Source organism: Microcaecilia unicolor, chromosome 9 (assembly GCF_901765095.1).
Source record: "Microcaecilia unicolor chromosome 9, aMicUni1.1, whole genome shotgun sequence".
Classification (NCBI taxonomy): Eukaryota; Metazoa; Chordata; class Amphibia; order Gymnophiona; family Siphonopidae; genus Microcaecilia; species Microcaecilia unicolor.
In genome coordinates, this window is record NC_044039.1 from 7,908,664 (window position 1) to 8,127,356 (window position 218,693).

The 218,693-nt window shown below is 43.6% G+C and overlaps 5 protein-coding genes across 11 annotated transcripts; 2 read left to right on the forward strand and 3 right to left on the reverse strand.

Annotated features, from left to right (window-relative positions):
• The first annotated feature begins 326 nt into the window (after nt 1-326).
• Nucleotides 327-39,785, forward strand: RAP1B (RAP1B, member of RAS oncogene family). The gene is made up of 8 exons (XM_030215454.1): nt 327-460; nt 8,546-8,630; nt 22,539-22,607; nt 25,413-25,469; nt 28,853-28,993; nt 30,704-30,847; nt 32,348-32,463; nt 38,547-39,785. The coding sequence occupies exons 2-7, from the start codon at nt 8,574-8,576 to the stop codon at nt 32,432-32,434; spliced, it is 555 nt and encodes a 184-aa protein (XP_030071314.1). The 5' UTR covers nt 327-460; nt 8,546-8,573; the 3' UTR covers nt 32,435-32,463; nt 38,547-39,785.
• Nucleotides 39,786-56,136: 16,351 nt separating this feature from the next.
• On the reverse strand, nt 56,137-64,606 carry SLC35E3 (solute carrier family 35 member E3). The gene is made up of 6 exons (XM_030215452.1): nt 64,092-64,606; nt 62,804-62,914; nt 60,986-61,144; nt 60,503-60,585; nt 57,462-57,666; nt 56,137-57,065 (listed from the first exon to the last, which is right to left on the reverse strand). Exons 1-5 carry the CDS (start codon nt 64,470-64,472, stop codon nt 57,480-57,482), a joined length of 921 nt encoding a protein of 306 aa, XP_030071312.1. The 5' UTR covers nt 64,473-64,606; the 3' UTR covers nt 56,137-57,065; nt 57,462-57,479.
• A 4,017-nt stretch (nt 64,607-68,623) lies between these two features.
• Nucleotides 68,624-118,741, reverse strand: NUP107 (nucleoporin 107). The gene is made up of 28 exons (XM_030215426.1): nt 118,600-118,741; nt 118,425-118,507; nt 117,280-117,369; nt 116,771-116,886; nt 116,236-116,380; nt 115,604-115,707; nt 112,698-112,825; nt 110,744-110,792; nt 109,870-109,941; nt 107,594-107,682; nt 107,181-107,259; nt 106,144-106,257; nt 104,957-105,047; nt 103,132-103,208; nt 100,164-100,223; nt 99,497-99,642; nt 96,513-96,561; nt 93,919-93,988; nt 90,933-91,051; nt 90,460-90,498; nt 89,068-89,218; nt 87,069-87,181; nt 85,222-85,324; nt 83,037-83,197; nt 75,869-75,994; nt 74,877-74,990; nt 71,281-71,448; nt 68,624-68,808 (listed from the first exon to the last, which is right to left on the reverse strand). The coding sequence occupies exons 1-28, from the start codon at nt 118,605-118,607 to the stop codon at nt 68,701-68,703; spliced, it is 2,772 nt and encodes a 923-aa protein (XP_030071286.1). The 5' UTR covers nt 118,608-118,741; the 3' UTR covers nt 68,624-68,700.
• An 8,063-nt stretch (nt 118,742-126,804) lies between these two features.
• Nucleotides 126,805-155,396, forward strand: MDM2 (MDM2 proto-oncogene). 2 transcript variants are annotated; one of them, XM_030215443.1, is made up of 11 exons: nt 126,805-126,829; nt 127,574-127,658; nt 127,751-127,825; nt 133,378-133,511; nt 134,729-134,778; nt 137,763-137,824; nt 141,173-141,272; nt 142,613-142,773; nt 144,150-144,312; nt 148,233-148,312; nt 152,148-155,396. In XM_030215443.1, exons 2-11 carry the CDS (start codon nt 127,593-127,595, stop codon nt 152,706-152,708), a joined length of 1,452 nt encoding a protein of 483 aa, XP_030071303.1. In that variant the 5' UTR covers nt 126,805-126,829; nt 127,574-127,592; the 3' UTR covers nt 152,709-155,396. The 2 variants fall into 2 exon arrangements, with proteins under 2 accessions (XP_030071303.1, XP_030071302.1); XM_030215442.1 differs by lacking the exon at nt 126,805-126,829 and adding an exon at nt 127,306-127,374 and having other exon boundaries at nt 144,150-144,311; nt 148,235-148,312.
• Nucleotides 155,397-168,775: 13,379 nt separating this feature from the next.
• Nucleotides 168,776-196,361, reverse strand: CPM (carboxypeptidase M). 6 transcript variants are annotated; one of them, XM_030215445.1, is made up of 9 exons: nt 196,225-196,361; nt 195,801-196,005; nt 179,653-179,750; nt 178,131-178,303; nt 177,530-177,714; nt 176,891-177,049; nt 174,643-174,795; nt 171,863-172,011; nt 168,776-169,157 (listed from the first exon to the last, which is right to left on the reverse strand). In XM_030215445.1, exons 2-9 carry the CDS (start codon nt 195,958-195,960, stop codon nt 168,870-168,872), a joined length of 1,365 nt encoding a protein of 454 aa, XP_030071305.1. In that variant the 5' UTR covers nt 195,961-196,005; nt 196,225-196,361; the 3' UTR covers nt 168,776-168,869. The 6 variants fall into 6 exon arrangements, with proteins under 6 accessions (XP_030071305.1, XP_030071304.1, XP_030071306.1 ...); XM_030215444.1 differs by lacking the exon at nt 196,225-196,361 and having other exon boundaries at nt 195,801-196,051; XM_030215446.1 differs by lacking the exons at nt 195,801-196,005; nt 196,225-196,361 and adding an exon at nt 192,970-193,098.
• Nucleotides 196,362-218,693: the final 22,332 nt, after the last annotated feature.

Consider the following 218,693-nt stretch of genomic DNA (forward strand, 5'->3'; position numbering starts at 1 on the left):
TGGTAGCACGGCCGCACGCGGGCAACGTTCCTTCCCTTCTTAGTTACCTTTCTATGGCATTATCAAATTCATCATCACACTAGTGCCGACCTGGCAGGGGGGGGGGGGGGGGGGCGGGGCGAAACCCTCCAATCCGAATACAGCAGGGCGGAGCCCGCGCGCGCGCTCGCACACACACACACACACGGGGGGTGGCGCTGACGCTGGCGGCGGAGCGGGCTTGCGGCGCGCGCCCAGCGCACGCGCTCGTCCTCGCGCTGCTAGGGAGGGACAGGTCACAGCTACAGGACCGAGGCTGGCGGCGTGACGTCACGGCGGAAAAAAAAAAAAAGTCTCTCCACACAGGAACCTCACCCACCAGCAGGGCGGGCGGCGGTTGTCGGTGCGACGTTCGTTCGCGGGTGCCGGTGCTTAGGAGGAGGAGGCGGCGGCTGAGGCGCCGGAGAGCGGGGCTCGTAGGGTGAGTTTGCCGGGCGTCGGAGGGATGTTGGTACTTTTGCCGGGGTCGGAGACCCAGTCGGGGAGGGGGAGGGGGAGGAGGGAGGGTTGGGCCTTCCTTTGGCTTTAAGTGGGTGAGGGGAGACCGGACCCGGTGAGGGAGGAGGACGCGCTTCTGCCTGAGGGGGGGGAGGGGAGGGGGTCAAATGCCTGAAATATGGCGGAAGTGGAGCCTGGTCGGGGGGGGGGGGGGTCATCCGTTCGCTGGTTGCCGGGGCCCCTCCGAGGAGGATGAGGAGAAAGGCCTGGCTCTGCCCTTAACCCCCAGCCGGTTCCACGGAGCTCGGCAGAACAAGTTCAGAATCCCGCCTGTCAGGAGGCACCGGAGAAGTTAGAGCGGAAATAAGAAAAGTTGTCCCGTGTCGCTGCTGGGCTGGAGCCCTCCTCCTCCTCCTGCTTCGGGAGCCCAATTAAAGAGGCGTCCCAGGAACAGGGAAACCTTTCTACCAACTGAAAACAGAATAATCATTTTTGTATTCCTTTGTTTTTACATTCGCAAAAACACATTTAAATCGATCGATTTGTGTTTTTCTTTTGACTTCAAGTATATATTTTTATTATTATTATTATTGGTTTTCTCCCTTTTAAGTGTATTTCCCTTTCAGTGCCACTGACACTTTGTAACCAAGATGGTAGGTAGTTGTGATGGTTGTCAGTTACAAGTGAACTGGAATTATGTTAAGGCTCTGCATGTTTTCACTCCAGCAAGTGAAATGCAAGCCTTTGCTGAATGTGTTTTGCAGATGTGTGCATAACGATGGTCAGGGCCTGTGCAAGGGATATGAAGCACCTTAGTGTCTAGCCTTGACAAACCTTCAGCCTTAGGGTCTCCTCTTTTCCCTTCCATGCAATTAACCATCAGGTTCCTAACCACCCCCTCCCCCCTGAGATTTTGGATAATTATACATTACACTTTTTAAAGTCTTAAACTTGTTTTGTATACGTACACTTAAGTGAGATTTCCAAAAGGTGTTTACATGGAAATGATGATGATGGCGGGTAAAGACAATATAGTATGGATGAGCAGACTGAACAGGCCAACTAATGTCTACTATCCCTTTCTCTCCCTTAGAGATCCTCACTTTGTCCCATGTTTTCTCAGATTCAGATACCACAATCATTGTCTTCACGACCTCTTCTGGCGAGGCCATTCCATTCATTTAACACATTTTTCGTAACGAAACTTTTCCTTTGATTACTCCCAAGTCTTTCCCATTTCTCCTTCTTATGCCCCCTTGTTCCAGAGCTGCTTTTCAATAGAGACTGACTCACTTCTTGTACATTTATGCCAGAGATATTTAAATGTCTGTTTAAATCTTTTCTCTCTCACCTTTCTTCCAGAATAGAGATTTCTGTCTTCATATGATTTATGGTGAAAACCATTGACCGTTTTTGTAGCTGCTTTCTAAATTTACTTCATCCTGTATTTCTTTTTGAAGGTGTCGTCTCCACAATTGAATATTTCTGGCAAGATCTCTCATCTAGAGTACTGTGTGAAAGTTCAGGTTCTATCTTTGTTTGATTATATCGCTATAGGGTCATGCCAACAAGGTGGTTTACAATTCATAAAATACAAACATAATAGAAAATAAATTACAGTCATATAGAGAAAGTATAGGAGAGGCAACATGAAACAAAAAAGTTAGAATATAGTTGGCATCGCTGGGCTATATCTCAATTGCCGTCATCAATGTTATCTCATTGAGAGGCACTGTCACTTCCTTTTTTTCAGCTCACCATTCCTCTCTCGATGCATCTGAGCCTCCTGGCCTTTTCTGCTTGTTTGGAAGGGGGTAAGATGAAAAGCTGTATGCCAGCTCATACTTCTGCTTCTCATAATGGTAGAGTACTTAATGATCTGGCAGGTTATAAGCGCGATGATAAAATAAACAGCATAATCCTGGTAGAATTCTGTGCAAAAGTATTACAAATTTTGTGCATAAATTCTAAAAATGTGGATACAATTTGTCTATTTAACACAATTTAACCACTGTCACTAATTGAATGCAGTATACAAAAGTTATTACTCAAAGATGCCGACTATTCTACATCCTTTTTTTTTTTTTTAAATAATTTGCTGTCATAAGCCCCTGTTTGTTTTCTGCCGCTGTTCTTAGTATGCACACCAAGCTTGAAGACTCTACCTCTGGTTCTCTCACTATCCCCCAGAAAGAACTCCAGGTTATCTTTCAAATTCCACCCTGACATTGCCACTTTTGCTTTCTCCTTTTCAGTGGTGTAGGCTGGTGCTGCCACTGCTTTGAATGGAAATAAAAATACTGTACCCTCCGTGTTTTACTACTTTTTAATGTGGCTGATGCTGTCTGTTTGCTTCCTCCGTCCTTCCACTCGGGGCCTGATGTCAAGTTCTGCTTTTTCATTGTTGCTGGCTCCTGGTCCCTGCACTAATTCTGCAATGCATAGTAGCACAGTATTCCCATTAGTGGTAAGAACATCCAAAATAGTTGCCAGATACTTGGATGGCATTCTGCTGCATCACATAATTCCTTTTCTTGATGCCTCACTTCCGCCCCAGACTAAACTTTGAATTATTTTTGTTAGGCTCCGTTCTGGTTTCTGTTTTACTATTCTGTTTCTCACTTCATTCTAGCCCTGACTAATCAAATTTGGAAAAAAATATTTTTTTTCAGAATGTGTCAATTGAAGCTAATAAAGTCATTTTTTCGTAAATCTTATTTTGCACTTTTGGTTCAAATATTGATTTTTGTCTAATCTTGATCACTGTAAATCACTGTATCTTGGATTGAGTAGTAAGGGGGTCTTTTACTAAGGCACGCCTACATTTTTAACACGCACCTATTTTTAGCGCGCGCTAATAATGTAAGAGTGCCAGTAGTAAAAGACTCCTTAAGTTATTAAATTAGTTATTACAGAATACGGTGATATGGTTAATTTTTTGATTGCGGAAATATAATAATTCTGGATATATGAAAGGATTACATTTGCTTTGTGTTCCCTGAATTATTTTTAAAGCTGAATGTTTCTCAGGTGTGTTATGGACAGACATCCGTATTGCTTATCCAATTTTTTTTATATGCTGTTTTTATAATTTGCAATAGTTTACAACTGAAATTTTTTTTTTTTTAAGTATATACGGTTTGAGGTAGCTTCGTTCAATCTTTTCATGTCGGGCCATTACTATTTGGGATGATCTACCTACTCCGATTCTTCAAGTAATTATATATAATTTCTTAAGAAATTGAAAACCTTTTTGTTTTAAAACAATCATTTCTCACCTTGGTGATTTTTTTTTTTTTGAATTGTAAACCACCTAGAACCTTTTGTTGGGATCAGTACTGCTGTGTTTGTATGCCTTTGGTATAACCTGTTGCTTAACTTAATGTGTTTTTAGAAGGATTTCTCCTGTTTAACTTAATGTATTTTTAGAAGGATTGCTTTGGATTTCAAGTTCTATCAGAGTATATTATTTTGACCCCTGAGGCACAGCCTGTGTTGGGTCTTTGGCATTTAAGATTGCTACACTGTGCCAGTCTTCAGGGCACCTTTGGGCTTTTGTTTCTGTCCTGATTTGTGTACTTTTGAGCCCTGTCTTCTGCTACTTATGCAGTACAGGTAGCGCATTTTATTGCTGACTTTCTTTCATGGTCTGGCTGTATTCTTTGCCCCTCATCTATGGTGGCGCTAGTTGGGTGTCACTCTGACAGCTTCCTTTTTAGACTCCATTTCTCGGTGAAGTGGGTGGTGGAGTCACAGGCAGTATCTGGCCAGGACCCTTCCTACAGTTTTTGGAAGTGGGCATTGCCATCGGACTGGGTGCATTCTTTCTTCCGGAGGGGGTTTCCACCTTTTGTCTCAATCAGCCGGACTGTCCAGTTGAGTCTTGCTTGCTACATTGTTTACATAGGATTCTGGTGACATGCTTTACGGACACCACTGGGGTCAGGCGTTCTGTACATCTCCCTGTCTTTGCTGCTGGTCCGAAGGTTGGCATAGGCCTCCAGGCTTCAATTGCTAGGTGGGTCTGATACCCTTTCTGTGGTGTACATATTGGCTTCCTTTAGATTTCTGGGCACTGCCCTTAAGAGCTTGAGCTACTTCCTGGGCATGGTCTCTATTTCTTTACGTGGCCAACAGGTGCTGCTCTACAGCTTGGTTTTCTGCCTTTTCTGTAGCATCTCAGTTGGGTTGTGTTGGCCGGAGGGGCTGTTTTTACTATGTCCCACCCCACTTGTGGATTGCTTTGGTACATCCCTTTAATCTCTGGATTGATCTATGGGACATAATGGAAGTAAAAGTTAGTTCTTACCTGATAATTTTCTTTCCTTTAGTCTCAACAGATCAATCTAGAGGCCACCCTTGGGTTCTGTTGCAGTTTTTACATTGGTCGGATTGCAGAAGCCATTTACAACAGAAAGAAGGAGTGGAGGAATGACAGCAGTTGATTTGCCACAGTTTCTGCTGGTTCTTCCTTTTTTGGTGTCAGAGGCAGGAGTTTTCTATGTGGGATTAGTCTCCTTACTGCTTTATCATCGAAAATACTGAAAGTGAGGCTGTTGCAGAGTACCCAGAGCTCTGGTGTTCTCTCTTTCTCCACCATTTGTCTCTGGATTGATCTGTTGGGACTAAAGGGAAGAAAATGATCAGATAAGAAAACTAATTTTTCCATAATGGTTAGCATACAAAAATGTTCTATATGGCATGAAATTATTTGAGTAGGTCAGGATGTCTTTTTAGAAATACTTCATGGAAAGGGTATTGAATTTGTGGAACAGCCTCCTGGTGGAGGTAGTGGAGTAGAATTCATGAAAGCTTTGGACAAGTACACAGGATCTCTAAGTGAGAGGAAGGGATAGATGACATGGATGGGCAGACTGGATAAGCTATATAGTCTTTCTCGCTGGCTCCCAAACCTGCATGCATATCTGCCTCATGACTCTGCATTGTGGATATCCTAAAAACCCGACTGCTGGGGTGCCTCCAGGACCAGGTTAGGGAACCACTGCTTTATCTGCATTCCTTTATGCTATGCTTTCAATGTTAATTTTATACATTCACATTTCAACTTGACTACTGACTGGGTAAGGACTTTAATGTAGGTTTTCTGGTATCATAGGTATGATATGAACTAACACTTTAGGATACTATTTTCAAATCAAGCTGTTGTTTATATTCATACGGAATAAAGCCTTACCTTACAACTTAAATCTGCCATAATGGGGAATGCATGTGCATGTTGGCAGTGTGTCAATTTATTAGAAAAATTGCTGAGGATAAAGATAATTCAGCTTGAGCTTGGATTATTAAAAGAGCAGAATATAAAATCTGATCAAAATGTGTATTTTGTTGACCCGATTTCACTGAATTTTAAATTCAGTCTTTCAAAAAGGATCCAGTAGATAGTAAAATTAATTGGACTGGTACAGTTGCTAAAGTGGGGTTTTTTCCCAGCATGCCACTTTTTCCTGTTTTATAATCTTCCATAAGCTCTGAGAACTTGCATGTTCAACAGTAAATGCTGTCACTGACTTGTCAATAGACTGCTAGAAGAACAGTGAACACGAGTAACTAATGTTTCCTGACAGTTCATGATGGAACAATTAGCGAACTTTGTAGATGAGATTCAGTTGTCAGACACTAACCGCCCCATTTTTTTTTGGTAGCTGTTCTTCGATGTCACCTTCGGCACATAACCATTACACCTCCATTGAGGAAATCTAGACTACCCCAACTTGACATTTCGTCCTTTAGATTGTAAGCTCCTTTGAGCAGGGACTGTCCTTCTTTGTTAAACTGTACAGCGCTGCGTAACCCTAGTAGTGCTTTAGAAGTGTTAAGTAGTAGTAGTACTTGAGGTAAAACTTGTAAGGCTTTTGATAAGATGCTCTTTTGACACAATGTGAATTAATATACACGGTGCTACTGTGTTGATCTTTCATCAGAATTCTAGCATGAGTAGTTTGAATATAACAAGAGAAACATGATGCGCATTCTGAAAAGTAGAATATAAGAAATTATTTGGACAAAGGAGGAAGATCTGATGATAGTCAAAATAAGCAATGTTATAATGTTTCCTTTGGGGTTTGAATAAAATGTTTCTGTGTTGCTCTGATGACCTTGCTCTGCTATATACAGCATTTTTACAATCCTCATGTGTTTTGACAACTTTGAATAGTTTTGTGTCATCTGCAAATTTAATCACCTCACTCATTCCATTTTCCAGATCATTTATAAATGTATTAAATAGTAGTGGTCCCAGTACAGATCCCTGCGGCACTCCGCTATTCACCCTCCTCCATTGAGAAAAATGACTATTTAACCCTACCCTCTTTTTTTTCTGTCCACAACAGGACATTGCCTCCTATCCCATGACTTTTTAATTTTCTGAGGAACTTTGTCAAAAGCTTTCTGAAAATCTAGATACACTACGTCAACAGGCTTATCTTTATTCACATGTTTTCTTAAGCCTTCAAAGAAATGAAGCAAATTGAGGCAAGACTTCCCTTGGCAGAACCCATGCTTACTCTGTCCGATTAGACCATGTTTGTCTGTGTTCTGTAATTGTATTCTTTATAATAGTTTCCACTATTTTCCCCTGCACTGAGGTCAGGCTTACCGTTCTGTAATTTCCCGGATCACTCCTGGAACCCGTTTTAAAAATCGTTAAATTGGCCACCCTCCAATCTTCAGGTACTGCAGATGATTTTTAATGACCAGTTACAGATAAGTAACAGACAAATTTACCTTTGAGTTTTCAGTACCTTGGGTAGGCCATCAAATCCAAGTGATTTTATTGCTCTTTAACTTGTCAATTTGGCTCAGTAGTTCTTCCAGATTCACCGAGATTTCTTTCAGTTCCTCTACATCGTCACCGGTGTAGGTAGATTCTTACATCATCTTCTGTAAAGACCGAAGCAAAGAATTAATTCAATCTCTCCGCTATGGCCTTGTCCTCCCTGAGTGCCCCTTTTGCTCCTTCATGATCTAACAGTTCCACAGAGTAGGCATTGTTCCTGCTTCTTCAAGATACATTTCGGGGGGCTAGACTTCAAGGGATGTTTGTTTGTTTGGTTTTTTTTTTAATGCCCCTCTTGACCACTGCTCAGAAAGGGGAACATTTTTAGCAGTGAGTTGCAGATTACTCTTACACTTTTTTTAATGAAGCTGTGATTTGTATGCTTAGCTATTGGAGCATAGTTTTCTGCATTGGTCCCTTAATTGCTTTCTCCAAGCCACAGATAAATGTAGTCATGATTAAACGTAGTCGTGATTAAACGAAGTTGTATAGGCCACAGCCTGTTGCCCTCAACCTTAAGTCCCTTGGTTGGTATTAATTCCTAGGCATTGATCCATGGACCTTTGTTTATTTGAGCTTGGAGAAGTTGTATAGGCCACAGCCCTGAGCCTTAGCCCATGGGCTCTCACTTTGGTGGGACTGCCTGGTAGAGGTCACTGTGGGACTTCTGCCAGCATAGGAGAGATTTTGTTTTCTCCTACTACCACCCCCCCCCCCCCCCAGGAAGAAATAGGGAAAAATGCTAAACAGGATAACTGAAAGGGGCTACAGGAAATAACTTGGCAGTAACTGAAATAGGTCTGTATAAATGTTTGCATGTAAATACCAAATTATTACATCCTAGACTATTCTTTAAATACGTTTCCTGACATGCATAAAATTTTTATAGCCTTTGCTTGCATGTGAATCTGAAGTAGATTTGTGTGGACATTAATTCTCCTCTGTTTAGGATTTGATCTTAAGTTACGTGTATGTACATAACTGAAATGAACACAAGTGAACCATATTGACTGCCTCTGTAGAGGTAGTCTGCAAGTTACTCCTGTATCCACATCCTATTGTAAAATGTTAGGCTTTTGTTTATGGTTATATTTGATAGGAAACAGATGAATACCAAACAGTAAGAACTGGGGGGGGGGGGGGGGGGGGGTTGTTTTTTTACCATTTTAGATGTTTGTACCGCTAAATATCTTTATGCATTTCTTATAGAGTGGAGGCCAGAGTCTTGTGGGTTGTACTGGTATATTTAATGTTTGTTTTCTTATGTCTTAGGTGCTGAGAAACTGACTGAGTTTTCACCATGCGTGAATACAAGCTGGTGGTTCTTGGCTCAGGAGGTGTTGGGAAGTCTGCCCTGGTAAGTCATTCTTTTTCTTAGTGTTAGATTCATCAGTTTTGTGTAAACATTTAGGCACCCCAGGTCAAATTATATATTTCAGTGGGTCAGCTTCTGTTCCTGGAGCATAGCCAGACCTGTTATTTTGGGTGGGCCCACAGTTAAGTTGGGTGGGCCTTCCCAAACTAGCCCCTCCCCTTATCCTACATCTTGCTCCCTCTCCTCCACCCCAGTTTTGACATTTGCCATGACAGCCACCCGCTCATCCCTTATCCCCTACTTCATGGGCAGTGGCAACGACACACATCCACTACTTGCACCGGCTCCGCAGGCTTCCCTCTGCTGTTTGCTTCCTGTTTCTCTTTGGCGAGACGTGGCAGAGGGAAGCCTGCAGGGCACGCGCATCGCTTCCCCTTGCCTGTGAAGTTGGTGAGGTATACCAGGAAGGGGGGTGGGAGTTTCCCGGCTGTGGGTGAGCGAGCAAGCAGGTTCAAATGCTGGATCCGGATGAGAGAGGGGGAGCAAGGTGGCCACTGCTGAATTGTCTTCGGTGGGCCTGAGCCAAGAATGGGTAGGCCTGTGCCCACCCATAGCTACACCACTGTTCTGTTCCCTTAAGGATTCAGTCTGTATGGGGTATAAAGTTACACGTGCTGTCTTTCTGCAGAGTTTTAATGCATAATTACTTTGCTGATATTTAACAAATTGAAAATAAATCTACAAATATGGCAATAATAAAAATTTGGAAAAACTTCTGTTAATTCCTTTAAGGGAGGAAGTTATCAAGCTGTGTTAGGGCTCTCGTCAGGTTATTTGCTACTCAATGCATGTTGAAGGCTTAAATTCCATAACACAGTGATACCTAAGTCACTGCGGGCTACATAGTAATAAGAAGCAAAGAATGCTACTATGTAAAAAGCAGCTCGTTACTATGTAAATTGTACATTGTTTGTAGTTTGAAAAATAACCCCAGCAAAAGCATCTTAAAGGGCTGTGGTGCTACCCTTGAACCCTAAGACTACTGCTAGAGATTCCATTTTGAGAGAAGGCAAGTGTAAGAATGATTGGGAATCGCTCCGGTCCAGGGAATCCACTGGTCCACCAGGTACAGGCTGGTAGGCCCCCAAGGATGTGATTGGGGTTGGGGATTCTGATCTGTGGGAGGATGCAAGAGCTGCTTAGGGGGTGGGGGGGGGGGGGGAGAACAGTGATGCCCCTTTAGTATATTGCCTGGGAGCATCTGGCTGAAACTTGGCAGGCAGTGGACTAATGATGTATGCAAGGTGGCTCGCAGGCAGCTTTAGTCCTTTTACCACAGGAGACTACTGTAGGTTGGTGATTCCCATGGTAAATCAAGGTATGGAAAAAGCTCGCTTTTTAGTGTACCTTGATAACTGTGCCCCTAAGTTATTAATGCCCTAAATGGCTCCTTAGGCCTTCTTTTAGTCAGGTGAAGACATTTTTATACTAGCCTTTTCAGTATGCGACTTGTTCTGCCTACTTAGTGTCCACGGGCTCCTCTATACAGCTCTTTCTGCATTTGAAAATTTAAAATAATTCACTTCTATAAATTATGGGAAGTCTCTGTTTATTTGAACAAACAAAAAACCACCCCTAGGAATGCTTCTAGCTAGACACTTCAGAAGCATTAAGAAGTAGAAAGTTATGTGGAACTGTTGAATCAAGGCAACATTTGGAACACCAAGAAAAATTTGAAAACTCTTCAAAAACTGGTTAATCTGTGGATTCAGCTTTGCAGATCTATCAGAATAGTCATCCATAGGCCCACAGTATAAAGTTTTTGTCCCTCTGGGGTGTGGTCTGCCATGAGGGAGGTGGCTGACCACCTACAGTCCTCAGTGTTTGTAATCAACTTGAGAAATTCAAGGTAATTCCTGTTTAGGTGGTTTTGTTCATAGGAAATCTCATAGCATTTAAGGGCCAGCTTCCCTAACCAGAGAGCATTGGTTATTTGGAAAATGGCAAAGGATTTGATGGCTAAAGAAAGCTCATCGGCATAATCGATACTGTTGCTGGGACACATGGCATCACTGGTTTAGGTTACTTTTTCTGTCTTCATATGTATGGAGCCCATGTGGATGTTAAAGTCACAATAAGACACTGACCCAACCTCTGTCAATTACCCATCTCCAACAGAGTTAAGGTACTACCCTAGTGAAGATTGTTTGGCACTGACCAAACCCTTTTCAGCGTCCCAGCTAATTCTAGCTACACATGCCTCCGGTGAGGTTTGGGGGGCACACATCTTATCCTTATCCAAGCACACTGGTTAGAAGGAGAAGCTCATACCAGGTTAGATGCTGACTGAAACTGCTTTTTTTTCAGTTTGGGCAAAAACTGCCACCGAAACTGTCTGAAAGCTTTCAGCCAAAGCTGAAACTGAAAACTCAACTTTGGTTGTGTAAATGTGAGCCAGTGAGGGCCTCTGAGGATTGTCAGAGCTTGCAGCCTGTATCCCTCTGCTAATCCCACAGTATCCATGCCAGAATGTAATAATTTAAATAATGAAAGACCTTATTTTTACCTTCAAGCCAAATAGCCTCCAATACAGCTAATGAAAACTGAAATAAAAACCAAAGTGCTTTTACAGTGGCTGACTTTGTGCTGCACTCGGAGACATCTGATATTATAACTCTGCAGAGAGGCTAATTCCTAAGAAGCTTATCCCAAAGTTACAGACTTTAAAATTTCTGCTAAAATTTTATATCAAAAGCACTTATTTAGAGCACTCTATTTACCATATAAACTATTGTGCAAGATAACTGCATTACTTGCAATCACAATACAAAGAAAAGCCCCCCCCCCCCCCCCCCCTCAAGACTTAGAATCCCCTGGTGGTCTAATGATGTAGTCAGGGCAGGAGCAATGCCCTAGTCACAGCAGCCATTTTGAGAGCAGAGTTGAAATGGGCAGGAGTAACTGTGGATTGCTCCTGACCCAGCTACACCCCTAGACCACAGGGATTGTAAGATAGGCCCAGCGGGGGCCTTTGGGGGGGGGGGGGAAGAGGAGGAGGAAGGGAGACAAATGGGACGAAGCACACATTTTTGTCTTCCACTGAAAACAGTCTTTTTTGGCCGAAAATTAAAATACCTTTCAGCCCGGTTTCAGCAACAGTCAACATCTATACCAGATTAAACTCTTAGAATTAAGGGTAGTTTTCACTGACTGCCTTCTCCCTATCCTTAGGGAAACAGATTCTGGTGCACCCAGCTTGCAAAATAGCAATGTTCTTTCTCAATGAGCAAGCAGTGATTTGGTGAACATCCAGGCGTGGTCCAGCCCAAGATCATGTGATTGGTACCTTCTGATCCAGTCTCTGATTGTGACCACAACAATAGATCTTTGCTATGGAGATTGTCAAACTAGTACTGCTCAATAATTCCTCTAGAATTGCACCAGATGTGCAATGTTAAATGGACAGGAGATCCTGCAAAGACCATTAAAAAAAAAAAAAAAAAAAAGGCAGGGAAGAGATACTGGGACCAAAATGATTTAAAAAAAAAAAATACACTTCTCAAAGGTAAAGTATTTTAATTTGTTTAAAAAATTTATTTAGAATTGGTAGTTTTTGGAAATACACATCTGATTATCTTGCACTTCAGTTTCTGTTTTTATAGTGGTTATGTGCTGTATATGCAGAGTCTGACTTCTTGAGGTTTCCAGTTCAGCCTTTGTACTGCTGTTACTGATCTGTGATCCCTTGTTTTATTTTTGTTGAGGTTCTGTGTTTTGCACATGTGACCAAGGTGAGGCATTCTGGGTAGAGATCTGCAGAGGTGTTCTTTTCTCACTAGATGGTGTATCGGTGTTTTAGGGCCTTGTTTAATATTTACAGAGCTGCTTTTTCACAGATAAGGTGGTTGCTCTTTGAGTCCTGGGAGTTAGTGCTGTTATGGTAAGGTCCACACAATCAGTATTGAGCCATGGCTGCTGCTTTCTAAATATTAGAATAATAGCTTTCAATGCACAGCCATTGGTGCCTTCAGAGCAGCCTGCTTAAATTGAGCGTATTAGCTTGTTACAGAGAATGTGGAAGTTCTGCATATCTTCCGGATCCGCTGGTTTGAGAGATTCTCTGGATCCTGTTCTTTATACTTCATTAACTGGTGCAAGATGTGTTTCACTTAACACTGTACTTCCCCTGTCAAGGTACAGCAGTGTGTGTCTGCTGTGGTATGTGTTTTATAAATTAATAAAAAGTTTGAAAAAGAAACCAAGCACTATATGGCAAATATCTCTCAATTACATATTAGAAAAAATGTGTTATGTAGAATTGGAAATAATCCTAGAACATGTGGCAGTTTTTTCTTTTGAGAAGGCAACCCTAGTGCAGACAGTTAGTTGTAGAGGGAAAGAGTGAGAGGGTACAACAGTATGGCATGGGACATGTGTTGGGTTTATTGGCAACCCTACTACTCATTCTGCAGCAGTCCCTCTCATTTCACGTCACACAACAGCTCGCTTCGTTTGGCAGTGCAGTGTGAAGAGGAGGAAAATTGCTGCTTGTCAGCCATGTCCTCTGTCATCTAGAGTCACTGTTAATTTGAACCACACAGCTGTAGCAGGGCTGGTGCAAGGTTATGGGGCATTGGTTCCCAAACCTGTGCTGGGAGAACCACAGCCAGTCAACCACTTTTATAGAGTGCCTTAGGGCCCCCCCCCCCCCTTAATTAACTTTTAAGGCCCCTAATCAGCCCTTCCCACCAAGAAATCATATTTTTAAATCTTAAATGTGGGCATGTGTATTGGGATTTATTTAACCTCTCTTTTGAAAGAATTTACTCAAGGCAGTTTATAGCAAGAATAAGTCAAACGTAAGCAATAGACAATTACAACAGTAAAAATATTCAAATAATACAAAGTATGGCATGGTGTGCTACATTACAATCTCAACAAATGGGACAAACAAACTATCACTGTTGACAGTGCTATAAATAATTACAGTTTGTTCTATGCAGCCATTCAGTCTCTGTGTTGTGCATATAGTGAGCTTAACAAAAGGAACCTCAAACCTCCTAGTAGGGGAATTCTTACTAAATATATAACCCTCTACTCCATCGGGAGTCCATTTCAATCAACTGTTCCACTATCGCAGGGGTAAAAGAAAAAGCAATGTAAGAAACTTCAATTGAGAGGAACAACATTGATTTAAAAAACAAAACAAAAAAAACTTGATTTTAAGCTAGCTCAAGCTACTGGAGTGAAGTTGCTTTATCAAAAATATCCCCCAGTTCAGATTCAAATTTGGAAAAATCAGTGAGCGTGTTCAAAAAGGAGAAATTATACTTAGCTGGATTTTGAGAAAAATGTTTCTGTGGAAAGGTATCTTCTTGAAGCAGCAGCAGATTGCGAAACAGGGCAATTTTCCTCTTGGGACCTTGCTTGAGCAGAGTACGCTTCATCAATACTGTATCATTTCATTTTATCCTTAACATGGCTAATTGTTGACCCTTTGTTTCATTCATTCCCTGGATGTATACCCTCAGAGGGTTATACATTTTTTGTTTTTCATAGGGAGGGTTGGGGTTGAAGGGAGGGGTCTTTGGGTAGCTAACACCGCTAACTCATAGGTTGCTATAGTTGGGTTAGTCAGTGGTCAGCCTAAGTTCTTTTTTTTTTTCAGTGCCAATGAGTTAATAGTTCTGGCTTGATTACAGTTGACGGACAGGGAATGGGGGTGGATGTAGAAACTGGAGGGAATATAAAGAGGAGGGGGTCTGCTTTTGTAGCCCTCATTGTTAAAATTACTGACTTTACTTGAAAACTTTGTTGTCTGTTATGCTCTTATGTTCAGTAAAACAGTTAAACATAACATGATCAAGTTTGAGCTACTATCTGGGATGAACCCACAAAGGAAATCTACTGTAGCTGCATTTAATTTTCAAAAGGGTGACTATAATAAAATGAGGAAAATGGTTAAAAAGAAACTAAAAGGATCGGCTGCAAAGGTTGGGACATTAAATCAGGAATGAATGTTATTCAAAAATACCATCTTGGAAGCCCAGACCAGATGCATTCCACGTATTAGCAAAGGTGGAAAGGAGAGAAAACAACAGCAAGCATGGTTAAAAAGGTGATGTGAAAGAGGCTATTACAGCCAAAAGAATGGAAAAAGGACTCAAATGAAGAAAATAATCAAAGTGAGCACTGGCAAGTCAGATGCAAGCATTAATAAAGAAGGCTAAAAAAAAATATGAAGAAAAAATTGCTTCACAGGCTAAAACTCACAGTAACAACTTTTTCAGGTACATCAGAAGCAGAAAGCCTGCAAGGGAATCCATGGGGACCTTTATATCACAAAGGAGCAAAAGGGGCACTCAGGGAGGACAAGGCCATAGCAGAGAAACTGAATGAATTATTTGCTTTGGTCGTTACAGAAGATGTAAGAGATCTGCATGTTCCAGAAATGGTTTTCAAGGCTGCTGGTGCGGAGAACTGAAAGAAATCTCGGTGAACCTGGAAGATGTACTGAGCCAAATCGATAAGAGTAGTAAATCACCTGGACTGGATGGCATACTTTCAAGGCTACTCAAAGAACTCAAGCATGAAATTGCTGATCTGCTGTTAGTAATATATAAAATTGTCCATAGTACCTGAAGATTGGAGGGTGGCCAATGTGACGCCGATTTTTTTTAAAAGGGTTCTAGCGGTGATTGGGAAATTACAGACCAGTAAGTCTGTCATCCGTGCAGGGCAAAATAGTGGAAACTATTATATTGAATAAAATTACAGAACACATAGACATGGTTCAGCCAAGGAGAAGTCTTGTCTCACCAATTTGCTTCATTTCTTTGAAGGCGTGAATAAACATGTGGATAAAGGTGAGTCAGTTGATATGGTGTATCTAGATTTTTGGAAAGCTTTTGTGACAGTTCCTCGTGAGAGACTCCTGAGAAAATTAGAGTCATGGGATACGAGGCAATGTTCTGGTGTAGATTAGGAACTGATTATTGGACAGAAAACAGAGGGTAGGGTTAAATGGTCATTTCTCTCAATGGAGGAGGGTGAACAGTGGTGTGCCGTAGGGATCAATACCGAGACCGGTGCTATTTAACATATTTATTAGGGCTGTCCATTTAACACAGCGTCTCTCTATAACAGGAAGTTCTGCCTCATAACTTTCTGTTACAGAGAGATTATTTGGGCTGGGTGAGAAACAGCACTGTTTTCACTGCAGCTTGCAGTGGTGTGGGGCAGAGGAGAAGGGCTGGAGTGCTGTGCTGGGAGAGTTTAGAAGAGGTGCCGAAGACAGAAAGAAAGATATGGCAGGGGGTACGGAATAAGGAAGCAAAACAAAGACAGAGAAATATGCGGGACCGCAAGGCAGGCACGGGATAAAGAAGAAGCAGAAAAAAGAAAAGACAGAAAGATGTGAACTGGGGTGGGGGGCCATGGGAAAAAGAGGAAGCAGAAAAAAAAGACAGAGAAAGATGTGAACCCACGGGGGGGGGGGGGGGGATGCTGGAAATAGAGAATGGAAGGATCAAAGATGGGAGGGGAGGAATGGGAAAGGAAACAATGGTGATCATGAATGGAGGGCAGGGAGGGGATGAGATGATGCCCATGTAAGGGAGGGTAAGGATGAGATGGTGCCCATGGAGGGGAGGGAGATGGTGCCCGTTCATATCATGCGATTAATCGCATGATTAAAAATTTTTGGCGTGGTTAATCATGCAATTAAAATTTTGATTGATGTACAGCCCTAATATTTATAAATGATATGACAATCGGAACAACAAATGAGGTGATTAAATTTGCAGATGACACAAAACTGTTCAAGGTTGTTAAAACACATGCGGACTGTGAAATATTTCAGGAAGACCTTAGGAAATTAGAAGACTGGGCAACCAGATGACAGATGAAATTTAATGTGGACAAATCCAAGGTGATGCACGTTGGAAAGAATAATCCGAATCATAGTTACCTGATGCTAGGTTCCACCTTGGGGGTGACAACCAAGAAAGATCTAGGTGTCATTGTAAATAGTACGTTGAAGTCTTCTGCTTAATGTGTGGTGGCGGCCAAAAAAGCAAACAGGATGCTAGGAATTATTAGGAAAAGGATGGTAAATAAGACCAAAAATAGTATAATGCCTCTGTATCTTTCCATGGTGCGACCTCACCTTGAGTACTGCGGAATTAAAAATAAAAAAAATGTAAAAAAAAAGGTTCAAAGAAGAACAACCAAAATGATAAAGGGGATGGAATTCCTCTCGTATCAGGAAGTTTAGGCTCTTCAACTTGGAAAAAAGATGGATGAGGGGAGGTATGATCAAGGTCTACAAAATCCTGAGTGGTGTAGAACAACTAGAAGTAAATTGATTTTTTTTTTAACTCATTCCAAAAGTACAAAGATTAGGGGACACTCAAGGAAGAATGGGAATACTTTTAAAACAAATAGGAGGAAATATTCTTTTCACTCAACGAATAGTTAACCTCTGGAACTCTTTGCCAGAGGATGTAGTAACAGCGGTTAGCATATGAGTTTTTTTTTTTTTTTTTTTTTTAAAGGTTTGGACAAGTTCCTGGAGGAAAAGTCCACAGTCTATTGAGACAGACATGGGGAATCAACTGCTTGCCCTGGGATTGGAAGCATGGGGTGTTGCCATGATTTGGGTTTCCGCCAGATACTTGTGACTTGGCTTGGCACTGTTGGAAAAAGGATACTGGCTAGATGGACCATTGGTCTGACCTAGTATGTCTACTCTTATATTCTTAGATGTAGAATTGTGTCCATTGATGGAATCAGTTCAGCTAGTGGCTTGAGGTAGATGTTGAACAGAATAGATGACAGTATCAATCCTTGTGGTACCTCTCAGGTCAGCACCCATGTTGGCGATGAGGTGCTGCCAAACAGTATGGACTGTTGCCTTTCTGTTAAGATCTGAACCAAGCAACTACTGTTCCATTTATACCTGTTTCTGCTAGTCATATTAGCACAATATCATGATTCAGAGTGTCAAAGGCTCCATTGCCCCAGGTTCAAAATAAGTACTGTTTATAACATGCAAACCGCTTTGATTATAACCATAGAAAAGTGGTATATCAAGTCATAAGTACATAAGTAATGCCACACTGGGAAAAGACCAAGGGTCCATTGAGCCCAGCATCCTGTCCACGACAGCGGCCAATCCAGGCCAAGGGCACCTGGCGAGCTTCCCAAACGTACAAACATTCTATACATGTTATTCCTGGAATTGTGGATTTATACAGTTTTTTTTTTTTTTTTTTGTAATAAACTGAAAGAGAAAAGAAAAAAGTCATCTGGAGCAAACCCCCGTGACTGATCACAATTGATCATGCTCTGGTTGAAAATAGTTTATCCCCTTTTAGAATTAAAGTCCTATCCCCACCCACTGTTCTATAAGATATCAGTTGGTAACTTTCAAGTTTGTCCTGGTCAAGGTGATGGTTCTTTAGCAAAGGATGCACCACTGCACTTTTTAATGCAGTTGGTAGTTGCCCATTAGAAAAAGGCGTTCACAATTTCTGTGGTGCCTTCTTTGAGGTAGTTGGTCGAAGGTCTCTAAGGATTTTGTCGAGGCCCTCCCACACATAATTGAGAGCAACTTCCAAAAGACATTTACCCAGTCAAGTGGGCTGTCGGAAAATTGCCCACCCTTCGGCTGTCGGGATCCGTTCTTTTGATTTGACTGCAGCTGATGTTTGCTGCACCCCAGAAGCCGCTGCCCTGAATGTCCACCTAGTCTTGCCTTATAGTTGGAGCAGGCCCTTGGCTGTGGTCAAATCAGCAGTCGGACACAGGGCATCTGAGGATTGAGCCCAAGGAGCAGCTGCTGTGCTTTGCCAAACACAGGTAGCTATTGTATTGAGCAGAATGGGTACAATTTTTCTGATTTGGGAGGGTGGGGGGAGGGAGACAACACTGAGGTGTGTGTGTGTGTTTTTTGTCGTTTTTTTTTTACATTGAGGGATCAGGAGGAGAGCAGCTGAGGAGTGTTATCTGGCATGAGGTAGCAGGAAGGAGACATACTATGCTAAGGCCATTGACATGGCTGCTGCCCTTGCTTTCTGTGCAGAATTCTGCGCAAATCCTGCGTTGTACAATTTATGCAAAATTTCCCCAGGACTTAAACTTCTGTGCTCTTCTCCTGCAGCACAAAGTAATTCCAGATTCATCTACCTTTGAAGTTTATTGTAGCCTAATAGAGAAAAGCAGGCTCTGAACTTTGGGTATCTAGTTCAAATCCCACTGCAGCTCCTTGCGATCTTGTGCAGGTCACTTTACCCTCCATTGCCTCAGCTACAAACTCAAATTGTGAGCCCTCCAGGGACAAGAAAGTACCTGCTATACCTTCACTTCCATAGCTTTTGGGCTTGCAGGCAAGATATAAATAATTAAAATAAAAATGTACTGCACACTTAACTGCTTCTAACTGTACTTGTACTGTTATGCCATTAATTCCATAATGTAACCTACTGCTGCCTGGTTTGTTGATGACTATGAGCAGTATCCTTAAATCAATAAAATAACTAGTGCTATTTATTAGCAAAGGATTGATGGGTATCAGTACCACAATAGGATGTGTAAAGAGAGCATGCAAAATTAAAAGGGTGGGACAAGTAATATGATTCCCCTGGGTTGTATTACCATGGCTACATAACAAGATTGTACAAGTATGTCCATCAGAAGTGTGCATATATATTTATTAGGATTTATTTACCGCTTTTTTTGAAGGAATTCACTCAAGGCGGTGTACAGTAAGAATAAATCAAACATAAGCAACAGACAATTACAGCAGTAAAAATATTCAAATAGCAATACAAAGTATGGCATAGTGTACTACTTTCAATGTCAACACAATACATAATAAACATTTTAATAACAGCGTAGGGTAAAAGCAAAGATTTTAGGGGTCTTTTTACAAAGTTCTGAAAGAAGTGATGCGTGATTTCCCTGAGGACACATGCCGTTTCCCGCTTTTCCCTGACAATATAAACCCAATCTAGAATGACCGTGCGAAGGTTCATTCTGGGCTTTCACTTCACATCTGGCAGCTCACCGTTGCTCAACTTTGGGCAGCATCTGGCTCTGATGTCCCTCTCTCGGGTACCAGAAACCTTCGTTGGCAGAGGTTCCTCTTCTACTGTGACCCCCTAACCCTGCTCCTCCTGATCTCATCCCACCTCTTACCACAACAGTCCTGGGCTTACAGGCACAGACCACAACCTGGAATGAGTCTGATTTATACCAGCCAGTAGATGTCACTGTAACAATGCTTAGGAAATGTCACATGGGCTAAAGCAAAACAAATCTAGAGCTGATAGCTGTAGTCCTATCTAAAGGCATTGCAGAGATGCTACAGTCAGCATAAACATCCATGTTTATGCAAATGAGACCCCACATCCTTGACAGGCTGCCCCAGGTTGTGTTTTTTAAGAGGATAAGCTATATAACAAATGATATAAAAACAACTTAGAATCTCTGAAAACAAATAGTCAAAAGCCAAGAAACTTGTATCCAAAAGACTTTTTCAAACCTAAGGCATTACCTATAAATGCCAAAAATTGTGTGGCATACTATCTTCCACAAAGTAGGCAGAGCAAAATGAGAAAAGATTCACCAAAATATCTGTAGCTGAAGAGACTCAGAGGTGTTGTGTGCATTGTATTATAGACCGGTGAGCCTGATGTTGGTGCTGGGCAAAATGGTAGAGACTATTATAAAGAACAAAATTACTGAGCATATTTAAAAGCATGGATTAATGAGACAAAGCCAACATGGACTTAGTGAAGGGAAATCTTGCCTCACTAATCTACTGCATTTTTTTGAAGGGATGAACAAACATGTGGATAAAGGTGAGCCTGTAGATATTGTGTATCTGGATTTTCAAAAGGCATTTGACAAAGTACCTCATGAAAGACTCCTGAGGAAACTGGAGAGTCATGGGATAGGAGGTAGTGTTCTATTGTGGATTAAAAACTGGTTAAAAGATAAAAGGAAATGGGACTTGATATACCGCCTTTCGGTGGTATTTTGCAACTACATTCAAAGCGGTTTACATATATACAGGTACTTATTTTTTACCTGAGGCAATGGAGGGTTAAGTGACTTGCCCACAGTCACAAGGAGCTGCAGTGGGAATCGAACCCAGTTCCCCAGGATCAAAGTCCGCTGCACTAACCACTAGGCTTCTCAGTATTCTCAATGGAGAAGGGTAGATAGTGGGGGACTGCTGCTTTTTAACATATTTATAAATGATCTAAAGATGGGAGTAACTAGTGAGGTAATTAAATTTGCTAATGATTCAGAGTTGTTAAATCACAAGAGGACCTTACGAGACTCCAAGACTGGGCATCCAAATGGCAGATGACATTTAATGTAAGCAAGTGGAAAGTGATGCATGTGGGAAAGAGGTTCCACAATAGGAGTCACCAACCAAGAAAGGGATCTAGGTGTCATCACTGATTTGCTGAAATTCTCTGCTCAGTGTGCGGTGGTGGCTAAGAAAGCAAATAGAATGATAGGTATTATTAGGAAAGGAATGGAAAACACAAATGAGGACGTTATAATGCCTTTGTATCTCAGCATGGTGCAACTGCACCTGGAGTACTATGTGTAGTTCTGGTCACTGCATCTCAAAAATGATATAGTGGAATTAGAAAAGGGGATGGGACAACTTCCCTGTGAGGAAAGTCTAAAGTAGCTTGGAGAAAAAAGATTGAAGGGAGATATGATAGAGATCTATAAAATGAGTGGAACGGGTAGACATGAATCGCTTGTTTACTCCTTTCCAAAAATACTAGGACTAGGGGGCACGCAATTAAACTACAAATTAGTAAATTTTAGAACAAATCTGAGAGAATTTCTTCAGTCAACATGAAATTAAACTCTGTAATTCGTTGCCAGAGAATGTGGTAAAAAGCAGTTAGGGTTTAAAAAAGGTTTGGACAGCTTCCTAAAAGAAAAGTTCATAAGCCATTATTAAGATGGACTTGGGGGACTTACACTGCTTGTTTCTAGGATAAGCAGCATAAAATGTATTATACTGTTTTGGGATCTTGCCAGGTACTTGTAACCTAGATTGGCCACTGTTGGAAACAGGATGCTGGGCTTGGTGGGCTTTCGGTCTGTCCCAGTATGTCAGCACTTATGTACGTTCTGCACATATAGCAGGGTCCCACTGAATGCTGAATCTAGGAAGAAGAGGTGCTAAGAAGTTCCTGATGTTTAAGAACCATCACTGTGGTGCTGTGGGATGCTGAGAGCAGAGTCTGGTCTGATCCCTTAATGGAGCCTCAGGCATTGGTGTCTGGGTTGGTTTTTTTTGTTTTGTTTTTTTCCTACAATGCAACTGCTGAGGTCTGAAAGCACATCCGTGTGTTACAGCACAGATCCAAAGAGTGTTAGGCCATGTCACCTATGCAAAAAAGAAGATACAGGATGTCCATCTGTCAAAATTCTAAGGGTAGAAAAATAACTGGTTAATTTGTATTTATTTTTAGGTAGTGTATTATCTCTCTAACAGATGTTGCAGCCTCCCTTTATTTCCATAAACTGCCATCTTCAATGTGAAGGTTGGAAACTCTGGTGCACCAGTGTTCTCTGCTCAGCTTACCTTTTTCACCCAGGTTTCAAATTGCGTTCCTCTCTTGCCCTGTATTATACCCACCAGTAAGAGTTTTCACCACTCCAAGTATATGACCAGCAAATCTTATTGGCCAACCTTCTCTCCACTTCTTTAGTTTAAAGGTACTGTATTCAGACTTTCCCAATTGGTGCCTATGTAGAAAGTAGCACACAGTTACTCTGATAGCAAATAATGCAGTTTATTGGCATTAGTTCTTGAATTAAATTACATTTATTAGTTGTATTTCTCATGTTCTGTAGTGACACTTTTTGTTTAACCAGTCTTGCAATGTTTAACAAGTTTTTCTTTTACAGACAGTACAGTTTGTTCAAGGAATATTTGTTGAAAAATATGACCCAACAATAGAGGATTCTTACAGAAAGGTATGTAACAGCCCACAGTAACTGTGTGTTTTCATTTTTTATTTATTTATAATGGGCTACCATTCTGCCCATGGTAGTCAATGAATATTAAAGGCGCTGACTGCTGCAGGGAGATTATGGTCTGGATATTCAATGCTGGGCCTAATCTGGATACTGGCACTGAATATTGGGTAGCCACCAGAAGTCATCTGGGTGCCAGATGATATTCAGACAAAGTGCCTGTTATAGAGTACAAATTGGGTTACACTTGGTTTCAGCAGACATAAATTGCCCAAATTGAGTGCCATTTACTGAGTCTGGCCCTTGGTGTCTGGTTGCTCCCTTAGGATTGCTACCTCCAATTTAAGACATTTTGGTGATAGCAAGGCACTGTGTCTTTGGAAAAGGCTTTCCATCTTATTTTCTGTACAAGCCCAGGTCTCCTTTTGGGTCTTCAGACATCCTTAACCTCCAATCACATCTTGATAGACAAAGCTATAATTTGTGTCCAGTTATTTCCATATTCAGGAGGGGGTCTTCATATCAAACAACCAATCCAGAAACTGCCTTTTGAGCTAATTGAATCCTAATCCTTAAAAGTATATGTCATGAAAGATACTTTCCTTGTACCAGTCGTCTCAGCCAAGAGGATCAATGAACTTTTAAATCTCACTCACATGTTAAACCATATAGAGAATTTCATCATAAGGTGGAATGAAGGATGAACCCCAAGTTTCAACCAAAGGTATTCACACCCTTCCACCTCAGCAAGGAGATGGAAAGCAGGCAAAACAATCCTAATCTTCATTAGCATCAATCTGAGAACTCCCCATGCTCTAAGACTGTAAATGAGCTCTTGCATGCTATCTTGAAATGACAGTCCATCAATTTGCACAGCTTTTTGTCTCCTTTGACAAAACTGACTTCTCTTGTGGCCAGGCGCTGGCACAGTGGTTTCCAGACCTGTCCTGAGACTTGCATGCTGTTGATGTTTCAAAATATCCATAATAAATATTTAAAGCAAATTTTGAATGAAATCGAGGCAGTGCCTGCATGTGCATAATGAATATTGCAAATACCCTGAAACCCAGACTGGCTGGGAGTCCCCAAGACAGGTTTGGCAATTACTGCAATAGCTGTCTTGTATTCAATTCTGTAATGATCAAATTGCATACTTGTCCTTTAGATTGTAAGCTCCTTTGAGCAGGGACTGTCCTTCTTTGTTTAAAATTGTACAGCGCTGCGTGACCCTGGTAGCGCTTTAGAAATGTTAAGTAGTAGTAGTGGGATCTTTCTAAGTTAAAGTTAATCAAATCAGAGCTATTGTCACCTTAAAAGGTCTCTTGCTTTCTTGTGATGCAGATTACATCTGCTAGGCAGCTACTTGTTCCTGGTTCCATACTTTGCTTTGGTCCATTAAGTTGACGGTGCCATCGGTCAAAGAATACTGAACAATCTGTGGGATAATTCTATGCTACCGGAGCAATTCTGAAGTTTGGCAGTGACCCACTTGAGTGATTTGACAGAGAAAGCAAATGTGCTTTCTTGTACAAGTGTTTTCCATAAACAGGAGGATTAATCAGACTTACAATTCTACTCACCTCACCTAGAGCTGATTCTGAGTTTTAAGACGACTGAGCGAACTGCTGCAGATGGGGGAGGCCACGCATGCTCAGTTCACCTTCGTTCTGAGCACTCGGATATCTGTTTTGGCTTGGGAGCTATCAGATGTTATGTTTATTTCTATTGGTGACTAACTCTGCTTTCTACAGAGAGCATACACCTCAGGTAAACAAGTTTACCTTGTACGTAGGAAAAGAAACAAAGGTTATAGAAAGAGTGGGTGAAATAATAGAAGAAAGGGAATGAGACTTGATATACCGCCTTTCTGTGGTTTTTGCATCTACATTCAAAGTGGGTTACATAGTATATACAGGTACTTATTTGTACCTGGGGCAATGGAGGGTTAAGTGACTTGCCCAGAGTCACAAGGAGCTGCAGTGGGAATTGAACCCAGTTCCCCAGGATGAAAGTCCACTGCACTGGTCTGCTGAAATGGGATATCATGAAATTAATGTTGGAAAGGTGTTTTTCCTCTTATTTAAGCATTTTTACATTTGTGCATAATAAAACATATAACATGTACTTTAAAGGAGGTTTCTTCACAAGCCTTCATAAGGCTAGTACTAGAGATTGCCTATCTCCACTGCCTAGAACAAGGAAGTGAAAGGAAGATGGTCATCCACCTACATAGGGAGGAATAGGAAGGAGGAACAGTTACCATTGCCCGCAGGGATAAAGAACAAAGTCAGATTCATACTTTGATACATTGTGTTTGTAGTTTTGTTGTAGTTTGACTGATTACTGGAATTGCTTGTGGGTTTTTTTTTTTTAATGAATATACTCGTGTTTTCTGTTTTACATTGTACACTGCCTTGCTCTGCTTATGGCAGTTTAAAAGCAGTATAGCAAATAAAAAATGTTATCAACTATTCCCATCCTCCTACTTCATGTTGGCTGTTTTATGAAGCATGAATTTTGTCATTTTTAGTAGCTTGAGATTTATTTTGTTTCAGTAGTGTATAAGTGAGCCGTTAATTGCTTAAAATTCCACTTTGTTCCATGCTCGTTAGTAGTCGAGAATATCCGTTACACCTAGCAAATGTTTACATTGATCTTCACACAAAGTGGGCAAGATTTAAATTATTTGGTAACTGTGTTTTGTACTTTTGCTTATTGAACTAAGGTGCATGTTGCAGTAAGAGTATTGTAAAATTATTGTCCATTTTGGGATTTCTCTTAATGCTGTTACATTTTTCTTGCCAGCAAGTTGAAGTAGATTGTCAACAGTGCATGCTTGAAATCTTGGACACTGCAGGAACGGTAAGTGAGAAGCCTTTGTAAAAATAAAATTTGATGTAAGAAACATTCCTCTGTTACATCGTTTATTCATCTTCAGTATATTACACATTAATAAAGCTTCTCACAAACCCAATCTTGACAGAACACAGAAAAGTAGCTCGTAGAAAGTGAGCTGTGTAGCACTTCTCATGTTCCTCTACCTCTCCTCCCTCCACTACCTTTTTGGATAAACTAGAGCAGCTAGTTAGTCATCTCTTGGGTGCTTTTTCTACTGTGTTGCTGCTTTATTAATTTCCTACAAAGTACTTGATAGCAAAATGCTATCACTCTGGCGAGAGGCTTGGTCAAAATGACAGAGCAGATGGTCAGCTGTGAACTTATGTAAATATTAATCAAATCTATATAGAGAGAAGGGGAAAAACACCCTACATTTAGTAGACCTAATATAATTGCTTAGATATATACTTCCGAATCACAGCTGATTTAAAGTATTTAATTATGATCTTGAGTATGGTTTCATTTGGAATGTTGGTCTGGGTATATTATGAATGTCTTCCTCTGCTATCGAGGGGACAAAAGAAAATGGGATGAGGTATTGTGAATATCTTTACGTATATATAGTGCAAATATAGACGCATGTTACCTGAAGTTAATTAGTGTGGAAATTTTCACAACAAATACATGTATCTTTATGCAAGTTACTTGGTATTGAAAATGTTATACCTTAGATCTGTGTTCTGCTGGTGACTGACTTGTCTCTGGTGCCTCATACCTGATATGCAGATTGAAATCCTCTCATTCGTGAGGGCAATATTTATATAAAAGGGATAATTAGTTACAAAGGAGGATACCTCCTAATATCAGCACAATATTCACACACTGCTTTCACTGTTGTAACTGTGCATGTGCAAGAAGATTCTAGATATGAAAAGGAGCACTTATGAGCTGGAAGTCCAGCCAATTCCAATTTCTATAATGAGTCAACAGTATTCATAGAAACACATCTAATATAGGATTTTTTTTTATCTTGCTGGATCAGCCCAGACAGCGTTTTGTCCTGCTTACTAGCAGATGGAGGCAGAGATCACTAATAATCAGTGGCATCACTAGTGTAAAAAGTGATGTAGCCCTGAAAGTTGGTAATGTTTTCTCTCCTCCAGCAGGTGAATCAGGTTGGGCTGGTGCAGTAGGTCTAGAATATAGGCTTGATTCCCAGAGGCTCAGTGGTATAGTCTTGGCTGGCGAAGGCTCTTGGGGGTTGGTCCACAGTCCTTCCCTCTGGTCAACACCATGGAGTGGACCACTTTCCTCTGTAGCCCAGAGTCTCAGCCTTCAGGCCCTTTCTTTGGTGTGGCCCCATGGGGCCTTCACCAGCAGGGTAAGATTATTTTTGTAGAATATGCAGCCACTTAACCTCCTCTGCAGGCTGTCTGTTCAGATGTGCTCTCCCTAGCTTAATAGAGGATCAGCCAGTGGCAAGTGTAATCACCTTCTCACCCTGCAACGTAAGCAGCTCTCTGTGCAGTTCTTTTCTGTGCTGGTGGGGCAGACCTGTGCTCCTCCACAGAAATATCATCTTAAATGTCTTCCCCCCCCCCCCCCCCCCCCCACACACACCCAAAAGGACCCAACAGTATTTGCTGTATTTGATATGTCTTATTTTAAATGTAAAGCCTTTGTTTTTCTGACTAGTCCTGCCATGTTCAGAATGTGCCATGTGTCCCCCCACCCCTTCTTCCACCAGCCAGAGGGTTCAGCGTGTCAATCCCCACCACCCTCGCTGTATACCTTCAAAAGTAGCTTCTGTACAGCCATGGCAGTGCAGCGATCCTCCCAGGCTGCTTGCAACCTGCCCCAGAGCGCACTCTGATATGTTCCGCCAAACAGGAAGTTGAGTCATAGGGGATGGGATGGAGAGTGCTCTGGAGCAGGCTGCAAGCAGCCTAGAAGGATCACTGCACTGGCATGGCTCTATAAAAGTTACTTCTAAAGGTACACAGTGAGAGTGGTAGGGATTTACACTCTGAACCTGTGGGCTGGCTGAGGCAGGGGAGAGAGAGAGGGAGCAATTTTTGGACCCTGGAGATGGAATGGGGGGGGGGGGGGGGGATAGGTGCTAGCCTAGGATCATGCTGCTAATGGGATTAGGGGGTGCTAAATTTTATCAGCCTCTTAGTTAACACAACTCTGGTGGGGGTTTTTTTTTTTGGGGGGGGGGGGGGGGGGATTTTGAGTGTGTATGGAACGTCTTCAGTTTTTCTCTGCTTTAACCAGTTCAGTTTTTCATCAGTATCCCCAGTGTATTGTCCTATGAATGCTTGGTTTTATTGCGTAGTACTAGTTTTAGTTCTTGGGGTGTAAAATGGACATTTTGTATTGGTTTTATTTCCATCCTTCCCTCTCTTCAGCCTCCCCTGCTGAGTCCGATTAGTTGCATTGGAGTAAAATGGTGTTCTGATGGGCTTGGTAGGTTTAAAGTATAAGCCCAAAAACTGTAGAAGAGAGAAATAATCTTTTTCAGCTTGTTTGTACTAATGTGTGCTTGCTAGGTGGGGGGGGGGGGGCTTTTTAAATTGGCTGAATTTTGAGCTCCCAGGCTTAAGTGCCTTTAATTATCTATCTTGTAATAGTACTATAATACCATTATTCTCTTTAAGTGGCAATTTATCTTCTGCAGAAGTTTTTACCTTTTAAATTAAGAACACAGCCACATTTTCACAGCCCCAAAACACAAAACTTTACTGCTTGCTACCCAATACTTTTTCACCTAACTTAAGATATCCTAAAAATATTTCAGTAATGGAATTTTTAGTGGTAGGCTCCTGTAATATGATGATTCTGTTATATGAGCTATCGTGAGAATACCATACTTATTTTACCTCGCTTTTTTTTTTCTCATCCATGGCATATTGTTATGCTAATAAAGGTTCCTTTACGCAAGATGGAGTCCTACAGATAGTTCACGTTAATTTTACTTTCTCAACACTTTACAATCATACAGATGCAGCATAAGCCTCTGTGTTGAGCTTTATCTTTAAAGTGGTGATCTCATGGAGGAGGGAAAAAAGTTGGCACATAACGAGTTCAGGTTCCTTGTCTTCTGTTCTTTCTGTAAAATAAGTATCATAATCCAACTGCATATGGATTAAGGTTAACACTACAACTGGAATGAGTTCTAGAAGACATGATTGGATAAATCTGTTTCTTCCACTCTTCTGAAAGACATTCTGGGTTTGTCTTGCATTGTAAAGTGTGTCTCTGAGCTTCATATTGTAAAGTTGGTTTGTAACTAATGCATATGGATTGGTATAGAGTATTCTGATCAGGTAAAGAAGATAATTGAGATGAGACCAATTTGAAATTTTGGTATAATCATAGGGCATATTTGTTTACTTTAATTACAGGAACAATTCACAGCAATGAGAGATCTTTACATGAAAAATGGACAAGGCTTTGCATTAGTATATTCAATTACCGCACAGTCAACATTTAATGATCTCCAGGACCTACGAGAACAGATCCTTCGAGTCAAAGACACTGATGATGTAAGCTGTCTTCCAAAGTAGTGCTGCAATAGAAAACTTGAAAACTGAGAAATGCGTAACGATGTGCTTTAAAGTTTTGTTTTAAACTCTGATCAAATAAGGAATTTAACTTATTCCCAGCATTAATATGAAGGTCAAATCTAGCTTTATACTCAGATTAAATACTCATGCATAAAGATAGCAAAAATTATTCAAGATTGACGTTGTCTATTTTTATCATGTAATTGACTTCACGCTATTGCTTTTAAGAATTCTTGTTTTAAATATTACATAAAGGATTCATGTTTTAGAGTGGATGCCATGTTAAATGTAATATAGGGTTCATACTTATTACTGTGACTGTCAGGATGGTGATCTAGCTTAGTGGTTGGTGTATAAACCTTGAGACACGTGATTCTCACCTCGCTCGCTATAAAATAAGTACATAAGTAATGCCATACTGGGAAAAGACCAAGGGTCCATTGAGCCCAGCATCCTGTCCACGACAGCGGCCAATCCAGGCCAAGGGCACCTGGCAAGCTTCCCAAACGTACAAACATTCTATACATGTTATTCCTGGAATTTTGGAGTTTTCCAAGTCCGTTTAGTAGCGGTTTATGGACTTGTCCTTTAGGAAACCGTCCAACCCCTATAAAATCACAAGTGGAATGGTTACGATTGAATCATTTTATTCTTTCAGAAAGTATAAAGACAAGGGGGCACACCATAAAGTTACTAATAGCATCGGGCACATTTTCCAGCTTGAGACACTCCTGCATGCCTTTATCAATAATTCCAAGCATCCCTCAGCTACATAATCTCCCAATCATGTGGGCACCTGTTCCTTTGCTTGTCCATATAGAAAGTAGAATTGCTTGGCATTGATGAGGGTTCTCAGCGGACAGCAGGGGAATGCAGCTACACCATCCTGGCCGTTGTCCCCTCTGTTAGTATATTCAACTCTGTTACCAATTGAGATTTTTGGTGGGAAAGCAGCATGGGAACATCCGCAGGCTCAGAAGGTTATCCTAAGCTTTTAGGAGAGCACATCCAGCACAAAGGCACCTCTAAATGTCACCCATTCATGTAGCTACTTTCTTCTGCTTTAATAAAGTGCATGAGTATGTTTGCTTTAAAAATCCAAGTGAGGAGGGGGTAGGCTTGGGGTTAACTCTGAGATGAGTACCGCTGACAATTGAAATTGTGGAAACTGTTTTATTCTTTAAGGGTGTTGATATCATTAATAAAGCTGTAAGAGGCGGTAATGCCAGGCGAAGGGTTATAAGAAACAAGGCCCTTTGCAGTAGGTCGTGTCATTAAGATACTGCCTCATAAGGAAGGATAGTGGTGGTTCTGATGAGACTTTCTTATTATCAACTAACCTGAACAGTATATTGTACATGTTGTTGCATCCTACAAAGATGGTTCTCGTTAATAAACTCAAGGGGGGAGGGGGATACAACGTTAAAAATTATATGGTGACTTGAGTTATATAACATTGATATTTGTATTGGTCTCCTTTCATTGCATAATTTGTACAAGTTTGGTTGTTCTTAATAAAAAAGATTTAAACATAAAATCCAAGTGAAGTCCACACAGGTTTCTGTGTACTTTTTGCCTACGTGTGCAGGAAATCTTAGGGGAGGTGGGGTGTAATTTATGAAGTTCAGTATATTTTGTCCCTCTGATATATTGTTGGCTGATGTTTGAATTGATGTGCCTTACATTTAGGTGCCAATGATCCTGGTTGGCAACAAATGTGACTTGGAAGATGAGAGGGTGGTGGGGAAGGAACAAGGACACAACCTAGCAAGACAGTGGAACAATTGTGCGTTCTTAGAGTCTTCTGCTAAATCAAAGATTAATGTTAATGAGGTAAGTGTGTCCTTTAAAAAGACATGTATTTACAGCAGCGTATGCCCATTTTATTCTATACCTCAGTAGTGCTATTGGAGTGATTGAACTCGGGTTCTGTAAGTAAGGACCAAAGTTTGGAATAGGTAAACTATGCACAAAATAGCTCGCCTTAATAGAAGTGCCAAGCTGGGTCCGACTCATGGTCCATCAAGCCCATTATCCTGGCTCCAACAATAGTTGTATGCTTGGCAAGAAGATAGTTTATTAAAGAGTGAGATACAAGCATGCCAGTTAAAAACTGCATAAAAGCACACATACCTCCCAGCAGTAGGAGAAGTATTGCTCTCATCCACACCATTCAGTTGAGTGTTTGAGCTCTGTTCAGTTTGTTCAGCAGCTGTGAACTGTATGTTTGGACACTAGAACTACTAATTAAAGGGAAATCTCCTTCCAAGTAATTCTTCTCAATTGTATTGGTGAGTTGTCCCAGTGTTGTTCAGAGGTAGAGCAGCTGCATAAAGATAAATGGATGAATTAGCTGTTAATCTCTGTGGCCCTATCTGTTTTAAGTAGGACCACTGAATGTACAGCCCTAAGCTCAAATGGGTAACTCATTTAAGGTAGGCCTGCTATTTGTGTGGTCTTCCTAAACGTATAGATTCTGTTCTGGATTATTTATATCCCGCCTTTTCCTCTTGTGTACAAAGCAACATAAAAAGATCAACTCGGTTACAAAAAAAAAAAGTAGTATACAGTTCCAGTTTAACTCAGTTGTTCAAATATTTGATAAATTGTCCACAAGAACCATATTTGCCTTTCCAGGCATTGGAGTGATTAAAAAGAACAGTGGAGGAAAAGGGCATTCCAGGTGAGAGCAGTGGTGGAATGGAAACAGCTGCCTGTCACTGTACAGGGTGCACTTTCTGTGGTTTATTTTTAGGAAGGCTTTAAAAGTCTCTATTTTCTTGATGCCTTTTTACATGTAATATAAGGCTTTTCTATTTAGTTTGCTTTGCTGTGTGAACCATCTTGATTGACTTTTGTCGAGGAGAGGGTACACAACTTAGTTTTGGCCCTGCATCTGGCCTCTTTCTCCTAGAAAGATACATTTTGACAGGATGTCAGGTTGTCTGGCCAAAAGCTTTGCTTCAGAGGTCCAAAATGTTTAAATTAAACATTTATGTAACTGTAAGTGCTCTCAAATATTGATCCCTAGATGATTTAATTATATCAACTACGTGTGTACCTTTGTGCTTGGGGGGGGGGGGGGGGTAAATTACTCCGAGGGCTTTCGTGCTTGAATAGATCAGCTCCAGTGTCACTCTGCTGTTGAGCCTGGTCTGCTGCCGGGTAACACTTGAGTAATCTCTCTGCTTAAGTTATTTTATTTTCACATTATATCAGAGGATTTCTGATTAGGGAGAAGGAATTGCAGAACTGAGCAGTTTGTGTGAATGGGCAAACTGGATAGGCTATATTCTTTATCTGCCCTGATTTTCTCTGTTTGTGTGTTCCTAGATTTTTTATGACCTTGTGCGACAAATTAACAGAAAAACTCCAGTACCTGGCAAGGCACGCAAAAAGTCAACATGTCATCTGCTTTAATACACAGATGTACTATCTCTCTGAGCCAGGTAAGCTGAGTTATCTGTATTGTGCTGTTTGTATATGTAACTTTTTCCCCCTTTTCCTAGTTCTGGCTTCCTGTATGGGCAGTAAAGGCCATTCTTCAGCAAATCAACGTATGGGGTATTTTTATATGAAGGTTGGAATTAGAACTTTGAATACTCTCAAAAGGGAGGGTGAACTGATGCCTTTAGTATTATACAGAGGCATCTATTGTATTTTTCTGCTAAAGGACAAATGGTGTGCATATTTTCAGACATGCACAATACGAGAAAAATTTTAATATGCTTGGTTTGTAAGAGCAGCAATAAATATGGAAAGCTGTTTTCTGTGTACAGAGAATCCAGTCTTGTGTATCTGAGCTTGACGCAATTTTAGAAAGTGTCATGCCTTAAAATAGGTTATGGCACTCTAGAAAGGTTACAGTGCCATTATCAGTATTTTAGAGTGTGAAATCAATTATGAAATTCACCTATTTTTCCTAAACTACAAACTGTTAGACTATTTTTAGCTCACTGAAGACCAGAAAAATCACCATCTCCTGTGGCCTGCCTTGTAACTTGTATAATCTCAAACTACTGTTTTGTCTAATCAGTTAGTTTTATTTATTTAAAAATTTCTAATCCGCACCATCTACAATTCACCAAAAAACATCCATAAACAAGTACCATAAAATAACAAAAATTAAATTTACATCACTCTCAAAAATAAAACAAAAACATAATCCATATTGATACAAATAATATATGATCTAAGAACAGTTAATTATCAGACTCTTTCACTGAGGAAGTATTAAACACTCACAGAGACAATAAACAACCTATGAGCAACAGTTAATATTGGAGAGACTTATCTTGAGGAAATATTGAATGCTCGCTGAAACACTGCTTGCCCTGGGATTGGTAGCATGGAGTATTGCTATTAATTGGGTTTCTGCCAGGTACTTGTGACCTGGGTTGGCCACTGTTGGAAACAGAATACAGGGCTAGATGGACCATTAATCTGACCCAGTATGGCTATTCTTATGTTCTGATAGTCTTTAAAACCTTTTTAAAATCATTCAAATTTCTCATAGCTTTCATTTCTTGATGTAAGGAATTCCATAGGTAGGACCTACTATATAGAAGATTGTATTTTGATGGATATAGAAATTCTGTTTGTTTTTTTAATCTGTTTTAAAAATGTATACATTGTCTAATCCATACACTGTAAAATATACATAGAAGTTAAAAACAAACGTTAACAATCCAGATTATCATCAAATACTGCTGTGCACTTATATAAAAACAGGTTGCTCCTACCTAAATGCATCAACAACTAGGTATGTTTTCAACAATTTTTTAGTGTGTGGCCATATTCCAGCACACAATGTAATAGTGTAGTACTGTGCCCAAAATACATCTTAATATCTTCACTCTGCTGCTTTGGCCCTGGTGGTTTCCATACTACTGGTATCACCAGCTTCTCCATGCATGTGATTCCCATCCCTTTAAACTGGAGCTCTGACAACTGGAGAAAGCAAGGCTTTCTGAAAGACAGGATTTCTTTGGCATTGCTATCTACATTAGAGGATTTAAAAAAAAACAAAAAAAACAGTGGAACAGAGTAAAAGTTTGGAAGCAAACAAGGATAAGACAAATGAAATAGGGTCAGCTTTATAATCATTGTTAAGATTATAATTTAAGTCCACAGAAGAATTGAAAAGAGAAATTTATGAAAGGTTATCAATTTCGTTTGTCCTTTTGTACACAAAAAAACAAAATGCACCTCTGTTCCAAGTACAAGAAAGGAATGTATTAGTGTATTCGTCTAGTAGTCTATGGATTTTTTTGCAGTTTGATTTTAATTTGACCAGCATAAGATACCCAGGAGCTTTACAAGAATGTCTTGGCCTGTACAAAACACCTTAAACGTTCACCAACTCAATCATTCAGGCCACAGTGCTTATATATCATGGGCAGTCAGACTTAATTGTGCTGTGCAACAAAGTACAGCATCTTGCAGCCAATAAACAGTGCTGAAAAGGTGTCTCAGAAGAAATGTTTCCCTGGCCCTTGGGTCAACTTGGATATCCTGTGCTTCCCAGGCATGCAAGGAGGGTGGAGATCAGCCTGCACAAAAAAGAACTGTCATAACAAATTGTCAGTGATAAAAGATTTTGTTCAGCTGATCTGTAAGTTCATCAGCCACATTTTAGCATGAAGGGGGCTTTGTGCAAGAGTATTTTGCTTATTTATTTATGATTTTGGTGCTTCCTGTAATTGAATTAAAGCCCACAGTGTACCATTCAGAGATTGAGAGTGTAGTGAAACACATTAATTTTCTTTATTCTTGACTGCTAAGTCTGAAACATACTGCACATATCCAAAAGAAAAATTGAAAGAATGTTTGTCTCAGTCCTTATAAATTGTCAATCATGTGTTTACCCTTCACTCCTTTGGTAGCTTTCATATCATTCATTTTCACAAAACATGTGCCGGTAATGTATGCTTTTCTGTAACCCCACTGAGATCTAGTTTGGATGAAAGGTTCTCAAAATACTACTTAGTCTAGATTTCCTGTTAAGAGATTTAGCTGCACTTAGGTACTCTGTCTTGAGCTGTCTTATCAACTTTAATAAATGCAGGCAAATGACTCAAGTGCCATTATGATCCTCTTTTATTTTAAAGTTTTATTCTAGCTATGCAGCTATTTTAGAGTTGATACTAAATCAGAATGAAATCCCAAAGGTTCCCCAAAATAAAGCCAACCTGTCTGTCATGAAAATGAGGGGACTTGGCTCAGATTTAAAAAAATTTGGTGTGGTGGCTGAACATGTGTTCACAGATGTTTTTCTGGCTCAAAACAACTGAATGGCTGCTAATGTGTGCAGGTATTTATAATGTGCCTTTAAAATGTAGTACTAGCAAATTTGGATATCCACCCTGTTGCCATGTCAAAGGACGATTCAAAACTCTGCAAAGCATTGAATACCAGGAAAACCAACAAACAATTCTAATAACCACTTATAAAAGTGCAACAGTGTCTAAACATCAGCAAACATGCATATTTAGGCACCAACAGAGTCTAGCCCGAGATTTGAATATAAAAGGAAGTGAATGGTGTCCAAACGAACTCATGGGCAAAGGACCAATCAGCATCTGATGTGATTGGCTATCTTCTTCTATGATAAGAACATAAGAATAGCCCTACTGGGTCAGACCAATGGTCTATCTAGCCCAGTATCCTGCTTCCAACACTGGCCAAGCCACAAGTACCTGACAGAATCCCAATTAGTAGCAACATTCCATACTACCAATCCCGGGGTAAGCAGTGGCTTCCCGCATGTCCATCTCAATAACAGACTATGGACTTTTCCTCCAGGAACTTGTCCAGACCTTTTTTTTAAACACAGATACACTAACCGCTATTACCACATCCTCTGGAAGCGAGTTCCATAGCTCAACTATTCTTTGAGTGAAAAAATATTTCCTTCTATGTATTTTAAAAGTATTTTCATGTAATTTCATTGAGGTCCCCTGGTCTTTGTACATTTTAAAAGAGTGAAAAATCGATTCACTTCTACCCATTCTACACCACCCAGGATTTTATAGACCTCAATCGTATCCCCCCCCCCCCTCCGCTGTCTCTTTTCCAGGCTGAAGAGCCCTAAACCTCTTTAACCTTTTCTCATATGGGAGGCGTTCCATCACCTTTACCATTTTTGGTAGTGTATCTTTTTTTGAAATACAGCGACCAGAATTGAATGCAGTAGTCAAGGCGAGGTCGCACCATGGAGCGATACAGAAGCATTATAATATTCTTGTTCTTATTTTGCATCCCTTTCCTAATAATTCCTAGCATCTTGTTTGCTTTTTTTGGCCACTGCCACACACTGGGCAGAAGATTTCAGCGTATTCTCTATAATGACACCTAGATCTTTTTCTTGGGTCCTGATGCCTAAGGTGGTCCCTAGCATCCGGTAACTGATTTGGATTATTTTTCCCAATGTTCATCACTGCATTTGTCTACATTCAAATTTCATCTGCCATTTGTACGCCCAGTCTTCCAGTTTCCTAAGGTCTTCCTGCAATTTTGAATAGTTTTGTGTCATCTGCAAGTTTGATAACCTCACTTGTTCAATTTTCCAGATTATTTATAAATATGTTAAATAGCACCGGTCCCAGTACAGATACCTGCAGCACTCCTCCATTGAGAAAAATGGCCATTTAACCCCACCTTCTATCTTCTGTTCAATATCCAATTCTTAATCCACAGAAGTGTATTGCCTCTTATCCCATGACTTTTTAATTTTCTCAGGAGTCTCATGAAGAACTTTGTCAAAAGCTTTCTGAAAATGTACATACACTACATCAACTGGCTCACCTTTATCCACATGTTTATTTACGCCTTCAAAGAAATGAAGCAAATTGATGAGACAAGATTTCCCTTGGTGGAACCCATGCGGACTCTGTCCCATTAAACCATGTTTGTCTACGTGCTCTGTAATTTTATTCTTTATAATAGTTTCCACTGTTTTGCCTAGCACTGAAGCCAGGCTTACCAGTCTGTAATTTCCTGGATCACCCCTGGAACTCGTTTTAACAGTCGGCGGTATATTGGCCACCCTCCGATCTTCAGGTACTAAAGATGATTTTAACGACAGGTTACAGATTACTAACAGATCAGCAATTTCATGTTTGAGTTCTTTCAGGTGATTTATATCACTCTTTAACTTGTCAGTTTGGTGGCTTAGTACATCTTCCAGGTTCACCTAGATTTTTCAGTTTCTCTGCTCATATAGTTCAAAAAAAAAAAAAAAAAAAATCCTTCTGATATCCAGGGAATGCAAAAGTGTCCAAATTGAAGATTTTGTTTTGGGGTTTTTTTCTTTGTGACCTGCAGTAAGTTTGGCTTCTTGGGTTGGAGGTATATACATTTTTGCTAAATCAAGCTGTTGAGGCAAAAGCCTTCAACCAGAGGGACACAAATGATAGCGCCACCCCCCTCCCCCCCCCCCCCCAAAAAAAAAAGCTTGGTTAATGTGAATCTGAGTCTTGGCCACCAGCTGTTGCCACTGAGCTGTGGCTGAGACTCCTTAACCCAGGGGCTGTAAATTCTGCCTCTGCAAACATCCTCAGCCTAAGTTAGATTGTGGAGCAAAAAGCCTGACTTGTAAATTACCGTATTTTTCGGACTATAAGACGCACTTTTTTCCCCCAAAATTTGGGAGGAAAATGGGGGGGGGTGCGTCTTATAGTCCGAAGGTAGCGAGTTTTGGATCGCCGTCCCCTACTTACGCGATGCCATGTTCCCTGGTGGTCTAGTGACATCGGGGCAGGAAAGAGCCCCCTCTTTCCTGCCCATCGCGTTGCTCTCCGTGCTCCTGACTGCTTCCTGACGGTCTCGGCGAGATTCAAAATTTCCTGCCACGACGTCACTAGACCACCAGGGAACATGGCATCGCGTAAGTAGGGGACGGCGATCCAAAACTCGCTACCTTCGGACTATAAGACGCACCCCCCATTTTCCTCCCAAATTTTGGGGGAAAAAAGTGCGATCCAAAACTCGGACAAGACGCACCGGAGCACCTAGGTTTTAGAGGAGGGAAATTTTTTTTTTTTCCTATTTCCCTCCTCTAAAACCTAGGTGCGTCTTAAGGTCCGGTGCGTCTTATAGTCCGAAAAATACGGTAAATTCTGCGCTGCTACTAAGACACAGTTTGATGAAGTAGGCTGTGACCACTTGGACAACACAAATGATGATAGACCAGATTGGCCCAGCCAGTCTGCCTAGTAATGTGTTTAAGGTTGTAATCGCTGCATCATGGAGGTTACCCCGTGCCTTCTGTTTAGGGCTTCATGCTAACCCTAATTGTGAAGTAGGCTACTGTGCCTTTAACAGGCTAGGTATTGGTTTGGAGTTTGCTTACTTGCCTTATTTATAAAGTCTTCCATCAGTAGTTTAGCTTCATGTAGGAATGGAGGTGTAACGTGGTGCAAAGGGCTCGAGAGCAGAAGAATGTATTTTGAGGGCAAATCTAGTCCTGTCATGTGGTGATATAATTTCTTATTTCATTTTGTATTTTATCACTCTTGTTAAATTATTTTAGGTCTGAAGAACTGTTGCCCAATTCAACAGTGCCAGCATTCTAACTTTATGAACCAACCAACAATCTAAATGGACTTTTCTGTGGTGGTACCTTTCTGAGATGGATGAAAGCTACATCATTTTGCACATTCTAATCACTTTTCCTGTGTCACAAGAGATTTCTACTTATAAATATTCTTATCGTATGCAGCTGGTGAAACCAGAGCCTACATCCAGTATTACTGCTAACAGACTTTCTCCATCCACTGATGTTGTACATGTATGAAAACTGTATACTGTATACTTTTAAGTCCCATACTTTCTACTGGAGAGTTGACTCTCCTAAAAGCACCACTATTTTAGCATAATAAGAGAAAGTCCAAAGAGCTCTGATATTAAGACTACTCCAGATAACTTGCTTCTTTGGTATTTCTACCTTATTGTAACTTCCTTGGGCGATTTGTTTCTTAGAGATACAAGATGGTTATCCATTGTACAAAAGAGCGCTTTTGATTAACACTGCAGGTATAGGACTTTTTTCTTCATTTTAGGGAAATCTGGGAGGCAATGAACCTAGTTTTGACAATACAGTAGTCCTTTCAATATGTCTCAGATCCTTCCTTCAAGATCTACTGGGGAAGGACATGTCAAGGCTTTTCAGCTTGTTTCCTTTTTTCTTTGTTTACATAGGGAACAATGTTTATAGTTGTGTACAGTGGGGGTCTACAACAAGAAGTGTATATTTTAAGAGTTTTTTTAATGATTTAACAATCTTTTTGTAAATCATTTGCAGGCTTCTGCAGCTGTAGATTCTCTTTGTGAATCCCTTGCTTGCTCATGAATAATGTGTATTTGCAATACCAAATATACAGGTTTAGTACTTTTGCCTGTTAGTGGTTGTTTCACATGTGTGATGTTTCGGTTGCAATATTAAATGGTGGAAGAGTACTGTGGATGTGGCAGTGGGAAGTAATTTTTAATCATGTGTAACGTCACAGGGCCTTAGTTGCAGTAATTAACATTTGCTGATTTATTTAACTATGCCTTGTTGCTTTGTATGCATTAACTGATTGGGTGTAAGAGACTGTACGCGTGTCCAACAGGGAGCCACAGTATTTAAATTGACCAACTTAGTGCTACGACTGCTTTGAGGTGGCCAAATGTAAACGAAAAGCCTTAATTAAAGTGGTGCAATTTTGTATGACAGCATCAGTAGTTCAATAAATTTGGATTGCCATGCAAGGGCTTGCATTATCTGCCACTTCAATGTTTTGTGTAATGTTTTACCACTGCTAGTAAATAAATATGGGTTGCTTTTTTTTCAGATCTAATAGTACATTCCGCACAGCATGGTCTCCTACTTCAAGGTGGGGGAGTAAAAGGAAAATAAGAATTACAAATATTGATCTTTATTTCAGTGTCGGCTGTCTTGAGAAAAATATAGGAAATAGCAATAGGCAGCAGCAGAAAGACACTTCCCAATAACTACCTTTAAGTTTGCCAGTGAGAAACTAGTACATATTTTCAGTTTGCTGGGTGCATGTAGTCTTGTCACTGAAATAAAAGGACTAATGTTTATAAGCATAGTAAAATAAGCATGTGTTGGGTTACAAATGACATTAAAATCTGAGCTGAACGTGATTCCTCTTTTGGGGAATGCATATTTATTTTGTTACATTTGTACCCCGTGCTTTCCCACTGATGGCAGGCGCAATGGAGGGTTAAGTGACTTGCCCAGAGTCACAAGGAGCTGCCTGTGCCGGGAATCGAACTCAGTTCCTCAGGACCAAAGTCCAGCACCCTAACCACTAGGCCACTCCTCCACTGTTGCTACTATTGGAGATTCTACATGGAATCTTGCTATTCCACTAGCAACATTCCATGTAGAAGTCGGCCCTTGCAGATCACCGATGTGGCCGCGCAGGCTTCTGCTTCTGTGAGTCTGTCAGACTCACAGAAACAGAAGCCTGCGCAGCCTTCTACATGGAATGTTGCTAGTGGAATAGCAATATTCCATGTAGAATCTCCAATAGTAGCAATATTCCATCTAGAATCTCCAATAGTAGCAACATTCCATGTAGAATCTCCAATAGTAGCAACATTCCATGTAGAATCTCCAATAGTATCTATTTTATTTTTGTTACATTTGTTCCCCACGCTTTCCCACTCATGGCAGGCTCAATGCGGCTTACATGGGGCAATGGAGGGTTAAGTGACTTGCCCAGAGTCACAAGGAGCTGCCTGTGCCGGGAATCGAACTCAGTTCCCCAGGACCAAAGTCCACCACCCTAACCACTAGGCCACTCCTCCACTCCACAGCCCTACTATACTGCCAGCTCAGAGGAGGAGACAATGGAGATGGTACCTTTAAACACTTGTACTGATTTATAAGAAGAACCTAGTCGTCATGCGGCAGATGCTGTGGTGATACTGTTTAAGCCGTTAGTGGTGTATAATCAGAAATACTTCTAGTGAGGGGAAAGTGCATCACTATTGGACAGCTGCTGCAGGTACAGAGGTAACGGCACACACAGCCAACTTTTCAAAATGATTGGGGTGCAAAACCCAATGGAAATTCCATATCATCAAGCTGATCAATCCATAGACTGGTGGGTTGTGTCCATCTACCAGCAGGTGGAGATAGAGAGCAAACTTTTGCCTCCCTATATGTGGTCATGTGCTGCCGGAAACTCCTCAGTATGTTCTCTATCTCAGCAGGTGGTGGTCACACACAGCAGCAGCTCTGGCTAGGCCTCCAAGCCTAATCCTTAGGTTTTGTTGAGGCCTGGGTTGAGGGCTCTTTTGAGCAAGTGCAAACCTGGTGGTGCCAGGTCCCTCCTTTTCTCCCCCTCCCGCTGGCTTCGTTTAAAAAAAAAAAAAAAAAAAAAATTTTAACGTCTTTAAAGGCGTTTAATTCGACGTTTCTTTAAACGTTCATTGCAGCTACTCACTGGGACACCAGTTCGTTACAGCTCGGAGCGGCAAGCAGGTAATTTACCTTTTTATAGCGGGCAGGGGGTTCCCCGATTTCTTCTCCTCGTGGCAATGGCGTCGGACGGGCTGAGGGCGCAAAGCGTCGCCTCCCCGGATCGCTGGAGCGCTTCTAGAGGGGATGCGGGGGTTTTACAACCTGATTCGCCCTTGATGGGTGACAGTTAGTGACCGATGAAGTTCCCGGTCGTTCCTCCGGCGTGGCGTTTTTTTCCGCCATAAAACGCCCATCCCCCGCTCCTCGCCTCCGCCCTCTTGGCCGGGCCACGCGGCTCGGACAGGCTTCTTCGTGGGCTGCCCTTGAGGTTGGAGACATTAAGGCCATGAACGCCCTTAATTTGGGCGACGGCACAAAAGCGGCTAAAGTTAAGCGCCGTTCTTCCAGCGCGGCTCCTTCGCGGAGTTTCGGCCCCGGACGCCATTGTGGATGCGCAGCATGTCTCTCTCCCGCTATTGCGAGCGCCGGTTGAGAGTGCGTCTAGGGCTGTTGCCCAGGCTGCGGAAGTGCACAGTCGGGGGGTTTCTCCCCCGAGTTTGTTTTGCTGCGGCATCAGCTTCCTCATGCAAAACGCTGCCCCTGCTCCCTCTTCTGAGAAGAGGTTTGAGGTTCCCAGAGGTAAACGCCTCGGGTTGATTTCCAGGCCTTGGAGGACTTTGTCTCCTCCGATGTAGATGAGGGCAGCGTGTCTGAGTCTCCCAACGATCCTTGCGGATTCCTTGGAGGAGATAGATCCCCGCTCGGATGGAGCGGATGACCCCTCTGCAGCGCGGCTTTTTAGCCCAGAGGATTTGCCCAACCTGTTGTTACAGGCCATGGACACTTTGAAGATTTCCTCTCCGGAGGACGTCTCTCCCTCAGCCCCTGTTGGCTCTGCCATTATGCTGGGGACGAAGCGCCCGCCTAGAACCTCCACGTGCATGATGCCATGCACACCTTAATTGCGGCTCAATGGGATGTCCCGGAAACGAGCCTTAAAGTGGCTAGGGGCTATGTCCCGCCTCTATCCTTTGCTGTGAGTGAACGTGAGGCCTTTCTGTGGCCTACCGTGGATTCTTTAATCACTGCGGTGACTAAGAAAACGGCGTTGCCGGTGGAAGGTGGCACGGCCCTAAAGGACGCCCAAGACAGAAGATTGGAGGCGGCCTTAAGGTCGTCCTTTGAGGCAGCTGCTTTAAGTTTGCAGGCCTCAGTTTGCGGCTCCTATGTGGCCAGGGCGTGCCGGTCTATGGTGCAGCGGGCTTCCCCCTCAGATCATGCCTTGAGGGCTGATTGGCCGGCCCTGGAATCGGGCTTAGCCTATTTGGCAGACTTGCTGTATGATGTCTGGAGAGCCTCAGCTAAAGGCATGGCTCAGACAGTCTCTGCGCGGCGGTGGCTTTGGCTGAAACATTGGTCTGCTGACCACGCCTCTAAATCCCGCCTGGCTAGATTGCCTTTTAAAGGCAAGCTGCTCTTTGGGGTCGAGCTGGACAAAATCGTGACCGATCTCGGCACGTCTAAGGGCAAGAAATACCAGAGGTCAGGGCTCGGGTTAGTACTCGTCCCGGTACCTCCAGAGGACGGTTTGCAGGAAGCCCGTCGGGTACCGCCCGGGCAAGTCGGGTTCCTCTGCCCCCTCTTCCTTCAAGAGGAATTTCTCCCCCAAGCAGCATTCCTTTCGCAGAGACCGCCGTCCCGGAGGTGCTCCCTCCGGTCCTCCCCCAGGGTCTCGTACCCAATGACGGGGCCTTGGTCCACGCCCCAGTGCAGATTGGAGGACGGCTGTCCTCGTTTCTGGGCGAGTGGACCACTATAACTTCAGACGCGTGGGTGCTGGAAGTCATCAGAGACGGCTACAAGCTAGAGTTCTGCAACCCGTAAGAGACGGGTTTGTACTCTCTCCCTGCAAGTCTCCGGTCAAGCTGTGGTAGTGCAGCAGACCTTGGACAACCTGATCCGCCTGGGTGCGGTCGTTCCGGTGCCAAAAAAAAAAAAAATCAGATTGGCAAGGGACGTTACTCCATTTACTTTGTGGTTCCAAAGAAAGGAGGTTCTGTCCGGCCTATCCTCGACCTCAAAGGGGTCAATCGGGCCTGGAAAGTGAGGCACTTTCGCATGGAGACTCTCCGCTCTGTTATAGCGGCAGTGAAGGCAGGAGAGTTCTTGGCTTCCTTGGACATCAAGGAAGCGTACCTGCATATTCCCATCTGGCCTCCTCTCCAACGCTTTCTGCGTTTTACAGTCCTGAGACGACACTTCCAGTTCAGAGCCCTCCCTTTCGGGTTGGCTACTGCTCCGCGGACCTTTTCCAAAGTAATGGGGGTCATAGCGGCCTTCCTGCTAAAGGAAGGAGTACAAGTCCATCCTTATCTGGACGACTGGTTGATCCGAGCCCCCTCTTATGCAGAGTGCGGCAAAGCTATGGACCGGGGTAGTTGCTCTTTTGAGCTCCCTGGGATGGATCATCAACTGGAAGAAGAGCCAGCTGCGCCCGACTCAGTCCCTGGAGTATCTGGGAGTTCGATTCGACACCCAAGTGGGCAGAGTGTTCCTGCCAGACAATCGGATTGTCAAGCTTCAGGCTCAGGTGGACTAGTTCCTAGTAGCCTCTCCTATTCGGGCTTGGGACTACGTGCAGCTGTTGGGCTCTATGACGGCCACGATGGAAGTAGTGCCCTGGGCCAGGGCTCATATGAGACCACTACAGCTATCTCTGCTGCTGCGCTGGACTCCGATGTCGGAGGATTATGCTGTGCGCCTTCCCGTGGACCCAGCAGTGCGCAAGGCGCTGAGCTGGTGGACGCAGACAGACAAGTTGTCTGCAGGATTGACTCTGGTGACCCCGGAGTGGATTGTCGTCACGACAGACGCCTCTTTGATGGGCTGGGGAGCCCACTGCTTGGGAAGGACAGCGCAGGGGCTCTAGTCTCCTGCAGAGGCAAGTGGTCTATCAACCTCCTGGAACTCAGAGCCATTCGGTTGGTGTTATTGGAGTTCATCCCGGTACTGGTGTTGAAGCCTGTACGGGTCCTGTCGGACAAGGCCACGGCTGTGGCCTATATCAACCGCCAGGGAGGTACCAAGAGCGCCCCTCTAGCCAAGGAGGCTATGAGTCTTTGCCAGTGGGCGGAAGCGAACCTGGAGCAGCTTTCAACGGCCCACATTGCCGGAGTCATGAATGTCAAGGCGGACTTTCTCAGTCGCCATACCTTGGAGCCCGGAGAGTGGCAACTATCTGCTCAGGCGTTCTTGGACATCACGAAGCGCTGGGGCCAGCCGAGCCTAGATCTGATGGCGTCATCGCCCAATTGCCAAGTGCCGCGCTTTTTCAGCAGAGGACGGGACCCTCGATCCCTGGGAGTAGATGCTCTTCTCCAACAGTGGCCGACACAAGAGCTCCTCTATGTGTTCCCGCCCTGGCCCATGTTGGGCAGGGTGCTAGACCGGGTGGCAAAGCATCCCGGCAGGGTAATCCTGGTGGGTCCGGATTGGCCCAGATGTCCCTGGTATGCGGACTTGATCAGGCTCTCAGTCGACGATCCTCTGCGGCTGTCAGTGGAGCAGGGCCTGTTACATCAGGGTCCCCGTGGTGATGGAGGATCCCTCTCCCTTTGGTCTTACGGCCTGGCTATTGAGCGGCAGCGTCTGAGGAAGAAGGGCTTCTCGGACAAGGTCATCGCCACTATGCTGAGAGCGAGGAAGCGCTCTACTTCTACTGCTTACGCCAGGGTTTGGCGTATCTTTGCAGCATGGTGTGAAGCAGGCTCACTTTCTCCCTTCACTGCTCCAATTTCTTCAGTGTTGGCGTTCCTGCAAGAAGGTCTGGAGAAAGGCCTGTCGCTCAGTTCCCTTAAAGTCCAGGTAGCGGCTCTGGCTTGCTTCAGGGGCCGCCTGAAGGGTGCTTCCCTGGCTTCGCAGCCAGATGTGGTGCGCTTTCTCAAGGGAGTTAATCACCTGCGCCCTCCTCTGCACTCAGTGGTGCCTGCGTGGAATCTCAACCTGGTGCTAAGAGCATTGCAGAAGCCGCCTTTGGAACCCTTGTTGAGGGCATCTCTGAAAGACCTGACGTTGAAAGCAGTCTTTTTGGTGGCTATCACTTCAGCCAGAAGAGTTTCCGAGCTCCAGGCGCTCTCATGTCGAGAGCCTTTTCTGCAGTTCACTGAGGCAGGAGTGACTATTCGCACAGTGCCTTCCTTCCTGCCCAAGATTGGTTCTCGCTTCCATGTGAATCAGCAGCTCTGTCTCCCTTCCTTTCGTAGGGAGGACTACCCAGAGGAGTACTCCGCTCTTGAATATCTGGATGTGAGACGAGTCATCATCAGATACTTGGAAGTGACCAATGATTTCCGGAAATCGGATCATCTGTTTGTCCTGTTTGCAGGTCCTCGTAAGGGTCTGCAGGCTGCTAAGCCTACAGTGGCAAGATGGGTCAAGGAAGCCATTGCAGCGGCTTATGTGGCCGCGGGGAAGGTGCCGCCTATCCAGCTGAAGGCTCACTCCACGAGAGCTCAGGCGGCCTCGATGGCAGAGGCCGGATCCGTCTCCTTGGAAGAGATATGCAAGGCGGCAACGTGGGCTTCGGCTCATACATTCTCCAAGCATTACCGTTTGACTGTGGCTGCACGGGCGGAGGCCCGGTTGGGAGCTTCAGTGTTGAGGTCAGGGATTTCTATGTCCCGCCCTGGGTGAGTACTGCTTCGGTACATCCCACCAGTCTATGGATTGATCAGCTTGATGATATGGAAGGTAAAATTATGTATAATCATACCTGATAATTTTCTTTCCATTAATCTTAGCTGATCAATCCATAGCCCCTCCCAGATATCTGTACTGTTTATATTCTGGTTGAATTTTAGGTTCAAGTTTAGCCTTCAGTTACTTCAGGAGGACTTCGTGTTCAAGTTCTTCTTTCACTTGGATTCTTCAAGAGTTGAGACGAGTTTGTGTTACAGTGAGCTGCTGCATTCCTCTCCCCTCCGTTTTACGGGGCTGGATTGAGACATAAATTCTGCCGGCACTCCCTCCCGCTTCGTGCGGCTGTAGGGCAGCTTTGTACCCCTCCCGCTTCGGCGGTGTTAGGGTCAGTCAGCTCCTCCCGCGGTTGCGGTTGCAGGATAAGCCAGATCCCCCCGCATCGGCGGGTGTGGTGTCCCTCCCCCGCTCCGCGGGGATGAGCTGGACGGATTCCCCTCCCCCACTTGTGTGGGGATGAGCTGGGTTAATTCCCCTCCCCCGTTTCGGCGGTGGTGAGCTGGGCAGAGTGTCCCTTCGTGGGTGTAATTCTCTAAGTGCTGAGTCCTGCGGATGGAGCTTTGATATCGACATACTGAGGAGTTTCCGGCAGCACATGACCACATATAGGGAGGCAAAAGTTTGCTCTCTATCTCCACCTGCTGGTAGATGGACACAACCCACCAGTCTATGGATTGATCAGCTATGATTAATGGAAAGAAAATTATCAGGTATGATTATACATAATTTTACCTTAGCCTTCCCTGAACACACTCAATATTGGGGGTACTCAAGCACCTACAGAGCTGGCTTCTATGACTGCATATCCAGAGGGAAAGGATGTAAAACGCTAATGAACAGGAGGAGAAGGCATGGGAGAGAGAGGACAGTTGTTGGGCCCACAAAAAAAAACCCTGTGCAGTTTAGATGACATGAGAAAAAGTTAATTGATACTATAGTATTCCAACTGTTAATTTTCCCCCATCAATTTTTAAGATCAGCTAGTTCAAGTTGAAGGGCAATAAAAAAAATGGATCAAGTTCTATTTTAAATCTGTGTTGCTTCTGAATTCTGCCAACTTGAATATCTTGATTTGAAGGAATGACCAGTATTGTATTTACAAGAAAATAAAGTACATTGCGAAACATCTTCACACCTTTCCATGTTTACATTGTGCTTCTAAAAAATATTCAAAATGCAATAGTAGTAGGTCTCATCAAATTATAGAAATATTCAAAGTAAGAATAAGAAACAGTCTTGCACAAGCATTCACATCCTTTGTCATAGCAAACTCAAATCACCCCTATTTTCAGAAACTGCACTTTCAAGGCACCATAATGAATTAACTAGAGCCTGTGCTAATTTGAACATTGCTGGATAAAGAATCAGATTTGTTTCTGTTATACGAGTAAAATGGTGTGGTAGCCATGTTAGTCCACTTTTAAAGGTACTAAATAGATATAAATCAAAACACAGAAAATAAGATACCTTTTTTTATTGGACTAACTTAATACTACTACTACTTGACATTTCTAAAGTGCTACTAGGGTTACGCAGCGCTGTACAATTTAACATAGGACAGTCCCTGCTCAAAGAGCTTACAATCTAAAGGACAAGTGAACAGTCAAGTAGGGGCAGTCTAGATTTCCTGAAGGGTATATAAAGGTTATGTGCCGAAAGCAACATTGAAGAGGTGGGCTTTGAGCAAGGATTTGAAGATGATTAGCTTTCGAAGGTAACCCTTCTTCAGAATGGATATAAGCAAATGTTGACAATCAGAATATAAAGTGAAACATAGAGGCATTCCAGTGACAGTCTTGCAGGAAAAGGTAGGGGTAGGTTAGGTGAGAAACAGGGGAGAGCTGGGTAGATGAGAGACAGAGAGATGGATGGCAGATAAGAGTGACGAAGCAGTAGAATTTTATGGTTTATAGTGGAATAGAAAGCCCAGATCTTTAAGTCCTATCTGGTGAGTGTCAAAATATTTAATCATTGACTTCAAAGGTCTTAACGTTCCTGAATTGTCTTAAAATTTCATTTTAATGTTCTTACCACAAGATCATTGATGCAGTGTTCTGGTTTTGTAAAGTGCTGTCCCACAGAGGTGGCATCCTGGTTAGCACTGGAGTGTTTAATATTGCGTCTGTGTAAATTTAGCTGTGTCTTTAGAATCTGGCTTGTTTCGTCAATGTGGTTTACATCATTCAATGTAAAAAGTGTAAAGAAGGGTGCAATACTGGAGGACAAGCCAGTATAAATATCTTCTCTTCAAATCTTAAGTGTTTTAAATAAGGTGAAAGCATAACCTTTAGCAATAAATACTCATTGTAGCATCTACAAAGACTTTTCAGTTGGTTGGGGATGATATCGAACATATTTAGCCACAGGGGCTGTATCAAGGACATTCCTCTAAAAAAAAAAAAAAATGGTCATTAGAATGCAAACAATCTCTTAATACCCCAAACCAAAAGAGAGATATATTTAAAGCAATCCAATATCCTTACCAGACCGGTAAACTAATACATTTTCCAAGATGGCTGTGACACAGAAATCTACAAGAACATGTGACTCTAAAGAACCAATGAACATAGCTCTTGGGCTAAACCAGTGTCATCCACTCTATTTCAGTGTTCAGGGCATCTGGGTGAACAGTCTTAAATTGGTAAATCCGTTCCTTATAATTTAGTATTCTCTCAATATGACTGCCCTCCCACCCTACTATAACTTCATCCAATATTCTGGATCATCTTGGAAAATGTTTTAGTTACCGGTCAGGATGGCTTAGTCGTTATGTGGTAAGGATAGCATACTGTTTTTTATATATATAATTACTCAATCTTTTGGTTATAGGTATTAAGAGATTGTAAATTGTTAGCATTCTAATGTTTGGGTTGTTTTTTTAGGGGAAGGTCCTTTCCAACATGTTTCACAATAGGGGCTATAATCCCTGACTGAAAAGCTTCTGCAAATGCTAAGGTATTTACTGCTAAACGTATTAACCTTTCACCTTATTTAAAACGCTATAAAATTTGAAGAGAAGATATTTATACTGTATTTTTTTTTTAATGTTTTAGAATTATTGGACCAGTGACAAGGTTGGTGTATAATTTTTGGAGAATTGAAGTTGTGGCTCTTAAGTTTACACTGCTGAGGTCCATTTAAATTCTTTTTTTTTTTTTAATTTTTTATTTACACATTTTAATTATTACATCAAGCATAAATCTTGAATACAGAAAAGATGATTATATTAGTTTCTACAATTACAAGAAAAAGAAAAAAAAATAGGCAAATTCTTTAAAATTTTCATCTTCAGACCACAATACATGGGGAGCCCATACTAAACTTAAGGAATACTTAATAAATCAGAAATCCAATTCCTAATTAGAAATTATACGGTTGAGGATAGCAGTCGGGTATTTTAAATCTTCATGGAGTTGAAGTTGTTACAATTATTGGAGCTGGAGGCAAGGAATCTCTCAGCCCCATTTAAATTCTTTGAAGGGAGAGCTCTTAATGGTGATTGTTGTTAATCTGTTTAATAAAGGCAACATACACACCTCTGTACTTCTAGAATCATCTCTTAAAATGTTTCAGTTTAGAACAAAAGTGCAAAGTTCTGAGCATATGCAGACCTTCCTGTGTTCATAGTCTCCGTTTCCCTCATTTTTTTTTCTGCGCTACCAAACAGATGCAAAAACAAAGCTCTCGCTGTTTATCTTTAAATGTCTTCCTTTTCCTTTTATTTTGTTAATCTGAGCTTTCTTGTATAAAGTCGAGGTCAAAGGCTAGCTCAATGCGATTTCTGGCATGTGCAAAAAAGAGCCAGAATTTCATAACCTACAACAAATGTTTCATATGGGTTCGAAGCATAGCCAGCCTGAATGTAAGCAATGAGGTAGAATGTGTCTCTGCCAATGTTCTCAAATACTTAATGTAAAAATAAATGTTTTAATACTTAAAGTACAGGAACACACTTCAAAAAAAAAAACTGCAACAAATACAACTACTGTGAAAACATTTTTATCCTACCAACTTTTACAGTTTAATCCATTTTTCTTTTAGTATACCATATTTTTCAGGTTATAAATTGCAGGGTTTTTGTGGGGGGTTTTTTAAATCGTGCACTGGAAGGGATGCAACTATCAACTAATCTAAAAACTTGTCTGTCCTTTACCTCACATGCATACTTCTGGGTGTGGTCTACTTTCCCTCCTACTCATTCATACACTGGCTTCTACTCTTGTACCAAGCCCACTACTTCTCTAGGCGGCTACCTTGGCAATAGCAAGAAGGCAAGTATGAGAACATTCCCACGTGAACAGGGCTGTGTGCTTGGCCAGTCCCAGAAACAGGAAGTTACATTAGAGCTTGTAACTTCCTGTTTCTGGGACTAAATGAGCCAGCAACAATGCATAAGGGAATGTTGCGGCCAACATGCAGAGACCCTCTCCCTCAAGTCACTTCACTGGCTTTCTATCCGTTTCCGCATACAGTTCAAACTCCTCTTATTGACCTATAAGTGCATTCACTCTGCAGCTCCTCAGTACCTCTCCACTCTCATCTCTCCCTACATTCCTCCCCGGGAACTCTGTTCACTGGGTAAATCTCTCTTATTTGCACCCTTCTCCTCCACTGCTAACTCCAGACTCCGTTCCTTTTATCTTGCTGCACTATATGCCTGGAATATTTATTTATTTATTTATTTGCATTTGTATCCCACATTTTCCCACCTATTTGCAGGCTCAATGTGGCTTACATAGTTTTGTTATGACACTGTTATTCCAGGGTGTCAGATACAATTAATAATGTGCAAAGATTAAGTAAGGGAAGAAAGAAGGAAAGTACTAAGCGGGTAAGTGTAGAGGTGGACTTTCATAGTTGGGTGGGTTAGTGAGCCGGTACGTCAAGCTCCATCTCTGGCCGTCTTGAAATCTAAGCTAAAAGCCCACTTTTTTGATGCTGCTTTTAACTCCTAACCCTTATTCACTTGTACAGAACCCTTATTTTATCATCCTCACTTTAATATTCCCTTATCTCTTGTTTGTCTTAATTAGACTGTAAGCTCTGTCGAGCAGGGACTGTCTCTTCATGTTCAAGTGTACAGCGCTGTGTACTTCTAGTAGCGCTATAGAAATGATAAGAAGTAGTAGTAGAAAGGCAGACAAATGAGGCCATACAGGATATGATGAGTTGGGGAGAGAGGGACCAATACTGAATAACAGTGGTGAGGTGGAGCAGAGAGAAATGGATTGATGGTGGGGGAAGAGACAGCGGGCTGGTGTATTCAATTTTGGTTTTAGACACACATGACTTGTATACTAAATTTTTTTCCCATCCTGTGACTAATACTCAGCAGCAACTTATAACCCAAAAAGTACAGTAACTAAATTTTGAAAATGGCTGTCACTCATACAGATGTGCTTGTGAGTCATTATTAAACCAGCAGAGCTAAAACAGGTGTTCAACATCTGCGCTGGCAGGAAGTGGTGGTCAGTATGATTAAAAAGTTCCTTCAAAGCAGATCAGGCTGCAACACTACTGCTCTCTAACTGTTCTGCAGGTCTAAATCAAGGGAATCTGTCACACTCTTCAGCTCTCATAGCAAAGAATTCTTTCTTACGATCTGCATTACAAGTAGTGCTAATTCAGCACCAGCCTCTTTGTCATCATGCTTTCCAATTACAGAGAAGGCTTTCACAAAGTTGGACTCATTGTTCTCACACTTTGCTGGCAAACTCTGTATGAATGTCTTCAAACTGGTGCAAGAATAAAGAATGTCAAATCTGTGTAAACCTTCAATTTTCTTAAAGCCAGATAAGGGAGACTTCCTGTTTAAACATAGTACATGTTGGCAGATAAAGACCTACACAGTCCATCCAGTCTGCCCAACAAGGTGACCAGAGTTGAATAATTAAACACTGGTATATTTTCTCTGTAGCTCATAGAAATCTGCCTGGTGCTGGTCCTACTTCCCAACTACTGGCAAACAAAAATGAGGATGTTATAATTAGGGTTACCATTTTTTGTCCTCATAAAAAGAGGACACTTGCCCTGCCCCTGACGCATATTCCCCCAACCTGAACTTGCACCCATAAGCAAGGGTCCAACCACAATACAAATCCGTCCATGGACACAATGAAGGAGCCTAATACTGGGGGGGGGGGGGGTGCTCGGCAACCCAAATCTGGCTCCTATGCTTCCACCGCTCACTTGGAGCTTGCATTTCTTAAGAACTACAAATTGCTGCACGCACCGGGGTGAAAGCTGGGGCTTGGTCGACTTTGACAGGTGAATTTGGAGCCAAAGGGGAAGCAAGAGTTACCAGCCCGAACCCACAGATACCGGCTGTTCCCGGCCTCCTCCATGCTCCAGCAGTACCTAGCCCGGAGCGCTGCTGCCAGCTGCCCTGCATCCTGTGGTGAGTCCAGCTCTTGGCGTTTCAAAATGGCCACCGAGAGTTGAAGTCTCGCGAGGCTGCTTCAACTCTCGGTGGCCATTTTGAAACGCCTAGAGCCGGACTCACCACAGTGTGCAGGGCAGCTAGCAGCAGCGCTCCGGGCAGGAAAGAGGTGGCTCTTTCCTGCCCCGGAGACGAAGAGGTACCGCTAGACCACCAGGGATAGTAGAGTAAGGGGAGGGGAGTCCTGCCCCCGCCAGCCCGTTTGTCCAGAAATCTGGATAAACGGGCAGGCTGGCCAAATCTGTCCGGACGTCCTCAAAAAGAGGACATGTCCGGGTAAATCCAGACGTATGGTAACCCTAGTTATAATGCAACTGCACCTCGAATATTGTGTGCAGTTCTGGTCAACGCATCTCAAAAAAGATATAGTGGAATTTGAAAAAGTAGAGCGAAGGGTGACGAAAATGATAAAAGGGGATGGGATGACTTCCCTAAGTGGAAAGGCTAAAGCGGTTAGGGCTCTTCAGCTTGGAGAAAAGACAGCTGAGCGGAGATGCGGTCTGTAAAATACTGATTAGAGTTGAACGGGTAGATGTGAATCACTTGTTTACTTTTTCCAAAAATACTAGGACTTGGGGGACACACAATGAAGCTACAACATAGTAAATTTAAAACAAATAGGAGAAAATATTTTTTCACTCGTGTAATTAAAGTGTGGAATTTGTTGCCGGAGAATGTAGTAAAAGCACTTAGCAGGGTTTTAAAAAGGTTTGGATAGCTTCCTAAATGAAAAGTCCATAAGCCATTATTAAAATGGACTTAGGGAAAATCCACAGCTTATTTCTAGGATAAGCAGCACAAACTTGTTGTACTGTTTTGAGATCGTGCCAGGTACTTGTAACCTGGATTGGCCACTGTTGGAAACAGGATGCTGGGCTTGATGGACCTTTGGTCTGTCGCAGTATGGCTGTACTAATTTGCACTAAGAATTGCAACCAGGTTCATCTGCTCTTCAAAGTGAGCCAACTCACCACTATTCTGTTTGACTGGAGACCAGTAACCAATTCAACACTGTTCTCATAGGCTGTAGACCCTGAACAGAAAAAATTGAAATGATCCACTGTTTGCGGGACAAGGTTTGTATTAGCAAAAAATCCTGTTTATTTGATTTTACTGAGTTGTCATTTATGTCTTCAGCTTTTTAAATTGCAAGCATCACATGTAACTAAAAGTGGTAAAAATTAGGAAACATTACTTCTACCAAAGTAACAGATGGGGGGGGGGGGGGGGGGGGGGAGAGGAGTGCAGGAAACAAGTGATAACATTTTTTTTACTTGCTGTTCAACTGTTCTTTGCAACCTCAGAAGGATCATCTTTGTGAATGCCATGAAGCAGCGGATAGCATCGCTGAATATTCAAATATATTTGCATATCCTCAGATCTATGACTCAGCTTCATTTTGCATTTTAGTTATCCTGAAACCAGACCTGCAGATGGCAAGTGGGAGAAATTCAGAGGATAGTAAAGAGAGGCCAGAAGCTCTTGTCTGTTCCTCACCTCCCTTATATTTCCTTGATTTTACATTATGGGCAATAGTAATTACTGTATTTTTCAGACTATAAGACGCACTTTTTCCCCAAAAAATTTGGGAGGGAAATGGGGGGTGCGTCTTATAGTCCGAAGGTAGAGAAATTTAGCAGGCCGCCCTCCCTCCTGCCGAGTTCCGGGATCGCCCTCCCTTCCTCCCTCTGAGGTCTAAAAGTAATTTTACCTAGTCGGGGCTGCAGCGAAAAGCATGCAGGCTCAGCACGTCACTCTTCCCTTCTGTCTCTCTCAGTTCTCTGGTCCCGCCTTCATTTCCTGTTTGAGGGCGGGACCAGAGAGCTGAGAGAGACAGAAGGGAAGAGTGACTTCCAGTGTTGCCAGGTGGGCGGTTTTACCGCCCAATTGGGCGGTTTTCCGCGACCCGCCGCAGGAAATTTTTGCCCACGGCGAGTTGCGTTTTTTTGGGCTTGTTTTGGGTCTTTTGGGCGGTTTTTAAAGCGGTTTTTTCGGCCGCGGTGGGCGGGGTTAGTGACGTTCTGGGTGGGGCCGATGACGGGGGAGGCGGGGTTGATGACAGCGGGGGTGGGGGTGTCAGGGGCGGGGTTTGACTTTGGGCAGGTTTTGGGCTGGATTTGGGCTCGTTTGGGTGGGAAAAAATTTTTCCACCTAGCAACCCTGGTGACTTCCTGAGCGCTGCAGCCCCGACTAGGTAAAATTACTTTTAGACCTGGGAGGGAGGGAGATCCCGAACTCGGAGGGAGGGATTCGGACAAGATGCACCGGAGCACCTAGGTTTTAGAGGAGGAAAAAGGTGCATCTTATAGTCCGAATTTTTTTTCCTATTTCCCTCCTCTAAAACCTAGGTGCGTCTTATGGTCCAGTGCGTCTTATAGTCCGAAAAATACGGTACTCGTTATTGCAGTGTTGCTAATTTCTGTTAACATTTCATCCTTTGTCTGTTCATTCTTGCCAGGAAGATAGTAGTGTACTTCTACCACTGTTTTCCTTTCAGACATGAAAAGGCTTCCACGTTGAGACCTTGTGAACTCAATTACTTTACCTTACCCCTGTAACTTTGCGCCATCCATATATCACTTTATTGTACTTTACTGTTTGTTTCTTAAATGGTGTAAGCCACATTGAGCCTGCCAGTGGTGGGAAAATGTGGGGTATAAATGATATAAAATAAATGTTCCTTCAGAAATTTGTTTGATGGTGACAGAAAAAAAAAAGGCAGTGGAGGATTCACAAAGCCATTGTGTGGATTGCGGTCATATGAGTTACAACACCAATGTGAAGAGGTATCCAGTTCTCAACATAATTTTGCCCCTGAGCCAGCCCATGTGTGGGCGAAACACAGCCTGGGTCGGGCATTGTTGGTTGAGTAAATTCATCTTCATATAGATTTCTTCGTCTGTTCTGCTTTTTGTGTCACCGTCTTGGATATTGCAGAGAGACTGCCCTGTTGTTTTCTTGAAATTTGTTAGACTCCAGTTCCCTTCTGACTATATAGTACCACCCCATTCTGATCCACCCTATCCTGTGATTAAATTTGTACCTACTGTAACAGCAGCCCATTGGTTATCCCTCAATTCAAATGCTCCAAAATTATTAGAAAGAAGAGGGAAAAAATAGTCTCACGTAAAGACTATGTTCCCTGCAGTGACCAAGTTACATAAGGAAAGGAGCGGATGTTAGGCGGGAGTCGCAACCTAATTATGTAGCTGGAACACAAAAAAAAAAAAAAAGCCACTGGAACTAGCCAACTAAGGAAATTTAGAACAGTTTGAATGTCAGAACATTTCTCTTTCTATTTGAGCTGGATTGTCAGTTAATCCTTGCTGGCGAACAAACCTCAGGTATGTTAAAATACTCCTTAACAGCATCAAGGCCGGGACCACTACTGAGCATTTAAACAGCTCTAAAACCTTCACCGTCAAGGCAATAAAAACCAGGAACACAGAGTGCTAAAGATACATTTTATTCATTGAACATGACAAACAACCAAAACAGGAACTGCATGACAGAGAAAACCCCACAGCTCATCTATATTTTACTCTCTGAACAAACCTTATCTCCAGTTTGTTTCTTTTCTATAAAGTATTTTGGTTGTTCCATGTAAGTCCTCATGGATAACACATATAGAGGCTCATTTTCAAAGCATATAAAATATGCTTTTTAAACTCCTGTTTACCTCTTTGATACCATCATACACAAGCATCCAAGTCACTCAGCTTTTGTACCGCCAGCACGCCACCAGGATAACCTGTGCATAGCACAAATTCATAGACCTGTACACTCATCAAACTTTAAAAATAAAAAAAAGCTCATAAGTGTACATATGCAAACGTTGTCATACACAGCTGGAAGAAAAAAAAAAAAATACTGTGCAAAAAGATAAAGGCAACAAGCATCAACATTTAACAGTGCACTACCACCCAGCGGCAGCGGATTTAATGAGTCCTGGCAAACTACCATCCAGCGGTAGCAGTGCTTCAGGTGCACTAATGTATGAGATTAGCACAGTAACACCCAGCTGCAGAGCATTCAGTATGGTACTGGACAATAACCTCTGCAGACAAACAGATTTAGCAAGTCACGGCACAGCAGCACCATCTGCAGGTGTTAGATTCACTGCATCAGACACAGCAACACCTGGTGATTCACAGTGCAGCAATACCAAAAGGTAGCAGCGGCAGATCAGTAACACTTGGTGGTGACAGTGTGCACTCACAACCAAAGGCAGAGTGTCCCTTCATCAGCTATATCAAAGTGAACTAGCACCTGGCCTCCAGCTGCAGCAGTCAGAACCCAAAGTCATTCTTCCTCCAAAGGAGACGACAGGTAGTGTGCCATCATTCTGCAAAACCCATCAGCTTTGGACATGTTCACAGCTGCACAATGGGTAAAGCACACAAGGGCCCACAGTTTTTGTTGGATAAAGCATGATTGTTATGAAAGAGAGAGAAAAAAAGGGGGAGACAGATAAATGACCTTTAGCTAAAACCAAAAACAAACCAGCTTTAACCCCTCCTTCAGTATTTATTTATTGCCTTTTTGAAGGAATTCACTCAAGGCGGTGTACAGTAAGAATAGATCAAACAATTATGTTCCACACACACACACAAAAAAGAAAACACACCTCCCAGAACAGGACAGACCAGAACAAAGTTCATGAGAATTATCTGCACTGATAGGGTCGGGGGTCAATAACATCCTTCATCGGTCTGTTTATGTTCCAAAGTCCCAATCACCACTTTACTAAAAAAAAAAAAAAAAAAAAATCTCACTTCTGTGCTGTGTTCTGCTCACGGCCGCTGTGCCAGTTTACTCTTGTTGGCTTCCTGCTCACTCAGCTTGAAGTGGGTATAGGCCAAAATGCCCAACAGCGTGCAGAGAATGCCAAGTCCCTGGTTCATGGAAAGCGGGTCCTTGAATAAAATGTAGCCTCCAAGCAACGTGATACAGAACTTGAAATGCCCGAACATGTTGTAGCTGGAGCATTTTTGTCAAGGATAACAAAACACAAAATCTGTCTGTTAAAACTGACAAACACTACAACAACCCACATTCCTTACCAAAGCAAATCAGACTAGAAGGGTCCCACACCCAATTTCATAAAACATTATTTATTTATTAGGATTTATTTACCGCCTTTTTGAAGGAATTCACTCAAGGCGGTGTACAATAAGAATAGATCAAATGAGCAATAGACAATTACAGCAGTAAAAATATTCAAAAACAATACAAAGTATGGCATGGTATACTATTTACAATGTCAACACAATACGTAATAGAACATTATAGGTGATAGCGAAGGGTAAAGCAAAGATGGAACATACAGAAGGGTAAGAAAATAGGAAGAGTTAGAAAGTAAGGTGATTGATTTAAAGAAAGTTGCACATGAGGTCAGAGAAATGGTTAAATGTTATCTCAGCAAGGGTAGGAGTGGATAAACATGTCCTGCTGTAGTATATGCAGCCTGAGTCACTCCTTTGTGTGTGTGTGAGTGAGCCTTGAGTTAGTTGCTTCTTCGAGTAAAGGCCTGGTTGAAGAGCCAAGCTTTCACCTGCTTCCAAACACATTTCTACCAACTGGCTTTTTCCATCGAATGACGTGGGATCTCAATAGATTGATCACACAGGAATCTGAAGCGTAATGCATATCTCTGCGTCTGACGTATGAATGTCATTTTGTTCCTGTCTGACCTACTATCTTGAATGAGAGATTTGTCGTCTTTTCTATCTTTTAATTGGAGTTCCTAAATGTATTATTATTTTAAAGTTTTTGTAATATTTGTTTTGTAAACTGGTCTGTTTTGCTATAACCAATAAATAATGGTATAGTAAATAAAGGATACACACCCACCCACCAGATTTCTCATCAACGACAATTCTGGTCCTATTAACAATGCAACACTAAAATACAACACAGCACCATCATAAAGGCCAAAGACAGAAAACAAACAAACCCCAAGCTGGCCTATCCAGTCTGCCCAGTGATTCTTATCAACCCAGCATGGCTGTATCCCCAGATACTAGTCTGCTACTTCCCAGGGCACTTTAACTGATAAGAGCTGCAATCATGGGAACATGATTCCTGCTGCCTGGCTGTATCGCTCTACTGCAGAATTAAGAGAGCCACGTTGTGGGACACGCACACAGCATCTCCTTGGACCACTACCTGTACTGGAATTTGGTGTGATTAGAAGTGCTAGGGAGTCAGAAGCCATTTTGGATGGAGTTGGAATCAGTGAATAATGCATCAACACCCACTTAGACTCCAGTTTCAAAATAAAAGCTTACATTATAATATACAGTAAACTTATTTTGTATTTTTGGTTTAGGTTCTTTGTTTTTATTAATTCTAATTTTCTACATAAAGAAATATCCTATGTTTCTGTAATTAATCAAATTTCTCTTAGATTTACTATACACAGTAGGAATCTCAGTTGGACAGTAGAAAAATTCTGAAGGCAGAAATTTGGTGTACCGACTCCAGAGCCCTATTTAATAGGACTCTAAACACAAAAGTTATTGGGGAGGAGCAAGAGCTGCACAGATATCTCAAAACTTTCTTCCCTTCACAAAAGATGCTCAAAAATGTTTTGAAAAGGAGGCCTACAAAATCCTGAATGGTGTAGAATGGGTACAAGTGAATCGATTTTTTTTTTATTTACTTACTCTAAATAGTACAAAGACTAGGGCACACTCAAGGAAGTTACATGGAAATAATTTTAAAACAAATAGGAGGAATTCTTTGACGGAGGTTATGGTTACGGCGGTTGGCGTATCTGGGTTTAAAAAAAGGTTTGGACAAGTTCCTGGAGGAAAAGTCCATGGTCTGCTATTGAAATAGACATGGGAAATCAACTGCTTGCCTTGGCATTTGTAGCATGGAATGTTGTCATGATTTGGGTTACTTGGGACCTGGCTTGGCCACTGTTGGAAACGGGATACTGGGCTAGATGGACCATTGGTCTGACCCCGTATGGCTACTCTTAAGAAGATTATGATTTGACTAAATGATCACCACTGCAGTAACACTCAAATAATAAATCTCTGATAATCCTCTTACATATAAGAGAATCTGCTATGCTTACCCTTCCCAGAGCTACAAGAAGATGCATCAAGAGCTGACGGAGGCAGTTAAGTTTATTAACACTTAATATACTGCCAGGCTTTTTATAGATCATAGCAGAGGAACATTCAAAGACAACAGACCTCTCTCTTTAGAAGAGGTTTCAAAATGCACTCATCCACTTGCCTGGGACAAATATATTTTCAGCATGCAAGCTGGAGAGAAACAGCAAAAGTATTGTCAAACGTGACGAGGAGAGGAGAAAGCACACGATGCCTGCAGAAGCAAGAAAAAAAGAAGAGGGCTCCTGGGTGGGGGGTGAAAGAGGAGGAGAGGAGAAAGCACGCGATGGCTGCACAGGCAAGAAAAAAAAGAAGGTTGCTCCTGGGTGGGGGTGTGGAGTGGAAGAGGAACACAAGATGGCTGCACCCACTAGTCTCTCACTGCTGAGATAACAGTCCAAAACTACATTATTAGGATAAATTGGGAGAAGCAGGAGTTAAATGTGTTGCGCACTATGGTTAGTAAGTTCCCAAGAAATTAAATTAAATTCATAATTTTGAAATCAACTAACTGCATTACTGATGAATCTAATACGTCTGATGGAAGTATTCAACCCTGAACCAAGATCCCCTCGGCAGCCCTGCTTTTATTTCTCCATTTGACATTCTCTACCTGCTGTGGAAACGATCCAGCATAGACCAGCGTTCAGCATCACACAAGACAGGAATGAATAGCACAGAAAGGATACGTGACCGGGGAGGTGTTGCCGATTACCCAGTAAATGGATAAATTTACGAGAAAGGCTATTACACCAGACGCAAGCAACATGATCTGAAGGGAAGCAAAAACATCATGAGAGCAAAGGTCAACCTTCCCCAGCAGTGAAAAAAGAACATCAGCTTTTTGCTCCTTATATAATACAAACTCCAGCAGATCAACATCACCACGCAAGGTCTAGAGAACTTTCCGCCTTCGCGCAGTAAGACCTTGATTCGCTCGAACAATATTACAGATTTATCTTACTGGGTGTCACACCTGAAGCCCCCCTAAGAGCCAGACAAACTGTTTCTAGGAAGTCAGCACACATCAGCAGTAATATTCAAGTCATAAAGATTGTGGACATTATATCCTGAAGATTCAGAATTAAAGAGGAATGTTAAAGCAAAACTCCTCATTGGTATGTTAGAAAGAAGAAACTATTTCACTGTAAGTGATAAAACACATAACTTACAATTGCAGAACTGGACCAAGGCCCAAACAGTCCACCTTCTCCAAACACTGGCTCAAAGAGGGGCACAACACAGAGCAGAATAAGTGAAGACATGGGAGCCTGATAGTACAGTAGCTGCATGGAGTTGACCTGCAGTTCCTGCTGTTTGGCTCCAACCCACTGAAACAGACATGACCATTAAACATAGGGGAAAGCAACCACTTCCTGGATAATATATAAAAAAAACAGCATGGTTACAAAACAAGTGAGCACACAACCCACTACAAGAAAAACTAGACCATTCAGCAGGCACCACGTGGCAGTGGAGGAATTCAAACAGGTCTCCAGCTTTCAGCATGCTCTGTGGGGACACAAACCGTTTTTGAGGTATGCAGGACCCCGCTGCATTTACAACCAGATGTGCAACGGAGCAGTCCAGCAATGCTGCAACTGCCCAGCCCCAGGGTGTTCCCTGTTGAGCAATGCTGTCAGATGCAGCATCGCCACCCTCATGTATACAGTTACAAGTCAGAAGTATGGCTGTAAGTTGGATGAATGTCTGAATTTGCAGGATTACCATTCCAGACACTACACAAGGCCTGCTGGTATTATCCTAGAGAAATGGAAATCAGGATCTTACAGCAGCAACTACACCAATGTGTCCTAAAGACTGTGCATGACACAGGTCTCTAGTACAGAAGCAATTTACCAGGTCCAAAAATTAACATATTGATATGGGGGAGTAACAAGAACAAATGCCACCTTTGTTACCCGATTCGTTCTGGGCAGCTAGGTGCCAACCTGTATTACTATTCCACTGATCCAACCAAAGTATTTAGTGGAGAAGCAGCCCGGTGGTTGGAGAGCCACTAGAAGCCAGGGTTCAAATCCCATAAGCTCCTTATAACCCCGGGCAAGTTGCTTACACCCCATTGCATCAAGTGTAAAAACTCATTCTACATCTTCTGGGGAAAGGGAAATGCCTAGTGTACCTGAATGTTATTCTCACCTTGAGCTACTGCAGAAGAGGAGTGAATTAAATCTAAAAACTGAATTCTACTTCTTACTCTTGCACTGACTTACTGTTTGTACCTGGCGCAATGGAGGGTAAATGACATGCCCGGGGTCACAAGGTGCTGTAGTGGGAATTGAATTCAGTTCCCTGGTTCCCACCAGCCCACTGTGCTAACCAGGGTCTGCAAGTTACTTTCTAGCTACCTAATTACATTAGGGTTACGCCTGAAGACACCTGTCCCTTTTCTCCCACCTTCTAAGTGCAGAATGTGCCTCACAATGTTTCAGCGACAGTCTCTTACCCTCACCATTCCACAAGAGGTCTTGAGATAATGTTCAAAAGTTGGCAGATTCAGGAATTTTATTTATTTATTTTTTTTGCAGAAGTCTGGTGGATATATGAAACTATCTTCCCAGCGGGAATTGTGAAAATCAAAATAGTAACAAAACTCAAATAGACAAGGAATAAACCACAGCAAGCACAGATCTGTGGATGCAAGAAGTGAGGTTAAAGGTCGAGGTCGGATAGGCTCTGGGGGGGGGGGTGGGTACTGTATCAGGACAGGCAGACTAGGCTGTGCACACCTCATCTCCTGTTTTATACTTCTGTGTAAGTGGCACAGGGTATATGGTTCCATAAGGTTACAACTACACTGCATGGTATCTTATAGGGCATTGTGAAAGTACTACCACTACTGGGAATGTAACAATCCGCATCATATTGTAAGCTCATCTGGGCAGGGACATCACTAATGGCACTATACAAAACTACTTAGTAACTACATAAAAATAAGCTACTGCATTCTCATATCACGTTATACTAACCACTTGATATAAGGATGTAATGACAACACCAAGAGCAGCAAACACAGTTCCAAGGGTGTTAAACTTAACATCGTAGTAAGAATTTAAGATTACTCCTAAAGTGATAGGAATCTGTAAAAAAAAACAAGAAACTGTTAGAAATTATAAATGCTGATTTAGTGATGTACACTGTAAGAAAGCAGGGATGAGACAAAAAATTGTTGAACTGGTAAAACAGATCAAGAGCTCAAAAAAAGATTAAAGATCACTAACAAAAATAGAACATGCTATACAGGAGAACAAAGATACCTAGAGACAAGGCTGCTGTTCAACATGGGGACTCTGGGCAGAAATTTGGAAGGGGCCTTCAACACCCAATGGCAAACTAGGGGTCGATGTACAAAGGTCGCCATTAAATACGAGTGAACTTACCGAGTCACAAACAGTGACTGATGCACAAAAGGGCTGGCATGCAAATGAGACGTGAAAATTTAAGGCGACCTTTGTGCACCAGCCCCTGAAAGCGTCTAGCACATGCGCAGGAGTTGTTTCCAGGACACGGAGGGGAGGGAGAGTTCATGCACTCTTAAAAACAAAACTTTGGAGCTCCTGTGGCAGTGGAGGGGTCCTGCATAGCCGGTTTGGACAGCGGCGGGGGCTCAGGTGCGTGAAGCTGAACAACGGTCAGAAGGAGTGCAGGAAGTTCGTGAGGCAGAGACTTATGGGAGAAGGGATCTGGACAGGTCAGCCCTGGAGTTGCCAGCATGGGTGAGCAGGGGCTCCTCTCTGACAGCTCCCGACCTGCTGCAAAATCTAGCACATTAAAAATAAGCGCTCCATGCACAGAATGCTCATTATACTACTACTGGTATTCTCGGTAGCTGCTACAGGCATAGGATTAAAAGCACACAAAACCCCTTTGTGCATTCCACACTACATGATGTTTGCTTTAGACTGGGCTCTAGTCTAAAGCAAACTTTGCAACCACTTTATACATTGGCCCCTTGGTCTCCTTCACATTCCGGTAAACCCTTACACAGGCCCACTGGGACGGGGTGGAGATCATCAGTTAGATGCAGCATCTCAGCAGCACCTAAGAATTGCAACTGGTGTGGATCACAAAGTAGGTGGTGTGTAACAGCAAGACTCCTAGTCCATGCACATCCCTCCCCATCATCCTCCTGTTGCATTTCTGGTCTCTTGCAAAGCTTTGCGCAATTCGTTAAGCTGCAGCACCGGATCTTCTACACTGGTCCCGAGCAGCCCCCACCCCTCAGGCCACGACCCCCCCACTGCCTCAGGCGCTGACCAGGGTGCACTTGATCCGCAGGGAGAAGCTCTTGCCGTAGCACAGGCTCTGGATGGCGATGATGACCGGCGTGGTCATGGCTTTGGCCAGCTGGTAGGTGCCGATGGTGTTGCTCTGCAGCGACAGGTTGGTGAAGACGACGAAGCCGCAGAAACTGAGCGCCAGGGGCAGCACTTGCGCCGGCCGCAGGCTCTTGGGGGAGAAGGCGCGCAGTTGCAGGCACACGCACAGCCCCAGCCAGGTCAGCACGAAGTGCACGAGCGTCAGCGTCATGTTGGGGAAGCCGTAGTGCACGTACAGCCACTTATTCAGGAAGACGATGCAGATGGACGACAAAAGGTTCACCACGAGCGCAGCCGCGATTCGCCCGTTCTGCGCCATGGCCGCTGCACCAGCCCCGGGGTCCCAGGCAGCAGAGTCAGCGCGCGCCCAGCAGCACCCGTCTGCGCGAGCACCAATCACAACAGCCGGCCGAGGTAAACGCGGAGGCGCCGCGCGACGCGTCAGTCACCCGCTCGTCGTGTGGCTCAAGCAAACCTTCTGGGCTGCCCCCTCCCACCACTACGTCATTACGCCCCTTATCCAACCTCCTTGTCTACAAGGGGGCTGCCACGTCGGCGTTCCAGGCAGGCGGCTGACTAGCTTCCAGCCTTATCTCCTGGCCTGCCCACAGGCTTGTAGCTATGCTGACTCAGACCAATGGGCCGTCAAGCCCAGTATCCTGCTTCCAACAGTGGCCAATCCAGGTCACAAGTACCTGGCAGAAAGCCAAATAGTAGTAACATTCCATGTAGAACCCCAAAGAGTAGTAAGATTCTGGAATGCTAGATTGACAAGAAGATTCCATGCAGAAAGAAGAGCAACATTCCATGTGGAACCCCTAAGAGTAGCAAGATTCTGGAATCCTAAAGAGTGACAAGATTCCATGCAGAATCTCAAATTACAGCAACATTCCAGAATCCCAAATAGTAGCAACATTCCATGTAGAACCCCAAAGAGTAGCAAGATTCTGGAATGCTAGAGTGTCAAGAAGATTCCATGCGGAATCTCAAATAACAGCAACATTCCAGAATCCCAAATAGTAGCAACATTCCATGTAGAACCCCAAAGAGTAGCAAGATTCTGGAATGCTAGTGACAAGATTCCATGCGGAATCTCAAAGAAGAGCAACATTCCATGTGGAACCCCTAAGATTCTGGAATCCTAAAGAGTGACAAGATTCCATGCAGAATCTCAAATAACAGCAACATTCCAGAATCCCAAATAGTAGCAACATTCCATGCTACCAGGCCCTGGGCAAGCAGTTGCTTCCCCATGTTTCTCAATAGCAGACTATGGACTTTATTCCAGGAATTTGTTCAACCCTTTTTTTTAAACCCAGATAACAGCTATTACCAGTACCACATCCTCCAAAGAGTGCAAGAGCTTAACTATTGGTTGAGTTTTCATGTAACTTCCTGTACTTTTGGAACAAGTAAAAAATCGATTTACTTCTAATTATACACCTCAATCATATCTCCCCTCATCTGTCTCATTTCAAAGCTGAACTGCTCTAACCTCTTCAGCCTTTTCTCATATGAGTCAGAAATCCCACCTCCTTTATCATTTTGGTCGCTCTTCTTTGAACCTTTTCTAATTCCACTATATCTTTTTTTTAGATAAGGCGACCAGAACTGAACACTTGTTGTAAGGCACCTCCTTACAAAGACTAATTCACCTCAGCAAACCATTGACATGATAACTAAGCCTGAGGGACCCAAATACATAAATTCTTAGAGTTTTACCCAAAAAGCAATCTGTATGATAGACATTTAAACCACCTTCTCAGAGGCAGTTCATCTTAAAAAGTCATTTCCTAAATGCTCTTATACTAATAGAGCTTCCATCTCACTCTCAGCTGCACTGCCAGGAGAAAAGTCAAGCAGTCCAAGCAGTAAGAAAAAACTGGTGCACAGCACATGTCCCTGTGTAGAGCAATGAGGTTTGATATAACAGGCGACAGCAAGAGCCTATCTGGTCCATTGAGTGGGCTGAAGCTAGTGGGCGGAGCTTGCCACCACACTGAGGGATGCAAAACTTTGGCAGACGCAATTGAAAACAATAGCAAACGTGAGGTTTATATTGTTTTATTATTAAACCTCCTTGGGTTTGCATGATTTCTGTTAGCAGGGGTTCAAGGGGAGGGGTTTGGGGAGTTTTTGAGGGGTCTGTGAAGGAGGGTAGGATTATATTCAAAATGTTGTCAGTGTTCTAGTGCTTGCTTTATTTATTTTATTTAACACATTTATACCCCACATTTTCCCACTTAGTTGCAGGCTCATTGTGGCTTACACAATACCGTAGAGGCAGGCTCTGTTTCAATAAAATACAAATACACAATATAGTATTAGGCATATAAGAAACATAAATAAAAAAAGCAACAAAGAAATAAAGAGGGGATGGTGATAAAAGTCCAATACGGTCCATAGTTTTGCTGTGTCGCAGGAAGTAGAAAGTTAATTCGGGTCAGGGGGGTAAGGACTTCTTAAACAAGCTCCTGAAGTTAAGATGGTTGTGGATAGATTTCACGGTTTTGGGCAAAGCGTTCCACAGTTGTGTACTTATGTAAGAAAAGCTGGATGCATAAATTGATATGTATTTGTTATTTGCAATGCTGTATTTATGGTTTTCAGTACTGCGGTACATGTCTCTATTTATCCTTAGGATGTCAAAATAAAGATATTTCTATATCAAAAACATTTATGTATGGCTATTGATTGATGTGAAAGCTTCCCCTATGTACATATGGTTATTCCACTCGGACAGCTCCTCTTTGTACATCCATATGCTGTACTCTTCGCATGCTGTCACTTATTGCACAGTACGCTTGCCTCTCACTCATACAGCATACATATTAACCACTGACAAATACTGTATTTTATTGCTGTTATGATACACAACTCAACTATCAAGTACTCATTACTTACAGCACTGATGTGGCTTAGAATCATTTCCTTCACTTACTGTGCTCCTGTCGCTGCTTGCCTTTTGTGATATTTTGTGTTCTTCAGTTGCACTTGTTTAGTTCCTGTACCATATGTTCAATTACTTATGCTGACTATTGATATCTAATGTTAACTCGCAGTCGTACTGCACTGTGTATTTGACTTATGATTTTTGCTTCAGCCTTTTTATTGGCACTTCAGCCTCCTGCTATTAAGGAAAAAATCCTATTACAGCATTCTCTCCAGATTAAATATAAATGCTACCAACAAGGATACAGCTGCAGATCGTTTGTTTTACACCCATCAATATGGTGGCTCCGTGGGGAGGGGTGGGGGTGTTTGACTTGAACTTTTTGATGTCATGCCGTCTCCTTTCATTAAACGTCCTTGGTGCGGATTCTGGGTTAGTGTTAGACGTGTAGGAGGCCCAAGGCAGAACCTGGTGAGGGACCAAAGCCCACTTATGGGCTATACCCCCTTCAACTCGAGGCAGGTTTGGGGCCCCAGGCAATTGTCCCAGTTGCCACCCACTAACACTGGTCCTATGTGTACTCACCGCCTCCTACCATACCCCTTTTCCCTGTACCCATAAGTACATGTGCTGTGAAAAATATTCTCAGGCTGTATGCCTGGACTGCCCTCTTACAAGTGGTAACCTAGATAAAAATGGCAACCGAATTTTAAAAAGTGTGGAATAAACACAAGGGATCCCTGGTGGCAAGTAAATGGAAATGAAACACTGGGGTAGCCTTCAGAAAACAGCAGTTACAATCCAAAACAGCAACGTAGCCATGGGGATAACCTGCATGGACCAGCAGTTGCAGTTCTGTACATAAGTATTGCCATACTGGGAAAGACCAAAGGTCCATCAAGCCCACCATCCTGTTTCCAACAGTGGCCAATCCAGATCACAAATACCTGGCAAGATCCCAAAAAAGTACAAAACATTTTATACTGCTTATCCCAGAAATAGTGGATTTTCACCAAGTCCATTTAATAATGGTCTATGGACTTTTCCTTTAGGAAGCCGTCCAAACCTTCTTTTAAACTCCGCTAAGTTAACCGCCTTTACCATAATAATGGTACTAATTAGTAGTAGAGAATGAGACAGGGACAAAGTTTGTCCCCGTCCCTGTGTCATTCTCTACTTAGTAGGTTATGTGAAGGACACAGGGGGAGAGAGATCTAGATACTGGGTTTCATATGGGAATTTGTATGTGCATTTGCTTGCTAATGGGCAGACTGGGTGGGCCATTTGGTGTGTCTGCCATCATTTAGTAAGCCCACCAGAGCACAATCTATTGGAGAGGTAGCGTTACGAACCCAGGATCTGGAATCCAAACCAAAGCAGCATGGACAACGTAATCAACAGCAAGAAAGAGAGAATGGAAACCAACAGTTCCTTTTAAATAATCACGAATGTAAGTAACACATTTTCACTACAAAGAAATGTTTTGGTTTTTTTTATTAATGAAAATCTGTATTATGAAACAAGGTACTAAATGTAAAACGCCAACCAAATACGTATCTGATAAATATAAAAATAAAAAAATTGACACTGGTTTCTTTAATTGTATAAATCATAACAACTGAAGAGTTTCAAACGCAGTATAGAAATGGGAAACTTATGACTGAATTTCATAACCCAGTGGATCCAAGTCTTGGTCTAACAGCATGAGGGAAGAGTCTCTCAGTTTCTGTAGTAACTTTCTCAACTCTTCTTTGGAGAAAACCTAAAGCAACAAAGAAGAAATATGATCTCATCTTACTACAAATATGACCCCCCGTTAGAGGTGGAGAATCATAATCCCGCATATTACATTTGTACCCTGCACTTTCCCACTTAAAGCAGGTTCAATGAGGCTTACATAATAATATGGATTACAGAGTATTGATAGAGAAAATATCTACTATAATAAAGCTCACCCTCAACGTTCTGAGGACACTGACGTCAGTGAAGCCAAGCTCTGACTTCCTTCAAAAAGGTTCGAAGGTTCGTGGTGGTGAAGCCACCAAAATCGCTCCGGGCCCTGCCCTCGAGGGCGGAGCAATGGCAGAACAACGAAGGGGTTGGCAGGGAGGGAGGCGGGGGGGGGGGGGGGGGAAATCGCTCCGGGCCCCGCCCTCGAGGGCAGAGCAATGGCAGAACCAAGGGGTTGGCAGGGAGGCGGGGGGGAGGGGGGGGGGGAAATCACTCTGGGCCCCGCCCTCACGTCAAATGTCATGACGTTGGGGGCGGAGCAATGCCAGAACAACGAAGGGGTTGACCAGGGAGGGAGGGAGGGAGGGGGGTGTTGGCGACGAAAACCTTGCTAGCGCCCATTTCATTTGCTCTGAAACGGGCTTCTTTTACTAGTAGGTTAATAATAGCAGAATAGTAAAAGAGATAGGTAGGTAAAGATGGGGAAGGGTGAGGGGAGTAGGAGAGGTCTGAGCAAGGGGTAGATGAGCATTGGAGGATGGGTAGAGGGAGCGGGAAGGGGATGGGACAGGGAAAAGTATAGGGAAATTAGGTGGGAGATGTAGTCTGAGTCACTGTTGTCGTCTTCTGGATATGTGTTGGGTAGAAGGGATCCTAGGATTAGATTGGTTCATTTGGGTAGGAATGCCAGAATATGCAAGTTTGGGTTAGCATATAAACCTAAAACACAAATAAATCTGTTCAACAGGTGACAGGTTGAGCTGGCTCAAGGAACCTTAGTTTCATTCCCTGTATTCACATGAATTGATGACACTTTCTGGCCAAATACCATTAGCACATGTGGGATTTGTTGGCAGGGTAGAAGCAAAATTATTGGATACAGGTCAGAGTAGGATTAACTGTCTTTGGGGGGGGGGGGGGGGGGGGTTACTGTTTTATGCTCACCCCTCTAGCCTTTCTCTCCCTGCAGCTGCTCCTGGCCCCAGAACACAACTATTCCTTGCTCCTCCCACTGATCTTAAATTTTAAGTAGTCCTAAAAGCTCATGGTTTTTACATTGTTTATACTGGTCCATGCAACGGTTATTTCCTTAGCGTCCCTCCAGACCGGACCAGGATTGGACTGATGGGTTGTGTGCACCTACCAGCAGGTGGAGACTGAGGTAATTCTAAGACTAGACAGCCAATGAGAGCCCTGGCCATGTGACCTTAGCCTCAGTATTTTCTCAGTCTCCCAGCAGGCAGGAGGTGAGCCCATTAGTCTCTCTCTCTCTCTTTAAGATATTAGAGATATTTATAATAGTTCTTCTGTGCCTAGAATCTCAATTAGAGGCTTGGTAGGGTTTATTTTCTTTTCCTTTCTTTGACAGCCTCTGGGGTGTTAAACTCGGGTGCCCCAAGTCCCTCCCCCCTTCCTCCCCATCTCCCTTGCTTAGTTGGGAAGGGCGACCCTTTCATTGGAAAGGTGTACTGCCTTTGGGAGAGGCAGGCCATTATTACTTTTAAACAAAGTAATGTAGGAAATAAAGAGCATTACACGGAAATGTCTTTTTTTTTTCTTTCCCCACAGTTCTAACAAGCAGTCAGCTCAGTTATAACCTTACTTCCACACAGTCCTAAATCCTTTTCCTAGCTGGGTGAAGCTTGCCTTTGTGGTTTTTTTTTTTTTTCAGGCTATTTCCATCAGTAAAATTTACAAAGCACCTGTGGAATCCATTCTAAAAACAATTGCTAACCTTTATACACAATGAAATTCAAGCTCTGGTGTAAGAAAGGGAATTGGCCTTGTGATTAGAGCAATGGACTAATAACCAGAGAAACTAGTTCCTCCACTGAACACTTCTTGTGACCCTGAAGCAGCAGGAGGTAAAGTCAGCTGCCAAAAGTACCCACTTCAACTGTAAGCTATTTGGGAAAGGGACTTGCAGTGCTGGACAGGCAGAGTAAAAATACAAAAAAGTATTAATGATCATCTGTGTTTCTGATGTTTCTAAAGTAATGTCCACTTCTAACTTCTCCCTTTGACAGTTCTCGTTTCTCTCTCTGTAGAGAGGATAAAGCCTCTTAGTAAAAGAAGTTTGACTTTGAATGTATTGACATTCACACAGCCCAGAGGATTAAAGAGAAAAATTCCCAGGCAAGGTTTCCTGGATCTCTTTCTTTCACTCATAAGGTCTCCAAATGGGTTAGTTTTGCACACAGCATGGCAGGAAAGAACCTCACTCGTAAACGCGATAAGATATCAGTCTCTCAGATTTTACTGCTAGGCTTATCTTGGTACTCACTGTATAGAGCTTCTGGCGCTCGGATGAAACCAGATCAGCGATTCGCAGGCATTCCTGGTACTGACTAGTGCTGTGGAGAACTGTGTGGAGCAAAATACACATCATTGGCAGGCAGAGTTTGCGTAGTGAAACCATCTGATGGGCACGTTCAAGATCTTCATCCATATCCTAAATAAACAAGGACATATGATAAGCCATAGTGAGTCCATCAAGCCCCAACATCCTGTTTCAGATAGTGGCCAGAGTGGGTCAAGTAGGGTTACCATATAGCTCCAGAAAAAGGAGGAAACATTGATCCAATCCGGGTTTTGCTTCCCAGACTGGCTCAATCTGTCCTCCCTCCTTTTTCTGGAGCTATATGGTAACCCTAACCCGGTCACGTACTCCACAGATCCCGAAAGGAAAATCTCATTTCCAAGGATAAGCGATGACTGGTCTACCTGGCTAATAATTTATTTTTTTTTTTATTTGTAAATTATATACATTTACATTTATGCAATATAACATAAATCCAGATAACAGAAAAAATATATCAAAATAGGAAATAAATTATCAGGAAAATTTCCAATTATTTAGTCTACAATAATAGATCCAAGATCTAGGTAATATTTATACTCAATATAAAGAAAGAAAACGTGAGCTGAAGGAGCTGTTGTAATCACTGCCGGGTATAAGCACTTGCAATCCTAAACTATTGCAGCATTATTCTTTAGAGGTAATAAATTCAGTTAATTTCCCTGGATCAAAGAAAATATAATTCGTGGAATTAAAAGAAACATAACATTTACAAGGAAATCTTAACATGAAAGTCCCTCCGACTCGAAGAACTCTCTCTTTTAACAAAAGAAAATGTTTTCTTCTTCTTTGAGTGTCACTAGAAAGATCTGGAAAAATCTGCACTTTTGATCCGAGGAAGGGAGAATTCATGTGGCGGAAGTAAAGCTTGAATATATTATTGCGGTCAAGTTGCAGAGCAAATGTGACCAACAGTGTTGTTCTCTCTGTAATAACCTCCATGGAGTTCTCTAAAAAGTCAGTTAGATTTAAAGCAGATTGTGGTTCGTTTGGTAATTCTCTCCCCCCAGTACCAAACCTGGCTAATAATTAATGGATTTTTTCCCTGCAGGAACTTATTCAACCTTCTCTCACGTGTTTGTGTACAGTACTGTGTACATGTAGTAGCACTAAAGAAACGATAAGTAGATAGTAGTAATAAGGGTCTCCTTAATCACAATCTCCAGTAACAGATTCCACAGCTCAACTTGTGTTACATGAAAAAAAAAACAAACAAAAAAAACTTACTCTGAATTGTTTTTTGCTGCTACAAGTCACAGCACAGTGTCTCTGACCGTGTTCCAAGACTGAGGTGAATTATACACCCACATCAAAATAATAGTACAAAAGAACAGTAGATAAAGGCCAAAGTGGCCTATCCAGTCTGCCTACTGTAGATTTATCCTTTTGGTAAACATGCAACTAATTTCTAAACATAACACAGCACCAACACCCCTTTTGTCCATGTCTTCCATCTGACTTAAGTACATAAGTACACAAGTATTGCCACACCGGAACAGACCAAAGGTCCATCAAGCCCAGTATCCTGTTTCCAACAGTGGCCAATCCAGGTCACAAATACCTGGCAAGATCCCAAAAAAGGTCAATGCATTTTATGCTGCTTATCCCAGAATTAAGCTGTGGATTTTCCCCAAGTCATTTTAATAATGATCTATTGACTTTTCCTTTAGGAAGCCGTCCAAACTTTTTTTTTTTAATCTCCGCTAAGCTAACCGCCTTTACCACATTCTATGGCAATGAATTCCAGAGTTTAATTACACGTTAATTAAGTGAAAAAAATTTTTTTCTCTGATTTGTTCTCAACCCTCTCATATGTATTCCATGCCATCCCGCTGTGGGTGCTCTGATGCTTTTTGGGAATCTCAATGCAAATCAGGTCTATTCCTTAGGATTGTGACGGCCTCTCTATGCAGGTTAGCCCCATGCTTTCTTTAGGTAATTCTACCGCTGCTGTTTCCAGCTGTAACAGCTGCACTGTGCAGACTTTCCCCCACATGACACTGAACAGAACCAGCCTCAGGACCAATCCCTGGGACACTCCACTAATCACTTTTCTTTCCTCAGAGAAAATTCAATTTTTTTATTTTTGTTACATTTGTACCCCGCGCTTTCCCACTCATGGCAGGCTCAATGCGGCAGGCAATGGAGGATTAAGTGACTTGCCCAGAGTCACAAGGAGCTGCCTGTGCCGGGAATCGAACTCAGTTCCTCAGTTCCCCAGGACCAAAGTCCACCACCCTAACCACTAGGCCACTCCTCCACTCCACTATGCTTGGTTATCTAATTATTCAACCGATTTCTAATCCAATCTACCACCCCCTGGGATCCAACCCCCAGGCTGTTCAATTTATAAGCCTGAAAAGTTTTTGTGAAATCTAAGTAAATCATATTCAGGACACACCCATGATCTAATTCTCTAGTCCCCAATCAACAAATAAACAAAGAAAAGAACAGGTTAGTCTGGCATGATTGCCCGCCCTCTGGTGAAACGCTGCTGCCTTGAATTCTGCAACCTGCTGGTTTGTCTTTCCCTCAGTAGTCTATCAGTTTTCCTACGCCTGAGATCAGTCTACTTGCCTATAGTTCCAACCTTCCTTCTGCTGTCACTTTTATGTACAGGATCATTATCTGTCCTCCTCTAGCTGCAGAGGACCACTTTGAAGATTTATGCTCCCACCAAAACCTCTCTGAGGAGCTCCCTTAATATACTTCGGATGCATAATTTTGTCCGTCCTCAGTTTTTGATGGTTCCATCCAAATGCTATGTGCATTATCTACCCCACTCACCCACATATGGGAAATGGGACTGGATATACTGCTTTTCTGTGTGTTTGTTTGTTTGTTTTTTCCAAATACATTAAAAGCGGTTTACATAGTATATACAGGTACTTATTTGTCACTCCAAAGAATAGCAAGATTCCGGAATTCCAAAGAGTAGCAACATTCCAGAGTTGGAAAGGGAATGGGACTTGATATACCGCCTTTCTGTGCTTTTTGCAACTACATTCAAAGCGGTTTACATAGTATATACAGGTGCTTATTTGTACCTGGGGCAACAGAGGGTTAAGTGACTTGCCCTGAGTCACAAGGAGCTGAAGTGGGAATCGAACCCAGCTCACCGGAATCAAAGCCCACTGCACTAACCACTAGGTCACTCCTCCACTAGCAGCATTCCATGTAGAATCTCAAAAGAATCTGAAATAGTAGCAACAGAATCTCAAATAGTAGCAACATTCTATGTAGAATCTCAAACAGAGAAAGGGAAATGGGACTTGATTTACTGCCTTTCTGTGGTTTTTGCAACTACATTCAAAGCGGTTTACATAGGTACTTATTTTGTACCAGGGGCAACGGAGGGTTAAGTGACTTGCCCGGAGTCACAAGGAGCTGCAGTGGGAATCGAACCCAGTTCCCTAAGATCAAAGCCCGCTTTGATATCTGCTCAGTTTTATACTTGGATAGTTGATGAAGGGCATTTACTGATCGATATGAATCCTGCAATGGTTTAAGAAACGGTTTACCTCTCTGACATCAACCATCCATCCTCCATCCACAAAGAGTAGGACATTGTAAATTTTCTCTTTCACATCAGCTGTTAAGGCATCCAAGTGCCCCTTCCATATACCAAAATCCATCTGTCGGAGAAATGTTAGTATTAGATATAAGACTATGATAGTCAAGTCATAGGATGGCTGCACTGACCACAGTATTTGTTATATTTAACTACAGTGAGAGGGGGAGAAAGAGAGGGTTACGTGGAAACTGTATGACACTTTACATATATTCATTCTGCACATTATTATTAAAAATGTACGAAATGGGTGAGAAAACTGCAACTAAAGTCTTCATGTTCTCCATGATTTCCACATCGTTGTATTGCAATTTTGAATACCGACTGTATACGATGCACTCTAAGGATAATTCCAGAACTAGGCAAATGAGTAAATGAGCATTTGTGCACATTCTATAAGGGAGCAAGTACACGTGAACAGAGCATAGGCAGGGCTCCCAGTTCCACATGCTAATGGCACCTTACGTTACTATTCTATAATATTTTATAATATATTTAATTTATAATATACATTTATTTATTTAGGTCATTTATACCCCGCCTTTTGCCGCAGTTTAGCAGCCCCAAAGCGGCTTACAATGAACCAATGAAATAATTACATGAGTATTTTCCTACCACAACTTAACCTTGTAACTGTAATTGTTTACTCCGGAGTCAACCAACACCTCTCCGGCACCATGTAAGCCACATTGAGCCTGCAAATAGGTGGGAAAATGTGGGGTACAAACGTAACAAATAAAATAAATAAATGGCATCTTGGAGCACAGATACCGACCTAGAATAGCTGCTCACAATGTGCCATCGGGGTGCCTAAGTGGGGGAACCCAGTTATAGAACTGAACCCATCACAACTTTCTTGGTTGCCCTGAAAATTGCATTTACAATTCATATGTTAATGCGAAATACTAGCAGGTAGCTTTCCACACTCCTATATGCACTAACCTCATATTGTTTTTCTTTATGTTCGTGGGCCACCATCTCGGTGAAGGATGCTTGTCCCACAAGAACGGGCTTCTGCGGAGCCATGTTCATGTGCTTAAACCACTCGTTAAAGGTTTCATGGGCTTCCTAAAGCACAAGGAAAGGAAAGGAAGATTATTAGGATATTTGAACCACTCTACATCCTGGTTGTGGTCAGTGCATCTCTCGAGTTTCCAAATCATTGTTACCCAAGTGGATCAGAGAGAGGACCTCGTCTGCCTATTTGTTGAAAGATCTGCTAGTTCTAGAGATGCTTCAGGGTCATTCAGTGTTTACAAGGCAGTCACTTAATCCTTCCTGCTTTCACTCACAAAACATTACGGGTTAGGTATTGCGAAGTCAAGAACCACAGCTTTCCAGTGATCACACCAGGGGCGTGGCTAGGTGGGGCCAAGGGGGCGTGGGCCCCCACAGATTTAGTCCTGGCCCCCTCCCTTTCGCCCCCCCCCCCCCCGCAAGGTACCTTTGCTGGCGGGGGTCCCCAACCCCCGCCAGCCTTAGTCTTCTTCAGCGCCGGTCTCCGGCACATTCGCTCACTTCGTTGATCTGTGCTGTGAGGACGTCTTCTGACTGATTTTCACTACACCCTAATGGCTAACCTGTCCAAAGGATGATGGTAAAATTATGTATAATCATACCTGATAATTTTCTTTCCATTAATCATAGCTGATCAATCCATAGACTGGTGGGTTGTGTCCATCTACCAGCAGGTGGAGATAGAGAGCAAACTTTTGCCTCCCTATATGTGGTCATGTGCTGCCGGAAACTCCTCAGTATGTCGATATCAAAGCACCATCCGCAGGACTCAGCACATAAGAGAATTACACCCACGAAGGGACACTCTGCCCAGCTCACCACCGCCGAAACGGGGGAGGGGAATTAACCCAGCTCATCCCCACACAAGTGGGGGAGGGGAATCCGTCCAGCTCATCCCCGCGGAGCGGGGGAGGGACACCACACCCGCCGATGCGGGGGGATCTGGCTTATCCTGCAACCGCAACCGCGGGAGGAGCTGACTGACCCTAACACCGCCGAAGCGGGAGGGGTACAAAGCTGCCCTACAGCCGCACGAAGCGGGAGGGAGTGCCGGCAGAATTTATGTCTCAATCCAGCCCCGTAAAACGGGGGGGAGAGGAATGCAGCAGCTCACTGTAACACAAACTCGTCTCAACTCTTGAAGAATCCAAGTGAAAAAACTTGAACACGAAGTCTTTCTGAAGTAACTGAAGACTAAACTTGAACCTGAAATGCAACCAGAATAAAAACAGTATAGATATCTGGGAGGGGCTATGGATTGACCAGCTATGATTAATGGAAAGAAAATTATCAGGTATGATTATACATAATTTTACCTTCCATATCATCAAGCTGATCAATCCATAGACTGGTGGGATGTACCGAAGCAGTACTCACCCAGGGCGGGACATTGAAATCCCTGACCTCAACACTGAAGCTCCAAACCGGGCCTCCGCCCGTGCAGCCACCGTCAAACGGTAATGCTTGGAGAATGTATGAGCCGAAGCCCAAGTTGCCGCCTTGCATATCTCTTCCAAGGAGACGGATCCGGCCTCTGCCATCGAGGCCGCCTGAGCTCTTGTGGAGTGAGCCTTGAGTTGGATAGGCGGCACCTTCCCCGCGGCCACATAAGCCGCTGCCATGGCGTCCTTGACCCATCTTGCCACTGTAGGCTTAGCAGCCTGCAGACCCTTACGAGGACCTGCAAACAGGGCAAACAGATGATCCGATTTCCGGAAATCATTGGTCACTTCCAAGTATCTGATGATGACTCGTCTCACATCCAGATATTTAAGAGCAGAGTACTCCTCTGGGTAGTCCTCCCTACGAAAGGAAGGGAGACAGAGCTGCTGATTCACATGGAAGCGAGAGCAATCTTGGGCAGGAAGGAAGGTACTGTGCGAATAGTCACTCCTGCCTCAGTGAACTGCAGAAAAGGCTCTTGACAAGAGAGCGCCTGGAGCTCGGAAACTCTTCTGGCTGAAGTGATAGCCACCAAAAAGACTGCTTTCAACGTCAGGTCTTTCAGAGATGCCCTTGCCAAGGGTTCAAAAGGCGGCTTCTGCAATGCTCTTAGCACCAGGTTGAGAATCCACGCAGGCACCACTGAGTGCAGAGGAGGGCGCAGGTGATTAACTCCCTTGAGAAAGCGCACCACATCTGGCTGCGAAGCCAGGGAAGCACCCTTCAGGCGGCCCCTGAAGCAAGCCAGAGCCGCTATCTGGACTTAAAGGGAACTGAGCGACAGGCCTTTCTCCAGACCTTCTTGCAGGAACGCCAACACTGAAGAATTGGAGCAGTGAAGGGAGAAAGCGAGCCGTAGAAGTAGAGCGCTTCCTCGCTCTCAACATAGTGGCGATAACCTTGTCTGAGAAGCCCTTCTTCCTCAGACGCTGCCGCTCAATAGCCAGGCCGTAAGACCAAAGGGAGAGGGATCCTCCATCACCACGGGACCCTGATGTAACAGGCCCTGCTCCACTGACAGCCGCAGAGGATCGTCGACTGAGAGCCTGATCAAGTCCGCATACCAGGGACGTCTGGGCCAATCCGGACCCACCAGGATTACCCTGCCGGGATGCTTTGCCACCCGGTCTAGCACCCTGCCCAACATGGGCCAGGGCGGGAACACATAGAGGAGCTCTTGTGTCGGCCACCGTTGGAGAAGAGCATCTACTCCCAGGGATCGAGGGTCCCATCCTCTGCTGAAAAAGCGCGGCACTTGGCAATTGGCCGATGACGCCATCAGATCTAGGCTCGGCTGGCCCCAGCGCTTCGTGATGTCCAAGAACGCCTGAGCAGATAGTTGCCACTCTCCGGGCTCCAAGGTATGGCGACTGAGAAAGTCCGCCTTGACATTCATGACTCCGGCAATGTGGGCCGCTGAAAGCTGCTCCAGGTTCGTTTTCGCCCACTGGCAAAGACTCATAGCCTCCTTGGCTAGAGGGGCGCTCTTGGTACCTCCCTGGCGGTTGATATAGGCCACAGCCGTGGCATTGTCCGACAGGACCCGTACAGGCTTCAACACCAGTACCGGGATGAACTCCAATAACACCAACCGAATGGCTCTGAGTTCCAGGAGGTTGATAGACCACTTGCCTCTGCAGGAGACCAGAGCCCCTGCGCTGTCCTTCCCAAGCAGTGGGCTCCCCAGCCCATCAAAGAGGCGTCTGTCGTGACGACAATCCACTCCGGGGTCACCAGAGGCATTCCTGCAGACAACTTGTCTGTCTGTGTCCACCAGCTCAGCACCTTGCGCACTGCTGGGTCCAAGGGAAGGCGCACAGCATAATCCTCCGACATCGGAGTCCAGCGCAGCAGCAGAGATAGCTGTAGTGGTCTCATATGAGCCCTGGCCCAGGGCACTACTTCCATCGTGGCCGTCATAGAGCCCAACAGCTGCACGTAGTCCCAAGCCCGAATAGGAGAGGCTACTAGGAACTAGTCCACCTGAGCCTGAAGCTTGACAAACTGATTGTCTGGCAGGAACACTCTGCCCACTTGGGTGTCTAATCGAACTCCCAGATACTCCAGGGACTGAGTCGGGCGCAGCTGGCTCTTCTTCCAGTTGATGATCCATCCCAGGGAGCTCAAAAGAGCAACTACCCAGTCCATAGCTTTGCCGCACTCTGCATAAGAGGGGGCTCGGATCAACCAGTCGTCCAGATAAGGATGGACTTGCACTCCTTCCTTTAGCAGGAAGGCCGCTATGACCCCCATTACTTTGGAAAAGGTCCGCGGAGCAGTAGCCAACCCGAAAGGGAGGGCTCTGAACTGGAAGTGTCGTCTCAGGACTGTAAAACGCAGAAAGCGTTGGAGAGGAGGCCAGATGGGAATATGCAGGTATGCTTCCTTGAAGTCCAAGGAAGCCAAGAACTCTCCTGCCTTCACTGCCGCTATAACAGAGCGGAGAGTCTCCATGCGAAAGTGCCGCACTTTCAAGGCCCGATTGACCCCTTTGAGGTCGAGGATAGGCCGGACAGAACCTCCTTTCTTTGGTACCACAAAGTAAATGGAGTAACGTCCCTTGCCAATCTGATTTTTTTTTTTTTTTTTTTTGGCACCGGAACGACCGCAGCCAGGCGGATCAGGTTGTCCAAGGTCTGCTGCACTGCCACAGCTTCGACCGGAGACTTGCAGGGAGAGAGTACAAACCCGTCTCTTAAGGGTCGGCAGAACTCTAGCTTGTAGCCGTCTCTGATGACTTCCAGCACCCAAGCGTGTGAAGTTACTGTGGTCCGCTCACCCAGAAACGAGGACAGCCGTCCTTCAATCTGCACTGGGGCGAGGACCAAGGCCCCGTCACTGGGTACGAGACCCTGGGGGAGGACCGGAGGGAGCACCTCCGGGACGGCGGTCTCTGCGAAAGGAATGCTGCATGGGGGAGAAATTCCTCTTGAAGGAAGAGGGGGCAGAGGAGCCCGGCCTGGCCGGGCGGTACCGACGGGCTTCCTGCAACCGTCCTCTGGAGGGACCGGGACGGGTACTAGCCCGAGCCCTGACCTCTGGTAACTTCTTGCCCTTAGACGTGCCGAGATCGGTCACGATTTTGTCCAGCTCGACCCCAACGAGCAGCTTGCCTTTAAAAGGCAATCTAGCCAGGCGGGATTTAGGGGCGTGGTCAGCAGACCAATGTCTCAGCCAAAGCCACCGCCGCGCAGAGACTGTCTGAGCCATGCCTTTAGCTGAGGCTCTCAAGACATCATACAGCAAGTCTGCCAATAAGCTAGGCCCGATCCCAGGGCCGGCCAATCAACCCTCAAGGAATGATCCGAGGGGGAAGCCCGCTGCACCATAGTCAGGCACGCCCTGGCCACATAGGAACCGCAAACCGAGGCCTGCAAACTTAAAGCAGTTGCCTCAAAGGACGACCTTAAGGCCGCCTCCAATCTTCTGTCTTGGGCGTCCATTAGGGCCGTGCCACCTTCCACCGGCAAAGCCGTTTTCTTAGTCACCGCAGTGATTAAAGAATCCACAGTAGGCCACAGATAGGCCTCACGTTCACTTTCAGGTAAAGGATAGAGGCGGGACATAGCCCTAGCCACTTTAAGGCTCGCTTCCGGGACATCCCATTGAGCCGAAATTAAGGGGTGCATGGCTCATGCACGTGGAAGGTTCTAGGCGGGCGCTTCGTCCCCAGCATAATGGCAGAGCCAACAGGGGCTGAGGGAGAGACGTCCTCCGGAGAGGAAATCATCAAAATGCCCATGGCCTGCACTAACAGGTTGGGCAAATCCTCTGGGCTAAAAAGCCGCGCTGCAGAGGGGTCATCCGCTCCATCCGAGCGGGGATCCGTCTCCTCCAAGGAATCCGCAAAGGACCGTTGGGAGACCTCAGACACGCTGCCCTCATCTAAATCGGAGGAGACAAAGTCCTCCAAGGCCTGGAAATCAACCCGAGGGCGTTTACCTCTGGGAACCTCAACCTCTTTATCAGAAGAGGGAGCAGGGGCAGCGTTTTGCATGAGGAAAGCCTGATGCAGCAGCAAAACAAACTCGGGGGAGAAACCCCCCAGACTGTGCACTTCCGCAGCCTGGGCAACCGCCCTAGACGCACCCTCAACCGGCGCTCGCAAGAGCGGGGGAGAGACATGCTGCGCATCCAAAATGGCGTCCGGCGCGACACTCCGCGAAGGAGCCGCGCGGGAAGAACGGCACTTAACTGTAGCCGCTTTGTGCCGTTGCCCAAATTAAGGGCGTTCATGGCATTAATGTCTCCAACCTCAAGGGCGGCCCACGAAGAAGCCGTCCGAGCCGCATGGCCGGCCAAGATGGCGGAGGCGAGGAGCGGGGGATGGGCGTTTATGGCGGGAAAAACCGCCACGCCGGAGGAAGGACCGGGACATTCATCGGTCACGAAACTGTCACCCAACAAGGGCGAATCAGGCTGTAAGACCCCCGCATCCCCTCTAGAAGCGCTCAAGCGATCCGGGGAGCGACCCTTTGCGCCCTCGCCCTCCAACGCCATATGCCACGAGGAGAAGAATCGGGGAACCCCCTGCCCGCTATAAAAAGGTAAAATTACCTGCTTGCCGCTCCGAGCTGTAACGAACTGGTGTCCCAGTGAGTAGCTGCAATGAACGTTTAAATAAACGTCGAAATAAACGCCTTTAAGGACGTTTAAAATTTTTTTTTTTTTTTTTTTTTAAACGGAGCCAGCTGGAGGGGGGAGAAAAGGAGGGACCTGGCACCACCAGGTTTGCACTTGCTCAAAAGAGCCCTCAACCCCAGGCCTCAACAAAACCTAAGGATTAGGCTTGGAGGCCTAGCCAGAGCTGCTGCTGTGTGTGACCACCACCTGCTGAGATAGAGAACATACTGAGGAGTTTCCGGCAGCACATGACCACATATAGGGAGGCAAAAGTTTGCTCTCTATCTCCACCTGCTGGTAGATGGACACAACCCACCAGTCTATGGATTGATCAGCTTGATGATATGGAATGTAGCAATAAATTTATTAAATAGCATACAAATGCTACAATTAACCTCTGGACAGACGTTTTATTGGTTGACCACCATCTCCTCCCTACTTTTTCTACTTTCTTGGGTTTACCGTAGGGATTTTTTTCTTGTTTGTGGTGGTGTACTGTATATCACCACAGTGTATCCCGTGAATGGCTGTATATCAAGCATTTCATTCGTTTATTCATTAACAAACAAGCAAATAAATAAATAAAATGCTCAATGTCCAGAGGACCTGAGCATACGGCAAAGCAACAGTTGTTGCACACTTCCCGGGAGGGTTCTGGACTGATCTGTCAGGACAAAAGGAAAGGAAATGAACAGGTAAGTTTCAAATTTCACCTTCCTTATCATCCTGCTAGACCCAGTCCAGGTACATGAAAAGTACCCAAGCCCTTTTGAAAGAAGGCGGGAGGAAGACAAGGCCTGCTCCGAGAACACCAGCCCCAAAGACTGGGATTGAAGCTACCAGAGTTCAGCTGGTCATAGCCAAGTTTAACAACATAATACAGTGTATGCTAGAAACTGTAATATTCTAGGCTTTCCGTATGTGAATCACAGATGAAAAGAAATAGGATTAAGTCCAATTAAAAAAAGAAACTCAGGCAGGTATTATGCTAGAACCCAGAACCCATGCACACCGAGCCCCTTCTTACCAGATATGCTCTGATACACAAATGTTCTCGGACAGCGTTGTCATCATCGGCCGGGAGGGGGTTGTCCATCCCCTGTTCCTCCCACTGATTGTATATCTCTGCTATTGAGTCTTGAGGAATCTTCACAAATACCTCCTTTGCTGCCTCATGTTTCTTGGATGCTGCAAAACATTAAAGGATTTAAAATCATTTCACAGTATTTTATCAGCTGCAGCGGTGGATACAGTATAGAAGAACAGGATCAGCCCACAAGTAGAACATAACGGCGCCTCCCTGATGACATCAGACTGGCTTAAGATCCCATCCTAGAGGGTTTCTTAATCCTCTGATACCATAAGCCAGGGCTACAGGAAGGGCCATAAAATGCAGCTTGTCTTGTGGAATTCCCAGTTCCGTTGCCACCGGAGACCAAGAGCTGGAGTATTGGCATTAGCAGCGGAGGCTGCATTTCTCCCTGCTCAGTGCAGCTGGGACCATTGCGGCCTCCTCCTTCTGCCAAGGGAATGGGGGAGGCAAGGAGAAAAAGGGATTGGCTTTGTGAGACATGGTGTGAATGGATAGGAAAAGGGGAAGAGACTTGACATACTACCTTTCTGTGGTACAAATCAAAGCAGTTTACACATTATATACAGGTACTTTTTTCTGTCCTTAGTGGGCTCAATAATCTAAGGGGTTTTTATTTTCCTACCTAGGGCAATGGAGAGCGAAGTGCCTTGCCCAGGGTCCCAAGGAGCTGCAGCGGGGAAACAAACCCAGTTCCTCTAACCATACTGACTTGTTCTTTCCTCTCCTGATCCCCTCTTTTCTCCTCTCCTCCCATCCTCCCTTCCCATTCTCTGTTCCTTCTATCACTCTTGCTCGAGATCTCTTCTCCATGCATGAAAGAGAAAGAGAAAAAGAAAGAAAAAGAGAAAAAAGAGAAAAAGAAAGAAAAAGAGAAAAAAGAGAAAAAAAGAGAAAGAGAAAAAAGAGAAAAAAAGAGAAAAAAAGAGAAAAAGAAAGAGAAAGAGAAAAAAAGAAAAAGAGAAAAAGAAAGAAAAAGAGAAAAAAAGAAAAAGAGAAAAAGAAAGAAAAAGAGAAAAAAAGAAAGAGAAAGAAAAAGAGAAAAAAGAGAAAAAGAAAGAAAAAGAGAAAGAAAAAGAGAAAAAAGAGAAAAAGAAAGAAAAAGAGAAAAAAAGAAAAAAGAAAAAAGAAAGAAAAAAAAGAAAAAAGAGAAAAAAGAAAAAGAAAAAAGAAAGAAAGAAAAAGAGAAAAAAGAAAGACAAAGACAAAAAGAGAAAAAAGAAAGAGAGAGAAAAAAGAGAAAAAGAAATAGCAAGAGAAAAAGAAAGAAAGAGAAAATGAATGAAAAAGAGAAAAAAGAAAGAGAAAAAGAAAGAAAAAGAAAGAGAAAAAGAAAGAAAAAGTAAAAGAAAGAGAAAGAAAGAATGAATTACCACGTAATTCTCGCAAGCAGGTGCCACAACACGGAATGCTATTTTTGCTGCATTAAGTGCCATTGGCGAAATGAAGCTAGTTGTACAGGAGCCCCTAAAATCCCTACTTCACAAGATAAAGGCCAAATAAAGTAACCGGGCATACAAATGCCAAAAATGATTTATACATATATATATATATATATATATATATATATATATATATATATATATATATATGTAAATTTAAGAAAACTCTTCCCATGGGAATCCAGGGGTTATGACTATAGCTTAGAAGATCCAACAAGGCAATTAAGAGCATAAGAGTAGCCATACTGGGTCAGACCAATGGTCCATCTAGCCCAGCATCCTGTTTCCAACAGTGGCCAATCTGGGTCATAAGTACCTGGCAGAATCCCAAATACTAGCAGCATTCCATGCCACCAATCCCAGGGCAAGCAGTGGCTTCCCCATGTCCGTTTCAATAACTTTTTAATGTGTTATTCTAAATTCACATTCAAAGTAGTGCTGTCACAATGGAACAATATTTCTAATATGTCTTTGAAATGAACAAAGTGGAGTGGAGGAGTGGCCTAGTGGTTAGAGTGGTGGACTTTGATCCTGGGGAACTGGGTTCGATTCCCACTGCAGGCACAGGCTTGTGACTCTGGGCAAGTCACTTAACCCTCCATTGCCCCAGGTACAAATAAGTACCTAAGCCGCATTGAGCCTGCCATGAGGGGGGGGGGGGGGGGAAGCAAGCTTTATACCTAAGAATTTCCTGATAATGGCATTGCTTTGTTTAAGTGCTTCGGCCCTCTGTGCAGGATCAAAGACGAGCCAGTCGATCACATCAATCTTCAAACGGTCCTCCTAGAATCCCAAAAGATGCCATGCAATCAGTAAGATTCAGGTAAAACAGCAGCACAAAAAAAAATCTGTCCGAAGTATTAAATTCTACTACTAAGCAGAAAGTTCACAGAAGACATCAAATGGCCTTTTATGATATTGATAACGGAAACTCTCATTGATCCTTAATAAACAGCTACAAAATCACTCACATTATTTATTTAAAATATCTATTACCCTCTCTATCCACAGATCTAGGCATTACCAGGAGCATTTTCCCAGTATGGTTTCCTCTGAATTGCAGGATGAATTTCAAAATTCTTAACCTCACCTTTCAGGTCCTCTGCTCCAGATCTCCTAGATATGTTTAAGATCTCCTTAGCCTTTATTGTTTCTCTTGGTTACAGACATCGATGGAAAAATGTCTGACCTGTGCCTTCACCATCCAGAATCTACTAGGTGATGTTGCCCTTTTTATAGCAAAAATACTTTTGCTGCATTTTCAAATTAATAACAGATGACAAACCCATTCATCATTAGGGCCACCCAAGCTCTAACCGGCAAATGTCACAGTGGTTAACGAAGTTATTCAACGAAACTGTTCAGTAAAGTCCTGCAGAATATCCCCCTCCTGACCCACCCAGGGAGATTTAAATGGGCAGGACCTCTTCTACCCAGTTAAATAGTTTTGACTATCAAGTAACGGGCCCATGCAGCTCATAAGAAAGGATAAGAAACCTATATGTGATGGGCTCTCAACACATTACAAAAGGAAGCTCGAGATGAAGGTTTTTCCACTGTAGTGGAGAAGTGGCCTAGTGGTTAGGGTGGTGGACTTTGGTCCTGGGGAACTGAGTTCGATTCCCACTTCAGGCACAGACAACTCCTTGTGACTCTGGGCAAGTCACTTAACCCTCCATTGCCCCATGTAAGCCGCATTGAGCCTGCCATGAGTGGGAAAGTGCGGGGTACAAATGTAAAAAAAATAAAATAGATACTATTGGAGATTCTACATGGAATGTTGCTACTATTGGAGAATCTACATGGAATGTTGCTATTCCACTAGCAACATTCCATGTAGAAGGCTGCGCAGGCTTCTGTTTCTGTGGTTAGGGTGGTGGACTTTGGTCCTGGGGAACTGAGGAACTGAGTTCAGTTTCCCACTTCAGGCACAGGCAGCTCCTTGTGACTCTGGGCAAGTCACTTAACCCTCCATTGCCCCATGTAAGCCGCATTGAGCCTGCCATGAGTGGGAAAGCGCAGGGTACAAATGTAACAAAAATAAAAACAGATAATACAGCTGTGTGTGTGTCAGCGGAGCACGTGGGACTCGTAAGCCTATAAGCTTTGGGTAGGAAGCGGATGAACTCCTGATGCAGGCCTGATGGCCGAAACACGACGTTGTGTCGAGTCTTCAAATTATCAATAAAACTGTTTTTTATCGAACATCCTCCAGTTTCTGGTATCCTTGGTCGCTCTCCCACTTTTTCTGCGACAATGTAAATATGTCAGGTGCAAAAGTTTGGATACCCTTCCAGTTCATTCATTACTACTTTTTTTCATGTTATCAAGACCCAAAATGTTTAAGGAGCAATCCTATAACTAGGACCCTCTATTTAGGCATCCCAAGGATGCAGGAGTGGGTAACCATGATCCCCGAGAGCCATAATCCAGTCAGGTTTTCAAGATTTCCACAATGAATATGCATGAGCTTGATTTACATGCAAATACACATATTTTTTTTTTTGGGGGGGGGGGTTTGCCTTACCTCTGTGGTGCCGGAATCCAGGACTGGCACAATGTCATGGTGAGTAAATGCACCAGTATCTTTCCTACGAATGTTTTCCACAACCGTTTTTGTTATTGTTGCCACGTCAAGTCCTATAAAAAAAAGTTATAGGAATGTGCGTATTACACAAACTATTTCTACATCCAAAGTCTGGCAGTGGAAAAAAAAAAAAAAAAGCAATGAACAGAATAATACAAACTTTTGCCTTCTAAAAATTCTTACCTTGGGGTGCGGCATCCACAGTGAAGGCGAGCGGCGCTTCACACTGCCTTCGCATGTGTCTCAGCTCTGCCTCTGGTCCCGCCCTCATTTCCTGTTTCCAGAAGGGCGGGACCAGAGGCAGAGCTGAGACACATGCGAAGGGGGAAAAAGTGCGTCTTATAGTCCAAAAAATACGGTACCTGTTAAATTTCTTTCCATTCAGCATAATCAAAACTTTTCTCTGCATCTAGTGACATAATACACATGGGATGCAGAGACATTTTTGGAGCCTAGTATGTGACAGAAGACTCTAGAATTTGGCCACCGCCATTCGACCTCTCATAAAGCCACTGAGTTACATATTAATTGAGGCATCGGTATGGCCAACTTATCTGCCAGCAATTTTGCACACATTTTACAATCGTAGTTAATAAGTGATATAGGTCTGTAGTTTTTCACCAACTTGGGTCTCTGCCCAGCTCAAGAAAAACAACAATTATAGCTTCAGTAAAGAAATCTGCACTGCTGTGACTTTGGATGAAAGTTTGATGTAACAGGAGCCATGGGGTTAAGAGCTAGTCAAATCAAACATATAAACGGCGAGTGACCGTACTCACTCGCAAATGCGCAGTAGAGACCTTCTCTGCCCCGCCCCCACGTCAATACGTGATGACGGGGGGGGGGGGGAGGGGGGCGGAACACAGAGGGTCTGTACTGCGCATTGCTGAGGGAGGGACACCGCCGTCTAACGCTCCCCCCACCCGAGTCGCCGCCCTCGCTCCACTATTGAAACAGCGAGGGTCCGGGAATGCAGCACTGAGCTCTGCTGAGCTGCCGACATCGCCCTTCCTTCTTCTCTGCCTCTGTCCCGCCCTCGACGACGTTACATCACACGAGGGCGGGACAGGCAGAGAAGAAGAACGAAGGCCGACGTCGGCAGCTCAGCAGAGCTCAGTGCTGCGTTCCCGGACCCTCGCTGTTTCAATAGCGGAGCGAGGGCCCGGCCGGGTGAAAGGTGGGTGGTGACGGCTCGGTGGGGGGGGGGGGGGGCGCGGGCTCGGTGGGGGGGGGGCGCGAACTCGGAGGGGGAGGGGCAGCGGCGAACTCAGCGGTGGGGGCGGGCCTTTCAACCCCCCCTTCCTATAATAGCCCGTTTTTACGGGCTCAAAGTCTAGTATAAAATAAAGCTTAGATGTGATCCTGTCAATTCCGGGGACTTTACTTTGTTTAAGGCCTTTAATAGCCCTCCTAATTTCTTCTCCCTCATTTCTATCTGGGATTTCGATAGTGGCTGGTATTAAAGACCTCAGAAAATAACTGAAACCCTAGTAGGATCAATGGTTGAGGTATATAAATTCGGATAAAACTTTAGGAACTGAGCGGCCATATCCTTTGAAGTTACACAGAGCTCAACACCTTCTTGAATATGGATTTTTGAAGCTTAAATGGTTTAGTTTGAAAGCAATAAATGCATGGCATAAAATTTCTCTATTATTAAGCCTAAAAAAATCTGATTTAGTTGTCAAATCAGATGTATAAAAAAAATGAGCTAGCTGCAGCTGAAATCTGAGCATCCATACTCAACTTGATAAAATACAATGAATACGATTAAAATAACACTGTTCGTGTTGTGGAGATGTAGCACACATTGGTTCGAAAACATGAACAGACCAGGTCACTCATAACGTTTCAATCTTCTGTGAAATTCAGCAGCCCAGATCTTTGCTTTCCTTTGCAGCAAGTGTAGAGCTATAAGGTCAGAGTGCAGAGACCTCACCTGCCTCTTTGGCCAGTTCCAGGCAATGCTGACGCTGTTCCGAGTCCGTAACACCTTCCAAAAACATAGCATACTGCACAATAGCAAGCTCCTGAGGCAAGTGGCTGACGTAAAAAGCAATTAGATCAGTGTGCTTGTCATTTATCAACAGCTGTAGAATGAAAAACACATACACACGTTTAACAGAGACATACAGATGTCCGCAATGCATATTATATAGAGAGATACATTTTACTAGCTGACACTAAAGGTAGTCAATCAAGTGAAACCAAACCAGTGCAACTTCCCTGGAGGATCAGTAAATCTCCTCCTAAGTTTGATCCTATGCACCCCATGTATATAAGGTCTGTGCGGCTCAAAGATTACTCAAAGAACAATTTAAACATGTACAGTGTGATATCAAATTCTGGGTCGTCATCATAGAATGAGCAATAATGTGTCAACAGTTAAGTCTCATGGCTCAGTCTTGTGATCACATTTCTCTACCCTTATCTCTTGGGCCTGCAACTTTCAAATGTCAATCAGTCCTCTGGGCTCATCAGGGACTCCATCACTCCACCTTTCCACAACAAATAATGAGTGGAGTGGAACAGGTAGACGTGAATCGCTTGTTTACGCTTTCCAAAAATACTAGGACTAGAGGGCACGCAATGAAGCTACATAGTAGTAAATTGAAAACAAATCTGAGAAAATATTTCTTCACTCAATGTGTAATTAAACTCTGGAATTCACTGCCACAGAATGTAGTAAAAGCTATTAGCTTAGCGGGGTTTAAAAATGGTTTGGATGGCTCCCTAAAAGAAAAGTCCATAAGCCATTATTAAAATGAACTTGGGGAAAATTCCATTGCTTATTTCTAGGATAAGCAGCATAAAATGTATTGTACTGTTTTAGGATCTTGCCAGGTACTTGTAACGTGGATTGGCCACTGTTGGAAACAGGATGCTGGCTTGATGGGCCGTCCTTTGAAAAGCATCACTTTTGGTTTAAACTACCACCAGTAGAGCCGTTGCAAGGGGTAGGCAAGAAGCCCTATTGACATAGGTGCCACATCACCCTTTTGAGTCAGACTGTGAATGTGCAAGACAGAGAATGTGGTAAAGGTGGGTAGCTTAGCAGAGTTTTAAAAAGGTTTGGACGGCTTCCTAAAGGAAAAGTCCATAGACCATTATTAAATGGACTAGGGGAAAATCCACTATTTCTGGGATAAGCAGTATAAAATGTTTTGTACTTTTTGGGGATCTTGCCAGATATTTGTCACCTGGATTGGCCACTGTTGGAAACAGGATGCTGGGCTTGATGGACCTTTGGTCTTTCCCAGTATGGCAATACTTATGTATTTATGTAGTAAGCTTGCAAGAGATGGGATTAAAATGCTGAAAGTAACCTTACCTGGATGTAGGTCTTTAAAACCTCAACAGAAACTTCTTCCTGAAAGGAGGAGGGAGGGGAAAAAACCCCCAAAACAAATGTTAATGATAGAGGGAAGACTAAAAAGACATACACACACGTTATATTTTGGTTTATTTTGCATTACTATAAGGTAATGAATTTATGCATAAGAGCATTAATTAGCTTTTCACAGAATAGTAAATACATTTAAAGTCAAGGATTATACCCCTCAATGCCTAAACAAAAAGACCATCGTTACCAGTTAATAAAAACCAGCACCAAAACTGCCAACCGTTTATGAAAAATCCAAGGGCAGTGAAAGATCTTATCTGAAAGACAGCTGTTGGTGCAATGCCCCCTCTCTCCTCTAACTGCGAGAACTGGTCTAAACTCAGATTCACAACTAGAAATGGTACTAGCTTAGCACAGAGCTTTCATTTACTCTCCCGGGACCCGAGAGTGACATAAAATACCTTTGTCTCCAAGCCCAAGGTTCGGAAGAACAGAATGAGGTGAGTCATGAAGCGGAGGAGGTGCCCTGGCAGCGGAGTCCTTCCCCTTGAAAGCCACTCACTGAATTCATCCATTAAACCTATAAAATCGACAAAGAGTTTCAGCCCAGAGGTAAAAACATTCACCATTAGTGGATGACAGAAGTTATATGCTGAAGTTCAGTTTCTTTTCTACCATTTATTTTTTTATTGTTTTCAATAATAAACTAAATAACAATACGAACCTTAAAGCATAACATACAATAGCCATTCATAACATATTCGTATGCTCTTGTCTCATCTCTCCCCTCCCTCCCTCCCTAATAACTCCATCGACTCAACCTTCCCCTTCACTCTGTACATGCAACTAGATAGAGACGTTCTGAGAATATGACCATTGTTCATAAATATCCCAAGTTTTATAGTGTTGCAGCAAACGTCCTGTCCTTAAGGCCGCAAGTTTTGACACCAAGCAAATATAGCCCAACTTACACAAAACTGCTTGTATATCCAGAAGAGATGGTTGTTTCCAGGCCGCTGCCAGTACCAGCTTGCTTGCCACAAACAACTGAGCAGCAAATTGATGTATAGAGTTCTGAACTCCCACTGGCGTAAAATGCAGTGGTCCATTTTCATTACATCGTTCACCCCAGTCACCTCGCACAGTTTCCCACTCATGGCAGGCTCAATGCGGCTTACATGGGGCAATGGAGGGTTAAGTGACTTGCCCAGAGTCACAAGGAGCTGCCTGTGCCTGAAGTGAGAATCAAACTCAGTTCCTCAGTTCCCCTGGACCAAAGTCCACCACCCTAACCACTAGGCCACTCCTCCACTGTTGCTACTATTTGAGATTCTACATGGAATGTTGCTATTCCACTAGAAGTCGGCCCTTGCAGATCACCAATGTGGCCGCGCAGGCTTCTGCTTCTGTGAGTCTGACGTCCTGCACGTACAGTGGTGGAAATAAGTATTTGATCCCTTGCTGATTTTGTAAGTTTGCCCACTGACAAAGACATGAGCAGCCCATAATTGAAGGGTAGGTTATTGGTAACAGTGAGAGATAGCACATCACAAATTAAATCCGGAAAATCACATTGTGGAAAGTATATGAATTTATTTGCATTCTGCAGAGGGAAATAAGTATTTAATCCCTCTGGCAAACAAGACCTAATACTTGGTGGCAAAACCCTTGTTGGCAAGCACAGCGGTCAGACGTCTTCTGTAGTTGATGATGAGGTTTGCACACATGTCAGGAGGAATTTTGGTCCACTCCTCTTTGCAGATCATCTCTAAATCATTAAGAGTTCTGGGCTGTCGCTTGGCAACTCGCAGCTTCAGCTCCCTCCATAAGTTTTCAATGGGATTAAGGTCTGGTGACTGGCTAGGCCACTCCATGACCCTAATGTGCTTCTTCCTGAGCCACTCCTTTGTTGCCTTGGCTGTATGTTTTGGGTCATTGTCGTGCTGGAAGACCCAGCCACGACCCATTTTTAAGGCCCTGGCGGAGGGAAGGAGGTTGTCACTCAGAATTGTACGGTACATGGCCCCATCCATTCTCCCATTGATGCGGTGAAGTAGTCCTGTGCCCTTAGCAGAGAAACACCCCCAAAACATAACATTTCCACCTCCATGCTTGACAGTGGGGACGGTGTTCTTTGGGTCATAGGCAGCATTTCTCTTCCTCCAAACACAGCGAGTTGAGTTCATGCCAAAGAGCTCAATTTTTGTCTCATCTGACCACAGCACCTTCTCCCAATCACTCTCGGCATCATCCAAGTGTTCACTGGCAAACTTCAGACGGGCTGTCACATGTGCCTTCCGGAGCAGGGGGACCTTGCGAGCACTGCAGGATTGCAATCCGTTATGTCGTAATGTGTTACCAATGGTTTTCGTGGTGACAGTGGTCCCAGCTGCCTTGAGATCATTGACAAGTTCCCCCCTTGTAGTTGTAGGCTGATTTCTAACCTTCCTCATGATCAAGGATACCCCATGAGGTGAGATTTTGCGTGGAGCCCCAGATCTTTGTCGATTGACAGTCATTTTGTACTTCTTCCATTTTCTTACTATGGCACCAACAGTTGTCTCCTTCTCGCCCATTCCGCCCGTTTTGTAGCCCATTCCAGCCTTGTGCAGGTGTATGATCTTGTCCCTGACATCCTTAGACAGCTCCTTGCTCTTGGCCATTTTGTAGAGGTTAGAGTCTGACTGATTCACTGAGTCTGTGAACAGGTGTCTTTCATACAGGTGACCATTGCCGACAGCTGTCTGTCATGCAGGTAACGAGTTGATTTGGAGCATCTACCTGGTCTGTAGGGGCCAGATCTCTTACTGGTTGGTGGGGGATCAAATACTTATTTCCCTCTGCAGAATGCAAATAAATTCATATACTTTCCACAATGTGATTTTCCGGATTTAATTTGTGATGTGCTATCTCTCACTGTTACCAATAACCTACCCTTCAATTATGGGCTGCTCATGTCTTTGTCAGTGGGCAAACTTACAAAATCAGCAAGGGATCAAATACTTATTTCCACCACTGTACGTGCAGGACGTCAGACTCACAGAAACAGAAGCCTGCGCAGCCTTCTACATGGAATGTTGCTAGTGGAATAGCAACATTCCATGTAGAATCTCCAATAGTATCTATTTTATTTTTGTTACATTTGTACCCTGCGCTTTCCCACTCATGGCAGGCTCAATGCGGCTTACATGGGGCAATGGAGGGTTAAGTGACTTGCCCGGAGTCACAAGGAGCTGCCTGTGCCTGAAGCGGGAATCGAACTCAGTTCCCCAGGACCAAAGTCCACCACCCTAACCACTAGGCCACTCCTCCACCATGGCTACTACAGTGCAGCTCACTGGATACCTTCCTTGTCCATTTTTATACCCACCAATGTCTCATCTACAATGCAGCAAAAGGACCAATTCTGGTAAACGTCCTTCAAAACCCCAAAGCACTGAATCTTACCATCAACACCTCCCAGGATGATGAACTTTTGAATAACATGATAGTGTTCTTTGTTTTCTTCCAACACTCTCTGAAAAGCAACAGGTAGATGCGTTAAAAAAAAAAAAAAGTTCCATCCTTCTGAAACACATGACTAGACTTTATCAGCAGAACACTAGATTTCTGAGCTGCCAGTCCACATTTTCCTAAAAACATTGGGTCCGATATTCAAATTTCAGTTTATTTGAGGCTTGATATACCGCCCATCAATAGGCAGTTTACAAATTGTACAGTAAAAACAGAACTAAAAGGACTAACTAGTTATAAATATAGTGAGCGAGATGGGTGAAAAGGAAATAGAATAAACGGGAAATAGGGGGAAAAGAGGGATGGGGTAAGGAAGTGTCTCTTGCATGCTGGCGCCTGAAATGACTGGCAGTACACAAGAATGGAAGATGCCGTACACAGTTCCAAAGTTGATCAGTAAAATCGTTTATTGCTCAATTATATAATGGTACTGACAAACTGAACCCAACTTAGGCTCTCAACTGGAGGACGTGTGTTTTGTATCTTCACTGAAGTTTGCGCTGCTAAGCTTCTGTGCTTTAGCGCCTCGATGCTTACATTGCCTTATGCTCTTTTGGCTGGCTGAGAAGAACCCCTGAAGGAGGCTTGGGCACCAAAACATGGCATGTGTTGGGTTCACTTTGTCAGCACCATTATATATAATTGGACAATAAACGTTTTTACTAATCAACTTGGGAATTGTGTTTGGCGTCTTCCACTCTTGTGTACTGCCTGTGATCATCTGTGGAAGGTTTGTTTTCCTGTTTTGTGCCTGAAATGACTGTGAGGCAGATCAATCAAAAGAACCATGAAATAAAAAAGTTTTATGTGCTGCTTTATATTTAAACTAAAGAAGTTTCCAAGCGCAGAGAAAAGGGAAGAACATTCCATAAAGTTGGGTCAACAACAGAAAAAATATGATGGCGGGAAGAATCATAGCAGCAGAAGGGGAGTAGCGTCATCAAGACACTTCCAAAAAGCCAATGAGACGGAAAGTAGAAAATTGTTCTTTAATGGTAGATAAGACTCAATACGGCACCATGTTTCGGCAAACAATGCCGTGTCGAGCCTTATCTACCATTAAAGAACAATTTTCTACTTTCCGTCTCGGCTTTTTGGAAGTGTCTTTGTTGATCACGCTACTCCCCTGCTGCTACATATTTCCTCTCGCAGCAGTTCTAGTTTCTCCACTTTGGTGGTTGTTCCTTTGGAAGAATCACAGGCAATTTGTCTGATGGTGGGAATAACTAATAATTTTGCTGTGAGGATTGAAGAGTACAAGCCGGTATATACAGAGTAAGGAAACAATCCAACAGGAGTGGGAGTCCAGTTAGACCATCAATAGAAGAATTTTGCATATTATTTCTGTTGGTGATCATATTTTCTTGCTGACCGCTGCTTATACTTGGCAATTCAATACCGGGTCAAGGCCAGTATTGAATTTCCAGGTTTACGGAGCCAGCAATACCACAGCCGGTTAAGTGCGATATTCAGCAATTAACCGGCTATGGTGAACCGCATAAAGATGACTGATTTTTATGTGGTCCTATTTATTCAATTACCATGGCCTCCCTGCAGGACCTCGCTCCCTCCCTCCACCTCCCCATGGAGTATCAAGGACCCCCCCCCCCTACAGTTGTGTGGGCTTACCTAACCGATTCGTAGTGGTCTAGTGGGGAAATGGGCAGGATCAATGTCCACTCCTACCTGGTGTGTCAGCTGCATTAAAATGGCTACCATAATGCCCCAAAGTTCCTTTTTTTTTTTTTTAAAGCAAATTTAGAAATGGAGCATCTTATTTCCTCAGTCGGTTACCAGTTCTTCAACTGGGCCAGGAGATGTCTTCCATAATCGGGCCAGGAGCTCCACTGAACACCTGAGATGGCATAATTCCCTTATATGGTAGAGCCCATGTTGGCTGACAGGCACAACCCTCAGATTCTGGACTGGTCTGGTGAAGATACTAAGGAAACACTCAATTCCTTTTGCAATGCTTGTTTCACTGTAATTCTACATTTCAATAAATATATAACTTGAAGAAAACAGACACATGCACACCAAGCTGGAGTCACAAACAAGAGAAAAGAAGGTCTGTTCTTGGCATCTGCCTGCTCCCAGATACTTTGTAAAAACATCTGTTACAGCAGCTGTTTCCCGATACAGTTTCCTCTATTCATACAACAGCTGCAAACAGGTTACATGGCTACAGACTCTGCCATCACCTCAAATGTTAGATTTTACTTTAAATGTTATGTAAAATGCTATTTTGTAAACTTATCCAAATTTGCAAAGTCAGAAAACGGGCTAAATTGTTTAGGTAACATTATTTCAATCCAATGCTAATGTTATTTCAAACAGAAGAGCCGGTACAAACTGGAACAGTGCAAAAGCTGCAGCAACATTAACATGAGAGGCATTTTGTCCATTGTAGACTTTGGTGGCTTTTTCATGCCAGTATGGGAGAATGGGAACAAACTGACTGCAGAGAACAAGAAAAAGGATAAAAAAAAGAAAAACCTCCAAAGAAAGGATACATTTTAATTGTATACCTTTTTATCTGTGGCCTGAAGTTCTTCAAACACTTTTTCTAAAGTCCAGCTTGAGGGTGAAAAACAAAAGGAAAAGCAGGTCTATTAAATGAAAGAATGAGCTTCACATGCAAACTTCCAGTGGAAGCTGGTTTCCCCCCATCCACTTCCACAACCCCCTCTGTACTGTCTGGTATGTCTAAACGTAAACACAGTGCCCTATATATACTTTATCCATCAACTCAGCAGCAATTCTCCCAAACTGGGCTCAGAGAGGAAGGGTCTCATGATCACCTGACACTCACTGGATCAGACAACACATGGGGTTAATTCTATAAGGTGGGACTTTACATTTACACTCAGACTATAAGTATAAAAGTTTAGAATAGTAGACTTGGGCAGTACTTCCCTCTCTGTGGCCTTCTCCTGGACCCCATCTATCTTGGCCCCTCCCTTTCCTTCAGGGCTCATTATATTATAATTTTCTGGACCATGAGAATAGGAATCTCCTTGTTTGGTTCCGATATTTTATCTTCTTTTTTTAAATCTATTTCTATATTTCTTGCCAAGTTCTCAGTCAATTTCATTTTTTTTTGAACATATGATTTATCATTTTCAAATTTATTAACCCACTTTTTTTTGTTCTCAGTATTATCAAGTCAGTCACCAAACAGGGATACCAGAATTTCTTTAAACAATAACTAGTTTTTTGCAAAAAATAAAAAGTACACCACCCTCTGCCTGAAATTTATGGTTTATGTTCTACCATATACCCTTGGTTCAATAAAACCACATATGAATCAAGAAGTGACTTTGTAATCACACATAAAATGTAACTATGATCCTGCATCAGTTGTGCACAGAATCTTATTATTAGACTACTGCACTGTTTTGTATTTGGGGATGGAAGAAACAAAACAGCAAAGATGACCAACAAAAGCAAAAAAACAAAAAACATAAAAATAAAATATATATATATATATAAAAAAACGTCAAAATTTAAAATTAATCATAAGATATGTGTTTAAAAGATGAATACATCAAAATCAAAAAATTACATAAAAAAGGTGACACTTTGGATGTAAAAATGAAAAATCAACTTTATTAGCCAGCTGTGTCGAGTTCCTTTCTCCTTGCTACAGTTTGGCTAATAAAGTTGATTTTTCATTTTTACATCCAAAGTGTCACCTTTTTTATGTAATTTTTTGATTTTGATGTATTCATCTTTTAAACACATATCTTATGATTAATTTTAAATTTTGACGTTTTTTTATATATATATATTTTATTTTTATGTTTTTTGTTTTTTGCTTTTGTTGGTCATCTTTGCTGTTTTGTTTCTTGTTGATTTCCTTGCAAAGACTGGTTTCTTCTGTTTTTTGTATTTGGGGATGCCAGCTACAAAATTAAACTTATTATATATTATACAAAAATGCCAGAGCTGGCTTATAATCAAGCTGCTCTCGTTTCCAATCAATTAACTTCAGGTTTTTAAAACAAGTACACTGGCTAGCAGTGCAAGAACATTATTTGTTCAAAATATTACTCACGATACATAAAGCTTTAAACCAGGAGTCAGATCATCATTGTCAACAGTACTTAAATTTTATGTTCCATATTGAACGCTAACTCTGCAAATTCCGGCTCTGAGAAAGTTACATTTTGAGGAAACAAGAAAGAGTGTTTTCTCTATTGACGGTCCATCAGTGTGGAATCAGTTACCCAAGCAGATCAAATTTGATAGCAGATCTGAAAAAATTTAAGAAGGGGCCATTTATTTTGTAAAAGCCTACAGAACACTGGATTAAATGTTTATGACCTGCCAAGACTGTATTTTGTGTGTCAATTGTTTATGTGGAGATTATGTATGTATTAAGTGGAATAAAGGCGGAATGTAAGGGGGTCTCTTACTAAGGCACGCTACCGTTTTTAGTGCGTGCTAATATTTAGGGCATGCTACACATTAGAAACGTCCATATATTCCTATGGACCCCTCTTAACATTTAGTGAGCCCTAAATATTAGCGTGCACTAAAAATGGTAGCGTGCCTTAGGAAAAGAGGTCCTAAATTATTAAACTTAAACTTTATTTGTGTGTTGGATATATTTGTCCTTCGTATTTGATGGAATTGGCAACACTATCATTTTGGGTCCATTTATTGGATTGAATTACAATTATCTCTGGGTAATAAATTTGGGGAAATAATTATAACCTCCCCATTTTAAAAGATTTAAAACAACCAGAATCAATTAGAAGCCTGTGCCCTCAATTCCGTATTTTGTTAAATTGCCAGATCTACTGACGGTACAGTTAACACAATATTGATGTTCTTTACACTTCTCAGACGGCTTTCGGACATTTTTTTTTTTAGTACAGAAATAGTTATAAGCTCTCTTTTGGGTAAAGTAAGGTTATTATTACACGAAGGGAAAAGTGCGCTATTGTTTCAATGTGATTTATCATCTGCTTCTGACTTAGTGGATCGTTCCCTCCTCCGTTAAAATGGAAGATGAATCAGCAGACACGGTGGAAGATGACCTTTACAAGTCTTTATTGAAGAGAGTAGGTAAAAGGATACCCGACACGGCCATGTTTCGCCTAGCAGGGCTGCTTCAGGGGGCGATATAATACCTCAAGGAGTTATCCTCTCACTTTTCCCAAGGTAGGAGAACTAGGGTGTGGTGTAACCACCTCTCAGGTAATACAGTTTACATTCCAAGCTTCACTTTGGTTCACCTGTGACTCCTAGCCAGCGTAAACTACAGGGCTCAGCAGGAGTTAGGCTGCCACCTGCCTGTCAGTTCAAGGATCACCAAGGAGAGGGGTCTTAACAGGAGAAAGAACACAAGTCTCTGCGTGCACATAAAACCTCCCTTTGCACCATACAAACTGCAAAGGAGCAGCTTTAATGATTTTAAAAAAGAATGGTTTAACAGTGAAACCTTCCAGGATTTAGAAATTTTGAGCTCAGCACACACACACATTCACAGTACATGGCAGCTTACTTTGCATCCAGGTACTCCCTGGGCAGCTCTTCGGTCTCATAAGTGCTCATCACTGACACCCGAATCTCCTGCTCTACGAGACTGTCCACCATGACCCTGAAGTGTGCCCAGACGGTGTCTTCCCAGGTGTCACACACTGGAAGAAGCTAAGCAAAATTAAATGAATGCATGTTGTGTTAAAAACATCCGACAAGGAACTTCTAGCTTTACTCTTAAACACAATAGCAAAGTCCATCATGTGAACAATGCATCATATTGTTTTCCGTTCCATTTACAATCACACATCAAGCATTAAACCTAATCAAGAAATCCAATAAAGCTGCAAAAAGACAAAAAGATCCACAAACAGTATCCCAAGAAAACAAAACGAATAAAATAACAACAAATAAAGGCACCCTCGCAGTCTCGAAAAGGCAGCAAGACGGAAAACCATGGAGGTGGCACATACAAGACATAACTAGCCCAAGAACAGCAAAATCCACATGCCAAAATTAGTTTACCCTACAAGCTTGCTAGTCAAACAGCCAAACACATAGAAAAGCCGCCACCTGCAAATGCTGTTATAGGTCACATTATCAGAGGAAGTGCATTCCCAGCAATGGACAGGACACTCCATGGTGATTTACAAAAATAAATAAATAAAAAGCGAGATAATAATACCACTCACGTGTCTGAGATTCCCACTGAGTGTTGCGTAGATTGCTCTTTCGTATCGACTGAACTGCTCCTAAAAACGTTTAAGGCCAACAGTCAACTACTAAACAATTTAACTCTCTTCACATCTTCAGCATTTCAATAATATTCACTAGGCTACAACTACCGTGTTTCCCCGAAAATAGGACCAACCCCGAAAATAAGACCTACCGGGGTTTTCCTGCAAATTTAAAATATAAGACATCCCCCCAAAAGTAAGACCTACCAAACTTTTTTTTTAAGCAGGGCCGCTGACAGCCACCCAAGGTCGCCCCCCCCCCCCCACCTGAGGTCGCCAGGTCCCCCCCTCCGTCGCTCCTGGAACTAACCTGAAGCTCCTTTCACCTTCGCAAGTTCGGATTCGGAGCAGCAGCATGGCAGACCTCTCCTTCCTTCTGTGTCCTGCCCTCGCCCGACGTAACATAACATCATGCGAGGGCGGGGCACGGAAGGAAGGAGAGGTCTGCCCTGCTGCTGCTTGCTGCTCCGAATCTGAACTTGCGAAGGTGAAAGGAGCTTCAGGTTAGTTCCGGGAGCGACGGAGGGGGGGCGACCGATGTTTCCCTGAAAATAAGACATCCCCCCGAAAATAAGACCTAGCGTGTTTTGGGGAGGAAAAATAAATATAAGACAGTGACTTATTTTGGGGAAACACGGTAGCGTTGACTTTCAAATTTTCATACTTCCGAGCATGGCACATGTAAAGACCAATGCATTAGTGTTTCTTATCAGAGCAGGGACTGGACACAAGCCTTCCAGATGACCAACAGTTCCCCCATGTCAGTATACTTCCAAGAAGGCGGCAGCCTATGAAGATCACCATATCTGGAAGCTCTCCCCCCCCCCCCCCCCCCAAAAAAATAAATAAATAAATAAATAATTTCTATGTTTAATGTCTTATCCACATCAGTTTTCAGTACACGTCAGGGGATCCTGGAGTGAGTTTGTTTTTTTTCTTGATCCACATATATGTGTTGACGAGCATCCCAAAATACAGACTCCTTTACTCCTGAGTGGAACTTCTTTTTCTGTTTTGAATAATGAGGCTTAATTATAGTTCATATATATTTCTCTTTCTTGCAGGTGAACTGAAACCTACAACAACAGCAAAAGGTGGTGAAAGGAAGGAGGAGCTGCCAAACCAATCCCACAACAATTGAACTGAAAGAAAACCCAACTTGGCCAAGTTTCGGTTTGTAGCCATGAGTAGGAGGCTGTTTTGATGAGCCAATGAAACAATCACTAAGGAGTGACCAACAGTTGATGCGTGTCCATTCCACTTTGAGAACCAGATGACCCCTGATGCAGGTTACAAGCCGAAACGTGGCCAAGTCGGGTTTCCTTTCAATATATTTGATTGCGTGATTGCTTTGGCGGCGCCTCCTTTCTTTCACCACCATCGCTGTTTTTGACTGCCTGATGTGCTGTGGAGGTTTTTCTTCTCGCTGTTGCTGGAACTGAAACTTACCCCTATTAGCACAATGCTGTTTGCCTTTATCTGTAGCTACTGGAGATTCGTTATTTTTAATTCTTCTCCCTGCACTGATCCAGTGACAGTTCTCTAGCTCAGACGGCCAAATGACAACTCCCCCCCCCCCCCCCACCCCCCCACCCAACAAAAGCACAAGCTCTCTTGAGTTAGTGTACACTGCTCCTGAGCAAACATCTGGGACTTTTCTTCCTTAGGGGTTAAGAGTGCTACCTCTGCAGGGGCTCCAGCTACCGAACAGCTGCAAGAATAGGATCTAAAGAGAGAAACAGGGCCGTCCCAGTCCATATTTATTTATTTGCTGCATTTGTATCCCACATTTTCCCACCTATTTGCAGGCTCAATGTGGCTTACATTGTTCCGTCATGGCGATCGCCATTCCAGAGTGAGAAATACAAGTGGTACATAAGTAATGCCATACTGGGAAAAGACCAAGGGTCCATCGAGCCCAGCATCTTGTCCACGACAGCGGCCAATCCAGGCCAAGGGCACCTGGTGAGCTTCCCAAACGTACAAACATTCTATACATGTTATTCCTGGGATTTTGGATTTTTCCAAGTCCGTTTAGTAGCGGTTTATGGACTTGTCCTTTAGGAAACCGTCCAACCCCTTTTTAAACTCTGCTAAGTGGTATTACATTAAAGATCATGAGTGGCATAGTAGATTAAGCCATCAAGCATAAAGAGATCATATTTGGAATAAGAGATAAAGTGGTATTGCATTAAAGTATGCCTTGTTGAAGAGGCAAGTCTTCAGTGATTTCCGAAAGTGTTAGTTCGCGCATTTCTTTCACATCAAGTGGTAGTGCATATCATCAATATAGACTACCATCTAAATCTAGTAAGATGTTTATGAAAAACTTTATATATCGGGGGGGGGGGGGGGGGGGGGGGGGGGAGGAGTCACAGTCAGTAGATACCAAACTTATCGTCTGGTGCTGTAGCAAAAGACAATAAAAGCAGCAGCCTCCACAGCACTGCGATCAATTCACAGGTCGCCAAAAAGATAAAACGCATACAGCACAAAACATCTTGCACATGGCCATTTTTGAAAAAAATAAATAAAGAAAGATAGATGTTTTGCTGTTTCGAAAATGGCTATATTTTCTAGTCGGATTTGGGACGTTTAGTGCAAAAATGTCCAAAGTCCGACTTAGATGTCATATCGAAAATGCTCCTCCGCATGTATTTGTAGTATTTAGTATTTTGTGACAGAGACAATGCAGAGTAAAGTGACTTGCCCGAGGCCACAGGGAATGTTAGTGGAATTTGAACCCCGGTCTCTCTGATTCACATCCCTGCTCCAGAACACCCCGAAGCTTGCCTTCTCCACTCTATGTACAGCACCTCCAAATTTTAAAGATTTAGATGTCTGGAATGGTGCTGAAAGTCTAAGTGCTTTTTAAACATCGACATTTTATAAACTCAACGAATTCCCTTAATATTTGTCTTACATCCTCTGCCATTCGCCAACAGCAAGCTTTCCAGACATATCTGTACGGATTTCCTTCTACCGGTTCCAGCTGTATTCCTGAATATGATAGCGAAAATTTAAGTCAGAAAGTGCCTGCTAGAAGCATGGCTCAAAGATTCTGCCCCCCCCCCCCCCGGCTTAAAGCCAATAAACATATTTGCACGGCCAACAGAGAAGGGAGATGCAACAACAGAATGAACTCCTGCTCCTTGCCATCCTACCACTTAAAAATATTTTAACAGTGGGAATAGGGATGGTGGAGGGGTGAAAACAGATAGGGATTCGGGAATGTGCCTTGCACTCCGACTCTTTCTACTGCTATCCTTCTAGATCCCTGCATGTGAACCTAACTCACAAAATAGTGTCAAAATAATGTAAGCAAGAGACAGACAGGATGCATAGTCTTGCTCTTGTAAAATATGCCTGGATACCGAATAATAGTAATCCTATATAATAATTCTCAACACCAACGTTCTAATGTGGGACTGCCTGTGTCCGTGGCTCCTGGAGTTGCTGAGCTAGGCTCCGTAGCCAGGATGACGTCACTCACAGCTGATTTCCAGGTAGGGGGAGGAGTAGGAAAACACGCTCCACGTGTTTCCCTACTCCTCCCCCCCCCGTCTGGGAATCAGCTGTCAGTGCGCCGCTCCCTGCCACTTTGGAGCAAATGGCAGGGAGTGGCGCATCAAAAAACTACAAGCGCGGCACCACAGAACCTCCCCCTCGGCGCATCACCCAAGCCCCCCCCCCCCCCCAGGGCACATCAACCCCCTCGCCACCCACAGCTGCCACTGGTAACGCTGTCCGGTCGCTGCTGCTTCTCCTGTTGAGCAGCAGCGGCCGCTACAAAAGGAAAAAAAACATAAATGTTTTTAAACCCAGCCCAAATCATTCGCAAATGCCCGGAGTCTTAAAATGCAGTCTCTGCAGCCACTCCTCCTCTCGCCTCCACGTCACTGCCCCTGGAGTAAGACCCCGGAGGAGCGCAGCGACGTGACAGGCAAGAGGAGGAGCGGCTGCAGAGACTGCGTTTTAAGACTCGGGCATTTGCGAATGATTTGGGCTGGGTTTAAAAACATTTATCGCTTTTTTTCCTTTTGTAGCGGCCGCTGCTGCTCAACAGGAGAAGCAGCAGCGGCCGGACAGCGTTACCACTGGCAGCTGCGGGTGGCGAGGGGGTTTGATGCGCCGGGGGGGGGGGGGGGGGGCACTAGACATGGATAGCTGGAGGGGGGGGAGGGGAAGGTTGCTGGACATGGGTGGCTGCAGAGGGGGCAGGGGAGAGGGAGGTGGGGAGGGGGTCCTGAGACCAGAGAGGTGGGGAGGGGAGCCCTGCGAGGGGGGGGGGGTGGGGGCTCACACTCACTCACTGTCTCTCACATGCACTCTGACACACTCCATCTCTCTGTCACACACACACACAGTCTCACACACACAGACACTCTGTCTCTCACACACTCTCTCTCTTACAACCACACACAAACTCTGTCTCTCTCTCATTCTCTCTGACACACATACTCCATCTCTCATACACACTCTCTCTTACACAAACACACACACACGCTGTCTCTGTCTCTCTCTCATTCTCTCTCTGACACACACACTCCATCTCTCACACACACTCTCTTTCTCAAACGTACACACTCCGAGGAAAACCTTGCTAGCGCCCGTTTCATTTGTGTCAGAAACGGGCCTTTTTTTACTAGTTTTATACTAAAAAAAATTGTTCAGATTCTTAGTTTACAAAGACAGCTTACGCTACAATACAGGCATCAGTTGCATTCTGATACACTCTGATCTAGTACCTCCATTAATGTTTGGATCATGGTACAGTTTCCAACCTTCCAGAGTTGCAGCTCTCCAGGCCTGGCCACATCGTTTGCACAGACGCTGTGCCTGTAGAGAGAGCAGAATAAATTATCACTCTCTCTCTTTAATTTCTCTCATAAGTAGAGCTATCAATAGAATAGCATTAAATACTCTACATCCATAAACCATATGAGAACTGATCCAGTAAATGGATTCAAAGTATTTTCTCCTGGTAAGCAAAGAAAAAAAAAAAAGTTACATTTAAAAAAGGAAAAGGTTCGGTTAAAACCTACGAAAGAAGGTGAAGGATAGGAAAGGGGAGCAGAGGGGGTGTACAAAATGCAGATGATGGATTGCAATAAAGTATCTAGGATGACTTACCACCAGTGATGGGGTCAGAGAAAGAGAAAAGGACATGTTGAAAGAACTACACATGAAGGAAGATGTGAAAAGTTCTTCCCATTGGGATAAAATTAGGAGTGGGCAATTAACACGTACTGTCTGCTGAGCAGAGCGAGTCTGACGCACCCCAGGGATCACGGGGGTATCCAGAGCATCCCCAGGAGGCGGGGATCAGTGCTGAGGAAGCTGAAAAAAATCCAGAGCCCGAGCCCAGCTCTAGAGGTAAGGGATGGGGGATGCGGAGCGACACTGGGGGATGTCATGGATCTAAGGCAGAGAATTCTCAGGTATGTCACCTTGTTTTTGCTATTGTAGACAGTCTTCCATTTAGCAAAATGCTTACCACGTGTGCTATTACAAAAGAACAAAAACAAAAACATAGAAAAGGGGAGTGTGAGTGGGTGGTTTTGTTCTGATTTGTTCTCCCACATCTTCCTGGTGAATGCTGTGGATCCTTATGTCCCTCCCCCCCTCCCCTTCCCTGTTATGTCCTGAAATTTGGCGTTAACAGGACACCTCACAAAAGTTATCAAGGGATTCATACACACACAGCTAGTTCAGAAGCCTTCTTTACTTTCAAAAAATCAGGCTAAGAAGCATGTATTTTGTTTGAAACTTTGTTTTTTATTGCCCAAAATGCATGCCACGATTAAGCGCGACCAACGGTGCGATTAAAGGTTTTAATGGTTAACCGCCCCTAGGACCACAAACAAATCTGCATCAGCAGTGCTAAATTTGGAACCTACTAATAAAATATGAGAAATTGCCTGTGTTGCCTCACCTCATCTGTCATCCCAGCTCGAATGAGCGTGAAAAGGTATTTCAGTAATCGGATGTCATCTTCTCGATCCAAGTCTTCAAGTGGCATTTTCTGCCTAATTGGGGCATCAGGATCCTGCAAGAAAGAAACTTGAGCTTGTATCGCAAATAGATAAACTGCCTGCTGTGTTCAAAGTTTTTTGTTTTGTTTTTTTAATGGGCAGGATCCTCTACATCAGATTACCACTTTTTCAAACTCTCAAATACTGCCATGGCAGTCCTGTAGACAATCTCTACCCATGGTCCCACATCCAGAATATTTGATAATATAAAGCGGTACAGAGAGAACTTTTCAACACATCATCCATGCCAGACCAATCCAGAGAAGTAAAGGATGGGTTATATCCCCCTGCCAGCAGATGGAGACAGAGATAAAAAGCTCAGAGCCAAATTCAGTTCCCCGATGCTGTCTTTAGCTCCTTAGTATTTCTCTGCCTCCAGCAGTATTCGCAGTGGAACATTATCTGAGGAATGCTCTGAACAACAGATTTCCCTCCACCCTTGGGAACTGACTCAGCTGGAGTCTGAGTTTCCACAGAAATGGGTTCTGTACCAGGTGCCATCCAGCAACTTTGCACCAGTGCTGGGTCCAACAGCACACTCTCCCTACACTCTCCTATCCTTAGAGAGAGGCAATAAAGTTCACAAAAAAAAAAAAAAAAAAAGCTTTCAATGAAGCCTCTTCCCCAGAATACTTCCCAGTGACCTATGATACTATGCCTAATTTAGACTTGGTCAGGGAGTCTGAAATGATCACAGTTTCTCCTCTCTCTCTCTCTCCACTTGCTCCCAATATATCTGGAAAAAAGGGAGGTGGCCCACTGCAGGTAAGTCACGGCAGTTCAGCATGGCGATGGACATAACCCATAGGTTCTGGACTGATCTGGTAGGACTAAAGGTAAGAAAATGATCAGTTGAGACATAATTTCTACAAATGTGTCACTCCTGTCGCAATTAATCACATACAAGAATGTGGATTCTGGTTTCAAAGACACTTACTAGTTCAGATACCAGTGGTCGACTGCTTCCAACAAATGAAGGTAAACTTCGTTGCTTCAGTGTGTGTAATGTATTTTCCCTGAAGGATACAGGGGGGGGGGGGGGAAAGGTTATCATAGAAATGAATGAAATAATATGTAATCCACAAGGCTACCGATATATAATCAGAAGATGCTAGCTCTCCCCCTTAATTTTTAAAAGTTTTACCCACAGAATACACAACTAGACCATATTACTTTCATGGCAGAATCCTGCAACTCTACAAACTCCAGGTATATGATCATATCAAATCATGTCAACTTCCAACCCCAGTATGGAAAAACACAAGAAACGAAGAAGAACTCAGAATGCCATCACAACTAATCAACATAAAACAGCAAAATGCGGAAAGTATAAGTGTAGCATTTTCTTACCAGTAAACCGATTTGGCATAAAACTCAATGTTATCCGAAAAATCTCCAATTTCATCCTTGGCGATGCTCTCTAACCAGTCCACCACTAACTGAAAACAAAAGCAATCTTATTAACCTGTTAGGCAGGGACCATTCTATTCATAAGAACATAAGAATACGCATACTGGGTCAGACCAATGGTCCATCTAGCCCAGTATCCTGATCACAAGTACCTGGCAGAAACCCAAATAGTAGCAACATTCCATGCAACCAATCCCAGTGTAAGAAGTTGCTTTCCCATGTTTGTCTCCATAGCAGTCTATGAACTTTTCCTCCAGGAATTTGTCCAAACCTTTTTTAAACCCAGATACGCTAGCCGGTGTTACCACATCCTCCAGCAACAAGCGTCAACATTATGTAGAGTATTCTCCCCAGAAATTTTTGAAGGAGTAGCAGGGTGGGGGGGGAATACTGCACATTATAAAGTTTTCTGTTAAGTTAACCGGGTAAAATTAGCCAGAAAATGCACCCATTCAAAAGGTCCAGGGGAGAACACTGCTCTCAAATGTGTCCATTTATTTTGCTCCAGGATGAAGGTATCTCATGCAGTTTCTCATAAACACACCTGCCTGTATCACAACCTTGACGGTGTCAGAAAAGGAAAATAAATACAAGACACCTTTTCTAATATTTCAGATGAAAACAGGCCAGATGCTTAAGACAAGATTCAATTTACATAGACATCATATGAACAATACTGGTGCCAGCAGGGTTCCCACGCCTGTTGGTCAACATTTTACAGGACCAGGACACTGCACCAGTGATTTCACAGTGAGAATCCTCAAAGGTAACTTTAAAACCATACAAGAACGTAAGACCTTTGAAGTCAGAATGATTGAATATTTTAACACCCAACAAAAGGACTTAACAAGGATCTGGGGTTCCTAGCCCATTATAAACCATAAAGCTGTATGTCTCTGTTGATCACCCTCCCTTCACCTATCCACACCCATCCTGTTAGAATATCAATGATATGCTTTGATGTCCCCATGCATACTTCCTACCCACCCCCCTCCTCCCACCCTGTCAGACTGTCATAGTAATGCTTGAATGTTTTCACTTATATACACTGTCAGCTAGCACATTTGCTTATTTCCGATCTGAGGAAGAAGGGCAACCTTCGAAAGCTAATCAAGAAATGTATTAAGTTATGTCCAATAAAAAAGGTATCATCTTATTTTCTTTTCCATGTTTTATTTTGTTTGATTTCTATAGATTCTACATGGAATGTTGCTATTCCACTAGCAACATTCCATGTAAAAGTCGGCCCTTGCGGATCACCAATGTGGCCGCGCAGGCTTCTGCTTCTGTGAGTCTGACGTCCACGTCAGACTCACAGAAACAGAAGCCTGCGCAGCCTTCTACATGGAATGTTGCTAGTGGAATAGCAACATTCCATGTAGAATCTCCAATAGTAGCAACATTCCATGTAGAATCTCCAATGGTATCTATTTTACTGTCATAGTAATGCTTGAATGTTTTCACTTATATACACTGTCAGCTAGCACATTTGCTTATTTCCGATCTGACGAAGAAGGGCAACCTTCGAAAGCTAATCAAGAAATGTATTAAGTTATGTCCAATAAAAAAAGGTATCATCTTATTTTCTTTTCCATGTTTTATTTTGTTTGATTTCTACTAATATTTCAGTAAAGAGATCGTTCCTGGCTGCTCTAAGTATTCCCCCCTCTACCTCCGTTACTTGCTTAACCTTAACTCCTCACGAAGTCAACATTGCCCTGTTCTCTCCTTTAGCCTGGAAGGCAGAAAAATCCAGCTTTGATTCAGGCCATGGTTAACGCATCACATAAAACAGCCATAAGAGCAGCACAAAGAGAAAATCTCACACTACTTATCTGTGCAAACTCGAAAAATTTTTTTTTTTAAATGCTTCAATTCACAGACATCACAGTGAGAAAAGGAGTCGAGAACTGTGTCAGAATTTAAAAAGGCATGGGATAAGTAAGTGGGATCGCTTAGGAAAAGGAAGAGTTAGGGGTTACAGAGGATGGGCAGACTGGATGGGCCATTTGGCCTTTATCTGCCGTCACGTTTCTAGGTTTCTATCCTCAACTCCTAAATTTACACTAATTCAAGCAGGCTAGAGCACTGAACAGGCTAAACATATATAAAGCTCAAGGTATATCAAACAGCAGCAAATATTTTTCTTATTACATGAGCGTGAACATTTTTTATGTTTCCTAATTGGTTAAAATAAAAGTGTTCTATTCATTTACCTGGCTTTGGCGAACCAGTTGATCTCTCTGGAACAGTTTTTCCATAACAGTTTTTTCACTGGCATTTGGGATCTATAAGACACAGAAAATGCACATGGTCTGTAACTGACTGAAGTCACATTTTACAGGCAGAAATCCAGATATATACATAAAGCTCCTTCTGACAAAAACAGCATTCCTTGCTTTTATCCTTCACCATATTGTTCAATTATTCATAGGCTGGGGGCCAAGTTTTCAATGAGCTGAGATGAAACCGATCCCAATATTATGCACAGAAAATGATTCTAAACCTTCCCAAGACAAATCCCTCCTTTCAGTACCTTTCTCCACCACTGCCAACTCCAGGCTCCGCCCTTTCTGCCTCGCCTCACCCCATGCTTGGAACAAACTCCCTGAGCCCATACGCCAGGCCCCCTCCCTGCCCATCTTCAAGTCCTTGCTCAAAGCCCACCTCTTCAATGTCGCTTTCGGCACCTAACCACTACACCTCTATTCAGGAAATCTTGACTGCCCCAACTTGACATTTCGTCCTTTAGATTGTAAGCTCTTTTGAGCAGGGACCGTCCTTCTTTGTTAATTTGTACAGCGCTGCCTAACCCTAGTAGCGCTCTAGAAATGTTAAGTAGTAGTAGTAGTAGTAAAGGGATCTTCTGAAGCAAAATGTAAGCATGGGGGAAAAAATATCTTAAAGGGACATAACTGAGTTGGTAAATTAGGAGTCTGAAATAGTGTTACAAGATAAATGTGACTTGTTAGAATTATAGATTGCATTTCTATCAGACGTTGAACAGCTTTTGGGGTTTTCTGCAATGAAAACTGTAAAGCTTTAGGGTCTTTAAATCACCATTTATTTTAAGATAAACGTGGAACTTACCGCAACATCTGACATACTTTCATCTTCTAAAGCAGACTGTATTCTATCCCTAGAAATCAGACAACATGATAGCAAGACAGAGCATCGAGGATATAATCAGAGACCTGTGGGCTATTAAATACTGACAGCCAACAATCAGCTTTATATCTGCAACTGGTAGTGTATCCCATGGCTACAGGAATATTATACAGAAAAATTACCATTTTAGCAGGTATACCCAAAGTAAAATCACAACACAAATGCATCAATAATTTTAGTTAAGCAGACTGAATGGTCTGCAACCTCCGACTTCTGGGACAAAGCAACGGAGAACAGATTTTCCCATAAGGATCTGCTGGGTACTTCCAGGTGACCCAGACTAACCGCTGTTGTAAACAGGATGTGGGGCTTAATGGATCACTGCGCTGTCCTGGTACGGCACTTCTTATAGTCTAACTTTACAAATGGTAGCCATGTGTAAATATAAATTCTATTCTAGTTTCACTCTTGTCTGACAAGTGGCAATGAGACACTTCATTCACATAAGGGACCGCAGCACAGATCAATGCCAGTCTCCTGAACACCATGCAAAGTGTTCTCTCAACTGCATATCAAGAACTTCTACATCAGCCATTTAGAAAACCCCCAAGGATAGATCTGAAGCAAACAGGCATAAGGTGCTATTATTTACGTCCATACACTAGGTTTACTGAATTTAATACACAGCAGAATGCAAACAAGCTAACTGTAGAAATAAATAGATGCTTTCATTGTATGGATTAATAAATGCTTTATGATTCAACATTTTTTATTGATGACAATGCAAAAGAAATACATCCAATTATATGAATACACGTAGATTGAAAGTACACATGTACTCCTTAAAACAAAATGGTACAATCCGTCATCAAACTTTTTAACCCATCTTTTCCCCTCTGTTTTGTGTTTAATATTTCAATAGTTTTTATTGAAGAACAAAAAATAAAACACCAATTGAACCGTTTTATGAAAACATTTGAGTAATTCCTCATTTTTGTACACTTCTTCTACCTTGTCATCAGGCTTTTATATTTCTCCCCCTCCCCCTCCTTCTCTAACTATTCTTCAGTTTGATCGATTGTCAAAAGTAGGACAATTAACCCTTAGCTTGCACAGAAATCTTGAAAGTCATCAGACTACTGACATCATCAGCCTTTTTCGGGAACTCATCAAGTCCCCCCCCCCCTTCCCCTATTCCTCCTCCCCTCTCCCATCCTATTAATCCTTCCCCCCCATCCCCCCCTTCCCGTGTTGTAAGTCCCGTTCCTTTCCCTAACCCTCCCTTTCCTCCCCTCTCTGATTCTCCCTTGTCTTCCCGTCCCTTCCCTTCCCCTTGTTGGCTCTGCCTCATTTAAAATAGAAATGAGATTTTAATTCTCACTCTATACATCTCATTTTTGTTTTTAATTTTTCATATTTTTATTAACACCAGTAATATACATTCTTCCAACATCCAAATGATACCAGGTAGTACAATATCAATAAAGGAAAGACTCGAGTCGGGTAGAATGTACAGAAGAAAAGAAAAAAGAAACCATCATTACATTTTTCATTCCCCCCCCCCCCAACCTTAACCCCACCTCCACCCCCCCCCCACCTACTACTAAAACTCTAAACCCTATCCCCCCTCCCCTTCCCTCCAACCCAACCCCCCTCTTAATCCCCCCCCCACCACCCATTCCCACTCTTCCAAACCACCCCTCCTTCCCTATGTCCCCTTGGACTTATACTCAAGAGTCCACTAATTTTTGTTTTAAAGCATTTGTCGATCCACATAATCAAAAGCACCTGTTTATTTCCACAGCATCTTTCTGTTACAAAGCTTTATGTTCTGCTTCACATTTTGAAGTACAATAAACCTGGTGTAGAGCCATTAACAAGAGTTCCCTAGTGCTACAAACTGCTCTAATCCTTCATTTTCCCTCGAGGACATTACCTGTAAAGCGATGCCAGCAGTCTCCACGACACAAGCTCTTGCTGCAAAAGCCACAGGACACTAGCGGTCTTCGAAAACTTCTGCTGTCCAGGAGTTACTCGGCTGACTATTTTCTTTAGTATATTAACCTGAGGTAAACAGTGTGTGAAAAATTATAAACAAATATTTGTTAGTTTATTTAGGATCCTGTCTACTAAGCTGCGCTAGCGTTTTTAGCTCATGCTAAGCATTAGCACGCGCTAACCGTGTAGATGCCCATAATAGTCCGAAAAACGCTAACGGACCTTAGTAAACAGGGCCCGAAGTTATTTATTTGCAAAATTTATGTTATTTTGTAACCCACTTAGATACTACAGGATATATAACAATAAAATGAACGGGTAGATGTGAAGCATCTGTTCACGCTTTCCAAAAATACTAGGACTAGGGGGCATGCGATGAAGCTACAATGTAGTAAATTTCAAATGAATCGGAGAAAATGTTTCTTCACTCAATGTGTAATTAAACTCTGGAATTCGTTGCCAGAGAATGTGGTAAAGGCAGTTAGCTTAGCGGCGTTTAAAAAAGGTTTGGACGGCTTCCTAAAGGAAAAGTCCATAGACCATTATTAAATGGACTTGGGGAAACCCACTATTTCTGGGATAAGCAGTATAAAATGTTTTGTAGATTTCTGGGATCTTGCCGGGTATTTGTGACCTGGATTGGCCACTGTTGGAAACAGGATGCTGAGCTTGATGGACCTTTGGTCTTTCCCAGTATGGCAATACTTATGTACTTATGTAACATCATAAACAATCAAAAACAAATAGATTCAAAATGCGTTCACTTACTGTATATACTCAAATATAAACCCATCTGAACATAAACCAAGATAACATTTTTCCTCTAAAACAAAAAAGGAGTAAAAATGAATATAAACCAATGATTTATATTCAAGTACTCCTCTCTCTCTCTCGTTTCTTCCTTCCCACCCTCTCCCATAGCATTCAGCATTCCTGTCATTCCCTCCCTCTCGGGAGGTGTCCTACCTTGGCCAGCTCTGCCCCCAGCCCCCCCCCCAGAAAAACTGGAAACTCAACACTCATTTACTTTCCCCATTGTAAAGAGGACACCCCTCCCCCTGCTTTACAGCCCTGGTGGTCCAGTGGTGAGCTGGGGCAGGAACGATCTTCCTACGCTCCTGCCTATGCAGTTGCCATATCAAAAATGGCTGCCACGAATTCCTGCAGCAATCTCACAAGACTGCCGCTGAAACTTGCAGCAGCTGTTTTTGGTAAGGAGACAAGTCAATCGCAACAAGGGCGACGAAAAGAAGGGGAGGAAACAGACTATGTACAAACTTGCACCTTTATTGGACATACAAGACTCGACACGAGCCGTGTTTCGGCCCCCCCTCAGGAGTCTCTCAAATCTGAATGCATGCTGTTGAAACTAGAACGGTGCAGATGTGTTCAATATTTATGACAAAGGATAATCCTTGTAATTTTCTTCTAAAGCACTTGAGCTCTGATGAGTGCATCCCCTTCTTTTCGTCGCCCTTGTTGTGATTGACTTGTCTCTGGGGCAGGAGTATAGAAGGATCTCTCTTGCTGCATCTCACCACTGGACCACTAGGGCTGTAAGATAGGGGTGTCCTCTTTACAACGGATTGAGTGGGAGTTTCCAGTCGGGGGGTGGGGGCTGGGGGCAGAGTCAGCTGTGGTAGGACACCTCTGGGAAGGGAGGGAACAGTGGATGCTCCGAGGACAGCAGTGCTGGTTATCGGATGGGGAGGGGAGGACAAAAGAACAAGTCATCAGGTGGGGACTCAAATATAAACCAAGACCGCCATTTTTTGGCCCAAAATTCTCATGTCATAAAACTTGCCTCCACTCAGCTATTCAGAAAATGCCTCTTGTACAAGTAAACCTTTAAACTTTTTCAAAAGGCCAATTGCTCCTAATTCTTGAGGAAGAGAAGGCCAAAACCCAGGTCTTCCACAGAAAAAACTCTGGCATGTGAATATTATTATTATTATAATTACATTTGTATCCCGCGCTTTCCCACATAATGCAGGCTCAATGCTGCTTACATAGTAATTTGAAATACAAAGTTAACAGAATTTTAATAAAACAGTAGTATAATATACATGCTGAATGTCTCAAAATGACAGGATCTCAAGAAACCCCTTACATCACTGATCATAATTGACGAGGTGGTCTATAATTACTCAAGGAAGATGCAATGCACGAGACTTATGAATTAATGTCAAGGTTTTAAACTGGATACATCATATGAGAGGAAGGCAATATAAACTCTAACATGGGTGTTACAGGCTCGTAGCATGCAATCTCCCTAATAATACACATGCCATAGTATTCTGGGCTACTTGCAATGCTTGCAGAGGATTGAGGCAGACTAGCAAGTACAGCACTGCAACAATCAAAATAAGACACACAAACCACAACACAGTATAATAAGGACTGAAAAATATAACGCCAAATTCCAAATTAATATCTTTGCTCAGGATTCAATATAAGATCATGCCCGGGGGGCCTACCATGCACAAAAACTAAAATCAGCTGAGTGAACTGTTATTTCCTAAACAGATTCTCTGACAGATCCCGAGTGTGACTCACTTGTGAGCCAGTCTGATGGATTAATGCCAGTCTGAAGTAAAAGGCCTGGCTGGCAACAGTGACAACATACTACTCAAACCCTCCAGGCACAGGATAAACCCAGTACTGGTCTGACAGTGGCAAAGCTGCTCGTTCAAACCTTGAAGGGAAAATGAAAGTAAGCCACCTACATGTAAAGGATGTTATGATGCGAGCTGAATGGGAAAGGATAAAAGCAGAGAAAAGAAAAGTTGAGAAACCCCCAAAGTATGAGCGATCAACCCACCTTATCCTCACAAAAAGAATTACCTGTTCCATGCAAGTATCCTCATATTCTTCCACCAGTTTAAACACTTCACTTGAAGAGCGGTTCAGAAAGGAACGCAGGAAGTTTGGATACATACTCACAGTAGCTAGAATAGCAACAGAAAAAATTAAATAACCAACCTGGAAATAAACTTAAGTTGCTGCTATAACAAAACAGGTCAATTAACCTTCTGGGACTGAATTAAAAACACTGGAGGTGCCTTTTCATCATGAAGCCTTTAAAGCGGACACATCAAACACAGCTGCGTCATCTCACTGGACAACTGTCCTGAAACATTAGCCTAATCGGGCTCCTCAATTAAACAGCGGATTTCTTCCCATATCCTATAACATTTTATTTTCCCGTTTATTTGTGGCGGATCGGTTCCTTTGCTGGACACAACTGCAAACTGCAGCTGTGTAACTGAACACCTTCAATATACGACACGCAACTCTTGAAGTGTTTAGTTGTAAAAGAAACATAGGTGTGAAATACTGTCCATTAATATTAAAATGCCCTGTCCTTCCCTCCCCCACTCCAAAAAATACTCAGGCTATGAACTAAAAATCAAATCTATAGAAAAAACATCAAGCTATAAAAGATATGAAAAGGGAAAAAAAAATGTCCATTTGACCTGCTTCCCCAGGATCTTCTTCAAGTAGTATAACTGCACTGAGTGTGGTATCCTCTGTTACCCCGGGAGAGTCAAAGTTATAAAGCATTCCTATTCGCTGAGGTGAAAAGGAGGCCATCAAATTGCTCTCATCCGCACCAGAAATCTAAGAAAAACACACACATGCAATCAGTGAAAACACAAGAGGCATAATAACACCTACTGCACATAGAGGCTCATTTTCAAAGCACTTAGCCTCCCAAAGTTCCATAGAAACCTATGGAACTTAGCCTCCCAAAGTGCTTTGAAAATATGCCTCATAGCCACCTGTCAATTTCATGGCACTTTTGACATGATTAAGTGTTGCCTACCTCTAGGTACCACTTTTCAGAACTGCCCCCGTAGGCTACAGATCCTCCAGTGCAAGGACCTAGTTTGTGACTCATATTATAAAAACAAACTTTTTGAAAATATTTCAGAGAACCAGAGTTTGATATCTTATAACAACCTACAGCCTTCCCCCGACCATTATCTACAAAACAGAACTCTCCTGTACCATTGACATGTTTCCCAGGCGTCCTGGAGTCTGCAGCATGCGAGGAGATGTCCCCACTGTTCCCAGAATTGCAGACACATCTGGTTGCCTCCCGCCGCTGAGATTCTGTGGAGTCACTGCACAGGAATAATATTTCTTGGTAAGAAACAGCAGTTTAAAACCAGGGTTTCAAGATGATGTTACTGGAATTAACACTCGCTTTAATAACAAATATAGGTCATTGCGAGTGGCTGGAAGGGAGCACAAGACACAGCGAAGAGAATTATGGACAGTGCTGTTGGAAAGAGATATACAGTCACCAATATAAACAAAACTCCTCATGAATTATCACTGTGGATACCCTGAAAACCTTTGGCAATGGGGTGCCTAACACAGATGTGGGAAGCCCTGATGTAGAGCAAGAGCCTCATGTTATCAAGCTCCTGAGGGTAGAATTTATTGACTAATACTACAATTATAGCTAAAATTAGCATATTAATTAATTTCAATTACAGAAAATATCATCTTACAGTGACGCAGCAATGAGACTGGAGTTCGAGAGTGTAGCTGAGCTCTCGTTAGTGTTGCACCACTCCAGCTGTTTTCAACCGGTGTATGAACTGGTGGAAAAGTTAAGAAACGTTTCTAGTGTCAACTTTTAAATGTCAGCGATATACAACATGCATTAAATAATAGAACAGAAGTGCTGACCTTCTGAATGAATTTTATAAGCCGACAAACCATACTGCCAGGCTTATACTTAAAACCTAAAGCTGGGCAGACAGAACTCTGAGGAGGGCACTGTGCTCTCCCCGTTAAAAGTTAATGCCAGTCTGGAAATAAATACAATACAACTCTGATTATCCGAACCATCTTCTGCAGGGGGTGGTCCAGATAATTGGACATTCCGTTTTGAAAAGAGTATGCTTTGAGAGTTACATGTTGAGCATTATTTTTTGTTTTCAATTATAAATGTGAAAAAAATATCAAGGTATTAGTGATGTTATAAAATATCAGGCATGTGATAACTACGATACAGAGATTATAATTTTTTAAAAATGGAAAAGATAATTGGACATCTGGATGATCACAGTTTGGATAATCAGTGTCCTACTATATTTAATACTGAGAAAAACTAGTAGTTTAATAATCTGTTTCTTCAATGCATAGTACCTTAATGGATAAAGGCAGATTATCAAGTTGGCTCATGCAGCAGTTCCAGCATTAACATCTCTTCCTCATTAGTTCCAATTTCCTCTTAAGCCAAATTATATCATGCACTACCTTTATTACATTCTAATCTATCTCACCCACGCTCATTGTGGATCAGACTGGTTTGGGGACTGAGTTTAGTTCAGAAACCCTGATTCTAGGCTCTGTGGCTGCTTGAGCACCCCCAATATTGAGAAAATTCCTTGTATGTGTCCAGGGAGGGGTTATATTTCCATTGGGCTTAGCACCCCCAATAATTTTGAAAAGTTGGCTCCTATGCTAGGCTGTGACTCCTTTTTACTAGTCTGGGGGGGTGGGGAGATGTCTAATTCTAAGGTCACAAAGTTATACTAAAAACAAAAGATCAGAATTTCTTTTTAAAAATCAACGTTGGCTACCAAAACCCATGTCAAGGAAAGGCAAGGGGGGTTGGGAGAGGGAGAGAGAGAAGAGCTAAGGATACACGAGACTCCCCTCTGGGAGCTCTGGCGACGAGTCGTCCTGGACATCTCCGTATCTCTCGCCACCAACTCCCCGAAGATGTTCCTGGAAAACGAGAGCACAGGGAGTGAGGAAAACGATACTACGCGTGAGAGACCGACTCCCCCCTCCCCCAAGCTCCGGTCACCCACTCTCACCGCTCCATAACACTTCCTCCCGCGCGCCACAGCTCCCTTGCTCCTCCTTCTCGACCAGGCGTCGATCCAGGCTCGCAGCCACCCTAATCAACCTCCGAGCGAATCGAGCCTCAGCCACCGTCTAGTTGCTGGTTCCGTTCGTGCGCATGCGCTCTTCTTCCCACTGTATAAAGGACTCCGGCATCCCTCCCTCCCTCCCGCGCGCCACTACTTCCTTGCTCCCTTCTTCCCCTTCGAGGCGTCGATCCTCGCAGCCACCCTAATCGACCTCCGAGCGAATCGAGCCACCGTCTCGTTGATGGTCCATTCGTGCGCATGCGCTCTTCTTCCTACTGTGTAAAGGACTCCGGGACTCCCCCCGTAGGACCAGGGACTCCGCCGATATAAAGGCCTGGTTGCAAGTGGAGTCCGGCGGCTAAACCTTGGCGGGGTTTTTTTTTTTTTTTTTAAAACCTATTTCCCCCCTCAATTCCTGTCAGCGCAGCCCCGCGACTCCGGAACAGCAGGAGGCGCTGTCGGTTCAGCTCGGGCCGGCAGAGGGCGCTTGCGGCCTTCTCGTAATCGACTGTGGCGCCGTTAGAAAATGGCGGCCGGGGCCTGGTGCTGAGAGAGCGCGACAGAGCCTGAGAGCAGCTAGACGAGAGGTAAGAGTGAGAACCGGGGATGGGTGGGGTAAGAGCTTGAATGTCCGGCAAGTGTGAACTCAGCTTCTCCCGGGAGAAACGGCTACCGATAGTTTCGCCCTTACTGCCGTTTATACGGGTATATGAACACGCACTTCGTTTGTACCGACGCTCATAGCCTACAATCCAGCCACATGCACGGAAACGGTTACGGCAGGCCGCTCACACACACATGCTATTAGTTCTCCAACATGTGTAGATATACGTGTGTATTCAGATTCCACTTCCATCATCTCTCCTCCCCTCAAGACACCACTAGTCCGACCACATGTACAAAACAACCTACAAGGTATGGAAAAATGTACTTATAAAGAATAATAACAAAATACTACATTTTCCTTACACTAGAATGATACAAAAAATCAGTTTACTATAATGGAGTTATAATGTGGAGGAAAAAGAGCCTCACAGAGCTCCTGGACAATATATCTGTCTATTGGAGCTGAAACGGATCTTAAACTGATCCTCTAAAAAAACCTCCAAGAAAACATATTAATCATTGCTCACTAGCAGATTTGACAAAAATTTTTTTTACTGTAGTGGCAGATTTAATAATTCCACAGTAGTGACAAATATAATAGTTCCATTCAATTGTTACTTCACAAGTTATTGGAACTTAGTGCAAAATGAACACTTATCTGTAGCGGTAGTCTCCTGCAATGTCGAGTGCAGGAGACTACAGCGGTTTTCATAAGACTAGCGCTATCTAAGCCCTGAAGCAGTTTTTTACGAAACGCTGGCCACGTTGGCTTGGAGCGCCTTAAGAAGAGTGTTTGAAGTCTTCTAGCGCTGAAGGTAAGTGTTCATTTTGCACTAAGTTCCAATAACTTGTGAAGTAACAAATTTTTTTTTGAAAATATCTTTATTATTAGAAGAAAAGACATGTGAATGGAACTATTATATTTGTCACTACTGTGGAATTATTAAATCTGCCACTACAGTAAAAACAATTTTTGTCAAATCTGCTAGTGAGCAATGATTAATATGTTTTCTTGGAGGTTTTTTTAGAGGATCAGTTTAAGATCCGTTTCAGCTCCAATAGACAGATATATTGTCCAGGAGCTCTGTGAGGCTCTTTTTCCTCCACATTATAATTCCATTATAGTAAACTGATTTTTTGTATCATTCTAGTGTAAGGAAAATGTAGTATTTTGTTATCATACATACCAGTACACAAACTTCTCCATGCACACACCCATGTGTGCATACAGTTCTCCCCCAACAGATGCACATTATATACAAAGAACTCCACTTCCACCATCTCTCACCCCCCATATACAACCAGTCCACCCATATGTACGTACATACCAGTACACAAACTTCGCCATGCACACCCATGTAAGCTGCATTGAGCCTGCGATGAGCAGGAAAGCGCAGGGTACAAATGTAATAAATACAGTTCTCCCCCAACAGATGCACATTATATACAAAGAACTCCACTTCCACCATCTCTCTCCCCCCATATACAATCAGCCCACCCATATGTACGTACATACCAGTACACAAACTTCTCCATGCACCACCCATGTGTGCATACAGTACTCCCCCAACAGATGCACATTATATACAAAGAACTCCACTTCAACCGTATCTCACCCCCCCCCCCCATATACAACCAGTCCACCCATATGTACGTACATACCAGTACACAATCTTCGCCATGCACACCCATGTAAGCTGCATTGAGCCTGCGACGAGCAGGAAAGCGCGGGGTACAAATGTAATAAATACAGTTCTCCCCCAACAGATGCACATTATATACAAAGAACTCCACTTCCACCATCTCTCTCCCCCCATATGCAATCAGCCCACCCATATGTATATACATACCTGTACGTTGCCTCTTTGCACATTCTTGTGTACATGCAGTGAATCCTCCCCTAACAGATACACATATACACAGAGAACAACAATTTCAACCTCCCCCAGTACTCAGTCCTCCTATATAGTAACATAGTGCCATTCTGGTACTATGTAAGCCACATTGAGCCTGCAAATAAGTGGGAAAACGTGGGAAACAAATGCAATGAATAAATAAAAATAAATAGTAAATGACCACAGATAAAAAGACCTGTATGGTCCATCCAGTCTGTCCAGCAAGATAAACTCATTTTACATAATATGTGATACTTTATACAGTGGTGTGCTGGAACAGACTCTCACAGGCTTGCAAGAGCTGGTTAAGTTTTTAAGAATTTTGAGAGCCGGTTGTTAAAGTAGGGCCCTCCATGGCTACTTTAACAACTGGCTCCCAAAATGTGGGCTTGGGCCCCCTGCTGAATTCTCTTTTACTTTGCTGGTGGGGATGCTGAGCCCTGGCAGCCAAGTAAATAGACTGCTGCTGCTCCCCACTCCTTGTTTCCAGTTCTGAGCAGCAGGCTGGGATTTCTCGAGCATGTGTGAGAAGTTCCAGCATGCTGCTCAGAGGAAGACTTGTGGTGACAGTCCATTTATTGGCTGCCAGCAAAGGTATGCCTAGCGTGCCTGCAGGAGGGGAGGGAGGAGAGAGAGACATGTGTTTGAATTCTATTACCGTTTTCATCTCCACCACCTCCCATGGGAGGGCATTCCACGTATGGTGCACCATATGGGTAGTGCACCCTCTCCATGAAAAAGTACTTCCTGACATTAGTCCTGAGTCTGCCCCCCCCCCCCCCCCCCTTCAACCTCGATTCATGTCCGCTAGTTCTACTGCCTTCCGGAGTGGAGGAGTAGTCTAGTGGTTAATGCAGTGGACTTTGATCCTGGGGAACTGAGTTTGATTCTCACTGTGGTCTATAAGTATAAATAAATGAATGCATACATGTACACAATTCCCTATCCCCACCCACCCTAGATGCCAGACACCCTATTTTACCCACCTGCTCCAGTCTAACCATCCCATGTACACATCTACAGAGTCCAGGCAAACCCATCTAAATCGCTCACAGACCCACTTTTCTGGGATTGATTAATAGTGTTTTGTGCTGTGGATGATTACCACAGCTCTATGATCCCTCCAGCTCCTTGAACCCAAGGTTATTATGAAGTTTAGTGCCATTCTTTTTGGGGCATTGGGTAGTTGCCCATATTAAACCTATTACTGCTCTTATACATGCTGCATTTTCCCCATTGGTGTTACTACACTATGACAAGGTGACAAGTGCTTACCCCAGTTCCAAACATCATATCAGTGAAGGCAGTTATAAAGATAGTTATTAGTACAATTATGTACTAAAGGTTTGGTGACATGTAAGCACTCTTATGTAGTTGTTAGTAATCACTAATGGACACCGGTTTAGAGTTTCATTGATCTGTTAAAGGTGTGCAGCAACCCAGACCTCCACCTGATTCGATAGTTCTTTGATACTTGTCACTGTGTCTCCCCTGCACTCCTGGGACTGGCAGCAGGAGAATCATCTAATTAGACCTATAAGATTTTGCAATTCTTACTGTTTTGCTTTTTCTCAAGACTGTACAATGGGTGAATAAACCAGAAGTTCTTAACCCACCACCTTGTCCACACTCTTGTGGTCCAGCAAACAGCTGATGTTGGGAAGACACAGGCGGTTGTTACCAGGGTTGTGGAGTGGGAGTCGGTAAAGATGTACTAACTCCAGTTTCAAAATAAAAACTTACAACATTAATATACAGTAAATGTATCTAAAGTTTTATTTACCAGTACTTTAGATTCAGAACAAGAAATGTAAAACCTAATATCAGTAAGAGTCAGTAGTAAAATACAGGAGTCTGAGTTGAAGTACTAATAACTAGGTTGTGGACCCTTGGCACTAAACCTTCATCACACATTCAAGTCTCGGTCACACAGCACACATCAATTTATTATTTTCTATAATCATATGAGAAATCAAACTGCTACTTTTTATTCATAGGGCATGTGTTCATCAAGGCATCTCCCATCCCTGCTCAACAAGCTCCTCACAGAAGCAGTCACCCACATCGGTGGTTCCCAAACCGGATCCTGGAGGCACCCCAGCCAGTCAGGTTTTAGGATAACCACAATGGATATTCATGAGATAGATTTGCACCTAGTGGAGGCAGTGCATGTGAATGTCTTTCATGAATATTCATTGTGGATATCCTGAAAACCTGACTGGATGAGGTTTGGGAACCACTGACTCACATCCGTCTCTCCTTACCTCGTCACCAAAGACACTCCATCCATATGATTCTGCCCCGCACAACTGAGATATGGCTGACGACTTAATTTGATGATGACCCCCCCCCCCCCCCCCCCCCAACACACACACACCAGACCCAATCACCACAAACCAAAAGTAAATCCAACCTGTCTCAGTTTTGTAATTTTGCTTAGCAAATGGTTTCTAATCTGGAGGACACAGCCCTTGGACATTCCAGGTTGGAGAGTGGTCTGACATCAGTGGACTCCCAGATTGGGATGCTCCATGTGGCTGGGTCCTCCTTGTCCGTAGGTAATTATAAGCTATGGAAACCCAGATAAGGAAGTAAGAATTTGTCAGTGTAGAATTTTCCTGATAAGATTAATGGTTTTTTTTAAGTGCTGTTATTTGCCTAAAAATGTTATTCAGGTGAAAAATAAGGAGGTAGATATGGGGATATTTAACCTTTTTGGATTACTTTAATTGAACAAATTTTCTACATACATCTCAGGATAAAATACAAGCCACTGTTGCCCTGTGAAAATGATAAAATTGCTGACTTGAAAACTTTATTGTAAAAGATTTCTTGCTTTTGTGGTAGCAAGGTACAAAGTTTTCCAGATGTGGCTTGTGCCACACAGCTAGGTAGAAAGGCTTTTTTTATTTCAGTTAAAATCTTGTACACTATTTGAAGCTCCCCTGTAAGTGCTGAATTAGATCTTGCTCAGCTTGAGTACTTACTGATTGAAAAAGACGCTGTGTAGTGCTTTGTTTTATAATTTCAAAATGTCAGCTAGGGGAGGGTTTTATTGTGGCCTAAGATTATATGCAAGGTAATTTGATATGGATTAGTGTTCCTGATTTAATTTTTTTTTTCTTTGAATAATCTCTCTGTATTCCCGTTAATGTGGGCCTGAATTTAATTTCCCTTCGTTCATTTGTACATGTAAGCTATTAATGAGAAAATAAAAACAAAGCACGCCATATCTCCACTACACATTCCTTGAAATTTCCAAGAAGCTTCAAGGTGCTATATAATCGCACGAGTTGTCACGTGAAGGGGTGCACTAGGGGGCATGGCATCAGTGGTGCACCTCAAGATCAGTTCAGGTTTAAAGGGCCACTAAAGACAGCTCGCCACCCCATGCCAGCAACTCTGAGTCTGTGCAGTCCAGAAAGAGTGCAGGAAGTAGACATTCAACTCGGGTAGATCCTCAATTACTTTATAATTTTCTGACCTTGACATGAGGATGACTTGAATTTTGTGAAATAGGGACCAACATATACCAAAAGCCAAAAAAGCAAATTCTTTGCCTAATTGCCCCTCATTATTATTGATCCAGTGTTTCTCATGATTTAAACATATTTTAGGATAGTGCTTCAGAAATATGCACAGTCACCCTTGGAGCATATAAGGTGGAAGTACATTTCTACCACCCAATCTTGCAATAACTTCCAGTTTGTTACATACACTCGGAGGTTGCGTTAACAGGTTGATTTGGAAACCATCCTCAGTGCTTCAAAAACAACTAAGTCAAAAGCCTTAGCAACTAACGCAACAGCTCATAAGTTTCCAGCTTATTGTCTTTAAGTGTATGTACCTACGTGTGTTTTCATGTGTGATACTTAGAAACTGACAAACAATAAAAACCACAGTCCGCAGAGGAAGCAGGGCAAAATATCTCCAGACCTATCTAGTGCCCCTATTTCCCTTAATTGCTTTTTGTTTTATCATTTCCAATCCCTAAAGATCTCCTAGACTTACATGGCTTGCAATTTCTATTACTCTTTCCTTAATTCTTCTCTTTCCTCAGCCTGTCTTTCTTTGTAAATATCTCCTCTTTCTGTCCCTAATTGCCCCGTCTCATTCTCAGTCTATCGTAATCTCTTATTCTCTCTTCAGTTTGTCTGCTTGTCCTCTTCTTGGTCTTCACCTCCTCTCTTGTTATCTCTTCCCCCCCTTCAATCTCAGGTGTGTCTCCTTCAGCACTGTATTTGCAAGGTAAACTGCACACCAGCCTCCAATTCCCCCCCCCCCCCCCTCCTCCGTATCCAGGCTACTGGATACGGAGGAGTGGCCTAACAGACAAAGGGTTGAGAACCAGGGAATCCCACTTTAAATCCCATTGCAGCTCCTTGTGATCTTGGGAAATCACTTAACCCTCTACTGTCTCCAGATGCAGACTTTAAAGCTGATGCACCAAACCATGCATTATGTAGTAGAACCGTGTGCTGATGGCTGAGATCTTGGTTTTTACTTGAAAAATCAGCGAGCATTCAGATTTCTGCAGCATTAAAGTGTGTGCTGTCAGAAAAAAAAAAACAGTGCACACCGTGGCAGTAACCTACAGCCTAGTGCAAAAACATTGCTCTTCCTCTCAGCGCATGAGTGGCGATTGGCTCATCCACTGACAGAAAGAGGGACATCAGCAAAAAGAAAGCCACGTCTGCATCCCCTTCTAGACCACAAAATTTACCTGGTAGTCTAGTGAAACCCCGTCCCTGACATAAAAACAAAATCCCCGGAGTCTAGCAGCTCCCCTGACTAAAATAAAATCACTGCTAGTTTAGGAGTGCCTCCCTCCCCACATGATCTTTTTAGTGGACTTCGATCCTGGGGAACTGAGTTCAATTCCCACTGCAGCTCCTTGTGACTCTGGGCAAGTCACTTAACCCTCTATTGCCCCTGGTACAAAATAAGTACCTGAATATATGTAAACCGCTTTGAATGTAGTTGCAAAAACCTCAAAGTGGAGGAGTGGCCTAGTGGTTAGGGTGGTGGACTTTGGTCCTGGGAAACTGAGGAAGTGAGTTCTATTCCTGGCACAGGCAGCTCCTTGTGACTCTGGGCAAGTCACTTAACCCTCCATTGCCTGCCGCATTGAGCCTGCCACGAGTGGGGAAAAAGCACGGGGTACAAATGTAAATATATCAATTCCCATTTCCCTTTCTCTTTTTCACCATTACTTAAACAAAAGTCCTTGGTAGTCCAGAAGTTTTCCTCCCCACCAAACCCAACTCTCCTTCCCTGACATTAAGAAATATAATATATATATATATTCTTCTCATAGTCTAGTATACCCCCTCCCCTCCCCCCCGACCCTCATCATCCACCTCAGAAAGTCAAAAGGCAGGAGTGATGTCCACCTGCTCCTGCCTCCGGCACCTTAGTCATTCAAAATGGCAGCTCCCAGCAGTGGGAGAGGGATGGGGGTGGGAATGAAGTGTGCTGGTATGTATTGCACTGAAGAGGTGTACTGCAGTATAATACAATGCATTGTGGAGGGGTGGGTGGTTGTGCAGTATGTTACACTGTGTTGTTGGGGGCATGAGGAAGGAGAGGTGACACTTCCCTCCAGAATATTGTCAGTCTCTCTGCCCATGATTGGTGGACATGCCTGGGCAACAGTGCAGTCCCCAGACCCTGTGAGTCAGGCTGGGAATGTCTGCCAATGAGTCACTTGGGTGTGAAACTGTGTTTCTCTTTTTCTCTGTCTAGAGCTGCACCAGTAGGGTCAGTGTGAGAGGATGGTGAATCTCAGTATGGTTCTGTTTGTCTTGGCATGAGACGGTGGGTTGTGTTTGTTTTTCTCTGTACGTTTGCTGCTCTGGTGTGTTTTGTGTCTGCTTCTGTACCATGCCAGGTGGTTTTGCTCTCTAGATCTCGCAGCAGCTCTGCATGGATGCTGTTTGTTGTACTGCTCTGGTGTGCTATCTAACTGTGAATCAGACTTTGGTTGTACAGTCTGTGAGAGCTGAAGGGTGACTCAGCTGCAATCGCCTCTCGCCTGGTCATGCTCAGACATGTCAAATGTGTCTCTGTGCTGACTGCTTGCAACTAGCAGCAGTGCAGGAGCTAGCCCCGACTTGTCTACTGTGTACTATTTATAGGCAGGCCCTTTCACACTGCTTTCAGCATTTTGTGACAGACTCCAGGCTGAAGCACTTTATGTATTTATTATGTACTGTAAGTAAGTTCTGTTAAGATTTCTTTTGTAGTCACGATGGAAACGAATCATCTGTTTGATCCTATTTTCAGTTCAAAAGACCTTGAAGCCAGTTCTGGATTTGACAGCCTGATAGTTTGCTGTGTCTTCTGCTTCCTTCACGCTTAGCTTTGTGTGGTACGTGTTTAGTTTTTAATGTGTTTTTTTGTTATTTTTATTGCAGGAAACTGTGCAATAGAAAAATGTCTAACAGTGCAGCTGATCGCTTGAGCACTTCCCAAATGACAGCTTCAGAGCAGGAAGCGCTGGTTAGTGGTTATCAAAACCTTACTTTCATGATCAACATGTCTTGGAGATTCTTCTGTGTCACTACCCTTGCTGTATTTTGTCCTTTTTGTAGGTTAAACCAAAACCACTTCTGCTGAAGTTGTTGAAGTGTGCAGGTGCACAACAGGTCACTTTTACAATGAAGGAAGTAAGCACACCTCAAATCATATTATTTTTAAGAAATGTACAGTTGTGAGTGGGACATCTTGCACCATGCTAGAATATAGTGTGTCTAGATTTACAGGTGGAATTTGCAAATTTCTCTTAAGTAGAGGAGTGTTAGTCCACTCTTAAGGTTATCAATAGAAATCAAACAAAATAAAACATGGAAAAGAAAATAATAAGATACCTTTTTTATTGGACATAACTTAATACATTTCTTGATTAGCTTTCGAAGGTTGCCCTTCTTCGTCAGATCGGAAATAAGCAAATGTGCTAGCTGACGGTGTATATAAGTGAAAACATTCAAGCATTACTATGACAGGGTGGGAGGATGGGGGTGGGTCGGAGGTATGCATGGGGACATCAAAGTATATCATTGATATTCTTATTTCCTTTTTATTTTGTTTGATTTCTATTGATGATAAATTTCTCTTAGAAATTCCTCAAATTAAAGTCATGGGACTGGAAGCACTGTCCTGTTTGTGCATTGGTAATACAGCAGAACTAAAATGGTCTGGGGTTTTTTTTTTCAGTGGTGAGAGTAAATAAATAGTGGAGTTTCCCAGTCATCTGTACTGGAACCAATATTTAATTTATTCAGTAATATTTAATTTATTCAGTAATGATCTGGGAACAGGGGCCTTGAATGAGGTAATCCAACTTTTATGCCATCTATAAATTTATTCAAAATGCTGAAAATATGACCAGACCCTGAGGACATTTAAGTGGACCTTATGAGACTGGGGGTCTGGGCAACTAAATAACATTAAATTTAATATGGACAAATGCATATTGATTCACACAGAGAATATATTAACTATGGAGCTGATTGAGTGTTACATAAGCGTCAATCAGCTGAAAGTACTGTGACTCATTTGATTTATGGTATACTAGCCGTTGAGCCCGTAAAAACGGGCTGGTATTGAGGTCTTTCTTCCTTTCTTCTTTCCGCTACTAAACTTACACATCCATTCGCCGGAACGCAGCACGCACATCAGCTGCTGTCGGCCCTTCCTTCTCTGCCTGTGTCCCGCCCTCCTGTGACGTAACGTCAGCGAGGGCGGGACACAGGCAGGGAAGGAAGGCCGACGGCAGCTCAGCTGATGTGTGTGCTGCGTTCCGGCGAATGGATGTGTAAGTTTAGTAGCGGAGAGAGGGGCCGGGTGTGTGTGTGTGGGGGGGGGGGGTGACGGTAGCGGCGACCTCGGGTTGGGGGGGAGAGGTATCAACCTCGGCGGCACAGTTTCCCTCTCTGTCCCGCCCTCGTCATCACGTATTGATGCGGGGGCGGGACAGAGAGGGAAGTCTGTACTGCGCATTTGCGAGTGAGTCGGTCACTCGCCGTTTATATGTTTGATTCAAATATAAGCATGTAACTCCAGTTTTTCTGAAACTCCACTGGTTACTGGTGGAGGCGCATTCTATTTTTCAAGTATGTGTGTTAACGTATTGTATTTTGTATGGCCAATCTCCCAGTTATATGAGGCGTCTGATTTACCAGCACGTAATGCTTCTGAAACCACTAGGGATTTTTTGATTTTCCATTTTGTAAAAAGATTATTTATAAATCTATTTTTTTTCATCTAGTTTTGCTTATTTAGCGACAAAATGGTGGCATTCTCTTCCACTTCAAATAAGGTTGCAAAGGACTTTTAATGACTTTTTTTATTTAAGAAATTTATAGCCATGTCGTCAGTCCATGTTGTACAGTTATGAAGGGGGGTTTTTTTGTATGTATTTTGCTTGGTACTTATTTGATTCTGTTTGTAAGCCACATTGAGCTGTTAAGGTATATGTGAGGTATGTGAAAGTAAAGTAAAAGTGCAGTAGGTTTGATGTGGCTTCTTTGCAGCCAGGGGCACCTACATTCAAGCAAGTTCTTCCTGTGTGCACAGGTCATTTTAAGTCCCAAGGTAATGAAGGTATTGATTATTAAACCCAGACACAAGAAGTGCACAAAAGACCTAAAGACTGAGCACAGGATTTTTAGCGCTGGCAATTTCATGCCAGGTCTGAGGGGCAGTAGAGGGGTAATTCGTTCTCCCGTGATCAGTGTTGGTGAGGATTTCCTTTCAGTTTTTTTCCCTTCACTGCAAGCATGAAGGACCCTCGGCTTTTTTTTTTCTTCTGGCATTGTTAAAGGGGTTGAGTCAAAAGAAAAAAAAAAATGGGCCCAGGATAAGGAGTTGAGGGAGAGGTGTGCAGGGTTAACCAATGCAGTAATTTATATTGTTTTATGAGCAAAATATTATTCCATAGAGGGTAAGTCTGTATAGATCATCTGAACGTAGGCACCGAGATGTATGAATCCTATAACTGCAGTTGTGTGTGTGCAGCTCCATTATGGAGTGCTAGTGTAAGTTTGCATTTCCACAGCAAACTTGAGGCATGAGCAGTTATGTTTAGTTGAATGGCAGGCATGTAAATGCTAGTATTCTCTATCCCGTGCCCCTCCCCCCTTGGAGTTGTGCACTCTGGAATTTGAGTGTGCAGCTTATTAAAGGCAGTTACACATGGAACTGATTATTGGTTCCAATTATAGCCTATTAAGAACATAAGAGTAGCTATACTGGGTCAGACCAATGGTCCATCTAGCCCAGTATTCTGTTTTCCAAACAGTGGTCAAGCTAGGTCACAAGTACCTGGCAGAAATCCAAATTGTGGCAACACTCCATACTACAAATCCCAGGGCATTAGAGGGACAACGTATGCATGTGAAAACCCAGCATAATAGAAGAAAGGTCAGAATTTTTCAGTGTCGTAGGTAATGCACCCAAAACAAATGACACAGAAAATCCCTGGTCCCTAACACTTCCATGTCATCGCCCATTTTTTGTGCAACTTATTTGCATACTATACGGTTTTTGCGTTGGGAAGCTAAACTTTTTTTCCTCTGTGTTCGCATTAGGAAACTGCTCTGAGCTTTAGTGTAACCTAGGGTCACTATGGCCCTTATTTTAGAATCTCTATTCTTGTTTTTGGATGTCTGAAAATCGACATTTAGACGTTTGTATTGCAGGAACGTCCAAATCCCAATGCTATAACGTCTGAAACTGCAGTGCAGCCTTATGGCAAGGAGGTGTGGTCTGGGTATGTTTTGGGAAGGACTAGGGAGGGGCCTAATGGACATCCAAGTCCAGTTTCAGAAGGGGAAGGGATGTCTATGTCCAAAAAGATGGACATTGTTTAGACCTGGTACTTGGCATATCCAGGTTACTGAAAGGCATTATGACTGAGCGAATGTCCACTGGAAGTATTAAGAAAAGTCACTTCCTGAATCCCCCAGTGTTTGCTTCCCCCTCCATCCTCTAAATGTGAAAGTGGCAAGGGACACCAGGCTCTATGACTGTTTCAAGAACTGTGGACATTTATGCTACTAAAATCTTTTAATTAACCTATTAATAGACCTCTAGGCAGAGTTGAGGAGTAGCCATATTGTTAATGTAGCAAACTGAGAACCATGTGACCCGGTTCAACTCTGATTTTTTATTTTCTTTTTAAATTGTAATCCCTCTAGCTACAAAAGTATCTACTGTACCTGAATGTAATACCACTTCAATAGCCTTCAGGCTTTTAGGTTTCTTATACACTCAGGTACAGGATATATATATATTTTTTTGTCCTGTGGGGCTCACAATTAGAGGCCCCCCCCCTCCCCAGGAACTGCAGTGAGATTCAAAACTGGGGTCCCCTGATTCACAGTCCACTTCTGTAGCCATTAGGCTACCTCTCTGCTTTTTATGACACGGATGTACCTATGGTGCCACAATGACATCCATGTCCCTTATTTTGCCTGGTTCAAAATTTGGAGGGTTGAGTTTGTAAACTGGATGGTCATGGTAGATGTTGCATGTCTCAGGTATTTTAGAACAGGCAGAACATCAGCAGATCCTGTTCTAAAATACATGAAGAACGAATGTCCATATGTGACGTACAGACTTGGGACATCTTTGCCCTTATTCTTAGTTGGATGCTCTTTCTAAAATGCCATTCTGTATGTGCTCAGTACTGGGTTTTATATAAAGCTCCTACTCCAGAAAAAAATACCGTGTCAACAATGCATAAAATTGCTCAGAGCTCAATGTGTGGCAGAAACTGAAAAACAAAGGAATTGTTAAGAATTATTTGGAAAGGAATAGAGAGTAAAACTGAAAATACCATGGTGCCTCGACAAATCCATAGCGTGATCACACCTTACATAGTATTTGCTGAGAGGAGGCTTGATGTGGAACAAGTTACTGTATTTTCACACCTATAACGTGCGTTATAAATGTTTTTACAAACTGCCCGCACACCCCTGTGCACTGTGACCTGGCTTCAGTACCCAAAAGAGCACTCTTGGCGCCTTTTATAGAGTGGTACTTAGTTCTGAGATCCACAGACAGTGTTGGGCACGATGATTTACAGCAACTTGAAACCTGGTTTAAGTTCTCATACCTAAATTACGCATAGATCTCCTGTATTCTCTAATAGTACAAGTATCTCAGGTAAATGACCCATGCCCCTCCCATGGCCCCCTTGTCAGTTGCACAGTAAAAACATTTACACACACACACACACACCTTTATAGACTAGAGCCTAGCAAGATGCACATGCGAATTCAATTTGTTGCCAATTAGCACCAATCAGCGCCCAATTAATGGTGCTAATTACCTCATTACAATTGCATGTGCAGATTTGTGCCTACAATTTTGAGCACCATTTATAGAATTTGGGGGTATATGCGTGAGTGTGCTATATGTTTTTTTTTAGTAAGATGCGCTAGTTACAAAATTAGCATGTTTGATTTTAAGGCTTTTTGACTGCAAGAACCTAAAAAGAAGAAAAGCCCTTAAACACAAAAGTTTTGCAAATAGTGCATCTTAGAAAAAATGAACTGATATAGTGCGTGTTCTGTGAACGAGTAGGTTATACCAGTTTATTTGTACATGGGCACACTTTGCGCACGTTATATACGTAAAAATATGGTTAACTGGGAACAGGTTTAAAACAAATTCAAGAATAAAATGTGTTGGTCCCTCATCTAGCTCCTCTTAAAACTGGATGCTGTCTCAGAAGGTAAATTAGCTGTTTATTGGTTTTGGTTATGACCATGGTAAATAAATTTTAAATAAAAATAAAAAAAAAAAAAGCCCAACATCTTAAGTATGTGTGTGGGGGGTTTCTTTCAGTCAATTCACAATTAAATTGCAGGATTTATTGCTGGAAGATATGATCATGGCTAGTAGCATAGTTGGGTTTAAAAAGTTTGGCCAGGGTCCTGGAGGACAGGTCCATTACCAGCAGTTATCCAGGGCAGTACCATGTCTCTGTTCAGCAGGGAACATAGGGAATGGATCTCCCAGTTAGGATTTGCCATGTACTGCCAAGCGATTCGGATTGGCCACCCTCGGAGGGAGAATGCTGGATGATGCATCAGTATTCTAACCCAGCAGGACACATTTTATGTTCCGATACGTGTGTGTTTGTCACTTACATGTGCTGCAGAATCATGTCATCTTAGGTTAAGAGTTCTGATAGTTTATGCTTGTGTTTTAGGTCCTTTTCTATCTTGGGCAATATATTATGACCAAACAGCTGTATGATGAGAAACAGCAGCATATTGTGCATTGTGCTAATGACCTTCTTGGAGAACTTTTTGGCGTCCAGAGCTTTTCTGTAAAAGAGCCCAGGTAACGATCCTGTATTCGGTCCTTCTCTTGGCCTGGGCCAGATCCACGTGCAGTACCAAATGGGGTTTGGATATGAACGTCATATGTAAATTGTGCCTGAGACTCCACATTCCCTGTGTCTAAAGTAACTACTGACTAGGTCCATCTTTTGAGGTTGGCTGCTTTTCGCTTTAAGATTTTATGTGCCTTTTTTTTTCTTTTTTTAAATAAGGTATTCATCTTTTAATGTCTACAGCTTTCCTTTTCCGCTTGTCCACTTAAGTTCATGTAGTGTTTGTACTTATTGCCTTCATTTTTAATGAGGATCAGCACAGCAACACCCCTGTTTAATTATATCCTTGTTGACGAGAGTTGTTAATTGGGAACTTAGATTATTAGTGTTCACACAATTTTTCATTCTTTATAACTAGAATGAAAATGAGAATAAAGGAGGATCTTACTAACTGTTAAAAGTTTAGCTACAGCTTCTCCATCCAACAAGCAACGCAAGAAAATGGAGGAAATTAAATCTGACAAGAAAAATCGCTGTTTAAAGTCACAGACACTGAATTATTTTCTTCTATTTGTTTTTTTTTATTTTTTTTTATAACCCCTCAATCATAATAAAACACTGGAGCTGTCTCTGCTCGTTAGAAGTCTGGGGAAAGAAAGGCTGCTGCTTTGAATTTCCTTTTATTTGATTTAATTCTTTTAAAGCAGCTACCTGTTAAAAGTGGCTGCCTCTCCCAAAGACGGTACACCTTTCCAGAGAAAGGGACGGCCCTTCCCTGCTAAGCCAGGGAGATGGGGAGGAAGGGGGGTGGACTCGAGACACCCGAGTTTAACACCCCCGAGGCTGTCAAAGAAAGAAGAGAAAGGAAACCCTGTCAAGCCTCTAAATAAGATTCCAGGCACAGAAGAATTATCACAAATATCTGTAATATCTAAAGAGAAAAGGAGAGAGACTAATGGGCTCACTTCCTACCTGCTGGGAGACTAAAATACTGAGGCTAAGGTCACATGGCCATGGCTTCTATTGGCTCTCTAGAGTCAGAGTTTTTTCTCAGTCTCCACCTGCTGGTAGGCGAGCACAACCCATCAGTCCAATCCTGGTCCGGTCCAGAGAGACGCTAAGGAATTAAAAGTTTAGCTACAGCTTCTCCATCCAACAAGCAAAGTATCTGCATTTGAGTATTTGAGATGATATATATATTTTTTTTAATTCTCTCCACCCCTAGGAGATTATATTCAATGATTTCAAGAAACTTGATGACAGTTAGACACCACGGTAAGTTAGCCCAGGGTAAGGTTTACTGCACCTGGCTTGTTTGAATTATTGGGAATGGAACTAATACAATGGCAGTTTCATGCCCATTCTATGTTTCAACAGTTTTTATTGATGATTCAACAGTTTCAAACATAACCGTTAATTATGACCTTTTAAGGAATACATCACATTTGTATGTACTCATCCATAACATTTATCATCAATGGTTTTATCATTTTCTCCCTCCCTCCCTTTCAGCCATATCACCATAACCAATGTATTTACTTTTGCATTGTGACATGAATATCAAATGAAATATTTAAATCAACTTATTCCCCATCTTGTGTGATGTTTGTTATTGCGTCATCTAAATTCCCTCCCTCCCCCTCCCCCCATCCTTACCAGCTATCTTATGATTCGACATTTTTATTGATGACAATGCAACAGAAAACATTTTTCATAGTCTGAAAATACATGAGCTCATATGTGAAAATATTCTTTAAGAAGTCGAGTGCTGTAGTCCGTCATCATCATTTTAACCTTTTATTTATTTTATTTTATTTTTGTTACATTTGTACCTCGCACTTTCCCACTCATGGCAGGCTCAATGCGGCTTACATGGGGCAATGGAGGGTTAAGTGACTTGCCCAGAGTCACAAGGAGCTGCCTGTGCCTGAAGTGGGAAACTGAACTCAGTTCCTCAGTTCCCCAGGACCAAAGTCCACCACCCTAACCACTAGGCCACTCCTCCACTGTTGCTACTATTTGAGATTCTACATGGAATGTTGCTATTCCACTAGCAACATTCCAGGCGCTTGCAGATCACCAATGTGGCTGCGCAGGCTTCTGCTTCTGTGAGTCTGACGTCCTGCACAGACTCACAGAAACAGAAGCCTGCGCAGCCTGGAATAGCAACATTCCATGTAGAATCTCCAATAGTAGCAACATTCCATGTAGAATCTCCAATAGTATCTATTTTATTTTTGTTACATTTGTACCCTGCGCTTTCCCACTCATGGCAGGCTCAATGCGGCTTACATGGGGCAATGGAGGGTTAAGTGACTTGCCCAGAGTCACAAGGAGCTGCCTGTGCCTGAAGTGGGAATCGAACTCAGTTCCCCAGGACCAAAGTCCACCACCCTAACCACTAGGCCACTCCTCCCCCCCCCCCCCCCCCTCAACTCTCCGGTATCGATAATATATTTAATGGAGGGGGTTTCTTATAAACAATCTTTCTCACTACCCAGCTCCAAACATTCTTTATAGTTTTCTTTATACAATTCTCAAAGGGTACAAGATATTGGATCCTTCAGATGACCATGTCACCACCATTCAGGCTATATATATATATATATATATATATATATATATATATATATATATATATATATATTATAGAGCCAGGCATTTTTTTACGGTGGGCATGTTTCATGCCCATGGCATTTCTCTTCAGGAGCTAGCATCATAGTCTAAAACACACTGTGTTACGGGATGGCTTGGTGCTAGCACGCGTTGTTTCAGAAAACAGATCTAGCATATAGATCATTGTTTGCAGCCTGTCATAAACCTTTTCTTTTACACAGCTTCCCACTATTCCAGAACCTATGGGAAAGTTGTGTCCATCAACCAGCAGGCAGAGATAGAGAACTGAAAACTGAACTGAGACGTTATCTCTCTTGGTGTCTAGTCCCACCCCAGCAGGTGGATGGACACACTTTCAGCCTCTGATTTTGGTCCTCATCCACTTGATCAACTGGTCTCTAGTTGAGCTTTGCCAGGTGGCTTGAGTCTGCAGAGTCATATCTGGAGGTCTTCAGCTCCCTGTCTCGGGTGCCCCACTAATTTATTCCTTAGGGTTCCTCTGGACCGGCCCAGAATGACTGATGGGTTGTGTACGTCTACCAGCAGATGGAGATTGAGAAGACTGATTTTGAGGCAGCCAATAAGAGCCATGCTCAGCCTCTTGGAAACCCCATTATTCTCATTCTCCAGCAGGTGGTAGATGTGGTGAGCCCCTTGGTCTCAAAATATCTATTCTGTTTTCTAATTTCTACTTTGTTAGCTCAGGTAAATGTACCTATTTCTCAGTCTAAGTTCAAAGTTTTCTTTTCTCTTATACATCTGTGCGCTGTTTTGGTTATCTGCCCGTGGGGGTTCTCTAATGCCTTAGGGGTGCTACACTCAGGTGGCTGGGTTCCTCCCCCTCCTATCCCATAGCTTTCCCTGTTTGCCGGAGGGCTCAGGGTGGACTATGGTCCGTTGCTGGCGTCAACCCCTTCGAGGGAAGGGAGTTTCCAGAGCTGTGGGGAAGAGCCACTATATATATATATATATATATATATAAACCTTACTGCTTGTCTACGTAAATACTGAGGAGCTGGCCTGGATGCCAAGAGAAAGATGTCTCGGCTCAGTTTTCAGTTCTCTATCTCCGCTTGCTGATTGATTGACACAACTGTCCCACAGGTTCTGGAATAGTGGGAAGCTTACTAAAAGTACCTCAGTGTTTGTTGTTATGACCCATATAAACAATGTGTGGTTGATACATTGTGAAACCAGTAATAACATGACACAGCTGCAAGGGAATTAGCAGAGTCAGGTGCATCTGGAGAGCTCTGGGAATAAATGTTCAATTTGAGAGAAAATTGTATATTCCTTTTGGTGCGCTTGCCTGTAAGCTTCTGTTGTTCCACTAACCCAGTGGTTCTCAATCCAGTCCTCAGGGCACATCTAGACAGTCATGTTTTTTTTAGGATATCCATGAGATGAACTTACAGGCACCACCTCCATATACATCTCTTGGTATTCTGAAAACCTGACTAGCTAGATGTGTCCCAACACTGGGTTGAGAATCACTGCTCTGCTGCTTTTCACAATATTGAGGTCTTTTGTTTGCGTCTCTTAACCTTCTAGACCTGTTTGCTCTGGTGCCCCATCATCTTCTGTCTCTAGATACAAAAATATTTGTCTGACGGCACTGATCTCAAATCTTGTTTTCTTTTCAGAAGCCACAGATGCAGACACATCTGTAAATGAGAACCCACGTCAGCTGGAAAATGCTCTTAAGGTGAACACACTCACAGATATATGCTGATCAACTGGGAAATTGATCCTCTAGCCAGAAATTGACCCAAAGACTGGATTATTTGTTATTTCGTGTTTATTTTTAATATATATATTTACAAAGCTCTCTAGTCTTTTTGTTGTTTTTTTGGATTTTTTTTTCCCTTCCAACCACTTCATTTCTCCTGGGCCAGTGGCAAAAAGTGGTTCTCTGACTTGGCCTGGACTGATTACGACATCTCCTGGCCTGATCTCCACTGGGGTCCAAGTGGCAGCTCATTTTGGACTTGAGGCTGGGCTTGCTGCAGTGATGCAGCTCCTTTCAAGCTGTGGTCCGCTACAACAAAACTGACTTCTCTGGCTCAAGCTCCACCATAGCAAAAATTGAAACAAATGTTAGGTATCCTGGCATATGGGAGTTTTTCGCCCTCATGCTATAGAATCCAAAAATGAAGATTAAAGTAAGGGAAGCGTTTCAGAGCAACACTTTTGTAGCGCTTTCTTCCATACAGCCGTTTGGAGGCTGCAGTGCTCATAGTGGGCACAGGATAGTGCCCTGTGGGTAACCACTGGTGGTACTGTGGCTTAGAAAATGATCTCATGTTTTAGATCATCATTTTTCTGGAGAAATATTCTAGGAATTTAGGTTTTATGTAGAGCTATATCCTGAAAATGTGGTTGCTTTAGGTTGGTTCAAGAGATGTACACAGATAAGTGTGTGTGTTTCCAGCTTTTGACAAAATCCTTATCCTGAAAGTTTGGACCTAATAGCTGTGAGTCTTTCTATCAATAACAGTGCAATCTAGCCTGCCATGACAGGGAAAGCGCGGGTACAAATGTAATAAAAATAAATAAATATGGTGCCAGTGTTCCAATCTTGGGGATTTTGTTGATTTTCTACTCACCTGCAATGATGCACCTTGCTGTTAAAAAGCAATTAAACTTTTATAAATTTGATCAGGTGTAATATACCATCTAAGCAGTGTCTTTATACTGTTTTGTCTAAGCTGAGTGGAAATATTAGATCTCATTGTCCTTTGTGCTATTGCTTGTCATTCAGGAATCCTCCACAATAGCTGCAGGTCCCCTTCCCACTCTTAACATGTATTTGACTTTAGAAAAGTGATGGTTTCTTACCAGCTTATATAGTAGGAAAATTTAGCCTTTAGCTTTGGTTTGCTGGATCCATAGAAGCTCCATATCATTAAGAGGTCTAGTACTAAATCTACTTGTAATCACCTCTATGCAAGTTATGTCTGCATTGTAGGTAAAAATAAAAATCCAGAAGAATTTAAATGACATACTTCCTGCAGAAATTGTAAGATCCTTATCAGCCCATCCCTTACCAGTTGGTTGATACTGTGCAAACTTTGTCCCCTCCATCGCTTGACAAGTATTTGGGTATCTAGTCAGCTATTTGGAAATAATACCGTTAAATATACCAGAAGTGATCATCTGTTTTCCATAATCACTGACATATAGATCTGCAGACTGCGACAATGTGGATTGTGTAGTGTTACTTTCGGGATGTAGTATTGTTCAACCTGAGTGAAAGGTTTCCCATTCACAACCTCCCTCCAATCCCAGATGTGTCCAAATTGAGCCCCTAAATAACATCGGAGATCTGGGACCCCTAAACTTCCCAACTCTTTGATTAAACAAACTTACTTTGGCTATTCTATCTTGTTCCTCTCCCCCCCCCCCCCCCCACCCCACCCCATGAAATCTGAAACCATCTTTTGTCATTTATGTAAAACACTCCTACTGATGGAAATTAGGAGAGCCTGAAAAAGATACACAATCTAGACAATATATTCATGTTAAAAATAGCTATCCTTCCCAGCCACATAAATGTTCCCTTCATTCATTCCCTTAGATCCTCCTGTATGTTCTTGATCAAGGATCCATAATTAAGTTGAAAAAGAGAAGTGGTGATTTTGACCCCCAGGCATTTTAAATGGGAAGAGATCACTTAAATGGAAAATTATCCTTTGTGCCCATTCCTACCCTCAGATGTTAATATTAGCGCCTCAGTTTTTATCTAAGTTGACTTTAAAGCCCGATAGTGATGTTTTATGAGTTTTATCTACATCCAAATTAACTCTGATCTGCTAGGCAAAGAGTTCCATCACCAATGCAAAGAGAAGGGGTGACAAAGGGCACCCTTGCCCAGGGGGAAACTATTGGTATACAGCCATTAATTTTGATAAGTGCTTCCGAATTTGCATACAGAGTGACTAACCAAGAAGAACTATGCCTGTCCTAACCTTACTTTTCTGGAACTGCAAACATAAACTCCCAGTGAACATGGCCAAATGCTTTTTAATCGTTGACAATAGCAAAAATGGGGTGTTTTCTTTCTGGGCTGCCCAGATCAGATTCAGATCTCTTTTAGCATTATCCATTGTCTGCCATCCTGGGACAAACCTCGCTTGGTCTGGATTAATCAACCGAGGTAGCTGGGGAGCTAATCTATTGGCCAGTATTTTTGCTAAAGTCTTCAGGTCAACGTTTATTAACAATATAGGGTGGTAAAAGCCACAGCAGGTGTTATCTCACTCAGGTTTGCACAAAATAGTGATTCCTGCTGTGTTCATTGAGGTCAGGAGGCCTGCCCCCTGTTGGTGGTAAAAATTCTTGCTGCCTCCTTTTTAATACTACTACTACTACTACTACTACTATTTAACATTTCTAAAGCGCTACCAGGGTTCCGCAGCGCTGTAGAGTATTATTGCCCATAGAAGTCCAAGAATTGTCTGTGTATCTGTTCAGTTTTTAGTAACAAATCATCTTTGTCGCTCCTAATTTTGAGGATCGTAGCATCCTGTTGGTTCTGCCTCTGCTTTTGGGCAAGATTCAGCCTGATATATTACTAAACTCATAGTATTGTTGTTGGAGTTTAAGTTGGAACTCTATGGATTCTGGTTGGTGAGTTCACAATCCTGTAGTATTCTAAGTACTCTAAAATATATTTAGATTTCTAATCTGGAAGATAGCTAAGAACTACTGTATTTTTGGTTGTATATTTTATAAAGTGCCCTAAAGCAGGGAACTATAGAACAGACAATACAGGTACAGCAGATCTCTGCTCTGTAGAGCTTACACAAGTCAACAGGAGATACTGACTTGTCCAAAGTCACACACACGGGCTCATTTTCCATAGTAAAAGAGTTACTATGGAATTTTAAATCTAAGTGCTTTGAAAATATTCCTCACTGAGTGTTAGTGGCAGAAGCAAGGTTTGAACCCTTATTATGATCCCCTAACCTATTCTTGTAACTAATAGACCACTCTCTATAATCTTTAAGTTGTGAGTAGTGGCTGACATTTTGTTTGCCATTTCTTCATTCAGGAATCCACACAAGACTCCCATGAAGAAAAGCCAGCTGCAGTAAGTTTGCCTGCAAGAGCAGCTTCCACCTCATCTAGAAGAAGAACTCACAGTGAAACAGGTACACTTAATATTGTTCTCTGCATGGATTTCAGTAAATCCTTATGCACTTATTAGTAATCGAAATACAAATATGTTAACCATAATTCCTTAGCATCACCAACAGATCAGTCCAGAACTTGTGACATGTGAAAATCCAAAAACAACCCAGAAAATGCTTTGTTCATATTAGTACTGTACTAGTGTTTTACAAATACAGAATTACTTTTTATTTCTGTAAATTCCATTTATTGATCATGAGAGCTTTTGGCTGGCAATAGCGTGTAGTAAAATTATCCAAAACTGGGGTCACATGGTTATCACCCTCAGATTCTTGTCAGTGTGTTTGACCTAATTGCACATGGATATTTCTAATCCACAAAATAACAGATATTTTATTTGATTTATGTAATGGTGATCACTTATGGGTGGAGAAAAACAAAACATCTCTGCCAAAATGGATAGACATCCAACGGTTAGAAGAATTCATCCTTATAACCTTTGATAATGGCCTGAGTACTTGTCTTGGAGCATGGCCCTTGGCGCTTCCCTTAGAGGTGGCCATTGGTGCTGCCTGCAGTGATCATCTCGGATAAGCACACAGGCACCCACTCAGTGCCACTTCCAAAGTGGATAGGAAGTGAGTGCTCCATACCTGCTTGTAGTGCCACCAAGCTATAGCTAACAGTAGAGAAAAGCAGCAGTGTCAGGCCAAAGGCTGGAAACTTGTCTGGTCAGTCTTGTTGTAATGTTAGATGGAGAAGTAGACACAGTGGAAGACGAATGACAACCTTTATTGTAAAAGGGTCCCCAATACAGCTATGTTTTGCCCTGCTGGACTGCTTCAGGGTCGATACAATACCTTGAGGAGTAATCCTGTCACTTTCCTCAAGGTGGAAAACCTGGGGTAGGGTACTACCAGCACCCAGGAAAGCAGAGCATTCAGTACGGAGAGGATCTCTGTTCATTCACAGCATGCTATGAATGAGAAGAGATCTTCTCTGTACTGAATGCTCTGTTTTCCTGGGTATCGGTAGAAACGTATGATGGATTACTCCTTGAGGTATTGTATCGCACCTGAAGCTGCCCAACAGGGTGAAACATGGCTGTGTCAGGCACCCTTTTCCTGCATTTTACAATAAAAGTTTTCATTCAGCTCACCTTGTCTGTGGGACTAGTGGACCGCTTGCCCACTTGTTTCCTAGGACCGTCCTTGTTGGAATGCTGAATGATTTTTCAGCATTTATCTAAATTTTATTTATTGGGATTTATTAACCGCCTTTATGAAGAGATTCACCGGTGTACAGCAGGTGCAATAAATGATTGGTTAACTTTTCCATTATTAATTTTCTATTTAAATAGAAGAAAATCCTTCATCCGATTCAGCTACTGACAGACAAAGAAAGCGGCATAAATCAGACAGCATTTCTCTTACATTTGATGAGAGCCTCTCGTGGTGCGTTATTAGTGGTTTACGTCGAGACAGAAACAGCAGTGAATCCACTGACTCTTGCTCAAATGCTGTAAGTAAATCTACCGATATTATCACTGTAACAGCAGCATAAAAATCTGTAGGAGAGCATTTTCAGTAAGTTACAGTAGAGGTCAGTGCTGAGCTTTGGAGAATTGTGTTGGAGCTTTCCTACAATGAAGCCCGAAGAGTACGTATCTCACCTGGAAAATAGTAATGTCTGGGGCGAAGCACCGAGGAGGTAGTGACCTGAAGCGAAGGAGCTAATCATTGGGATACCTCAAAGGTCTAAGTGTGTTACGAAGAAGCATTTTACAGTACACAGGATGACCTAGACCAAAGCAGTCTGGAATAAAGCCATACATCATTCTTCCACAGAAAAAGGTGCCTGCCAGTTGAGGTGGTGGAGGAAAAAACAGGGACAGAATTGAAAGTACAGAGGATCCCTTGTGTTGAGGGAGAAGAGTGAGAGGTGATCAGGGGGATCATTTAGGCAGCAACCACGGAGTCTTGCAGTCTCTTTGCTATCAGTCCACTGTGCAGAGGACACACAGTGCCGTCGGTTAGGTAGAAACCTAATTTATTCGACGGAGAATAGCGGACAAGCCTTGTTTCAGCTTTCACCTCCCTCAGCGTGTAGGGCAGCCCTGCTGCAGTCTCCAGTAGTTGGTATATGCTTAATCCTGGGACAAGGTTGACAGACGAGCTTCTGTGACAGACTTCTAAACCCATTCTTGTTTTAGGTTTGTGACTGAGATGAGAATTGTGGTTACTGTGTTAATCCACCTGGATATGTGGAAATAAAGGAAGGGAAAGGGGACTTGATATACCGCCTTTCTGAGGTTTTTGCAACTACATTCAAAGCGGTTTACATATATTTAGGTACTTATTTTTTTACCAGGGGCAATGGAGGGTTAAGTATCATGCCCAGAGTCACAAGGAGCTGCAGTGGGAATTGAACCCAGTTCCCCAGGATCAAAGTCCGCTGCACTGACCACTAGGCTACTCCTCCTTTGTCAGCAAACAAATTTGTAGGTGATACCTTTTTTATTGGACTAATTTAATATGACCTACAACTTGTCTGACCATTACTTCCACATATTATGAGATACAGAACCTTCCGACTTTACTGAGTCAGCTGAGGCACTGTGACCTCTGTGTTTTGGGGGCAGAGGGGTGAATCCTATAGGGTTAAGGACAAGTGTCAATGGGCTGTGCCTTCATGTAATGTAGCCACGGTTAGGAGTTGGGAGTGGTGCTGGGGCTAGACATGTAGGAATCCTATATCAGCAAGTAGTTCAGTCTGAGGTCCATGTCAGGAAAAATCAGGCATTGATGTGCCTGGAGCAAGTACTTAGCAACTTGTATTTTCATCAATATCTTCTTATATTCCTAAAGCAAGCAAAAACTATTAACTTTGTGTTTTAGGATGTAGACACTGCATCAGTAAGTGAAAATTCAGAAGACACTTGGTTTGACCAGGATTCTGAATCAGACCAGTTCAGTGTCGAGTTTGAGGTCGAGTCTGTGTACTCTGAAGACTACAGTCACAATGAGGAAGGGCAGGAGCTGACGGATGAAGATGATGAGGTACATTGACCACTGTGCAGTGTTCTATGTGTGTTGGCTCTCAGATAATTTGCAGTCTTGTGCTGGTGGGAAGGGAACAAGCGAGGGCCTTATCTCATTTTGAATTTCTGTGCTGCTCTTTTCCCCCGAATGTGGGACCCTAAGCAGTTTAAGTAGTCTAGTACAGTGATTCCCAGACCTAATCCTGGAGGCACCCTAGCCGGCCAGGTTTTCAGGATCAATATTCACTGTGGATATCCTGAAAACCTTGACTGGCTGGGGTGCCTCCAGGACCAGGTTTGGGAATCACACAAAATTTCTGGCACACACTTGGCCCCGTACTCTGCTCTGACTAGTGCTGCAAATCTCATGGCAAAGATCCTTCTGTAAAAGGACTGCGTTTGGAATGGGAGAAAATGGTAGAGTTAATGGTAACATTAAATTTGCTTAGTTAAAGTTGAAGTGACACCTAAGTAGGAAGCTTTCACCCGGGGGAGGGGGGAGAGAATACATCACATAAACTTCTCTTGTTTTTGTAGTTTTAATTGGTTTTGCCGTTCATTGGATGGTTATATATTTTCATTATCCCCTGGATTCTCTATAGTGCGACTGGAGTGTTGTATACATTATTTATTTTATTCATTTATTGCATTTGTATCCCACATTTTCCCACCTATTTGCAGGCTCAATGTGGCTTACAGAGTTTTGTTATGACATAGTCATTCCAGGATGACAGATACAATTCGTAATGTACAAAGATTCAGAAGGGTAGTGAAAGGAGGGTGTTAGGCAGGATAGTATAGAAGGTGGGCTTTAAAAGCTGGGTGTGCTGGTAGGAAGTTTTATAGGTTATGGGTTCTCTTTGTAGGCCTTGTTGAAGAGAGGTGTCTTCAAAGATTTGCGAAAGTTAGTTAATTTCGTCAGTAGTTTTCAGGGCTGTAGGTAATGCATTCCACACCTGCGTGCTCATGTAAGAGAAGGTGGTGGCATGTGTCAGCTTGTATTTTAGTCCTTTACAGCTGGGAAAGTGCAGATTGAGAAATTTGCGAGCTGATCTTATGGCATTTCTGGGAGGCAGGTCCACAAGGTTTAGCATGTAGATTGGGGCGTCTGCGTGAATGATTTTTTGTACAATCGTGCAGATCTTGAATGCAATGCGTTCCTTGAGTGGGAGCCAGTGAAGTTTCTCTCTTAGGGGGTTTGCACTTTCATATTTAGTTTTTCCGAATACGGGTCCGGCGGCGGTATTCTGGGCTGTTTGGAGTTTTTTTGATGGGCTGTTCTTTGCAGCCAGCGTACAGTGCGTTAATTGAAGTCCTATTCTGATTTTCATGTGCAACTTAATTATATTAAGAAGCCGATTGGCACCGATAATTGTCATTTCACAGGCAATTATTGACACTAATGGCATTAATTAGAGTTTACACGCAGAACTTGCTAAGTGTATTTTGTAAAGTTCTGCGTGTAAATTCTAAGATGCAGAACCGAAAAGGAGGCGTGGCCATGGGCATGGAATGGGCAGGTCGTGGGGTTTTTCTAAAATCTATGCACGCTGAAATAGATTACACCCGCTCCATGCCTAACTTAGGAGCCGGCATTTACACCCAGTTTTACTTGGCGTAAACACCTGCAACTAAATTTAGTTGTGTGGACAGGCATTAAGTGTATTCTATAAACCGTGCCTAACTTTAGGCATAATTTATAGAATGCGCCTAGGTGAGGTGTGTGTTTTGTGCCGAGTTTTACATCGCCATATATAGAATGTAGTCCTTTCACAGCTTATTTAGTCATAGCAGGTGAGCCAGACTTGAGGTGAAATACCCTATATAATGCATGATTCCACCCACCCACCCGTATTGTATACACAGACTAGGTCAGCTTTCATCTCTGGGCGTGATGGTGCTCATCCTTCAGAGACAACAGCTGTAGCCTAAGTATGCTTTTGCTGATATTGATAATTTAGAAAAGGTTTTCTGCCAGTCCCCTTCCATCTCACTCAATTGTTCAGCTACTAGCTAGATCAAAAAACTTCCACATGCCTACTATATATATTTAATGCTATGAATTTCAGAAGATTGTGTTTAGTGCAGTACATGTATTAAAGTGAGCATTAGCTGCAGTAAGCTTGCGAGACTGAGATTATACCCAGCATGCTCTTACTGTCTTGGTATGTGCCAAATTAACTGTATTACACACTACAAAAACATGGGATGATGGCAACACTTGTTAAATAAGTAAAACATAACAAACATTAATGTTACCAAAGACAGAAAGATCATACGTGTGTAAAGAAGAGCAACCCTTCAAAAAAAGATGCAGAAAAAGCCTCACTAAGTAATGGCTCCTTTGTAACTTACTGCAGCTGTCATCAGTACTGTCGGAGGCAGAATACCGCCTTAACCCTAACGCCAGCTCTGAGCTGGTGTTAGGGTTAATGCTCATCTCTTCCCCCCCCCCCCCCTTCCGCAAGCTGAGCAGCCCAAGATGCTACTACCAGTCTTGGGGGGGTCCAGTGGACACTGCCCCCCCCCCAATACAAAAAAAATACCTGGTGGTCGAGCAGGGCCCTAGTTGTACAACACCCCCCCTTGTATTTTAAGGCAGGAGGAGAGAGTAGCACTCGCACCACCTTCAAAATGGCAGTGCACTGAGCATGGCTTCCCTACCATATAGGGGATAAACTCCCTTATATGGTAGTGAAGCACCACCCAGTGCATCCTAGAATTCACCAGGCAAGGCGGCACTCGCAGAAGGAGGGTGTGCTACACCCTCCTCTTGCCAAGATATGAGGGGGTTGGGGTTGGCTTGGGGGGCTACTACTAGGGTCCTGCTGGTATTTTTTTGTGGGGGGGGTTTCTGGAGGTCCACCAGATGTCCAGCCCCCTGTGTTGGTTTCTGGGGGGGGGATACGGGGGCCTGGGGTTGGATGGGGGGCTTTGGGGGCCCCAGGGTGGGAGGGGGCTACAACTAGGGTCCCGCTGGACCACCAGGTAGCTTTTTTTTTTTTTTTGTAATGGGGTGGGGGCTGAAGGGCCACCGGACTTCCAGCCCCCCATATCAGATTGTTTGACAGGTCCACGCTTTTTCTTTTTTTTCCATAGCCCAGAATTGTTAACTTGCGGGTGGATTGTGCCTTGTGCGCATGCCCGGGTATAATCCTCCTGCAGAAGTACCCCAATGATCAAAACTAATAGCACACATAAGTTTGCATACTATGAGGTTTGATCATTGAGGTGTTTTCCCCCACACTGTTCCAGCGATACTTTTGCAGCACTGTTTGGAACAGTGCATGGAAACTGATCATTGGGGCATTAGTCACTTTGCGTAAATTCCCATGACTAGATATAGTTGAATGTTTGGATCCTAGGCGTATTCGATAAACTGCGCCTAAGTTTAGGCATAAGTTTATAGAATATGTCTAAGTGGGGGGGAGGTTTGGGGGTGTGTGCCGATTTTAATTTTTAAGGCGCCATGTATAGAATCTAGCCCCATATGTTTAGAGTGTGTATTTATTTACTGTATATGTTTATTTGTAAACTGCACTGAAGTGATTTGAACTAAATAAGCAGAATATAAATACCAGATTAGATTTAGGACAAACTTGGCCAGTCAGGTTTTCAGGATATCCACAGTGAATATGCATGAAATAAATTTGCATGCTGTTACCTGCATTCTATGCATATTCTATCTGATGCATATTCATTGTGGATTTCCTGAAGACCTGACTGGCTAGTGTCCCGAGGACTGAGTTGAGATCTTCTGGACTAGATTATACATCAAATTTTTACAGTGGCATCAGACTTTCTCAAAGCAACTGATGGAAACAGAGGGTTATAAGATCAGGATAAGCAAACGTGCAAGAGAGGCTGGTGCCACATCTTTTGTAGTGAGAGAAACATGTGCAGCCTCTCTTTCTTTTCTAAGAATTGTGCTTTTCTCACTAGGTATACCAAGTAACTATATACCAAACACAGGACAGTGACGTGGATTCCTTTGATGGAGATCCTGAAATTTCAGCAGCTGTGAGTGAATTCTCCCAAGCTTTTTAGTTTGCTGGCATTTGCTCTGTCTCCTTTTATACAGACTTGCTCTGTATTGATGATACTTTTACATGCAAAGTATTAAGATAATGTCAGTAGACCTGGTAAATAGATATTCTAAGTTTGTTGATATCAGCTGTTTATAAAGGGTTTATTCAGGGCATATTTGATGCAGGCAGATAACTGTTCAGCACAGATTAGAAAAGCTTTGGAGCATGCTAGAGTTGGGAGAGATGAGACCTGGCCTACTAAGTCTTCCTCATGTGCACAATGAACATGACTGTTCCATTCCCAGATCCTTTCTTTGCCGTTTGAGGGATGATTCCCTTATGTGGTGATCCCGTTACTATTAGATGGAAAATTTTGAAAATATAGGTCAGGCTATATCGCGCCCCCTCCCCCCCTTCCTTTTACAACATCAGGCTCTATTCACAAGTAGTACAGAAAAGGCATAAATTTAAGGAGATTTTGTTTGAGAGCCCTTTCTTGTCCCTTTAGTCAATGGTACATCGTTTTGTGTGTTTACTCCAATTTGTTCAAAAGCATGTAAAGTTCACAAAAGCCACAATTACTGGTGACTCCTGCTCTGAAGATAGTATAATATGGTGCATTAGGTTTATTGTCGTTTTGGTGGGCTACAATTACTTCTGGTGAAGCGAAGGTTTTAGTGCACCAAAACTGTGTACAGAAAAGTATTCAAATATTTGCCATATATTTTCATGCTAATGTATGGAAATAATCTGTATGTGACATTATTTCCAAGGTAGAGAAGCCTTCTAAAATTAGCTCATTTTTTGCTTCACCTTTGGGGTTGAATGGAGGTAAAGTTGTAACTTCCATATGCTTGACTTGCTCCTTATAAGTTCATTGGAGTGGAATACAATACAATTAATATATATAAACTACATCATAAAATAATACAATAAAACAAGATTCAGTCTTTATATGTCTGTTAGAACAACCAAGTTTTTTTTAGTTTCCTTCTAAAGTACCAAATGTTTAACTTCCCTGAAATTCTTGGGAAGAAGATTCTGTAGATTTAGTCCAGCACAGATGAAGGCTTTATCTGTGGTTCATGATGGACAAAGATGGCAATTCCAAAAACCCTAGCTACACACACACACACACACAAAAAAAAAAAAAGTGAGCAACCTAGTCACTTTCTCTTCAAACACTCTTCTAAGTACAGTAGCAGTCCTGTGTAAAGGCATTTATCAACTAGGCATAGAATTTTGAAGTGTCTGTGTTTCCTTTTCATCCTAACTAACAGATAGAGACACAGACCTAGGCACTGTGCAGCCAGTGCTCACCAGTATTCTCTGTCTCCAGCAGATAGTGATAAGCACTCTGTGCAGCTTTGGTGAGGTAGGTTTTTTTTTTTTTTTTTTTTTTTTGGGGGGGGGGGGTGTCAAGAGGGAGCCTGAATCCCCTTTTCCGGTAAATTGCACTGGGAATGATGCCTTGTGCTTCAGGAAATTTCAGAACTTTTTGTTGGGGACAGCACAGGTGTATTACCTCTGTCATTCTAATCTGTCATTCTAATCTTCAGCGAGTATCTAGGGAAACTAAATTTCTTAGCCGACCTTCAGAGAGGTACAAGTGCACCCGGTCAGCGCTGCTGTTTCCTGCCCTTGATTGCTTTCACGCCAGGAGTGGCACAGCTGTGTTTTGTCTGAGTTCACATAGTGGCGCTAGGAGTGAAAGCGGTGGTCTGACACTTCAGTTTTTATTTAGCACTGTGGACCAAATGAAGCAGTGCCTGCTATGGGAGCTCCTCTGCTGACTCGCACTGGTTCAGTCTGGTGCCAGAACAATCCAGAACGTTTGTTTTTACACAGCAGTCCTCTTTCTGGTGGCGATTGGGGGGGGGGCGACTGCATCTGAGTACAAGGAAATGGACAGGCACATGGGGGTCTCGGGGGGGGGGGGGGGAGGAGTGGATGGTATAGGTGGGCAGACTGGATAGGCTGTATAGCTTTCATCTGCTGTCATTTTCTGTTACTTTATTATAAAATGGAAAAATAACATACAGTAGTCATCAGTATTGTAAACTGGGTCCAGTCTATTTATAGCTTTCGAAAGGTGTGGGAAGGGTTGGACATGCGTGAAGTTGGTATAAGTTGAAGTTGAGAACAAAATGGCTGACTACTGATCGTTTGTATTTTGTTGATTTAATAAGTGCAATAAGGATTTATTTTGTTCCATGAAATCAGATTACAATAGGAAATGGGGAGAAAGGGTGGAGGAGAAAATAACATGTAAAAATGTGTTTTGCAAGAACATTTTATTCCTGTTGACATATTTATATTATAATTAAGGCTTTAATAGCATAAAATTATTTATACCTAATATTTTATCTAGAATTATAAATCTGTCAAAGTGCAATGAAAACATCCCAGCCAATATTCAAAGCGATTTAAGCAACAAGAGAGGTTCCTGCCCACTTAAATTGCTTGGGGCCAGCTAACCGCCATTATTCAGCAGCACAGCGGCACTGCCTGATTGAATGTCAGCTCTGACCAGCTCAAGAAAAAGTGGGCGTGTTGAGGGCAGTACAGGGGGTGGTGTTGGGGAGGAGCCAGCAACATTCAGTGTCAGGACCTACATAGCTAAGTGGGTGAATTTAGGACAGCTCAGAAACTCCTAAATTCAGCAGCTTAGCTATGCAGGCTCTGGCAGTGAATATCGGCTGGGACTCGCATATCTATTTAAAGGCACTATGGAGCCCTGGGAGCACCCCCCCCCCCCCCCCCCAGCTCTATGTACTTGTAGCTCTCTGGTGGTTCAGCAGGAGTGAAGCCCCTTCGCTCCTGCTCCTTGCAGCTGCCTGTAAAAGATGGCAACTGTGACTTCTTGTAATTCCTTGGTGGTACTACACAAGTTGGTCGGAGCATCAGGTTAAAATAGATATATGGTGGTTTTATCCCACCAGGCTCCAGTTTTGCAAAGACCAGAATTATCGCCTTTTCTGTCCCTCAGCTCCACTTCCACCAATTAATGTCATTTCCCCCCATCCCCATCAAACAACCCAAAAGAAATGACTCCAGCTTATCATTGATACATCGCAAGTCCATACTACCGTGTTTCCCCGAAAATAAGACACTGTCTTATATTAATTTTTGCCCCCCCCCCAAAATGCGCTAGGTTTTATTTTCAGGGGCTGTCTTATTTTTCAGAGAAACATCAGGGTTGGCCCGCCCGCCCTCCATCGCTCCCGGAACTAACCTTAAATGCCTCCTTTCACCTTCGCAGCAAGCAGCAGCAGGGCAGGCCACTCCTTCCTTCCGTGTCCCGCCCTCGCCTGATGTAACGTCCGTGAGGGCGGGGCACGAAAGGAAGGAGAGGTCTGCCCTGCTGCTGCTTGCTGCGACGGTGAAAGGAGGCGTTTAAGGTTAGTTCCAGGAGCGACGGAGGGGGGCCCGGTGACCTTGGGTGGGGGGGGGGGCGGCCTTGTCTGGCTCTCGGCGGCCCTGCTTTCAAACAAAAATTTGCTAGGTCTTACTTTCGGGGGAGGCCTTATATCTACCAATTCAGGAAAACCTCTACTAGGTCTTATTTTCGGGGGATGTCTTACTTTCGGGGAAACAGGGTAAGGCCTGCTCTTATAAATAAATAATGATAATTGTCAGCCGATAAGGCAGTCTGTTACCTGACTGCTGTATCAGCTCAGATTATACTTATAAGTGTCATGTTGTACTTGGCTTTCTGCTTGAAAACTTAGTTTTAATAAATAAAATCTAGGTGAATAGTTTCTACAGTATGTACTAGAAGAAACGGCAAGCAAGATTCATTGTATTTTTCTTACTGCCCTTTGCAGGATTACTGGAAGTGCATGGAGTGTGAAGAGATTAATCCTCCTCTTCCACCCCATTGCACCAGATGCTGGGCACTGCGCAAGGACTGGCTTCCTGAGGAGAAAGGTGGCCAGACATTCAAAAGCTCTGCAGAGCCAGATGCAGAAGACGGCATTGATGTTCCTGACTGTAAGAAGCCCAAGGCAAGCGATTCCAAAGAGCCGGTAGCAGAGGAGAATGAGGACACAGCAGCATCACAAAGCTTAGAGTCCCAGGAAACGGAGGACTTCTCTCAGCCATCCACGTCCGGCAGCGTTATTTGTAGCAGTCAGGATTCCTGCAAAGAGACTGAGAGAGACGAGACCCAAGACAAAGAGGAGAATGTGGAGTGCAGCCTTCCTCTCAGCAGTACAGAACCCTGTGTCATTTGTCAAAGCAGGCCTAAGAATGGCTGTATTGTCCATGGCAGGACTGGCCACCTCATGGCCTGCTTTACGTGTGCCAAGAAGCTGAAAAAGCGCAACAAGCCCTGTCCCGTGTGCAGGCAACCGATCCAAATGATAGTGCTGACTTACTTCAGCTAGAATGAAAGCAATGCTAGCAAAACATTATTTTTATATGTCTTCCAAATGCAGATAATGATGCTTTAGTGCTGGAGAAATCCCAGGAAGGACAGCCTGGAATGCAGTTCTGCTACTTCTTTTCCAGAGCAGGAGGGGTCTTATACGCCAGCCTTTCCTTTCCATTCAGCCTACAGGAGGAGAAAATGAGCCTGGAGCCGAGCAAGGAACAGTGCCCTAATCCAGCTCTTAAACTTCTGCTGCTCCTTCAAATTAAACCCTGCCTGGGTGCCCAATGACCTGGATACCTACCATTCAGAGAAGCAAGAAAAGCATAAGGAAAATGTTTCCTTAGATGACTATTTGGGGGAAGCATAGCAGGAATATAATGCAATGGCTACCAAGTCTTATGGAACTTAAATTATTCGGAGTGGTTTACAGCAAAATTAAAAATACAGTACGTAATACAAGCATAGATCTCTTTTTTTTGTTTTTATAAATGAATGTATTTTACGGATTTGTTAAATTGTAATTTTGTTTTGGATCCTGTGTGTGAAATACATGAAAATTCTGTTTGGTAAATATAATTATTTGAAGTGTGGTGTCAGACCTTAAGGGTTAGTGCAGTAATGGAAGTAAAACGTTACCTAAATAAAAATAAATATTTAAAGTGATGCTATAAAATCAGATTTCAGTCCTCCCAGCACCTTTACACTGAATAGTGAATCTCATTATGATAAGTGTAGCTTGTTTTCCCTATTTGCTGAGTTTTGCAAACATAAGAATTATGCTCCAGGCTCTAGTAATTTGTATTGGCGTAGTGGGAGAATTATGCCGAGAAGAAGATGTGTAAGTGAGTTTACAAGGCAAGGCAGACAAACAATCTTTGGATAAAGGGTATTTGTAGGCTGCACACGATCTAGCACAATTACTAAATTAGCTGTGCCTTCTGCTTACACCAGAAATGCACGTTTGCACCAAGGTAGAAAAGAGAATGGACACTTGTGCTGTTTGTGACTTCCACAGCTGGCACTTCAGGTAGTGAGTCAGTGCGTGCAGGTTAAAGGAATTAGCAAGTGTCTCTGTTTGTTAGTAAATGAACTGGGCCTGAGGTACAGTGTTCTGCATCTGTCATATGGTCTCTGAGCACAAGCCCTGTCATTTATATATGCAAAGTGGGGGTGACTTAAATTGATATTAAAATGCAATTTGCCTTGTTAGCATAAGATGTTGTATCAATCAGAACAAACTAGCACAGACTGTCTGTGTTTCCTGCTCTAGGCAGCAATCTGATGCATACACACCGCACAAAGATGAACAGAAAAGGAGCGGTTTTAGCCTTGGGGGGAGCCTTTTAGAATTGCTTTTATTCAGGCAACTAAGCTAAAATCAAAACTAAGTTTACTGAGTTTTATTTATAGCTCCATAATAGATTGCAAGACAATATAAAAGTCCAGAATTAAAGCATCATAAAACTTTTAATGCAGTGATGATACCTGAAGGTCCTGTCTATTACTGTGTATTTAATATATGTAAAATCTCTCTAATTTATTTTCCTTATAGCTACACAGAATTATATAATCTGTCGGCAGTGTACCTATTTAATTTATTGAATACATATATTCATACTTGATAAACAGGTGTGCCGTAGGGAAAGAGGAGATGCTGGTTCTGTAAGATTATGCCAGGGACCATTCATCTTTTCATCCACACTCCGTATGTGTATAGCTCTGCTGGGCAAGGAGGTCAGGATGGCTTGTAAGGGTCTGTTTAGGATCAGCTGCTTCTTACTGTTTCAATGCAGAGATTTAAAAGAAGACTTTCCAGTACAGCCAGAGTGTTCAGTGTTGTGCCTTTGTGAGAAAAGGACTGCCCAAGCTCTTACACCTAATCCCTGGTGCTGCACCCAGGTAGACCTGAATGTAATTTAAAAAGAAATAGTTTGCTTTATGTTGTTTTTTCGAATAATACATTTGAAATTGATGGAGTGATGAGCTGTGTTGTAAAATGTTTGTTAATCTGTGTGTTGCAGAGTGAAATATTATTAATAAAGGTAAAAATTACATAAAGTAAATCTGGAATACTGCAGCAAGCTTTCTCTCACTCGGAACAGCCCTGCCTCGAAGGCTTAATATCTATTTGTAGCAGGGACACCAAGTTGGCAAATCCACAGAGTTCATTAAAAAAGTAAAGCTGGCCTATCCCGGTACTTTTCCTTAACACTACATGGAAACCAGTTGTCCAAGCGCTGAGGCTGCAACTGGATCTCTTACCGCCTTGCATCCAAAGCAAGGATTCCAAGGCTGTGAGGTGCATAGCATTAAAACAGAAATAAAACAGCTACTTATTCAAACGAGGTGGTTCAGGTTGTATCAATATATATTCCGTTGGGTACTGTGGTAGGGGGGGCATGAACTTCTAGACTTTATTGAAGGATAAGATAGAGACACTTTAATATGAGTACCCAGTGGCTGACTACCTACCTCCCCATTCAGCAAACTGTTGGACAGAAGTAAGTGTGTACAGGTATATAGATACAGAAATACTCTATATATCAATGTATAGAAGAGTTATATTATGCACACTCTAAAAGGTTGTAATTGCTTCGTCGTACTGTACAGAGGTTGAGCTGTTTAGGAAGGTTAGGGTGAGTACTTTTTATTTTGCTGATTTGTATTTGTAAATATACATATAATAAACCCTCTTAAGAAAGATGACTGTTATTCTGCCTGTCTGTTGAAAGCTTCCCAGGCATGTGCCTGTATGACTGGCTTTTGTTCCTGTGCAAATTGTCTAAAAGGGTTAATGGCTTCTTTGCTTCTTAATGGGGAAAGGGGAAAAGTCAATTTATCTTTACAAAAAGCTACACCCAAGTACAGGGATTAGAGGAAGAAAAAGGTTTTAACTATTTCTGAGACTTGTTTGAAGATTGCATGGGGATTTTTTTTTTCCTTTGATTTATGTTCTGAATTTGGTAGAGGAGGGGCAGCAGGATCCATAACCTGAAAAGGCCAAATTCTGTAAGTGAGAACTTCTCTTCTCCTCTTGGCAGATAAAGTTGAAGGTTACTCATAAATTAATATGTATAAAAATATAAAATTGAAGCTACCAGTCATTTTGTGTTTATGTATTTATAAACCACACAGCAGAGAGATTCTACTCACTGCAAAACAAAACTTTTGTGTAACATTAATATATATAAAATTACAGGAGTACTATGCAAATCAAAACCTAAATCCCATTTTCAACTTCCCATGATAAGATTTGGACAGTAAACTTGATTTTCTTTTTTGGACAATTAGCAAAGGGTTGCCCCGTTTTTCACAAAAGAACATTCCCTTTTGTTTTGAAAATGAGGTGGTGGAGGAGGAGAGATGTTTGGGGCCAGGAGTCTGATGTGGCAGCTTTGAAAGAGGAACTGGGTGTTTTGTGAAAATAGGAAGGGAGTGGGTGGGTTGTGGCAATTGAAATAAAGGTGAAAGGGGTTGGGGGGGGGGGGGGGGGAGAAAGTTTGACTGCATTGATAACTTCGTACTTGGGATGGGGGAGAGGAGAAAAAGACCCTGGAATGGGATGAAGAAAGGAGATTACACCAGAACTGGGGGATATATCTCTGTCCTGCTTGCTGGATTTCCTTCTTCCCTCTAACCAGCTTTTTTCCCCCTTCTACTTGCATCCTCAACCCTGAGATTTCCTCTTTCCTTCCTTAGATCTGTCACCCATAAAACTCCCAAAGCCACTATAGAAGCAATCTTGCTAATAATGTTTATTATACATTTTAAAATATACATTAATATGCAAAATAATTCAAATGACTGGAAATGTGCAACAGAAATTCAGAATCTTTTTTACTGCCTCATTTGCTAATTCATTTCTGGAAACTAGGGGTTAGAATTTATAACCAGGACGCTGGGTGCCATTGGACATACAAGAGTTTTTCTTGAAGATCAAAAATGTTACTGTAGGCTTGAGCATTTTATTTTAAAAAGTATGTGTAACAAACCATTTGGGGGTTTCCTTTCCATTTTCTCCCTTTCATCAATGTTTTCCTCTAACCCCCTTCTCCAGGTTCTCTTCTTTTATTCCTATTCATCAACCCATTCCCTGTTACCTTTCTATACTTCGGCCACCACCCTCTTTCTCTCCCTAATCTTTGTGGCATCCTATGCACTCCAAAAACCTGTCTCTTCCACACCACTGCTACCCTCTTCCCGTCCTCCAGGGCTGCTGTTGTAGCCATCACCTAGGTTCCCATGCTAAAAACCAAGTCAAGCCATTGTTGATATGCATAGAGACTGGGCCAATGCAGAAAGTCATTCAGTAGAGTCTGCTCGGCACATAGCTTCACCATGAAATTGTTTGTTGAGCGCTGCATGTATGCAGTAAGCAATGACCATGCAAATTACTGCCACATTAAAAACAGCAATAATCCAATGCGCATTGACAAATGTCCCCTTTCCTGTCAGTACATGAGCAGTGATTGTCTCATGCATTGACAGGATGGTGACATTTGGAGACCTGATCCAACCTCCCCCTATCCCCAACATTAAAATAAAAATCCCTGATAGTCTAGTGCCATACCACCACCACTCCAACTTAAAAAAAAAAAAAAATCCCATTGACTATTGATACTCCCCATTCTGGGGGGGGAAAAAAAGTCTTCCTCTCCCCTGTGCTATATCTGGAAAAGAGACCTGAGTAATGAATGCTCACGCCTGCCATCTTGAGAAATGGTATCGCCTGATCTTGCTTGGTGCATCCTGGGATACATTGAGTGGGTTCTTTCTGCCAAATAAGGGAGATATCCCCTTATTTGGCAGACAGTGGTTCCACTCCATGCATTCCAGGATGCACCATATGGAGTAGATATTGCCAGTTTTCAGGAAACAGTGTGCATTGCTCGCCTTTTTTCCAGGTATGACCTGGGAAGGAGGGATTTTTTTTAGTAGTAGTAGTAGTGGGGGGGGGGGGGGGGGGAGTAGAGGTAGGGCTGAAACCAGGGATGCTGGAGTTGATGCAGAAAGTTATATTAGGGGCAGGAGCTTTGGGGGCTCCCCTTACCTTTCTTTACTGCCTTAGGCCTGTCCCTGATTTCTGGCATTGTGCTCATATGGTAGATGTCGGCACACAGATTAAGTACAATGCTCCTTTCCATCCCTTTTAATAGAGGAAGAGGGTGATGTTTCATATACCACCTTTCTGTGATTCTAATGAAAGTCGTTTACATATTATTATATAGGTATTTATTTTTTTACGTGGGGTAAAAGGAGCTGCATTGGGAACTGAACCCAGTTCCCCTGACTCTCAGGCCATTGCACTAATTAGGTTACTCCTCCATTCCCCGATGTCTACTGTGCAAATTAACTTCAGCCCTGAAACCCTTTCTACATCCAGTGGGCAGTAATGAACATGTAAACTGCTTGTTAACTGTGCACTTCTGTCTGTGGTAATTTTCTGCATCGGACACATGGGCCAGGCAGCCGTGCCAAGAGCAAAGATTTAAAGGCCTGGTTGGTGGTAAAATAACATAAACACATTCCAGCAGCTGATGCCAAATGCCTATGCTTTTTTAAAAGCTGTGCGGAAGACTTCTTGGGGAAGGGTTTTGTCTCAACTTGCCCTTGAACTATGTTGCTCTAGACTTTTTGAAAGACGTGAGGAAAATACTTATTTTGTAATTACTGCTGGGGGTTAGGCTGAGGCATTGTAGAAATTATTCTCATTTTATGATGAGATTTCAGAAAAATGTGCCATACCAAGCTATTTGCAGAAGCTGAAGGCCATCCAGAAAAGTTAGGAGGGGAAGGAGACGGTTCAACCCTAGCATTTAGTTGTACTGCGTTGTAAACACTGAAGTATTCACAGTCTCTTCTGTCTGCTGTCCTGAAAAGCCTCCCCGTGTAACGTGTTGAAAGCATTGTACCAGAAAGCAGGTGGCGATGGACTGTGGCATCAAATGCTGCAGCTGGGCCTGGCTTATTCAGAAGTGGTAAATATCCAATAATTGTGTCCTCTTCCACTTTAACAATGTGTAAACCTGACTTATTTTCCCACCCCCCTCTTCAAGAGGACCTTTAGGTGAGACTAGGCTGTTGCCTGAGGTTTCAGCTTGTGGGAGGGCAGCCAAACGCAGAACTCGGCTTAATCAGAAAGGTCCCGCCAGACACAGGCCCAGATGCATCAACCAAACGTAAACGAATCTAAAACGTAAAATAACACCGAATTTGAAAAAACGAAGAATGCATGAAGGATAGGGACTGCAAATGAGCTGTTTGTTGCAGCTCACTTGCATTCACTAACCCTTCATTAAAAATGTCAGTAATCGGCCCGTAAAGCACGCGCAGAGCAGCCACGCGTTATGCTGGCTGCTCTGCGCATGCCACAAACGTAAAAACAAAAACAGATGGCCAGATCGTGCAGACCTGTCATCCTGATGCCAACTGCAGCCTGGGACACCACCATCCTCCTCCATCTCTTGGGTGTGTTTTGCTTTGTCAATTAACTTCATTCCCCGCACAAGGGAATACAGCCCCACCTGAGGTCGCTGCTTCCCCCTGCATAAAAATCAAAGCTTCAAGCTGCCCCGGCCCCCCTCCCTTCCCCTCTTCTCCTGTCTTTCTCCCACAGCTCCGCCTCCTGCCATCCACCCCCCCCCCCCCCCCCCATCTTACCGGGTCCACACAGCGCCTCTCACCTCTGTGTGAAGGTGCTGCACAGGCAAGAAGAACAGCTGATCGCCTCTTCGCTGTCTTCAGAGGTCTCTCCTTTCCTCCTGGGCCTGCCCCCCCCCCCCCCCCCCGTCTGACGTAAGTAACCTACGTAGGATGGCGGGAGGCAGAGCTGTGGGAGAAAAGAGAAGGAAGGGAGGGGGGCCAGGACGGCTTGAAGTTTTATTTTTTTAATGCAGGGGGAAGCGGGGAGCAGCGGCAACCTCAGGTGGGGGGGGGGGCAAGGCCGTCCATGAAGGACGCTCTTGACGAGCGCCTTTGCCCCCTCCCGATTTCCAAGCATTTCTGGTTTAATTTACAGCATTAGTTTTCCCTGAGGATCCGTAGATCTCCTTCCCATGCTGCCATTAGCAAAAAGAACAAAACAATATGTTTACAAAACCACAGTACATACATGAGAATTAAAGTGTGATGTTTGTTCTCACTTGTCATCTTTTTCTTGCTTCTCAGATGAAAGTTCTCATTATAAAAATGCAAGGTGATACCCATTTTTACATTTCAGTTTTAGCCGGACAGCCCCAACGAGAGGTACAAATTGTTGTTAAATTTTCCAGCGATTTCCACTGTTAAGGCAATCGGAAAAGTTTAGTGCATCTCATTTTAATAGGGTTTCTACACAATTTGCTCATCTGCATTCTGTTTTCGTTTGCTGCTACCGCCTTCGGAAATTGGGCTTTAATGCATGCCAGGGTAGGAAAACTGTTTGTTAAAGGGTCATTGTGTGTGTTACTATTATGCATATTTACAGGATTCTTCTGGGTGACTATGATTAATAATAAGGCTGAGGGCGCAAGTGCAAGGAGCTGACCTTAGCATGAGGCCGTGCACCTGTGTACCCACATTCCAGTTGTGGGGGGAAGGGGGAGTTGTTGCAGAGGGAGCCCCAGGTGGCTGGAAGCGTTTGTGCCAAAACTGAGCTCCCTGCTGTGAAGGGATGCACTGGAACCAGGGGCTTAAAAGCCCACGAGCTGATTTGAAGATCCCTCTTTGCCCTGGGGACACTATGAGGAGCATCCTACCCTCCCATCATAAGTACATAAGTACATAAGTAGTGCCATACTGGGAAAGACCAAAGGTCCATCTAGCCCAGCATCCTGTCACCGACAGTGGCCAATCCAGGTCAAGGGCACCTGGCACGCTCCCCAAACGTAAAAACATTCCAGACAAGTTATACCTAAAAATGCGGAATTTTTCCAAGTCCATTTAATAGCGGTCTATGGACTTGTCCTTTAGGAATCTATCTAACCCCTTTTTAAACTCCGTCAAGCTAACCGCCCGTACCACGTTCTCCGGCAACGAATTCCAGAGTCTAATTACACGTTGGGTGAAGAAAAATTTTCTCCGATTCGTTTTAAATTTACCACACTGTAGCTTCAACTCATGCCCTCTAGTCCTAGTATTTTTGGATAGCGTGAACAGTCGCTTCACATCCACCCGATCCATTCCACTCATTATTTTATACACTTCTATCATATCTCCCCTCTGCCGTCTCTTCTCCAAGCTGAAAAGCCCTAGCCTTCTCAGCCTCTCTTCATAGGAAAGTCGTCCCATCCCCACTATCATTTTCGTCGCCCTTCGCTGTACCTTTTCCAATTCTACTATATCTTTTTTGAGATACGGAGACCAGTACTGAACACAATACTCCAGGTGCGGTCGCACCATGGAGCGATACAACGGCATTATAACATCCGCACACCTGGACTCCATACCCTTCCTAATAACACCCAACATTCTATTCGCTTTCCTAGCCGCCCCGTTTTACTTGCTGTTTGTCTTCTATGCTACGCATGTTGCAGCTTGGAGGGCGGGAATACCCGAGCCTGGGTGATTGGAGTAGCGCTATGGTTTGGTGCAAATGGTTCACTGCACCTTACTGAGAGGCGGGAGCGTCCTGGGCACAGCATATAGCGCATTGGTCAGTCTTGCTTATGGTGGTGGACTGAGTTCATTATTTGTAGCCTTGATTACAGTTTTGGCTCAGGTATCCTGTTTGAGCTGTTTGTGTTAAATACAGTCATGTCTTTATAATAAAGCTGTGGCCAAGTTGCCCCCATATAATTAACAAAGTGTGTGTGTTATTTATTAATATGGATTCCGGGTTTAAAAGGGACTGGGTCAGGGGGTCACGGTTGTCTAAGTTAAGTTGTATTATCAAACTCTGAAGTGACAGGGTTAGGGGCCTGAAAGTTATTTGGGATGGGATGCAAGGCTGCAGATTTGCTTAGGGTATTTAATTCCCTTTCATTAGCCTCCTTGCCGTAAGGAAATGATGTGAGGGGAGGGAGCTCCAGAAATTGATGGGAGTCCTTAGCAGCTTGATTTCATCTTGTCTTCACTCACCAGGTTTTCAAAATCCTCCAGTTCCTTCTGATTTATCTTTTTGGTCTTGTTCTGTTATTCTTAGGAGGCCCCCTTGCTGGCTGGTAGGGATTTGTCTTACCAGATTGCACTTCTCTGTGTTATGGTGTCAATTGTATGGTGCACTCATGCCCTACTAGCCAGGAGCCTGGAACATGTGTGATGGATCAATGAGAACTAAACCAGGCCTGTCTGCTTTATGACTTGTAGGAAGAGTGAGCTTTTTAGAAATACTTTCAAGAAAGCTTAAGCGACTTGCGCTAGGTAGGATGGGCTAGTGCTTTACTGGGAGTGGAAACAGTGCAAGAAAGCATGAATTTATTTCCATGTGTGTGACTGTTTTCTTACTAGCTCATCTTGTACTTTTTATTTATTTACTAGTAAAAAAAGGCCCGTTTCTGACACAAATGAAATGGGCGCTAGAAAGGTTTTCCTCAGAGTGTGTGTGAGAGTGACTGTGTGTGAGAGAGAGTGAATGTGCGAGTGTGTGTGAGTGAAAGAGTCTGGGTGCGAGTGTGTCTGTGAGAGAGTGACTGTGAGAGAGAGTGAATATGTGAGTGTGTGTGAGAGAAAGTCTGGGTGCGAGTGTGTCTGTGAGAGAGAGTGTATGTGTGTGTGTGTGTGTGTGTGTGTGAGAATGAGAGTGTGTGCAAGTGCGTATGTGAGAGACAGTGTGAGAGAGAGAGTGTGTGTGTGTGAGACACAGACTCTCTGTGAGACTGAGTGTATGAGACCAAGAGAGTGGGTGAGTGACTGTGTGACACATAGAGAGTGAATGTGATAGAGTGTGAGACAGTGTGTGAGAGTGAGAGAAAGACATTGACTGTGAGAGAGAGTGTGTGTGTGACAGAGATACCCCCCCCCCCCCCCCCCCCCTCTGGTGTCTGAGCGTTTCTGTGCAGGACGCTGAGCTCTGGCTGTGCTTCAAGGAACTGACCAATCCTATTTAATAGAATGCACTTCCAACATTCTGAAGCCGAGAAACCTCGTGTGGTTGGTCACTTCTGCTTGTGACGAACCCGGAAGTACGTGATGTAAATTCAGGAGATGGATACAGAGAGCAGGAATGCCTCAGCCATGCAGTCAGCTTCAGAATGTTGGAGGTGCCTTTTATTATATAGGAAAGGAACTGACCAATCCTATTTAATAGAATGCACCTCCAACATTCTGAAGCCGAGAAAGCTCGTGTGGTTGGTCACTTCTGCTTGTGACGAACCCGGAAGTACGTGATGTCAATTCAGGAGATGGATACAGAGAGTAGGAATGCCTCAGCTTCAGAATGTTGGAGGTGCGTTTTATTACATAGGATTTTTTGAACATTTATACCCCACTCTTTTCCACATAAAGCAGACTCATCAAAGTGGCTTACAATGTACTGATGAATCAATTACAATGACATTAGAGAGGGTAGAAGGAACAGGGGAAGAAGTGAAAGGGAAGGGAGGGGAAAAGAGTCTAAAATAGACGGTGGAAATCCAGACGCTGAGATGGATCAGAGTGGCTGGAACAGCTCCCTGCAAGGCACTGTTGTAAGACCCAGTGAGCGCAGTCGAAGTGCAGAAGAAGCAGCAGTATGCGGCCTGGAGAGTGGAGAAGGTCACTGGAGGCAGACGACAGCAGCTGGAGGTGGACAATGCCGGCAGGGCCAACGGGTCCGGCAATAACACCGCAGAGGAATAAGGATCACAGTCTGCCTGAAATTAAAGGCAACAGCCCCCCCCCCCCCGCAACATCCGGCGACTCAAAAGGAAGCAAGGCCCCCACAAGGTGCAGCTATACCCAAAAAGACTCCCCAACGCGAAGTAGGCCTCGATGCCCAGCAGCCGGCAACAAGCTGCGTAGTAGACTATTGCGGTCTGGAGCAGTCCGATGGAAAGGCTGGAGAAGAGATGGGTCAAATAAACAGCAGGGATGAGCCAATCAATAGTCACACTAGCTTCCCCGCATTGTGGGGAGCCGGTCCTCACACTCCAGCACCCTCAACCGCAACATCGATGTAAACGGGTTTGCAGCAGGTCCGCCGTCACGACGAGCAAGGATGAAGAACCGCTCCCCTTGATGTTTCAGTCCGAAACAGGTATGGAGGAGAAAATCAGACCTCTGCGGCGCCCAAGGAAACCGGTACATGATTACTCCACCATGCCAAGGCATTTACAAAGGTACGTGACTGCATGATCTACCCAATAAAGCAGTAACTAGGAGTAGATTGTTCTATTACCTCAAACAAAAGTGAGGTGGAAAGTTCTTTGTACAAACCAAAGGGTTTGTATGATCCTGTGTCCGATAAAGAAATCCTTACTGCACAGAACCCTAGCTCTTAAAATCAGATTAATTACTATTTCCCTGAAAGATGCTACTTTAAGGAAGAGTATGGTATTTAAGCTGTGGGCATAGAAGGTCCCTTGAGTGCTTAACCAGAACACACAGCTCCGACCAATCAGTTCATTGCATGTTCAAGAGAGTTGCTTGGCCTTAGCCTTTCTCTGTGTCCTACCAAAGAAAGCACGGAAAAGTAGAAGGAAAAGACTACAGCCATCCAAATTACCAACCCAGTTGCTACACCAGACTGAATTATTTGGGGTGGTATAAGGGGGCAAGGTAAACTGACATCTGCACTCATAGTAACATAGTAGATGACGGCAGAAAAAGACCTGCATGGTCCATCCAGTCTGCCCAAGACAAACTCATATGTGTATACCTTAGCTTGAATTTGTACCTGTAAGTCTGCCCAGCAGTATTTCCCGCCTCCCATCACCGGCTCCGGCACAGACCCCGTATAAGTCTGCCCTCCCCCATCCTAGCCTCTCAACCACCAACCCCTCTTCCCCCCGCCACCCAATTTCAGCTAAGCTTCTGTGGATCCATTCCTTCTGCACAGGATTCCTTTATGCCTGTCCCACGCATGTTTGAATTCCGTTACCATTTTCATCTCCACCACCTCCCGCGGGGAGCAGAAAGCACAGTGACGGTGCAGTTCCCAGGGCAAATAACACAGCGGCCATGCAAGAGTGGAGCCCTCGTGTTTATGCCCAATGGAGACTGTACCATACTTCGCCAAAACAGTTCAATGCAATGCTTGAACCATGCAAGAGGAAGCATCAGCATAGGTAAGGAGAGAAGAAGAAGGGTACCACCGTTTCACCAACCCTAGATCACAGCAGTAGATAATTCCTTGCCTGAGACTGGGGTGGCGCTTTTCTACCCTTAGTGATGTCTATGCTCTACAACCCCTTCCCCAGAGAGCCTTGGTGTTTGTTCTATGCTTAATGTCTCCACCACCTTCACCAGGATTCTATTCCATGCACCCTCTACTCTTTCTGTAACGAAATAGTTCCTTAAGGTCACTCGTCCCACGTCTACCCCCTTTCACTCTCATTTCATGACCCCGTAAATCCCAGAGCCTCCTTTCCTTTGGGGGAGACACAACCCCCTGTGAATTTATAGCTTGCAGCTTTTTTTATGGTCTTCCTTCTGAATTAATAATCAATTTATTGACATTTCCATTGTTGAGGCACTTTTCTCGTTTTCGGGATCAATTGCTGTTTTGTCCATCTGCACCTAAAGGGCTTCATTTTTTTTTGAGAATTGTTGTTTTCCTTTTCTGTGGCTTCTTTCTGGAATTCTCTGCCTTTATTCATAAGCACAGATCTAAATTATTTATCAGCTTGTAAAACTTTAAAAACTTTTTTGTTTGGTAAATTTTGATTAGGATGGTTGGGAGTTTTGTTATAGTATTATTTTATTTTTGTTATATTATTTTGTAACCACAATGGACCCTAAAGTGGGATAAAGCGATCAATAAACACTATACTGGGGTTGGTATTGAAATGTCTCTTATCTTCTCTTGCCCACCTCGCCAGGATAGACAGCTTTAGATCTTTAAATCTGTCCTCAAATGCTCTATGACAAAGATCATTGACCAGTTTTGTTAACCTTCCTAGATACCAACACCATCCTCTTTGTATTGCTTCGGAGATTCAGAGGTGTATTTTCAAAGCACTTAAACTTACAAAGTTCATAGTAACCTAAGGAACTTTGTACATCTAAATGCTTTGAAAATGAGCCCCATCAACATCTCCAGAACTGCACCCAGGACTCATAAAGCAGTAAGAGAAGAAATAGCAAGGACAGAGTTCTGGTCCTGGTCCTGGTCCCGAGTTACCTCTGGTTAAATTATGTTTCTGGTTTCATGGCAGGATACAAAATACTTTTCTGCCATAGTTATGACTTCTCATGTTTCCTCCAGTTCTGCTCATTCTGTTGTGGGATGTTTTTGAATTTGTCCGTCAGCCTTGGCAAACGATCGCTTTTGTATTTGGCAGAGTATAGGAGGAAATGCATTCCTGTTTCTGTTTCTCTAAGGACACGCTCCTTAAAGAGTCTGACTTGAGGTTTCCAATTCAGTATTTGCGTGTTTCTATTTCCAGTCTGTACTTCCTCTGCATTTTGGCAAAGTTTATCAGTGTTTAACACCAAGGACTGCAATGAGAGATTATGCAAGAATGCCGTTACAGTGCAGGCATCAAAAGCAGTCCCCTGGGTCATTTTTTCATTCTGCCCTTCTCCATAGGAGGAGGTGTATCGGTGTTCTAACACCCATTCGATATGTTGCTGCCCTTTGAATGCTGAGTGTTAGTATTAGTTTGTTAGAGATTCTGTTTGTGTTACTTCCCTTGTGGAGGGAGTTTGTGGTGCTGTTACTGAGGTGATGGAAGAATTTGACTAGTCTTTTTTTTTACCATGAGTAGAGAGAAGAAACATCTTGCACCTGTTATTGGGGGGTCATTTGTATAAACTAGAGGCACAGAGTTTCCACTAGGATTGTGTCCCATTCTGTTTAGAGAGGTGAATGACGGACCTCGCACTTCATTCCCATAAAGGACAGCTGAGTTAATTCTTCCATTGAATAACTGAGACAGTAGTTTTATTGGGGGACATGCTTGAAACTGGAGAAAAGGTTATTTTTATTTCCCAGAATGCCCTCGCAGATTTTTTTTTTTCTTGTAGGCCTTTGGCACGGTTTCACCTGGGCAACTTAAAAGTAAAGCGAACACCCTAGACGTGGATTCTGAAGAAACTGGAAGATCACAAAAGGAAAAAGGAAATAGTAAATGGAGACCACACTGAAGAAAAAGGGGGGGGGGGGAGTAAATCAGGCTGGATCTGTTCAACATTACTTTCTTGCTTTCCTGTGCCTTTTTTTTTTTAACAAAGTTCACTAAACACAGTGGTGTACCAAGGGGGGGCGGTGGGGGCGGTCCGCCCTGGGTGCATGCCGCTGGGGGGTGCCGCGGTGCGCGCCTGCTGCGAGAGTTCGCTGCAGCTCCCTCTGCCCCGGAACAGGCTACTTCCTGTTCCGGGGCAGAGGGAGCTGCAGCGAATGAGCAAAGTTAGTAAACTCGCAGCAGGCGCATGCTGCGGCACCCCCCCCCCCCCCCCAGCAGCATGCACCCGGGAGGGGGGTCCGCCGCCCCGGGTGTCCACCCCCCTAGGAACGCCACTGACTAAACATGACAAGTGCTGAAACAGCAATAGCAGAAGACAGAAGTTAAGAAGTTAAATAATGGCCTTTTGGAAAGATAAATGCACAGAGGCTTTTAATTCATTAGTCACTGTAAGGCTGGCAAATGATCTGATTCAAGTGCTCGTCTTATTTAAAGAATTATGTGTTTAAGATACTACTTAGTATGTGGACTTCTACCTCAAAAAAATGTAGTTTAAGATATGTTTAGTTTTACGTTACAGTAAGCAGGCTATTTTTTTATATTGATAAATTCAAGATATTTGGAAGGAATATTGACACACTTGGTGAATCTTGAGCCATAAGCCTAACCCCCCCCCCAGACACCAGCCTTGCCTTTTCTCTTGCCATCCCCAAGTCCTGCATCACTCCCACATTGTCCCTGACCTTTGCCCCCACCAGCCAGCCTCTGCCTGGCAGCCATGAAGTCCTGTACTGTAGTGTCTGTCCACAGATGTGTATTCAGGATAGCAGAGGGGACAAGACTCGGCAGAGCTTGATCATGCATCTGCCTTATGTTTGCTGCTTTACAGAGGTAGGTTTGGAATGGGGACAGCAGAGGAGGGGCAGGAGCAGGTCATGAACACCTGAGCTGCCCTAGGTAGACATCTCCTCCGCTGTTTGCTTTTCGCAGATGCGAGTACAAGCGTTAAGAGTGTAACACCCTGAACATTGTGGAAAACAGACATGATGGAACCAAGCTTGAGGAATGGGCTAGGGTAGGGGTACAGAAACAAAGCCTATTTAACATACTAAGACATATGTTCTGCTCTTCTTTGGACTCCCTTCTGCACTGCAGAACATTTCATTCCAGGGCTACAGGAAGGTCAGGATAAATGTACATAAAACAGAGGTAATATCCAAGCACATGTACATGGATCACGTATAAATGTACGAGCACAACATCCCCTGGTTCTGGTACAATCTCTGCATGCTCGACACACTAGAATGTCCAGGTGATCTGCGCACAATTCGTTTATTGCGTAAGGCACACAGTTTCCTTCAGCTGTGTCTCATGACATGAGCCACTGAACCCCAGTGCACAGCTGTAATGTATCACCCCCTATGCGGGTAGATGAAGGCACAGGAAGACAGACAGAGTCATTTTCAGAAGCCATTGACCTGGCTAATCCAAAAGCCGCCCCAAAAGTGCCAATGCAGCTAGGGTTGGATTTTCAGAACTATTAAAATTTTTTCCGCAGGAAGAGCCTTAATGCTTTGGGAGCTGCAGAAGCTGTACTGCCCCCTCTGCCCCCTCTGCTGCACAGTGCCAGCACTACAGTAAAGTGAAAGGTGGGCAAACCCCTCCACATCAGAACCCCAAACATTCTAAATTGTATATTTACCAACACATCACACACTGCGTCTACCTAGAACAATCATAACCAAGATCTTCTTGAATCTATTTTATATTTTCTGAAGATCTTGGTTATGATTGTTCTAGGTCTAGCTTTAGACTTCTTGAATCTATTTTATATTTTCTGAAGTCTAAAGCTGTTTTAAAAATAGCTTTGCACTAGGATCATGTCAAAATCAGTTCTTGCATTAAAGGCTCGGTTGAGTCGATTGCAGTGAACCTCACCAAAACGAGCTTAAAATGCAGCTCAATGTATCTGTGCTAAAAATCATCATTAGCAAAGGAGTTGCTGAAAAGCAAAGGGTGAACGTCGTGGACAGCAGCAGAGCAGCCTCGTTGGTACTGGACACACTCACAGCCTTGGGACATGAAGGGATTTGCGTGGTGGACGTAGTAGCTCTGAAAGCAGGACCTGGATACACAATGTCATATTTCAGGGCAGAGTACAGCTGGTGCCCTGCTGGCAGTTCCAGCTTCTGTGTTATTGATTTAAAGCCTGGAACTGTGACCTAAAATCAAACAGAAATCAGTTTTTATTTGTACATCATACCTTAAAAGGTCAGATGCCTTTTAATGCAGTAGCTACAGACAGATCCTTCAAAACTCCTTCAACTGGTACATAAGTATTGCCATACTGAGACAGACCAAAGGTCCATGAAGCCCAGCATCCTGTTTCCAACAGTGGCCAATCCAGGTCACAAATACCTGGCAAGATCCTAAAAAAGTACTAATTTAATAATGGTCTACGGACTTTTCCGTTAGGAAGCTGTCCAAACCTTTTTTTAAACTCTGCTAAGCTAACCACTTTTACCACATTCTCTGGCAATGAATTCCAGAGTTTAATTACACATTGAGTAGCAGTAGGTCTTCCTTCCTTCTCATAAACAGCTTTTCCAGGTGCTTTTTGCTTCTTTTATGATGGCCAAGCATCTACACTAATCTGTATTCACATTAAAAAGACCTGCTCTGAGTCACAGGCAACTAGGTGGGAGTTTTTTGGGGAATTATTTCACTATCCAACTTGGCAAATGCTCTAGGCACATCCTTCCACCCCTACCCTCACTCCCTCAAAAGGCTGCTGTAAGCACAAGAATATGTATACATTTTTTATCTAAAAAAACAAACTCCCAGAACAGATTGATAAAATAATTAGCCAGCCATAAGTTACAGCAGTAACCAAAGGGATATGAGAAGCAAAGGAAAGCGAGTGAATGAGGGGAAAGGCTGCACAGCCACATGGGGAAGGAGGAGGAGATGCTGGGAAAACTAGACATAGAAAGGTCTGCAAGGGAGCAGGACCTCTGTCACTGTCAAAAGACATTTCTACACGGAAAGCAGAATTTTGTGCTTAGAACAGGCGTTCATAAAAGTACATGTCCAATATGTCTTGCTGTACCTGGGCAGGTGTTTGCATTTATAAAAATGTGCAAATTAACCTAGAAAATACACAAGGTGTGAAATGTCATTTCCATTCCTGGAAAATTTTCAAATGAATATGCAAACTTTGGTTATGAAACTTCACCAGTACTTTGTGTGGAGGAAGTGCATTTATTACCTACATATATAAGTACATAAGTAATGCCACACTGGGAAAAGACCAAAGGTCCATCGAGCCCAGCATCCTGTCCCCAACAGCGGCCAATCCAGGTCAAGGGCACCTGGCAAGCTTCCCAAACGTACAAACATTTTATACATGTTATTCCCGAAATTGTGGATTTTTCCCAAGTCCATTTAGTAGCGGTCAATGAACTTGTCCAACCCCTTTTTAAACTCTGACAAGCTAACCGCCTTCACCACATTCTCCGGCAACGAAATCCAGAGTTTAATTATGCATTGGGTGAAGAAAAGGTTTCTCTGATTTGTTTTAAATTTACTACACTGTAGTTTCATCGCATGCCCCCTAGTTCTAGTATTTTTGGAAAGCGTGAACAGACGCTTCACATCCACCTGTTCCACTCCACTCATTATTTTATATACCTCTATCATGTCTCCCCTCAGCCGTCTCTTCTCCAAGCTGAAAAGCTCTAGCCTCCTTAGTCTTTCTTCATAGGGAAGTCGTCTCATCCCCGCTATCATTTTCGTTGCCCTTCTCTGCACCTTTTCCAACTCCACTATATCTTTCAATGTTAAAAATTCCCCCCCACTTGAAACTTGCTAAGAAGGCAGGCTCAGGAAGCTGATGTGTTTAATTTCTGTTTCTCTCTTCCTTTGTCCCTGCCAGTTTCTGGCTGCAGCCCCATTCTACAGCACATGGCTGTACACAGACAGAGAGGCGGCTGCCAGACTGATGATGTATCAGCAGGGCTTTTTTTGAGGGGGTACTGAGTACCGGCACCTTTTCTGTTGACTGCTAAAATTGACCCCTGGTCCCCAAGTTTTAATGAAAGAGTTCAGGCTCTACACACCAATTCTGCCTTGTCATACATTCTGTGACCGGTTGCAGGGGGCTTGGCTATTGTGGAATGGGTCCCTCAGTGATTACCCCACCCCTGAAGAGTGGCCTAGCATTTGAGTACCGGCACCTTTTCTACTAGGAAATACGCACTGTGTATCAGTACTGTTGTCAAATGCATAGGTGTAGGGCACGTATAAGCTGCTGCTCAGCATTAATACATTAAGAGAGCCTCTGCTGCATGCATTTCTGTATGATAATGGAAGCCAGCTCACTAGTGTTCAGAAGGAGCACTTTGTAAGACCGGCAAAGCACCTGCCTGCTTCATCACTCAGAAAACTCCAGTCGTCGATATGTGCCCCTTATGCAGAGCTGGTCCCATCCACGACCCTCAAGAGGTCTGCGTGGAAATGCTAAGTCTCCTCCCCAGGACAGGTCCCTTAGTTTTCTGACTTGGCCACGCAGTAAAATGAGCCTGTTGAAAGCGTGGGGCACTTCCTGCCAGTGCAGGTGCTCGGTCGCTACATCACCCTTGGCCTCTGCCCTACCTGCTGCTGACAAACAGATTCACTTTTGCTTTACATTAATACTAACAACAAAACATGGGTAGTAGGACCAACGGACCCATATTACTGAAGACCAGGAGCCGGCCCCTCCAGTTGCTCTCTAAAAGATACAGGAGGGTATGTCACAGCGGGTCTCTTCCCTCCGTTATTGAAGTTTTTACTAATGCATGAATAATGATCAAAACATAACAGTCGCTCTCTTCACCACTACGAAACAAAATAGCAAAAAACGTTTAAAGCAATGCAAAAAGCTTACGTTCAAAGTGTAGTTTCCAGGCAGGAGGAGGAGATAGTACTCTCCATTCTGATTGGTTCTGTAAGGACAGATGTGATTTCTCCCTACCACCTCCACTATTGCATTGGCAATGGGGTTTCGTTGGATGTCAAACACCTGCCCTTTAACACCTGCCAAGAGACAAGAGATTGAAGAATGTTCAGCAGTGCCAAATTCAACAAGAACGTGGCCTCCTATCCAGTAGCGTAGCTGGACCTCAATTTTTGGGTGGGCCTGGGGGTGGACTGGGTGGGCATGACCCACATATTTCCTCTCTGTCCATCCCCCTCCCGTAAAGATAAACACCTGGGCTGGCGGGGATCTCCGTGCCCTGCCAGCTGAAGAATCTTCTGGAGGCCCCCAAGGCTTGAGAAGTCTCATCCCTGCGCCAGTCACCAGCGTGGCGGGAAGCAGCGTTCAGCAGCGTTGCCTGCCTGCCTGCCTTTTAAAATAATTAGTCTCCCCAGGCTCCGTTGCATTTACTTCTTCGCCTGTCGCAAAGCGCTGCCGTTCGCACAGGCAGCTCTGCTCCCCCTTTGCTGCGTCCATCCGGCCCTCTCTGATCCTGTAGTGGATATGTAGGGCCAGATGGACACGGCAAAGGGGACGGGCGAAGAAGTAAATGCAGCGGAGCCTGGGGAGACGAATTATTTTAAAAGGCAGGCAGGCAGGCAGGCAACGCTGCTGAACGCTGCTTCCCGGACCCGGCGGAGCCGCGGGAGAAAAGGCAGCGACAGCAGCAGGATGTTGGATGGGCGGGCCTGGAGGGAAAGTGGCTGGGCCTGGGCCCACGCCCCTGCTCCTATCTTTAATGAGAGGCAAACTGAAAATGGCTTACTAAGCTCTACACCTGCAAAGGAATATATGGCCAGATTCTGTCAATGGCACTCAAAATTAGCTTGAGTCATAGTAGCACCTAAACTAGTATTCTGTAAAGGGTGCGATGTGCAGAATACCAGCTTAGTTTGCGAGTACTTAAACCTGACAAAAGCTGGTTTAGATGCTTGCATCCAACTGATGGCAGTTAGATGAACAAATGCAAGTGGTCCATAACATCGTGCTTAATTTCTGGGAATACCCCTGACCTGTCCGTGCCCCATTTCGAGTTGCGTGCTATGAAATTTAAGCATGCATGTTATGGAATACGGTATAGAGCAGATCAACGGGTAACTCCTAATTACTGCCAAGTGGTTGTTAACTCCCAATTAATGGTTGTTAGCTCTTAATTCACTAATTAGTTTACACACGGATCTGGGATTGCCCATGGTGACCCAGTTTGGGGGTACACTGTGGACTCTCCCAGTGATTGGTAGGGGAAGCTATTGATCAACTTAATTTATATGCTTAACGATGAAGACCATTGACCAATATGGTCACCAACCTTAGTAATGGAGGAAAGGCCAAATAGGGAAAATGAGAGGGACATTTAAATACCTCTAAGGTACACATGCACAGAAAGGAAGCTCTGGATCATATCATGAGGGGGAAAGGGACATTTCTTTAAAGTAATGTTGATGGGACGTGTATATTGAATCCCTTTCGCACAGGGCCAGGAGTCTGCTACTGAATGCTGTTTGACCGGTTGGTAACTGGACGGGTGGTGATGCTCCATTGTAGTTAGATTGGGTAGCTACGGACCTTGTGGGTCCTGCTCGGGTGGGGAGCCCCTCTCATCCATTGTTCATTCCCTTTTTTTTTTTTTATTATTCCTTTCTTTTGTTTTTTTTATTGGGGGGGGTGGGGGGTTAGGGGAGGTCGGGAGGCTTCGAAGGAAGTATGGTCTCCCATTGGTGACATTAATTAGAGGAATGAGAAGCAAAGGTGCTCTAGTTGGGTCATTCGTGATTTATCTTATGTGGTATGGGTATAATACCAACGTGCAGCTATTTATAGTTATTGTGTGTGATGTGTGATTTTGCATAAGAAAGGGGGGATGGGGAGGTGGGAGGGGATGTGAAATTGGAAAAAATGAACAATTTATGGATGATATCTGGTTTGTTACATTATTGTTTGTTCAATAAAAAAATGTCTAAACATAAAGTAGCGTTGATGGTTACATGCAGCACATACTTACTATTGGAGATTCTACATGGAATGTTGCTATTCCACTTGCAACATTCCATGTAGAAGGCTGCGCAGGCTTCTGTTTCTGTTAGTCTGACGTCCTGCACGGACGTCAGACTCACAGAAGCAGAAGCCTGCGCGGCCACATTGGTGATCTGCAAGGGCCGACTTCTACATGGAATAGCAACATTCCATGTAGAATCTCAAATAGTAGCAACAGTGGAGGAGTGGCCTAGTGGTTAAGGTGGTGGACTTTGGTCCTGAGGAACTGAGTTTAATTCCCACTTCAGGCACAGGCAGCTCCTTGTGACTCTGGGCAAGTCACTTAACCCTCCATTGCCCCATGTAAGCCGCATTGAGCCTGCCATGAGTGGGAAAGCGCAGGGTACAAATGTAACAAAATAAAACTGCAAACAAATAAGTACTATGATAGATTTCTCTGGTCTTGGATAAGAACACGCCAAGTCTGGAGGTTGTTTACAACTTTGGGGATAATTTTCTTTTTGGGGGGGGGGGAGGAAGGGTATTAGCAAAAATACTGTAAAGTCTACTGTTGCACTATGTTGTATGTATTACTATGTTCTTGTTCTTTTCCTAATAAACATGGTTGGAAAAAAAAACCGGCAAAGATGCAAATATTAAAACAAGGATGTGAATATACATTCTCTCCCAACAACTAAAATTAAACATTTACACACCCAGGTGAACTTGCTTCATATATTCGATTAATGCCGGTCTGTTGGTAGCCCAGAAAGTCTGCAGTTCGTTTTCTGGTGGATATTTACAGCAGGAGAGCTCAAGAGTAATTTCAAAGCACTGGCCCCAAATGTAGTTATAATCCTGCATCCCTCCTGCAGAATGAAGGACACCGTTAGAAGTCAGTAGACAGACATGGGGGTCATAGTCCCTGCAGACTAATGCAAAAATCAGGAGCAATGTTAACTGCTGTCAGAGCCAAACACTGAATCCTGCAGAGTTAAGAATCGGTGTGAACAAGACACTGAACACAGGCAACAAGCCATGTGCTATACCAGTGTCTCCATGGCAGGATAGGGCAGTGCCAGCAAATGGCCCATCCTACACAAGGTTTAGTATAGACAAGGAGGCCTTAGACATTTTGGGGGCAGTTCTATAGCTGGGTGCCTGCTTTTAGGTGCCCCGATGCCGCCTGGCAAGATCCTATTGTACAACTGCATGAGGGCACCTGGATTCTATTACAGAACGCTAGCCTAACCCAGTATCAGTACCCCTTACATCACTAACCATAAAAGTGGTCTAAACTCAGCAACAGCATGCATAACTTAAGTGCCACCCATCCCATCAACCCTTGCATTTACACACTATCAGTGGCGTTCCTAGGGTGGCTGACACCCGGGGCGGATCGCCGATGCGCCCCCCCACCCCCGGTGAAAGGACACCTCCCCCCCCCTGGCAAAAGGACACCTCCCCAGGTGCATTTTTACCTGCTGAGGGGGTGTCGCGCGCCTCTTGGCTTCGCTCGTTCCATGCTCCCTCTGCCCCGTAACAGGAAGTAACCTGTTCCGGGACAGAGGGAGCACGGAACGAGCGGAGCCGACAGGCGCGTGGCACCCCCCCCTAGCGGCGTGCACCCGGAGTGGACCGCCCCCACCGCCCCCCCTTGGTATGCCACTGCACACTATGCAACCTGCACGTGCCCTTACAGAATATCACAGTCAGTTTGCTGACCCATGCGCAAGTATGGGTACCCAGTTGTACAATTACCCTTTTTGAGATCATTGGCACATTTCATTATAGGAGAGAGAGAGAGAGAGAGAGAGTCGGTGGCTATATTGGGTTAGAGATCAACTTGAGAGCCCTTGATCTACAACCAGAAAAACGTTAGCCACAAAATGTTTGGCAGCAAGCAATTTCTACTGTTGGTCAACACATCAAGACTGAAAACAAGCACAATTCAGCTTCAACCACCACTACTAAAGCATCAGTCTGACTTTTTTTTATTTCCATTTCTTTCTAAAAAGCATGCAAACCTCTGGCAACATTAGTTTCCCCACCACTGCCAGCAGAATGAACTTTATCTGAGTGTCAATGCACTGATCAGTCCCATCAAGCTTAGACATATTCAACTGCATTTTAGAAAGGATGTCCAACTCAGAATAGGATGGATGTTGTTTAAAATTACCATTTTGGAAGCCCAGACCAGATGTATTACACGTATTAATAAAGGTGGAGAGAAGAACAAACGACAGCCAGCATGCTTAAAGGGAGAAGTGAAAAAGGCTATTAGAGCCAGAAGAACATCTTTCAGAAAAAAAAAATCTGAATGAATAAAACAAAAAAGCAACATAAGCACTCGACCAACTGCTCTAACCATTAGGCTACTCCTCCACTCTACATGAATGTCTCTAGTTCCTGAAGCTGTCAGGTCCTGGTACCCTTCCCAGTTTCACATTTGGAGTAGGCAGTAACCACTGGGGGATTAGGGAAGTGATTTCTCTTAATCCCTCCAGTGGAGAGCTGCTCAATCAGAGACTTTCTGGAATCTGGATGTGCCAAGTCCCAGGTCTAAATACCAACACTCATCTTTTAGGACCTAAACGTCCCTTCAACTTCTGAAATCGGAGATGGACATCCATATTTTGGCCCTTCCCTAGTCCCACCCAAAACAAGCCCAGACCACACCCTCTTGCCTTAAGGTCATATTGCAGTTTTCAATGTCTTTATCCCAGCTTTCTAAAATCGGGATTTTGACATCCATGCAATTTGGATGTCTAAATGCCAGTTTTCCGATGTCCAAAACACAAATTGAGCTTCTAAAATAAGGGGCCAATGTGATTAAAAGGAGCCACGACTGTATTCTGAAAAATTGTACAGTTTATTCCAAAAAAGCGAAAACATGAGACCTTCAATGAAGACAGGGCAACAGGAAGAAAGAGGAACATAATCTACCCGGGAATCGCCACCTACCTTGCACTGGGTACCAAGTGTACCCATTTGTAATGCCATCTTCAAACCTGTTGGAGTCATCGCAGCCGTCAGAGCGAGACATGTTGGCGGTGAAGGAGTAAGTCTTTGCAAGGTGTATGAAAACATCTTGATCCGGTGTAACCCCTTTGGCAGCTACAGCTGGATATGAAAAATTAAAATCTCTCAGATTCAGGTTTTTAGCTTTCAGCATTTGTGAGGAAAAAAAACACATCCCAGAATACCAAGAGGTCATCTCGAGTCCTCAGATCAGTTTCCTTGCAGAGGATGGTAAAACAATATTGAAGGTTGGATCCACGGAATTATCAAACCCTTTTCTTCTCCCACCAAAGAAGAGGGGATTAGAGATACAGATTATTGCAGATAAGGGTATATTTATAGACTAGCGAATAGGTTATATCTGGCATCTACATATATATAACAGTATTCTGAACATTTATGCGTGAACCAGTACATAAGTCTTAGTGTATACTTCATAGAATTAACCTCCCTTTCACCCCACATGTTAAAATTCCCCCGATAGCTCTCCAACTCAAAAGGGTCTTTTCACCTTTATATAAAAACCTGACCCTAGTTGTAGTTATCACAAAACTACTGTTAAGAGGGTCGTTGGTGCCTCACCTGCATTGCTGTTATCATAGGGGAAACTTGCCACCATCGCCCCTCCATGGAGGTTTGCAGAAAGCACAAAAGTTTCACTTTCCACCCAGTCCATCACTGCTTGAGTCTCTGGCTGGATTTCAACCGTGTTAGCTTCAAAAGCATCCGGGAAGTTCCTGTTCAGATCAAACTTGTTCTTGTTGTACCTGTAGAGAACACAGACGTGTTATTACAATATATGGCTGACAGAGACACATCAACACACCTAGTGAGTCTAGCAATCAACCGTAACTGGCCAGCACACAGTTGAGACCCCATCCTGACTGCTGAACCTGGAAAAGTATCTTTCTCTACTTCTTAAACCCTCTTCAAACAGCAGGTACCACCCAAATAAAGGCACCAGAACAAAGGGAGGTGGAGGACCAGGCTGGGTCAGAGCTTCTCGGCATGTTCGGACATAAAGGAATGTGTGTGTGTGTGGGGGGGGGGGGGGGGGTAGAAATGCCACCATGGCAAGAAGTGTATTCCAGACCCCAGAAGCCCTTTTCAAATGTGCCTGCATTTCTAATACTTTCCCTCTCCCCCAGCAAATAAAAAGGTCACTGGCAAATCCTTTTCTTACCTTCCATCTGAGAACATACAGTCAGGGCGGACAACGGCTTCAAAGCCATCTGGATTCATGGAAGGCAGGATGTGAATCCGGGTGGAGTTAATGATCTGCTCAATCTCAGCATTTTGCCCATATTGTGTCACCAAATACTCTATCAAATGAAGCAAAATCTCTCTGCCAACCACCTGCAGGACCCACAACAGAGACAAACCATTTTTGGAGTGGCAGAGCCGGTGTAAATGTAGTGAACACCCTAAGCAAACTTGAGCCTTACACCAACCCCCCCCCCCCCCCCCCAAATTAACATTCAGGCCCTTACCCCGCAACCTCCCTTCAGGATGTTGATAATTAAATTCAACAGCCATGATCATCACATAAAAGTCCTATTTAAAAAAAAATGCAGATTAACGTAGGTGCCGATCGCTTCTCATTAAATTTCCTGCTTCTTACAGTGCTCCAGCAATAGTGATATAGTTAAACACCACACAGTCCATTAGAATCTTACAACTAAATGAATGCAGGCCACCGCAGCGTGACTCAGGATCCCGACTACATAACAATAAAAACACTCCGAAAAAAAACCCCACCACCACACGTTCTAAGAACAGTGGAATAACACATGCCCTATAGAAGTAGAGCATTTTTCATGTGTTATTCCACAGCAAATAAAACAAAGGATGCCTAGGGGAATAAAGATTAAACCTGGTGCTGCCCTAGGATTAATAAAAAGGGGGGGGAAGGGATTTGAAGACAGTAGGTTGGAAGAAACGCTTATGCCCATCAAAACATGCAGATCTCATTAAGTACACCTGAATTAGAGACCTCCGGGCTAAAGAGAGCACATATGAAAAGGACAACGTGTGTGCAAGTCACTCAGACCTGCGTATATTGAGAGCTCTCTGGGACTAAGTACCATAAGATGGTCTGGACCAATACCCCAATGTACAGGTTCTTTTGCTGGATGGAAGAAGCCAGAAGTAGCTTGTGCAACTCTAATTCCAGATCTAGATATGCTGGGATTTGAGTTGACTCCTGGTGCACACACAATGAGGGACCCACCCCCCCCCCCTACCCCCAACCCCCCTTCATGGTTTTCTCAGCATGATACATGAGTGGTTTGCCATTGCCTTCTCCTGAAGTATGAAGGGTTAAGTGACTTGGCAGCTCTATTACAAGAAGCAAAAGGCAAGATAAACGGGTCAGTCTGAACTCTGAAGGCCCTACCCAATCCCTTTCAAACTCTTCAGAACGGCTATAATGGCCCAAATACCACTGAGAATATTTTAATGGATTAACAGGGCAGTCACAAGACTTCACTCGCATGTAACTGATCTCCATCACTACGTAGGCACTTGGGTTTCTGGGAGAGATCAAAATGCTCCTTTCTAATCTAGAACAGGTACGTACACCCAGAAAGGAGGAACATTAAGCCCTTCGGCATTAAAATACAATGAAACATTTCTAATCAATCTGTTCCAGTCTATGTGGGTGTGGATGGCCCTGCAATGTCCCTTTAAAATGTGAAGCAACATACCTCATCTCCGTGCATATTGGCAACATATTTAAACTCCGGTATCCCAATTGTATGTTTGGTTGGAAACCTTCCAAGGACAAAAACCCACAGGTCTCTACCTTAAAAGAAAAAGAGGTCATTACACTGGGTTTCCAGCCAGCTTTCCAGTTCTGGCATTAAATTAAACTGGGGAGTGGTTTACGTTTCTGTAACTAAACATGAGCTGCTTCCTTGCAACCAGAGAAGAAACTTCACATTTGTGGACACCCAGGTTTCTCCAGCTCCCGAATGGACTGTGATCCTGCCATTATGAGGCTTTACGTGTATCACTTTGGAGTGGACGTAGGGAAGGAGATGGGAAATATCTTGTCAGAGGCCAATGCAGAAAGCTACTGTGAGTCTCACCGCGGGGATACAGAGGAATACATGCATGGCCAAGCATGGCTGTGAACTCGCAGAAGACATGGATGCAGATTGCATTAAAATGTATGATAATGAGGCCATTAAATATTTCACAGCAAATACATAGAAGGAAACTGTGGCTTTAGACTTACAGACAGCGTGAGAAATTTTTCACCAAGTCTGGAATAGCGGAGAAGGGTTAGCGGAGAGGATTTCATGGCAGTTTTGGAGATTTAACTGTTAGTTTTGTTTTCCTCTGCAACCAGAAATTACAGCCTGCACAAGAAGCTGTAAAATTTTTGTCCACATGTACAGGGCATGCTTTCCCATTTTTGCATGTGTCATTTGCTTTCTGCGTGGCGTAGAATTTCACAGCAGAAGCCACGCGGTCAGGCATCCATTTGGGGCTCTACCCTGTGGCTTTCTGCATTGGACCTCAGTGCAGCGACAGTCCTCAGCCAGGAGCTCTGTAATCACAGACCCTGAATCCAGCCAACAGGTGTCACTGTAAAAAAAAATGGTGAATGAAAGCATATTGGAGGCAATTCTATACACTCTGGAATTCGTTGCCAGAGAATGTGGTAAAAGCAGTTAGCTTAGCAAGGTTTAAAAAAAAAAGGTTTGGCTAGCTTCCTTAAAGAAAAGTCCACTGCTTATTTCTGGGATAAGCAGCATAAAATGTATTGTACTGTTTTGGGATCTTGCCAGGTACTTGTGACCTGGATTGGCCACTGTTGGAAACAAGATACTGGGCTTGATGGACCTTTGGTCTGTCCCAGTATGGCAACACTTATGTACTTATTATAGGCCAAACACACTAACAAGGTAGAAACCTCTACGTGTAGTCCAACGTTCAAAGCAACAGTAGAGGCTGCCACAAACCACACCAGCCAATGGGATAAAGTGAAGAGTCCTTGATTCAAAGCACCAGTGATTGAACCCAGGCATCCTCTACATTGGCCTCATTATAGGTGCCACAAGGAAACATTCTTAGCGCCACTTAAAGGCATGCATTTGGCTCCCTAACCATGAGCTTCTTCCCCTGGGTATGCCACTATTTATCTTTCTCCAATGAGGAAACTAACATTTAGTCCCGAGAGAGGACTGAGAACAAAAAATTTGTACGCATCACTTTGCTAGGAAATTACTTAAAACTTGGAAGAAGAGAGATTGTGGGTAAATGGATTAATGTTGTGTTTGTGTTAAATGACCTTAAAAAGAAAACAAGCCTGGGTAACAGTCTCTCTGTGGAGTTTTATGACGTCTTTAAGTTCAGAAGGAAGACATGTCTTGGGAGCCTCAAACGTGTTTGTGGAAATGACCTACTATTGTACTGAACCAATAGGGCTGTGAAAAGATATGTTTCTCCCCTACAGGCAAGAATCTTGGAGAACCTGTTTCATAGCACTGAAGAGCTATAAGAAACACATTGTACTCTGGTGTGTACATCAGCTGATGACATTTAGTGTGACTCAGAAACAGGTGAACACACTTCTAAAGTGTGCAGGAAGTAAGAGCGTATGAGACAAGCCAGAAGAAAGAAAGAAAGAAGTTCAGGGGAACTAAGGCCAGATATGGTGCCCATTAGGATGTACTCACTTTATTTGAAATGAAATTCCTACAGTTTGGAGGATAAAATTAAGTAATTGGTTGTATGTTAGTTTTCCAAATAACAGCCCCAACCTCAAGGTAGGAAAAAAACCCCAACTTACCAAGGAAGAGCCCCGTCCCCCCGTCCCCTTCTTCAGACCTGTTCCCAGAATCCAGCCCCCCCCCCCCCACACACACACAAGCTTTGTACTTAAGGGGGCAGAAGCAATTCTCAGCTACTTAGTTATGCCCCACTGGCTCCAGATTTCAAAACTTGCACCAGCCTCATGAGCAGGTGGCAAAGAAGCACTTCAGGATCCGCCTACAATTTGAGCCCTAGGAAATCTTGGGGAGGAGGGGGCACTGGTGGATTGGTCATTTTTTTTCCTTTTAATTGTCAATAAGGTTTTGGTTTTAGTGTACACTGTTGTACACCTTAAAATGGATATCACCCTATCCCCCCCCCCCCACAATGACAATTGAACAAAATGCCCCACACTGCCTCCACAAACCCTAGCGTGCGCTGATTAGAATCTTGCACGTGTCTTTATACAAGAAACAAGATTAACCAAATTCCAGACTGAAATTGGGTATGTGCCACAATTCCTGATAGCAAACGTTGCAGGAGGAATGCTAGAGCTCTTCAAGGGTACAGTGGTGGTCTAATGGAGGAGGCTCAAGGGTCAGAGGTTCCCCATTCCTTTGTACAGAAGCGTTCAGTGACCAGCCTGCTTCAGCACTGGGTCCCTTTCTGAGGTTTCCGTTAGACCTTGTTCCCTTTCTTCACTTGGTTTCATTTGTCAGTGCAGGCTCTACATTCTCTAAATAGTTCCATTAACAGCTGCAACTAAATTTAAAACTTTTTCCTCATTTATTTCATTCCTAGGCTTTAAAGACTATGGGGCTTTTTTTTTTTTTTTACTAAAGCTTAGTACATGTTAATGAACATTAGAGTGCCTCAGTGCCATGTGGCCCATAGTATAAAATATGATACGCAGCATTTAGCACGTGCACTAAGCTTTAGTAAAGGGGACTCTTTGTAGCCAGTGTCATAAAGGGTGCTGCCGAGCCGAATCACGCAAAGCAAAACATGGATTAACTAATGAGCTGATCGACACAAAACAGAAGAACAGAGTTCCTTGCAAAAACAATACAGCAAAGGTGACACCAAAAAAAGGAAAAGGCTGGATGATGTGCAAAACCAGGGCTTTTTTTTGAGGGGGTACTTGGGGGTACTGAGTACCAGCACCGTTTCCACTGTCTGCTAAAATTGACCCATGGTCTCCAAGTTTTAATGAAAGATCTCAGGCTTTACATACCAATTCTGCGTGGTCATAGATTCTGTGACTGGTTGCAGGGGGCCTGGCTATTCTGGGGAGGGTCCCTCAGTGATCACCCCACTCCTGAAGGGTGGCTTGGCATTTGAGTACCGGCACCTTTTCCATTGTCTGCTAAAATTGACCCATGGTCTCCAAGTTTTAATGAAAGAGCTCAGGCTTTACATACCAATTCTGCGTTGTCATAGATTCTGTGACTGGTTGCAGGCTATTGTGGGGAGGGTCCCTCAGTGATCACCACACCCCTGAAGGGTGGCCTGCCATTTGAGTACTGGCACCTTTCTCGCTAGATAAAACGCACTGTGCAAAACTAATAGGTTTTATTTAAAACATCCAAAGACTCGACACGAATGTTTCGGCCATAACGGCCTGCTTCAGGACTCTTACAAATGGATGTCCTCTAACGCTTTCTCTCTTACTAGGATAAAAGGCCCGTTTCGGAAAGGAATGGAACGGGCGCTAGCAAGGTTTTCCTCGGAGTGTGTGTGTTTTACAGAGTGTGGGTGAGAGTGAGTGTGTGATAGAGAGAGAGTTGAATGTGTGAGTGTGTGAGACAGAGTGTGTGTGTGTGTGTGTGTGTGTGATAGAGAGAGAGTTGAATGTGTGAGTGTGTGTGACAGAGGCATTCTGACATCACAATCTCAGCTCTAGTTAAATCACTGCTATATGTAATAATAGTGAGCCAAGTATAGGACAATCAAGCCATTGTGACATCACTGATGAGGTTGGCTCTTTGAAATTGGTGCATTGTGACATCACAATCTCAGCTCTGGTTAAATCACTGCTATATGTAATAACAGTGAGCCAAGTATAGGACAATCAAGCCATTGTGACATCACTGATGAGGTTGGCTCTTAGGCATTGGTGGAATGAGGCATTATGACATCACAATATCAGCTCTGGTTACCAGAGACTGAAACTGGGGGGAAGTTATAAGACGTGTTATTTTACCACTAACTCATGCTACTTTAGCACAAGCCACATTTTGTGCAACAAGACCTAGTTACTAATAACTGGGGTTAACAGTAAAATAACCCATCTTAACGGTAGCCCACATTGATAAATTCCCCCTCTCAGTTTGTTGATAGTTATGAGGCAGACGGAGAAACATCGTTATCAACATGGACTACCATTAACATAGGTTGTTTTACCATTAATGTGTGCTATTTTAGCACAAAAACAAAGCATGGCTGTTGAGGTATTATGTTGGACGAGAAGTTGGGAACTAAGGCCGGTGCCGGATGGACTTTTACAGTTTATGTCCCACAAATGACAAAAATACAGTGTGGATCAGGGAACAAAGTCCAATGCTGGAGGGGCTTCTATGATCTGTCCTGCAAATCAGGGCCACCGAGGGGGGGGGGCAGGGGGACAAAATTCCCTGGGCCTCCAAGGGGGGCCCAGCACCGGGGTCTCTCTCTCTCTCTTTCCTGATGGGACCCGGGTGATTGCATCCCAACAGGAGCAGGAGAGAGAAAACTCCGGTGCTGGGCCCCCCCCCCCCTTTGGAGGCTGGGGAGGACCTGGAGGAACAGACACAGCAGGCTTCCGGGGGTCCCCCCCCTAGCCCCAACAGAAGAGGAAGTCTTCCTCCAGCACCGCTCTTCTTCACTCTGCCACATTGCTGCTTTTCCCCTCAGGCCGCTCATGCTCGGTTTTGAAACTGAGCATGTGCAATGCGAGAGTAAAGCAGCCGCAGGGGCAGGCCATGTGGCAAAGTGAGGAAGAGCAGTGCTGGAGGAAGACACTTCTGCTGGCGAGGCCTTGGGATCCCCGCCAGCCACGGTATTTAAAGTTACGGTGGGCAGCAGCAACAATCCTTTGGAAGGGCGGCAGCTTTGTCCTGGGCCCGAGGGTGGCGGCTCTGCCCCGGGCACGGCTCAGCCTCTCAGCGGCCCTGCTGCAAATAGCAAAAGACATGAAGATCAAGTCTGCGTATCGTATATCACATTATTATCATATGCTACACCTGTGCATCTCAAGGGGGAGGGGAAACCATCTTAATTTTGAGATTAGCAAGTTAAATACTGTTAGCATTACATTTGGTTATAACACATTGTCCCAAGACTGCATCACATTTAACTGCATGATGGTAACGTTACGTGCCAACCAGTGAATGAATATAACCTGCACAGAGAGTGTGTGTGTGTGGGGGGGGGGGGTGCAGCTTTGTTGGGCAGACTGGATGGACCATGATTGACTTTATCTACCATCATTTACTGTGTGTTACTAATAAGCCTCTTTACAGTAGCCCAAGTTAATAACTTCCCCCCTTAGGTGTGAACTATGGCAACTTTTAACTTGTGGGACAACACGAGAGTACATTGTGTTTTTGCTTGGAGTGGATATTGCGAACAAGAGTCATACGTAGAGGTTTGTACTTCCTCTATGGGTAATTTTTGGCATGAAACATGCTTAGGTTGGAATAACCCAACCTACGAACCCCCTCTTTTGCCCCCCAGGATCCGTGGGTAACAAGATGTGTGTTGAATGTGCACATTTTAACCTGCAGACAGCTCAGACAATGGTCAAAACTGCATTTCTGTGGATAAGGAGAAATTAGATCTTATCTGATCATTTTCTTTCCAGTTCTCCATCTCCACCTGCTGGTTGATGGTCACAACTATCCCACAGGTTCTGGAATAATGGGAAGCTACGTAATGGAAATTTTGTTTACCTTGTGGAAATGGATTTGACTGACGCCCAACAGTTGTACACTCAAGGAAATGAGATGGTCCAAAGGCCACAACATTTGAAACTTGGCATCCTGATTCCAAGTTCATCGCTCTAACTATCAAGTCATCCGAAACATCCAAACACAAAGTGTTTTGCTAAGCAAATGACCCCCTTGCACGAAAGCACAAGGCTGAGTGTGTGGCTTTATCACACCACTTGTTCAGTGTACCTGGACAAATCAGATCTGGGGGACAACCCCGGTACCATAATGCATAGAAATGAAAAAGTCAATAAAATACAAGTCAACATTTAAATACCAAAAACATGCAAGACATCCAAGTAGATATTCAAATATGTAGTTAGTCCAATAAAACACAACCCCCCCCCCCATATATTTGTCAATTGCAAATAATAAGGTAAGCAGATTATACGCAACCACCAGACTATAAATTTTGATCTTTATTGAAAATCTGATCCCATATAATCAAAGAATGTAATATGGCTTTCACATTGCACATCAGAAAATTTAAGACTTGATGTCAGCCATCATCTGGTTTTATCACATGAATAGATAACAGCATCACCTAAGAAACAATGATCTTATCATCTGTGTAAGTTACAAACATAACGGTACCACCGAGATGCCTCGCTCAGGCTCTCCCTCCGGTCACAAGCTGTGGGTTAAGAAAACTGCTGAGGAAGGTCGCCTAAGATGACTTTAAAAGACCTAGAGTGGTCTTTGTGCATTAATCATGTCATTGTTGCATAGTCAACTTCCCAGTCTCAGCCAAACATGGGCTATATGGGAGGATGGCATGGAAAGTCACACGAGTTCTAGAACTGACGAATATGCTAGATAGCACAACTCTGAGGTACTTATATACATTTTCCTGCTCCTTTTGTCCGTTTTCAGTCAAGGAAGGTTGCTTTAGCACCTTTGTCCAATGCAAAGTCATCCCAATGTTATCCAAACAGCTTTTCACTTACTCAGAGCATTCTGTCCTTTCATCATGGTGTAGCCTGAGCCTCCTTATCTCTGGAGCACAAGGCGTTTTCTAGTAAAAGGGCATTCAAGCTAGAGGAGTCTCCAGGCGTCTTCCATCGTTCTCTAGAGGTCTCCATGGGAAGAGTTTTTAGACTATCAATTGGTGCACGATATTTTATCAGCTTCTGGCTGACCCCAAGTGGTAGTATAGTGAAACCAACCCTTGGGGTCAAGGGTACCATTCTCGTTTCCAGAGCCAGATGAGGAGAGCAGAAGGGAACTGCTCCCAACCTCTGCCCCTAGACCACCAGGATACCCCGGTGGAGAGGGTCTGATGTCAGCGGGGGTTGAAACAGCTGTGTTTGTAGGAAATACACATGTAGGTTATCGAAATGTTTGCCTTACGTGTGTAGGTTGCTATTTTGCAACCTATATATGTAAGTGATGGCTCACACACATATAATATCTGGTGATTTCCTTGTGTATTTTCCCCCATGTTTAAGTTGGTAAAAATCGATCCATCCCCTCCATGTAACTGACACCTTAACCTACACATGCAGCATCCACACCATACATGTATTATTTCCAGCAGTGGAGATATGTCAATTTTCAATGGGACCTACACATGCACACCTGTCTTTTAAAATGACGGCCAAAATCCAAACGTGGTCACCCAAGTGCATTTTTTTGGATAGTCAAACTATCTAAAATGTGCCTCTATCTACAGAGCCATATACTGACATGGAAACCCTGAGAAGCTATATCTGTTGGACTGGAGACAAATACAATTATATTTCCTCCCATACTGAGCAAATCCCAAAGACAAATGGAATGCACATTTCCAACACATTCCAGTCAAACTGAAAATAAAAACTCTACCTTTGTTATCTGGATAGTTTCTTTTCTAACAGAAGAACAGAGAAACACGGGGATTAAAGTTTTCCGGTCTTTTGCAATTTCCATTTGTCATTTCCTCTCTTCCTTCCCCATATCTGTTGGACATTGATCGTTCTCTTTCATTTTTTTTCTCCATCTGTCACCAGTCAGCTAGATCTCGTACCCTCATTTCACTTCTCTCTCCCTCCAGTCTTATCAGATTCCAGGTACCTTCACCTCCTCCATCTCCACCCCCCCCCCCCACCCCTACACACACATCCCATTCAGAGCAGCAAGCAAAGTCTAAGAAACTTGTTGATGGTTTTTCTGTCGCTCCAATGTTGATCACCAGCACACTTTCAGAGTCCCAGTCTCTCAGTTACACAAGATCAGTAGCAAGGAGAGGAAGTCTTTTTTCACAGAGAGGGTGGTGGATGCTTGGAATGCCCTCCCGCGGGAGGTGGTGGAGATGAAAACGGTAACGGAATTCAAACATGCGTGGGATAAACATAAAGGAATCCTGTGCAGAAGGAAGGGATCCTCAGGAGCTTAGCCTAGAATGGGTGGCAGAGCTGGTGGTTGGGAGGCGGGGCTAGTGCTGGGCAGACTTATACGGTCTGTGCTGGGGCTGGTGGTTGGGCGGTGGGGATAGTGCTGGGCAGACTTACACGGTCTGTGCCAGAGCAGGGATAGTGCTGGGCAGACTTATACGGTCTGTGCCAGAGCTGGTGGTGGGAGGCAGGACTGGAAGTTGGGAGGCGAGGATAGTGCTGGGCAGACTTATACGGTCTGTGCCGGGGCTGGTGGTTGGGAGGCGGGACTAGTGCTGGGCAGACTTATACGGTCTGTGCTGGGGCTGGTGGTTGGGCGGTGGGGATAGTGCTGGGCAGACTTACACGGTCTGTGCCAGAGCAGGGATAGTGCTGGGCAGACTTATACGGTCTGTGCCAGAGCTGGTGGTGGGAGGCAGGACTGGAAGTTGGGAGGCGAGGATAGTGCTGGGCAGACTTATACGGTCTGTGCCGGGGCTGGTGGTTGGGAGGCGGGACTAGTGCTGGGCAGACTTATACGGTCTGTGCTGGGGCTGGTGGTTGGGCGGTGGGGATAGTGCTGGGCAGACTTACACGGTCTGTGCCAGAGCAGGGATAGTGCTGGGCAGACTTATACGGTCTGTGCCAGAGCTGGTGGTGGGAGGCAGAACTGGAAGTTGGGAGGCGAGGATAGTGCTGGGCAGACTTATACGGTCTGTGCCGGGGCTGGTGGTTGGGAGGCAGGACTAGTGCTGGGCAGACTTATACGGTCTGTGCTGGGGCTGGTGGTTGGGCGGTGGGGATAGTGCTGGGCAGACTTACACGGTCTGTGCCAGAGCAGGGATAGTGCTGGGCAGACTTATACGGTCTGTGCCAGAGCTGGTGGTGGGAGGCGGGGTTGGTGGTTGGGAGGCGGGGATAGGGCTGGACAGACTTATACGGTCTGTGCCCTGAAGAGGACAGTACAAATAAAAAAGTAGCACATATGAATTTATCTTCTTGGGCAGACTGGATGGACCGTGCAGGTCTTTTTCTGCCGTCATTTACTATGTTACTATGTTCAGGCCTCTGAGTGTGAGGCAGCAGTAAAAAAAAAAAAAGCTCCTGATACGTCTGTGCTGCCATTGGTGCAGCTCAGGTTCTAGACCAGGGGGAGACTGAGGCAGGAATCAGGTGAGGGAGGATAAGACTAACAGGAACTGTTTGCCACCACTGCAGCCCTGTCAGATTTGGAAGCCAGATTAAAAGTAGCAGATAATCCACATTGACAGCCTAGTTTTATATGCAGAAAAATGAAATTAAAATAAAAGGTGTTCAGTGCTTATAGTAAAGTTCGAATCCTTCCCTCCTGGCAGCCATAAACCTCAGACACAATCTGACTCCACCATTAAGGGAGGTTTCTTCAAAGGATCACCACCAGCTGAAACTGAAGGGCAAGTGAAGAAGCAGCATTACAAAGGGTAGGGAATGATGACCCCCCCCCCCCTTCTCCTCTCCTATGCCAGCAATGAGCCTTGAAGCACATGGAATAGCAAATGGTGAGAGATTGTGGAAGGAAGCGTTTAGTAGCGTTCAACAGAACACAATCCATTCCCATTGTTCTACTTTTTAAAACAAAAATGCATTTCCTGTCCAGCTTAGCATTCTCACAGCCTCACCTGCTTTAACCTGTTTGCCTTCTATTACCAAAATCCTTCACATGCTCAGAGAGCTGAACAGGGACATTAATGGCGTCACAACCAGCTTGTAAAAATGCCAAAAAAGCAAAAAGGAGTGCAAGGTAAATAATGCAGATAAAGGCTTTTTGTTAACACCCTTCACGGAGTCAACTTACTAAAAGTCTGATCATTAAAGCAAGGTCAAACAGGTTATAGATGAACTATCCAGATTACACCAACCAATACGGCAGTGTATAATAACACTGCAGTTACAGTTATGCCTGGGCTGATATAATTGTTACATAGTAGCAGTACATTTAGCATGCAGGAGTAGCCTAATGGAGAGAGCAGCTTTCCATGCCTCAGGAGCAGTGGTGTTCCTAGGCTGGCTGACACCCGGGACAGATCGCCGATGCACCCCCCCCCCCCGGGTGCAGCGCGACCCCCCCCAGGCAAAATTACACCCGCCCCCGGGTGCAGCGTGCTCCCCCGGGTGCATTTTTACATGCTGGGGGGGGGGGGGGGTGCCGCGCGCCTGTTGGCTCTGAGTCCGCTCGTTCCCTGCTGCTCCCTCTGCGCGAAACAGGTTACTTCCTGTTCCAGGGCAGAGGGAGCAGCAGGGAATGAGCGGACTCGGAGCCAACAGGCGCGCGGCACCCCCCCAGCAGCATGCACCCGGGACGGACCGCCCCCACCCTTGGTACGCCACTGCTCAGGAGAAGACAATGACAAACCACATCTGTATCCTGTCAAGAAAGCTTGGGGGGGGGAGGGTCCCCACTGTGTGATTACCAGGAGTCAGCTCTGACTCAAGGACACACCTAAATCTGGAACATAGTAAATGATAGTAGCTACCTGAAGACCAGTATGGTCCATTTAGACTGACCAGCAGTGGTTGTAACCAGGACACCAAAACTCCGACTTCTCTATTCTACTGTCTGACCCAACTACATATAGTAAACCTAAGAGAAATTTGATTAGATCACAGAAGCATAGGATATTTCTTTATGTACAAAATTAGGTCTAACAGAACACAAAACATATTTAAAGTACATAAGTAATGCCACACTGGGAAAAGACCAAGGGTCCATCGAGCCCAGCATCCTGTCCCCGACAGCGACCAATCCAGGCCAAGGGCACCTGGCGAGCTTCCCAAACGTACAAACATTCTATACATGTTATTCCCGGAATTGTGGATTTTTCCCAAGTCCATTTAGTAGCAATTTATGGACTTGTCCTTTAGGAAACCGTCTAACTCCTTTTTAAACTCTGCCAAGCTAACTGCCTTCACCACGTTCTCTGGCAACGAATTCCAGAGTTTAAATACGCATTGGGTGAAGAAAAATTTTCTCCTATTTGTTTTAAATGTACTACACTGTACATTGGAGCCGACTCTGTGGGTGCTGTGGGTGCTTGAGCACCCCCAATATTGAGAAGATTCTTTGTATGTGTCCAGGGAGGGGTCATTTCCATTGGGCTTAGCACCCCCAATAATTTTGAAAAGTTGGCTCCTATGACAATGTAGTTTCATCGCATGCCCCAAAGAACCTGAACAAAAAAAAAAAAAAAAAAAAAAAAAAAAAGAGACTAACCAGTGAATTGTAGCAGAGTGTCACTGACTCCTCCTTCCTGCTTCCTTAAGCCTCCCCCCCCCCCCCCAATCTATGCAGCCTAACATCCTTCTAGCTTTGGCTGCTGCCTTCAGACCAGAAGGGCCGCTGAGGGGGGGGGGGGTAGGGGGGCAAAATTCCCCAGGCTAGGGCCCCAGAAGCGGAGCCAGGATGAACCAGGTTGACGGTACAGGGGGAGCGAGAGCGGACTTCCGCCAGCGCACATTTTCAGTGCAACAGGACAAAAAAAATAGGCACCAGCAGTACTCCATTTGGGGGAGCGGCCGCTCCCCTGGTGCCCCACCTAGCTACACCACTGCTGGGCCTCCAAGGGGGGGCCTGGCATTGGGCAGGGCCGCCGAAAGACTGGGCCAGGCCTGGGGCCCCACCGCTCCCCCCCCTGAGGTCGCCGCCATTCCCCCTCCGTCTGCCACCGGGCTGGGCCCCCTGCATTGAAATCACAGCGCCTCTCACCCCAGTGACTCTGTGTGAAAGCGCTGCAGGCAGCAGGGCAGAAGATCACCTCCCTTTGGCCCTCCTTTCCACCTTGTGTCCCACCCTCACGGAAGTCACATCAGACAAGGGCGGGACACAGAGAGGGAAGGAGGCCCGAAAGGAGGCGATCTGCTGCCCTACTGTCTGCAGCGCTTTCACATGGAGGTGAGAGGTGCTGTGATTTCAATGCAGGGGGCCCGGCCCGGTGGCGGATGGTTGACAACGGAGGGCGGGTGGGACTGCGGCGCCGGGCCCCTCCTTGGAGGCCCGGGCCCGGGGAATTTTGTCCCCCCCCCCCACCCTCCCTCTCTTTCCTACTCCTAACAGGACCCGAGTGATCGCGTCCCGATAGGAGCAGAAGAGAGAGAACTCCAGCGCTGGGCCCCCTCTTGGAGGCTAGGGAGGATCCGGAACTTCCTCCAGCGCTCCTCTGCTGTGCGGCTGCTTTTCTTCCCAGGCGCGCATGCTCAGTTTTGAATCCGAGCACGCCCTGCGAGGAAAAGCAGCTGCAGGGGCAGGCAGTCAGCGCTGGAGGAGGGCCTCAGGATCCCCGCCAGCCAAGGTATTTCCTGTTCCGGGAGCGATAGTGATGGGGGAGGTGGCAGCAATCTGGGGGCAACAGCGGACAACGATTGTGGGGAAGGCAGAGGCGGCAGTGACCCTGCCCAGGTTCAGTTTCTCGGCGGCCCTGCAGACCAGTGGTATTTGCCCTCCTGCCACCGAGTAGAAACAGAGCAAATCTGCTCTTCTTTCCTATAGATTCTGGTGCAGCACAGAAAAGGACAGAGGATCCACACAACTTCCACAAAAGAAATCAAGGGAAACCAGTAAGGGTGAAAGTGGGAATGTTCCGAATGGCCAAGGCAAACAGCTGAGTATGAAAGTGACCCAAATAGACCCAACACGGGCCGTGTTTCACCTAAAAAAAAAAAAAAAAAAAACCTTCCTCAGGGGTCTTAAGTGAAGATAACGCATTCGTCATTAGCTTTTTATCACCAGGCTTCCTTCACAGCAATGCAGAGATGTATAAGGTTAACAATATAAACAGACTGAAGGTCTTGTCAGCTCCTTCTGCTCTCTCTCACCATAGCCAGGGCAAGAGGAAGGTAGAGGTAAACTAGGCATTTGCCTAGGGCCAAAATATTAGATTATAACCTAGTGAAGCGAGAACCTACCTACTGCACCCAAACTGCATCTTGCTTTGAGCTGTGGTTTGGAAGAGTAATTAAAACCAATGGAAGCAGTTCAGTTTCTACTGCAGGATGTACACTGAAAGCACATATCAAGGCAAACTGTTTGAACACACAGTGGTGGCCAAGACTTGCTGACCTGAACATGTATACCCTGGAGGAAAGGAGAAACAGAGGTGATATGATACAGACGTTCAAATATTTGAAAGGTATTAATCCGCAAACGAACCTTTTCCGGAGATGGGAAGGCGGCAGAACTAGAGGGCACGATACGAGATTGAAGGGGGGCAGACTCAAGAAAAATGTCAGGAAGTATTTTTTCACAGAGAGGGTGGTGGATGCTTGGAATGCCCTCCCGCGGGAGGTGGTGGAGATGAAAACGGTAACGGAATTAAAAAATGCGTGGGATAAACATAAAGGAATCCTGTTCAGAAGGAATGGATCCTCTTATAAAAACTTAAAAAGAAAAAGTAAAAAAAAAAAATTACTGATATATACTCACTTTGAGAGGATTTGACTGAGATACATGTGTCCTCATGAGGATAGTTATAACACACATGTATCTCAGTCAAATCCTCTCAAAGTGAGTATATATCAGTAATTTTTTTTTTACTTTTTCTTTTTAAGTTTTTATAAGATATTTATTAATTAGCATCACATAAAAAGGAAGGAAAAAAACCTCAATTGACTCCTTTTAGGGTTAAAAGCCACACACTTCATGGAGTTCACAGTGTCATCATCGGCTAAAAAAAAAAACTCCCTAAACTCTTTTAATGATGCACTTATTTCAAATCAAAATAACGAGCCAATACTTAGCTTTTAGCTCGTATCAAAGTGCTGGATCTTCTTTACAGCAACTCTATTCCACAGCCAACCATGGCCAAGGTTTCCTGACCTTCTTCAGGGCTCTTGGAACAAAAAGAGTATTACGTGGGAGGACTGAGTAAAATGAATCAGAGAAAATATTTCTTCACTGGACATGTCTGGAATTCATTGCCAGAGAATGTTGTAAAAGCAGTTAGCTTAGCGGGGTTTAAAAAAAGGTTTGGCTAGCTTCATAAAAAAAAAAAAAAAAGTGCATAAGCCATTATTAACATGGACATGGGAAAATCCACTGCTTATTTCTAGGATAAACAGCATAAAATGTATTGTACTATTTTGGGAACTTGCCAGTTACTTGTAACCACTGTTGGAAACAGGATGTTGGGCTTGATGGACCACAGAAGGCAAAAGTAGAGACTAATAGACGATTCACCACTGGAGACGTGAGTCCAACAGTCTTTATTATATCAGAGATAACGACCCGACACAGGCCGTGTTTCGACGCTAAAAAGCGTCTGCATCAGGGGTCAATAAATACACCAAGTAATGAATGCAAAACGAAGAGTCCTACTTGTATATGTGTTGTCAACTCACTGATCACGTAGCACCAAACAGAATATGCTGGATACAAACTATCAGAGCTCTCCAGTGGTGAATCGTCTATTAGTCTCTACTTTTGCCTTCTGTGATTCGTCATCGTAGAGAACTTTTCCTGTTCTATATTTTGGGGCTTGATGGACCTTCAGTCTGTCCCAGTATGACAACACTTATGTTCTTATGAGGTAGAGAGAGCTAAGTAGGTAGGGAAGGAAAAAAAAAAAGGGAGGGTGCTGAGGGAGGAATTTGTTTTTGGTTGAGACCCAGGCTAGCAGGAATAAGCCGTAGTATGCCCCGACCCCCCCAACCTATTGCAATAACTGCTACAGCCTATCATCAAAACCAAGATCTGGGTGGGATGAAAGCTGGTGCCAGTAATTACAGTCAAAGCAGCCACACACCCTTTCATTTCATTCCCCACGTTCAAAACATTAAATGGAGAATAAAAATAAGCCTTCTGATAGCACGAATGCTTTGCCCTCACACAAGCCTGGGGCCCTTCAATTTTAGTGTCTACCAAAACCATGAGCATTTACAGTACTAAAGAAGACTAGGGTTAAGCTTCCTCCAACAAACTTTTAAATGAGATTCACTAAAAATAGAAACATCACTTTTCAAAATGTAGCCCAGCTGGTTGTCCTATTAGCTAGGGATGGGAAAGGGAAATGGGACTTCATATACTGCCTTCCTGAGGTTTTTGCAACTACATTCAAAGCGGTTTAGGTATATTCAAGTACTTATTTTGTACCAGGGGCAATGGAGGGTTAAGTGACTTGCCCAGAGTCACAAGGAGCTGCAGTGGGAATGGAACTCAGTTCCCCAGGATCAAAGTCCGCTGCACTAACCACTAGGAGCCTACAAAAGAGATTTTGACAGATTCCTGGAAGAAAACAAAAAATAAAACAGAGATCACAGAATCTTAGCCAGGTGTCTTGGAAAAAATCAGTACTTATACCTGGAAATCGGCTATAAGAAACTGATCCACTTTCTGGGATCCACAAACCTTGGTCTGACTTTAGTACGGCTTGTCTTATGTTCGTACATTATCATAATAAAACGTTTTCGAGAATTCGTTACTAGAACAAAATATACCCATTTGAGAACACTGTAAATATACAGAGCCTTATTAGGGAGATCGGGAAGGAAGTCACAATGCTTATTTTCAAAGCACTTAGCCTCCCAAAGTTCCATAGAAACATATGGAACTTAGCCTCCCAAAGTGCTTTGAAAATATGCCTCATTTGCCTTTTTAGCAGTTCTCATCACTTATCTTTCACACTTTCCTTAACCAATACACTTAAGTGATGAAAACCTGCAAATAACTCACGTGGGCAAATTATACACAATTATTCATCACTGAGGGAGAGACAATGATGCAGAAATTTTAAACATCGCCCTTACCTGCCACCGATTTCCCGATGCTATGTAAGTGCGTTATGGAAGGGTAGTTTTGATTCACTGTCTTTAAGAAGTTTTCCAGGGATTCCGTGGAATGATAGCCGAAGTCCAGCCCCAGCACGGAAGGCAGCAGGACCACCAGGAAGAAGCAGAGGAGGTCCATATTCTAAGAGAATCGACCGAGGTCCAACGCGAAAGGCAAATGGGACTTGATATACCGCCTTTCTGAGGTTTTTGCAACTACATTCAAAGCGGTTTAGGTATATTCAAGTACTTATTTTGTACCAGGGGCAATGGAGGGTTAAGTGACTTGCCCACAGTCACAAGGAGTTGCAGTGGGAATTGAACTCAAGTTCCTCAGGATCAAAGTCCACTGCACTAACCACTAGGCTACTCCTCTATTCCAAAAGAAAACATACAAACAAACAAACAAACAAAAAAGTCAGCGCCTCATCAATCCTGCTGCTCCCAAGCAGATGCTTTGCACCAGTGATCGCCCTCTGCTGCATCCCTAACCCACCACCACGTGCCGTGCAGCCACGAACCCGCACCGGTCCTTTTACTTCTCGGTACGTCAAAGTTCCCGAATCACCCCCTCGCGGCTGCAGCAATGCCTAGCTGGCTCCGTCCCCGCCCACCTCCCCGCCCCAGACTCTGACCCCGCCCCTCGAGATCCACAGAGCCGATGAGGAGTGGCGAGCGTGTCCGAGTGCTCCGGTTCTTGACCAATAGTTTCGCACCTGGGCGGAGCCCGTGGATCCCTTTCAGAATAATACACGCTGGCTCAAGGATCATTGCTTACGTCGAATCCCAGTCACTGCCACTCTGAAATTCCCTTCAGGGCCCCTGCAGTGACTCCGCCCCCTTTTCTTGCAGCGCTCAGGGGCGGGGCCTGTCAGTACATGCCGGACTCCTCACTTGTCTCTTGCTGGTTAGGCGCCTATTCGTAAATCGTCTTCGCAGATGACTCATCCAGTGTGGTCAGTTTCTTGTTCTTGGAAGGCTGATGCCGCCCTGCCACCGCTCTCTGGGCACAGTGACTTTTTGCTTTTTGGGACCTTTAATATTCCAGGATGTGACTGAGCATACAAATATAGGGTTCCAAAGCTGTTTTAACTCTCAAATTTCTTCCCTCCTTCCTTGCTACCTTGTATTTTACCTCTCTTCTCACATCCCAGAGCAGTATTTGGCCTCAACTTACAAGGAATGTTTAAAAAGAACTTGTATAAATGGGCTAGAGAATTTGAATTTCGAGTGTACCAAAACAATTGAACAGCGTTCATGTGTGTGTGTGTTGTAGTAAAGGGTCAAATGTTTAACATAATTCTAGGTATGGAGGATTTTTACACGTGGCACATGCTTTATTATACTTGATTAAAATGGTGTGGTAGCCGTGTTAGTCCACTTTTAAAGGTAATCAATAGAAATCAAACAAAATAAGACATGGAAAACAAAATAAGATGATACCTTTTTTATTGGACATAACTTAATACATTTCTTGATTAGCTTTCGAAGGTTGCCCTTCTTTCTCAGATCGGAAATAAGCAAATGTGGTAGATGACAGTATATATAAGTGAAACATCAAAGCATTTAATTGACAGCCTAACAGGGTGGGGATGGGTAGCAGGTATGCATGGGAACATCAAAGCATTTCAGAGATAGTCTAACAGGATGGGTGTGGGTAGGTGAGAGGAGGGTGACAAACAGAGCAATACAACTTTATGGTTTATAATGGGCTAGGAAACCCAGATCCTTGTTAAGTCCTGTCTGTTGGGTGTCAAAATATTCAATCATTCTGACTTCAAAGGTCTTACGTTCCTGTACTGCTTTAAAGTTACCTTTCAGGATTCTTACTATGAAGTCACTGGTACAGTGATCTGGTTTTGTAAAGTGCTGTCCCACAGGGGTGGCAACCCGGCTGGCATCTCGCTGCACCCTACGCCTGGAATAAACTTCCTGAGCCCCTACATCTTGCCCCATCCTTGGCCACCTTTAAATCTAGACTGAAAGCCCACCTCTTTAACATTGCTTTTGACTCGTAACCACTCGCCTCCACCTACCCTCCTCTCCTCCTTCCTGTACACATTAATTGATTTGATTTGCTTACTTTATTTTTTGTCTATTAGATTGTAAGCTCTTTCAGGGACTGTCTTTCTTCTATGTTTGTGCAGCGCTGCATACGCCTTGTAGCCAGGGCCGGTCTTAGGCAGAGGCGACCAAGGCGGCCGCATAGGGCCCCACGCTAAAGGGGGCCCCGTGCCTCAACTCTGCCTATCCGACCGATCCCCGCTCGGACCGCATCATGATTTGATCCCGCTCAGCCGCTCCGCCACCGGTCCGGTGCCCACCACCCGCTGAGCCCGCTGTCAGCTCCCGCCTCCCCGGACCCCAACAGTTAACTTGCAGTGACAGCCTGGCCCCCGACACACAGTTGCAGGCTTGCAGCGATGCAAAATAAAATAAAGTGAAGTGTAGGAAATCAGCCTTTTATTTTTTAGCACCTTCTTTGTTGAATAACCTGCCCTCGGAACTTAGATCTCAGCTCTTCCTTCCATGTTTTAAAATCCTGTTGAAGACCAAGACCTATTACTTTCAACTGACTTTCAGTTGGCCTCCGGATTGAGCATTTTGTTGCCCCCCCTGTAATATAGAGCAATTGAAGCTTTGCTACTTATAATTTTAACTTATTGTATGATTGAATCACTTGTTGAATTTGTCTTTCCTATCCTAAAATGGAGTTCTTTTCCTTGCTATATTCTTATTATTGTTATTGTAAACCGCTTTGACCTTCTTAGACAAGTTGGTATATCAAGTACCAATTAAACATTGTGGTCCCACAGGGAACTCAGCTAGATTAGTGGGTCCCTGTAGAAAGGTTAAGCTAAGCAGATCAGGGTGCACCCTTGTGCTACAGCTTCATTTGTCTTTATTTGAAATTTCATAAATAAAACATTTTCTAAAAATGGAATAATCTTTTCAATGGGGTGGAGCTAGGGTGGGGCGGGGCTAGGATGGGGCCCCACCAATTGGTCTGCATAGGGCCCTGCACTTGCTAAGACCGGCCCTGCTTGTAGCGCTATAGAAATGCTAAATAGTAGTAGTAGTATTGTTCATGTGATGTCTATGTAAATTAAATCTTGTCTTTAGCATCTGGCCTGTTTCTCCAATATAGCATCCTGTGAAATGTGTTGGCATAGTTTGCAGCTGGATATATTGCAAGGACGTGTGCCCTTCTCTTCTTTTTCAGTCTGTGTTGGGAGTTTACTTCTGATTAGCTTGTGACACAGACAGAATCCCCCTTATAGTGACATACGATCCAGAGCTGGAAAAATTAAGAAAAATCATAAAAGATCTTCAGCCTCTACTTCAAGAGGATGAATTACTGAAAGAGATATTCCCAGCCCCACCAATGCTGGCCTTCCGACAGCCACCCAACTTGAAACACAAGCTAATCAGAAGTAAATCCAAGGGTCTATCAAGCCCAGCATCCTGTCTCCGACAGTGGCCAATCCAGGCAACCTCCCCCCCCCCCCCAAGAAAAAAAACATAATTCTTAATAATGTTCAATGGACTTTTCCCTCAGGAATCTGTCCAAACCCCCTTTAAATTCCGTAAGGCCAGCTGCTGTCACTACATTTTCCGTCAATGACTTCCAGAGTCCAACTACACGCTGAGTAAAGAAAAACTTTCTCCTATTTATTTTAAATGTACCATATTCTAGCTTCATCTTGTGTCCCCTGGTTCTATTGTTGTTTGAAAGTGTAAACAAACGCTTCACACCTGTCCGCTCATTATCTTGTAGACTTCTATCATATCACCCCTCAGCCACCTTTGGATTTAGCTCCCGTCTTTTCAGTAGTAGCTACAGCTGAGTTGCATTCAGGTATTCCACATTTTGTCCCTAGAGGGTTATAGTCTAATGGATCAATATTGAACCAGCAGTGCCTGGCGTTTCTTTACATACTGGCTGCTACCGGCTAATTTAGATCTAGATATCCAGCGCTGCATCATATACAGACATTGGTACTGAGTGTCTGAAATTCAGTGCCCTACCCACATACCTAACTGGACAAAATTAGGACTGCATTTTCCATAGTCCAACCTGCCTGGTAGCTATGCGGGTACTGGCATACAAAATTGCCATTTCATGTCTGTTTTCTGTCCACGGACTGTCTCAGTACTGGATTGTGCTGCTTGGATAGAGCTGATGTTTGGTCAGTGGCACCACCCGGTTAAGTGCTGCTGGATATCGGTGGCTGGTGAGCTCAGGGTGGCTAGGAACCTGTCCTGGTCACTTAAACCACACTGAATATTGACCTCTAAGTTTCTACCTGGGCAAGTCGCTTAACTTTCCATTGTCTCAAGTTCACAAGGAGCAATTGTGGGATTTGAACCCACTGCTTTAACCAATAGACTAGATCAGATTAAAAGATGATGTTGCCTGAACGTGAATCACAGATTACATTACAAGGTGGTGTGCAGGGCAGCGGGAGAGTAGAGATGTTAAAACAGGTTTATGTCTAGTAGTAATCTAGGGGGGGGGAGGGAATCCATTTCCCAGTGATGGGAGATACACCCCATCACAGGTGAAGTGATAAAGGCTCAACTGGTGGGCAGGCCAATAAGGCAAGAGGACAGCAGAATTCCCTAAACTGTCTCTTATTGCCACCTAATGAGACTGAGGCAAAGGCACCCTCAAGCCCAATTCAGATCTGCCAGGTAGAGCTCAACTAAACTCAAACAGGTAGTAGGAAACAGCTTGGAGAGAGTAATAATGGGACAGTTCCATTACTCGGCCATCCAAACCCGGAACAAGAAAAAGAATGAGAGAAGAAAGGTCAACTGTGCAGCTCCATCAATCACAGGTTTTGCCTGCATCATTTGTGATCTTCTTTGTGGGTCAAAGATCGGTCTTACATCACATCACTAGACATGTGAAGAAACATAGTCCAAGGAAATTGCTGAAAAGTCCTACATCGTTATCACAAGAGACTTCATCGTGTCTGACAGATAGTTTAAGCCTCAGCACTGGCTCAGCCTTCTGAGGTTAATACAAACAGGGCCGCCAAGAGGTGGGGTGGGGCAAAATTCCCCAGGCGCAGCGCCAGGGTCTGTCTGCTGCTCCTGTTGGAACCCAGCTGATTGCGTTAATGCAATAACCCGGTCCTGGCACACAAAAGTAGGAGAGAGAAAGACCCTGGTGCCAGGCCCTCCTTGGAGATGGGGAGGAGCAGACGCACTGACACAGGAAAATAAAGGGCAGGGGCGAAGGCGGCCTGAGTGAGGGATGGCAGCGGCAGCCATGTCATGAGTGGGGGGGGGGGGGGGTCGGCTGCAGCAGCCCTGCCTTAGGCCCAGGTCTGTCTCTTGGTGGCCCTGAATACAATTAGTAACTGGATAGTAATAGCTAGTTCTAGAAACAGAAAATCATTGTGAATCAGCGTTTTAGAAAGGATGTACAAATCGGAATCAAGTCATCCAGGTTGAAGCATCTCAAGTGCTCTTAGTATTTCACAGGAGAATCTGCTCTAAAATACATAGAGAAATGGACATTTATGCAGCAGGAAGATCAGTTTTAAGAACATAAATGTCTAAATTATCAGTGGATCAAAACAAACACATAAACATTTATATGCCAGAACATAAACATTTATGTTAGTTATTTCAGAAGCACAAATGTTTATTTTTCCCAGAGCTGTCACACAGCCTGGTGTCCCTTGCCAGTTTTGCTTTCGGGGTGGGGGACATTAACTACTGAAGTATTAAGGAGATGACCTCCTCTGACTAGAGAATGACGGGAACGAGCTTTTTCCCCATCCCTGCAAACTCAAACTCCATTCCCATCCCATCCCTGCAACAGTACAAAACCTCATTTGTACAAAAGTGGGCGAACCGAGCCAAGCTGGTGAAACCACTATTTCGCACTGATTGGTTACTTTTGAGCCCCTGATGCAGCCCTTGTATGGGCGAAACACGGCCGGTAACAGGCTTTTCGGTTTGTATTTTATCTACTACTAGCAGTTGAGCCCGTGAAAACAGGCTACTTTTGGAATGGGGGGTTTCCGAGCCCCCCCCCCCCCAGAGTCGCTGCCACCACCCCTCCACCCGGCCCGAGCAGCACTGTAAACGTACATCAGCACGCAGCAGCAGGCACATCAGCAAAGCTGCTGCCGTCGGGGCGGGCTTCCTTCTCTGCCTGTGTCCCGCCCTCATGTGACGTAACGTCGGCGAGGGCGGGACAAAGGCAGAGAAGGAAGCCCGACGGCAGCTTTGCTGATGTGCCTGCTGCTGCGTGCTGATGTAAGTTCACAGTGCTCGGGCCAGATGGAGGGGCAGCGGCGACTCCGTGGGAGGGGGGAGGGGGAGCGGTTCCGACGTCTGCAGCATGCCAGTAGAGACTTCCCTCTCTGTCCCGCCCCCATCATCACGTATTGAAGCGGGGCGGGGCAGAGAGGGAAGTCTGTACTGCGCATTTGCGAGTGAGTACGGTCACTCGCTGTTTATATGTTTGATAGTGAATAAACCTTGGGATAACAATTTTCTGTCTGATCTGCTGTTTTCTACCACCTCTTATGGCCCCAAACCACCCTCATTGACACGTTTCAAATACAAAACATATCAAACTTTCATTAAAAGATAGGCTAAGTATCTCATCAGGTTACCCCATGACCCCAGCTTTGTTTATATCCAGTTTAATTCTGAAGCCAAGGTCCTGCATCTTAACCTCACTGCTGAAACTTCTCCTGAAACTTCTCCTGTTCTGCTGCTGTGGGCTGAGCAGGGGGAACTGATGAGCAGCTGTTGTGTTTTACAAGAAATAAAAAGTGATCCTTTCTTTCTTAAATACATGCACTTTGGACTCATTTCTGCCAATTTGAAAGCCTGTGAGCCAAACACAAAGACTTAAGAACAGCAGTTACAGTGGGTGTAATAAATTGAAGCCATGCTGTTTATTGTTTGTTTTTTTGTTTAATATGTGACATCTTTAACTCAGCACTTCTGCAGGGTGGATAGCAGTAAACCTTATAATGCAGAACCACAGGAGAACATGCAACAGCTCTGTGTGTGCTAAATACCTGGAGGTCACAACTCAGCACTGAAGTGGACACACAGGAGATAAGATGTACCACCTTCAAGGAAGGGACCAGAGCAGATAACCTGGGCAGCCCTCCCATCCCCCACAAACTAGTCTGGAGTACAAGGTTGCAGATTTATTGGCTGGATATACAATGAATCTGTCCTGAGCCAGTTATCATTTGCAGCAGGTTCAGGTCCCAGCCTTCAACCTGTCCTCCAGAGCCAACCAGGCTGAGATGACTGGGCTTGTCCAGAACTGGCCCACACCCCGTTCGTTTGTGCCTCCATCCAAACTCCTGAGGTGGCACTTTACCTCCAGTCCTGGGTGGTTCTGCACCCCCTGAGATGGACCTCACTTCTCCCAAGCTACAACTACCAAATCCTTCCAACCTTTTACCCTAAAGCCTTCCTAGAGGGTGGGTGGATGGGACCAGGAATAGAAAAGAAGCCGAACCCCCCCCCCCCTTATCTCATACCTGCAGCCCACCTCCAGGCCAGCCTGGTTCCACGACTCCCACCTCATGGCCTTCCTTTCTTCCCAGGTGTCCAGAAGTCAGTGGCTGGGAAAAAAAGACAAAGGGGAAATTAATGTACCTGGTTACTGCTACCTTCCTGGGAACTCCAACCCAGGAGCTCCCTCGACGCACAGGAGGACAGTGAGGGAAAAAAGGAAGCTGAGAGAGAGATGAATGCCAGAAAAAGGAACTTAAAAGTACTTAGGATAACTATGATCAAATTGGTCTGAAGGTTAGTGATAATCCTTGACAGATTCATGTTGGTGACCTTAATGATCAATTCAAATGAACACGTGGCTTCTTTCCCACCACACTCTTTTCCTGTGTTTTATTCAGTTACAAATGCCCGCAGTGTGTAACAGATTTGCATAATTCAGGATAAGAAATGCAGTCCAGACCATGAATAAAATCAGAATTGCATTTTAGAGCTCATAAAAAATCATGTTCCAGGTGTGAAACAGTAGAGACGATTCTGGGGCATGTCAAAGGATTTCCAGCTTTTATTTATAGAAACATGACGGCAGATAAGATCCAAATGACCCATCCAGTCTGCCCATCCACAGCAGCCACTATCTCCTCCTCTCCCTAAGAGATCCCACGTGCCTGTCCCACGCTTTCTTAAATCCAGACACAGTCCTCGTCTCCACCGGGAGGCGATTCCATGCGACCACAATCCTTTCCGTGAAAAAGTATTTCCTTAGGTTACTCCTGGGTCTATAACCTCTTAACCTCGTCCTATGCCCTCTCATTCCAGAGTTTTCCTTCATTTGAAAGAGGCTCACTTCCTGTACGTTAATGCCACAGAGGAATTTAAACATCTCTATCATATCCCCTCTCTCCCGTCTTTCTTCCAGAGTATACATTTAGAGAGCCTTAGGTCTGTCCCCATATGCTTTATGAAAGAAATCACTTGCCGCATGGCCATTTCTTTAAAATAAAAAAACAGACAGCCTTTTACCTGCTGTGGTAAAAGGGGGCCTCAGCGCACATCAAAAACATTTAGCGCAGGTTGGTCAAAGGACCCCTGAAAGAGCTACTTCAGCATTGCCGTGTGGCCAGCTGCTAGAGTGGCTTAGTAAACAGGGGGCTTGATGTATATTGACTATATTAGACTGTTTAGCACTTTTTTTTGCTTCTTTTCAATAAAAACTCATTTGAAATAAAAAAAAAAGAAGAAAAGAAAAGCCTCTACACAATAAAGTTTACAATGGTCTGCAGGGCCTGGATACACAATCAGGCTCATTTTCGAAAGATGGATGTCCAAAAAGTGACATAAATCGGCATTTGGACGTCCATCTCACAGAAACGTCCAAATTGGTATAATTGAAACCGCATTTTGGACGTCTTTCTCAGAAGTCCGTCAGACGGACGTCCAAATCTCAAGGGGGAGTATTGGGTGCGTGTTCAAGGTGGGACTTGAGCGTTCCTAAGACTTGGACCTCTTTGAGCCATAATGGAAGAAAGCAAAAATGTCCAGCACTAAAAATTGGACGTTTTGAACTAGACCTGTTTTTCTTACGAATAAGGCACAAAAAGGTGCCCCTAATGACCACTGGAGGGAATCAGGGATGACCTCCCCTTACTCCCCCAGTGGCCACTGTAATTGAAGAGAAACCTGTTTTCCTTTGAACTTCATACCACAAGAGGTCAGATGACTTTTAAAGCAGTAGCCTTCAAACACTTCTTCAAGTGTTATTTCCTTGAAATGCTACAGCTAGCTCTTTCCTTCTCATATAAAGCTTTCCTGTGGAGGATGTTCTCTCTTTTATAATGGTCTCACATCTGTGCAAGACTGTTTTGACTTTGCTTTTCATCTGTGTTCACAGACCCGCTCTTTAAGTCACAGGCCACAGGTGGGAGTTTCATAGGGGAAATATCTCATTACTGAACTTGTCAATGCTCTGGGGATATCCTCCCACACCCTACCCTCACTCCTCCAAAAAGCTGATGAAAATATGAGAATACTTTTGATTTTAATAAATCACCAACTCCTAGGCCAGAACAGATTTATCAAATAATCAGCCAGCCATAAATTACAGCAGTAACCAAAGGGATAGGACTCTGAGAAGCAAAGCAAAGTGAGTGAATGAGGGGAGAGACTGCACAGTCACATGGGGGAAGAGGAGGAGATGCTGGGAAGACTAGACATAGAAAGGTCTGCAAGGGAGCAGGACCTCTGTCACTGTCAAAAGACACTTCTACATGTAAAGCAGAATTTTGTGCTTAGAACGGGTGTTCATAAAACTGCTTTTGATTTGAATATCCCTAGTGAGCATTGTGTAAATATGGAAACAGATACCATTGATATCTTACAAAGTATCTCAGCCCTACCTGGAGTAGAGGAAGGGGTTTGATATACTGCCTTTTTTTACTCTAGTTTCTTAAGTTGTTCTACTCTGCCTGATGCTACAATAATATCAAGCAACACATTGCTGTAAATTCAAACTCCTTATTAGAACAGGGCTTTTCCAGAAAACATTTGAAATGGCTTCTTAAGTCTCCTTATCTACCTCAGGGGTCCTTTTACTAAGTTGTGGTTAAAAAAAAGGTCCTACGCTAATAGTGTGTGTATGTGGGGGGGGGGGGGGGTTTCCTTTTGCAACATGCTGTAGCCCCTTTTACCGCAGCGAGTAAAAAGGCCAAAAAAATGGCATGGTGTTGCGGTAACATTTCACTTATTGCGTGGCCATGTGGGGGGAGCTCTTAACGCCACCCAATGAGGTGGTGTTAAGGGCCCCAGCGCTAACCCAGCTGTAACTGGGTAGCACGAGGAGCTGCCCGATTACCACTGGGTTAGCACCACATTGGAAAATAGCTAGCTATTTTCTGTAGCGTGGCAAATGGCACGCACCAGGGCTGGAATTACCGCCGGCACCCGCGTTTGGCGTTGGGCTTACTGTCGTTCTGTAAAAGGGTCCCTCTGTTTGTTCTACCCCACTTTTTTCTTCTCTGTTTCCTTAATTAAGGGTATGTTTACTAAGGTGCGTTAGCATTTCTAACGCACCCTTAAATTTAAGGCGCGTTAACTGCTAACACTCCTATACATTTCTAAGGGCGCATTAGCGTTTAATGCGCGTAAACCTTAGTAAACGTAGGCGTTAGATTTTAAACTGCGTCAAAGCTACTGTGCAAGTCATCAGTGGTACATCAAGAATGTCTAAATAAATAAAATAAATCCATATACAAGCTGCCGACAGATAGGACACATCCAGAGACAAAAACTTCAAGGCCAAACTGACCATCAGGGAAACATCAGAAACTGTCATGACCAGAGTTTACATTCCTTCTCTCCAGTGTGTACCTATAACAGACCACCAGCATAGACAAAGATCAGAGTGCAACTTCATGGGAAAGAAGTACTCTGTTTTCATGGCAGGATTACCCCCTCCCCCCCCCCCAAACCCAATCATCATTCTTGCTTGGGGCAAAAGTGACTGGAAAGAATTTTTTTTTTGTTACATTTGTACCCCACGCTTTCCCACTCATGGCAGGCTCAATGCGGCTTACATGGGGCAATGGAGGGTTAAGTGACTTGCCCAGAGTCACAAGCAGCTGCCTGTGTCTGAAGTGGGAATTGAACTCAGTTCCTCAGTTCCCCAGGACCAAAGTCCACCACCCTAACCACTAGGCCACTCCTCCACTTTTGCTACTATTTGAGATTCTACATAGCAACATTCCATGTAGAAGTCGGCCCTTGCAGATCACCAATGTGGCCGCGCAGGCTTCTACATGGAATGTTGCTAGTGGAATAGCAACATTCCATGTAGAATCTCCAATAGTATCTATTTTATTTTTGTTACATTTGTACCCTGCGCTTTCCCACTCATGGCAGGCTCAATGCGGCTTACATGGGGCAATGGAGGGTTAAGTGACTTGCCCAGAGTCCCACTAGCAACATTCCATGTAGACGTCAGCCCTTGCAGATCACCAATGTGGCCGCGCAGGCTTCTGCTTCTGTGAGTCTGACATCCTGCACTTACGTGCAGGACGTCAGACTCACAGAAACAGAAGCCTGCGCAGCCTTCGACATGGAATGTTGCTAGTGGAATAGCAACATTCCATGTAGAATCTCCAATAGTAGCAACATTCCATGTAGAATCTCCAACAGTAGCAACATTCCATGTAGAATCTCCAATAGTATCTATTTTATTTTTGTTACATTTGTACCCTGCGCTTTCCCACTCATGGCAGGCTCAGTGCGGCTTACATGGGGCAATGGAGGGTTAAGTGACTTGCCCAGAGTCACAAGGAGCTGCCTGTGCCTGAAGTGGGAATCCAACTCAGTTCCTCAGCATCATATATGCCATGTGGTTTACAACAGATACTGTGTACAATTAAAGGTTACACAGTATTTTTATGCTATAATTCCTCCTCTTGTTCCTCTCAGTTTTCCTTGACATGTATTTCCCATCTCTACTCGTGGCCTCTCTTCTGAGTGCCCCATCGCTCGCATGGTGCTTAATTTATGTGAGAGAATGGGCCGAGAGCAAGAATATCCCATAACACATTCTTCCAGCACACAATGATCAATGCGAGCTTGATGAAGGACCTAACTAGCATCCGACTCTGTGACCCCAGAGCAAGCAGTAAACATTTCAGCAGCCCAATATATCATATGAATGTTCTACAAATATGTAAGACCAACAGACAGAGGATTCATGGGTGAGGGGGCAGGAATGACAGGAACAATTCATGGAAGCTGTAATAAGAAGTCATGTGTGTGTGAAGAACAAAGAATGAGGTCCTAATTTTCCTTCTCCTCAACATAGGCATTTGCACACCCTCTTACATTATCAACATTCACATCCTTAAATTAAGAAATACATAACACTTCACTCTAACTGTGGATTAAATTGGCCGCAGCTTTATTAAGCAAATTCAAGTCTCCTTTAATTTCTTAACACTTAAATGGCAAATTCAACGATACCACAATAAACCTCACTTAGACGGTCTCGTTCTGACATTTCATATTTTCAATGATCCCAAAGGTATGGTTCGCGGTTCTGCTGAACCAACCCATTCCCCCAAAATCCATGGCGGTACCACACATGAACCCCCAATTCCCTTTCAATAAACTCCCCAACTGTGTACTACTGAATTCACACTGATAAGGTAAATGAATGTTCAACCCCCCCCCCCCCACAACAACCAAACCCCCCTTTCCTCCCAGCCACCCTACCCTCAACCTTAACAACCTCAACACCACAATAACATATCCGAAATCCCATAAAACAAAAGGGGAGGCTGGGTGGCTCAGCCAAAAAATTACCTTTCACCCGCCCAGGTTTGTGACGAACTGGAAGCCCCCTCTAAATTCCCCTTGTATTTTTCCTTTCTTTCTTCTCCCTCTTTGGTTCTCACTCCCCAGCCTTCTCAACCTATCCACTTTCCCTACAACATTAACCCTTCACCACACTGCTACCTTTTCCTCTGAGCGGCTCAGCCATGTTATTCCACCCCAGTGTGAAATCTGGTGGATCTTCATATTTCTGTTTATTCAACCAATACTTTTCCTTAGAGATGGGACATTTCCACATCCTAAAATTTCTAGTTGTCTCAGCCTGGGTTTCTTCAGATGCTCTTAGAGTTGATTCAGGGCTCTGGTTACTTCAGGAATGAGTGCACACTACAGAAAAATATTGCACACTCTTTGCAACTAACGCACGTTGCTACTGGAAGAAAAAAGTTTAAAAAGTAAACAAAATTAAAATGTTATTTTTATTTATTCGGATTTATTAAATGCCTTTCTGAAGAGATTCACTCAAGACGGTGTACAGCAGGTACAGTTTAACATACAACTTACAATTTTGTTAACAGCTTAACAATAGTAAAATAATCAAATAAAAACATAGATAAAATAAATGAGGTAAACTTGAAAACAGTAAATTGAAACCTAATAATAGAACTACTGTGAAACAGTAACAAAAATATACATATTAAACAGCACTGGAATTCTAATACCAGCGATATAATACAATGCTAACATAATAATAATACATCTAATAAGAATGCATTAGAACATTCAAGTAACAGAGATAAGATGCTAAAGATTTTCTACAATACGGCTTCCCATATAGCTGAGGGACCAAGAGCAGATATATGTTGGGAACAAGATGTGTGGTACAGAGTCAGTTGGGATAAATAAATGGGTGGCTAAACTCAAGGCTATTCAAAGAACTTGCCTTGAGTTTAGCCACCCATTGTACAGTTAAGCAACTGATAAGGAACTGATTTAAGTTACAGAGGGTGTAGCAACCTAGTCCAGGTGCAGAATGGGTGTAGAGTCAGTTATCCTATGTATTAAAGGCTTGGGAGAAGAGCCAGGCTTTAACCTGCTTCCTGAAGTAGAGGTAGTCTCGAGTTATACGTAGCCCCTCTGGGAGTAAGTTCCAAAGCGTGGGGGCTACTCCTGAGAAGGCTCACTGTTGGGTATCACATTGTATAATTTCTTTTGATTTATTTATGTATTTATTTGTATCCCACATTTTCTCACTCATTAGCAGGCTCAATGTGGCTTACATAATACCGTAAAGGTGATCACCAGGTTCAGTAGATGTTAAACAAATACAGTATAAAATAAGGGTTAGATTAGGTTAGGGTATACAAGTACAATAAGGGTCAAGGAAATAAGGAATATATAATGTTCAATACGATGTAAGGTTTTGATGCATTGCAGAGTTGAAGCATTTAAGTTGGGCCAGTAGGGTAGACCTTGCAAAACAGATAGGTCTTTAATGATCGCCTGAAGTTTAGATGGTCATGGATCGTTTTCACACTCTTTGGTAGTGCATTCCACATTTGGGTACCTAAGTAGGAGAAATTGGATGCATAGGTTGACTTGTATCTGAGTCCAGTGCAGCTTGGATAGTGGAGGTTCAAATAGGTATGTGACGCTCTGGTTCTGTTTCTGGTCAGAAGATCTATCAAGTCAACCATGTATCCTGGGGTTTCACCGTAGATAATCTTGTGGATTAAGTCGTGCTGTAGGCGCGCTAACTTTTTAGCGAGCGCTAATGCTAGAGATGCCCATATATTCCTATGAGTGTCTTTAGTGTTAGTGTTTGCTAATTTTTAGCGCACGCTAAACAGCGTGCCTACAGTGTGACTTAGTAAACAGGGCCCATAGAGTTTTAAATTTAGCCCTGTAAGGAACTGGTAGCCAGTGTAGTTTTTGCAGGAAGGGTGTGATGTGGTCACACCACTTGCAGCCTTCTATCAGTCGTGCTGCAGCATTCTGAATTAGTTGGAGCCAGGGGCATAGCCAGACTTCAGCAGGAGGGGGGTCCAGAGCCCGAGGTGAAGGGGCACATTTTAGCCCCCCCCCCCGTTGCCGCCCACCCCCCTCCGCCACCACCACCACCACCAACAACAACAATTTTGACCCCCCCCCCTGCCAACGACCCTTTTGACCCCCCTCCCGCCGCCTACCTTTGCTGGCGGGGGACCCCAACCCCCGCCAGCCAAGGTCCCCTTCTTCCGGCGCAAGACTTCGTTCTGTTTCTGTGAGTCTGACGTCCTGCAGATCAGCCAGGCAACTCAGGGAGGTCACCAGCCAGTCACTGATCAGTCACTAAAGAGCTGTTATAAAATAAGCATCTTAATCTACCTAAAGTCATGTTTGTGTTCAGTTTGGATTCATAGTAATTGTGAACGTTGACCATTTCGTTGATAAAAATGGTTATCAATAGAAATCAAACAAAATAAAACATGGAAAAGAAAATAAGATGATACCTTTTTTATTGGACATAACTTAATACATTTCTTGATTAGCTTTCGAAGGTTGCCCTTCTTCCTCAGATCGGAAATAAGCAAATGTGCTAGCTGACAGTGTATATAAGTGAAAACATTCAAGCATTACTATGACAGTCTGACAGGGTGGGAGGAGGGGGGTGGGTAGGAAGTATGCATGGGGACATCAAAGCATATCATTGATATTCTAACAGGGTGGGTGTGGATAGGTGAGGGGAGGGTGATCAACAGAGACATACAGCTTTATGGTTTATAATGGGCTAGGAACCCCAGATCCTTGTTAAGTCCTTTCTGTTGGGTGTTAAAATATTCAATCATTCTGACTTCAAAGGTCTTACGTTCTTGTATGGTTTTAAAGTTACCTTTCAGTATTCTCACTGTGAAATCACTGGTACAGTGTCCTGATCCTGTAAAAATGGAAATTTAGAATTACCTGCATCCGTTTATTTGTTTGTTTTGTTTTAGGATGCCATTACCCAGTATTTTTTTTCCCCCTATATTGTTCTCTAAATGTGATCCATTGACTAGTCTATTGTGATTCTGGTGAGGTTCTTCATAGGAACCAAACTATGCTGAATTCACCCTGAAACCCGACTACAAAATGCTTCCTGGTAACAGCACTGGTGTTGTGGAGAAAAACATTAGGGCCCTTCTCCTCATCTTCTTTTTCTGATGGAAATGAGACACATCAAAACAGAGCTACATTGTGGCTATGAAATTAGAGAGGAGGGTGATAAGACCCTTATGCAGGCACCAAGGCTCTTGTAATACTGAGAACAAAGATGACCTGATGTACTGCCTGGGGACATTTGACTAAAGTCTGAGTTTACCATTTCCACAGACTTGGCAGAGTGGGGTGGAAGACACCAGTGGACAAAAAGAAATGGAAGTAAATAGCTGGACAGTACTGGTTTGTTAAATGACAGCTTTCATTTGTGTACAAGTGCAACCCCGGTGTTTGTCTGTGAGGTAGTTTTAAAATCTTGTCTCGGACTGCTGAGCTAATATGGTCTGTACCCAGCAGCAGAGCAGCCTGTGATGGCTGAAAGAGAAGATGTGTGTCAGAGGGTTAAATGCCTGCACCCAGATGCTCAGGGGCACTGAGCCCAGTCTCCTGCTTCTTTAGATTAACATCCAGCTGGAAAGGCCCTTGCCCTGGGGCATAGGTGGCCGGACTGTTTGATGGGGCGGGGTCAGGGGTGGGGCTTACTTCCATAATTATCTGACAACACAGAAAAAAAATAAGTAAAAGTAAAATCCTAACAAGTAATACCTTTTATTAAATTCTACTGCATGAGCGCCGGGCGGTGGGATCCTCTCAGAAGACAAGGACACATTTTTTGGAGATCTGGGGTCCCTACATTCAGTCTCTGTCTCCACGCGCGCGCAGTTCAGTGTTAAATGGTTTATATATTTTTTTTCTTGGGGGGGGGGGGGGTAGGAGAAGCAAGAGGGGAGAAGGGAGAGCACGGGAATGTTAACTGTAAATACGAATGCGCCTTAATATGAAACTGTCTAGGTACAAAGTTAAGGTTAGGGGAGTAGACAAGTTTTGGGAGGGGGGAGAAGGGAATTCATGTACAAAAACTCAAGGAGTTGTTGATTTGTATCGGAGGGTGTGAACTAAAGTTAAGCTCATGTATGTGATCCTGGTAAATGGTGTAATGTTCGCACTGTGCTAGTTTGATCTTAATAAAAGTCTTAAAATATAAAATTGATCTTACAAATGGTGGAGAGCTATAAGAAACCAGGCTCTCTATGCTTCTTTTGAATGTTGATGGTTACAGAAATTGATTGTGATGATGAGGTTTACTTGTCTGAACTATACTCAAAATCTAATAAACAGAGTGGAATACACTCTGAGGGGGTGGGGTGGGGGTTGGAGGGGGAGAAAATGTTAAAAAACGTTGATGATGAGATTATCACCATGCTTGTACTCAGTTTGTCTTGTTTTCAAATGGATATATACTGAGATTGTTGACTGTTAATTTTGTTATATCATCAATTGGAACAAGTAGAGAACTTTAATAGGAGATTAAATCTCCGAATATTGAATTTTCCTAGAATATTGGGAGTACCCCCAAAAGATACGTTCCAGAGATACTTAAAAGAAAACTTAAATTTTCCCCAAGAAGTATTTCCTCCTTTGAACAAGATTTATTACATACCAAGCACGATGAAAAAAGTTGGGACAGAGAATTCAATAGATCTACAAAATGTCACAGCCATTTTGGAGCAAACAATTGAAGAACCATCTGAAAGGGGGACGTTGATAATTTCTTTTGTATTTCAACAGGATTTAAATGCAGTAATGCGTCTTTACTTTAAATCAACTAACCGTGTATTTGCTGGCCAGAAGATCTGGCTTTATCCGGATGTGACTAAGTTTACACAAGAAAAATGTAAAAAGTTTCTCTCTATGAGGTCAAAAGTTTTGGAACTAGGAGGTTCTTTCCTCCTGGCTTATCCCTGTAAATGTGTCATCAGGTTAAATCAAGTTAAATATATATATTATATGCCTGATCAGCTTCAGACCTTCCTAGACAATAAACAACGATAGAGTTGAGATATATATGGGACTGACGGAACCATATTAATTTTTATTTATATATTATGATTGTGTTATCTTCATTAATTCCTACCCCCCTATTATTGAGGTCTAAGGAAGCCAATTTGTCTTTATTAGGACGTTTTTCAATTATAATTTTCCTGTATTATTGTTTAATGGCTGTATTATACTTTTGCAGTATGATAATCTCTGTAATAAGTATATAAAATTAATAAAAGGAAGGTTGTATTTCGGCCCCAAGCCACTTATACGGGGCGCCTATGCCCTGGGGGATGCTGGGTCCGCTTTTGAACAGGTCAGTACACCATCATTTACAACAGTGTTTCCCCAGTCCAGTCCTGGAGTACCCCTTGCCAGTCAGGTTTTCAGGATATCCACAATGAATATGCATTAGCCCCACAATGAATATGCATGCTAAAAATTAGTGAGCACTAACACTAACGACACCTATAGGAATATATGGGTATCTCTAGCCATTAGCCCCTCCACATGTATTTGTTTTTTATGACTGTACTTTGTGGATATTATTTCTGCCCCCCCCCCCCCCCTTGCAATCTGCTTTGAGCCCTAATGGGAATTTGGTGGAATGTAAACAAAAAGATTAGATTAGGAAGCTCTTACAATAAATCAGATATTATTCCTACCCCTTACAGCTTAGAGTCTACACTGAAGCACAAGTTTAAAAGGTTAATGTATAGACACACAGAAAGCTTTGCAAAAATGGAATCAAAGTGAAACCTCCAAATTTCTTACTGCCTGCACCAAGCACTACACCAGTGCTTTTCAATAATTTTGTGGCTGTGACCCCATGATTGTAGCCAAATAAAATTGTGTCCCCCCCCCCCGAGGAGCAGAATTAAGATGCATCTATAGAAAGCCCACCCAGTTTGTGACTCCAAATGAGGGTTTTGTGATCCCTTTTGGAGTCCCAACCCACAGTTTGGGAAGCTCTGCACTGCAGTGTGTTGGTTTGTCACATGAGTGCTCCCTTTGCATCGTTTGGATTCTGTGTATAATGTAAGGCAGCTTTGGATCAACTCTGCTCTTTATCCCTGATTCATACTGAAGATTTTAAGATCAAAGATGATCATGAAAGAGCAATGAGTAAACTATTCTAGTTTCAATGCCTGGTCATGTGGAAGGCAATTTTATAACAAGCTGAATATGGGATAAGGCCAGTAGATGCCTTTGGGGCTCATTTTCATTTTGTAGACCTCAATCATATCTCCTCTCACCCCCTCTTTTCCAAGCTGAAGAGCCCTAATCTCTTTAGCCTGGAGTGGAGGAGTAGCCTAGTGGTTAGTGCAGCAGACTTTGATCCTGGGGAACTGGGTTCAATTCCCACTGCAGCTCCTTGTGACTCTGGGCAAGTCACTTAACCCTCCATTGCCCCTGGTACAAAATAAGTACCTGAATATATGTAAACTGCTTTGAATGTAGTTGCAAAAACCTCAGAAAGGCAGTATATCATTTCCCTTTCCTCATACAAGACAACCAGAAATACTGCTGTTCCTTTCATGACGCCATCCATGCAATGAGGACTTGTTATCCTGCTTGCCTTCGGACAACTCTTCACCATGCTGGCAGGCATACGATTCTCTATTGCATGATCTCTGGATCAAAAAATAGCTACAATTGTGTTTGTTTAGTTTAATGATAATGAAAACATCCCTTCTTCAGTCTCGTGTCCATACTCAACTTCCTCTCGCTATCCTCTCACCTGTGGAGTATCCAAGGGTCAGTACTTAGTCCTCTTTTATTAATATTTTTCTAATTCCATTTATCATACTTGTGCAATCTTCCAGCATCAATGCCTTTTACTATGCAGACAATGTGGTCCTTTTACAAAGGTGCGCTGAAAAATGGCTTGCGGTAATGTAGTCACGGGTTTTGGGCACACGCCGATCCATTTTTTAGCATGGCTGTAAAAAAGGCCCTTTTTTTAACCAAAACTGGATGTGCAGCAAAATCAAAATTGCAGCGTGTCCATTTTGGGTCTGAGACCTTACTGCCAGCCATTGACCTAGCGGTAAAGAATCCAGAAGGTAATGACCTACGCACGTCAAATGCCACTTGGCGCACGTCCATTACGCGCACCCAAAAATAAAAAATATTTTTTCAGACGCGCCAAAAATGAAATTACCGCAAGAGCCATGCGGTAGTCAGCCAGTGACTCCCTTTTGGCACGCACTGGGCACGTGTAGACGCTTACGCGGCTTAGTAAAAGGGGCTCCTATATTCTTGTGACTGACACTATGGATACCTTGAAAGATCACTTATGACTTCTAAGTGGCACAGCCAACAGCTAATGCTAGTGTCTGACAAGATAAGTATGATTAAATAAAAATTAAAAGTACCATATCTGAATGGGAGAATTCAGAAATGTAGCAAGTTGTAAAAACTGAATAGAGAGAAAAGAAGAAAAAGACTGATGCAGAAACAGGGTGACAGTTGCGCTTATACACAAAAGTGGGTTTGCATCTCCGATGGTCCGATACCTTCACAAAAATTGTTATGAGATGGATAGTAATAGTTGGTCAACTATGAATCTCTTGAACATGAATCTCTCCAGAATGCAGTCCTGTCTGGTTAATATTGAAAACCGTCTAATATTAAATCTGGCCAAGAATGTAGCTGCCTGGCTATCGGAGAGGTAATTTTATTTCCAGCTGCTGCAACTACCTTAAATGATGTGTCTGTGTGATAATAGATCGTAACCTTATTTTTGAACCCCAAATTTCAGCTATGGCAAAAAATGTTTCTGATCATTAACAGAGTTTTGACGTGCACTTCCATATCTAGATGAAATCCCACCAAAAAACCTTGCTCTATGCTTTGATAGCTTCCATATTTGACTACTGCAAGGCGATTTATATAGTTTACCATGTTATATTATCAAACGATTACAAACCATACAAAATACAGCTGTACAACTCATCTCCAATGCAAAAAAGACATGACCACATCATCCCTTTACTAAGGCAGCGTCACTGGCTACCTATATCACGTCAGATTCACTATAAGATCCTTACATTAACACATAAGATTCTCAGCAATGGCACTTCCTCCTATCTTAGCTTCTATAGTCACATTTTGTGTCCCATTCGGAGCACTCCACTCCCTCCATGGTGATCATCTTGAATTACCATCTATTCATCTCAGCTAGCTGGAATCCACACATCAACAATCCATTTTCTGTGCTGCTGTGTTGCTATGGCACTCTATGCCATTGACTCTGCGAATAGAATCCTCTTTTCCAAGATTTAAGCCAGCCCTAAAGACTCAGCTATTTCAGCAGGCCTTCTTTGCTTAGGATGGGACAGGGTGGTGGATCTGGAAGTGGCCAATTTCATTCCTTTAAGTAAATTTCTGCTTTGTTGCTGACATATTCAATTTAAATCAATTCTTGTATCCCGCTAATATCCCCTTTCCAGGGTTCAGTGCGGTTTACATTCTAGGTGAGACAAAAGCAAATAGTCTTAGTGTGAGGTTTGAGAAACATTAGAGACCATTGGATTAATGCATGAGACTAAAAACATTAAGGAAAGGATAATGGATGATACTAGGAGGTAGAAGCCATGATGGATTGCTATGACACAGTCTTTGGGAAGAGAAAGTTTTTTAGCCTCTTCCTGAAGCTGAGGTAGCTGTTTTCTGTTCTGATGGGAATAGGTAGAGAGTTCCATATTTTGACTTCTGATTTCGAATTGTCTTTTGGAATGGTGATGCTAGCATTAGTCGTCGTTTCAGTCTGTTTGGCTGGAACATAGCGAAGCGGTCTTAATCCGCAGTTCAGAGGTGAAGCCCTGTAGGATATCTCTTCATAAGGAATGGAGTTCTCCTCTCTCTCGCAACAACTGATGTTACACTGCTTTATTATACTATTATGAAATAACAGTATATTAAATTTAATAGACCATACTTAAAGCTGCAATCAAGGATTCACTGCATAAGGTTCCAGAGTGGCTCGAGAGAAGACTGAAATAATTTCAGCTCCATAGAGCATCATTATAAAAGAGTTCCCATAGACAGGGTGGAGACTGCTCAGAACACAGTGATGCTAAACTTGCATATAGCAGGCTGTGGCTAGTATTAGGAAAACAAAACAAAGATGTTATATGAAAAAAAGTAATAAGGAAATGTTGGCCCATGCATTAGAAGTGATCTGCAGAGGCAGGCATGTTAATGTCACTAAATCAAATACGGGCCAAATGTTGACTGATACAACAGAAATATGCAAAACTATTACACAAAAAAAGCCACAATAAACAGACTCAGATGGATGTTTTCCAACATGGAATATTTGAAACCTCCCATAAAATGGAGAAAAAGATGGTCAAGAGGTGTACAAAGCTAGTTGATCTTTAATGGAATGGTGATGGGAGCCCCAAACGTCCAACCAAAAACAAAGAAATGATGACAGCTGCTTGTTTAAATAGGGAGAAAAAAAAAACCAGACAGAGTACAAGCTAGTGCACTGCAATAAAGTAAAAGGATCCAACAATTATATAGCTCAGGGTCTAAACTGTAGTGAAAGCAGGCAAAAAGGCAATTAAGTAAATGGGGCACTATGGATTCATTACGGTTGAAAGAAAACTCAGAGCAGCACATTGATGACAGCAAGACACTAGAGGCAAAAGATGTACAGCTGGAGTTACTAATGTGTGCTAATGTCATTAATGCACCTAGGGGAATGTTCAGTACACCTAGAGATCTGCACTGAATTCGAGGGGCAGGGGCTGCCTGCCCATTAGGCCACCTCAGGCGGGGCCTCAGGTGGTACTCTTTGGGGAGCAGCATCTCCCCCTTCCACCCCTTTCATGGCATTTATGTTTTTTTCATCATGCTTCAAAAGCCAGCGGCAGCAGCGATTCCCATAGGCTGCTCTGCTGCCGGCACCTGCCTCCTCTTCCTTTGACTGCCTCTCTGATGTAACTTCCTGTTTCGTCAGAGGTGGCTGCAGTCAAGGGAAGAAGTTGGTGCTGG

Excerpts from the sequence above, each read along its gene's own strand:
- RAP1B (XM_030215454.1), top strand. The coding sequence starts at position 8,574 with ATGCGTGAATACAAGCTGGTGGTTCTTGGCTCAGGAGGTGTTGGGAAG. Across the intron at positions 8,631-22,538 it reads GTGTTGGGAAGTCTGCCCTG|ACAGTACAGTTTGTTCAAGG; the intron begins GTAAGTCATTCT and ends TTTCTTTTACAG. Across the intron at positions 28,994-30,703 it reads GAGTCAAAGACACTGATGAT|GTGCCAATGATCCTGGTTGG; the intron begins GTAAGCTGTCTT and ends CCTTACATTTAG.
- SLC35E3 (XM_030215452.1), bottom strand. The coding sequence starts at position 64,472 with ATGGCGCAGAACGGGCGAATCGCGGCTGCGCTCGTGGTGAACCTTTTG. Across the intron at positions 61,145-62,803 it reads TTACATCCTTATATCAAGTG|TGGGTTGGAGCCAAACAGCA; the intron begins GTTAGTATAACG and ends TGTCTGTTTCAG. Across the intron at positions 60,586-60,985 it reads CTTGGTCCAGTTCTGCAATT|ATCATGTTGCTTGCGTCTGG; the intron begins GTAAGTTATGTG and ends GCTTCCCTTCAG.
- NUP107 (XM_030215426.1), bottom strand. Across the intron at positions 75,995-83,036 it reads TGTGTATCAGAGCATATCTG|GAAGCCCATGAAACCTTTAA; the intron begins GTAAGAAGGGGC and ends CTTGTGCTTTAG. Across the intron at positions 71,449-74,876 it reads GGATGGTTGATGTCAGAGAG|GATATGGATGAAGATCTTGA; the intron begins GTAAACCGTTTC and ends TTGTTTATTTAG.
- MDM2 (XM_030215442.1), top strand. Across the intron at positions 134,779-137,762 it reads GATGACAGTTAGACACCACG|AAGCCACAGATGCAGACACA; the intron begins GTAAGTTAGCCC and ends TTTTCTTTTCAG. Across the intron at positions 144,312-148,234 it reads TGACGGATGAAGATGATGAG|GTATACCAAGTAACTATATA; the intron begins GTACATTGACCA and ends TTTTCTCACTAG.
- CPM (XM_030215445.1), bottom strand. The coding sequence starts at position 195,960 with ATGGACCTCCTCTGCTTCTTCCTGGTGGTCCTGCTGCCTTCCGTGCTG. Across the intron at positions 177,715-178,130 it reads TGTATGTTCTCAGATGGAAG|GTACAACAAGAACAAGTTTG; the intron begins GTAAGAAAAGGA and ends TGTTCTCTACAG. Across the intron at positions 169,158-171,862 it reads CTGGAAACTACACTTTGAAC|GTCACAGTTCCAGGCTTTAA; the intron begins GTAAGCTTTTTG and ends GTTTGATTTTAG.